We start from the raw sequence: 212,630 nt of genomic DNA, 5'->3' as shown, positions 1-212,630 counted from the left end.
CTCCTCTTACAGATCTCTGTGGGTAATCAAATTTTCACTTGTTCCAGTGTTTTTGTTTTCTTGGGTTTTCTAAACAACTACAGGATTAAATTTATAATATTGTGGTATTTTGGGCATTATAGAGAGTGATGCAAAACCAGAACAAGGAGTCATGGATTCAGTAGAAGAAAAAAGATGTCGACATGGGAAAGTAGAAATCTGAACAAATAGACTTTGTAGATGTTTATTCATAAATTAATGAATAAACTGAAATTAAAGAACATGGCTTTATTAAGAGCTTTTGCTTTCACATATTTACACCCTTAAGTATGTGTAAATACACATATTTACGCATGTTTAAAAAGATTTAATATCTTTTCCTGTTAAACCCAGAATTTTATATTGTGGCAGCTTGTCAGTTATTAAGTGGGAAATGTGTTTTATAGCCAAGGAGATTTGTGCTTGGGGTGAGTTTTATCTGAGTTTGTTGTAAAGGAATTTCTATGTGAGTTTTGTCAGCTTTGGCTGCTCTTTGCTGGCGAAAAGGCACAAATTTCTATGTGGAAGCAACCTCATACTTTGCTTCTTTTGTCACTTTTTTTTTATGTGACAGAAGATCTCACTCCACAGTCAAAGACCATTTTCCTCCATGGCTGAGAGTCTTTGGAGCAGAATTAAAAAAATGTCTGGTTTTCAAAGCCTTGATTTCAAACTCATGCCAAGATTTACAGAGCAGAAATATCATTGGAGAAAATCAGGAAAACTGGGCTGGAAGGGATCTGGTCCAGCTCTCCCTGCTCAGCGCCAGCTCAGTCAAAGTGGAGGCAAGAGCAGGAAAACAGCTCAAGAATAAAAAGCACGTGCCTGGCTCCTCCTGCCAGGGAAATCCAGGCCCTGTGTCTGCTCCAAGGCTGTGCCTGATGTTTGGGCATTACCATCCCTAATGAGCCCAGCATCAAACTTGCTCAACCAGGGGAAAGGAATTCTTATGGGTTCTCTCATTTGCTTTTCTTACAGTCCTCCTTTTCTCCTCTCTCTCCAAATTAAACAATGCCACTTGTCACTTTTCTCATTGTGATCCCTGGTATCTCCTTTTTTTAAATTATTTTTGGGAAACTCAGTGCTGCTGGGATAGGGAGGGTGCAAGAATTGCAATTTTTACCTCATCAGGAATGCAGATGTTTGCATTGGCAGTTAAGAAATAAAGGTAAAAGCTTGACTCTCACGGGTTTCTTGTAAAACCATAGGCAAATATCATAGATACATCACATGCTTATTTTTCAGAATTTGAAGATGCTCAATTTGATTATCCATGTTGGTAATTTCATGGAGTTCATGAAACTCCCCTTTCAGTACTCACAGATTCCACATTTTCATTCTCTCTTAAATTCCACTTTGCCTTTCTTTCTCTTTTTTTTTTTTCTTTAACAATGTCTTTATATGTAGGAAAATATTCTGTTCCTGTATATCTGATATTTTACTATTTTTGTTGAACAGATTTTCAAGAATGGCTTTTTCTGAGGAGGCTTCAACAATGAGGAACATAATCAGTTTAAGGCAAATTTTGCAGCCTCCTTTGCAGTTTTGTTGAGCATTTCTGCATGGGTAAATCTGACTTATTTTGCCTGTTGGAAACAGTTTCCTGCTGTATTTTTGTAGAGTCAGAGAGGAGAAAGAGCAGGTGACAGAATTATGCAGGGTTTTAGCTGTTAAGTTTGCTGAACACTGAGCTGCAGAGCACTCTCACCTCTGTGAAGATGGGCAGAAATCTAGGAAATTTTACCTTTTTTAGGAAGAATTCTAGAGTGTTTTAACCATTAAATGATTTTTTTTTTTGAGGCAAAGAGCTTTTCCACACAGGTATTTTATGCTGTGTGCTGAACTGGTACATACCCACAAACAGTAAATTTCCATAGATTTAAATAAGTGGTATTATTGCTCAACACCTCACAAGACTGTGTGCAGACTATCCAAAAAAAAAAAAAATTACTTTGCATGAGTGGCTAATCTTGGGTAACTTGGTCCTGGTTTATAATTTTTCAGTCCTTTGAAAGGTTCTTACAAAAGATGTTGGACAATAATTCTTGCTGCAAGTTCCCAACACAGAATCCAGGTGTCACAAAGCTGACCCCAAACCCATAGGGTAGAACAGGTGCTCTCTAGACACTCTGCATTTCAAAGAAAAGAAAAAAAAAAAAAAGAAAAGAACCCATCCCAAATCTATTCCTGGTTGGAAAAGTAGGGCAAACATTAATTACTGACCTTAAAGCACAGTGGAAAACTAACGGGGCATTGCCAAGTCAGAGGAGGATGAGAAATTGTGGAATATTAATGATGTTTGCCTGTGATCTCACCCGTGGAAGAATACCTGTGTTCTCACCTCCCAGAGGACAGGGCTGGGGCTTTGTGAGGTCTCCAGGTTCAGTGGCCCCAATTAATTTAGTTCTGGTGAATTTTAGAGAATCAGCTGAAATTCCTGCAGAGCTGCAGGTCTGAGAATGGGCTGGGTACGAGTGGATTTACAAGACTGAAAGGAGGTAAATCACTCCCTGTCATCAAAGCAGAAAGGGTGAGGGAATTACAGGTGGCAGATTTAACTTTAACTCCCAGAAAAGGACAAAATTTTAAACTCGCCAAACTAAGGGGGAGAAAAATAAGGCAAAAGTAGAAAAAGACAAAATTTTAAACTCGCCAAACTAAGAGGGGGGAAAAAAGGGCAAAAGTCGAAAAGTACAAACTTTTAAACTAATTGAACTAAGTGGAGGAAAAAAAGGCAAAAGTAGAAAACAACAAAATTTTAAACTCACCAAACTAAGGGGGAGGAAAAAAAAGGCAAAAGTAGAAAAGGACAAAATTTTAAACTCGCCAAACTAAGGGTGAAAAAAAAGGCAATAGTAGAAGCTATTGTGAATTTGCTAAGGAGGAATTGTCCTGGCAGTGTAGTTTTCCCTGGATTTTGGCCTTGCAAGGACAGAATAATACAGATTATACAGCTGGGTATTAGTGAGGCTGCTCTGCTTTTGCCTGTGATGTTCTCATAAGCGAGCTAAGAAAAAGTATTTGAGATAAAACTCTGAGAGAGGAGGTGAAGCTGGGTGGAGCAGAGCATTAGGAGGAGTGAGAGACTGACTGCTGTCAGAATGAAAGGGTATTTGGAGTGGATTTCTTCAAGAGCCTGCCACTACTTGGTATTTTCACTAATGACTTGAGTGATAGGCTGGAGAGGAGCTCTAATCAGATTTGGAGACAACTGGGGATGGGAGGCTTTGCCTCTCTAGGTGGAGGGCAAGATTAATATTCAAAAGGAGACAGGAGAAAGAGTCTGCAGACAGCAAAACACAGTTCAGTGACAACTGAACTGAGCATCCAGGCAGGAATAAGGAACCCTGCAGCCAGTGAGGGAGGAGAAAGCAGCAATTCTGCATGGGAACATCTTTGGGTTTAAAAGGGTTGTGAGCTGAGCCTAAATCAGCCAGACTGTGGCATAATGGAACAGGCAGACAGGCTGGCAGAAATGTGTTCTGTGAGACCTGGGAGGGGAAGTCCTCTTGGTCAAGAGTCGGCTGAAGGTTTGGGATTTTTTGGGATTTTTTGGGATTTTTTGGGATTTTTTGGGATTTTTTGGGATTTTTTGGGATTTTTTGAGTCAGAGCATTTCAAAAGGTTGCCCTCCAGTTTGAAGTCCACAGGAGAGGAGGGAGAATGGTCAGAGCCCTGGGAATTCTGGCCTGTGAGGACAGGCTTCCAGAATTCAGGTTGTTTGCTCTGGAGGAGAATTTATACTTCAGAACATTCCAGCTCTTTTTTTTTCCCCCCCTCTTACTTGCTCTTCTTTGCAGCAGCTCAGGAGGACAGTGCCTGGCTGTTTAATTATTCCAGCTGGGAAAATAGTAAATTATTTCCTTCTATGAATTACTTGCATTCCTGGGAGAACAGGTTCCTGTCTAATATTTCTGGCATCCTACCATTTGCCCACAGAGGGGAATGTTGCAGGGACCTGTCCTGGCAGGTCTGTTGAACCAGCAGTTAAGAGTTTGCAGGGCAGGGATACCTACCCATTCCAGGAGTAAAGTACTGGATAGGTGTGGAAGTTGTAAGCTGACACTGGATGAGCTCCTTTGAGAGGCTCTAACAAACTGGTGAGGCAGCAGTACAGAGGGAAACAAATTGGGTTAAAATGACAGCATGTTTAACTTCATTACATGACTCTGATGGAACCTCACCCTCGATGCTTCATTCATTTCTGAGCACTTCACCAACAGAAAGATAATAATGCTCTGCATTGCAGTGGCCCTGTCTCATCCAAACATCTTTAAATGATTTTGCATATATTTACCGAGCCTCAAAAGGCACTGCTGAGATTTGTAAAGGCTGCAACAGCAATCACTTTGCTAACCACATGTTTAGCAGCTCCCTCCAGTCAGCAGGGCCCAGAGAATGCAGGTTTGGTTTGAAAATGGAGGGGGTTTAGGTAGAAGACATATAATGACTTTTATGTGTTATTATTTTGTTCATAGAATGCAAAAAGAGGAACCATGCCAGATAGCTCTAAGCCCTTGCATCCTAAATAAAATAAAGAATTATATATTCTAGCACAGCTGTTTGGAGCAGCCTGGTCTAGTGGAAGGTGTCCCTGCCCATGAAACAAGAGGAGCTTTAAGGTTGCTTCCAATCCAAACCATCCTGTGATTTTATGGTTCTGTGTGGGCTCTTTCAAGGAATTATAGTGGCACATATTCCCCTGGGAAGGGGGACTTTTTTTTTCCCTCAAAAAGGGTTTATTTTCTTGCAAAAAAACCAGCAAGCACAGAGCTCTGGGTCATACCCAGGTCTCAGCTCTCTTGGCATGATGGAAACAACCACTGCTGGTATCTCATGTGTGGCCAGGAAATTGGGTGCACAAAACGGGTGAAAAACCCCCCAAAATGGGCAATGTTGTGTGTACAGGACCTAATTGATTTTAAAGAAAACAACAGAAAACCCAGGATGTTTGTCTGTGGGGTGAGGAGACAGCTGGGGAAGCAGCAGAGGATGTCCTAATGAGGGCACAACTTGGATTTATGTCTGAAATGTGGCAGAAGGGTTAATTATTGCCCCAATCTTATCAGAAGTGGCAAAGTGTCTTTGACCAATAGGACTGGCCAAGACTTTGCTTTCAGTTTCCAATATTTTAATTTCCAATATTCCAATCAGCATCCCAGCAGCACACCAGGGCATTGATGCCAGACTGACTCAGGAGGGAGAGCAGCACCTCACAGCTCTGATCCTGGGCCACAAATCCATGGAATTGTTGGGGTGGGGGAGGACCTTAAAGCTCAAACCTTCCACCTGAGCAGGTTGTGGTGATTTACTCAGGGTAAATCACTTTGCTCTGGCAGCTCCCACCCTGCTCCCAAGCAGTGCCACCACGGAGAATCCCTTGGGAGGACACAGCCCTGGCTGTGCTCACGCAGGCAGCAGAGGAGGATGTGATTTGTAGCTCCCTCCTAATCTGCATTATCTCCATAATTAATCTCTTTGTCTTTGGAGCTAATGATTTTTGAGGTGCAGGAGAGCAGGGAGGTGTGTTTGACCCAAATCTCTGAGCTGGGCCTGTCTGAGGAACGAGAAAGGGCAAGGCCACCACCAGCAAATCCTCTCTGCTGGGAGAAATCCACATTTCCTGTGGCTGAAAAATCCACATTCCTGCCCATTTACTGAGCCCCAGCTGCTGCTTCACCAGATTTTCCTCACATCCCACCCAAATTTTCCTGACTTTCCAAGGGGCACAGGCAGCAGGAGCCAGCTCCAAAGCTCCAGCAGGAGCCAGGCTGGAGTGCTTTGCATGTGTAATTGTTTGGTTTGTAAGCAGGACCTGTAAAAATCCTCCATGAGACACTTCAGTGCTTTGAGTCCCTGCTTTTTAAAGGGTAAATACATGTAGTGGTTTAAATTTTTTTTTTTAATTTTGTTTGGATCTATTTGAAATTTTATGCTTTTTAAAATGTCTTGCATGGACTAATGCAGGACTTCTGCCTCCTAGCTTATCATGGTCACTTTAGGCTGTAACCAAAGGGTCGCTTTGGTTCTAACATGAATCCATTATCAATATTTTCTGCAGGGCCTTGGAAATTTCTGTTTCAGATGTTTTTGGAGGCCTGATTTTGAAATCAGGTTATGGGAGTGATTTCATGAATGAAAATAGTTCTGACACCACTCTTGTCTGACCTATCTGGAACTTTGTGGCCAAAAATATCAGAATATTGTTGTTGTTGTTAATGTTCAGTTTCCAGAAATCCTAAAAAAATGACATTTCCTTTAATTTCTGCTTTACAACATAGATGCTCTGAAAGGACAGAGAATTGAAAGGACATTTTCTGATTTTTTTTCAATTGTATTTTTCTCATTATCCTGAGCTGCAAAAAAAGGACAGCCTGTTGTGACCAGGGATGGATCTGAAGGATTTTGCTCCATGTAGGTGAATCTTCCCTCTCTCTACACTTTCCTCTTTCAGGTCAGTAAAATCAAATGTTTTATGTGTTCCTGGCAGGTTCCTGTGCTGCACCCACCCCAGTGGCATTTTGCAGATATTCCCATTTGCTCCCCAGAGTGCTGCACTGACTCCTGTCTCTGGCACGTGGCTGCAGAAACACCCGGGAGCTCAGCAATGTCACACCAGAATCTGTGCTCTTCTACAAGCCAGGACATTCTCACACTCTACTTTTACATTTGAAGCTCAGATTATTATTTCATTTACATTAACCCATCTTCTGCCAGTGCCCATCTCCCCCCACCAGGGTAAACAATCTGCTTTAATGGTGTATTTTCTTGGTTACATATATCATAACTGCTGACAGAGAAGTTCACAATCCTTTGCTCCTTCAGAAACATACTTTATCTATCCAATATTTTTTCCTTTATGCCCATAATTAGTTATTAACAAAATAAATACATTTTCAGCCTACATCTCATCCAGTTCAACATATCTCATACAGTATTCAAATTAGAAACATATGATCCTGATAAACCAAACTGAAACATTTATAAAGGTCTAATTCCCCAAGATTTAATCTGCTGTCCAGGAAGGCAGGAGGGTCAAGAGTTGAATGACAGATGGTTGTTATTTATAGGTTTAGGTAATTATTGTGTTTGTAACACGAACAGTCCCTTTCTTGAACAGTCTGAAACTAAAAAGCGAAGAGAAAGAGATGTAAAGAAATAAGAATTCAGTTTCTACTGGCAGTGCTCAAACTCAGCCATTCCTGCCCTAAACACACCCTGGCTTCTCTCTGGAGGTGACTTCAGCCACCTTTCCATATGGGAATAAATCCAAACAAAGTTTTCATCCTCTGCTACAAACCACACGAGGCAGAAGCACCAGATTTAAAACAGCAGTAAAAAACAAGCTTGGCTTCAAAACACAGAGCTTCCCAAGGTTTTGATTCACCGCTGGAAAAGTTGGACACAAATCTTTCAAGAATTGGTGAGATATGGGGCTTCCTGCAGTTTTTCAGCAACAGTTTTCTTGGTTTGTTGTTTAATTCCCCCTGTTTGTTTTTTCCTTTCAGGTAATGAAAACACTTCCAGCTTTCTTTATAATTATGGAGCAGAAGGATTGGATCGAGCTGCACCCGAGACGAGAAAAGCGACTTTTTTTTTCCTTTGGGAAGGAAAAATCTTCCTTTTCCAACCTTCCTTTCTCCCAGCACCAATGGATCCATGAACTTACCTGGATTTCCTTGGCTCCTTCTGTGCTGCTGGCTGGTAAATACCTACAGGAGCTGCCGAGGACCAGGATGGAGGTGCTGACCTTCCCTTCCCTCAGCCTGCAGTTCTTCAAAGTCAGCCCCAGGGACTCCACATTAAATAGAGGAGCCAGGCAGGAGAGCTCTGCTCCCCCTTCTGTTTGGCTTTCACGGCTGAGTTCTAAAAAGCTGCACAGAGGTTTCCTCTTACCTTTCTACTGAAGCACAACGGCGTGGTGCTGCTCCAGGACAGGATTAGGTCATTCAAAGAGCCCAGAGAGAGAGAGAGTGGAGCTCAGAGGCTCCAAAGGCTGGAAAGATCTGATCTTACATCAGGTGAGAGAAGGCAGCTGGCTGGGCAAGCCAATAATTATGATATCAGCTCTTGTTGGCCTCAGGCAGTCCTGCATTTAATAAGAATACAAATATGACTAAGCTGCATTTTTTTTTTTTTTTTTTTTGCCTTGTTCTCTTGGTAATTCCTCAGAGAAGCTGGGCAGGTATGGAGCTCTAACTGTCTGGAAAGAGAGAGCTCCCTCTCCACCTCTCTGTTTTCCTTTTGATTTAAAACACCCATCTGTTACCCTGTTTTGCAAACCTATTATCCACCTGTGGTTATTAAAAACACTCTTTCCTGGCATGGAGTTTGCCAGAGGATCCCAAAGCCTCCAGCTCCCAGAAATAGGTGCCTTTCTTGCATTTGTTCAGCCTGAGCTCTCAGCGTGGAAAGAACACGTTGGAATGTCAAAACATCTTGCACTGTTTAAAGCATCAGAGGAACACTACAAAACCAGGGCACTCAAGATTTTCTTCCTTCCCAAAACCAGAGTGCCTTACACAGGACTAAACCAGAGGAACAGCTTAGTGTGGGCCTGATTTTGTACATGTATTTATGTGGAGAGGTCTTTTTGTGTGCAGATCCATAGAGGGGAGCAGGAATCGAAGTGTGCAGTTGCAGGAATGTGTGTTTGCTGCCCTTACCTGGCTTTGTGCACCCTCTCCAATCCCCTGCTCACACCTACTGTAATAACACTCACCTACCTCATAGGGTGTTGTGGGGATTAATTAATGTTTGTAAAGTGCTTTGAAGATGAAAAGCCCTGAATGAGTGCTAAATATAATTATCATCATTCCACAAAACAGTAGAAACATCTCCATGGCCCCCAGGTCATTGTATAGGTACACCCATGTTTATCTGCCACGATTATGGTCAGATACTGAACCAGGTATTGAAACTTTGATAAAAATTCCCTCTCTGCTCTGGAGGATGTATTTAAATTCATCTTAAGTTCATGCTATTTGTGAATTTTTTTTTTTGGGAATCCTGTTGGAGAATATTTTCCACTGATCTGTGATCAGAAAAGCTCTGCCAGGGCACCCACATGCCACAAAAACAGGTGGAGGAAAATCCATGTTTTCACTTGTGATGAATTATTTCCTATCACGAGTTTGCCAGTTTGATTTTATTAAATCTATCAGAGACTTCTGATCCTAGAGATGAAGACTTTGTCAATTTATCTGCTGGATCTTCTAGCAATGTGGAGTGTTGGTGGATATGCTCTTTCCTGTCTGGAAGATCCCAAAGATAGTGCTGGGTAATGACTTGTCTTTTCCAAGGACTTCCACGTTTGATGTTCCTCAGAGCTGTGTGTCTGAATCTGCCAGGGAAGGCTCTGAGATGGCTGGGATGGCACCCCACATCTCCACTTCATTATTCCCAAATCCTGCACCACCTTTAATCTCCAGCTCTCACTGTGATGGCTGGGACAGACAAACCTGAGATGGTTTTTGTGTGATGGCAGCCCAGAAACAAAGGCAGCTCCTGGCCTGGCTGTCCCCCCAGGCTCCTGGGGTGCAGCTGCTGGTCCCTAAATTTGCTGTTTTTACATCATCACCCTGGTGGGTGTGCTCCCTCCAGCTGGAGTCACGGGTCGGTTGCAGTGCAGAGATAAGAGCCTGAATGAAAGTGAACCACTGAGTGGAGAGCATTATCTCTTCATTCCTGGGATGAGGATCAGGAGGAAATACCTAGAGGAAAGCAGGGTGTCAGAATTTGCTGCACATTTTCCCGTCTCTTACCAATGTGGGTCACAGCCTTGGATCAACACCCAATTTTGTGGGTGTGAGGAGCACAGCCCAGCACTGCTTCCTGGGGTCTCTCCTTTCCAGTGGCAAAAAACAGTTTTGTGGCATTTAAAAGCAGTAATTTTTTCCCTTAGAGAGTTTTGTTTAAAGCAGTTTTTTCTTCAGGACATGAAGCCAAACAACAGGAGAGATCAAGATGTTTAAATCAGAACAACCTTGGTTTTGTCAGATCCAGACTAGACTACTGCAATGTGATAACTTTATATCTCCTTGGTCTGGGCTCTTATGGAAAGACTGAGCTGTTGATTTGCTGTACTGGCAGCTATGCTAAACTGCTAAATTCTGTTCCCTAATCTGATATTTAATTTTAGGGGGAAAAAACTTAAAATTGCAGCCATTAAAGTTGTAAAGTAAATATTCAAAAAGCGAGTCAGTGGAACCCATTCAGTGCTGTCTGTGTCTGCAGCCTGAAGTAACAATGTCAGGTGGAAATAGTTCCTATCCACTTCCAGCAGAGCTCCTTGTTTTCCACAGTTTGATCCTTGTCCCAGAGGCTTTCCCTGGACTGGTGCTTTCTGCTTTCCAAAGGGAGAGGGAAAGCTGAGCTCAAAGCTGTGCATGACACCCTGTGTGCAATTCAGAGTGTTTGATCAATTTTAACATTAAATATTCTTCAATTCCTTGACATGGAAAAGCACTGCTGACCCCATTATAAACCCCTGCTGCTATTTATAATTGACAAGAACAGTCTTGTTGATCTGGAAATTTATCAGCCAGTAGTTCTCCCTATGAACTTCACTTTTTGCCCAGCCAAAGCATAAATTAATCCCTTTGATTCAATATTCCTGCTTAATTTAGCAGTGGGATAATTGCTTATTTTTAATACATTGTTTATATTTTATTATGCAGTGATGGCAGCAGTATTTGTTATCATAAATAGATTTGTAGGCTTACAATTTTTGTATCCTAACATTTGGATGATAAGCTTAGAAAATGATTTAGGACGTAATCTAACCAGCTATTCTGCCACCATTAAATAGGAAAAGTGGCCCAGCATCTCTCCCTTGGGATCACCTGAGGGAAGACACACCTGGGTGTAACTTTACTCGTCTGCTGGGCTGCCTTTAAATAGTAGTTAGGACTTGCTTTTTATCTTCTGAGATATCCCTAGGGAATACACACCTTGGTTTAACCTACATACACTCCAGTCCATTTCTGTCCCTCAGAAGTAATCACAAGTGCATTTATCTGGCAGTTTGATGTGTGGAGAAAAACACATTGGTTAAACCTGAGCTTGGCAGTGTCAGCATCCCAAATATTTCACCAAATCAGAGAATGCTTTGGGCTGGAAGGGACCTTGAAGACCATTTGTTCCACCCCTTGCCATGAGCAGGGATGCCTTCCACTAACTTGTTCCAGCCTGGACTTGAACAATTCCAAGGATTTAAGAGAGTGTAGCTCTCATTCCCTCTTCTTTTGGCAGAATTTATCTGTCTTTTTCCTGTTATTGTTATAGAGGAGCTGTGAGCTGGAAGAGTGAGGGATAAAATTCACCAGGGAGATCTGAATTACAGCCTCCAAATCTGGCACACCCAGAAGATGCTCTTTTGTTGGCATTTGCAGAACTTTCAGCTTGCTAATTGTTCAATCTTAAATTAAAATAGAAAGAACCATCATTACACACAGAAATATCATTTCCTGACCAGTGATTTAGTGCTGCCCATAAAGCACAGCATGAGGAGCAGTGTGGCAGCCACTGTAAGGTGTTATTTTGTTATTTTGGAAATGAGGCTGAGCTCAAGATGCTGTTAGACTTGACTCTGTGCCTTTCTGCTCTAGGTGAAATTCAGGAAGGCGATCCTGACACGTGTTCCAGGCATTGTGTCACCAGCACTGGGCTTTGCTTTGCATTTTTGACAAGACTGCTCTTAGTGTGCAGCTTTCAGTGCAGAAGGGAGATAATTAATTAAAGAGACACAGAGATCAGGCTGATAATTGGGAGTAATAATCTCTGATTGGCCTCACAGGTTTATTTTGTCCTGTGAGGAGTTATTTGGTCCTTCCATATTCAGTAGCAGGACCCTGCATTGTTCCAGGGTAGCTGGAGCTGGATCCTTCTCCTGTCCTCAGGGAGGAATTCCCGTTCCTCCTTGCAGCTGATCACTGTAGAAATACAGAATTTCAGACCTCAGAACCAGGTTGGGATGCCCTGTAACAGATGATAAACCTCCCTCTCTCCTCACAGAACACAGTTAGTGAAGAGTTGGCAGCGTTCTGTCAACTTTCCCTTTTTGTTGACACTGCACTTCAGAGCAAGCCTTTTGTGATTTTTCCCCTTTTTATTTTTTTTTTTTTTTGTTTTGAGGTTAACAGAAAGGGAGCAGGCTTTCCTAGCCTGCAGCTGCTGGATAAGTGGTAGCTTGGCAGGCTGTCTTTGTTTGTTTGGTCTGATGGCTCCTGCATTTTTGGCTGCCAGGCTGTTCCCAACATCACAGAGCGAGGCTGTCGGGGGAGTTTTGGTGACACGACAAGGAAAGGAGAGATCCTGCCTTCCACCAGCTTCCAGAGACGGGAGCTGGATGGATGTCAAAGCCAGGGGTGTAGGAGAATGTGGCCAATGTCACAAGGCAGCGATGGATGGAATCCCAGCAGTGCTGCTGATATTGCAGGGGGTGTCCCTCTGCCTCTGCAGCTCCTCCATCTGAGCAGGACCTTCTGAAGGTCAGAGCACAGAGATTCAGAGGAGAATCCTGCTGCATCCTGGTTTTAAGGCCCTGAGGGACTGTGGGAGTTTCAAGAACAGGTGGATCTCCAAGGGAGACCTTTGAACCACATGAGTCTTCCCAACCCACTCCTGTCACACTCCTGACTCTGAATATGTCATGCAGGTTTGGCCACTTGGTGTCCAGGCATTGGCAGGGAAATGATCACTCATCCATGACTTCATTCTGTTGTTTCTAAGGCTTGCTGCCTGCTCTTTTTATTTTCCATTTCTTTTAGGCTGAGTGGTGATTTCAGAGCTGTTGAATAACCCACACCTTCCCCCAGTAATGCCCAACTTTTTGTTCTTGGGTTGGTTTTTTTTTTTCTGTTCCTCCTTGCTGATGCTCTGTGGTGAACTTGCAGCATCATTTCTGGAGCTGTGGCAGAGCTCAGAAGCAGAATTAGTTTGTGAATAAGATGTTGCTTGGTGGCTCAGATGAAAATGTTTGCAATTCACTGCACTTCACAACCCAAGGTGAAACACTGTGCTCTGGCCCTGCTCCTCTACAGCAGCAGAAGAGAGAATCTTGTTTGAATTGCTGGAATGTCTCTCCACATCCTCAGCTTGCAGAGCCTCCTAAATCCTTTCAAAAAAAATATGAATTCAGGAATATTGCTCTGGATTTTGCCTTGCTCAACATATTTTCTGTAGAAGTCAGGGAATCCTTCAGCTAGAGATAAAACACTAAACCCTCTTGGTACCACAACCTTTAACCAAGTTTCCCTCCAGTTAGTGACATGATTGGTTCTAAACAGGATGATTAATATTTAGCCAGCTAGAAGACAGCTAACAGTGTTTTACTCCTGCCAGAGGCTTAGGCTAGCACATGATTATCTTCTTATAACTGGCTTGGCAGAAACGTGTGTGTGTGTTGTTGGTTTGGTGTTTCTTTTCTTTTCTTTCTTTTTTTTTTTTTTTTTTTTTTAGCCCCTTAACCATGTCTAATAACCAGAACAACTGGTCTGTCTTCTTTCCTTCTTGGAGTGTGTGCTTGGATGTTCCTGACTGCTCCATGAGCAGCCAGTGCCAATACATGCACACCCTTTTGGTGTTTCTCCACTTCCATAGAATCTGGGGGAATGTTTTCCCCAAGGTTTCCAAAGAATCAATGGGAGAAATGCAGATGCATCAGCAGAACTGGTTTTTATTGCAGAAAAACTGGTTTAGGAGCACAACTCAAATTCATCTCTCCAATCACAGAGTCCCAGGATGGTTTGGAAGGGACCTTAAAGGTCATCCCATTCCAAGCTCTACCCAAACATTAACCAGTCTGAAATGTGAATTTCTTGGGAGCTCCTGAAGAGAACACAGTGATACCTGCAGGCCTGACAGGGGAAGCTGACAGATGTGTGATATCACCCCTCCAAGGTGTTGTCTCAAATCCTACCAGCCACAATTGAATTTGAAACAGAAAGGAGAGCTGGGAAGAGCTGACCTGGGACATTGGGAAGCACTGACACACTTGGGTTTTCCTGACCAATTATAATGCAAACACAAGCTGGGATGAATTATTTGAGCCAGACTAGAGCAGAGCCTGGATTTAGGGAAATAAGCAGCATGTTCAGCAGGAAGGTTATGGAGTTATAGCTGTGTGTGCTCAGGCTTTGAGCTGACCCCCCAGCTCCTCTGTTCACGACTTTGGAGCCATCAGGTCAATAATCAGAATTCCCAGGTTCTCCTGGCCCTCTCCAAACCATTTTCCCATCTTTCTTGGACCACCTTCATCTTCACCCCTAATAATGGAAAACACAAAAACTCTGTGCTTCCTCAAACAGCCACTGAAATCATCCCAGAGGTATTATCTTAAAAATGAGAAAATGATTCAATGAAAGAAGGAGTGAATCACGTAAATACCCGGAGTGTTGTACCTCAGCAATGTCCCTCCCTTCTGAGTACAAAGCAAAGAACAAAAGCAGGCTGCTGCCTGGCATGGGCCCCTCCTAGATGACTTACTGGGACTGTGAAATCATCAGAAGCCTCAGAAAGAAGTGCTTAGGCAGCGTTTATAACTTGATTTTCTTCTCTTCAGTCCTCTGTGAGCATGGACCTGCTCACTGTTTAGTCCTCGAGATGGATGAGGAAGGCAAATATTTAATGCTCACTGAATTCTGGATGCCTTTTACATTTTAGAGGCTGGCAATTGGTTTTATAGAGCTAAAACATTGCATGGAGGAAGGGGCATAGACATTGTAAGGTCATGAAAATATGGAACCACATTTTTATTGCTGAGGATGATTTTAAACACACTCTTAGAAAACAGGCAGTGTGAAATCTTGTCTTGTCAAATGGAGAGTTATAATGGGAGGTAAAAATCCTCAGCAGGCCATTAATTCCTCCCTGGCAGCCAAACCAAGATTGCTTCAGCACTTAGAGGAGCTTCAGGTAGAATGAAATATTGATCTCAGGTTGCCAGATTTAAAATTAAGCGTGTGAGATACAAGAGTCAGAGTAATCCACTCTAGAAGGTATTCAGTGCAAAATATGCTGTGAAAGATCCTAATTATTTTATGAAAAATCATTGTACAAAAGATGAAAGGACCCAAGGAGGATAAAAAGGAAGTAATTGCAACCCTGAGGTTTCCATTCTGAATTCAGTTTAAAATGTTTCAGCTTAAAACAAGTGTTTTGAGTTCATGTGATTCTCCACAGGCTCCATGCAGCTCCTTAGGAAGAACAGGATCAGTTCTCCCTCATTGTCAACCTTCTGTAAATCCTGATTTTTTAATGGTTTGTTCAGTGAAATGGGAATACTCTGCAGCCACTCCACAGTGCTGAAATGCCTTTGTCAGTGGTTTTTTTTTCCCTTTCTCATTGCCCTCCTCAGTTGTTTTTCTGCACTGTGTGCTTTTCACTCTGGCTCTTGTGACATCAGTGGCAAATGTCTGTGAGGAATTGCCCCGGGCCAGTGTGACTTTCAAAGGATAAGACAATTTGTTCCCTTGCCAATGAACAGTTTATTACATTTCTAATTATTGTTATTAGTCTGGCAGGTGGTGCCATGCATGATATTTTTACAACTGCCAAAGATGCAGGTACTTCTTTCATGATGAAAAAATAACCTGGGTGAGATTTAAAGGAAAACCAGGTGCTCTGCTGTTGTATGTGCTGGATAATTCTCTGCACTAATGTGGTGCACTGGTTATTTTCAAATCCTAAGTTGAAACATCCTGACTCTTGAAAGATTTTGTTGTGAGACCAATTGTAATTAAAGTGTGTTAGCAGCCTAGGTTAGATATGGAGATTTCTCTCCCTCTCTTCCTCTCAAGTTCTTTCCTCTAATCTTTATTACTCTACTTGTTGTGCAAATTAAAGACTCATCATATTTATAAACTCTAACTCAGAGTTCATGTTAATCACTGCCTAAGAATATTAAATACCCCTTTCCCAATGAAGATCTGGGTTCCTGAACACAGAGATTTGACTTTCTCTGCTCTGTGGGGTTGCATGCAGTCAGATTAAAGACATAAAAATGATATAAATACTCTGTGCTGGTGCAATACTTTAATATCCCTCTGGAGCAGCCCAGTCCAGTTCCACCCACTGCTACCTGTGCAGAACAGTTTATAAAACTCTGAGCAACCTGATCTAGTGAAAGGTGGCCCTGCCCACGGCAGGGTGCTGGAATGAGATGGTTTTTAATGGTTTTAGCCTCAAACACTCCATTATTCCATGATAAACTCTGCCATTCCTGCCTTTTGCACTCTCCTGCTATTGTGTGGCAAAATGCACTTTCTTAAAGCAATTTCACACTGTTTTCCTGTAAATCCTGGATGATTTCATGTCACTAAAGAGAAGAAGTGAATTCAAAAGCAATAGAGAAATAAAGCAGATATATTCACTGATGGTTTCAACAGCCCAAGCTGACAATAATTAGAAGGGCCAAAGTCCAGCTAGAGCTTAATCTGGCCACTGCTGTAAAAGGCAATAAAACTGTTCCTATAAATACATCAGCAACAGAGGAAGACCAAAGGAGATTCTCCCTCCTTTACTGCTTGTAGAGGGAAGCCCAGTGACAACAGATGAGGAGGAAGCTGGATCCATCCAGGGACACTGAGGATCCAGCTGGAAATGCTCCCTGAGCTGCTGGAAATTCTCCCTGAGCCCCTTTCCGTCCTTCCCCAGCAGCCCAGGCTGACTGGAGCTCGCTGGAGGTCAGCAAATGTGACACCCACCTCCAAAAAAATAAAATCTGAAGGGGAATCCAGGGCATTCCAGGGCTGCCTTGGTGCCAGGACAGGCTGTGGGGCAGCCCCTCAGGAATGGCATCACGTGGCACGGATGGGACAGCAGGTGATGGAGCACAGCTGGCACAGATCCACCAGAGGCAGGTCCTGCCTGACCAACCTGATCCCTCCTGACAGGGTCAGGATGTCAGGAAAGGCTCTGACACCACTTCCCACAGGATTCTCCTGGGGAAACTCATGGCTTGGGTGGGTGCACTGCTGGTGGAACACTGGCTGGAGCCCAGGGAATGGTGGGAACGGGGTCACAGCCATTCCTGCTCACCTGGCTCAGCACTGGGGCCAGTCCTGGTTCACCTCTCCATCATTGGTCTGGCTGAGGAGGGCGGGACAGCCCCAGCAAGACTGGATCTCAGGAGGAACATCTTCACTGAAAGGGCCACCAGCGGTGGAGCCACCATCCCAGGGTGTGGATGTGGCCCTTGGGGACAGGGCTGTGGTGGCTTTGGCAGTGCTGGGTAACGGCTGGACTGGGTGATCCTAAAGGTCTTTGCCAACCTAAACAACTCCATCATTCCATGTTTGGGTTCCATCAGTGTGACGGTGTTCACAGGGGTCTCAGGCTGAGAGAAGAGACGAGGATCTGACTCCATGTTTCAGAAGGCTTGATTTATTATTTTATGATATATATTATATTAAAACCATACTAAAAGAATAGAAGAAAGGATTTCATCAGAAGGCCGGCTAAGAATAGAATAGGAAAGAATGATAACAAAGGCTTGTGGCTCGGACTCTCTGTCCGAGCCAGCTGGACTGTGATTGGCCATTAATTAGAAACAACCACATGAAACCAATCCCAGATGCACCTGTTGCATTCCACAGCAGCAGATAACCATTGTTTACATTTTGTTCCTGAGGCCTCTCAGCTTCTCAGGAGGAAAAATCCTAAGGAAAGGATTTTTCATAAACCATGTCTGCGACATATCAGCACTGCAGCAGGAGCTACCTTGTTGTTACTCACGTGGCTGCTGTCTCAACAAGCACAAAGCAGCTCTCTCTGTCATTCTCATGACAAAAATAAATTTATTCTGGTGAAAAAATTAATTTATTCTTTTCATATATAGCCCTCTTTTCTTCTCCATTTGCCCAGGAATATCAAACAATCCTATTCAGTAAAACCAGACACACAAATTTGCTGTAATTTATGCAAATGGATTTTACTGAATTGTACTTTGAGGAGTTAAAGAGGTGGGACACTCTTCAGCTCTGTCCCCTACCCTGATGTTTTATTTTGACAGGACAAATTTCCTTAATGCCACGTTTTTACCTCATAAAAACGGCAGCACCAGAAAATTAGGTATGTCCTGCAAGAAAAACAAACCAACAGAATAATTTAGTAGAAAATTGAGTGTTTTTGTGTTTCTGTGACTTGCAGGAGCTGCAGCTGTGCTGGGATGGGTTCGGGGTTTGGCTGAACCCGCCAGGGCTCCGGGAAAGAGCAGATCCTGCTGGAGCAGGGAGCATGGGCATGTTTTGGAGTCACTCCCTGCAGGGGCTGTTCAGCAGGTACAGGAGGCCAACAGTGGCACTGAGTCAAAATAGAGGCTGCAAAGATATTACAGAGCTGACTGCACCTGGTGTAGAGGAAAATAAAGATGTCAGTGCCCTCCCCTTTCCCCATCACTTGTCTCATATTTCTGAGATACAGGTGTGTGGTTACTGTGTAAACACAGCAAAGATTTTTCTTCTAGGCTAATAAGCTGCATGTTTTGGTTTGGGGTTTGGTTGGTTTTTTTTTTTTTTTTCCTCTCTTACAGTATCTGTGCCAAATTACAAAAGCTTACAGTGTGAACTCCTGCACTTCCACACCCCCTGTGCTCACTTTGGTTTCTGAGCCAGGATTCAGTCAGAGCCTGCCCCTCTGGCAGCTCTGCCTCAGCCTTTTCTGAATTTATTTCAGAAATTTATTTTTGTCTTGTCCATGCACTATGTAATCCACCAACACTCAGAGCATTTTAAATTAACAGATAATGCATAAGCGTGAAACTGCTGCTTGTTTTTACTGCCCCATTCACCAATCTGTTGTGACTATCCAGGTAGCTCTGGATAGTGATCATTGATTTTTGCCAGTAATTGCAGGGGGGGGAAAGCTGCCCTATCTACACCCTAGAAGTCCTCAGAACTAATCCTGCTGATGTTTCTATCTGCCACAGAGTGATAAAAACATAACACTGAAGGAATCACACAGGTTATTTTGAGTTATTTCCACGGAATCTTGTGGGGCTGCTCTTTCTCCTGTGCCTGTTGCAGCTCTCAGTGCCACGAGAGCCCTTGCTGAGGTCTGAGAAAAGCAAAAGCCCAGGTGTGAGGAGGCTGCCCCTGTCCAGCTGTGCTCCCTGGGATGCGCACAGGTGATTGATGACTGCAGGTTTCATGTAGCAGCAATGACATTGCCAGAGGAAAGAGCAAGGAGGGAAACTCAGGCTCCCTTGGGGTGACAGAGTAAAGAAAGAGGATCCTTTTTCAGCTTTCTGGCAAGTCTCATCAGGAGAGTCCTAGAGCAAAAAAAGGGAAATGTGGCTTTCCTTTTGCAGTCACTGAACTGCCCCAGACTAACCAGCATTGGCTAAAGGCCTCTCAAGAGAAAACTGGGAATGCTGGTGCAGCTAACTGGAACACTCTGCACACACCCTGCTGGTCTCACATTGTGCAATTCCATATAAATGTGCTTTATTTTCATGGACAACCCTGACCACTTCTCCTTGTGCTTGATGGAAAGGAGCAAGAATCAGCAGAATTACTGAAATTGGGGTTCTGAATTGGGAAATGACTGAAAGTCCCTTCCAAAGAATGGAAAGTCTTAGATGAGGAAAACTTGGAATTGCTCTACTCCTCATGGACTGGATAGAGATCAAGGCAAGTGAGGAAATTCCTGAAATTTTTCCATTTCATTTACGGAGAATGAAATTTCTGGATTTCATTCCTGAAATCCAGATGCTTTTAGGACCCGAAATCATCTGAATGGTATAAATTGGGAGCAGAGTAAGTTTCTGATGGTCTAACTAATTCTATTTAATATTTCAAGTGCAATGGCAACTAAAGTAGTTGTGATTCATTGTTAGATCACAAATACCTCACACAGGCATCCAACATCTGAGCCTTGAAGCAGCTGAATCTGGTCTGATTCATAAAAATAAATGTGTTGAACCTTTGAATCAATCATTCTGTTCCTTCTCTATTTTCAAGTTCATTTGGTTTTGCTGTTTTTCGGACAATTTTCATACATTTTATTAAATGTATGACTCTGCTGCCCTGCATTGCTTTTGAGAAGTGTTTCCTTGTTCCATTCCTTTCTAAGGGAGTTTTCCAAGGAAAATCAACACCAGCCCAGGTGCTTGGCCTGGATTTGGGGACCCTGGGCTTGGCTTGGTGCAGTGTCTGCAGCAGGAGGTGACACCTGGGGAGGGAACCTGCACCTCCTGCATGGTTTCGGTGTCTTAATATGATTAAAGGATAAATAATACTAAATGTTTCCTTAATAGGAGAAAATACCCAGCATTGACAGTAGTGATTAAGTTCCATTAAACAGTTGTTAGTTTGGACACCAGGTGATTAGTACATCCAAACCACTTCATTTCCAGACTTTGGCACCTTGCTCATTACTAACTCAAGCCATAAAGTTCAGTGAATCAAGTTGTAAATAGTTTTATTGGTCCCATGTTAGAAAAAAAAAAAAAAAAAAATTGAGGGTTGTGAAATTCCTGGATGATTTCAAGTTAGGTATTTCTTAAGTCCTTGTGTTTCTGCTTTCTGTTCTTTAGTTATTCATCATTGCAGAGGATTTAAACTCTGTTTCTGCTTTGGCAAGCACTAAATCCAGTGGGCTAGTTGAGAGTTGTGTTCCTAAAATAAAATAAACCAAATGGAGAGAGGGCTGGAGATGCACTCAGCTGCCAACATGCCATAGTTATCCAAGGGAGGAATTTCCTCAAGGACACCAGAGGAACAGCTTTTACAGCTCCTGGAGAAAGGTCCACAGTTACCCACATGCTGCTAATTATTGAATAAAACACAGAACCTCGTGTTCCTGTTTGTTTGCTGAAAACAATTCTCACCTCTTGGAGAATTATTTCATGTCCATTTTATGATAAGGTGTCCTTCCAAGTAGTTTTTGTTTATTTACTTTTATTTTTAATGAAAGTTTAGGAATTGAGCTGTACGTCCTGACTTATTTCAAGATGTCAGTCCTATGCAACAAGTCTCATTTTAATACCTCTTAAGTGACTGGGAGCAAATTTTTGGTTTCTCCAAAGCAATTTGAGGATTAGAAAGATGTGCTGGCTTCATCCTGGTTTAGCTTTCAAATTGCCATGTGTCCTGTTAAGTCTGTTTATGATTTCAGTGACCCTTGCATCACTCCCATGCCACTTTACAAATTGCTGCCGAGGTGTTTATGGCCAGGTTTCTTTCCCAAATGTAAGCAATTTTTTTTTTCAGGAGCCTGCCCAGAAACCATCAGCTTTTATGGTGTGGTCGCAGAAATTGTGTGTTTTTAGCAGGGCAAGGCCTCCCTGCTCCCTCAGAGTGCATGTGTGTGCCTGCAGAAGCTGTGTGTGTGTGTGCAAGGCAAGGCAGGACAGCTCCATAACTGCAGGGAGAATCAGGAGGTGACTCCGAGTCACCCACTTACTCACTGCTGGAAACCTGTGTTTTGTGGTTTTGCAGAGCAGTTTTTTAGGCCAAGGCAGGCAAAAAAAAAAAAAAAAAAAAAAAAAAAAAAAAGGACACGGGTCCCCTCCTCGTTACAAAATTTATCACTTGTGGAAAAGCAAACTTGGTGTCAGCTGGGAGATGAGGAGCTGCAGTGAGAATCCCAGCTGAGCACAGCAGGTGCTGAGCTGGCAGTTTCACAGCAGATTGTGAAATTTGATCTCACAATGGGAAATGGAGCCACTCCTTGAGGGCAATATCTGGAAACATAATGGGGAACCACCCTTCAAAGGTGATCCGGGTAATAATGGGGCTTAGAAACACTTTCTACCTGCTTTGCTTAGAAAATTATGAAAATTTTTAATGGTGTTACTGGTTTTTGCACAAGCACACTATATTTAGCTGTACCTCGACTGGTCCTGGGCTCAGACACACCCAAGGCACTAAACTGCCCAGTGCCACCACCACTGCAAGGTGGAATCATGGGATTCTCAGTGATCCTCGTGTCCTGTTTGTTCTTCTCTCTTCTCTTCTCTTCTCTTCTCTTCTCTTCTCTTCTCTTCTCTTCTCTTCTCTTCTCTTCTCTTCTCTTCTCTTCTCTTCTCTTCTCTTCTCTTCTCTTCTCTTCTCTTCTCTTCTCTTCCTCTCCTCCAGATTTCCACCCCTATTTTTTCTGGAATTTGGGCGTTTTTACACCCTCTGAGTAACTTCCACTGCAGATAAATCTGGTAAATCTGTGCTCAGCCATGCTAATGAAGGTGGAACACCCAGCATTAATGCATTGGCCCCATGACACTCTCTGCTACTTGATGTCTCCCTCCTTTCTTCTTGAGATTGGCATAAAGATTGCACCTGTGCTCCTGCAGGTACTTTATGCACACCACAGCCTCTGAATAATGTAGACTAATAGAAAGGACTTCAAAGAACCATAACACAGTTTTAAAAGGGCTGGGAGGAGAGGCCAATGGGAAATGTTATAAGAATTCCACCTTTCCTGCTTAGCTAAGCAGTGATTTAGGAGGACATGTAAAGTCTACAGGAGAATTTCAAAGAAAACAAAAAGCAAACAAAAGCAGAGCACACTGCCTTGATGCTGGAGACAAAGGGAGGGAGAAGGGAGAGGCTCTCAGCAAATCATCTGCTCCAGTTTGGCATTTTTAAGACAGAGGGTGAGCAGAGTAATGAAATATTTAGAGAGATTTGGGTGTTATTTGATAGAGGTAAAAGCAAAGGGAAAGGAGAGTGGTGTAGCAGTGACCTGAGCAAGTCATTATGTGATTGAAATCTGTTACCCAGGAGCTCATTAGCAACAGAGAATAAATGCCTTTCCTTCTGGAGCTGTGGATATTCTGCTGGATCTCTATCTCACATCAAATTAAAACTCTGTCAAAGCCACAGGAGGATTAACACCACCAGGCTGTTCTTTCCAAGACAGAGATTTCCACAACCACTGGAACCATCAGTGCTGAGGAATTAATGACCAGCAGACACCAGAATTATCTGGATCTTTGGAACTGGAAAAAAAATCTGCAGCAAGTCAGTGAATTTTGGACATTTTATGAATCAAAATTACACTGCATGCTGCCCCCTCATCTCCTAATAATTAGGGTAGAGAAAGAAAAAAGAAAGATTTTGAGGAGAACATTCTGTTTTACAGTGAAATTCCCTCATTTTCCCTCTCATGGAACCAGTGTGGAGATCCCACCAGAGTGGGATTTCAGAAATGCACTTTGTGCACAATTGAAGCAGGAAACAACAGAACAAAGGTTTCAGAGCAAACTTCAGGGGCACACATTGAGCAACTGCTCTGCCCAAACCCAACCTCATTTATGGCACCAAGAGATGGTTTTGGCAAAGTGCTTCTGGACATTTTTCAGTTTGGTCATTAGGAATTTATCTGCTACTAAAAGTCAGCTCCAGCAGAATAGGGATGAGATATGGAACAGGATTACATAATAGGCTTTTACAAAGGAAAATCTTGGGCTGCACAGTCCAAGAAAATTTGACTCAGTAATAACAACAACATAATTACTACTTTAAAGATAAGAGAAAATCAGCTATGCTGATTTCTCTGATTATTTAAAGATATTGCAAGTGAGAACATGGTCAAGCAGTTGATACCTGGAAGACAGAAGCAGTGATTTATAATTAAAAAAAAAAAAAACAAACAAAAAAAAACCTCTAGAACACAGGGGTACGTTAAAAAAAAACCTTTAATTCAGTCATACATATTTTAGGACACAGGGAGTCTCTCTCTTTCAAGGAAATGCCTTACCATGAACTTGCAGGCTGTAATCTGACATAAATAACACGGGAGAGGATGTTCTGGGAGAAAATTCATCTTTTACATTCCTAACAAGGGGACTGCAAATAAATACATTTCAAAATAGGAGGGGCTGACAGTGCTTTTTCTGTGATCACACAACACACAGCTTGCTGTCAGTGCCCACAGAGTATAAAACACCTTGAACATTTACACATATACAGGTGGAGAGCTGTGCACAAAATCAGGAGCTCAGAGTCTCTCTCTCCTTCCTTTTCTCTATTCACACCTCTCTCTTTTTTTCTTGCTGCAGATTTCAGACTTACTGGAAAAGCACTGGGGGCAAACACCCCTGCAGAGGCAGAAAACCTAAAGGTGGGAGGGCTGGAAAGCCAAAAACCACCTCAGTCCTCCTGCTGGGGTGACAGAACCCAACAGCAACCAGGCAATTTCACTGCTGGTACCATTGAGAGGGTTTTGCTTGTCCTTTTGCACAGAACAGGCTTTTCTCTGAAGCTCTGTGGGTGAGAGCCCTGCTCTCCTTGCAGCTCTGGCAGGAGCAGTCCAGGCCCTGTCCCCTGCCCAGGTCACAGGCAGGTCCCTGTCCTGTTGGCCCACGAGGGGAAGGTCTGCAGCTGGAACAAGGATGAAGCCCAGGTGTTGATGGCCAGGGTGATGGTCAGGACTCCCAGAATGTTGAGTACAAACCCAGCTTTGGCCTAGAATTGGAAAAGAGAAGGGTTGTTAGCAGCCCTGAGCATTTTTTTTCCTTCCTTGATGGTTAGGATGGTTTGCATGGTTTGATTTTGTCTTTGGTGGTCTTTTTCACACCTCCACCAAATTCTGTTTAAGTTGGTTTTCTTCACAAATATAATTTGTATAAAGGGAAAAGTTTCCATTGGATAAAACTCTTAAAACTAGAAGTCCCAAAATCCTTTTAATCCACTTCTCTTCTGACCTGGTATTTCTCTCTAATGTTACTTTGGGTTTCTCCTTGGATCAATTATAAGTTAGGGAAGTTATCAAGAGACATGGCACTGCTGTCCCTGCATCTTTAGTGACTTCTGGAGGCATCAGGGCACCCAGTGAGCCGTGCCAGGCTGTTCCCTGTCCCTGCAGAAGGACTGCCCAGGTGACAGGGCCCTTGGACACCCTCATGCTCTACATTTGGGTTTTTCCAAGCAGCTAGGCATTGACAGCTCTTATTACAAAATCTTCAAGAGGTCCTGGGTGTTCTTTAAAGGCTCATTAGCACCTTTCTAAGATTCTCAGAGCATATTAAAGACAGTGTGACCCTTTATTAATGCACACACATCTTCTTTCCACTTGACATAAGCCGGGCACACTGACTTTTCCAACTCTCCAGGAAGAACCAGAATTAGGAAAAGATCGAACCTAGGGGTGAAAATTCTGGGAAAAAAGTGTTTGTTTGTTTGTTTGTTTTTTCTCACCATATCAATAACCCTGAGCTGTCCATAGGAGAAGACAATGGCATTGGGAGGAGTTGCCACGGGGAGCATGAAGGCCAGAGATGCAGAGAGTGTGCAGGGCAGCATGACATAGAGAGGGTTGAGGCAAATTGCTTCAGCCTGTGCACAAAAAGAGAGCAGAGATGATGGCTTTGACACCCAGAAATGCACAGAAATCTGGTTGTATTTGTCCATGTCAGAAGGCTCATTCTTCCCCAAACACTGCAGCCACTCATATTTTGCTGCTGCTTCAGACACTTCCAGCATATTTACGCAGCAAATGCAAGAATTGATTTTGTGGTCAGGGCTTTGTATAAATGGATAAATAATGCTTATATTCAGCTCTAGACCCTGGCTTTGAATTGGTTAAGAACAAAATTAAAGTACCAGGGGAGGCAGGTGAAGCTCTGGAGGTGAGAGCTTTGGTTTAGGGGCTGGCTGGAGTCTGTGGCCTATGCAAAAAGATTTTGGAGGAGCTCATTCCAGTTTCTGTCTGGAACCAGCTTTTCAGTTTGCAGAACTCTGTCTGCCCCAGCAGCAGGAATCTCCTGTGGAAATGCAGAAGTCTGAATTAGGTCATGCTACCACCTTCAGAGACTTCTGCAAGGCCTTGGTGGGGGTGAAATACAGTCATGGAATGTTGCAGGCAAGGAAGTGCTGCTGCTGCTGTCTCCGTGCAGAGCAAATTGGAAAAAACAAGTACAGCTGGCAGTGACCTCATGTTTAGGCCAGAAGGCAAAGTCTTCATATGCCAGTGAATTGAATCCCTTTGCTTTTCCCCAGCAATGGATTCATAAAGGTTGAACACACACATAGGTGTGTGTGTGTTCCTGTGTGCACACGCAGATTTTTGTTTCAGGTCTGGTACCCCTGATGGGATACAGGAACCACTGCTTGGCTTTGCCAGTAAAATTGATCACTTTAATTTTGGCAACTGAGGAGCTGAAAGCTGTCCTTACAAGAGTATTTTGACATGCTGGGACTCACCATAGAAGCCAAAATGGGCAGGAAGAGGGTGGTGGTGGCCACGTTGCTGGTGCACTCGGTGAAGGTGGCGATGAGGAGGCACAGGAGGAAGGCAATGGCTGGGTGAGGGATGCTCTGCAGAGGGGTCAGCTTGGTGCCCAGCCATGCAGACAGACCAGATTCCTGCAGCAGAGCAGAGAGGGATGCCAGGTTGGAGAGGGGAGAGCCACATCAGTGTTCTGGGGCAGTTCTCATGCCTGTTCAGCCCTCCCTTCTCAGAGCAGTTCTCATGCAAACTGCAGGAAAACACAGCCAGTGCTCACAGACAGGATTGTCCAGTCAGGTAAACAAAAATACCCCAACATTATTTCCCACCCAAGGAACTGGAAAGTAGGAGATCCTGCATTTATATTGCATTATTGACAGCAAATAATTATTTCTCTGTTCAGATCATTACTTGTACATGATCAATATTTGAGGTGCTTTTTTATATATAAGCAAAGATATTTGAATTAATTTCCTAAAATATTTTAATATAAATCTTATCGGATGCTGTAGTGATTTAATGTCATTTCATCACATTGTCTGAGATCTTGATAACTGCCTGAATCTTTTCACACCCTTCATCCTTGTCAGTCACTGGGAAGTAGCAGCGTCCTCCCTGTCATTCTGGGCTGTCTGCAGCAGCTTTTATGTATTTGCTTAATTATTCTAGGATAAATTAAAGTGATTTCCCAAATATTTCTTTTTCCAAACATGTACTTTTCCATTTTAATGTTGCTCTTTGAATTCCAAACTAGTATTTCTAGGCACTTGAAGCCTTTTAGAATTTCTTTATTGCCTATAGATTTAATAAATGGATTGTCTGTTCCATCACTTAAATCATTACTGAAAAATAATGTGTGGCATGGGACCTGAAGTTTCTCTAGCAAGCTCTACATTTCTCTCCTAATACTTGAATTTAAATCCTATTTCCATAACTCCTTGGTTTGAAATACTTTGGAGACCCCTCCTGGGTGAATCATCTCATTGTGCTGGCTGCATCAATTACATTTTATTTAAAAGAACCTTTAACATGTTGGGGGCAGTTTCTTAATCAGCCAATTTTCTAGAAACACAGTTAATGGTGCTGCCCTGCTTGGCACGGGGAGCAAGCAGGGTGTGATGCCAGCACTCCAAGGCTGGTCCCAGTGCCAGGAGCTGGGTGAAAGGAGCGTTGGATGCTCCCGGTGTGCCCTCTGGTGTCCTGGGAGAGCAAGAAGAGCAAGGTGGAGAAGGAGCCAGCCAGGAAAACACAGATCACAGGTGAGCTGAGGGATGTTACCTCACTGCCTTTGGCCAAGGCAAAGCCCCCTCCCAGCAGGAACACGATGTTCCAGGGCATCTTCTCCTGCACCACCTTCCAGTCCAGCAGGGGTGGAGGGGCACGGAACTTTGCCCTGCCCCCTGGAACCCAAAAAGAGATTTTGTGAAGCCACAAAAATCCCCAAAGAAAGGGAGAACTTCTTGGTGGGAGGTGAGTTTGGTCTGAACTTCAGGAATCCCTTCTGTCAGCAAACTCTGGAATTATCTCCCGAAGCAAACGCTGGGAGCACCAGCAACAATGGTTTTAAAAACTTGACTTGTAAATGAATGATCTGTAGCTGCTCCAAGAAGCTCAGTAGGTGGCAGGGAAGGGTGAGTTAAAGGTGTGGCAGGAGCTCTGTGTATTTCTGTTAAGTTGTGTGCTCCCTCCTGAAGATTCCAGCTTGGAATCCTTTACAAATGGGAATAACAGGGCCAGGAACACTGCTGGGATAAGAGTTTCCTGATTAGTTGATGAGAAACTGATTAGTTGATGAGTTCCTGATTAGTTGATGAATTTCCTAATAAAACGATGAGAAACAGAATTTTATGCAATATGTGCTTTGCCAAACCTAAAGCACACAGCTGGAAGAGCACTTTGAAGTGTTACTTGATATTTGAAGTTTCCTTTGTAAACCCAAAACGTAAACATTTCCCACACACCTATTCAGACAGCAGATTCGTGGTGCTTCAGTGACTCACCCGTTTGCCCTTGCTCTCTGTCCTGGTTGGAAAAGCCAGAAGGGAGGATGAAGAGCAATATTGAGATGAAGAGGGCGACTGTAGCATCAGTGACATAGCTGCAGGAGAGCAGGCAGGAATTTATTCAGCTGTGATTTCAGCTGGGTAAAATCCAGCCTGTTCCATTTTTATTCCGAGTGAGGAGGGGAAGGGGCACTACCTGGTATTATCTTTGTTGAAGAGAACTGTTGCCCAGCCTGGGATGAACCCAGGTTCTCTTGTAAACCACAACACCACCAGGAGAACGAAGAGGATTGAAACTTCTATTTCTGCAAAGCTCATTTTGCCCAGTTTCTTGCTCTCTTCCTTGATGATTTCATAGGCCTGTTTCTCCTTAGCCTTGGCAGCAGGACTGGCACCACAACCAAAGTTCTTCTTAAAACTAGAAGAAAATGGATGAGAAATGTCTGAGAAATTTGCCAGCTATCCAGAGAGTTAAAAATCCAAATTTTATACTCAATCATAATGTCTTTATATGTATTTATATATGAATATTGAAATTAAATATATTATAATTTGCAGCCATGGTGAGTAGGAGCTGCATGTCTTGACAAGATGATCAGAAAGACAAGATGATCTTGTCCCTAAAAGCTCATTACTTTAATGTAAAGAAGTGAGATATATGGGCATGTGAGGAAAAAAAAATACAGAATCACAGGATGGTTTGTGTTAGAAGAGACTCTAAATTCCATTTCATTCCAATGAATGGGCAGGCAACCTTCCACTAGACCAGGACAATGTTAATGTGACTGGCAAGGCTGTTTGATCAGCTTACTAGGAAGTAAAGAGCTGCCAAGCTTTTTAAAATGACAGGAAATGAGAATTTTAAAGGAGGAGTTTGACGGTGAAAAAGCATTTCAGGTGTTACAGCACTCTTTCCTATAAAATGAAGGAAGTTGGGATAACACAAACATGAAAAGCTGAGTATTAAACAGGCAGGAAATGCAGGCTGGTTGTGTGGGGTGATGTGCTCCAGAACCAGCCCAGAACTAATCCTCTAGGTCTGAAGCAACCCTGGTCACAAAGGCATTTACAGCTCTCTGTAGAAATCAATTTCCTGCTTTGGAGCACAGCAATCTCCTAGGACATGACAGCAATGCTGCAGAACAGGTCATTCATGTGCACTCACAGCTCCCTGTTTTCATCTACAGGGTACATTTAGCTGGGATTTAATCAGATTCCTTAAAAGAAAACTTGCAGAATTTTAACAGGCACCAAGTGCTGTTCTGGTCTCTGTTGTGTGTCAGGACTTCGCCACCTTCTGAGTGATTTTTCTCATCAATAAAGGGGTCACTGGTGTTGGACAAGTGCTGATCAAAGCCTCCCCAGGTGCATGGCAGGGGCTCAGGGTACTCACTTGAAGCCCAAGTACAGGATCTGCAGCCAAATCCAGGCCAAAATCAGCAGCACCAACATGGTGGGGAAGGCGAAGGAGAACCAGGAGGCAAAGTTGATGATGCCACCATTGTCTGGGTAGATGCTGGAAAATGCAGGTGGCTGTTAGCATCCAAAATTCCACACTCTCTTCTGAACTTCATTAATGGGCCAGAAAAGGGGAGGTTCTGTGGGGCCCATTAGGGAAGAGAAGCTCACATCCCAGGAAAGGGACCAAAGTGACATTTTCCTTCTCTGTGCTGCCTGGGAGTCAGCTGGAGCAGAATGCTGCAGTTTGGAGGGTGTTTAATCCCAGACTTACTCATTAACTTGTCCTTGCAGCACCAGATTTGGGGTTGTCCCAGTCAGAGTGGCAATCCCTCCAATGCTGGATGAGTAACAAATACACAGGGACATTCCCTTGGACAGCTTCAAGTGTTTCTTCTCAAGCTCTTCATTTCTCTTTCTCTCTTCCTCAACTACCAGGACATGAGAATTACCTAGATCCCAAGGAACAGAAGAGCTGCAGGAGCTATGTTGGACAGCAAAAGGCCTCGGGCCTGCAGAATTTAATATTTCAAGGCTAGGACACAATGGATTCAAAGCTGAAGGAACCAAAGTTCCTCCTTTTAAGGCTGGCACTGTTAATTTGTTGATCCTCTGCCCATTTTCACTGGTTGTCTTGGCACAGAGCAGTTTTTCAGAGGGGAATTTGAAATGTGTGCTAAAGTTTGACACTTCCTTGTGAATGAGGGCAATGTCTGAACTGCACATGGAGGGGAGTGAGGCAAGAATTCAGGGAATTGTAACAGAGTTGGAGGAGCTGGGCTAAAAGGAACTTTTTCCTGCACCAGCACCTGTCTGCTGGCACTGAGATTTATGCTCAGAAACTCTGGAATCACCTCAAAAATGGGGAGAGGGCAAGACAGCTGGTAAAGAGATATTGTTGCTTGATTGTGTACCTTTGGATTAGAAGGATCTTTTTAATCCCTAACCTTCCATCTGGAAATAGGCCAGAAATTTTGCCTTGGGAATCCCCTATGATATGATAAGTTACACAGTAGATAATAATTGAACAAACATAAATATGCAGGGAAATAGCAAGCCTGATATAAAGTCTTCCCCTAGTCTAGAATTTTAAATTTTTGTCAGTTTGTTGAGTAGTTATAACCATTTTGTATTTTTGATTTAACTCCAGCCTATCCATAATAATAATAACAATAATAAAAATTGTGGTCTTGTCTGGTTCATGGAAGAGCCTCATCAGGGCCGTGTGGTGCAGTCAGGATGCTTTGGGGACAGTTTTCTTTCAGGATTTACTAGGAACTGCTACGACAGAAGAAAGGCCATCCTCCATCACTCTGAAGAAAAAAAACACCCCCAACCCATTCACCTTTTTCCTCTGGCTCTTTCAGGCTGTCAGGTGACTTTTCCTGCAGCTCAAAGGCTTTGTTGGTGTGTTCAGACACTTGGTCAGTGGTGCCAGACTCTGCTTCTGACTTGTGCAGCTGCTCCATCACGGCCTGCGCAATGGGGACCATCATGGCAGTGGTGGCTGTGTTGCTGATCCACATGGACAGGAAAGCTGTCACCACCATGAAACCCATCAGGAGTCTGCAATGAGAAGGTTTGGAAAAGCTGGATCAGAACCCAGCCCTGCAGTGCTCTTTATTTTTATTTGAAAGAGTCAGCTGCAAATGCTGGGTTTGGAGAATGCTCAGCAATCCCCACCCAGCATTTCCTCCTGCCCTGGTTTGCTTTGTGAGCGACCCACTTGAGATTTAACATCAATTTCTCTTCTCCAACCAATTTTTTGACATTCTTATGGCTAAGGAAGTGGAAGATGGTAGGTTGGAGCAAGCAGTTTATCCAGTCAGATCCTGCTTATCCCACATCATTCTCAGGAAGACATTTCTCATAACACGTGTCAATGCATTATAATAGATTTTGAAGAGGGATTGCGAGCTGAATTTGATCCCAAATGGCAATCAGTTTAAGCCATAAGGAAGATGATCTCTTTTTTTCCCTCTTGTTATTTTATCCCACCTCTATTATTTAAGATTCTCTTCTGACTCATCTAAAATTCTAATCCTCGTTTCAGTATTACTCTGTTATTTGTCTCAAAATTATTCTTTAGATGAGATGTAGATTATATATGAGATGAAAAGGGGTTTATCTTGTATGCATTTTTATTCTATTGCTTTGTAATTTCCTTCAGTATTCCCTCTTCTTATGAGCTGAAACTGATTAAACAGGGCGGTGTAGCCTGTGCATCGCCTAAAGTTCTAGTCTGGAAAGCATTTGTTGTTTTCCAAACAAGCATCCTCATATTTTCTCTTCTCTGTGCAATCAGCAGCAGGCAGAGAGTCCATGTTCTCTGTGTTCCAGCTGTGGTTCTTCCTGACTGTCCAAAGCTGTGCTCCTGGCCCAGCCTGGCAGCACCCTTCTCTTTCCAGCATTGACTCCCTTGTTGCTATTTCTCCACCTAAAAGCCTTTTGGAATTAAAATAAAATAAAATAAAATAAAATAAAATAAAATAAAATAAAATAAAATAAAATAAAATAAAATAAAATAAAATAAAATAAATGACACACCAGGTGTGTAACACCTCGACATTTGCAAGGCTTGCTCAGGCCCTAACTCACTTGGGCTGCAGGAAAGCGTTTGCAGGGAAAGATTTGCAGATTCCCATCAGAGATGGGGTCTAATGCCATAAAATCCTTCATCCCACAGCATTTCCACCCCTGTCACTCACAGGGCTGGCCTGACACCAGTGATCAGCAGGACCCTCAGAGCCACTCGCTTGTGCAGGTTCCAGGTCTCGATGGCAATGGCCATCACCAGGCCCCCCAAAAAGAGCATGTTGGTGTCCTTCAGGTACTCCTGACACACCTGTGAGGTGGGAGAGGGGAGAGGGAAGAGTCACAAGTGAGTAGGACATTTTCTGAGGGAGTTTATTCCAAAGGCATTAGCAGGGAGTAACTCTGGGGTGCATCTGAATGGGGAATTTGCTTTGATTTCAGATTAGCAGCTCCACCCAGAGCTCACTCTGGGCTCATGCATGTTTTAGTCCATGGAGAAGACAGAGAATAATAAGAATAAAGTTAAAATATAATAATAATACTAGCAATAACATAAATATAATGGTGGTCAGCATGTAATCCTGGGGAACAATCCCAGAATAAAAGCAGCTGACTGATTAATACATGGAACAAGATCTCTTACTGTGGTTGAATCCATGATATTCATTAGTGGGAACAGCAGGACGGGCAGGAGAGCTGTGACAGCCAAAGGCAGAGCTTCTGTGCACCAGAAAAGTGCCATCAGTATGATCACATAGCCACAAAGTGCCTCCTGCCAGGGAAGGGGACAGAAATAAGAACATGCTGAACATTGAACCTGGGACTTCATTCAAAGCCAAGGCCTCTTAATTACATTCACTGCCTGATAAAGGGATTAGATAAAAGGTTATTTCCTGTGCTTCTCTCCCATCTAGCCTCTGACCTCTGCAGATCCTAATCAAATGTCAAACTGTGCAGCAATCTCATCAGAACTCTGAGGAGCAGATGAGACCTTCAGCGAGGGCAAAAATAGCACCAGGGCAAAAGAAGCGTGGGTGACTTTGGACTTTAATGATAAGGGATTGGCAATCACTGAATAGGCTTCTTGATTGTGCTGATGGTGTTATATTCTGATATTCTGGTTGTGCTGATGGTGTTATATTCTGTATTTATGTCCTTGAGTTGTAGAATCAGTTGCTGATCCAGTCAAGGCTTCTCCATCTGTTTTCACACCAGCTTCAGGTCATGGCCCAGGTGAACCACAGCTAATTTGAACAGCTTGGGCTCCTTGTACTGTAAATACTTTTATAACTTTTCACTGGATTTTTAGTTTAGTAGAGACTTTGAAAGGCTTACTGGCAGACTGGTCACAGATCATTTCAGCTTCCACTGACTTTATCTTTTTTGTTTGAGGAAAGTGAGATTCCCTATTTCATGTCACTCTTTTTCCAAGGAAACCTTGGTTTACTTCTGCTTTGGACAACCACTCCAAATTTCATGTAAAAATGATTCCGACAGTCCCTCTACACTGAAAAGATTCAAAATTACTTGTCACAACAGGTGGCATTTGGTTAGGCTGGGAAAGAATGTCAGAGGAGGTTTTGGTGTCTTCTATGTTTTGGAACTTGCACAATTGTGGGAGACCCCAAAGCCAAAGGAAGAAAACCATGGATGTGTGGTCTTGGATAAAGAATGTCCACTAAAATATACTGCTCAGTATGAATGAAATTGTAGTGATGCTTTTGGAGGTTGGATTACAGAGGATTAAAGCAAGGAGCTGGAATAATGGGTGGCAGGATTGAATTTGAGACTCTTGGGAACATGCTCAGGAATTCTGAACGTGGTGTGGAGGTTACAGAGCTGTGATGAGAAAGGATGAGCAGGGAGCTGAGCAGTCTGGAGGAAAGAAGAAGACAGCAATCTAGGTGTGAATTGTCAAAGCAGCCAGGCTGAAGAAGTAAGTCTGAGAGATTCCCCAAGATACTAAAATGTTCCTTTTTGAGCCTTATTTTTGAATGAGAGCATTAAGAACCTCAATTATTCATTCCAGTGATCACTGAGATCAATTTGCCCTTTTGACAATCCTTTTTCTCCATTTTTGTTATTAAAAGACACAGATAGGTGCCTTTTGAGAGACCCTGGTAGAGCTTTGGGATGTATCTCATAGGCACAGTGCCATTGTCTCCCATCCTGCTGTGAACAGGCTCTCAGTCAAAGCTGGGAAAAGGGTTTTCCCAAAGTGAGCCACCCTGTAAGGACTTCTTCTGCCTGAAAGCAAGACTTTTAGCATTGTTTGCCCTCAATTATAATAGCTCAGTGTCCAGTGCTATGTCATCTTAGGGCAGGTTAATAGATGAACAGAATAGAAAAAATGTGAAATTCCACCCTGTAGCTGCTGGCTCACACCACCAGCTTTTCCTGCTCAGCAGTGGCACAGTGCACAATTTAACCCCAAAAAACCCTTCTCAAAGGTTTCCTTAAGTGGCAAAGGAAAGATCCTGGACGTTTTCTATTTTTGTCTTGTTGCTGACTGCATAGAAACCAGAGAGAGTCATTTTCAAAGAGCAACTGAACCAAGACTGCTAAATCACTCCACAGGTAGCTCCAAGGACTCACTGTATGTAACAATGCCTCCAGTAAGTGAGTTTGAACTCACGGCCTCAGGGCAAAAAAAAAAAAAAAAAAAGAAAAAAAATCACTCTCTGTCTCCTTAGAACTTAGAACTTTCCTGATCCTGATCTCTTTCCACTTCAGTGATTCCTTTGCCTACTGGACGTTAACTAGCAAAAAAAAGGTACTTCTTATTTTTCTTGGGTTTTGGTTGGTTTTTTTTTTGGTTTTTTGTTGGTTTTTTTTTTACTTCCTGGTGAGCTTTTAAGTAATAATTTAAACTATTTTATTTACCTAGTGAGGGAATGAGAGCTGACCAGCTGTCACACTCAGAGCTGAGTTAGGGAGGGAAGGGTTAGACAAGTAGAGAATGGAACTTGGAGAAGGAGCCTTAACTGGGAATCAGCAGGGATTGGGAGGCAGAGACCAGAGGGAAGAGGTAGGATTTGTTGTCCAAAGAGAAGTGACAGGAAGGGCAGTTTGGGATGAGCTATTTCGTGGTGCTGGGGTTGTAATAAGAGACCAGAGATCAGATCTTTCTGCATGAAGAGGTTGGGAGTGCAAAAAAGAGTGGAGAAGCAGCAGAAGACTGGGAGTCTGCCAGCTCCCAGCTCTCTCTTTAAATGATCAATACCCCAGAAATACCAGCCCAGGTACTGCAGCTCCTGAGTCAAATTTCCTGAAGGAATCCTAAGCCAGGTCTGCCAGAACTTGGTGTTTTAAATTTAAAATCCCTGTCTGGGAGGATTCTTACAGAAATAAGTTAAACTGAAATCCATGTTATTTTCCCTTATGTATCAGAATGCCTTGTCTGTCTAAAAATGCCTCTTCTAAGCAGCAGTGATAACAAGGAAAAAAAATAAAAGAAGATATGGACTGAACACTGTTAGAAAATGAAAAGGGGGGTTAAAATTGAGCTTTAGGTCCACAGGAATATCTTCAGCATAGAAAGTCCTCATAGAAAGTCCTTCTCTAAATCAGCCAGATGCAAAGCAAGAGTCCCAAAATCTCTCTTGGGTCACTGAGTGTTCCTCTAGAAGATGCAATCACAGATGTAGCTCCTCATCCATCTATGCCCCACTGCTGTTTTATTGCCCCAATATACTCAGGAAAAAAAAAAAAAAGGAAAGAAAAGAGATCTCCAAGCAGCACATGCAGGTGCTCCGAGAAAGAACCTCTTCCCCCTCGAAAAGAGCAGCTCTGAGACGTGGAGGCTTTGAAACGGAGTTTTAAAACTTCCTTACCTTGGTGGGCAGAACCAGGGGCAGAGGGAGGAACACCAGGGGTACCAGGACGATGATGAGGTATTTCCTGCAGGCCAGCACTGCCTGCCAGGAGAAAGCCATGGTGCTGGAGCTGGCCCAGTGCTGAAGGGCCTGGAATCTGCTCTCGGAGCCTATATAAACACCAGGGAATATTAACCATTGACCTCGGGAGATTGGGTGTTGTTTTTGGAACTGTAATCGGAGAAAGAAGGAAGCGAACAAAGAAGGGAGGAGACAGTAGAAGAGTGTCAGAGCAGGAACTTTCTGAAGAGAATCTTGCAGAAAGGTGATAAATCTGGCAGAGAATTAATTCCTTGGGGAGCAAGCAGGTTTTTGAAAGCATGACCTACACTTTTAAAAGCATAATATTAATGATTTGCTCTTTAATAATGCCCTTTTTGAATAGGTGCTGTTATTCCTCCTGTTAAAAAAAGAAACTGCTCCCTCCAAAACAGGTTGGAAAATAATTTCAGTTTTGAAAAAATATGGGAAACACTGAAAATGGCATCTGTAATGCTCAAATACAGGGATTAGAGACACCAGTGTAAAATAAATAAATAAAATAAATATAATTGTTCATGATGTTTATGTTTGTTCAGTGAGAAATTCACTTTGGGTAGCAAAACCCACCGGGCAGAGCTGGTGTCACCAGGTGCCACATCAAATCCCCAAACCAAAAGGGACTGACAGGCCCTACCTTAGGTCTTAGTGGATTGGGAAACACTTGGCTACAGGAGATCTCTTTGCAGACACTGAGCTATTTTTTTTTCCCCTCACATTTTTGATCTTGCAGGTTTATAGGCACAGCTTTGGGAACTTGCAGGGTGTATTGGGGGTGAGGAAAATTAAGAAGAAAAGGTGCTACAGGGAAATTACCAGTGATTCTTGTCCCAGTTGCAGGCAGCTTCCAAAATACAAGCTGTGAATCACTAGATTCTATACATTAACAGGAATAGTACTAAACATTTTAAGTCCAAAGGGTAATAAATGAATAAAAGTAATAATACAATAACAATAAAATAAATAAAATAAATTAAGTCCAAAGGGTAATTTCTTATTAATGCCATGTTGATGGCTTTATTAGATCATCCAGGTCCATCCTTCAGCTGATGATGATAACATTTCCATTTGATTGCTATAAATTATCTTGGTACTGTTTATAGCTTACTAGAGAGAGACAAAGTGAAGCACAGCCATCAGGTCATCTGATGTCAGCTCCACAAAAAGCTTCTGCTGTTTCTGCCTCTCCTCCCTTTTTTGCCAGGGCTTTTCTCTCAAGAATGTGCTAATGATGGAAAATCAGCTGCCAGATTTGCAAGCTGGACTTGGGCATATTGCTCACAACAAACAGCATCACATTTCTTGGTGCCAACCCTGAGCTTCACCATCTCACCCTTGGTACAAAAAGAATGAGAAAGAGCTTTCAAATTTATTCTGTTCCCCCGTATCTTGCATCTATTGAATGTTTAATTACTGCCTGACAAGGTGCAGTGACAGCAGCCAACAGCAAGGTCATTTTTCTGCTTTTTACTCTTATGCCCTAAGGCTGTGATGGAAATCTAAAAGAACACCTCGTTTTTGTATCTCTGCAACACAAATGTTGGCCTCCAGCTGCAGCCTCATTTATGGAGTGTAAATACCAATGTGGAAGGGTCTCAGCTGAAGAATTGTGCCTGTCCTTTAAAAGCAGCACCTCCACAGAGATGGTTGCCACTGTCATGTGCGTCACAACACTTTCAAAGATGCTAAAAATGAGTTCTAGAAGTGCTTTACTGGAAAATGAGTGGTACTGCTCCACTTTATATAAACAGGTTAAATCAATACTCTGAATTGTGTGCTTTGAATTTCAAGGACAACTTGGTCTTTGCTTCCTGATCTGCTCTTTGAGGCAGCCAAACCTCACAGAAAAGCAAACAGCACAGCCAAACCCTTCTTCATTAACTGAGTTTCTAAGTTATTTTGTCCTTTATAAAAAGCAGTATTTTCTAATGTGCTGTGAATTGATAGAAATGATGGTATATTGCTAAATACAGTATTTTGCTGATCCTAGTGCAGTTAAAATGTTGATTTATGTTTTGCTTGGTTTGTTGAGCCTGCAGAACACTGAGGGGAGCCTTCATGGCATCCTGCAGCTTCCTCATGAGGGTGCTGGAGCGGCAGGGGCTCTTCTGTCCTCTCTGGGGACCAGTGACAGGACCCGAGGGAGCAGCATGAAGGCATGCCAGGGGGTTTAGGCTGGATATTAGGAAAGGGTTCTTCACCCAGAGGGTGTTTGGGCACCAGCACAGGCTGCTCAGGTAAGGGGTGGAGCCCCATCCCTGCCGGGGTGTAACTGTGTGAAGGTGTGGCACCTGGGGACACGGTTTAGCGGTGGCTTTGGCCGTGCGGGGTGAACGCTGGACTCGATGCTCTCAGAGGGCCTTTCTCGCCTCAAAAATGACATGATTTGTGGAACGTCATCCCCTGAGAGCTGCACCTTTTGCACCGGGCTCGCTGCAGCGCCAGCGCCGAGGGGTCTCGGGAACCCCCGCGGTCCCGGCGGCGGACGGAGCGGAGCCGGTCCCGTTATGGGCACAGCTGAGCCTGAGCCGTTCTGAGCGGAGCCGGTCCCGTTATGGGCACAGCTGAGCCTGAGCCGTTCTGAGCGGAGCCGGTCCCGTTATGGGCACAGCTGTGCCTGAGCCGTTCTGAGCGGAGCCGGTCCCGTTATGGGCACAGCTGTGCCTGAGCCGTTCCGGGCGGAGCCGTGTCAGTGCCGTTCCGGGCGGAGCGGTGTCAGTGCCATCCAGGGCGGAGCCGTGTCAGTCCCGTTCCGGGCGGAGCCGAGCCAGTCCCGTTCCGGGCGGAGCCGTGTCAGTCCCGTTCCGGGCGGAGCCGTGTCAGTGCCATCCGGCCGGAGCCGCGCCAGTCCCGTTCCGGGCGGAGCCGAGTCAGTGCCCGTTCCGGGCGGAGCCGTGTCAGTCCCGTCCGGGCGGAGCCGAGTCAGTCCCGTTCCGGGCGGAGCCGAGTCAGTCCCGTTCCGGGCGGAGCCGTGTCAGTCCCGTTCCGGGCGGAGCCGAGTCAGTGCCGTTCCGGGCGGAGCCGTGTCAGTCCCATCCCAAGCGGAGCCGAGTCAGTCCCGCTCCGTGCAGAGCCCAGCCAGTCCCGTTCCGGCGGAGCCTCCGCCCCTCCATGGCCGCCATGGCCGCTCCGCCGCCCGCCGAGCCCCCGGTGCCCCCCGGCCGGCGCCGCCTGTCGCTGCCCGCCGTGGAGCCGCTGCTGTTCCTCGCCACCGTGTCGCTGGGGCTGCAGGGCCCGCTGGCCACCCAGTACCTGTGGGACCGGCTGGGGGCCGAGCACGGCTACAGCGACCGCAACAGCACCGACTCCTCCGGCTGCGGGGACGGCAACGCTACCGCCGACCCCCTGCGGCAGGTGGGGACACGGGGGGATGGGAGAGCCCCGGGGGAGCTCTGGTGTGGATGAAGAGCTCAGGGGGAGAGCCCTGAGAGGAGGCACGGGATGGATGGGGACCGGGGGAAAGGTGGGTCCCGAGGAACGGGAGGCTCAGGGTGAACGGGAGGCACCAGGGGAGCAGGAGAGGAGAGGTGCCCCGGGGAACAGGGAGCCCCAAGGGGAACAGGGAGCTTGAGAGGAGCTGGGAGTCCCTGGAAGCAGAGTCAGGAAGGAATGTGAAGCCCCAAAGGGAGCAGGGAGCCCGGAGGGGAAGGGGAGCGTGATGGAAGCAGGGAGCCCCAGGAGGAGTGGGGAGCCCAGTGGGTGCTGTTGGAGCTCCTCAGCTGCCTGTTTTTCCTGCAGGAGGTGGAAGCTCTGGTGTCCCACTGGAACCTCTACATCAACCTGGGAGGTTTCTTCGTCAGCCTCTTCTCCGTGACTCTCTTCGGCACATGGAGCGACAGCGTGGGCCGGCGCCCGGCGCTCATCCTGCCCACAGCAGGCATGGCCCTGCAGACAGGCATCTACCTGCTGGTCATGTACCTGGAGCTGCACGTCGCCTTCTTCCTCCTGGGACGCATCCTGAGCGGCCTCACGGGCGACTACAACCTGATCCTGGCCGGCTGCTTCTCCTACGTGGCCGACACCAGCGAGCGGCGCGCGCGGACGTTCCGCGTGGCCATCCTGGAGGCGTGCCTGGGCACCGCGGGCATGGTGGCCAGCATTGGCGGTGGCCAGTGGCGCAAGGCCCAGGGCTACATCAACCCCTTCTGGCTGGCCTTTGCTGCCAGCCTTGCTGCCACCCTCTACGCCGCTTTCTTCCTGCGGGAGTCGGTGAAGCAGAAGAAGGCGGCCAAGCTGTTCACGCTCAGGCACTACAAGGCTGTGTTCAGGCTGTACACGGCCCCCGAGCACCCGAGCTCCAGGTGGAAGCTGGCTCTGTACTCCCTGGCTTTCTTTCTGATTGTCACGGTGCATTTTGGAGCCAAGGACATCTATGTGTTGTACGAGCTGGGCTTCCCTCTGTGCTGGGCTTCTGATCTCATCGGGTACGGCTCGGCCGCCAGCTACCTGGCTTACCTGAGCAGCCTGGCGGGGCTGAGGCTGCTGCAGCTCTGCCTTGAGGACACCTGGGTGGCAGAGATAGGATTGATCTCCAACATTGCTGGGCTGGTGGTGATGTCTCTCGCTACCACAACGGCACTGATGTTTACAGGTGATGCTGGAGGCTTAAATCCCTGTTTCTGGTAGTGTGCTTCTCAGGGAGTTCAGGCAAGTGAGGGAGTTCTGCCTCATGCACCAACAAAACTGTTCTGCCTCATACACCAACAAAACTGTGCCTTGCTAAGGGCAGTGTTGGCCAAACACTGAATTTGGAAGCGCATCCATGTAGTTCCTAGAACATTAGGCTTCCCAGAACTGCAGACACAGACTGAAGTGCCTTATGAGATCTAGAAGGGTGAATTGTGTTTAAATATAGCAGGGAGACACTGCCAGCAGCTGCAGGCATTTCTGGGGCTGACTTGGGAGGCTTTACTTTTCAGGTGAGCTTTCCCTAATGTGCTGTGTCTTGCTCACAGGTTATGGAATTCTGTTCCTTTCCATGGCAGCCACTCCAGTCATCAGATCCAAGCTCTCCAAGCTGGTCAGTGAGACAGAACAAGGTAAGGAATTAAGCACTGTGCTTAAGCCAGATCCTGAAACACTTTTTTCTTGGAATATTGAAACCAGACTCTGAGCAGGTTAGGAGCTCCCTGGCTCCTCTGGACTCCTGCACCCCTGCATTCACCCTCAGGCCCAGGGTATTTTATTTTCTTTTCCCCCCAAAATAATTGTCATTCTTTGATTCAGACTTGCTGCATTTCCAACATGAGAACAAAGGAAGAAAAGCAGGAGTAGTTAATTCATCCATTCATGTATTTCCAAAGCTTTTACAAGGAGCAAGAGTTAAAATGGATTATATAACAAGGAGAAAAGAGTCATTCTCCTGACCATAACTTTCCTCTGTAGATCAGTAACAGTGGGGAGAACCAGGTGCTGTTGGAGGGTTGTATCATTGACCACGGTGAAAGATCACGGATAACCCACAGGAGGAGCATATTTGCCTTTTGTCCAGTTCTGTGTTTGGAGGGTTTGCACTTGCTGTGAAACACAGCACAGGAATGTCTCTGGGGCAGACAGGGGGAGGAGGGAATCCAGGTGACAACAATGGAGAGGTGATTTTGCAATGCTCAGGCTTCTCATTTTAGGGCGGCGATGGCACGTACAGCACATTTATGGTGCTAAATCTGCTGCTGTACTTAATGTTTAACAAGTGATAAGAGGTGCCCTGGCCTGGAGCATTTACAATCCAGCTGATATAATGTCCTGGTCATCTCCTGATACAAATCCTGCAGATTGGTGAGGTGGTCATGGCCACAGGCTGGATGTGCCAGGCCAGTCCTGTCCCACACTTGATATTCACACACTTTTCTGATGGCAAGTGCAAACCCTTGGAAAGATTGGCAGAATGCACTCAGGGTGATGTGTTACAGCTGTTTATAGGCAATAACCACCTGCCTATCTCACCGTTAACCTCTTATCTCTTTCCCAGGTGCTCTCTTTGCTTCTGTTGCCTGCGTGGAAGGGCTGTGTTCACTTGTGTCTACAGGAGTGTTCAACTCTCTCTACCCTGCCACCTTGCACTTCATGAGGGGATTCCCATTTCTCTTTGGGGCCATAATCCTCCTTATTCCAGCAGCTATCCTTGGGTAATTTACTTCAAATGTCCAAACTTTGACATGCAATGTCATATGGAAAATACTATTTACTCTATTTACTCTTAGGATAGAAGCTGGCAGTTGTTAAGGCATATTTTCAGTTCTGGTTGTGAGAGGGTGTCTGGTGCTCCAGTAAAAAGAGGTGCAGGTCATTTCCTTTGGAATCTGAATCCTAGGGATAAACCTGCAGCCTGAGTAATGTAGCTGCCAATATTCAAAGTGCTTCAAGGCCTCACAGCAGCCTCAATGGAATCCAAAATCTGGAATTGAATTTGAAAGTTCTTCATGGAAGTGATGGAGCTCTCTCAGCAGTTCCTCTTCCCATAATTTCTTTAGTAATTGAAGCAGAAGTTTTGTTGTGATAGAAAACAAATACCCTGGTAGGTTCTGGGAGAGGGAATGTATTTGAATTTGCAGAAGTGCAGCAGCTCCTGGCAGGGTCATTTTATTTTGTTCCTCTGAAACTTTTAAGACACACTCAATTCAGTGACATCCCCATGTTTCTTTGGAAGCTGAAACTGTTCATTCTTTTCTAGGTGGATACAAATCTGGGATTCAAAACACGACTACAACCACTTCCAAGAGGCTTCCCTGTCCCCCACAAAAGACTGAATTTAACACCAGCACGGCAGTGTCCACCTGGACACTGCACTCCATTCTTCCCTCAAAGGACTGATCAGTGTGGGAGGGACACTCTGCTTGTCCTTACTGACTTTTAAATGCTAAATAATTGGAAATCACAGGAGGAACTTGATTTGGAGCTGTGAATGCTTCCTCAGCGTTGTGTTGGCTCATCTGTCAGAGCAAACCCAAGGGACCCAAGAGCCAATCAAGCTTTTGTGGGCCTTTTGCAAGGCTGCTTCGTGGTTTGGGGTTTGGTGGGGCCAGGAGGCTCTGCCATGCTTTTAGTGGGGAGAGAGGACCGAGTTCTGCTTTAATTGCTGAGCATTTTCCCCTCAGGGAATTCCAGTGTGCAGAGATGAGCTGTTGGTGTGGATGAGGCACAGGCTGAACCAGAGGCACCCAACAGTGTCCTGTGCTCCAAATCATCACATTGCCAGTAAAAACCCAACAAATGTGACATGCTAAACCAGCAAAAATCCTTATGGAGAGGGGTAGTTTAGCACAGGAGTGCTATTGCTGTCCTTACTGACTGAACCAGCTTCAGTTTTGCAAGTCAGAGGTGTCCTAAGATGAGGATCTAATTCATGAAGTGTTGGTAGGAGTGCCAGTGGTATGTCCTGCCTTGTCTGCAGCTCAGCCCAGGATCTCTGAGGTGGTTTTGAGAAGTGGCAGATCATCTGAGAGTACTGCAGGGCCAGTAGAGTAAATCCTGGGTTAGGAGGAACCCACAAAGATCCTTGGAGCAACTCCTGTAGGTGCCTTAATTGACATTTGCCAAAAGCTATGAAGTTAAGGAGAAAATTGTCAGAATTGTTCTCCCCTTACACTGTAGATCTGAGCACCAGTCCTGTGAAATCCCTGCTGTGCTTATCCAGAGCCCTTCCTCAGCAAGCTGGGGACAGGACTAGTGTCTTAAAGATTAATCTTTTTGGTTGTATGTGGCCTAATCTTGTGTTAATGACCTCAGTGCTGCTGCTTGGGATCTGTTGATGCCAGCGAGCAAACCCCATGTCCATGGTACTTAAATTGTTCTTTCCAAAGCATTACCTGTGTTGCTGCAATCCTTTTTTTTCTCTTCAGTGTGCCATAAACCAGCAGTTCTGTGTACACTGCACTGCACATGCTGTTCAGGTACATGCAGTAATGACTTAACTGTTACTTTCAGAATGAATAAAATCTCCATGCTCTTTTATGGTTCATAAAACTCTGGATACCTTGTGCAGTTGTTGATATCGTTTGTCCTTGACTCATTGGCGGTTTCTCTCCATTATTTTACTTCTCAGTCCTTTATTGAAGACTGCAGTAAAGAAGGAGCAGCAGGAATTTATCTGTCTCATGGAGAATGAGTGTGTGAAAGTGGAAAGTCGGGGGAAAATGCAGGTTTGAAACTTGCAAGCAGCCCAAACTTGCTTTTCCTGACCACCAGAGTAAAGCTTGCAGGAGAGCTTTGTCTGAAATCTGTCCTTCAGTGTGCAGAAAATGTGAAAGGCTTTAACCCAGCTTTGTCCCTGTCCATTGGGACTTTGTGGTAAAAGCAGAACTGGGGAGCGGAGAAGCAGGGAGGCTTGAAGAACTTGGTGTTATGCCACTTGCCCCAAGCACTTCTGCCAGGGGAGGTTGGAGTTACAGGTCTGACTGCTGGGCTCAGCCTGGAATTGGCCTCCCTGAGGAACAGGGCATGCTGTGAACGTTGCAGTAGATGTTTGTGGCTGAGATGATTGTGAAGTGAAACCCTCTGCACCCCCTGGGTGCCAATTCAAGCAGCTGCTCAGTGTTGCGCAGGGAGGTGAGACCTGGCTCTGCATGGGGACACATTCAATGGCAGCTATTATGCCTAATTAAAAAAATTAAATCAAAGTTTTTCTAGGCCACCCTCCAAGAGTTGTAACAGTGGAGCCATGGCTGGTGAGAGCAGGCAGAGTCCCTGGGGGTGCAGTGCATCAGTCCATGCAAAGGTGAGTGGGAAGTGAGGGGTTCCTGCAGGAATGGTGCTTGGGAATGTCAGTTCTGCTTTGTGGTGGCAAGGAAAAGCAAGTGTGAAATCTTGCAGGGAGAGAAGCACGTAATACAGACAAAGAGGAAGGGATTTAGAGTAAAAACCAGATTTATTAATAATGCCTGATTGAATAACTTCAAACACTTTTGATGTGGTAGAGCAAAGGAATGAGGGAGGGTGAGGACAGAGGAATTCATTTCCTTGGGTCTGCTCCAGCTGGAAGGGGGTGGGTTTGGGATGCTTTGCCAGAAGCAGGGCAAGTTCATTAAGGTGAAGATAATGATGGGGAAACAGGAGGAGTCACAGTCCAGGCAGCTGGAGCAGGAGATGGGATCTCGTGGCAGGTGAGAATGAGTAAATCTCCACACTGAGTGCTGGGTGAGGAGGCTGATTGCTACAGAGCTCCTGGGAAACAAGACACAATCACTTACCAGATTATTGCAGGGAGGAAAATCCTTAGGACTGTTTGTGTGGGACTCCTTCAGTGGCCATGGAGGCCCTGACATTCAGTTACTGAAGGCTGTTCCCTGAAGCAGCTGACAAGAGGCTTTTATCCTTGGGCAGATTCACCTTTGGGCTCATCTGCTGCCTTCTTGTTATTTATTCTGGAGATTAGATGGATTCTAATTCTGATGAATGCTGGGCAAATATGGCTATTAACCTTTCACTGGAGAGCAAAGATGCCATTAACTGGGAGCTGATAAGAACTGTCCATAAAGCACCAGAATTAACTTTTCTTCTGCCCCTGATATGTTTGTGGATCCAAGCCAAAAGAAGAAAGTGTTTGTGTTCCTGACAGTTAAAGCAGAGCTCCAGGGAGAGCCAGGAGGAGGAGAAGCTGGCTGAGACTCCTTGTTACCTCCTGAAAAGGTTGAGCTCTTCTTGAGCAAGGATAGGAAGAGGAGCCTGTTTGTTTTTCAAGGTGATTCAGCAGCCTGGAGTGTGGAATGCAGGGATTTGTGTCAGGATGCCCATGGTTCCTCACCTGCAGTGTTGGCAGCAGGCACTGATGGTTCTGGAGCATCCTTTGCCAGCCCTTGGCAAAAACTCCACTTTTTCTCAATATTTTAAGGTGAGGAGCTGCAGAAAGCCCAGGTGGGTGTTGAGAAGAGGTTGATAGGAAGAAGCAAGTGCTACTTGAATTGCATCCAGCAGTGAGCAGGGACAGCCCCAGGGAGCTCAGCCAGGGCTGTGGGGGTGTGGTGGTCAGCAGAGAGATTCACCAGCTCCTGCTGAAGGCACAGACCACAGGAGCAGGATAAAATACAGCCACAGTGTGGAATAACTCCACAAGCACAGCAATTAGCATCTTCCCTGCATGGATTTCAAGTTTTCCAGGGTCACAATCCAGCCTCCTGTGCCCTGGAAATACAGACCTGATAAAGGGGTGAAGCTGAGACTTCAGATGGAGGGAAGGAGGGTATTTGAAAAGCACTTTTTGCAGGGATCCTGCAGAAGCTTCACGTGGTCTAACCCCAAATTCCCACTGCCAGAGGTAAGAGCACAAAGTGGTTTTGCAGCACTGGGAGGTGGAAGTCCTTTGAGGGGGGAAGGAGCTCTCGTGATAAAGGGACATTGCTGGGAAAGATAAAGCACTTCAGAAGGCCCCTGTGGGTTATCTTTCCCAAACACAAAGATTTTGTTAGGGCTTAATTTTTACTTGCCCTTTCCTGCTCTCAGTTTCTGACCACAAGGATACTCCTGGGGCACACGGCAGAGCCACACCTTCCTCTCAATTGCTCTTCTCTCCCTTGTGTCCTCTTACGACGGATTCTCAACGCTTCTCCAATTTTCAGTTCTCCAAAGGTTCTCCCTCTTTGGACGTGTTTCTGGGGGAAGCTGCAGCTGCCTGTGGGGGTCTGGATGGTGCCAGTCTCCCTCACACCCCACAGGAGGACATGGAAGACACATAATCCATCCCAGAGTCCAGCTTGGCTTGGCTCCCCAGGCACTGAGGGAGTGCTGGGACCAGGGGCTTGTATTGGGAGGGAGTAAGAGCCACAGGATTTCTCTCAGAGATAGGAAAAAAGTCAGGAGGGATAAATTTGGACCCCCACAAAAAAAAGGGGTCACCTGTGAGTCTCTGAGGCTGCTGTGCTGGTTCTAGCTCTGCCCCAGGGAGTGCAGGCAGTCCAGCCCATTCTCTGAGCCAGCTGAGGAGTCCCGCGAGGAGCGGCCCTGGAGGAAGCGGATGATTTTATCAATCGTGGCCTCCTGGTACTCGTGGGACCACCTGAATCAAAGGGGAAAAAATGTGCTGTTTACTTTTTCTGCTGTGTGTGGGGTGCCACAAGATAGCTCAGTTCATTTGGGCCAGCCAGAGACCCCTTTCCTCCACCCCAGCTCTCCAGGAGTTCCCATGGGTGCTGCAGAATGCCCTGCCAGGTTGCACAAAGGGAAAGCAGGGGGGAAAGAAACCCAGGTGAGCTGTAAAACCTGCCAGCATCACTGAGGATGTGTGTCCTCCCAGCAGTGTCCCCTGTGTCACCCAAAGGAGCCCCAGCACAACAGCAGCAGCAGGGATGTGGTGGGAACCTTTGCTCCCTGCAAGCTCTGGAGCACCTGGAGTGACTCAGTGTCCCTTTGACCTGTTCTGCCACCCTCATCTGTTTGTCCCAATGTCCTTGGGCTCTTTGCTGCTCCTTATGCAAGCTGTTCTCCCCAGGTGTCAAGGAACCCCATGGCACAGGTGGCTTTTACTTACATGATACCATTGAATTTCAGGACAGCCCTCATGTCCTTGGGAAGTGTTTCTGGGTCTGGCCACTCAAAGTGGTCTGTAACAGGTACAATGTTCTTCCCAGAGTTCAGGGCTGTCACAATCTCCTGCAGGAACAGAACATGCAGGTGCTCGTGGCCTGTATTAGCCCCTCACCAACTCTCTCCCACCAGAGGTCCCACCTGGTGGCATCTCTTACCTTGTGTACCCAGTCCTTGCACTCGGGGTCCTCCATGCATTTATCCAGTGCGTTTGGTGAGAGCACCAGCACAAAATTCCGGGCACTCAGGACACTCTGGATCAGCTTGTCTTCAAACTTCCCTGCCTCCAGCTTCTCCACATCAATGAACACACTGAAGCCGTGGAGCTGCAGGTGCACCTTCAGCAGGCTGGTGGCAAGAGGGGACAGCACCATGAGGAGAGGTTTCATTTGCTGTCTCAGCACGTTGGCTGAGACACGGTGAGACAGAGGAGCAGGGAATGAGGTGCCAGCTCCAGCCCCAGCTGTCTGGGCATGTGCAGAGAACACGAGGATCTGGCATTGACTCCATGCTGTGATCCCCTACAGCCATAGGAGCATGAGGAAAAGGCCACTCAGTGCCAAAGTGGTATTGGAGCAAGGCAACCCCCAGCCAGGGAATAATATGCATTGACTCCAGTGATTTCAGAAAGCTGAACAATTGCTATATTAAGTTATACTATATTATACTACATACTACACTAATACTGTAAAATACTAAAGAAAAACCCATGACCCCTTACAGACAGTCACGACACAGCTTTGGCCAAATTGGTCAATCAATCAAAACAACCATCACCAGAGTCTAATTAACAAATCCCTTTTGGTAAAACAATCTCCATAACACATTCCACATGTGCTAAACAACAGGAGCAGCAAGTAGAGATAAGAATTGTTTTCTTCTTTGCCTGAGCTTTCTCACAGACTTTCCCCAGGAGAAATCCTGGGAAGGTTGTGCCTGCTGCTCTCTGTGAAGAGAGCTGTGGCCACAAAGTGGCGGTGACAGGACTGGGAATTGGCCTGTCCACGGTGCAGCTCTTCACATGTGCTGTCCCCATTTCCTCTGCAGCTTTTGGCAGCCTCTCCCTCCTCCCCATTCCCCACTTTTCCCACAGCTGACCACCCACCTTCCCCAGGGCCTCTCCGTTCCCTGCAGGGCTCACCTGGCCAGCTGCGAGCCGGTGCTCCTGCGGTAGCTGATGAACACGTCAGTCCCGTTGGTCGTGGTTTGCAGCGTGATGGGCGAGTGCAGCGTCTCTAGACAGCACAAAACCACCACCAGAAGTTACAAACCAGCAGCTTGGTGAGTTGTGATTTCAGGGTTTACCTCGGAAACCCGGGTCCCTCCCCTGAAGATTCCCTCCCAGGTGTGTCAATCACCTTGCCTTTCCCCTCCCTGACCCCTCCCAGCACTGTCTGTCAGTCCTGGCATTCCAGAAGGCGTGGAGTGATTGGGAGATCCAAAGGATGTCCTCTACCCCTGGGGGGCATTGGGCCATTCAGGTGTCCTTTGTCCCTTGAGACCTCCCCTCCTGTACCTGCTTGGTGGCTCCCTATCCCTTCCCTGCTCCTCTCCCTGGGGTTAAAAGGAACAGCAACCACGGGCTCAGGGAGTTCTGTTGGAGCTGGTGCTGCATTCAGAGGCCTGAGGGCCAGAATAAAGCTCTGGATCCAAACCCTTCATCAGAACCGACTCCTTTCCTTCACCATGGCCTTAAAGCTTCTCCACAGAGGGAAACCTGAGGAGCAGCCCCTGTTATGGGGGAAAGCTCCATCCCATCACCACCAGAGCTCCTGCAAGCCTGGATTTGGTTCCACATGCCCAGCTGCAGCACCCAGCCAGGCAAAAGTGTCTGTGGGGTGAAACACCACACACCCAGGCAGCCAAAAGTGTCTGTGGGGTGAAACACCACAGTTGCTGCAATTTGATTCAGCACCATGGGCCAGACAAGCCAAGGCACATCCCGTCCGCTATATTGGTAATACTCTCTTGGAATAATTACCAATATAGCCAGACGAGACATGCCTGAGCTTGTCTAGCCCTTGCTGCTTGACCAAATAGTGGCAACTGTAGTGTTTTCACCCCAGAGCCACTTTTGGCCAGCTGGATGTTGCAGCTGGGCACTTAGAAGCAAGTCTGGGCATGCAAGAGCTCTGGTGGCTGCAGAATGGACCCCATAAAAGGGCCTGCTCCTTGAGTTTCCCTCTGGCAGAGCAGCTTTAAGGCAGTGGTGAAAGAAAAGAGTCAGTTCTGATGGAGGGTTTGGATCCAGAGCTTTATTCTAGCCCACAGGCCTCTGAATTCAGCACCAGCTCCAACAGAACTCTCGACCACGTGGTTTGCTTGCCCTGTTACCTGTAAGAGAAGAAGAGAGAAAGAACACAAAGACCACCAACCAAGCACAAGGGACAAAACACACCTGAATGGCCCAATGTCCCCCCTGGGGTAAGAGGCATCTTTTGAATCTGTTTAATCACTCCACGCCCTTCTAGAACGCCAAGACTGACAGACAATACTCACCAAGGAGCAAGAGAACAGAGAGAAAGAAGTGACTGACACACCTAGCAGAGAATCATCACAAGAAGAACCAAGTTTCTGAAGTGAATCCTAAAATCACAACATTGCTCCAACAGCAGCTCATCCCAAACACCCCTCCAGCCCTGTTCCCTGCCGGGCGGGCGCACCCCTGGCTGCGGTGAGGATGCGGACGCGGTGGAAGCCGGTGTGGATGTGGCAGTCCTCCTGCAGCTGCTGCTCCGTCACGCGGTGCAGGAAGTTGCGGTCGATGCCGCAGGTGAGCAGGTTGTAGGTGTACTGCCGGAATTTGGGCTCGATGCCCCCCAGCCAGTCGGCCAGGTTGCTGCGGTCACAGGTGGAGTAGTTGGCGAAGGTCTTGAGCTCCGTCAGCTCCCGGAAAAACCTGGTTGGAGGGACAAGTGGAGCAGTGTAGCCATGATATTTTCTGAAAAATCCTTTCCTTAGGATTTTTTCTCCTGAGGAGCTGAGAGGCCTCAGGAACAAAATGTGAACAATGGTTATCTGCTGCTGTGGAATGCAACAGGTGCATCTGGGATTGGTCTCATGGGGTTGTTTCTAATTAATGGCCAATCACAGCCCAGCTGTCTGGACTGTCTCGGTCAGTCACAAGCCTTTGTTATCATTCTTTTTCTATTCTTAGCTAGCCTTCTGATGAAATCCTTTCTTCTATTCTTTTAGTATAGTTTTAATAATAATATATTTAATAATATAGATTTAATAATATATATTGTTAAATCTATATTATTAAATATAAATATATTAAATATAAATATATATTAAATATATATTAATAAATATAGATTTAATAATAATATATGTCATGAAATAATAAATCAAGCCTTCTGAAACATGGAGTCAACATTCTCATCTCTTCCCTCATCCTAAGACCCCTGCGAACACCATCACAGAGCAGCACTTAGAGACACGTGGTACCACTATGGGATTTTTGAAGGAGTTTAGAATGAGTTAGAGACGGGACCTCTGAGTTGTTTTAGGGGATATGGTTTGTTTTTCTTATTTTCTGCATAGGCAGGAAGGGTGAGTTCGGCTCACATCTTTACTGCATGGTTCAGGAGGTCAGAAGACTTGCAGTTACAAGACTTTTTAAGGATTTATGGACCAATAAAACACTGCTAACAAGGATATTTATGCTTTTAACTTAATCCTTAATCCTTAACTCAATCCTCCTATTTTGTCTTATGGACTCATGCTACAATGTAAGTTTTCTTAACCAACTATGTTATAACACACAAACCTACAGTACTACATTCTAAAAATCTTGTTTACCTTTGTAACTACTTTTGTTTTTTCTGTATCTTAAACTCTAAAACTTTAAACTTTCCTCTTCTTAACTTCACATGTCTCTAGTTTAAACTATAAATACACATTCTTACTTCTAGCATCTAAGTTTGGAAGCTTTTTCCAAAGTCGCAAGTCAAATCCTATGTTTAATTCTTTGGCTTACAGGCCCAAAGTTCTGAGAGTTCCCTGCATTTCGGATTCCAACATTTTACCTGCTCAGGAGGGAGTGCAGCTCCATGCTGGGGTGAAGGATGAGCTCCAGGAAGAGGAAACAGAGGAACAGCTGCACGGGAGTGCTGGTCCTCTGTACACTGAGGTGTGAGGAGCTCAGCTAAGGGTAAGTTCCCATCTTTCTGCGTAACTTGCATGATCCCACCTGCCCTGTGCCATAGGTGGTCTTTCCCCCACCCACACCTCTGCTGTGCAGTGGTCCCATTACAGAAATCTCTCTGTGACTGCAAAAAGTTCAGTGGAAAAGCCCTGGCAGTCCAGGTTTTGCATTTGGAGGATCTCCGTTCCTGTTTTTGCAGGAAGGGAAAGGCAGAGACCTTGTCCCTGCTCTGCCACTGTGGTGGTGGCCCCGAGGCAGTCTCCAGTGTGCCCTGGTGGTGGCCCTACCTTTTCCGAGTGATGCTGGAGTCCATCCCCAAATCCTTCTGCAGCTCCTCCTCTGTCAGCCTCAGGAGAATGTCCCCATCCACCTGGTGATCCTGCCAAGAGAAACCCAGGCTGGAAAGGTCCCAGGAAAAGCTGGGTGAGATGCTTGCACCTCTGCTGTGAGATGGGGCAGAAATGTCCCTCCCCATGTGTCCCTCCCCCAGCACAGAGCCCTACCAGGAATCTCTGGCAGTATTTGTTGAATCCAATCTGCTGCAGCCACGTCTGCACCTCGCAGGATTTCCAGTTGGGAACCGTGGGTAGGATGCGCCGAGGAACCTCCTCCCCTATCAGGCGCAGCACCTTTTTGGCCAGGGAGGAGGTGGTGCTGCTGGTGGAGTAGCACACAATCCTCTTCAGGCTCTGCGTAGCCCCAATCTCACTGAAAATCTGGGGACACAAAGGGAGGAGACGTCACTTTGTCTCCCCTCATCCTCTTCCCTGTTGTTCCAGACGAAGGAAGGAATGATAAATCTGACTCCATGTTCTTAGAAGGCTAATTTATTATTTTATGTTACTATATTATATTAAAGAATACTAAACTAAAACTATACCAAACTATACTAAAGAATACAGAAAGGATACTTACAGGATACTTAAACTATACTAAAGAATACAGAAGTGATACTAAATGATACTAATTAAGACTCATGACTCTTTCCAGAGCCCCGACCCAGCTTGACTGTAATTGGCCAATGAGTCAAAACAATTCACATGAAACCAATGAAACAACCACCTGCTGGATAAACAACCACATTCCAAAGTAGCAAAATACAGGAGAAGCAAATGAGATAAATATTGTTTTCCTTTTTCTCTGAGGCGTCTCAGCTTCCCAGGAGAAGAATCCTGGGCAAAAGGATTTTTCCAGAAAATACGACTGCCACGCTTCCCAACAAGCTGTGCTGGGCCGGGTGAGGACCAAAACACACCAAGACGCAACTGTGCCACCCCTTCCCTTTGTCATCACCCTCCTCCAGGCCAACCTACCCTTTACCTGTGTTTTCTTCTGCCTGGCTTTGATGGCAGCCTCGGTGCACAGGTAGAAGGCGGCGATGCACTGAGCCTCCAGCCTGGAGCTGTCCAGCAGGGGCACCAGGCGCTGCAGGTCCTGCGCTGTCCTCCCCTGGATGTTGTCACTGCTGCCCAGCATCTGGCAGGCAAACTGCTCGGGGTCCAGCGAGGCGATGAAGGGCTCCACCAGAGCCAGCGTCCCCGAGCGCTCCACCTCCTTCTCAATCTCCTTGTTGGTGGCCAGCACCGTGATGGCCAGGCAGGCGTGCAGCCGGATCAGCTCGTCATCTTTGGAGAAGGCCAGGGGGAAGAGCCACTCTGCTGCCTTTTTCTCAATCATCAGGCGCTGGTTGGCCTGGCCCCCGTACATGGCACAGTTGGCCAAGGCCATGGCGCAGTGGCGCAGCACGGCGGGGTCCGTCCAGCGGCACCAGTACAGGATGGTGTCCAGGCCTCCGTCCGAGATGAGCTGGAAGCAGGTCTCCTCTGTGTGCTTGAACATGTGCTCCAGGATCCCAGAGAGGCTCTGGGCCAGCTGGGGGATGTCCCTCTCCTTGGCTAAGTTCAGGATCACGCCCAGACCGATCCGAGCAATGCGGTCCCTGTGGGGAGGAGATGGGGAGGAGGGCAGGTGGATGTGCAAGGGGTGACAGCAGTGACTGGTGTGGCCCATGCCTTGGTGACATTTATCCCAGGACAGGCATTTATCCCATTGCCAGATATGCAGTGCAGCAAGGTGCAGCAGGCTGGTGTTGGAGGAATCTCTGTGGGTCTGATGGAAGAATTTGTGATGGGGTGCACATCCCACCTACCCTCACTGGATGCTCTCATGCTTGAGGTAGGATCTTCATAGCAATTAACAGGCAGGATGGGTTAATGCCAGACTAGAAATGGATCTGCTGGGCCAGCATTGCTGTGGTGTGGAGCTGTTTTGTGTTTGGGAGTGAAACTTGTTTGTCCCCTAAGCACTGCTGTCAGGGCTGTCAGGACAGGGCTTCCACACCTGGATGAGCAGCCAAGCAGCCCCATCCAGGCCCCCAAGTGGGGCACAGGGGTTTGTCTGTCCTGGGATGGCAGCTGGAGGGAAGCTCTTTATTTCCTCCCCCTGCACTCTTCTGGAAGAGAACAGCAAGAGCCTGGGGTAGGTGGGCAAGGGCCATGAGCTGCTGCTTGGCCATGGCTGGTTTTGGAAGGCCTGTGCTTAAAATGACACCTGAATGAGACTGTGCCTTGAAAATGCAGTGGGAAGGGAAAACCAGGGTCATAGAATGATTTGGGTTGGAAAGGACCCAAAACTGGAAAACTTATTCAGGTCCACTTTCCACCAGCCCAGGCTGCTCCAAGCCCTGTCCAACCTGGCCTTGGACACTTTCAGGGATGGAGCAGCCACTGCTTCTCTGGGCACCCTGTGCCAGGGCCTCACCACCCTCTGAGATGAGCTCTTGGCTGTGCTCCCATGAGTTTCCTGGGGCGAGTGGCAGCTCCATTCCTGCCCTCAGCCGTGGCCATTTGGTGCCTCTGTGCTGGAGCTGCTCTGTCAGGGAGGCAGCACTGGCACTGGTGCCCCACGCCCTGCTGCTCAGGAGGGCAGTGGCACACTCATGGTGGGGTGATGGCACTCCAGCCTCTGTGCTGGCAGGCAGGAAGAACATTTCTGGGAAGCCTGTGACCCACAGGGCTCTCACTGACCTTGGGGTGGGTTTGACAGGAAATGTTGTGGAGAGCCCTGGGGAAAAAAAATTAAATAAATAAACCCTCAGCCTGGGTCTGGCTGTGAGCCCAGACTCAGCCATGGAGCTGGATGACAAACACAGGTCCCTGACTCCCTGCAGCTGCAGATGGAGCCAGGACCTGTCCAGCTCCCAGCTCAACACCTCTGCTGCTAGGCACAGAGTGGGAGAGTTCTGCAAGAGAGAGGTTGGGCCCAAAGGGGAGCCCCACACCTCCCTGCCATGGCTCAGGAGCTGTGGGAAGCGAGGGGCTGGAATGCCATGGCTGCTTCAAGAGCCAAGAGCATGAACTGCTCCTGGAGCAGAAACAACAACTCCAGCAAATGCTTTCTCTTGCTAAGGAGCTGAGTGCTGAATGCAGACCATGCCAGTGATGCTTCCTGGGATTAAATTCCACCCTAATGGGCTTTCCTGATTTAGCTGCTGCTTATTTTTGCCTGCCAGTGCATGAAGTGAGGCCCAGGCTGTGAGTCCACAGCCTTGCAGCAAGAGACATCCCCCAGGAAACCAGAGCAACACTTTGGCCAGGCTCCCTCCACATCCTTTCCAGAGCCCTGGCTGGGCTGGGTTAGGGTGCTCTGAGGGAGAGCAGAGCTGTCAGAGTGCATTTGGGGTGTTGGAAGGGTGAGCTGTGTGTGGGTGCTGTGAGTGGGATGTGTCAGGTGTGCACATGCACCTTTGTACACACACACACACCATGCCCATGCTCTGACAGAGACATCCCAGCACCTCTCACCTGTCCTGGGCAGCAGCACACACACCTGAACGTGGGGCTGAGGGCTGCTGACCAGCTGAGCCCTCCTTATGGCTTCATCCCAGCCCTGGTCAGCAGCAGGGAGGCTCTGGGGAGTGGCTTTGTCCTCCTTGTGCTGCAGTTATGGCTAAAGGAGAGTCACACCTTGTCCTTTGGGTCGGATGCTCTGAGCCAGCCAAACTGACTCAGCTCAACTTGGCTGAGGGGGGTCAGGAGGACACCCCAGTCCTCACCAGCATCCCTGGGCTGGGGCTGGTCCTCCTCCCCCAAACTGTAGGGATCCAAGGGGAGTTTGTGCAACTGAGAGCACCCACAGCAGGGAAATTGGGGGTGTGAGGATGGGTGAAGGTAGGTCAAGGCCAGGTTGGATTGATTTGAAGCAACCTGGTCTGTGGAAGGGGTCCCTGCCCATTGCAGGGGGTTGAGATGAGGGGGTCCCTTTGAACCCACCATGTTCTGGGGCTGGCAGGGCTGTGTCCAGCAGGGTGAGGCTGAGGGGCTCTTTGCAGACTCACCTGTTTTCCGCCACCAGGATCTGCTCCAGGAGTTTCCCTGCCTGGCACTTGGTCTCCAGCTCGGCGGTGTAGAGCAGGTTGAGCAGCAGGTCCAGGCCCCCCTCGAGGCGGATCACATCGCACAGCACCTTGGCCACGTCCCTCCCCACGGCGGGCATCCCCCAGGCCTCCTCCACCAGCCGGAACACCTCGGACAGAGCGGCCCGCAGCCCCTGGGCCGTGTCCGCCCGCGTGGCGTGGCCGATGGCCCTGCGGAGCACGGGCAGGACCCGCTCCAGCGCCTCCCGCACCTCGCCGCCCACCCCGGGGGAGACCCCGCCGCTGCCCCCGCCCGCCCGGCTCGCACACCCGGGCACCGCCAGCAGCTCCGCGCTCGCCATGGCCAGGGACCGGCCCAGCGTGTGCAGCGACAGCAGCAGGGCGAGCATCGGCGGCGGCTACCGCGGCATGCCCGGCCCCGCGCCCGCGGGGAGCCCCCGCTGCTGCCGGGACACGGGAGGGGCGATGCGGTGCCCCCGCTGCCCCCGCTGCCCGGCCGGGATGCGGAGCTGGGAGCGGAGCGGGATCCGCCTTCCCCGAGCCGGGCTCAGCATCCCGGTCCCCGGGGCTGATGTCACCGGGCGCAGGCGCCGCCTCTCTCCGAGGAGGGGCTCGGTGCTGGCGGCTGCAGCCCCCTCCCGCCGCTGAGCCCCCCGGAGCCCTCCTGCCACCGGCCCCCGAAGGATTTAACAGAATCGGGGATGTGGCACCTGGGGACGCGGCTCGGTGGTGGGCTTGGCAGTGCCGGGATAACGGCTGGGGTCGGGCTTAGAGGGCTTTTCCATCCTAAATTTTATGTTTCTGTGATTGTGGCCTTTCCGTGCTTAAATAGGGCTTAATAAAAGGGGAAGTGACTTTTTACATGAATAGATACCGAGGACAAGGGGAACTGGTTTTAAAATAAAATATGAGAGATTTAGATTAGACTCCAGGACAATGCCAGCCCTGCCATAGCTGAGGCCAGGGGACAAGGAGTGGGGTGAGGGCTGCAGGAGAAGTTCTGCCCCAAAAGCCAATGTCTGGAAGCTGCCCTCAGCTCCCCAGGGCTTCCAGGTGGAAATGCCTGTCTCAAAACTTGGGGACATAACTCGGTGGTGGGCTTGGCAGTGCCGGGATAACGGCTGGAGTCGGGCTTAGAGGGCTTTTTCATCCTAAATTTTATGTTTCTGTGATTGCGGCCTTTCCGTGCTTAAATAGGGCTCTTAATAAAAGGGGAAGTGACTTTTTACATGAATAGATACTGAGGACAAGGGGAACTGGTTTTAAAATAAAATATGAGAGATTTAGATTAGATACTAGGAGAAAATTTTTATTTGTGAAGGGCTTGTTCAGGGAAGCTGTGATGTCCCAACCCTGAAAGTGTCCAAGGCCAGGTTAACGGGGCTTGGAGCAATCTGGGATAGTGGAGCATGACAGGATTTGGAACTAGACAATTTTTCATTTTCAACCCAAACCATTCTATTCCACAGCCCTCCCTGCCTGGCCCGAGCTGGGGCTTGTCCTGCTGTCCCCAGGGCTCAGATCCCCCTTTGTCCCTGAGCTGCTGATGCTGCGGTGTCACCCCCATGGCAGGCAGGGACCCCCACGCTGATTCTGCAGAGCTCCTCTTCAGGACCCTGTGTGACCAGCGAGGGGACCCAGGGTGCAGGCAAAGGGCACCAGGCACCGCGGTGGTCACGGTGAGGCTGTGACCACCCTGGCACGGCGTTCTGAACCCGTTTGGTACCAGCAGGAAGCAAATACCCATTGCTCGGTGGAAATTCAGAGCAGCTCTTCTGGGTGGGCTCTGGATTTGCATGATAAAAGAAAGAGCAGAGGCAGCCTGGGCCTCTTTTGTTTTCTTTTTTCCAGGCCAGACGTGCTCAGGGCAGAAATGCTTAAATGCTTTGGGCATTTCTCGGATGTGCTGGGAGGAGCAGCTTAAATCCTTGCCTCCAAAACCAGGTTGCTGCCAGGTCAGCCTGAGACTTAAATTCGAGTTGATGTTTGGATGTGACAGAGTCGCTCTTAATCCTCTCTGAATCCACTACGAAGGGACAGACAGAGGAAAGGGACATCATCCCACAAGGAAGGACGGCGAACGAGGCACCCCGAGCAGAGCAAAACTGCGGGAGCAGCTCGGCACAGAACCAGTAAGGAATTTCCCGATAAATCATTATTAATCAGGGGTAACCATAAGGGTTGTTGCAGCGTAGAGCAGCAGAGGGTTTGCTGCCCGGGGGCAGCAGAATTCAAACCATTCCCTTCGGCTTGTCCTGGCTAGCCCAGAGAGCTGAGCTTTGTTTTGCTCTTAGTTTTGCTTTGCTTTGCTTTGCTTTTTTGGGGGGGGGGATCTGGATCTGGAACTGCAGCGGTTCCCAGCCTTGCCCTGGCGTTTCAGCCCCGTTTCCCGAGTTCTCCTCACCGGCTCTGCTCAGCCCTTGGCTGCAGGAGCTCCCCGGGGCCCTTTTATCCACCCAACCCCTCTCCTGGGATCTGGTCCTGGCAGGGAAGGGATCGCTGAGCCTTCATGGAGCTCTGGCTGGTGGTTGGGAGCCTGGAGCAGCAGGAGGGAGCTTTGTCTTAGCTGATCAGCCAAAGCAGCTCAGACAATGCCCAGCCCTTCTCCCCCAGAGCCTCCTGCAAGCCTCGCAGGGCTGCTGTGCCCCAGGGCTGGTTCAACAGGGATGGGATGATGCCCTAGTGCAGCGCTTGGGGACAATGCCAGCCCTGCCATAGCTGAGGCCAGGGGACAAGGAGTGGGGTGAGGGCTGCAGGAGAAGTTCTGCCCCAAAAGCCAATGTCTGGTAGCTGCCCTCAGCTCCCCAGGGCTTCCAGGTGGAAATGCCTGTCTCAAAACCAAATAAAGCTCTTTCCAGCAAGATGCCAGGAACTGCCTGTGTCTGAGCTGGCAGAGGAAAGACCCCTGGAGAATTGGCACCCTGCCTGGGTTTCTCTCCCCCAAAAGCTGCACCACTCCTGCCCGAGGGCTGGGACAGATCCCTTGGAGCTCCTGTCCCAGCAGAGGCAGAAGAGACAGGATTGCTGCAGCCTCGTGTGCATTTGCTCCTTGCCCCGATTAAATAAACATCCCAGAGTTATCAGGAGCTGCCAAAAGAGCTGAGTCGACATTAATTAGTAACTGAAAGATTGGTGGGAAAGGGAATGACGGGAGCAAAATACACAGGCCTTTGTTTGCCTTCTGCAGTGAAAGTGCTGAGGGCTCCTGGCCCCGGGCACTCACCTCTGGCCTCTGGTCCCCAGGCATGGAGGTGGCATCTGCCCCGTCAGAGGAGCCACCCTGCCTTGGGGCTCCCCAGGTCTGTTCCCAGTCTTGATGTTGAGAAAGCTGAATTCCCAAGAATAAGCCCTCCAAAATGGTGATATTTTGGGCAAGCATAAGCCCGTGGCTTTTCCCTTTGTCTTCTGAGCACTGCTCCCCCATCCCATCTCATTTGGGTTTTTGGCTTTGCCAAGACCAGGCTGGGAAACAGCTGCTTGCTTTTACAGCATGAGGTATGTTGTGAAATGAGTGTGGCAGGACCTCAAAACTGGTTCCTGACTATCTGCTGTCCCTGCCCACTCTCTGAACAGTGCCCACCCTGCACCAGGGCTGGGGAGGAGCTGCTTACACCCCTCCCCAGCAGCCCTGTCCCCCTGCAGACACCCCCATTCAGCGTGGGCTGTGGGGGAAGCTGGGTGGGAGATCATCTCTGCCCCTTTCCCCTGGGCTGACCTTGGGCTGTTTGCTTTCCCCTCTGGGGCAGGCTGAGCAAACACTGGACGCTGCTGGGGCTCTGCTGTGCTCCAGCACAGTCGCAGGAGGGACACCCAGGATGAGGCTGCTCTTCCCTGCCCTCGTGCTGGCCCTGCTGGCCACCACCCGTGCTGCAGAAGGTGAGCTTTAGCCAGCCAACCCCTTGCCAGGTGCTTTGGGGATGGAGAAAGAGAGGTTCCTGGGCTGGTGGAGGGGCTGGGCAGGGTGGGGAGGGAGCGGATGGTGGCCATGGCCATGCTGGCTGTACCCTGCAGGATGGGGAGAAAGTGAGTGGGCAGTCAATGGTGCCGTGGCAAATCCCTGCCCATGCACAGCTGGGCTGCCAGCACTGAACTGGGAGCATGGCACAGCCCAGCCTGTGGCTCCCATCCCAGCAGGACCTGAGCGGGAGCAGGGCAAGGAGCTGCTGTAGCCCCTGGTGATGGATTTGACCATGAAGGGGTGGGGTACCCCCAACCAGGACATCCCCAAGTTTGTTTTCCCCCATGGAGCTGGGCTGGGAGGGGAGGTCCCACTGCCCCACTCCACATCACCCCTCCTGAGCTGTGGGGTGGCTTTTGCAGACTCCTGCGAGGGCCGCTGTGAGGAAGGCTTCGATGCAGGGCACAAGTGCCAGTGTGACACCCTCTGTGTGTACTACCAGAGCTGCTGCAGTGACTACTCCACTGTCTGCAAAGCCAAAGGTACTGTCCCCATGGCCACCCTCCTGGCCAGGGCACCGGGGGAATGGGTGCTCCACAGCGTGGAGTCTGTGCTGGCTCAGCTCTGCACCCACCTGTGGCTGAGGGGTGAAGTCAGCACCAGGATTTGCTGCAGCACAGGGGGGTTTTGGGAGCTGGCTCATTGCCATCTGGAGTGAGGGATCTGTGCTAATTGGATAGATTGGTTAGTAGGAAAAATGTCTTCTCTGAAAGGGTGTTCAGGCATTCAGTAGGCTGCCCAGGTGGAATCATCATCCATGGAACTGTTCCAAAAATTGTGTACTTGTGGCACTTGGGGACATGGTTGGCAGTGCTGGGTTGAATTGGACTTGAGGGCTTTTCCAACCTTAATGACTCCATGATTCTATAAATCCCTATTGCCTGGGAGGGAGCATCTCCTGCTCCCAAACCCAGGGGGAACCAACCTGCTCCCTCCTGCAGTGACCCGGGGAGACGTCTTTGCCTTGCCGGAGGACGATTACCTGGACTACAACCTCACTGTCGACTTTGTCACCGAGGAGGTGCCCGTGGCAGACCCCACAGAGCTGCCCACAGCCCCAGTGCCGGTGGAGACCACACCAGAGAGCAAGCCAAACCCTGAGGAGACACTGCCAGAGGTGCCCAGCACGACCCCAAGTGTGTCTGAGGAGCCTGAGGAGCTGTGCAGCGGGAAACCTTTTGATGCCTTCACCGACCTGAAGAACGGTTCCCTTTATGCTTTCCGAGGTACTTTGGGGACCTTCCCCAGGCACATGGGACATGCTGCCATGCTGTCACCCTGTGCTGGTGTCTGCAGTCTCTCCTGCTGCCCCTACCTCTCCTCTCTCCGCAGGGAAGTACTTCTATGAGCTGGACAAGACCAGTGTGAGGCCTGGCTACCCCAAGCTCATCAGTGATGTGTGGGGCATCGAGGGCCCCATCGATGCAGCCTTCACACGTATCAACTGCCAGGGCAAGACTTACCTCTTCAAGGTGGGCTGCAGGGCTGGGGGTACTCCCAGAATGGCCAGTACAACCCCCCAACCCACCCTATATCCCCTTCTGGCACCTCCCATACACCCACACACACACAGTGGTTGCCAGAAACCCCAAATCCCTGTGGTTGTTCTGGGACCCCAAGCAACCACAGCCTCATGAAGGGGCTCCCCATCATCCACTCACTCCTTCTGGCAAACCCATGGCTGGGGAATGTTGCACCTGTGACCCTTCTCTGTCCCCCACCCCTCAGGGCACCCAGTACTGGCGCTTTGATGATGGAGCCCTGGATCCTGGGTACCCTCGGGACATCTCTGAGGGCTTTGAGGGCATCCCTGACAACGTGGATGCAGCGTTCGCCCTGCCCGCCCACAGCTACCATGGCAACGAGAGAGTCTACTTCTTCAAGGGTAAGGGGGGCTGCCCCCTGCTCCTGGCAGAGCCTGGCACCACTGGACACCCCTCCAGTGCTTGTCCCCTTGTCCCCCCCACCCCTAACACCCTGCTCGTCCTCTCCTAGACAAGTACTACTGGTCCTACGACTTCGCCCAGCAGCCCACGCAGGCCGACTGTGAGAAGTCCTCGCCCTCCACGGTGTTCAAGCACTATGCCTTCATGAACAGGGACAGCTGGGAGGATGTTTTCCAGCTCCTCTTTGGCAGCAGGATGCGTAAGGGCTGGGAAGGGTTGGCAGGTCCCAACAGCGGGCACTGACAGGGCATGCAGACACCCAAAGAGGAGGCAGCGATGCCTGAAAGCAAAGGTGGGCAGGATGAGCCATCACATCCTGCCCAGGCCATGCACAGGAACTCCCCAGGCCACAGCTGCACCTCCCACAGCATCCCCAATCCCACCCTCACAGCCCTTATGCCCCCCATGACCAAACCCATCAGCAGCTGCCTCACACCACGGTGCCACTGCTGGGGACTGTTTATTGTCACTGGAGCTGGAGATGCCACAGCAAAACCCCAGCCCTGAGCAGGGAGAATGAAAGATAGAGAGGAGGAGAAGGGGGCTCAGCAGATCCCAGCCAAGGGGGTGGGGGGGCCACTCCTGGCTCAGCCTGGCCTGTGTCATTGTCACACATCCCATTCTGGCTGGGATCCCTTGGAGCATTCCTGTGGGTCTCGGGCACGCTGCTGTCCCTCTCACTCAGCCTCTGCTCCTTTTGCAGCCGGGGCAAACGGCCCGGGGTACATCAGCCGGGACTGGCGGGGCGTGCCCAGCCGCCTGGACGCTGCCATGGCCGGCAGGATCTACGTGGCCTCCCAGCAGCCCCGCAGGAGGAAGTCTCGCCGCCAGCGCAAGAGGTACAACCACCACCGGTCACTGAACTTGGGATTCTGGAGCTGGCTGCAGAATGACCCCGACTCGTCAGGTGTTGAAAGCGATGGGCTGTCGGGCTCCACGTGTGAGATGCTCCAGAGTGTTTACTTCTTTGTGGGAGGTGAGTCTGGTCTGGCAGGATCCGGGAATGATGCGGGATCAGGGCTGCTGGGGCATGGGGAGGGCGCCTCTCTCTCTGCAATGGCTCTGGGATGCAGTGGGAAGGTGCTGGCAGTGAGGGCTGGCAGCTCCCCAGAGCTGGGGACAGTCCTGACTGCCATGTGCCCTTCCCCAGACAAGTACTACCGTGTCAACCTGCGCACCAAGCGCGTGGACCTGGTGCGGCCGCGCTACCCCCGCTCCATCGCCCAGTACTGGCTGGACTGCCCCCAGCCCGGGGAGGAGAGCACCTGATGGGATCCCTGGACCCACCAGCAGCACAGCCCCAGCTAGACAGAAATAAACTGTGAGGGCCAAGCAGGCTGGAGAGCTCTGTCTGTCCTTCCATCCAACCGTCTGGGCCATGGTTTGTGCAGTCCTCGCAGTCCAAGGTCCCGTGTCCCCAAGGGCTGTGGTTGTCCCCCCAGTCTGTGCCAGATCCCTGATGTTGGCCCCATCCATGGTGTGCCTGTGGCAGCTCAGATCTGCTCTGCCAGCCAGTCCAGTGCCTCTTCCCACTGGAGGAGAGGGACGGTGCCGGCAGCTGCCAGCAGGGAGCAGCAGGGTCAGGTCTCCATCTCCCCAGGATCAGTGCACAGCCCTACCTGTGAGAGGCTGAGCAGGATTGGGTGCCCATCCAAGGCCCTGCCTGCTCTCCCAGCACTGCCCCGCTCACCTCTGGGCTCTGGCAGCCCTGGCCATGGTGGTGCTGAAGGGATGACCCTTCCCTCAGGGCTGGGGATGCGCTCAGGACCTGGCAGCTCTCGCTGCAGTGGGTGCTGCTGAGACAAACTCCTGCTCCTGCCACGACTCCTGCCATGAGGGCACACAAACCATCCCTACCCACACAAACCTCACCTACCATCCCACCACTCCCCAAAACTCCAGGGAACTCCTGAGCTGCAGCTGATGCCCAAGGAGTGGCTCTCACCGTTGCCTCTGGTGCAGCTGGGGGTGATGTGAGCCAGGCAGAGCCGCGTCCTCCTGTCCAGTACTTCCGTCAGGGGGCACCGGCTGTGGCACAGCGGGCACTGGCAGCACCTGGGGGTGAGCAGAGCGGTCAGGGTGGCTGTGCCACCCCTGTGCCACCCTTCCAAAGGGACCCCTGGGGCTGTACCTGGAACATGGTGGCATTAGCTGGCCCAGGGCAGCACTGTGGGCAGCTGGGGTGGCTGGAGGCAGGAGGGAGCTTCTGCAAGAGAGGACAGCAGTGAGTGGGTGGTTGTGCATGGGTGGGTGCTGTGTGCATGGATGGGTGGTTGTGTATGGATGGGGGGTTGTGCATGGCTGGGTGGTTGTGCATGGGTGGGTGGTTGTGCATGGGTGGGTGCTGTGTGCATGGCTGGGTGGTTGTGTATTGATGGGTGGTTGTGCGTGGGTGGGTGGTTGTGCATGGCTGGGTGCTGTGTGCATGCTCTCCCGGCCGTGGTTGCAGGCTGCAGAGCCCTCCCTCTCACCGGCAGCCGGGGCACAGAGCTGGGTGTGGTTTCGGGCCGCCGCTGCCTCACCGGGAGCTGCTGGGGGACGTGCAGGCTGTGGGCATTCCGCAGCAGGGGCTGGCTGTCACAGGAGCTGCCTCTGTGGGATGGGCCAGCTGGGATGTGCCCTCTGAGGTGTGGGGACAGATGGGAATGCCTGGGGAGCAGTAAGGAAGCCCGGCAGGGCATTGGCAGCCTCCAGAGAGCCCTGCCCAGCCCCACGGAGTCACCGAGGGAGGCTGGTTGGTGCAGGGTGCTGCCCGGCCAGGGGCTCTGGCTGCCCTGGCAGCCCCTTAATCCCCTATTCAGGGGTCCCACACAAGCTTCCCATACCTCATCTGCTCGTTCTCCACCACGAAGTCCCGCAGGAGACCGTAGAGGCTGGGCCAGGCCGGGGTTCCCTCTGGTGGGAGCTGCCCTGCAGGGCCGTGCCTGTCTCCAGAGCCCACCCATGCCTTTGGAGGGTTCCGTGCGACCTCCGTGCCCCTCACTGGCACTCTGGGCAGGCACAGCTGCTGGCGCAGGGAGAGGTTTTCCAGCTGCAGAGCATGGATTTCTCGCTCCAAGGTTTGCAGCAGCTTCTCCCGGGACACCTGGGAGGGGTGGGTGGATAAAGGGGTGGGTCAGGAGGGTCCCAGCAGCGGGGAGAGGAGCTCAGAGGGGGTCCCTGTCTGCAATACCCTGTTGGCCAGGGGTCTGGTGGTGACCCTGCGGGCACGGCTGGCGTAGTGCAGAGTGCTCAGGGTCTCTGAGAGGCAGCGTGAGGATGGGGAGATGCAGGCGACCTGCCAACGGGCAAGACATGCAGGTGGGCTGTCATCCAGAGGGTCACCATTCTTTTCCAGCCCTCCCCTCCACGGGGTGAGACCCCTGCCCAGCCTCCTGCATGTTTTACCATCAGGGTGATGCCCGAGCCGCCCAGGGAGCGAGCCAGCAGCCGGGTGAGCTTGCTGTCCCGGTAGGGGACGTGCGTTCGCTTCCCTCGGGGTTTGGCCAGCAGGGAGATGCAGTGTCCTGCCGGAGGATGAGCCACACAGGATGTGACAAGGCTCTGGTGGGGGCGCTCCCAGGGCGCGTTCCCCAGCCCTTACCCAGCGCCAGGAGGCTGCGGTTGATGCTGTTGGCCTCCACGGAGAGCTCCCCGCTGGAGCCAGTCTCCTTCACCCGCTCGCTGCCAGCCAGGTCCACGAAGCACAGCGTGCCCTGCTTGCTGGGACAGGCGCTGGCCTGCAGAACCACGTTGGGGGGTGATGCTTTGGCCCCCATCACCCCTTCCCCGTGGCCCACAGCGCTGTCCCGACTCCTGGGTCTTGGATAGGATTCCCGGCTGCTCACTCCAGCCCCACCCCGGTATCCTTGAGGAGAGCATGACCCCCCCCCACCGTGGGGCTGTTTGCACCCCCGCGCTGAGCCCCTGAGCCCCCCAGCCCTGCCCAGGAGCGGGATGCGCGCTCACGGCTCGGCTGCGGACGTGGATGGTCAGAAGGGCGTGGCTGCGGCTCGAGTGCCTGTTGAGGGCATGTGCCGAGGTCCGGCGCCTCTGGGATCCTGCCGAGGGAGGAATTGATTGCATGGCACCCCCCATCCCTGCCCCACCCCACAGCATCCACTGCTCAGCATCCGCTGCCAGACCAGAGCTGCCTTGGCCGCTCCTCTTGGCTGCTATCGGAGCGCCACCAGCCCTGGGATGGTCTGCGGGGGGCTGAATCCCCCCACACCGGGTCTAGCACGCCCTGAACATGTCCCAGCCCCGTGCCTGCGGCTCAGCACCTTGCAGGAGCAGGCTGACGATAGCCTCCAGGCTCTCGAATTCCACACTGAGCTGGTTCTCCACGTAGAAGCCGCGGGATTTGCTCCAGCGCAGGGGCAGGGCGCACGGTGGTCCCGGGCTCAGCAGGTCCCGGACCTGGGGTATGGCAGGAGGAACGCACCGGGAGAGGGGGGCAAGGGGTGCCAGCAGGGCCGGAGGGGGCGGCTGGGCAGGCACTTACCTGTTCGTTGTAGATCTCCAGGTAGGAAGCGCTGAGAGCCAGGTCAGAGGCACGGCTCCGGCTCTGCTCCAGGAGGCAGGTGAAGGATCTCTGCATCAGCCCCAGCAGGGCAGGGGACGCCGGCTGGGTGTCGCTCTGCAGAGATGCCAGGATGGTGAGCGGTCACATCGGGCACCCGCCTGCACCGTGACCGGACGGGGAGAGCTCATCCCACGACCAGGATCAGGTCAGGTGGTCAGCGTTGTACCTGGCCGAGAGGTCCCATCAGGGTGTAGGTCTTCCCCGAGCCGGTCTGCCCGAAGGCAAAGACGGTGCAGGAGAAGCTGTGGAAGATGCTGAGCGTCAGGCACGGCCGCAGGCGGTGGCACAGCGATGCCACCTCCCGACACAGCCCGGGCAGTGCAAACCCGCCGGAAAGGCCCGGCGTGGGCTGTCGGGAGGGTTGGGGTCCGCGGGGGGCTCTCCGGGACTCACCCGTCCATGGCCAACTCCACCAGCTGCCTCATCCCGCTGCCTTCGAACACAGCCTCCTGCGAGGCGCCGGCGTCGAACACGGCGCTGAAGCCGAAGGTGGCATCGTGCCTGGCCGCGCTCACCTGGCCGTGGGGACAGCGGCGGCTCAGGGGGTGCCGCCGCCCTCCCCAAGCCTGACACCCCCGCGGGGAGGTGGCACTTACGTGCACGGCGCCGTCACCGAGGCTGTGCACCACTTGCTGGTCACCTCGCCGCGTCTCCGTGCAGGTCAGTGGCCGGACCCTAAAGGTGGGGTGTGGACGGGGACACAGAGGTGTCGCTGCACGGGGACCCTGCGGAGCCCTGCTGTGACCTCGCCCCACGCAGGGAGGTTCCTGCCGCGTCCCTGAGCCCTTTCGTCTCACCTTACCTTAGCACCACTCTCAGACGAGTCTCTCTGCCCTCCATGGGCCCTCCCCGCTCCTCTCCAGGACTCCTTTGGGGAACAGAGGGCAGCAGGGTGATGGGTGCCCCCCAGCTGGGGGGTTCTGCCCGCGGGCACCCCGGGGGCTGGGGTAGAGGGACCCCCGGTCATGCTGTGCTCGCACCGTGCTCCCACCTCCACTGTGCCCTGAGGCCTGGCAGGGGACTGAGCTCACTGTCCCTGCCATGTCGCCGCAGAAGGACGGTCCTGTCCCCCCCCAGCCTTTTTGGGATGCCACCCCCCGCTGCCTGTATCAGCCGGGCAGTCACTGCCCAAGTCCTGCTGCTCCAGGACGGGGTGGCCTCTGTCTCCTCCATCTCCCCGACAACTTACGGTCTGTCCTGGCCCCGTCGGAGCGTCCTGGGCCGGGGGTCCGGCTGGGGGTCCCTGCCCCGCTCCCCCTCTGGTTCCATGCGGCCCCGAGCACGCGGTGCTCGGGGTGCCCGCAGCGCCCGGCCGGTCCCGGTGGGAGCCACCCTCAGCCGGCCCCGGCTGCCCCGCACAACTGGTACCACCCCTCCGGTTAAACATTGACTGTGCCAGCCCTGCGGGAGAGCGGCGGTCGCACGGCGGGGGGCGAGCGGGGGAGGGAGCGCAAGGGGCGGGTGGCAGGTGGGTCCCCGAGCCCTGGGATCCTCACGGGCCCCACCGTGCCCCTGTACGAGCAGCTGGTGCGGGCACCAGTCCCCGGGGATGCTGGGGAGTCAGTGGGGCTGTCGGGGCTCTGCCATCGGGGGCTCGGAGCTGGGATCGGCCCCGGGAGCCCTTGGGAAGGGCTGGGGCGGGGGGGGACAGCACCGCCCGCTCGGGGCGGTCCCAGCCCGCCGGGGGGGGACCCAGGGGGGATAAAAGCCGGGGCGGCGGCGGGCCCGGGGGAGCCGGGCAGGATGAGCGCGGCCCCGGGCACCTCCCGCGCTCCCCAGCCGCTGCTCCGCTTCCCCGACGGGGCGGGCGGGCCGGGCGGCGGGCGGGCGGCAGGCGGGGGCGGCGCCCCGGGGCCGTGCCCCTGTCCCTGTCCCTGTCCGGGGGGGCCGCGGAAGCGGCGGCGGACCACGTTCAGCCGGGGGCAGCTGTCCGAGCTGGAGCGGGCCTTCGCCGCCGTGCCCTACCCGGACATCGCCACCCGGGAGCGCCTGGCCGAGCTCACCCAGCTGCCCGAGGCCAAGATCCAGGTGAGCGCAGGCGGGATCCTCCCCTCCATCCTTTCCTCTTTCCTTCCCGGGGTACCCTCTCCTCCGCGGGACCACCCTGTCGGGGTACTCTCGGTGTCTCACAGCTCCCCTCGCCCGTCCCAGGTCTGGTTCCAGAACCGCCGCGCCCGCAGGATCCGTAGCGCCAAGCCGGAGCCGCCACCGCTACCGCCGCTGCCGCCGCCCGGGGAGCGGGGTCCTCCCGCGGCACCTCCCGACGGCAGCATCCCGTGCCCGGCCCCTGCCCTGCCGCCGCCGCCATCTCACAGTCCCGCTCGGGGCCTCCCCACCTCGCTGGGCTCCATCTCCGACCTCATCTACAGCGCGGCCATCACCAACCTGGGCGAGCCATAGCCGTGGCAAGGACCCCTGGCTCCTGGGGACCCTCCTGGCACCGTGGCCCCCCCGGATTAGCGCCACGATTTCATTAGGGTGTGGAATTACTGCCGGTCCCAAAGGCTCCGAGGATGTCATCCAATATCCTAAATGCCGGTGCGGCCACAGCAGGGACAGCTCCCCATCAGCTCCCTAATACCGACTAATCTTTTGGAAAAAATACCTTAATCTGAGGCCGTGTCCAGGGATGATTGTGGCGCGGCCGCCCCTAATCCGCAGGCACGTTCGCAGGTGCCGGCAGATCTCCCTGGATCAGATATTAAACCATGTTTCCAGGGGGGCTTAGCTGCCATCAGAGCATTAATCACTGTGTCTGGCCCTGGCAGAGTGCCCACCAGGCAGGTGTCCGGGTCCCCAGGGCCTGCTGTGGGTGTCCCCTCCCTGCTGTGGGTACACTGAGCTGGCTCTGCTCTCTGTCCCACAGCACCTGGGAAACCCCTGGGCTCAGTGTTGAGGGGTGTTCCCTCGCTACCTCCAGAATCTGGGCACCCTTTGGCAGGGGGTTGGGAGCACCGTGCATCCCTCACTGTGCAGGCACAGGAAGGTTTGGACAGGAGATGCAGAGGGAGAGGGAAGATTCACGTCTCTGCAGTGGCTTAGATGCCACATCAATGTTTCTCCTACCAACCAATACCTCCCAATACGCAGGAACACACAGTGTTATTTATTCCCAGAATAAAAGGACAGGAATTTCCCAGAACAGGGATGGGAGGAGCTGATGCCCCTCTCCCTGCTGGGGTGGTCGGAGTCCACAGCCATTCCCTCTCCTGTTCTGCAGCTCTGGGAATTCCAACTCATGATTCATTTCAGGAGCAGGAAGCAAAGGACGAGCCTGAGGAGTGCAGCAGGAACAGGCACAGACAGGACAAAATCTGTCCCAGATTAGCAGCTCCTGAAGAGGACAAAATCCTCCAGCATGAAGCCCGCAGTCCATGGTCACAGTTTCCCAAGGTCCCCTTCGAGGGTCCGCACCATCACGTACAGCTCGGCCAAGCCCACCACCGAGGCCACGATGACAGCTGACAGGACACGCTGGGGACACAAAAGAGACAGAGAGGTGACCCTGGGTGTCCAGCCTGGCCAGCACACAGCACAGAGGGGCTCCAGGGGCTGGCTCACTCACCGCAGCTGTCTCTGCGAAGACGTACTGGCTGCCCAGGTAGGTGCAGGCAAAGGCGGCCACCACGGTGACAATGAAGTTGAAGATGGTGATGACAACGGCTTTCACGGAGCGAACTGGGGACACAGGGGTGGAGGAGCTGGTTTTAGGTAAGGCTGGACACAAGGTGTAATCATGCACAACTGCCTCAGCTGTAGGTGTAATCCTGGGGGAGTCACATGCTTGGTGCCTCCAGAAATATTGGTGAGAATGACCAAGAGGCTCCTTTATTCAAGGAACACTTCAGTGCATGAAAACCTCCTGGTGAGATATTCCGACAGGGAAGGGCTGTCACCAGCTGGAGATGGAACAGTTCCCATGCCTGACCTGCCACATGTCAACAGGACAGGGAGCCACTCACCTTGCCTCCCAAATTCAGCCAATGGCCCATTCATCTCCTGAAAGAAGGGATTGAAACAGCTTGTGATCACTTGTATTTTCATGTTAATATGTTAATGTTATTACTGTGTGTGCAGAATAAAAGCAATGCCAGTGCCCTGTCCTGTCCACAAGACTGAGGTTTTGGGTGGGTGGGCTTTGTGGGGGAGCAGCAGTTTCACAGCACACAGGTTTCTCTGAGATTTTGCACAAGCTCTGCTAAAACCACCCTGGATTACAGATCCCAGCATGGTTTGGCTTGGAAGGGACCTTGAAGACCATCTTGTTCTAGCTCCTGCCATGAGCAGGGACACCTTTCACTAAACCAGGTCAAACCTGGAGGGGTCCATCTTGGCAGAGAGCAAAGCAGATCTTCCCATGAGAGTTAATGTGCCCTGGATGCCAGGTACAGTGTGGAAGGGCAGAATGGGATCCCAAGGATTGCCAGCAGGAAGGGATGCTGACTTGTCTGAGCAGTCACCCTGCCAGAACATCTCAGCTCTCTCAGGAAAGAATGAGTGCCCACATATGATCTTGTATTTTCAGCTTTTACGTTGACATGAATGAGGCAATTTTAAAACTGACAAAAATTTAACCAGCACAGATGCTCCCAGTCAAACATTTATGGCATGTGCTCAGTCTCCCAGAACAGAACCTGAGATCTTTGTCACAGTGAGCAGTTCCCAAAAGTATGTCTAATTCACCACCCTATTAACCCTGTCCTACCTCCGTCCTCAACACCGGATCTGTTCCTGATGTGTTTCCAGTGTGCTCTCCTCCTATGCCTTCCACATCCCCTCTGCACTGCACTCACTCTAAGGGGGACGAATCCCGGCAGCAGGTACTGCAGCAGCCCCTCACCTGGCCGGTGATGTTGCGGGTCATCCGCTGGTACTCCTCGTGTGCCAGCTTGGCCTTGATCCGCTCCAGCCGTGCCACCAGCTCGGGGTTCTGCGGGAGGCACAGACCCACCGTGAGGCCCGGGAGCCGCTGCCTCCTCCCGCGACTCCGGGCCGGCCCTCACTCACCCGCGGCGGCACCGGCACCTCGGGCAGGTGGATCTCGCATCCTTCCAGCAGCTCGTGTAGGTGCAGCGGAGACCCTGCGGGCGGGGCACGGGGCGGTCACGGCGCGATCCCGGCCGCGGTCACGGCGCGATCCCGGCGCAGCGCGGCCTACCTGCCTCCCTCAGCGCGGCGTGCAGCCTCCGCAGCAGCCCGAACGGCACCAGCCCTCCTTCCTCCGCCAGCGCCTCCTCCAACTCATCCCTCAGCCCGGCGGGCAGCGCCGCCAGCTCTCCAGCCCGCACCGCCCGCCGCAGCCGCGGCCCGGCCCGCACCGCCGACGCCATGTTCGGCCCGGCCGGCGTTGCCGGGGCGACCGGGAGGGGCGGCGAGGGGAACCATAGAGACGGTGGGGCGGGGCGGAGCGGCGCGGCCGCGGGCGGGCGGGCGGGCGGGGCGGGCGGCGCGGGGCACTGTGGGCCGCGGGCGGTGGGATGTCGGGCGGCGCGGCGCGGCGGTACGTGGCGGCGGCGCTGGGCCGGGCCCGGGCCCGCGGGCCGCCCCCGCTCTGGGAGCCGCCCCCCGCCCGCCACCTGAGGGCTCTGGGCACCGGGGGGGCAGTGGCGGCGCTGCCGCCGTTGCTGCTGCCGCCGAGGCGGCACCTCTCGTCGCGGTGAGGCCTGTGAGGGGTTGGGTGAGGGCAGGGGGTTCGGGGGGACAGGCGGTGAGGGGGTGATTGAGGGTGAGGAGAGTTGGGGTCTGTTGAGTCACTGGGGGAAGACTGAAAGAGCTGGGGGCTGTCAGGGTTGATATATGGGAGAGGAGGGGATTGGGCTAAAGGGACAGCTGGGTGAGGGTGTCCGGGGCAGTGGGGAGAGGGGACACCGGCAAAGGGTGGAGGGCAGGGGAGGGACTGGGCTGCTCAGTGCATAGCGGGGCTCTTGTGGGGTGCCCGAGGGACACACAAGGTGGGGAGCAGTGTCCCCCTGGGCTGATACTGCAGCCCCTGCAAACCCTCCAAGCTGCCTCTCTGCTCCCAGGAACCGTCCCGAGGGCAAAGTGCTGGAGACCGTGGGGGTGTTTGAGGCCCCGAAGCAGCACGGGAAATACGAGACAGGCCAGGTAAGGGGTTCTGGGGGGCACTGCTGACCCTGCGGGCTCCTGCCATAGGGATTGGGCAGCTGGGGGATTTCCTGTAAGGAAAAGTCATCAGCAGAAGGCCGGGAGTTTCACAGCTCGGTGCTCCTTGTCTGTGCTGTGTCTGCAGTTTGTCAGTCATCTGACAATAGCAGCTTGATAAGAATCTGCAGCACAACACAACTGTTGTACAATGGCGTTTGCTCCACTGTCTTGCTTTGGGGTTTTCTCCCTCAAGGATCCAAAGAGACAATCAGTGAATTTGAGAAATAAGAACAGAACTTGTAATTCCTGTCCTGAAGACTCTCAGATCTGTTTGTGAGCAGTCTCTCCTTTCTGCTGCTCTGTTACTGCATTACTCATTTAATCCTTCCCTTTTATGGGATGGAGATGACATGGATTTCTTCTCCCATCCCAATCTCTCTTGGTGCTCTGGGCCATCACAGTGGTGATTCTCCCTGTATCCCCATCCCACACATTAAACTTTTTGCAAATGTTTGTAGTTTTACCCCAGATAACAGATTTTTAAAATAATTGAGCTGCAATTATTTGTTCCTTCCAGCTCTTCCTTCACAGTGTGTTTGGCTATCGAGGAATAGTCCTGTTTCCCTGGCAAGCCAGGCTTTATGATCGGGATGTGGCTTCTCCTGTCACAGAAAAGTAAGGATTTGAGAATTTGGACTGGTAGATTTGCATTTTGTAGTGAATTACCTTTTTGGGGTAAAAAAGTGTTTTTAAGGTGGGGCACTGGCATGGGTTTGTTTGCATGAGTGTAAACTAGGAGAGGTCATTAGAGAGATACTCAATACTTAATAATGAAGTATTATTAATTAGAGACATGATGGAAGTATGAAGGATGACAGTGTGTGTATGGAGGAAATAAAAATCAATTTAAAATTATGCTAATGGTATTTTGTATTATACAAAAAGACCCTTTTTGAGTTAGATCCATGCTCCTGTGTTACCATTTGGAGGCTGTTGTAGGTTGCCAGTGAGTTGGGTTTGTCAGCTTCCTCCTCAACTTCAGCCCACTAAGCCAAGCTCATCCTTCTTGAGTTGCTGTTCAGTTCTCTCCCCTCTTGCACCTGTGTTTCCCCTGGCCTGTGATGAGTTGTGCTGGCAAGGAGTGAGGATCAGAGAGAAAAATCAGAAGGCAGTAGGAATATCCACCCCAGAGAGCAGCCTGCACTGAGCAGGAAAAACCTCTGAGCTGTTGGAGCTGTGTCAGACACCACTGGTGGTCATCTCAGCTCGTCTGTCATTGTGTGGGTGGCTCGTGGGGCTTTGGTTTGGGTGCAGCCAGATGATTACAGGCTGCAAAATGTGGCTTAAAAAAAAAAAAAAAGTTTATAAGTGCTTGGTCCTGGTAACAAGAATTTGCTGCCATCCTGGGCTTGAGCTCAGAGCTTTGCTTTTCTCTTTAGGAGCGAGAATGTGGCAGGCCATGGTTCCAAAGAGGTCAAGGGTAAAACACATACTTACTACCAGGTGTTAATAGATGCCCGGGATTGTCCACATATAGTAAGTAATGAGTAATGTTGGTATTGAAACTTGAGTATCTTCTCCTGCATGAGTGGTTCGAAGGGACAGGCACTGAAGGAAAATTGGTTTGGTGGCTAACTGGATTGGTTAGGATTTTTGGATACATTTGTTCTCCAAGGCATGTTTTCCCTGAGAGAGATCATCTGGAATGTCATACAACTGTTTTCTGGATCATGTTTCCCCTTTCCAACCTCCTTTCCTCTTCCTGGTGCTGTTCCCACACTGTTGCACACAGGTCATTAGGAGTGAGAAGCACTGAAAATGCTTCTCACTTGTCTGAGTGGGGAGTTAGTCCAGAGGAATGAAATTGAGAGAATTCTGAGGTGAATTGGTTAAATGAAATAAACATTATGTGCTTTATAAACCACACTGATGAGCTGAAATATGACTGGAAACTGTCCTGCAGCAATGCACACAAAGACATAAAGCTCCCTGTTTCTCAGTCCCAGAGATCACAGACAGAGGCAGTGACGTTCCTGGCAAATCATGATGACAGCAGAGCCCTCTATGCCATCCCAGGTGAGTGAAATCCTCCTGCAGCCTCTGCTCCTTGTGAGGTGAGGTCAGAAAAGGTATCAGTGGTCAGCCCCTGCCAGTGAAGCAGCAATTCCTGCCTTGGAAGGACATTCTGTAGTGGATCTGTCCATAGCTTAGGGCTGTGCTGGACACAACAGAGTGACTAAAGTACAGGAGGCCCTTTGGGTCGCTGCAAGTTGGGCCCTCTTTGATCACACACAGCCATGTCTGATTTGAGCTCTTGAGGCACAGATCCCATACCAAGTTGTATATGGGCTGTTCTGCTTTGTGGTCAGGTGGATTTATTCCTGTCCTGGGCATTTCCTGCCCAGAGTGCTTTTGGGGCAGTGCAGGCACTTTGCAGGGCAGTGTGTGTTTATCAGAGGAGTCACTCCATGAAAAATCTCACAGGAGAACACTGCCAAGAGTTATTCCTGGCACATCCCCCCATTCTTCATTGCAGTTGTGATATTAGCTTTGACTTCTGCTGCCAAAGTCCTTTTTTCTCACCAGTGTGATCAATTTTTCTGCCAGGAGACTTCTGTGCTACTCTCTGCTGGGGAAGTTCCATAGCTTTTGGGGTTTCTTTTTCAGGTTTAGACTATGTAAGCCATGAAGACATCCTTCCCTACAGCTCCACTGATCAAGTGCCCATCCAGCATGAGCTCTTTGAGAGGTTCCTCATGTACGACCAAACAAAAGGTAAATTCTGGCTGCACAGGGAATTCTCCAGAGTCAGATAGTGCTCTATAAAAATGCCCAGTGCTCTATAAAAAATACCCAAACCCCATCATCTTGGATATGGTACAAAAATCATTTCTGGCTTGGGGTTTGTTACAGTAAAGCTGCCCTTGAATATATTTTTTTTAAACCACGTGAAAGGAGTTGTGTTGAGGGGAGAGCACTCCAGCTACAGCGTTTCCTCTCCCCTTTCCCTCCCCACAGTCCCACCTTTTGTAGCAAGGGACACTCTGCGTGCGTGGCAGGAGAAGAACCACCCCTGGCTGGAGCTCTCAGATGTGCACCGAGAAACCACGGAGAACATCCGTGTCACAGTTATCCCCTTCTACATGGGCATGAGGGTAAGTGTGCTGCTCTGGTAATTCTGCCATTTGTTTCACTGGCTTGTTTTTGTAAGACTGGTTTGCTGCCTGAAGGCACCTTCTGCTTACTGGAGAAGTGACATTTAACCACAGTTGCCATTTTGTTCTCGTGGGTATAAACATGAAACTGTTTTGTGTTATATTTTTGGAGAACATCTCCTGCATATTGGCTTTAGCTGGTTATCAGTAGGATGAGAAATAACCTGTAATGTTCTGCACAACAGTGCTAGCAAGACATTTGGGAAGACTTTTGAATTGGTCCTGTTAGTGCCTCAGTCACGTGAGGTGAGGCTGGGGCCATCTGCTCTGTAACAACAGCCACGTCTGTTACCCTGCCCAGTGATGGGCTGCAGCTCCCTGCCCATTTCCTGCCTCTAGTTTGGCTTAGAGGGTTTGGCTAAAGCCTTCTGGATTTAGCTGATAACCGTGTGCTCTTTATAGCACAGAACTTCACGTGGACCATCCAAAATAATGCAGCCCAAACAGACTCCTGAGTGGGAGAGCTGGGAATTCCCACAGCAGTTTGTGATTTCTGAGCACGGCTGTTGGGGAGCCTGAGCTGTGGCAAGTGCACGTTTTGGTGTGGATTTGCAGCTTTTGTGGAGTGCAGCAGATGTTTGTCAGAAAAACAGGTGCCCAAAGGCAAGGAAAGGGGTGTTTTTAGATCTGTAGAAAGTGCATAATTAACAAGGAGATGAACCCTGGGGGTTGTCACGAGCTCCTTGCAGATCTCCCACGTCATGATTAGTTTAGAGCAGAGGCAGTGCCAGGCTCTGCTGATGGAAGGCCTCAGAGAGCAGCTGTCTGTGCTCATGTGAGTTGTCTGCGTCACCCTGGCACGGAGTGAGAGCCCCTGTGCTGGTGCTGTGGTGACAGCTGAAGAGGTTTTTGGCACCACACGTCCAAGGGCAGCTGCTAAAGTCTTTTGTTTCTCTTGACAGGAAGCCCAGAATTCCCACGTCTACTGGGTAAGTGCCTTTTGTATCAAGGAGCAGCTAAAGGGAAGGAGTTAATTTGCTGTGGCATCACTGCAGTGTGATAAGCTCTGAGGGAGAGTAGCCTTTGCCTGGCAACTGTTTCCCCAGTACCAGCTGTAGGTTATCAACAGCTTGCAGCTGATTCCAGCTCTTGATAAGAGCCTTTCTTCTGCTCAGTGGCGCTACTGCATTCGCCTGGAGAACCTGGACAGTGAGGTGGTGCAGCTGAGAGAACGGCACTGGAGGATATTCAGCTTGTCTGGCACCTTGGAGACAGTCCGGGGCCGTGGGGTTGTAGGAAGGGTAGGTACCATCCAGCCTTTATTTTTGGGAAACATGGCCCTTTGCTGGAGTTCTCTCACTTGGTTGTGTGGATTTGCCAGTAAATTGCTTAGCGGGCACTTGAAATAGATGGAGTGGGAAGCTGGCAGTGAAAAAAGTCATGTGAGCTTTTCATCTGTTGTTTGTCTGGGTGAGTTGAAACTTCACACTGAGTATTAGAGAGTGATCCTAAATGACTGGTGGTTGGAAAACTGGAATAATAACAGGATTCTGGTGCTACTCAGTGGACAAATTGTTTGCTGTGTAATTGAGAGAAATGCTGGGGTGTAGGTTTCTGTTTGGTTTTGTTTCATGCTATATAAATTTCCTGTTGGTGCCTATTTGTGGTAGAATTGCTGATGCCCAGTGGTCTCTTGTTTTCTCAGGAGCCAGTTTTGTCCAAAGAACAGCCAGCATTTCAGTACAGCAGCCACGTCTCCCTGCAGGCATCCAGTGGTCACATGTGGTAAGAAAAGAAGCCCTAATTGCTGCAGCAGTGTTTTGGGTGTAGGAGCCCCCAGCAGTGAGCTGGGGTGCAGCTTGCAGCCTGGGGTTGTGGCTGAAAGCTGGGTGGAAGTAGAGAGGACAGGGCATAGTTGGTAGCTAAAATCTGATGAGCTTCTCTCTAGCTGTATCCTAGTTAGTGATAAGATGATGCATTGGTTCTCTGCACCAGGAGGGGTTCCGGGATCATTTTTCCTCTTGCTGTGGGTTGTGCTAGACTGGATTTAAAGACATGAAGCAGTTATTCCTTTTGTCCTTGGTGCAAGAGCCAAGGCCTTGTGCTGGTGATTTTCTCAGCAGCAGGGATGTGTCCTCTGCTATCTCCTTTCTGAGAGGATTGGGCTTAAACTCCATCTCCATGCACTTCTGTGTCAGGAATTGACATGCAGGGTTTTCCCAGTTTAAACCAAGCAAGGACTTCAGTCTAACTGGTGTTTAAGTTTCTTCTCCTGTAAGTGCAGGGAGGGAAATGCCCAGCTCAGTTGTTCTTTTCCTGTGCCTTGGGGTTAAAGTAGCTTCTCTTTATTTGCCTTTTGGCTCGGTTAGCACATTTAGTGCCACCTCTGTGTGGACAAGGATTGCACAGCCACCTCTTGCCTTCTGTATGACAGGTCCTTCTGCATTTTTTTAAGGAAATCTCTTCAAAAGTTAGGTTGCATTTGAGTTGGGAAAAGCAGGAGGGCAGCTTTTTGCATATAGGGTGTACCTTGTTTGCCATGTGAAGTGTTTTGAATTGCCTGAATGGATGCCCTGGGGAATAAAACCAGATGATCTAGGAGTTTTTCCCTCTCTGCATACATCCTGAAGACAGAGACAAAGGTTCTGCAGCTCAGAAGCTGCTCAGCTTGACTTCTGGTGTTCAGTTGTGTCCTCTCTGTCCTGAGAACCTGTTAATTTATCTCCACGGCCCTCTTGCCCATGTTGTGTTCTGCAGTACAACTGTCTGTAGTTCAGAGCAGTAAACAAATGGTTGTACCAGGACAGGCAGGTTCAGCTCTGAAATGCAAAGCTGAAGCTGTTCCAAATTACATCTGTGATGAGATTTCTTAATGCCATAGACAACCAGTGGAGCTCCTGCCAAGAAACACAAATCTGAATTTACGTGTAACCAGTCTGTAAAAATAGCTCAGATGGCTCTGTGTCCTGGGGAGTAGGAGTTGGGTAAACACCACTGCAGGTGCATGGAGGGTGCTTGACTGCTGTGGGCTGCAATCATCACAGCTTTGTGCAGGAAATGTGTCAGGGATGTGCTGTAGAACTGCCCAGGAGTCCTCCATCAATGAGTTATGTTTCCAGCTGAGCCCATGTCCTTGCTGCTGGACCAGCCTTGCAGATGCATCCCCAGGATGTTGAAGAGCTCAGGTCTTACCTTTTTGCTGATGCTTCCTAGGTGTGTTTGGCCCTGGCCTCAGTGTGACCTCTGCCATTATTTTTGCAGGGGCACTTTTCGATTTGAGAGGCCTGATGGCTCCCACTTTGATGTCCGAATCCCACCCTTTTCCCTGGAAAGCAACAAAGATGAGAAGACCCCTCCCTCCGGCCTTCACTGGTAGATCAGAGTGCCCAGAGCCACGGAGGCCTGTGTGTGTTGTAGACCTTTGCCTCCCCTTTATGCTGCAGCCAAGAACACGGAGCTTTTAAACATTTTAAACCATTTTTGTTTTAACTATTGTCTGCCAGGGAGGCTTTTTTTGGAACTTTACTACTGGCTCTTCTCTCAGGCTGCTTGTAAAACATAAGCTGTGTTCCAGGTAACCCTTTCCCTCTGTGACACCTGCTGGGTTTTTGGGGCTGGGGGATGTAGATCTGTGCTGCTGCAGAAGACTGGCCCCCCTCAGCAGGCCTGGACCCTTTCCAATGTGTTGTGACTTCTCTGCAATGTGAGGTTTCTCTAATAAACTGGCCCTTCCAGTTGCAACCAGTCTTCCTTCCTAAGCCAAGGCCATGGCTTTGCATCCAGCCTGTCCCAGCTTGTTGCTCCCCCAGAGTTCTTGCTGCTTCAGAAGCAGCTGCTCCTCCTTTAGGGAACAGGAATGTGAGCTCAGCTTTCCTGCAGTGCAGCTGCTTTTTGGGATTCAGCCAGGGTTGGAGCAGCCTGTGAGCTGCACTCATGGCACAGCTTGTCTGGGCTTTGTGCTGTGATACAAAGCCTGTTCTTTTTGGAGAAGAGGGTGCAGAGGGGATGAGGTGGGTGACATATGGTGCTGTCACAGTGTCCTGTGCGTGCAGAGCACCAGGCTCTGTGCTGTGATGGCACAGGAGAGCTGAGGGAAGCCTTCCCCCTGCCAGGGCTTTGCTGCAGGGATTTCCACCTCAGCAGCTCCCCTGCTCACACTGTGGCTGCATCCATATTTTCTTGGTGGTTCCTGCTTGTTTTCACCTGGAATGCTGTGAGGCAGTACTTGGCTTTCTGCTCCTGCTTGCTCTGCTTGGCAGGCTGTGATTTTTTTGGTGGCATGTGTCTGGAGGGCCCTGCAGGACTGTGAAATCCCTGTAAGGTGACAATGTATGGATGTATGGGAAAGCCAGAGCAGCTCTGAGGATTGCAAAGATCATCAGCCCCCGTGGTGTGGGACCCTTCTGGCTGCCTCTGGGTATCCAGACTTCTGCATCACTCTTGAGGCAGGAGTACTTGGCCTTGTGATAACCCTAGAAAGTTTCCAACCTTCCTCCTTTCCTAGTCTTGCATAAATGACAAGGTGTAACTAACTCACAGGGTGTTTTCCTTGATTTAGAAGTATCCCAGTTATTCCCTCTTCCCTGGAACCCCCTCTGAGCAGCCTGTTTGCCTTTGGCTCTGGAGGGCAGAGCTGTGAGCAAACAGCCATGGGGGGAGACTCTGATGCTGTCCCATCAGGCAGTGGATTCTGTTTAGAGAGACTCAATCACTGCAGCGTTTATCTGTCACCAGTCTCTTCAGTTTTGTGTCTTCCTTCCTCTCAGGTAGTCCGTGCTCAAATTTAGACTTTCAAAGGTTCAAACAGCCAGCCTGCTTTTAGGGGTAGAAAAGGATCCCTAAAGACCAATCACAGCTGACAACCCCACATTGCTGCTGTCATGCTGATTTCCTCTCAGGAGGAGGAGGTGGGAAGACGCCTCGAGTTCAGAGGCAGCAGGAGCCTGTAGGAACCTGCTTTTCCCTTCCCATGCAGCTGCCCTGCCCCTCCCTCGAGTTACCTCAGCTTTCCTGGCGATTGCAACACCCTTGTGAATGTTTAACCCCGCTGCTCCACCCCGAAGGGATGGAGTGATCCCGGGGCAGGCTCTGCTGGGCTTTGGGGTGATGTCCCATCGGGGCTGAGGCAGGAACGGACATTCCTGCCTGGATAATCATTGGCGAGACCGAGGTCACCGCGGTAACACACCGGGGCACCGCAGGAATGTTTCCACTCCAGCAGGCTTTGCCGTCCTGTCCTGGCGCCTGGGCGCGACGCCAGAGGCTCGGCAGGGCCTTTCCCCAACCGCTTCATCCCTCCGGTGCCTTCCCGGAGCGCGGCCGAGCCCCGTCCCCCTCTCGGTGTAAATACCTGTACAAAGAACCAACCAATAAAGCGCTGAACGAACGCCTCTGCCTCCCGCCTCTCATTGCCCAGCTACGGCCATAAGCCCCTGCTGCTCTTCCCTCCCCGCCCCGGGGTTCCTTTCCCGGGTCTCCTTTCCCTTTCCCGGGGTTCCTTTCCCGGGGCTCGGTCCCGGTCCCGTCCCTCGCGGTGCCCACGTGGATCCCCGCAGTCCCCGTCGCGCCGGAAGTGACGCGAGGCGAGCGCGCCGAGGCGGTGGCGGCGAGGCGGCAGCATGGTGATGGCGGCGGCGGGCGCGCACCGGCCCGGGCCGCTCAAGCAGCAGAACAAGGCGCACAAGGGCGGCAAGCACAGCGGCTCCTCGCAGCGCCGCGCTGGAGGTGAGGCGGGACGGGCTCCCCGCGGGTTCCCCGCTGCCATCGGCCAGCCCTGACCGTTCTCTTCCCCTCCCCAGGCCGCGTCCCCGTCAAGGCCCAGCCCCGCCGGCGGCTCCGCGATCTGAACAGGGTGGACCGGCGGCATCAGGCGCTGCAGCTCCGCCGGCAGCGCAAGGAGGCGGTGAGGCACCGGGGGAACCGGGCCGGTTGTTGCGGGGGAGCGGGAAACGGCTCGGTTCGAGTCTCTACCGGAGGGGGCTTGAATTGGGGCCGGGGGGTCCGGATGTAGGCGGTGCGGCCGAGCCGGTTTGGGACTTTGCGGAGGAGCGAGCGGGTGCCGGGCCCGGTTGGGTTTGGGTCAAACGGAGCATTGCGGAACGGACCGGGTGCGGTCGGGCTGCGGCGTGGGGTAGCCTGGCCTGGTCCGGGGGCGGGAGAGGAGCCGCGCTCGGGTTGGCATTCAAGCCCTGCCCGTGTGCCCGCAGGTGCTGGCGGAGAAGCGCAGCCTCGGCAGCAGGGACGGGCCCCCGCACCTCGTGGTTGTGGTGCTGCTGCACAGCAGGGCTGCGGCCCAGGACTCGCTGCGGCTGCTGCAGAGCCAGGACTCGGCCGTTGTCCGTGCAGATGAGGGCGGAGCTGGCGGCTTTGCCCTGCTCTGCCCCCGGCTCAAGCAGCGCTGGCGCTTTGTCACAGCCCAGGCAGGTGAGGAGGTGCCGCTGTGGGTTAGGTTCTTGGTTCTGGTGCCTCTGGCAGCCCCACTAATGGAAGTGTTTTGGGTGCAGGGGATCTCCACGCTGTTTTAGACCTTGCCAAGGTTGCTGACTCCCTGCTATTCATCCTGGACCCTGTGGATGGCTGGGACAGTGAAGGGGAGCACTGCCTCTCCTGCCTCTTCGCACAGGGGCTGCCCAGTTATGGTGAGAAATGTTTTTGGTTTCTGGGGATGCTTCATGGAGATTGAGTGTCACAATAATTAAATTTCAGGGCTCTGTCACCTTAATGGAGATTGAGTGTCACTGTAATTAAACTTCAGGGCTCTGCCACCTTCAGTGAAAATAATATTTTTCTTATGTTGAGGTGGAAGTTCTTTCATTTCAGATTATGGCCATTGCTCCCTGTCCTGTTGGGCACCACTGAAACCAGTGAAACTCCCTTTGTACCTTGTGGTGCAAATCTGGCCATTTGGGCTGCTGACATCCAAATATTTGCCTGTGTTTGGTAAAAAGAACAGCAGAAAGTTTAGGATCTGATTCAAGCTCTGTTTTCTGCTCGCCAGCTCTGGCTGTCCCAGGAGGCACTGACCTGCCCCCTAAGAAGAGGATAGATGCCAGGAAGAAACTCTCCAAGTGCATTGAGAAGCGTTTTCCTGAGGCCAAGCTGTTCCCACTGAACACAGAGCAGGAATCCTCGCTGCTCCTGAGGCACCTGAGCTCCCAGAAGCAGAGGCACCTGGCTTTTCGTGCCCGCCGCGCTCACCTGCTTGCCCGTGCTGCTGAGTTTGTGCCCAGCCAGGACAGTGACCTGGTGGGGACTCTGAAGGTGTCTGGCTTTGTCCGGGGACAAACCCTCAACGTGAACAGCCTGGTGCACATCGTGGGGCACGGGGACTTCCAGCTGAGCCAGGTGGATGCTCCCCCTGACCCGCTCTCTTTGAACCCACGCGTGGTTAAAGGACAGAAGAGGAGTCAGCAGGACATGGAGGTTCAGGTGTGTGGGGTGAGAGCTTTGTCAGTCCTTTTAGAACACAAGGTTTCTAAAATTTCATTGGGGAAAATACACCTGTGGGAAATATGTGGGTGAGGAGAGGGGAAAGGGAGTTTTGTCTGTGCTCTGGTGCTGGGCTGAGGTTCTGTGCCTGCAGTGTGTAATGAAAGTTATGTCACAACATCATGAAGGGAGTTTCACCTGAGACTGACTGCAAGCTTCAGTTGGGTGTGCTCAGATCTAGGAGCTTTGCTCTTGTCCTTCAGGATGACTCTGGAAATGGTGCTGTTGAGATGGAGGAAGATGTCAAGGTGCTGATGAAGGCAGATCCAAGCAAGCAGGAGTCTCTGCAGTCAGAAGTGGTTCCTGATCCCATGGAAGGGGAGCAGACATGGCCCACTGAAGAAGAGCTGCAGGAAGCAGAGGGTGAGCAGAAGCAATAGTTCTGTATTTCTTCCTTGTCCGTCTTAGGAGGGTTGTTAGAAACTTCTGTCACCAGGGTGGCTGTGAAGAAACATCTTAGTTGGGGTGACTTCCATCCCCAGTCCCATCAGGTGGTTTGCCTGGCAAGTTAGCAGGTTTTGGCCGTCCTTACAAATTCTGTGCTGCAAAAAAAGCAATTCTAGTCTAGATCTGGTTTTGGCTATTCTGATGCAAGTGTTGCTGAGGGGAAGGAGAACTGTTCCTGTACTAACCCCTGGTGGGAATCCTACAGATTCTCTGAAGGCAAACAGGAGGGTGGTGAAGGTCCCCAAAGGCACATCCAAGTACCAGGCTGCCTGGATTGTGGATGATGGAGAAGAAGGCAGTGAGAAAGATGATGATGAAGATGATGATGATGATGAAGATGACGACATGGATGATGATCTGATGGAAGAGGCAGTTTCTCAGGTACCTCCAAGGGCTGATAGTACAGGTGATCTCCAGGCCATTATTGCATGTTCTAGGAAGATTCTGTCCTATGCAAGGGCATGGTGCAGAGCCAGGACTTGCCTGGATTTCCACTGTTAAATCCCTGCATGTATCACATTCCTTCTTTGGCCTGTTAGACCCCAAAATGATGGGCTGGGGTCCCAAATCCCACAATGTGAGCACACCCAGGGTGCCAGTGCTGCATGCACTGCTCTGTGTGCTCACAGGCTCTGTGCTGCCCTGTGCCAGGAGGGGGAGAGCGGTGAGGAGGAGGAGGAGGAAGCTGGGGAGGAGGAGAGTGAGACCATGACCATGCCCGAGTGCCTGCGGGATGAGCAGTACGACGAGAAGATGGAGGAGGATGAACAGATGCTGGAGAGATACAAGCAGGAGAGGATGGATGAGATGTTTCCAGATGAGGTGGACACCCCACGGGATGTGCCTGCCAGGGTCAGGTAAGAAATGGGATGCTTTGCTGGGAGAGGAGCTGGAAGGTTCCTTTCTGTTTCATTTGGTGAGGAAGCCTGTGATGTCTTAGCCGTGGTGTCTGAACCTGGCTGAAGGACTCTTGTGAAGACTCTTTTTGGCTCTGAGGCTTCCATTGCAACCACTGGTTGGCAGGGAGGGCTGGGTCCTGACCTGGGAGAGAGAGGAGGATGGCCCTGAGGCAAGGACAGCTTGTTTGGGGATTTGGTTGCTGGTTTTAGCTCTCTTTGCACTGACATCTTTCCTGAGGGCTAATGTTTGCTTTGCACCCTTTGTCCTCCTTGAGGCTGTGAGACCCTACAGACCACAGCTGGTGGTGAAGGATGGGATTCACCTCAGTTGGTGAAGTAATTTGTCTTTCCTGCTCTCTGTTTTCAAGGTTCCAGAAGTACAGGGGGCTGAAAAGCTTCCGGACTTCTCCTTGGGACCCCAAAGAGAATCTTCCAAGGGATTATGCCAGGATCTTCCAGTTCCAGGACTTCTCCCGAACCAGAAAGAACCTCTTCAGGCAAATAGAGAAGGAGGAGACTGAGGGAGCTTCGGTAATTCCCTTTTGCTGATCCCTTTCCCTATTGTGTTCCTTTGCTCCCAGTAGGAGTGACTTATCAGGGAGGTGGTTGGGTGGATCTTTTGGCCAGCTGGTTCTTAGTAGGAAGCCCTAAGTTCAGACAGTTTTCTCCTGGATTCCCTTCCTAATCCAGGCACATCTTCTGACACTTTTTTTCTGTTGAGAGAAGTGTTCACAACTGCTCCTGTCTTGGCAGGTGGGCTGGTACGTTACACTTCATGTCTGCAATGTCCCTGTCTCTGTGATGGAGAGCTTCAAGGAGGGGAAACCCCTGGTTCTGTTCTCACTGCTTCCCCATGAACAAAAGGTGAACACAAGGGATATACCTCGGAGGGATGTGCAGCTCCCTGTTCCTTCAGGCTGCATGGCCTGGGGAGGGTCTGGCTGCAGAGGGTTTGGGCTGAAATGTCCCCAGATTGCTCCTGTTTCAGAGGGTCTGGCTGCAGAGGGTTTGGGCTGAAATCTCCCCACATTGCTCCTGTTTCAGAGGGTCTGGCTGCAGAGGGTTTGGGCTGAAATCTCCCCACATTGCTCCTGTTTCAGAGCAGGTCGGAGCACGCAGAAACTGCTGGAGGGTGGGTTAGGAGAAAGTGTCTGAGCCTGGCACTGGTGACCAGTGACCTTTTGGGACCCCATTTTCCAGGACATTCATCTCTGCTGCAATGTCCTGTTGTTTTCTGCTGCCCAGCAGCCCCTGACTGTGCTGCCTCTTGCAGATGTCCGTGTTGAACTTCCTGGTGCGTCGGCACCCGGGCAACAGCGAGCCAGTGAGGGCCAAGGAGGAGCTGATCTTCCACTGCGGGTTCAGGCGCTTCCGAGCATCCCCCCTGTTCTCCCAGCACACCTCAGGTTTGTCAGGGACTGGGTACAGCAGGAGTGGGGTTGGGAATTCTGGAGCAGGAAGCCTGTGATGTCTTAGCCGTGGTGTCTGAACCTGGCTGAAGGATTCTTGTGAAGACTCACTCCTAGGCTCTGAGGCTTCCAGGGCAGGCACTAAATCATGGGCAGTAGAATGGCTTGGGAAAGGTGGTTCACTGATCCAGGCAAGGTCCAGGTTCCATGCCAGAGGATCACCTTCATTCCCAGATACTCAGTGCCAGTAGAGATGGGGTGTTTGTTGAACAGGGAACAAGGAGCTCTGGGGTTTGTCACAGCTCTGAGGGCGGCTCTGGCCTGAACTTGATAATTTCTGTTCTGTCCTAGCTGATAAACACAAGCTGGAGCGTTTCCTGCGCCCAGATGCTGCCCTGGTGGTGACTGTCTATGCTCCCATCACTTTCCCTCCTGCCTCAGTGCTGCTTTTCAAACAGAGAAGTAATGGTGAGTTAATAAATGCTGAGGAGGTGATGTCTGGGAAACAAACTGTCCCCATACCCTGCTTATAAGTGCATCTCTCCAGAAAGTATGACTTGAAAAAGCTGTTTCCTTCCTGCTGTTTGAGATGAGCTTCTCTCCATCCCTGTTGTCACTTATTGTCCCTGCTGTGGGGTTGCTCTGGGCCTGCAGCCCTTTGGGGAAGGGGTTTGTGCTGGGGAAGGGGGGTGATGGAGGCACCTGCCCTGGTGAAATGGTGACTCTGTCTGGCAGGAATGCACGACCTCATTGCCACGGGCTCCCTGCTCTCCGTGGACCCCTGACAGGATCGTCATCAAGCGCCTGGTGCTCAGTGGCCACCCCTTCAAGATCTTCACCAAGATGGCTGTTGTGCGATACATGTTCTTCAACAGAGGTACAGCTGGTCTCTGGTGGGAGGAGAGGCTCTGGAAGTTCTGTCCCTGTGTTTATGTTGGTGCAGCACAGCCTGTTCCTTACCTGCCTTTTGTGTTTCCATCTCCAGAGGATGTGATGTGGTTCAAGCCCGTGGAGCTGAGGACAAAGTGGGGACGCAGAGGGCACATCAAGGAGCCATTAGGTAGGTTTGATTTGGTGTTTATCTCTGTGTTGCTGGCATGGTGTGATCCTCCTGTGCCTGAGAGACTGCTAATGGCCTCTTCTGCCCTCTGCCTAGGGACCCATGGGCACATGAAGTGCCACTTTGATGGGCAGCTCAAGTCCCAGGACACGGTGCTGCTGAACCTCTACAAGCGTGTTTTTCCCAAATGGACTTATGACCCTCATGTCCCAGAGCCTGTGCCGTGGGTGAGGAGTGAGAGTGCACTGCCAGAGCAGGAGGTGGAGATGGAATGAGTCTCCAGCATGGCTGGAGTTTGTGCCTTGGCTCCCTGGATGCTGTTCTTGGCCCGTGCACTGTGAGGACAGCACTGATGCCTTGGACGTGTTACTGCTGGGGTCTGTACAGGGGCAGCTGCGTCGCCAGCTGCTGCTCAGGTACCAGCTATAGCTATTTATTTTAATGGAAAATGTCAAAAATGCCTAAGTGCCTCTGTCGTGGTGGTGGCCAGGAGGCTGTGAGCACCCCTTGTCCACTGACCCCACTGGGATTGTTTCAGTCCCTCATGCCCAGCCACCTGGGGTGAGGGGGATTTTGCTGTGTGGAGGAGTTTGCTGGCAGTTCCTGTGCTGCTGAGAAAGAAGAGCCAAGTAGCAGCTGGGGAGGGTGACTGAGTGCAGCTCTCTGGAGGCCTGGGCCAGAGCAAGGCAGCTGGGGAGGGGAGAACAGGCAGTGCTTTGTTTCCAGTCCCCCCCCACAGAGACCAATGCCAGCTTCCCTTGTCCTTCCACAAAAACTCCCAAACCTTTGGACTTGATCTGTTTTTAGTAGCGCACAAACCACCGCGCAAATTCAGAGTGAGGTTTTTCATTCCTTGAAACACCATCCTCATTCTGCTTTCCCAGAGAGGTCTGTGAGCCAGGTCAGGGCTCTCAGGTCCACGTTTCCCCCACACAGCACGATGCAAACGTTCTGCACGTCCCGGGGGACGGCCTGGAACTGCTCCGAGAGCACAGCCGCCAGTCCCACGCCTGCTGTTGGCTCAATCAGCAGCTTCATCCTTTCCCACACCAGCCACGTGGCTCGCTGTGGGGACAGGGCAGCAGCTGTCAGCCCAGCAGCCAGCACAGGCTGCTCCAGGGCATCCCTGCAGCACTCTGGGAAGGGAGGGCAGAGCTCCCAACAGCCCTTTCCAGCTGGAGACAGCGTGGGTGTCACAGCTGCAGTGGTGCACGGGGGGTTTGTGCTGCTTTGGGAGTGTGTTGGGGTGAGAGCAGAGGGGCAAGGCAGGGGTGGAGGCAGCTGCCTGCTGGCAGCTACCGTGAGAAGGGAGCTGGGAGCCTTTACCTTGATTTCTTCCTCTGAGACCGTCAGAACATCATCAACCAAATCCCTTATGATGGGCCACGTGTTGGGCCCGATGCTGGTTTTTACAGCGTCTGCGATGGTGTCCCGCGGGTGGAGGTTGGGGGTCAGCTCCCCTCGGACCTTGGATTGGTAACAGTCATCCACATTGCTTGGCTCAGCAGCAAACACCTTCACATCCGGCCTCAAAGCCTGGGGAGAGCAGGAGGAGCCACTGGGGTGACACCAGTGTGTGCCTGTCCCCTGTTTCTGTGTGTGCAGGGGACTAAGCAGGCCCTGCTGCTGCTGCTGCCATGCAGACTTTCACTGTAGGGTCTTTGTGTTTCTAAAGTTAAAAGCTGCTCCCTGCCTTGAGAGTCCTGCCCTTCCCACAGGGAGATTCCTGGATGAGCTGTTGCCTACCTTGATGGCGACTGCTATTCCTGCAACCATTCCTCCACCTCCCACAGGAACCACCACTGCATTTACCTGGGGTGCCTGTGCAGAAAGGAGTGTGAGGACTTCTGACACTTTCTGACCCCTTCTTGCTGTGCCCCTGCAGGGGCTGGGCTGTGCATTTCCCTCACCTGCTCCAGTACCTCCAGGGCGATGGTGCCTTGCCCTGCAATCACTGCCAGGTCCTGGTTGGGGTGCACCAGGACTCCTCCTGTCTGCTGGACTACATTGGATGCTGTCTCGGCTCTGGACTAAGAGAAAGCACAGCAGTCACCTCTCACTCTGCCTGGGCAGTGTCCCTGGCCCATCTCCCCTGTGCCTTACCTTGTCACTGGGGTCACATGGCACCAGCGTGGCACCATAGGCACGAATGGCATCTTGCTTACACTGCGGGGCAGTCCTGGGCACCACGATGTAGGCAGGAATCCCTGTGGCATGAGACAGGAAGTCAGTCCAACATCTCAAAAGCCACAGCAACCAGCTCAAACTGCAGGAGCAGGCAATGCCTTGCCTATGCCAGCTCCTGCATGGGTTCAGGAGAGGGATCTCCATCCTCTCCAACAGAACCAGCTCTGTATTTACCCCGTGCCTGCCTCTTGGAGCAGGGTGGGGGGTACAGGTTACCTTCTGCCTGGGCAGCACAGGCGAGTGCCTGCCCGTGATTGCCGCTGCTGTGCGTGACCACAGCGCGGGGCAGCTCCCGGCCCGTGCGCTGCCGCTCCTCAACGAGGCTCCTCACGGCGTTCAGGGCTCCGCGGATCTGCAGGGAGAGCGCAGGGCTGGGTGTGCTGGGCTGAGTGTGCTTCCTCCTCACACCACTCCCTGAGCCCTGGGCAGCACCGTTCACCGCAGGGAATTAACAGGGCGGCAGGAGCTGGTGGGTGCCGGCGCAACGCGAGTTTCCCTCTTGCAAAAAGCGACCTTTGCCCCGGGGCTTCGCAGTGCCGCCATCCCCGCGCACCTTGAAGGATCCGGTCTTCTGCAAGAGCTCGCACTTGAAGAGCAGCTTCCTGCCGGCCATGCGGTCCAGCCCGGCGCAGGTGAGCAGCGGGGTGCGATGGATGCGGCCCCGCAGCCGCCGCTCCGCATCCCGCACCTCGCCCAGCCCCAGCGGCGGCGGCGCGGCTCCGTGCGCGGCCATGTGCGCGCCCCGTGCGCGCCTGCGCGCGGCCGCGCGGGCGGTTTGTCCCTGCGCGGCCGCCGTCGGCGCCGCCCGCCCCCGGCGCTGCCAAGATGGCGGAGGGGCTGGAGCGCGTCCGCGTCTCGGCCGCCGAGCTGCGGGACATGGTGGCGGCGCAGGCCCGCGCGGCCAGCGGCGGGCGAGGTGAGGGGCGCCGGGAGCACTCGCGACCCGCTGCCGGGCCGGCCCTGCCGCGCACAGGCGGCTGCCTGCGGCCGCGCACGGCCCCGCGGCCGCGCTGCGCCTAGGGTAGGGCTTGGGGCAGAGCTGCCGCCCCGCCGGAGCCGGTTCGGGGCTGTCCGGGCTGGGAGCGCACGGCACCGACCACGGGGAGCCTGCAGGGCGGGCGAAGGCACCCGGAGCGGCTTTGCCCCGCGATGGTCGGTCCCAGCCCCTCGGGGTCCTCCGGGCCGAGCCCTCGGTACCGGCGGGGTTCGGGGCTGCGGTACTGAGAGGGGGAAAGTTTAGGGAATGCAGCGGGGAACAGCCCGGCTTTGGTGGGGCGTTTAACTGCGGGAACCGGCCTGGGCTCTGTAACGATTTTTTTTTTTTTTTTAAATACGGTTAAAGGAGGAGGAGAGAAACGTTACCGGATTGTGAGCAAGGGGGAAAGGCGCCTTTGAGTCAAACGGTCCGGTGGCAGAGCGGGCGCTGCTGGGGATGGCAGCTCCTGCACCCACAGCAGGCTGGTGACTGCTGCTGAACCTGCCGTGATACAACTTTACTCTTGCTGCTTGTGCTCAAGTCTGGTGGTGTGCTTTGAGGAAAAACCTGTTGCAGGATGGGATTTGTAAATGGATCAGGCCAAGGATTTGGTCAGTTGTGTTAGGCTTTCTCATTTTCTACTCTTATTCTGTGATTTCCCATAAATACTGATGTAGATTTTCAGATCTGGCAGGCTGTTTGCCTTGACTTGAATATTTGCCATGGTATTTTTTGGTCCCTGGGAATAACTTTCTTCTGTCTGTTTTTCCTCAGAAAACATGAAGGAGGCGAAGGAGCCGAGGCACCGCAAAGACAACAGGCGCCCAGACCAGGAGATTTACAAGCCTGGCCTCTCCAGACTGAGGAGCAAACTTGTGTCACCAAAGCAAGAGGCCTCAGAGAAGGAAAGGAGCAGAGCTGAGGAGGGCAAGGAGGAGAGTGCTGGGGACAAGGACTCTGTGGGAGTGGGAGCTCCAGCTGTGGAGGATTGTGACAAAAGTGATGGCCCCAAGCAGAACGGTCCTTCACAGGAAAAGGAAGAAACAGAGACCAAAGGTGGCCTGCAAAGCCAGGAAAACTCATCCAAGCAGCCCATTGTGGATGAATGGTGCCCAAAGGCCCCCAGGAGAACCAAGAAGCCAGACCAGCAGATCTACCAGCCTGGGAAACGCCTGCACTCTGCTGCTAAAGAACCCTCCCTGCAGTCAGCCAGCGAGGAAATCACCGGGAGGATGGAGCAGCTGAAAGTTGAGGGAGACGAAGAGACTGAGAAAAGCACTGCAAAAGACAACAACAGGAAAATCAGATCCAACAAGGAGGATAGAGAGGGGAGCCAGGCAGGGGAAGCAATGAAAGCCTCCAGGGGGGATAAAGGGAGGCGAGCAGAGCGGAGTGACAGGGTGAGGAGGGCGGGGGATGAGGTGCTGCCAGGGAAGCTGGGCTCCACCAAGCGCTACTCGCGCACGGACAAGCGGCGCAGCCGGTACCGCACCTGCAGCACCAGCTCAGCCGGCAGCAACAACAGCACGGACGGAGCCCTGCTCGTGGATGGGGTGGAGAGGAGGCAGGAGCGTGCCAGGGAGAGGATACGTCCCAGGAAGCAGCTCTCTGTGTCCTCCACAGATTCCCTGGACGATGACAGGATTGATGAGGCTGAGGTGTACGTCTCCAGCAGGAATTCAGACAGGAGGAGGCATTCGGAGCAGAGCCGAGCTTCCAGGAGTGAGAGTGAATGGAGCAGCAATGGCAGGGAAGTCAAGGGACCCTTTCGAGTGACATTTGACAGCAGGACCATGAACAGGGACATCGGCCTGGCAGATACAGATAAAAAAAAGTCCCTGAAGGCCTCTGAGGTTTCGGAGGCAAGCAGCCAGAGCAGGGAGCCCCAGGGAAGGGGCCGTGGGATTCTGTTCCTGCCTGCCAACACGGACCTCTCTGCCAGCTCAGTGGGCGTCCCTGAAGCCACTCACCCTGGCCCCAGGCTCCTGCTGGGCGGGGCTGGCAGCAAAGGCCCCCGGAGCCGGGGCCGAGGTGGCACTGCCCGCCGCCTGTGGGACCCAAACAACCCGGACCAAAAACCCGCCCTGAAGAGCCAGACTGCTCAGCTTCACTTCCTAGACACGGATGATGAAGTGAGCCCCACCTCCTGGGGGGAAACCCGCCAGGCCCAGCCCTCCTATTATAAATTCCAAAACTCTGACAACCCCTTATTATTACCCTCGTGCCTCCGGGCAAGGCCCCCAGTATCCCTACGGGGGATATTCCCTGCAGTATCCTATGGGTCCAACCAACGGGGTGTACCCAGGAGCTTATTACCCTGGGTACCCTGGCCAGGCAGGGCAGTACCTGTGTGGCCCACTCCCTCCTACTCCTCTGAGCCCTGAGATGGAGCAGCAGATGAGGAACATGCAGCAGCAGGAGCTCAGCAAACTCCTGCGTGAGGCTGGGAACCAGGAGCAGCAGCTCAGCAACCTCCTGTCCAGAGACCGCATCAGCCCGGAGGGGCTGGAGAAGATGGCCCAGCTGAGGTTGGTGGGTGGGCTGTGGAGGGGGGAGTGAGTCATTTCCAGGGTGAAAATTTCCAGGAGAACGGTGTCTCCTTTGGGGATCTCGGTGGCTGGGAGATGTGGCACTGGGTTGTCAGTTTTTGATGTGCTGGGTCTGTTTGTTGTGTGCCAGTGGTGCGTGGGTGGTGGAAGGAAGCTGTGGGTGAGGATGGATGCCACTTCCCTGTGGCTTCTTGTGCTTGGTGAATGCCTTGCAGGGACACAGAGGAGCAGGACAAGCACCTGCTGCACATTTTTGGTTCTTCTGGCTCTTGCTGGAGCTGATGCTTCTCAGTTCCAGTGCTCTCAGTGTTTCTTGTCAGACTTCTGCTTTCTTACCTATCCTTAGTGTGTGCTCAGGAAGCATTTTGTTGTTCCTGGTGCTGTCAGTGGCAGTGCCTTTCCAGTGCTGTGTGGTTTTGCTCTTGATGCCACTCAGCGTGGTGACACTGCAGTGGGAGTAGCCCGGTGATGCCAGTCTGTCAGGAGACAAGTAACACTGTTGCTCTGGGGGGTGGTTAATATGGCTGTAACAAGTTTCTACTTGGCATCTTTCACGTTTATTTGTGATCTCTGTGTCTGCAGGGCTTCTCTGGAGGCTGTTTTTCAGAGCTGACTGACAGCAAATCTAGCAAGTGAGCTCATTTCAGGGCTTGTTCTGTGTTTTGGGCACTTGCTCTATAAACCACGGACTGGAATATGTCTGTGATTGAAGCAGCACTTGAGGTTTCAGGTCTTCCTCAAGGAGCTGAGGTCAGCCAGAGCTGTTGTGTGGAGGGAGAGGAAACACTGGAGTGCTGCTGTGGCTGTGGAAGCCCCCCCTGCCCTGGTGGGCACAGTTGACCCTGTCCTTGCTGGCAGTGCCCCTTGTGTCCTGCCTGTGTCCAAGTGCCTGCTGCCAGCTGTGTGGGGACACTTACATGGCATCCATCTGTGGAAATGTCCAGTTTCCTTGGTGTTTGTGCTGTCCAGGTGTGTGTGCAGGGTTTGGGGACTGTGTAGGGTCAGGCAGCCCATCCTGGCTCTGTGCTTTGGGCAGGAACCCATCAGGATCCTTCTCTTATCCTGTCACGCTCTTCCAGGCATTCCCATCTGGCTTTACTCCAGGCTTTACCATCCACACTCTCTACTGTTTCTTGAGTACTTGAAAGATTATAAGGAATAAGGCAGGAACAGCTGAGATCCCCTTTACCATTAACTTGCCCTACATGTTTCAGAGCTGTTCCTAGCCTGCAGCTATTTTATTAAATTTGAGGGAGGAATTCTGCTCCAGCATCCAGGCAGGGCTGTAGGCAGCTGAGAAGGGAATGTGATTCCTGGGACTCTGAGGCTTTATTTCCATTGTTCCCAACTTGTCCATTTTTGAGGAAGCAGAGTCTGTGACTCTGCCGTGTATTTTGGTTGGATGGGAGAGGAGTGGGGATCATTTTAATGGCAAGATCTGTGTTGCCCTGTGATTCTTTGTGTTCTGGTTCCTGGCCCAGACCTTGTGCTCAGAAGGAGCAGAGCCTTGTGTGTGTTCAGAGCAGTGTGTGTGTTCTCTGTGTTGGATCAGGAGACACTTGTGCCTTGCTGTTGGCAGAACTGTAACCTTGCTCCTTGCACTTTGCCAAACCTTGCTCCATTCTGAGTCACCTGTACAAGGCAGATGCTCCTTTTGGATTTGCCCTCTTGGAGTTGGATTGCAGCAGCTCCCACCTCCCTGGGGGCTGTGTGTGGAAGCAGTGAGTGCTGCTGGCAGCTGGATGTGAGCAGCAGGTGGCTCAGCACGTGTTCCCTGTGCTTCTGGGCAGTTGCTGTTGCATTGACCCCTCCCTGACTGTGTTTTGCTGCAGGGTGGAGATGCTGCAGCTCTATGAACGGTGCATCCTCATGGATATTGAGTTCTCTGACACCCAGAACGTGGACCAGTTGCTGTGGAAAAATGCTTTTTACCAGGTGATTGAGAAATTCCGGCAGCTCCTCAAGGACCCCCAGGGGGAAAACGCCCAAGAAATTCGGAACAAACTGCTCTTGCTTCTTGATGAGGTAAGAAGAGAGGGAAACATCTCCAATTCCACTAAGCCTTTAGGTGGGATTGACTGGTTTTTAGAAAGGGATGGTGCAATGGGGCAACTGGTCATCTTGATCTTATTCATGTCATCCTTATGCAAAGAGGATGCTCAGACACATTATGGTTTAGTGGGGCAGGTGTAGGTCGAGGTAGACATCTGTTACAATTTAAACAAGCTTGTTTTGGTGTGTTTGTGTTAATTAGAAATTTATTTAAGCTAAAATGAAATTAATGCCCTGAAGTGAAGCTAAACAGAAGCATTCATGGAGGTGTTTGTGGCAGCTTTACCGAATTTGCTTGGAAATTATTCTGTAAAACTGCAGCTCAGTTTAGTCTTTGTACCAGGAAGACTGACAGATCTGAGAAGTTGTGTTTTAAAGAATTAGGGTGAGAAAAGGAACTGCTGGAGGCCTTTAGTCCACCCTCCTCCTCAAAGCAGGATTTGTTAAATACTAAATCCAGTCAGTCCTGATTTTGTGTAGCTCAGTCTTAAAAACCTCTGAGGCTGGAGATCCCCCAACCTCCTCCTTGTGTTCTGAAGAGGAGCAGCCCAAACCTCAGGGAGATGGAGCTCCTTTCTTGCACATGGCAGGGTTGGTGTGGTGATTTTGTGCTTATCATTAGAAAGATCATAACATCCAAGTGTGTGTGTGTGTGTTTTGCAGGGCTCTTCTTTTTTCGATGGCCTCCTCCAGAAGCTGCAGGTCTCCTACCAGTTCAAGTTGGAGGACTACATGGATGGGATGGCCATCCGCAGTAAACCTCTCAGGAAAATGGTAGGTTGGCTTCCTCCTGGAGACTTCTTATCCTGGTAATCCTGTGCAAGGTGCTGCACTCAGTGTGCTGCCCTTGCCAAGGGGCAGGCAGCTGTACCCAAACAGAGCCAGTTTGTATGCAGGGAATCTTTCTCAGCTGCTGGACAGCTCTGCACTCTGGTGCAGTAACATTTCTTAGCTTCCTTTGCAAAGAACTTGTTTTGTACAAATAACAAAGCTAATAAAGCAAAGAAGTTCTTTGCTAATAAAGCAAAGAAGTGTCCAAAGGCACCCTGACCTTTCTTGAGATACTGAGCATGGTTTTTTTTCTGCCTGTGGAATCCAGAATCATGAGGAGAAGCTGGCAGTTGTGCTGCCTCCCTGACGTGTCGCCCTGAGCTGTGAGTGCAGGTGCAGGGACAGCTGGGAGAGGATATTTTAGTCCAGCTCCATTCCCACAGAGATGTGTTTATCCAACAGCTGTCCTCAAATTGGTCGTGGAGTGAACAACCCCCTTCTGGAGAGAGGTGGGGTATTGTGTCAGAGAGGAGGTGTTTTGGGGATTGGCTTGGAACCTTGTCATTTCATCCTGCTGCCCTTTTGTGAGACCTTCAGCGTGTCACTGACCTCCTGTTGGCTCTGTACAACCCCTGTGGGCTCTCTGGCTCTGCAGGTGGGTCAGGGCTGTGTCCCAGGTGCTCCATGGCTGCTCCTTTGCAGGTGAAGTACGCGCTGATCAGTGCCCAGAGGTGCATGATCTGCCAGGGGGACATTTGCCGCTACAGGGAACAGGCCAACGACACGGCGAACTACGGCAAGGCCCGCAGGTAGGACCCAGCTGCTGTGTCCTTCCAGCACAGCTCTGCCTCTGGATACCAGGGCTGGGTGTAATTTTATCCCTGAACTTGTCTCTAGCCAAAGAAGTCTTTCTCTTCCTTTTAAAAGTCTTTCCTCTGTTGTATGGCAGTCCTGTAAAGCTGAAAGGTGTAGCTGGGTTTTGCTGTTCCAGAGAGCAAGCTGCCAAATCCAGTCATCCTCCATCTGGAAGTGGAGGTGGTGGAAATTGTCCTGTGCTGATCCTGCAGCACAGAGGGGAGGGTTTGGACCACTGAGCCTGGCAGATTTGCTCTTGTGTTTTCTGGTGATTTTTGCATCCATGTGCTCTCACTCTATCAACTTAGCAGCACTTGTTGTTCCCTGCTCATCTGTGGGGTGAGCCAGGGGTATTTCCTTCTGCAGCTGGATCTGCCCTCTCTTACCCAGTGCCAAGAATGGGCACAGCTCCCTGTCTGTGCTCACTCCTGGAGGCAGAGGGCACTTGTGGGAAGGGCCAATTCCCTGCAGAAATGACAATTCCAAGGGGAGTTCTGTACCCTTGAGGACAAGGAAGGCAGCCTGATGTCCTTTCAGTGACCTTTTCTCTCTGTTTTTTCCCTTCCCCAGCTGGTACTTGAAGGCTCAGCAAATTGCTCCCAAAAACGGCCGCCCGTACAACCAGCTGGCACTTCTGGCCATCTACACGGTAAGATGCTCCTCAGGCAAGGATGTGCAGGCACAGGGAGAGCCTCTGGGATGGCTGGGAGATTCCATCTGGAGGAGAAATGCATTGTTTAGGGCAGGGCTCAGATGGTTTGGGTTTTTTCTTAAAAGAAAAGAGGCTGATGGCAGGATGTGCTGTGTGGATTCCAGCTGCTGTGGCTTCAAGCAGCTTTGTCAGATACACGCTACTCCCTCAGGGATTTTGGGGACTGTTTTGTGGGCTGTTGAGAGTGTAATTGTTTTAAGTTGAAAACACAGCCCACTTTTTGCATGAGATTTTTGTGCTCAGAGCCATCTGTTTGCTGTCTTATCACTGAACCCGTGGGCATTGATCTCAGCAACATCCACACTGGGTGATTTCCCTGGGTTTCCGTTGTGCTGGCTACTCCAGCCATGCAGGAAAACTGACTTCAGGGAAGATGTGGCAGCAGATAATGGAAGCATCATGCTGGAGCACAGGGATCTGCCAGTTCCCAACACTGGAACATGCTGGTTTAAAATAGAGCAGTTCAGAAACACCTTTCCTTCATGACCTTTCTCACTGTGTCTGTCTGTCCCAGGCAGCATTGAGGGAGACAGAAGAGGAAACACATGGGAGCACTGGGGCTTTGAATGCCCCAGAGGAGTGGCAACTCTGAGCCACTTGTTTTTGTTTGCTTGTGTGTTTTGCAGAGGAGGAAGCTGGATGCTGTGTACTACTACATGCGCAGCCTGGCTGCCAGCAACCCCATCCTCACTGCCAAGGAGAGCCTGATGAGTCTGTTTGAGGAGACAAAACGCAAGGTGGGTCTTGCAGCTGGGCTCTGGGGTGCTGCACCTGCCTGTCCTGCAGAGCATGGAGAGATTGGTGGCTTTTGGACTTGGAGACACTCCTGACCTACTTCTAAGAAATTTCATGAGACAGGCAGCCTTCAGAATGGTGGGTTTGGGGTGGTTTGGGCAGTTGAGTCTTTTGTTTCTGGGTCACAAACTGATTTAGCTGAGCTCAGCAAGGGCTGTTGGTTGCTGTGGTTTGCAGCATGGCCTTGGCATGCAATCATTGCTTTATTCCATAGCTGCCCCACAACCTGTGGGGATGGATAAGGGAGGCTGCAGTGCCTTTGTGCCCCAGGGAGCCACCCCAAATACAGCACATGGGCTGCCACACATTCCTGGGACTGGACACAGCTTTTCTTGTCCTGGGGTAGCTGGAGTTGAAAACTGCTCCCCTGCTCTGTCCTGCAGAGCCAGAACCAAATTCTGGATGTGTCCATGAGTTACTGTTGTTGTGAAGCAGGAGAAAGGGCTAATGTTTCCTAGAATAGGAAATGATACACTTCCCCTGACCCTTGATCCCTGGGTGATCTGAATGTGTCCTGTGTGCCCAGTCTGAGCAGATGGAGCAGAGGAAACATCAGGTGCTGGATGTGAGCCCCAGCCGCCGGGGCAAGGGCAAGAAATCCACCCTGAGACAAGTGGGAGACGATGCCACCAGGCTGGAGATCTGGATCCATCCCTCCCACCCCCGCTCGTGCCAGGGCCACGAGTCCAGCCGGGATTCTGAGCAGGACAACGGGCTTGGGAACCTCAGCCCCAGCGACGTGAGTACGGCACGAGGCGGCCGCTGCCTTCGCTCTCATGTCTTTGGAATGCAGTGGAATGACACTGGATCTGTTTTGCTTTCCTGTTGCTAAATTTTCCAGTGTTTTGGCTTTCCCTGTGGGAGCTGTGCCTGGGTCAGGCTGAGGAGCTGGTGACCTCGTGCCTCTCGTGTTTAAGGCATGTTGTTACCATCCCTTTCTTGGCAGCGCGCGCTGGCGTGGCTGATGTGGAACAGGAGAGAGGCACAAACACGAGATGCTGTAAAGTGCTGCTGCTCTGAGGGCTCTAACTTGGGTGAGGTTCCCGGTGGGAAATGAGGTCAGGTGCTGGAGACCAGGGTTAACAGTGACCCTGGCAGTTCTGGGGCTTGTTCTGGAAGTGTGTCACTTGTCCCATTGCCAGATGATCGCTGAGAACGGGAAAACCGTGGTTTCAATTTCCAGTGTAGGTGTTACATTTGCATAACTTGCTCTGCTGAGAGGCCAGACCAGCACCTTTCTTTTGCAAGAATTAAAAATATAATTAAGTGGTGGTGTCTCCTGTGAGCCTGTCCAGCTGTACCTTGCAGGAGGAGCACGGGTGAGCTCTGTTTGTCAGGCCCAGGAATGCGGGCAGAGGCAGTGGTGGTTGGGAGCTCATCCTCCAGGAATCTTTGCACTGCTCTGGCACATTTGACTTGCAAGAGAACTTGCCAGGGAGCTCTGGGCTGCCTGTCCTAAAATGGCTGTTAAGGATGGGAGTTTAGGAGACCTGGGAAAACCTTCCCTGCACACTCTGGGGCCCAAAGCTTCTCAGATTTGTGCTTTTGTAACGAGTTTGTGACTTCAGCTGGGTGGAACTGGGGTGAAGTCTTGGGGCTTTGAAAGATAAGCTCTGTCACGTTGCTGCAGCATTTTTCAAATATTCCTGCCCTTGGTTATTTTCCCTCTCCTCAGCTCTTTTTCTGGGGACTTTTGCTTCCTCAGCATCACTGAAAGGAACGTGCCAAGCTTTAGCTTCTCCATCAATCACAGATGAAGCTGCTTGGCATGAGATGCTGTCAGTGTTTTTGGGGCACTGGTGGGGGTTTCTCTTTTGCAGTGCTGTCACAGGAGGCAGAGTAGCAGCTGGCAAAGTGGGAGGCAGGGGTGTGTTTGTAGTGCAGCACTTTGTGCTGGAGCTTCCCCTTGCTCTGTTCAGTGGGGTCTGTGGTCTCTGAAGTGCAGCTTGTCTGTACACAGTCTGATATTTACCGTTAGTCTTGATTTCTTTCTGTTTGAAATATCGGCTCCTGAAAAATAGGAGCTTTCTGATCATGGAGAAGCCACAGCATCAGAAATAGAATGGGAAAAGGGATCTGAGGGCCTGGGCTTGGGCACTGTTGGTTTTGGCAGCCAAGATATTTATTCTCAGGCTGCCTGTGCCTACTGTGGGGCAGCACTGGAGTTGGCACAACTGCTTATGGGGCCATATCACCCAAAATAACCACGTGGAAAGGAAACCTTAAATCTGTGTTGCTGCCAAAGCTCCCGAGCTGTGAAGCCGTGGGCTGGGTGAAGACAGCAGCTCTTGGGGAAGCTCTGGGCTCCTTCCTCATTGAAGCTGTAGCCTCTTAGCCTGCTCCTCGCAGCATCCGCGGGTGTTTTGGAGCCGAGCAGCCCCGAGTTGCCACTGTGTGGCAGTGTTTGGCCTCGGAAGGACAGGAGCAGGAGCAGCCCTGGCATGGCAGCACCTCTGCCCCACATCCCCGGCCGGCAGGAAGGGAGCAGCTCTGCTCCCAGGGGACGTGTGCCAGCGTTTGTGTGTCATTTTGGGGAAATGAGGCTAAATGTGTCATTGCCTGCCCAGTCCCTTCCTTGCCAGCTTCAGCCCTTGAAGAGGCAGAGGCAGGCTGTGTTCTGTGTTGGCCCTGATAGCTGTGCTCTGCAGGTAGCAGAGGGATCGGCCTTATGGCAGCTGATGCAGACCCACAAAACCCCTTTAACCCCCTCAGAAATGCCCTAAACCCCCTCAGTGCACCCCGAGACCCCCTCAGAGATGTCCTAAACCCTGATGATGCTGTCATCCTAAACCCTCTTGCAGACCCCTTTAATCCCCTCACATCCCCCCCTAACCCTGTCAGAGACCCCTCTGCACCCTCAAAATCACTTTAACACCCCTAAACTCCCCCAGGGATGTCCTTAACTCTCTCAGACATCCCTAACTCCTCTCTGGAATGTCCTAAACCACCTCAGAACCCCTCCTAAACCCCCTCAGAGATGCCCCAAACTCCTCTCAGTTTCTGGGCCAGAGAAGGGGATTTTGCAGGGCAGAATGGGTAAGTTCAGATGCCAGCAGCAGATATAACACTGCAAGCAGAGCTGTAACAGCTCTGGATGCATTCTGGGCAGGGTGTGGGACAGAGGCTGTGTGCACCCCTCTGCCAGGGGCTGTTGTTTCAAACCCAGCCACAGGTGATTTGACTGTGAGGATGCTGGCTGTTCCACAGGTGGCAAGAAATCGATTGGGGATGTTTTCTGTCCTCAGTAGTCCCCTGTTTTCACTGTGCAGGTGGTGAGGTGCCAGCCCTGTGACATGACACACTGTGGGAAAGGTGCTGCACGATTTGCTCTGCCAGGACCTGCTGCTGTGTGTGCTGTCCCTGTCAGCACGTGCTTGCACATCTCTTCTCAGGACTCACTTCATTCTCCCTTATGCAGCTCTGTACAAAGATCCCAAAATTGCTTTATTTCAGGGTCAGGAGCCCACAGGCTGGAGTTAGTGATGTGGGTGGCAAGGGTGGAAAGGCCAGCTCAAACCACAGCCATTTCTGGGATGAGGGAAGCGGGTGGGGCTGGCAGTTTGCCTTGCACTGTGCTTTTAGGTAGAGGCTTGGCAGAGCTGCCTGTTTCACAGTTTGCTCCATTCCCTTTTCTAGGAAGATGCAGAACTGGAGGAACACGCCACCTGTGCACACCAAGGGTGTAAATCTGTGTTTGGCCCCTTCCCTGTCACTGGGTTTGGCACTGCTGGCACACAGAACAAGGGACAGTTTCAGGACAAGCTGAGGAGGTGTTTGAGTTGCAGCCTGGCTGTTTTGTGCTCAGGGTTTTGGCTGTTTTGGCCACAGCCTTTTGGGGTTTCATTCTGTGAACAGCTGCTCTCTGTGGTCTCTTGTACGTTGCACGTTTCTGGGTGTGCAGGGGCAGGAGGGCCCAGGCTGACCCTTCACCTGGCAGTATCTGGTCACTTTGTGTGCAATTCTAATGAGAAATGCTAAAAAAGGAGGCTGAGCAAGTGAGCAGTTGTGGTGGTGAGCTGAAGAGCTGAACCTCTGCCATTTCTTCTCTGCCACTGGTTTCATTTGCCATGGCTCTGTATTCATCTTAAATCTAATAGTACTGTAAGCAGTTTGCTCTGCAGGCTGTGAATTGGTAAAGTAAACAGGGCAAACGGGCTGTCAGTCTCTTGAGAAAGTGCTAATATTACACTGAGTTTGAGATTTTAATCACTCCTGTCAGGAAATGCTGAGTTAAGGTTCTCACAATTGCTGCTGCCTGCTGCCTGTGCTCTGCAGTAGACACTTCCTTGTGTTACACACAGCATGCAGGCACTAATAAAGATTGCTGCAGCTAAGATTAGGGAAGAGAGGTTTTCCCTTGGCAGGCCAGTAATTGAATAATACTTCTCTCCAGATGGCTGAATACTTCATCATCATTAAAGAATTAAGTCTCTTAGCCTCTTTGTGAGAGGTCAGTCTTGTAGAACCATCAGAAGTTTGGTAGGGCCACCAGAAAAGCTCTTGGGAAAGCAAAGGGCAGAGTCAAGATCTGCTGTCCCAGCCCTGTGCATGGGCTGCAGGAACATTCCCATTTTCCTCCAGCCTGCTGGTCATGGATGGAGGTTTTGGGTTTGCCTGGAGCAACAGGCCCTTTGCAGTGGCAGAGAAATTGGGGTGGAATCGTTAGCTCTGGAATTCAGAGCAGGTTTTAACTTCCATTTCTTCACCCAGACTTTCTTCTCAGCAGCAGGGAGTGTGGAGCACTGCAGCAAGGTTTCCATGAGTGAGCAGTAAATATCACCATGAGGCAATTTTGGGAATGCATGTGCAGGAGCTTGGGGCTGCCCAAGCTGCTTCCTCAACAGAGACCTCGGGTCCTTAGTGAGAGGGTCCCTGTCCCATCCAGCTCCTGCATGTTTCACATCCCTTTTTCCTTGGTGATGTTTGTTGTTCCTGCTCTGTGCTCTTGTTCCTCTTGGGCAGCAGCCACTGGGTGACTGGGCTGGCTCCTTCTCCTGCCTGGTTTCAATCCATGCAGTTTTTCATCTGCTGGAGCTTGGGCTTTTCATCTGGAGGGATAAAATCCTTTTAGTCTGGGACCAGCTCTGCTGGGGCTTTCTTGGCCATTCTGCTCCTTTAGCCTGGACCAGTCACACACGGGGGCAGAAGTGACCCAAGTTCAGAGTTGGGGCTGCCTGGATGTCACTGCCTCTGCTCCCTGGGAGTGTCTGCTTTGTTCAGAGGCTGTTGTGGTGTGAGCTGGGTGTCTCTGAGCATGGCCAAGCTTTGCTCATGCAAATACACCCCACAGACACCCCTGTTTCTGAGAGCTTCCCCCTCCACTCTCAGCTCTTCCCCTCACCTTGTAACTCTGTTCCATTACACATGGCTAGAGGTAAGTGACAGGCAGAAGTGGAAATGATGTATTGCTGTAATGATGGTTGTTCTTCCATACAGATGCACAGAGAAGGGGCTGCTTGGGGAACTCATTATTTTTGGTGCATCCCTGCCAGGCTGGTGGGAGCATTTCTCCTCACTGCCAGCATGGTTGGGTGGTTTCACTCAGGACACTGAAAGATTGATCTTTTCTTTGCAGACTCCTATAAATAATCTTTGCTGGATGAAGTGCAGGGCTCCTACAGGGCTCTCTCATTTGATCCTTCCATGGTGTCAGGTGGGCACAGCCCTCAGAATGTTCCATTTTAGGATCTTGTGATCTGGAAAATGAGCCCAGGCAGCTGGGGCTGTGCCTGTGGTTTAGATGGGCAGGGTGAAAACACAAACTTGCTGCCTTCCCCCACTGCTGGGGCATGGTTCCCCAAAAAGATAACCCTGCAGGCTGCACATGATGTCCTTTTGCATGCTTTTAGGGGTTTTTTAACCCAAAACTAGATGCTGGTGCAGATAGTGGAGGGAATGGGACCCAGTAGCCCAGCAGTGCCTGCACATGCCGTGTGTGCTGCTGCTGGAGCTGTTCCCACAGCAGTTAAACATCTGAGCCCCACCAGAGCAGTGGTGTAGATGTGTCCCCAAAGGGAGGGAGTGTCCCCTGGGGTTTTTCTCATGGAAGGAGCCAGTGGGACACACACCAGCTCTTAGAGTGCCAGCACCTTGTCACAGGAGGGTGACTTGTGTCAGGAAGTTTGTCCCCTCTCTGGTTAGACGCTCTCTAGTATTGGAGTGGGTGATTTTGAGTGAGGTGTGCTGTGCTCTGGGCTGTCCTTGTTGTCAGAGGATGGCAGTGCTTCCCCCCAGCCTGCTCCTGATCCACACCCTGCAGAGCTGCCAGCACTGCTGAGCCTCCCCTGCAGCACAACAACAAGCAGAGATGCACTCTGGGGTGGGAATGCCAGGCACCAGCAGCCAGCTGAGGGCTGCCTTCCCTTATTTCTGGCCTTTATCCACCACCCACATGAGAGAACAGCAAGAGCTGTTGCATCCTTCATCTTTGTGCCCAAAGCGAGACTTGAGAGGGAGAAGTGTGGAGTTCCCTCTGTCCTGCCCTCATTTTCCTCACCCCCACGAGCTTGCAGGAAGCTGTTGGGTTTGGTTACTCATTCATGGAGGTCAGCACTAGGTCTGGGGTTTTTTTTTCTCTTTGTGTTTAGGAAACAGTTTACAAACTGTTTTGAGCACGGGGGAGCTGGTGGCGTGTGAAAGAGGCTTGTCAGCCTCTTTACTGCTGGACTTGCATTAATTCTCTGCCCTGCCTCCTTTTCTGTAATCTCTTTCTTGGTTGGCAGCATGAGTATTTCTGAGTGCTTTCCCCTGCCTGCAACCCCTCTGCCTCCTGATATGACCTCAGCCACCAACCACCCTGGGGCTTTATTTTTACTCAAGCCGTTTTGTTTCGCGTGATGAGGTTGCTTTCTTTCCCTCAGCAGTGAGAAGAGATCTCTGCAGAGGAAGTAAAAGAGTGCCAGGCTGCAGTTGAAACTGGTTAAACACCAAAACCACACTCCTGGTCTCTCTGGGTTTGAGACGTGACACTCAGCCATGCAGTTCAGCCCTGGCTTTTTTTGCCTGCCAGTTTGTGCACCATCCCTGCTAGCACTTGATTTTTTTTTAATAAATTGTGTTTTCACTTCAAATTGCTGATAAAAACCTTCTCAGCTGCAATTCCTGTGCAATCCAGCCAGAAAACGCTGTTTCCACTTTGCCTGGGCTTGTGATGTTCTGTGGATGCTCAGTGCTGCTCCACCAGAGCCCAATCCAGCCTGTGCATTCATGTCATGTAGAACCCAAATAATCCTTTCCAGCACAACTTGACCTTTTGTCACTACCCAGAAAGTGAAGACTGAGCTATTTGTAACAGTTTCCAGAAGGTGGTGTTGATAATTTCCCCCCCCTCTTCTTTTTAGTTGGTGGTTTTATTTAGCTGTGAAGAACAAGGCAGGGACTGATGTTGCCTGAATGGGAGAGACCCTGGCATGTTCTCCTTCTGGCAGCAGGCATCTGGTGCTAATGTGTGTGGTGGATCAGAGGTGGGAGAGCACTACAAGGACATCAGTGACTTGTGCTTTGTGAGGGGCTCTGCTCCATCCCTGTGCTCAAAGAGGCTGCGGTGAGGGGAGAGAGACTTCGTGTTCCAACAAGCTTCTCATACCCCAAAACCAAATACAGTCATGCAGAAACCGCCTTTCCCTGTCAGTCACTCTTCCCTCATTTCCTCTCCTGCTGGTGCTGATCAGGCAGGGATTTGTGTGTAACCAAACCCCTCCTGCTGCTGCACACGAGGCCTTTCTCAGAGCACTGGGTTTGATGATCCTGGTGCTGCACAGTGGTGTTGGGAGGGAGACTTTGCACTTGAGATGAGAACGCTGCCAGAATTGGCAGTACTGGTAAAGGAAGTAAAATATCTTAATAGCAGGATTGGGAGATTTTCCAAAGCAGGGTGAAGGCTGTAGACAGAGATTTCTCTGGAGATGTTTTTTGTTGTTTGTCTAACCTTGATCTTTGTCTGAAGTTGGCCCAGGCCAACATTTCCTGCTGTCTGCTGTAGACTTTTTGAGATTGGCACCTCGTATCCCACAGCCAAACCTCTTAATTCTGCCATGGGGAATGTTTATTCCTCTTCAGTGTTGAATGAGCCATTTCCAGACAGGCCTCCATCCCCTGTGGAGGTGGGTACTAGGAAAGAAACTTCCTTCCGGAGGATCAGGGAGTGGAACCTGCTGGACTCTGTGTCATTTCCTCTGTCCTTGGCTCTCCTCTTCCTCCCCAGCAGATTTCACTGCTGCATAATTCAAAGTGGAGAGGGAGATGCAGCAGGGTGGACAGCTACCTGTGGGAGCAGCCTGGCTGGGAGCAGCTCCTGTTGTCCTGGGTGGGGATTGTGGGGATGTGGAGGCTGCGTGAGATAATGCTGTCATCCTTCTGGAAGGTTCTGTCTCTGCTCAGCCTGGTGGCCAAATGTCTCCTCTCTTGGCCCAACTCCATGCTAAACCTTTCAGGGTTCCACCTCTTCAGTCTTCACCCTTAATTTCTCACGTAATCTCCCTCCTTTGTGTTTAACCCCACGAATAATCTGCTCTGGAGTAGTAAAGAAGGCTGACAGCACCCTGAGCTGCCTCTGCAGCTGATCTCTTACAACCAGAATTCATCACACATTTCTCTGTGTCAGTTTTCTGTCACAGAAAGGTGAATGCTGTTTATTCCTGGCAAGCAGTGAGTGTTTGAGTACAAGCTGCTTTTGGTTGGGGCTGCTTTAGTGCACATGTGGCCTCCCCCTTACCTGCTGGACACAGAAAGCTCTGCCTGGGCTTTAGTGCTTAACCAGATGCAGCCTTGAGGAGCTGAGCTTGTATCCTAAACGACCTGCAGCACCAGAGCCAATTTGTGAAAAGTTTTGTGTCAAAAGTGAACTTGATATCTCAGCTGAGGACTCTCTGGCGTGTTTGCATAGATTCAGAGAGTTTATGGTCAGCAGGGACCATTAGATCATCTAGTCTGATCTCCTGTATATCACAGGTCCTTAAATTTCACCCTGCTACCCCTATATGAAGCCAAATAACTTGTGTTTGGCTCAAGCAGTACTTCCAGAAAGACATCCAGCCTTGAGAATCCACCCTTTTCCTGGGGAGTTCATTCCAGTGATAACTGCACTGGTTTTGAGATGCTTTTACCTTATTTACAGAGTGAATGTTCCCAGTTTGTTCCCATGCTTTGCACTTCTGCAAGTGTAAAGAGCCCTTAAGTACCACGGAGGCACTTTACACCCAGCAATCCAATCTCCTCCCAGTCTTATTTTGATAACACTGAACAGATTGTGCTGTTGGAATTTTTCACTGCAAGGCATCAGTTCTAGCCTTTGAATCTCTTTTATGGCTGTTTTTTTGGATCCTTACCAAATTTTCAGCATCCTTTTAAAAATAAGGGCACTGGAGCTGGATGCAGTATTTCGGTGCCATCCCCCACAGGGCTGTATTTAGATGTGAATGTGCTGTCCAGTCCCTGCTCTGCTTGCACATCCAGGGGATGTGTTTAATCCTTCTTGCTGGACATTGCATTGGGAATTCAGCCATTGTGGTCCCTAAAGGCTTTGTGGAGAAGCTGCCTTGGGCACAATCTCCTGGAGGCTTCATTTTCCATGTGGTGCCAGATGAATAACATGACATTTGATGCTGGAAACCCCCAGATTTTGAAGCTGTTATAATAAACCCTGTGTGAATGTTCTGTAGCCATCATTACTTACTGCTCCAAACGGGCAGTTGGACAGCAGAATTTCCTTTTGTTGATTAAAAAAATGTTGCTAGTGAGTCTCTACCATCCTCTCTCCATCCAGTTCAGTGAGGGTCCCTGAAGTCCTCTCTTTAAGAGGTTACTGAATCAGTTTATTCGTTTAATGATAATATTTTTTCAAGAATGTTGCATATTACTAATTCATGGAAACCAAATTTAGATACAAGCTTGGTTGAAAAGGAAGTAACACACATAAAAATATTCTATTTGACCTGCTTTCGTTGAGTTGAACGTTCTGCTAGTAAATTTGTTACTAAATTATGCTGAATTTATTTAGAAGTCAGATACTTGTTCTGGAGCCAGTGAAGTTACCATAGCTTGATCTTTACGTTACTAAAGCAGATAATTTTCTTCCTTAACATTTTTCCTTTCACCTGCTCCCTGCTGGGATGAAGGAAGAACTCAAAAGCTCACTGCTTTTGCCAGGGAGCTTCTTAAATTCCTCTTTTTCTTTGCTGGGTTGATGGCTTGTAACTTTTATAGCTATGGAGCTGCTGCACTGCACAAGACCAGGGAGCTGCAGGAGTGTCTCAGTGTCTCTTTACCTATAAATTAATTTTTTTTATGCCTCAAGGCCATGATGCATCAGGGTTCCCTCTCTCTTCCGTGTCACAGCAAATTGGATTTTACGTTTGTGTGGTGTCTGATGTTAAGTAGCTGGATTTTCACTGGAATTGCTTTTACTGCTACAGAAATGAATCCATTTGAGTGCAGGACGTTGCTCTGCTAAGCATAAACCTGCACCAAACACGAGGCAGCCAAGGCAAGCCCTGTATCCATTTGTGGTTGCAGGTGGTATATGAAGAGAAGTGATTATGGTAATTAGCCCAGCTGGAATTTGCCCACAGCTCTGTGGGTACCTTGTAAACACTGCAAAAATGCCAGACAATTTTAACAGCCCTTTTGTTTCATCACCTTTATGGAGGTAGCCATTTGCACAAAACCCTTTCCACCAGCCCTTTGGTGGGGTTGCACCTGTAGCAGTAAAAATTCTTCCTGCTATCCTGCCAGTTGAGCCCACTGCAGCATTCTGGGCTTTTCAGGAATCTCTATCAGTGTTGGACTGGGTGCTCTGAGAGAGCTGCCTGTGGAAAAAGAGGAATAATCTTAACGTGGTGTATCTAACTCTTGAGCTGGGAGTGAGAATATGGCACGTTTTTGAGTGCCTGGATGTTATTTCACACAGTTCTCAGCAAGGAAGCTGTGCCTGGAAAAGCCTGACTGCCCAAGAAACCCTGAAAATATTTGGGATGAGTGTGGTACGTGTTTTGGAGCAGAGCTGTGTGGCTCTGTGGTCTGTATCCCAACCCCTTGTCACTGAGGAGACCCTTAGACTCAGGAGAACGTCCTGCTGTGCTCCAGGCCCTTCCACTCCAGTGGAGACAGCACATTTGTTACAGGCAGTTTTGCATCTGGTCTCTTGATTAATGGACTTGTCTCTTGCAGCCTATTTTGACTCTGACACCGCTTTCTGCTCCACAGATGCTTTGCTGATGTTGAAGAAAGTTTGCCTCGCTTGATAAAGACCAGATCCTGGAATTTACTTCCAAACCTGAAGTAACAATTTTTAACTTGAAATGCTTTTTCCCCAGGAGTCACTTCTCCAGAATCTTTCCCTTATTTGGTGCCTCCTTCCCAGCTGGAGCTGATGCTCAGGTGCCAAAGCTCTGTGCACTCCTTGCCTGGAGACAAACGGGTTCCAAGCCCTGATCATGGCACTCCATTTCCTGTGCCCTGCAGTGGCATTTCCAGCATTGCTCTGCTGGGGTGGGGGACACCACTTTCAGTGCAGGATCTGGAGGTGAAATGTTGCTTTCTTCTCTGCTGGCTGGAGACAAGGCAGACCTTTCCCGAAGCTGCTGTCAGGTCGTGCTCCCCCTGGCCTCGAGGAGATTTGAGCTGGCTGTTCAGCCCTGTTGCTATCTCTGCTCTTTTAGCTGCTCCACAAGAAGTTGTTAGTCACTGTTGATTCCTTCCATGGCAACAAATCCAGTTGGGTTGGCGGTGAGGTGTGTGAACGCTCCCCAAGCAGCGCTGGGCTGCTTCCTCTGGTGAGGTTGCCTCTTCCCAGGTGGATTTAGTCTGTCTGCACATGCTGACTCATGACAGCTGAAACAGCTGTTTTCAGCTTCAGGCACTACTGTGTGCAGGGACCCCTTCTTCTTCTTGACAGCTGGTTTGTTTTTGTAACTAATGCCTTCACTATATGCTCATAACTTCCATATCAGTGATGCCCGCTTTTCAGCTGCAAGGGCCAAAATCCAGTTTTTGACATAGTTTTGTTGTTGTATAAGCTTTTCTTGATGGGCTTTTCCCAAGTGGGCAACTGGGACGATCCAGATTTGGTTTCCTGACCCAAGGAGCAGCATTGCCCACAAAGGGCAGCAGTGTCAGTATGCTGGGAGTCCTGGTCTGGCATCCTGATATTGGCATGAGGACCATTTTTGGGAAATTTTTGGAGGGGCTGCCTTTGGGCTGCACAATCAGTGAGATGTTGTTGTTGTGGGTCTCATGGTAGCACTGTCAGGGTAGTGAGCATGCTGACAATGCTTCTGGGAAGTGTTCCTCTCCACCATGTGAGTGCAGAGCAGCAGGTGACAGAACTTCCTCCTCTGTGCCAGGCCACTCATGGAGGTCGCTGTTTCCCTCTCCTCGTGAGAAGCTGAGTGTGATGGGAGGAGCTGGGAGGGCTCCCAGAGGCTGAGGGACAGGTGAGTCAGTAGAGAAACAGTCATCCAGAGAAAAGCCCAGTCAAAGCAGCCCCATGGCCTTTGCATGAACCCGAAGATGAAAGGTCCGAAGTTGAGTGATGAGCTCGTCAAAACCTCGGGGCTGTGAGAGAAAAAGTGGTGAAAAAAGTGTGAGGTGCCTGCTTGAGATGCCACAGTGCTGGGGCACACAGGGCTCTGCCTGGGCTTGCTGGGGTTGTGATTTAAGCTGGCAAGAGGCATGAAACAGGCTTCATTCCTAGAGGCAGGTATCACATTTCCTAACAACAATTATAAGTAAGCACATATCTCTGTCCCAGTTCTCTACTGGATGCTGGAGAGTGTGACTGGTTAGTCCTTGGGATTGTGAGTGAAAAGGCTGAGTGTGAAACTTGCTGTGAGAAAATGGGGGTGAAGGCAATGTCCTGACAAGCCCTCCTGGAGCTGGGTGTCTGTGGACACACTCTGGGCATGTCCCTGCTGGGTGTCACTTTCCATTCAAGGTGGGGAATTCTGGTTTTCCCCTGCTGCCAGTAAAGTGTGGGGATTGCAGAGCACTCGTGGGTGAATGTGGGCCTTGGAGGAAAATTTCTGCCTCAATTTCTTCTTTCCCCCACCTGCAGCCTGCCTGTGAGTGTTGCTGTTCAGTAGAGATGGGTCAGGCCATGAACTCCTTAACTCCTTCTCTTTTCCATATTTCCCCTCAAAGGATGCAGAGCATGGTTCCCTCTTCCAGCTCTTGCACAGGGTCTTGCTGTGGGGCAGAGCATTCCCCACCACCCCTCCAAGGCTCTTGCACTGGGCTGGGGCCTGTGATTCCTTAGGCTCTGTCTGTGTCAGGGTCTGTGATTTCAGCCAGGGCTGGTCACAAACCAGCTTTTTTGCCTCCACAAGCTCTTGCAGAAAAAAAAAAAAAAAGACCTGTTAAAGGCTTCAAGCTCTCAATTACCATAGTGTCCTAAGGTGAAGAATCAGCTATATCCAGACTTCACTGCCAGAATGAATAAGGGCTTTGCTGTGCTGTCCCAGTATTCCCCAGTCTCTTCTGGGTTCCATCTGCAGAGTTAATAAAATGGTGGCAAATCAAGTTGAGTTCTAGTGGAAAGGGCTCTTTAGGGCAGCAGTAAAATAGTGAGTAAGCAAGAACCCCTTGCTGCAGGGGCCAGTTTAATTGGTCTGGCTTGTTTTATGAGACAGGTTTTATGTCTAAACTCGCACATGGCCCAGGAGCAGCTCTGCAGCAGGGCATCATTCTCCTGCATGGATCCTCCGGGAGCGCAGCCGGGTTAATTACACCTCACTGGAGGTGCAGAGCAGCTGGCATCAGTCATGGCTTGAGCCCAGGGGCTCAGCAAATGGGGCTGGGAGGTGGCACCAGAGCTAGGATGCCAGTGACAACTGTCCCCTGCAGCCAAGCCTGGCAGAGACCTTGGGAGGCTCTGGTCAGTACCTGCCCCGCGTCCTCTGGCGTGTGCCCAGCTCTTGGCTGGGCACTGTCACAGCCCTGCCAGGTGATCTTATCCTCCCCCTGTGAATGGAAGTGGGGGAGTTGAAGCTGTAAAAGCCCTGGGTGGATTGGAGCAGCGTGGTGGTGCTCTGGGTCGCTCCTGGTCAGCGTCTCCCTCGCAGCACCGGGGGCCTGGCTTTTCTCAGCACGCTGAGGCTGTGCAGGCACAGGCGAGAGAGGAAAACCTCCTGCTCTGGGGAAGGTAAAAGTGAGGCCAGTCCACTCCTGCTGTTACACAGCCACCCCCAGGGCCAGGCTGAGGGAGTGCTCACCCACCCACAGCCATCCTCAGAGCCGTGCAGATAAGGACTGGGAAAGCCCAGAGCTGTGCTGAGCGAGCAGAGGTGGCCTGCAGCAGAGTAAGTAATTATTCAAGTCAGGTTTTGGAGTCAGGGGACCAAAGCAGGGCAGGAAGCTGCCTTCACACTGTGTGCTGCATCCAGCTCCTTGTCCACAGAATCATGGAATGGTTTGGGTAGGAAGGGACCTTAAGGACCATCTAGTTCCAACCCCCCTGCCATGGGCAGGGACAGCTTGCACTAGAGCAGATTGCTCCGAGCCCCATCCAGCCTGGCCTTGAACACTTGCAGGAATGGGGCATCCACAGCTTCTCTGGGCAGTTCAGTGGCTGTTGAAAAGGCAGGGTCTCACAGGCTCTGCTGGCACATCTGAACACTGTCTCTAGCACCAGATAAATGAGGGGGTGCAGCATCACCCCAATCCTCCCTGGCTTCTGGAAGCTGTTCCTGGCAGGGCGCACACAAGTGTCAGAGCTGCTGCTGAGCTCTCTGTGCTGGCTGCTCCGCAGAAAAGTGCTGGGGAGGACATCCTGCTCCCTCTGCCTTGTCCAGCTGCTGCTCTGCCTCTGACACAGTCAGGAGCACGGAACAGGCTGCTGCTGGTGCTTGTGGGGCTGTGTTTTTCCATCAGTGGGAATGCTGCCTTTGGAGACTCCTTTTCCAGAACCACTTAGGCTGTGCTGAGTTTTGAATTGATGAGACAAGGGGAGGAGAGCTTTGCCTATCAGTGCCTGGGTGCAGGTATCAGCTGTGGCTTGCTGGGGTGCAGGTTTGGGGTGCCCAGGGTGTGGGTTGGGGCTCCCGGGGTGCAGCAGCCCTGTGCAGGATCACAGGACCCGGCAGAGGGTGCTGTGTCTCCATCGCCTCTCCCGGCTCCGCTTCCAGCTCCAGCTGTTTGGCACTTGCCTCTGCCTCTGTGCATGATGTTTGTAAGAGTTTGGGCATGTCCATTTGGTTCCCATCTCCAGTGCCACCCCCAGCATCCAGGCCAGGTTCTTCTGTCACTGGGGACATTCTTAATTCACAGGAAATAGGAGAGAGTTTAATTGTTTTCTCCTCTCTCTCTTTTTTTTTTCCTTTTTTTTTTTTTTCCCATGCAGCTGAACAAAAGGTTCATCCTCAGTTTTCTCCATGCCCATGGGAAGCTGTTTACCAGGATTGGGTAAGTGTGCAGGATGTTTATTTTATTTTCCTACATTACAAGTCTTTTTGGAATTTAATATTGTTAGCAACTAAGCTGTGTTTGGAGCTGAGGGCACAGGGTGTGAATTCTTGCAAGCCTGGCCTCCTGGTTCTTATTCCCCTTACCCGCCCTCCAACCCACACTGGCTGGAGCTTGGGCTTTTCCTTTCCCCCACCTCAAAGCCCATTCCTGCCCATGCCCCAGGACCCTCTGGCAGAGGCTGAGCTCAGATGGTTCACACACACACAGGAGGGATTAGAGGCTGTTTTCTCTCTCTCCCATCACCTAACTGTGCCCCCTCCACTTGAATTTCTGGGTTTAACCCCCTCTCTTCCATTGCCCTCACCCAGTGCAAAGGTGGCTCCTGGGGGTCTCAGTGGCTGTTGCCTGTGAGGATCACAAAGCCTGGAGGCAGATCCATGTGCTGGCTGAAAGAGATGGCTGTTTTGCCATCCAGAGGGTGGCAAAACAAGCCTTGCCCTTCATCTTCTTGCTGCCATGTCAGTGAAAGCCCCATAGCTGAGAGCTGCCCTGGCTGTGGGAACTGGTTTATACAAAGAGCCCTTGGCAGTGGCTGTCAGAAATGGGTTTCAAGTAATTGAGCAGCTCCTCTTGAAGCAAAGCAAGCCTGATCCCAGCCTGGGCTGAGATCCCAGCCCAGGGGACACCCTTGTGACCCCAAGGGCAGAGCTCAGCCTCGCAGCTGATGGGCTTCCCATGGAGCTGCCTCTGCTCCAGGTCCAGACTGGCCCTCACTGTGTGGGAGCAGCTGCTGAGGAGAGACCCCATGTGGGTCTCTGGCAGTGGTGGTCTCTGCTTGAGCCTGCCAGGAGCTCGGAAGCAAGCAGAGTCTCCTGAGCTCTCTTGGCTCCTTCATTCTTCTGTGGAACTGCTGGCTGCAGGTCACAGGGCTGAGAGGGCGCAACCTTTTCCAGGCTGTGTGAGTGCAAAGGGACAGCCTGTCCCTGCTGGGAACAGCTCAGATCCTGCCACACAGCAGCACCTCAGCACTTGCTGTCTCCAGTGCTTACAGGGGTGACCACTCAGGAGGGGCACTTTGGACCCTTCACAAAAACCTGGGAAGCAGGGGCTGGTGATTTGCTGGAGATCCAAGTGTCTGAGGGTCACTGCTGACCTCTCCCTGATTCACTGATTATCCCCTCATGGGCCACCAGGCTGGCCTGCAGCGAGGAGGCACAGCTGGGTGTCCTGCCTGCAGGAAAAGAGGAGGAGAGCTGCCAGAGCCCAGGGAAGGTTTGGGAAGTGCAGGGTCTGTGCTGGAGGGCAGAGCATCCGGGGAGCTGCTGGTCCCCGGCGCTGTGGGGCCGCGCTCGCGGTCGAGCTCCGCTTGAACGGATGCCAGCAGGGGATTAATGGGGATGTAGCAGAGATCAGTTGCACATTTGGCTCCTGAGGCTTTTGTGAAATTAAGATGCAGCGTTTCAGGCAGTTGCTTCCCAGGACAGTCATTTAGAAAACCCAAGTATGTTTAATGGTACAATATGCCCTGAAGTACTTAGAAGGGAACTAGAAAGTAATACCATGACACAGGAAGAGAAAATCGTCCGGCCCTGCTAAACAGCTTCCGTGCTTAAAATAGGTAAAAGGTGAGGAATAGCCAAGTCCTTTTTGGGCAGGATCTCTGGTGATTTATCTGGAAAAAATATGGAAAAGATGATGTTGTCCTAATTGGACTCTTGCTCCTAAAACCACAGGTAAGCAATTTATTAAAAGCTTCCGCTCGGCTCCTGACCTGCTGGTTCTGAGCTCAGTGGGGTTACTGCATGCTGTTCCAGATGTGCTGTGGTATCAAAGCACAGGTGGTGGAGCTAAGGAAGCCCTCACTCCTTCTTGTTGTTATTCCTTGGCAATAATCTTCATCTCCTCAGTAACAACCCATCCTGCAAAGAGCTCCTCCATCCCCAGAGTGCTGTCTGCCCTAGGAGGATGTTGCTGAATACACTGGATGTGGTCTGAGATTTCTCAAAATTAGGAAGTCTTTAGAAGCAATCAGTTTGCTCTAATTCTCTGGCTGTGCCCCAAATACAGGGAAGTTGCCTTTTGCAGAGAAAGCAGTGCATTTGTACTGACAGAGCTGCTCCGTTCTGCACAGCTACAAAGTACAAGGAGACCGTTCCAGCCCATGTTTTTGGGAAGGTAACAGAGACTTTGAACTGCTCCAGCAAACAATGCCCAGGGAGAGGGTACCCTGCTGGTAGGCAGGCCCAGGTGATGAAAAGCACCCATGAAATATGACTAAAAAGAAAGCCATTTCTATCTTTAAAAATAAAACTGTCACTGTCCTGAAGTCTGTTGGGGAAGCCCAGCAGAATTGCCCATGTGGGTTACCAGAAGTGGCTCATTAATCCAGCCCGTGGTGATATCACAAGATCTGAATCTCCTGGGGGGAAGATAGAGGAAATTGCTATGGAGGCCCCTGAGGTCGCCTGCCCCAGCTCCAGATGCCTCACCCTCTGTGGGTTTTGGCTCCCTCACTCCCATGTGGGCACTTGAGAATGTAACTCGTAACTGGTGTGGGCACTTTCTGGAAGATATTCAGTCTGCTGGGTCTGGCTGTGGCTTTTTCTAGTGTAGGAACAACAATCAATACAGCAAACTTTGCAGAAGAGGCAGTGGGACAGGAGGACCTCCCCTCACAGTAGTTCCCAAGGTTTTGGGCAGCTTCTTGGTTATAAAATTGTCTTCATGGGATACCAGGTGAGGACTGTTGTGAGCAACCACACCTCAGTCATTTTCAGGGTGTGACTGCGCTCTTTGCAATAATTTCTGGGAGCTTGCTGAGGATCCAACAGCTTTGATAAGTGACCTCAGCTGATTCCCTCAGCGATGAGGAGCAGGATAAAGGTGTCAGATTTCCGTGGGCGCTTGTGAGGGGTGTTGAAAGCTCACCCCATCCCAGGCGTGGCCCCGCAGCCGCGGGCTGCTGTGTCCTGACGCGCGACAGCGGCGCTGCGGCTGCGGGGACCCGCTCCAGCTTTGACACTGTCAGCAGCTCCACCAGTCTGAGAGTCCCTGTCCTGTGGGGCTCGAAGTGATGAAGTTTAGGGGCTCAATCACAGTGCTGGAGAGTGTGTAGCCTGGGGGAGACAGGGCTCGGTGCCATGTTGCAGCGAGGAGTTCTGGAGGAAGCACGCTCTGGCCGGTGTTCAATGCACTGGAATTGCCACATCCGCAATGTGGCACCAGTGTGTGCATTTTGCTGCAGCCTTGGGAGTCCCATGGGCTGCTCCTGGTCCAAGTGAGCTGCTGGCCCCTTGGCACCTCTCCCAGATTGGTAGAAGTCAGTAGAAAAAAATGGTTGGTCAGAAATGACTCATAAAGGCCGTGTTTTCCTGCCAAAAGAATGCTGCCTGTCGATCACAGAGCAGTCCCTCACTGCCCTCTCGAAGGAAGCAGCCTGCACCTTCATTCCCCACAGCTCCTGGCTGGGAGACAGCACCCCAGGGATTCCCTCTTCCCCAGGAGATGTGATACGGGCTGAGCCATGCCCACCTCCCAGCCCTCGTCTCAGGGCACAGCCTGCTCTCAACAGCCTCTCTCCCTGTCTGCAGGATGGAGACTTTCCCTGCCGTGGCCGAGGAGGTCCTGAGGGAGTTCCAGGTGCTGCTGCAGCACAGCCCCCCTCCCATCGGAAGCACCCGCATGCTGCAGCTTGTGGCCATCAACATGTTTGCAGTGTACAACTCCCAGCCCAAAGGTACCACGTGCTGCTGGAGGGGAAACTGGATGGGGATCAGCCCTTCCCCACGTGGAGAAGGGTGGGGGACACACCAGATGGGGAGGTGGGAGTGGTGGTTGGATGCTGTGGGTGTCAACACAAAGGGACCTTGGCTGGGCCTTTGGAGCTGGCTGAGGTGTCTGAGGAGTGGGGAGGCATCGCATCCCCCTGGAGCCTGAGTCATCAGCACAGAAGGAAAATGCTGCTTTGTGGCTCTGCCTTCCCAGCGTTGAAGCTGGGCCCTGCTCAGTGCCTGTGCTGGCACCAGGAGGGCTGGGACAGTCTCAGAAGCCTCAGCTGTTGGCTGTGGCTGCCTGTGTCCAGGCAGGTGGGTGGGGATGTGATGCCACTCTCTGAAACACTGGGTTGGAGCCTGTGCCCCGTGGTAATTCAGAGAACAACACAGATCTAGTGTTAATTACTCTCCTCCTCTCACTTCCTCCATCCACCAAGCAGCCTGGATGGTCTGTACCATTGAAAAGTTTAATGTGCTGGGCAACAGAGGTGCCACCAAACCAGGACCTCTTCACTGAGTTTAAAATGATGCTTCCAGGGATTGTACTTTCCCTGTGTCCCCTCCAACATGCACTCAGCAGCTGGTACCCAGGTCTGCCTGAGCCATGAGTTTGGGAGCAGGGGTGGGGCTGCTCTCTCTGGGTGGGAGGAAGCAGCATTTCACATCCTGATGCCTTAGGATTTAGATCCCAAATATGAAGGCCTCCAGCTGATGGATTTCAGCTAAGGCCAGCATGTGGGTGATCAGGCTGAGCCCCAGAGAACTGCTGCTGGAAGATCCCTCCCTCGTGAGCCAGTTGGCCACTGCTCAGGCTGGTGGTCAGTGGCCAAGGTCAGCTGATGGAGCAAACCAGCACCAGCTGGAGGGCTGGGAAGTGGCTTCTGTGGCTGTGCCTGCCTTGCAGGCACTCTCCTCTCCTGGGGGGAGCTGTCAATCCCACTGGCGAGGCAGCCATGCCCTCCTGCCTGCCAGATGCCAGCCAATGATGGCGTGTTTATCTTTGAGCTGCAAAGTACTTTGTGATTATAAGCAAATGCCTCTGCGTGACAGTAATTATTGTATTCATAATATTAATAATACCCCTGGTAGGTGAATTAATAGTGGTGTCTGTGCCACAGACAGGGGCGGGTGGGAAGCAGAGGATGAGATTTGTCTGGGATGCATGGCAAGCCCCTGTGGCAGAGCTGGAAGCAATCCCAGCTCTCAAACCACTGGGCTGAGCTCGTCCCTCCACAGCCGAGTTGTGGATGTGTGTGAGTGACGGAGGGAGTGCTTTTTATCTCATGAAAAATAAGTATTCTCAGAGTTTTCTGCCTCCTGTGTGGGTAGCTGCCAGCTGCTCCCAGCTTTTGGATCTCTGGAGAAAGCAAACCTGTTCCTGCCGGGGCCCGCGGGCTGCGTGCGGAGCAGGTGGCAGCTCCTGGAATGCCTGCAGGTGGGGTGGCACCACGGCTGCCATCTGATGCCAAGGGCCCTTCAGGGATTTCCCTGAGGGCTCTTTGCTCTGGTGACCCTGAAATATTGCTGAGAGTGGTGTTGGCAAAGCAAACCCTGCTGTCAGCACAAACGCCCCGGTGGTCTCGGAGCGCTCGTACGCCGAGTGCTGGCACAGCGCAGGTCGGGCTCGCTGCCGACGCTGCCATCCTGGGAAGAGCTGGGTGCAGATGGAAATCAAAAGCAGAACAGCAAAGGGGCTGGAGTTCTGTAGGAAGGAAGGCAGGAATGTTGGAAGGATTTCGGAGTCCCCTGCGTGGAGCGAGGGCGCTGGCTCGCTCCCCAGGCTGCTGTGGGCAGAGGCCTGGGGGAGCGCGGCAGGAACGCTGTCGGGAAGGTGCTGTCGGCTTTCCATTTCCCAGCACATGAGTCACCTCCCTGTGCTGCAGCAGCAGGGGCAGCAGGGAGCCCGGGGGCCGAGCCGCCCCTGTGGGCCTGTGGGAGGCTGGCAGGACGCAGGGAGCAGCAGTCCCACCCTGCCTGCATCCCAAATTGCCAGGAAGCGTTGCTGGGGAGCCGGCTGGAGTCAGAGCTTGGCTGTGTCCACTCCACAGAGCTTGGATGTAACTTTGCAGTTGGACCAAACAGCCTCCGGAGATCTCCTCCTACTGAAATCCTCCTGCAAATCTGGGAGCAGAGCGTGTCTGTGTCCTTCCCATCTCACGCGCCTGACACTCAGTTTGCAGTAGCAGGAGGAGATCTGTGGGTTTGGGGCTGGGAGGGAGGTCTGGCCTCTCTCCCCTGCTGTCCGGGGGTAGCTGCTCCCTCCCTTCCCTGCTGTGTATTTCCAGGTCTCTGGAGCCCCAGCTACTCCTGAGAAACTTGTAGATGCCCCTGTTGCTCCATGTCTGGTGTGTAACAAATCCCTGGTGCCGAGATCTAGCGGTGCTGGCAGTCATGGTGTGGTGTCATTGGCACAACAGTCACAATGTGGGGAATTCTATGAAATTCTTAACCACTGAATAAGAACTTTTAAGTAAAGAGTCAGGTATTAAGAAAAAGGGAACCTAAAATTAAATGCTGTGTTAAGCACCTGTCCTCCCTCTTCCTCAGACTTGCACCAAGCACAATCCTGCCCCATCTCAGCCTCAGTTTCTCCCATTTTTGGATTGTGCTTGGTCTGTCCCAGACCTTCAGTGAGGATGTGGGCAGCACAGGAGGTTGGGGCTCATGCATGATAGTTTGTATCTGCTGCTCTTTGCTTTTTTGTTCCTATTCTTTTGCTGTTGTGTGGGCTGGCCGTGACCCCTCAGGGGTGCCCTGTCCTGGCACGTGTCCCCTGTAGGATTTGTGACATGTCCTCTGTGTCTCTTCTCCCAGCCACTGCCACTTTTTCATAAGCCAGCCAACGCCAACCGCAAGGTCACCATGTGCTCTTCTGACAGGGTGACTTTTTTTGTGCTGTGTTTAAACTGGTTTCAGAACCAGCCAGCTGTGAGCAGCACGTGGCATTTCACATCCTTCTCCCACGCAGCTCACTGCTGTGGTTACCTGAACCCTGCAGTGGGTGCCAGGGCTCAGGTGAGCACAGACAGGGCTCCGTGGCCCGTGCCCAGTGCAGCTGAGCTGTGCTTGTCCCCAGGGACAGCACCAGGCACGCTGGAGCTGGTCTCAGCTGCCTGTGCAGCCGGGCAGCACTGGGAAGATCCTGGGAGATGAATTGGATCTGTTGTTTTCTCTGACAGAGGAAGCCAAAGAATTCCCACATGAAGTGCATCCCCTGCTGTTCAGCATCAAACAGCGTGTTCCTGCTTTGTCCAGGGAGGCATGCAGCCAGTGAGGGTCCCACTGACCCGGCTGCCTCCTGTCAGGAGCACTTCAGGTGTGAAAATGCTTCTTGCAGACCTCAAACCCATGGGGCAAGGAGTGCCCACCTAGGGGAGGGAGGCAGAGAGAGGTGGCCACTCTACATGGCAGAGACTTGCAGTTGCTGGTGCTTTCCAGGGTGGGACATAGGTGACCAGCCAGTGTTTTGGGCCATCCTGGGCTCTGGCTGGGGCGGGACCATAGTGGGGTGGCCCATTTTAACAGTTTGGTAGCCATCTGCACAACCAACTCACAGAGAAGTTTGGATCCCTTTATCCCGACCACAAACACTCCAAGAATTTTAATTTTTTTTTAATTCTGTAATTTGGGGAAATAAAACTCTGGTTTCTGAAAAGACTAATTGAAGCCGTGCTTGCGGCAGGGGCATCTCGGTGAGTGGAGAGAGAGGAACCCCCTCCCAGCCCATCTGTGCCCAATTTACTCCAATCTGGCCTCTCTGAGGCTTTTTTCTTTCTCTCTCTCTTTAATAATTTGTTTTATAATTCCTGGAATCAAACCCATCTCAGACACACTGTTTTATTTTACTGTATTATTGGATTATACTTCCTATAAATCACTGGATGTTATTCATAGGCCACCACCAGAATAACTTCCCCTCTCCCCCCAAATCCCCCCCCTGACAGCCGTGCATTCCAAACAAGCACACACCAAGGTGGGGGTGCAGCAGCACGGGGCACCCTAGAGACACTTCCCGGAAATCCCAGCAAATTTGCCTGGCTGTGGGTGTGAAGCATCAGGCTGCAGCACCTGGATGCCTTCTGGCACTCTGGGCCGGTGGAGTTGTGCAGTGTGGAGGTTGTTAGGAGGTCGGGCTTAGGTGGAAGTGGAGAGGGGAGGGGGCTGCCATATGTGCATCCTCAGCACATGTAGGGAATGAAGTTGCATCCCCCAGGGCCGAGCAGAGTCAGGGCACAGAGGCACAAGGAGGGTCTGGCCAAGTGCGTTGCTTTTGCTGAGGATTGGGAAAGTGGAAAGTGCCAGTTTGGGCAGGGTGAGCCGTGCACAGGGCAATCTGCTGTGCCAAGGAGGAAAACCTACTAGCTGTGCCCAGGCAGAGGGACTGTGCTCATCTGGGTTTGAGGAGGGCTCAATGTGGCATGGGCAGGCTGAGCTTTGCTCTGCAGACCCTGAGTCTGTCTTCTTGAGTGGAACAGGGCCAGGTTCTCTGTGCAAGGTGGTGTCAGCTGGGAAACCTTGAAGGCTCATGCAGAAAGGGAGGTTTCACAGCAGCAGCTTCCGAGCACTATCTGTGGCTTTTGCCACACTGGTGTCCTGAGACCTGGGTCGAGCAGGTCGGTGCTGCAGGGGCTGGAGAGACTCTGCCTGGCTCAGAGAGGAGCTGCTGCCACACAGCTGTGACTGCAGCCTGTGCAAGGGTTTGCTAAGGCACGTGGCCCTGCTTGTTCCTTGAACACTGACACCAGCTTGAGATGCGGATCTTGCCCAAATCTTGAGATACACACAAGGAAAGATCTGTAGGTCAGTGCAAATCCCCTGCAGCACTTAAGCAGGTCCAGGACTTTCTGTTTTCATTGGGGAGGTCAGAGCTCTGAGATGAGGCTGTGCTGTGGTAACCAGCAGCCAGCTCTGCTGCCATTCCACCCTCCTCACAGCCCCGTGCCTGGACACAGCAGGTCTCGCTTTGCTGACCACACCTGCTCAGGCTTGCAGCCTGAACCCTTAAAATATCCCTAGAGATGATGCAGAGGCTGGTGGTGTCTGCCTCAGCTCTGACCATTGCCACAGGCTCGTTTGTGCCGCTCAGACCCAGCTCTGCTCAAAGAGCTGACTGCAGCATCAGAGAGGCTCAGAGGAAGCACCTTCTGATCACCTGCGGCAGCCTCATCTCCACCTCTTCTCGTGAAGCTCTAACCACATCTTGCATGTTGGAGCTGACAAAAGGTGGGGGCAATCGACTGCAAGAGAGTCCAGTGTATTTGCCCGAGTTTAAAAATAAAGCAGTGCTGTGGGTAACTGCCTTGGTTTGGTGGAGTTTTAAAATTAGGCACAAAAGAAAGCTTAATAAACCTTCGGCTATAGATAGCAGCAGAAGCAACTTGATGTGTCCCTATCTGGGGAGCTGGACTGAGTCCTTTTCTCTGAATTCCCCTCTTTGTGTGGTAAATACACACTTCAGCTGTGGGCTCTGACACCTTTGGGCTAAACAGCCAGGAGGGTGATGAAGATGTCACATTGCAGGGCTGTGCCGGGGGGACGCTGAGCATCTGCAGCCCTGTGCTCCGTTGAGAGCAGAGCCTGAGGTCCCTCCACCTGCCTGGGGGGCTCAGTTTGTAGTGCAAAGCCCACTTGATGCAGGGAGGCTAGAGTTGAGCAGTTTGACATCTGGCTTTCTCTGGGTGCTGGGGCTTTGGTTGATGTACAGCAGTTGTGGACTGAGGTGTGTGCACTGAGATCTCCAGCTGCACCTGGAGTCACTGTGTGACTTTCCCTCTGAGACTGGGCAGTGCTGTCTTTAGTGAGGTGGTGTTAAGACATAACGCTTCCCAAGGCCTTAAGTTTGGAGGAACTGGATGTTTAATTTATCCTTCCCCTCCTTTTACATTACTGCTTGTATTTGCTTTGCATTTGAGTGGTTTTTCAGAGAGGAAACTCCGAGGAGGGCTGGCTGATTCTGGTGTCCATCCTTCCCCTTGCTGCCTGCCTTGCACTGAGGCTCCTGAGCAAGCTGGCTCTTTGATGCCACTGCCTTTGTAAAGGGCTTTTACACTGAATTTAGTGTTATTCAGTGACATCTGCTACTCCCTGTGTCCAGACACAACCCATACCCTGAGATGGGTGAGTAGGGGGAAGTGCTGAAGTGGTTCAGGGAGTGCTACCTGCATTGCTCATCTCAGGAGCCACACAGCTTCCTGTGCTGAGCCTCCTAAGGGACACGTACGTGTCCAGAGTTGGCAGCTGACCCTCCAGGGTTTCTCCTCTGAGCCACTGGGAGTGTTGGAGGTTGGCACAGTTGCTGGGAACTGTCGGCGCCTTTCCCTTCAGGGAAGGAAGCTGTCTCGGACTTGAGACACATCAGTAAAGTTCAGGTAAAATAATTCTGGCCCAGATGTATCTTCAGAGTCTTGCTCTCGGGCTCTTGAGGCTGGTGGCAGCAATGTTTAGACCAAAGTCTTCCTTTGCTTATTCCCCTCTGTTTCCTGTTTAAAAGGCAGATTGTCACATATTTGGGGATTTATTTATCGTAATTGGAGTTATTTTCCTGGCTGCTGGCTTCTGCCCTCTGATGCAAGACTCCTTAGTGAAACGTGTGTCCAGAAAGCCATGTGACTTTTTTTTCCCCTTGCCACAAGTGCCAGCAGGAGATGCAATAATCAACGCGCTGCAGGGAATTTCCACTGGCAGTTCAGGTTTCTGAAATCTAGACCTTGGCTTGGGAGGCAAAAGATTGAGCAGGGCTTTGTGGCAGGGAAGGGAAAGGTTTCCAGCAAAATTGAGCGTTTGCTGGTGTGTCAGACTCTCCACTCCTGCCCTCCAGCTCAAGTGCAGCAAAGTCCACATCAAGTGGTGTTAGATGAGCTTGCTGGGGGCTTCTGCCTGGTCTGCCTGTCACCAAGCACATCCTTACATCTGCCCTTGAAGCTGTTCCACGAGGTGATTGCAGGATCTCATTTCAGGGCAACAAATCGAGGGGAAATTATTTGTAAACACAAAGCCTGAGTCTGCTTTAGAGCCAAGCTTCAGCAGGCCAAGCAGCAAATCAGGACAATCAGTGACAGGTGAGGTGAGGTTGGATAGTCTTTGCTGTGGTTCCAAGGCATGGCCAGCTCTGCAAACACTGAATCCAGCCACTATTTGGATGAAGAAGCAGCGTTGCTGTGTAAAATGAAAGGCAGGAAATGGAGCAATGGCACTCTGTGTCCATCTGTCCTGCCGTGGAACAAGAAAGGAGGTGCTCAGGCAGCTGTCCCAGGTCTCTGCATCTCCCCAGCTTTGGTGGTGGAGAAAGAGGGGTGCCAGGCAGTCAGGGTGAGGTGCACCAGGTGCAGCAGCCTTGGTGAAGCTTTAGATGTTTGCAGCGTGACAGGAAGTCCTTTTGCTTTTGAAGAGATATTTCTGATTCTTTAATGTGCCTTGCACCTTTGATTTCCTCATGCTTTTAAGTAGCACCAAGTCAATTACTGTATTTCTGTTTAATTCTCTGAGAGAACACTGTATAATTAGGCTAATTATGCTGCTTTGTGAAGTTGTAAAACTCCTGATTGAGCTTGAGGGGCTGTTTTATAACCTTCCAGGTGTAGGCAGGGGGGGCTGCCCGCCCCGTGCCCTGTGCAGGTTTGGGTGCAGCCTGCCAGCTCAGTGAGGGTAGTTCCTTCCCAGGGGCTGCCCCACAGGCTCATCCCCTGCCAGCTCCATCCTGCCTTCCTCTTTTCACGGGCTGCAGTCCCTCTGGGAATGCTGTGCCCAGTGCTAGGGGAGCTTGTTGGGATCCCTTTTTGCGTTAATGTTGAGATCAGGAATGGCAGCACAGCTGAGGCTGTTTCTGCTCTTGAGTGTGTCTGAGGAGGTGACCCCATGCAGATTATGGTGTGGAGATCTTTTATTTTCCCTGATTAGGCTGCATGTGCCCTGCAGTGGGCTCTTGGCAGCACAGAGCTGGCTCTGCCTGTGCTAAGTGACAGTCAAGAGGAAGGTGTGACCTTCAGGTGTCACCCTGGCTGTGTGATGCTCACTCCAGCTTCACTGACCAGGTCAGTTTAACCCCAGCTGAGTGACAGCCCTGAAGGCACATGGCCCATCTCTAATGGAATGGTCATTTTTAATGCTGGTTGCTGTGGTGATGATGGCCGTGGTGGCCTTAGGGCTGGCTGGTAGGTGACACACAGGGTACAGAGTGATTTGTCTGCCCCAGGGCTCTCAAGTCCCATCCCAGAGAAGCAGCCAGGAGCACATCACTGTGGAATGGGAAGGAGATACCCCACGGGGATGGGTTTGGCTGTGGAGTTTCTCCATTCCCCCTTCTCCCATCCCTCCTGGGATCATCTGGCCCCCTGACCCTGGCCCAGTGAACTCCTGGTGCTTCTCTGCCAGCCCCGGCAGCGGAGCTGGGGCGTCTTGCGAAAGCAGCGCCTGCTCCCCGGCTAATGGCACGGGGCTGGAGAAGGAGGCTCCGGCTGCCAAAGGCGGGTTGGGAACAGCATAAACCCTTCAGCCCGAGGAGCCAAGGGCTGACAACCCTCGTGCCTGGTGCTGGGAGCCGAGCTCATCCCGCCCGCCCGGGGGGCCCCAAGCGCGCTCGGGGCCGCGGCGGAGAGCGGCCAAAGGCGGCCACATGGGCGCGGGTGGCTCGGCAAGCAGGCGCAGAGGAAGTGATGCTCCCGGGCCCATCTGCACGGGGAGCGGGAGACGCGCCCCAGCTGGTGCGAGGCCCTGGCAGCCCCAGGAGCTGCCGTCTGTTGGGCTTTACTGCTGTCTACGTTGAAACACGGCTTGGGAAGGACGGGAGGGGGGTCGGTGGCACGGTGCCAGTCCCGGTTCTCCTGGCCTTCTCGTTGCTCTCTCCTCCTCCTCCTCCTCCCCGCTCCCTCCAATGCTTTAAAGTCACATTTCCAGGCCAGACATAGAATTAATCTCTGGGCACTTCACATTGCTGGCAGCGCAAAGCAGGATGTGGGATCTTTTTTTCTCTCTCTCTGCGTCTTGGCTGACTTTTTTACCTCTCGAAGAATTTGGAAGGGCCGTGAGATTCCCCCCACCCCCCCTCGCCTCAGTGCCGTGCAGTTTTTCAGCACGCTGATCACCCTGCTGTGGCTTCACCCTAATAGATTTCATATGCTGACACAGTTGACATCAGTACCAAACTATTTTACATGTGATCTGGTGTATTTCCTGAGGAAATCTGCAAGATATTTATTAAGAACTAATAAAATAAACCTCTCCATGAGCTTTTAGGTAGTTTTCAATTTTTCATGTCTCTCTCGTTTCCTCTTATCAATGAGTTTCTATTTTCTCCCTACTCTCTGACCATTGCACAAGGAAACAAAAATAAATGTTTTAAACCGTTCCTGAATGGACACTGGGAATATTTCTGTAGTGATGTATTAGCAAAGTCGTATTTTTAGGGCTGTATTGTCAAGACTAAAAATATCCCACTGCAGTGCATCCTTTTTATAGGGCTTTGTGTGTGTGTGTGTGTGTGTGTGTGTGTGCTGAGCGTTGTACAAGTTTGCACCAACGTGCAAAGGTCTTTGTACTACTGCAGCGTTGCCTCCCCATCACAGCTGGACTCCATTAGGCCTTGGAAATTAGTGTAATCCCGGTTAAGAAAGGGGAAAAAAAAAATTAATCAATCTTGCAGAGCCGCATTTCCCCAGCTGAGCCGGGATACCTGCGTGGCAGCCGTGCTCTGGAGGGCTCCAGCAGCCGGTGGTTTTGCCACGGCTTTCCTGCCTCGGAGGGTGTTCCCTGACGGAGAACAGCGGCTCTGCTCTCCCTGCCTCGGGGTTCAGGCAGGATGGGCTGCGGGCTGCAGTCGCCTGGTGGGTTCTGCTCATTTGTCACACCCGGGAACCCCTTGGGGCTGCGCTCTGCTGGCAGGCAGCAGCGTGTATGTGTATGTGCAGGGAGCAGGCTGGATGCTTCGCGTTCTCAGAGGGATTTTCTGCCTTCCTGCTATTTGTGTCTCCTTCAATTAGCTGCGATTGGAACGGAGAGAACCAAAGGTGGGCGCCGGGCTGAGAAGCCGCCTCCCCTGTGCGCTGCTTGCGGGGGGACCCCTGTGCCGCGCTGGGAGGCGGCTCAGCCTCTCCGTCACGTGTGATTGATGCAGCCCTTTCCAAACACGATTTCCCCTCCGGCTCGTGTCCGCGGATGCCGGCGTGGAGCCGCGGCCGTCACTCCTGTCCCCAGCAGCAGCAGCCCTGCGTCACAGGTGGTGGGTGCAGCGGCTGACGGGGGCTGACGGCCGGCCCAGCGCCGTGCGCATGGCACACGCGCCGCACTCCCCCTCCATCCCCTCCGTTTACTCACGGGCTCCTTGCCGTAGCTTTCCTGTCTGCTGCTGCTGCCGTCTGGAGAGCCACAGCCTCTCTGCTTCCTGTAGAGCAGTTCAGCGAAAGCAGTAATTAGGGCCTGTAAAAATTTATTTTATTAGCAAGAAGTGTTGGTGGGTAATTGGCCATAATTTGAACCCAGCCAGATTGGAGATTAATAAAAAAAAAGAATTTCATATACATATATATATATATATATATATATATAGTAAAAAAAAAGAAAAAAAATTACAGAGAGATCTTTTTACCAGAAACACCAGGGCTGTGAGCTGGAAACCCTTCCCGAGGCGGGTGGGACGGGACGGGATGGCGGCTGCGGAGAGGGCGGCCGGCAGTGAGCGCCTGTGCTGTACCCGTCCTTGAGGGTGTTTGACACTGGCATGGGAAGAAAGGAAACCTTGTTTTCCAAGAACTCTGCTCTTTCTCAGCTTGATAAGCATTTAAAATAAAAGCTGCACAATTGGAATTGGCAGAGCATCCTCATTCTTTTGTCTGTCTGTTTATTTTTTTCCCCTCATCCCTCGACATGTGTGCTACAGCCCAGGGTTACTACACCCTGTGGAACCACAGGCCTGGAGCTCTGCAGGCGCTCGCTGAGCTCTGCCCACCCCCAGCCTGGCTCTTTGAAGCCTGGCAGAGCAACAGAGATCCAACCCCGACCCTGGCAGCCTCTTGATGGCCAGGGCACTGAAGTCTTTGACAAAACGTGCGTTCTCAGCCCCTTTTGGCTCCCCCTTCGCTCACAGGGCAGCAAACCCAGGGCTGTGCCTGGAGCCGTAGCAGTGGTTTGGAATCAGGCTGTGACTGCACTATATGGACCCGATGGCTTTGGTATTTATAGGCTTGGTTGGAGCAGCTTGAGCGTGGCCAACGGAGCGGGAGCGGCTTGAGGGCCGACGCTCATCCCGATGGAGGGTGATTGGAGAACTCCCTGCTCCGGGAGGACGGAAGAGCCAAGCCCCTCTGCACACATGTCACGCGCGGTTACTGCCGGTTGAATCACACCAGGGAGTTACTTCAGGCTACTAGCCCTGCTTGTTGCTTTGGTGTGAGTTACTCGGGGCGTTCCTTCAGGTCCGTAGTGCTTGTTTTTTGCTTGGCAGCCTCGGGGCTGGGACCTGGTGTAACCGTTTCCCAAGGAATATTTTTGGTTTGAAAACTGAAGGTCAGCAGTTCGCGAGGGCTGCGCTCGCAGCCAACTCTGCGGTTCGCCTTGTGCCACCGGGCCAGCAGCACTTGAAATCCTGATCAATTGATCTGCAACAATATGAAACCACGAAGGGTGACTGCCAGTTAAAACTCCCTGTCTCGCCCCATTTTCCCCACCCAAAGTGTCTTTCTGCCCATATCCCCTTTCTTGCTGCCTGTCTCCCTCCCTCCCTTTCGGCTGTGTATTGGAGTTTTTGTCTATCTTTTTCCATCTCTCTGTCTCTTTTCATAACAGTTTTTAATAATGTTTTAGTTAGTTCCAGCCTTTTCCCTCAATGGATCCCATTGGAAAATACATTTGAAAGGAAACAGTTATACACTTCCCTTCCTTTGAAACTCTGTTGGCACCTTTTCCAGTGCAGTAAACCATACAACATGGATTTTCAAAGTTTCCAAACACAGACATGCTGGCGTTAAATTTATGAAAAAATATTTTATTCGGCTGTATAGTAACTATGAGTCTCCAAGCTGCTGGTCACAGTGAAATCGAAGCTCGCTTTGGAACTGCAACAGGTTTTCAAATCTCTGCAGGAAACGGCGCTGGAGCCTGCAGCTCCCTCGTGTCCTCCTGCCAGGAGACACAGCAGCAAACAAAAGGGGTGCTGGGGCACCCCATGGCCACCCCACCAACCCCCAGCACAGCCTTCCCTCTGTATGGCCAACGGGAGCTGCAGGGAATATCACAGTTGTGCCAATCCTATCTCAAATCATGGGGGAAAAGAGGAATTTGGCATAAAAGTGTGATGTGTTTGAATGTGGAGGGTTCAGGCTCTTTAGCTGCTGAGTGCTCCATCGCCTGTGTGAGCCCGCACGTGCACTGGGAGCCGAGGCTCCGGCTCCATGTGAGTTGTTGGAGCACTGAGATCGTATTTTCTAACAGGGGGCTCGGATGTTGAACTTCCTGGAATGGTTTCTCTGCGTGCTGTGGGTTTGTGCCTGTGGTCACGGCCCTTCCCACAGGGAATCGCTTGCTCGACACCTGAGAACTCCCTTTGCATGGCACCGCCCGCAGCTGAACTTCTTCCAAATTTCCACAGAAGACCACAGCCCCCATTCACCACCAGAAGTCTGGGTGGTGAATCTGGCTGTATCTTCATGAGGAGCATTTTTAGGGGTTGTTTTCAAACAGAGCAAGCCTCAAAGGCTGTGCCCAGTTGCACTTCAGCCTCCTGTGATAGACAAGGTGATGACAAAGGGATCCCAGGCTCAATTTTCCTGTTGTCCTTTTGCTTGTAAAATTTCTTTCTCTTCTCATGGGAGTTTTCCAGAGAAGCCACTAATTAAGTGCTGTCGTTGTACTCGGTGCCACTTGGGGTGTAGGAAAATCTACAAGATTCAGGTCCAAATAATTGGATGGTGTAAACTCACTGGTGTGTGCTCATATCTTAGGTTTGGGTGCCTCTTGAGCACTGTGTGTGCTCAAATCTTAGGTTTGGGTGCCTTTTTTCATGGTACCGATGGGGAACTGAGCTTAAGGAAAATACCAGATTTTCTAGTCCCTTTTCTGCCCACCTTGAGATGCAAGAAATGGAGTTCTCCTAAAAACAGAAGCCTTCAGGAGCGGCCCTTGATCAAAGCAGAGTTGCTCAGTGTCTGCAAATTCCATCCCCTCTGTGTCACCAGCCAGCCAACAAGTGAGGGACACAAAAATAGCTGAGCACACGCTCTGGGAGGAGTTAGGAGGACTTCTGGATCTCCCTGAAAAGTTCAGGACCAAGGCGAGGAATGGAATCAAGTTCTCCATCTTAATCCCCCAAACCATGACCTTGTCCTGCAGCCCTGAGGCTCATTGAACATGTGCACATTTCAGCACATCAGAACACTCTGCAGGAGGGTCTCTGCTGCCTGTTAGTTTTCTGTGTTGAATGAAAATGGTACCTTGAGGGGAGAAAAAGTGACGTGTCGTTAGGACGGCTTTATGGTGAGTAAGTGCGATGGAGTTGACTTGAAGCTGCATAGATGCCTCCAAGTCTGGTGTTCTGAGACTTTTTTGCATGTGTAGTTTCCATGGTTTTCAGAAAAGCGAGCTCCCCCGTGGAACCAGGCTGACCTCATCTGGGATCCTTGGCTGGCACGTGAATCTGGATGCACCACACAAGGCTCTGCCACGGCAGGAATGCTGCACGTGTGGGGCTGGGATCCTCTGGGAGAGCAGCCACTGATGGTGCCAGCAGAGCAGTGAGGGGGCTGGAGAAGGGGCTGCTGTGCTGTGCCTCTCTTGTGCTGCTTCAGCCCCCTTTCCCACCTGCTTTTCCCTCTCCAGTGCCTCACCTGGCTTGGTTTATTTTTCTGTCCAAGCAGGTGAACCAGCTGCTGCTTTTGGAGTGGCATGAGAGCTGTCTGACAGTGAGCACCCCTGATTTCCATAGGCCCCCACCTTGGCAAAGCAGGATGGAGATGGCAGAAGGCACACCCAGACCCCTCTGCTGTCCCCTGCCAAAATTCTGGTTCCTGCTCCAAGTGTGAAGGTGCTAGGGATTTTGCTGAAATGGTCAAAAGAATTTTTAACTTGAGAAGAACAATATATTTTCCCTAACCTCATTCTGGCAAATGGCTGAACCTTTGTAGTTGAAATTTTCCCAATAAATTTAGCTCGAAGAAAGCTTTTGGCATGAAGGATTGCATCCTAAATGGTTAAAGTTTGGCAAAGTTCTTAGGAACAGAAACCAAGGTCTTATAATGGAAATTGTTAAGTAAGCATCACTGCAGGCAGAGTGGCTGGGCTGTGCCCCTCTTGGTGGGGTGTCCTGGGGCTGGGAGTGCCATTGCCATCAGCCAGGCAGGCTGGAGGGACCAAGCAGGGCTGGAGTGGGAGGTGAGGAGGCAGTTCAGGCTTGCAAGTGTTTGATGCAGACCCTGGGATTTCCTGCTTCCCAAGAGCTGGGAGGAGGGCACGGATTTCACTTCATGTTTTGGCATTTGCTTTGCAAACACTGGGCCCTCAGGAAGCCCTAGGAAGACGAGCAGCAAAGGAGGGAATGTGCTGAAAAGGAAGCTCCACACTTTGCTGTTCCTGCCCCATCAAAGGCTCCTTTCTCTGAATGCTCCTGTCTGCAGGCACTTGCTCTCATGAGCTTTAACTGCAGGCTCTAAGTGCTCACCCAGGTTCACACCCAAGGATGCCAGTTCCAGGCTGTCTGCTCACATTTTGCTGCCAAGGACATGCCCACCTCCAGCAAGAGCTTGGGGGGTGCAAAATGCTGCCTGTTACTTGCTGCTGTTATTTGTCCCTATTTGTAAACTTCCCTCAGGGCTGGAGGAAATCTCTTGGGAAGCTCTGTTCACACCTCCTCCCTGTTGTAAATAACATCTGACACAGTTATGGCTGGGCACACACAGCTCCTGGGGGGATGCTGGTGGCTCTTGCCATGCTGCTGTGTAACCCAGCCAGGCTCCCCAGCTCCTCACTGGCTCTTTTGGTGAGGTTCATAGCTCTGGCATCTTCAAAAACAGCTGACAGATCTGTGCAGACAGAGGATAGGCCATCAGGGTTTTCTTTTTCCATTCTGCATCACTGCAGTGCCCCTAAAACCCTTTTCCATTTCTATCATCCATGATTTTTCTTCTTTCATTCCCTGTTTCATCTGAACACATCCTGCTTGTGCATTTTATGGCAAATATTCCCTCCACAGGAAGAGACAGCTGGTGCCAGGCTGGTCTGGAGCTATAGATATGCTGATGAGCTGGCATGCCAGCTTGAAGGGACACACTTCCTTATGAGCCAGCCAGGAGTTACATACATTTAGATTTGCCAGCCTTTTAGCTGCCAGACGGGTCAAATTCACGTTGCTGTCAGTTGCTGGCAGCAGAACCTGTGGCTCTGGGGATCTGCTGTGACACTGCTGGCACTTTGCTGTGCGTTTGTCACAAGTGCCAGCGTCAGCTCCCGCGCTCAGAGCGGCTCCAGTGAGGGCAGTGCTGAGAAATGAGAGTTTCTCTGGCAATTCTCCAGGTTTGCCAGCATGGATGAGCCTGGAGGTGCCTCTGCTCCAGCTGTGATGGTCAGGGACTGGCGTGTCTCAGTGCAAATGTGACTAGTGACAACTGGGATGGATGTGCCTCCCCAGGCAGGGGGAGTGTTTCTGACTCTGTATGGGCTGTTCCACATCCCAAACTGACTCCCACAGCCTCACTGGGGTCAGGGGGGCAGAGCAGGATCCTGCCCTTGCTGGCTGGGTCAAGCACCCCAAGCGTGTAGGGAGAGCTCCAAAGTGCTGCTTAGTGCAAGTGGAAATGGCTTCAATCTGTGTTTTGACTGATGGGTCTTTTCAGGAAATTTCTGAGAATAACATTTCTAAAAATGGCTGCTTCTTTCCACTGATATTTCCTGGAAAAGGCTGTAGTTAATTTTAAACCACTATCCTTTTCCCTTTTCAAGTGGAAATGGCTTTGTGCTTGTCCTCAAGGCTAATGTCATTCTTTCTGACCTAGCTTGGGTTGTGTGGTGGGGAGGGACATTGTGCCATTGCCTCCTCTTGCAGGTCCTGTTGGTCTCCCAGAGCTTCAGAAATTGTGTGTTGGGGTGTTGGGGACACTCTGTGCACGTGTCTGCTTTCCCTGTGCAAATTAATAACTTCTTATTAAGTTAGCATTATTAATAGTCACTTCACAATGATGTTTTTTGTCGTTGACTCCTGGCCAGCCCTGAGTACACAAGAAAGCTGTCCCTAAAGTCATTCCCTAAAGCTTTGTTCATCAGGGTCAGGAAGGATATACTGAGCTGGTTATCGCACCCCAGGTGCAAGGATCCAGCCCTGCCTGGGCTGAGGGATAATCAGAGCCAGAGACAAACTCCTGGATCAGCCAAAGGGAGCTGGCAGCACAGAGCTGTCTGGGGCAGGCAGCCCCTTCGTGTTGGGCAGAGCATGGCTTCCCCTGTGGCTCCTGGGCAGGCTCTCTGCTTCGGGTGGGAATATGTCATTAATTTTTATACCTTCCCCTGTAAACCATCGACCCTTTTTATGATGTCATGAGGGATTCCTTAATTTTGCAGCTGCTTCCTGGTTACGTCAGAGAAGAGCCTCCCGTCCTAGAGCCCAGCGCTGCAGTCCAGGACGGCTGGAAACAAATGAAGTGTTGAATATCTAATGGCTTCCACAGGGAGAGCTGCTCCATCCTCCCCAGGCCCCCGGCATTCCTCACCTCCTAGGCCTCCCTCCTTCCTTCCCTCGGACAAGTCAGGGTTGCAGAGGGAGCTGCAGGCTCCTGGGCGGCCCCAGCTGCTCTGGGAACACGTGCAGCGAGTTCCCCTTGCTGCTGCTGTGACTGAGACCCTCCCAGGACCTTCCTGCCTCTCCACGGGGGGACATCAGTGCAGGGAGGTGGTTTTGGGGGCATCCAGGTTCTTACTAAAATCCTGAGGTTGCTCTGGGAGGGGTCCGGCCCTGTGTGCTGCAGGTGGTGATGTTCAGCTGTGTGGTGCTGGAGGGGCTGGAGCTGCCATCCTGTTTGCTCAGAGTGTGGGAGCTTCCTTCCAGGAAAGCTGCCCATCATTCCCAAGGGTAGCAGGCAGGGCTGAGCAGTGCCTGCAGGTTCCCAGGCTCTCTCGGGGGCAGATGAGTGCGTGTGTGACTCGCCAGTTCCCAGAGCTGGGAGCGCCAGTGACTCACAGCTCTCCTGCGAGGGGGGTGTTGGGGAAATGCCCCACAGCTGTGAGCATCCCCCTCACTTTTGCTGCTTTATATTCCCGTGGTTGTGTGCGGTCTCCACCAGCCTGGGCCGGCAGCAGGGCTCTCCTCACCCATTTCCTGCAGACAGCCCCACCCCGGGGGGCTGCCCTGTAGCCGTGCCAGGGCTGTGTCTGGCAGGAGGGAGTGACTCACCTCGGGGAAAGCTGTGTCTGCGAGTGAGGGAGCAGAGGAATTGCCTTCAGGTGGTGTCAGCTCCGAGGTGACCCCAGCTCGGGTCTCTTCCCCTCGGGGCAGCAGCCAGCTGGTGAATCAGTTGTCTGTGCCTCCAGAGTTGATGTGCTGACACATCAGGCGGGTGCCTTCGCCCCCAGCCCTGTGCTCACCGAGCTCCTGCAGCTCCTGTGTCCCCTGGCCAGCCCGTTATGTCATCCCTGGGACTGTGGCCATGGAACTGTTCGTTCTTTTGAGTGCCTTCCCATGCAGTCCTTCACCCTGTCACCAGGAAAGGTGGCTTCAGCTGTTGTTCCCTGGGAGCAAAGCACGTCCCAGCCCTGGGATCACCTGCTGCCAGCCCTGCTCTGGGCTTCCCAGCCTGGAGCCACAGCTCAGGTGAGGACAGAGAGGCCAGCATGGTGGCTGTCCCACTAGAGCCCTCCTGACCCTTGGCTGAGGCAGTCTGGTTGCTTCAATCAAAGGAATCTGCTCTCCTTTGAGATTTGTTAGCTGGGATTGTTTTAGCTGTGGAAGGTTCAGCATTCCTTGTGTTTTGTTAGCTGGCATGGGTGGATGGAGGAACATGTCTTCTGCTTGCATGTAAGCTTGGCGGTTCCTGTGGCTCCTTTCCACCCAAACTGGGGGCAAACTCAGAGCAGAACAGCTGGGGGCCCTCACTCCCAGCCCCTGCCCCGTGCCTGTGAGCAGCCCACGTGTCCTGTGCTGGCTGTGCCCCGATTGTCCCTCGCAGGATTTCCTTCAGCACATGGCACTGGAGCAGCCACCAGAAGCTTCCTCCAGCAAATCCCTCTCCTCGTGGGCGGCTGCCCCTTGCTCTTTTCCCATTCCCATTTCCTGTGGTTGGTCGTGCTGCCCTAATAAAGCTTTGGCACTGCTGTTTTGCACACCCTAGTGGGAGAGGGGATGTGTTTATCACTTTTCCTGGAGATTATCTGTTTAAGCACTCTCTGACAGTTACAATAACAAGGGCAGCGCGTTGTGTTTCCCAGCAAAAGGACACTCTCTGCTGAAAGATGTATAGCACTAATTAGAAATACATAACATCCGGCCACATGGCAGCCTTCTCCCGGCCGCTCCATTTCCTGAGCTCAGACGACTTTGACGACAGTTGGTTTATGTTTTCCATGAATATAACGTTCTCAGAGAAACACTAATTTCTCCCCGCTACAAAAGTTCCCTTTTCTCTCTGCCTCTCACCCTCTCCCCCATGGAACAGGTAGATTTATGGCTGCAGGAGTGCTGGGTCGGGCTCTGCTGCGGGCTGGGTGGGAGCAGAGCCCACAGAGCCCGGGAGGATCCAGGTAGGAGCTTGCAGAGGGCGCTGCAGCTGCTGATCCACCCAGCTCCCTGCAATCCCTGCAGGAAACTGCCTCCTGCTAGGAAAACAGAGCAGACCTCAGCTGGGGAAAAAACCCTCTTCCCTACATGCAAGGAAACAGGAGGACTCCTCTTCTTGATCTTCAGAAAAACCAGTCACTGGTTCCCAGTTGCTTTTGCTCTGTTCTTGCAGTCTGATGCTCATCAGCTCCCATTTTTTCCGTCCCATCCCTCTCCCTCTCTCACCCTTGGGCTCTGCTTCAGAGCCTGGGTCCAATCTCCAGCTCAGGCACTCATACAAGGACATTTTTACAGAAGTCCCCACCTGCTGGATAGGAGCAGGGCAGTTGCTCTGCTGCCTGTAACACAGGTGAAGGAAGATGGAGCTTGCTCAGGAAGGTGAAATCTTAGCAGGTTTTAACCTTTGAAAGGAATTCCTGTTAAGTATGGAAAACCTGGTGTCTTTCAGATGTTTATAGCTTGGCTAAGTGTGGACAGATTTCTAGTAGGACAGGAAAACTCTCTGTTAAAAAGGTTATTCTGCAGCAAAATCTCAGATCCTTGTTCCAGGATTTACAGTTGCTAGATTAGCTGAAGGAAAAGGTTGTAAGTGTTTTTTTACAAACAGGGGTAAGCCACTATCTTGTTTCCTAGCCTCATTCTCACAAGTGGCTGAGCTGTTTTGGCTGAAGATTTCCAGGAGAATTCAGGCTGACACAGGCACCTAGCATGGAAAGTTCAGCAAAGTCTGGGCCAGCTAGAAAAAGGGCCTGACAAGTGGCGAGTGTCAGGCAGGGTGCTCAGAACTGCTGCAGCTCATGTCCTGCTGCCAGTCTGGCCTCCAGAGCCCTGACCTTCACAGGGGCCTGCAGGGCTCTGCAGGGCTCTCATTTATTTTTCTGGTGCAGAAAGACAGATCTTTGAGGAAAATTCAGCCTGTGAAGTGTGGGGTAGTGTAAGTCAGTTATTTCAAAGTGTTTGGTGACTGCTTTAAAATGCTCTGCCTGCTCCTTCCTAGCCCCATGCAGTGTTCCACAGACTGGACTTCTGCTGATGTTGATGTGGGGCTACAAGTGGTCGAGAAACAGCTCCAGCCTAAGGAAGCTCCCCACAGGAGGCATTTTAGGCCAGCTCAGCTGGCTGCAGCGTGGCTCCAGGGGCTGTGTGTTGGTACAGCAGCACAGACAGGGCTGTGCATTTACCCCGAGTCAGTCTTGGCTGCCAGTGCAGGAGCCCTGACCTTGGGTTGTGGTTTAACAAGCAGTTATTGAGGCAGCAGTGCCAGCTTTGCCCACCTGCCTCTGCACCCACGCAGCACCTCTGAAGGCAGTGGCACAGCTGAGAGGTGACATTTGTGAGCCTGCTGAGCACTGGTGTTCTCAGAGCTGAGAGGTGACGTGACAGGAGCTGTTTATCCAGGGCTGGCATTAACAGGGACGTTTGCTGGCTTACAAGGGGAGAAAGGTGGAGGAGGAATGTGTTGTGGTTGGTGGTGTTGGATGATTTCCTGTGGAGTGTCGCTGCTGTGGCTGCTGGTGGCACAGAGGAGCCACCTCAGAGCTTGTAACCCCGTGGCCCCTTCCTTTGTGTGTGATTTCTTTCCACAGTTGCCTGACACCTCCATGGTGTGCCCCAGCTGTGCAGCAAGGCTGGGTGTGAATTGGGAGGGTTATCTGATTACAGCCCCATTTGGGGTTTCAGGGGAGGAAGTGGAATAGATTTGTGGCAGCTTTAGCTGTTGGGGTGCCATTGATGCCACTTGAAGTCTCTGTCACTGAGCTTTTGGAGGCAGCCTGCGGGGGTAGGGTGCAGGGTTGCCTGTGGACCTGACACTCATTGTGCTTCACCTGCACCCGCTGTGGATCTGGGGAAACACATCTGGGAATTAGAGGTTGCCCTGACTTGGGCAGTCAGGGTCTCTCTGCCTGCTCTTGTTGGTCTGGGGCAGCCTGTATCTCCATTTTTACAAGTGCTGTGCAACTGCAGGGACAGAAATGACCTAAGGGTCACTCCAGCCTCCAAAAACATCTCTTTTCCAATAAGTTTGTGTCTTACTGTGCATTAGCAGCAGCACAGATGTAATTACCAGCTCAGCTCAGAAGTAACGGTGCCCTGTGGGCTCCAGAGCAGATTTGTTGCTCCTGCCCTCACTTCAGCATATTTTGTACAAAATGTTTTCCTCTTAGTGCCAGGGTAGGCTCAGACACTGAGTGGGTCCAGAGGGTTGGTTTCCTTATTGCCCATCACTCAAAACATTTTACAAGTTTCTGTTTAAACACCCCAAGTGCTTTGCCCTTTGACTGTCCCCTCACCTTGTCTGTCTCCTGTGGCAGGGGTAGCCTGGGGTTTGTCCCCACATCCTCTGTTAGCCCTGGCCACTGGCTCCCAGCTCAGGGCAAGCCAAAGCTCCCAACCTCCCGAGGAAAGTGGTGAAAAGGCACAGAGAGAAAGTTTCTCCTGATTTATGGTGCTTTCCTCTTTTGTCCTACAATTAAGCTCTTAAGAGCCTTTGCTGGTGCATGCTCAGGGGTCTTGAACAAGCACCCACCTGGATGTTTGTCATTCTCTGCTGGAGGAGCCTCCTGGGAATGAGGCTGATGAGCTCATCTGGTGAATGAACTTTCAGGACTGGGGGAGTTTTGTGCATTTTATGAGTTTAATGATGAGCTGACAACACCCATGGTAGCTGAGCTGGAGCTGTGTGACAGCAGCCCTTCAGTGTGGGTGTCCTAATGCTCTTACCTGCACAGTGGGCAGCTTTGCAGGCTGTACCAGGGCTGAGCAGTGTTGAGGTACATCGGGGCACCTTTATGAGCTGGTGGGCACATGGTTCATGTTTGCAGCAGCACGAGATGTTTGATGGACAGCTGTACCTGCCACAGCTCAAGTGCAGGAGACTTTTTAGTGTATTTTGGCTGTTAAATGTTGTGTGGGGAACTTGTAGCCTGCAGCAAGAGCTGCTGGTGGCAGTGGGAAGGGCTGGGACCAAGCCTGGCCACAGCCACCACAGAGCACTGGTCCAGCTTTTGCAGCCAGTCTCTGAAATACACCCTGAAATATGGGATGCTCATCACCTTCACCATCCCAAGCACTGAAGCAGATGTTTTAAGCTTTGCCTGTTTTGGAGGGGGTCAGGATGTGGCTTTTGCACCAGCTTAGTTTGGGGGGCTCACTGTGAGTGCAGTGCCTGGAGTCCTGGGGGCTGCCCACTCAAAGTGTGGGAGTCCATGCTGAAATGCCCAGAGATTTTCACCACCCAGGGGACTTGCCAGACTCAGGTTTGGCAGCTGGACCACCGTGGTCTTGTTGTGTGTCCATTCAAGACAAGAAGGGAAGACTCTCACAGCATCTCACCCGAGTGCAGCGGGAGGGAGTGCAGGGAGGATGACTGCAATTTCTTGGACTGGACTGTGGCCAGAGCACTGGGACTAACACTCTTAATTGTGGGAAAGGCTTCATGAAAGAGATTTACTGTCCCAGAGTGGTCACATCTTTAGTTTTATGTTTCCTCCAAAAGCTGACAGCCCCTGTAGTACAGCACTTCCTACCATTGCTCTGCCACACCAGCTCAGCCTGGCTCTGTGAGCAAGGCACCCTCTTTCAGCTACCAGGTGCTTTTCGTGCTACCCTGGGTTGCCCTCCACACTGGGTGCTGAACTCCCTGACAGCTGTAAGAACTGTCAATCCAGCCTTCAGATGTTCCTCCCTATTTTTCCTGTATTTTCTTGGTGCGTTCTTGTCTTTTTTTGGATGTTTTTAACCTCCCACCCCACTCCTCTGAAATGATCTGTCCTTAAAACCCCACTGTTTAATCTGTGCATCTCAGGTGTTTTGCTAGCCCCTGCTTAAATGTGGTCTCAGTGTCTTGCTCTAATCCTCTTGCTGTTTGCTCAGAATCCCTGCTCTGCCACATCTGGGCAGTTGAGCTCCCCACAGCTCCCTGCTGACGTGTGGCTGGTGCTGATGTCTCCAGCAGAGGTGCCTGGGAGCCGGGGGGCTCTGGGGGCTCTCCCTTCTTTACTCAGCCCTGGGGCTTCACTCACCCATTCAGAGTCAGTAGCTGTTTGTAGAAATCCTCTGCCTGGCTTGGGGAGCAGTTCTCTGATGCTGCAGTAAACCAGGGAGGAGCATCCTGCACAGAGCAAACAGCACTGATGGGTAGAACCCAGTAAATGTGTGGGTTCTCCCCAGCCAGCCACTCCCTCACATCCTGGGAGGATGTGGACGAGGAGTAGAGGGAGTTGGGAGGGCAGAGGCTTCCCTTAAGGCTTAAACCCCTCGTGAGAGCTCTGGGGCAGGCTGGCATGTCCCAGGCACTGCTGGCCTCCCCAGCCTAACCCAGGCTGGCTCCAGGCAGTTCCCTCGAGCCAGCTCCCCGCTGCTCTCAGCAGCCTCAGAAGTGGTTTCTGGCTGGGTGTAGATGTGCTGGGGGGATTTGCTCTCACTCTGAGCCAGCTCTCTTTGGAAGAGCTGTGGTCGTGTGGCATCTCCTTGAGTAACAGTTCCAATTAAGCTCTCTTGACAAGCTGTTGTGTGACTGTGAAACTAATGGGAGGAGCCCCCTCCTCAGCTGCTGAGGTTAAAACTCCAGCAGGGACAGAGATCAAACATGCAGCTAATTACCCTTTTAACACTTAAACATCCCCTCCTCCTCAGGGGAAGGCATCAGCCCCAGCAGCAGCTTCTGTGCTGGAAGCCCTGAGTGCCAGCGTGGTCCTGGCTGGCTCAGCACATGCCATGGGGTTGGGCATGGTGTGGGCAGGGGGGCTGCAGCCTCTTCCCACTCCAGAGCAGCCACTCACCACCTTTTTCCTCCCTACATGGAACAATTGTGTCTGGGACAGGTGTAGATTAGGGAATTGCTCACCCCTGCCCCTCGTGGGATGCAGAAAGGGAGGCAGTGAAGGTGAAACCAGGTGTGACCCAAACCCTCTGTGTCTTCTAGAGTGCATCTCTGAGGATTGCCGCTCCGTCATCAGGAACAGGCCACGGCCCTGGGGCTCTCCATGTTTGCCCTCTTGGTGAGGAGGTGCACCAGCCTGCTGAGGGAATGCATGCCAGGTAAGGGCTTAGCAGCAGGGTCCTTGCAGGGGCCCATGACGCAGCCTGGTGGGGGTCAGGCTGGTTTTTACATCCCTTCCTGTCTCTTGGGGTCTTAGGATTCTCCTCCAGCATCCCAAGCTCTGCCCAGGTTTTAGCTAGATCAGCTGCAGGAAAGCCCCTGGTGTGTGCAGACAGAAATGTTTGGAAGAAAGGGATAGACTGAGGCCATGCTTTCTGCCAGCAACTGGGAAACTTCCAAAAACTGGGACCTGGGAATCCTGTCTCTGTGATTGGTGCAGTGGCACCCTGCTGCCCTCAATAAAAGGGATCACAAACACCCTGGCTTGCCCTGCAGGGCAGTCCATGGAGGGAGAACAGATCTGTCTTTGTGCTTGCTGTGGGTTGTGGCTGTTCCCTTGTGCGTCCCAGGCTGGGATGTTGGGATCTGTGTCATACTTTCCCAGTCCCTGCCTGAGCCTGGCTGTGGTGAGCTGCCTCAGCTCTCACGTCTTCTATTTGCAGTTCAGCCACAAGAGATGGAGCAGGAGGATGAGGAGGACGACATCAAGGTCTCTGCCTTGCCCCAGGACCTGAAGGAGCTGCTCCCCAGTGTGAAGGTTTGGTCGGACTGGATGCTTGGCCACCCGGACACCTGGAATCCTCCTCCAACAGCTCTTGAGCTCCCCAAACAGTACGTGCACCCTCTGGTTTCTGCTCCCTCCCTGAGCTCCTCGTGCCACCCTTCCCCTTTGCTCATGCTTTACTGCTGGCTGTGGCACCATGACCTGAGCACCCAGGCAAGGCCCACTGCCCAGGGAATGTTGGGAATCTGTCACCCTTGGTGACACAGTGACCTCTTCGTTGATGTGTGAGTGGGGCTGGAGGGTGCCTGCTGGCTGCCCTATGTTTCCATATGTTAGAAGATGGCTTATGAGGTGGATTTTTACTTTCTGCTTAGGATGTGCATCTGGTTTTGTTGGGATCCCCTTCCTTTAGGTGTTCTGCTGGCCCAGCCAGCTGGATGGGCAGGGTCCTTCTCTGGACCAGAGGGAACTCCATTTCCAGCATAAGCATTTCATTGCCTTTTTTTTGACTGAGTCAGACCAACCTTGCTTGGGCTGGGCTAGCCTGGAGCAGCTTGCCTGTTCCTGGAGCTCCAAAAGTCACCTCCCCTCTACTTCAGAAACCGCTTGTCCCTACCCTACAACACCCAAAAGGGTTAATTTTCTAAACTGGCCGATTTCAGCCCATTAGTCCATAATGCGGACTAGGCAATTTGCATATTTTTGGACAGAAAATTGAGCGAAGGGGCCAAGTATGGAGTATGCAAACGGCATCTGAGCATGCTCCGTAGCTGCCTTCCCGCAGGATTTTCCATCTGCCTCCGGTACTCCGGATCCAGAGCCTGAAATCACGTCTTACTGTTAATCCAAAGGAGCCAGAACCCTGGGTGATGGGAAGGAGCATTAAGAGTAATCCAGCAAAGTGGCTTAACCATTAATGGGTCCCCTCTCCGTGCGTCAGGTCCAGTCCCGCTCTCCTGGTTTATTGCCTCTTACTCCAGTTCTTTTTCATTTGGCTGAGGAAATGGAAATCTCACACAGGAAGTTCTGGGCCTCATTTTGTGGAGATGGAGTCTGTTTTCTGTTTGTCGGCTGCTCGGTGTGGGACCGCTGCCTGCTCATGTGAACTGCTGCCCATCTTTGGGCAGGAACTCAAACTGGGATCCATCACGTGAGCCTGGCTGCACCAATCCCCCCTTCCCCTCGCAGGGAGCGCCGAGCCCTTGGCCAGGGCCAGCCTCAAGATGGAATTTCTGATTGGCTTCGCTCAGCCAGCGCTCGGCGCCTGCCCTGGGACCAGCTGCTCCCCCTCCTGTGGGGCACAGGGCTGTGACAATGTCCCCCTGGGGCGATGGAGCAGGTGCAGGCTCCTGTTTGCCCCTTGGGGTGGGAGAAGGTGGTGGCGGTGGCGGTGGCAGCCCAGCCCAGGGCTCTTGGAGGAGTGGTGGGCATAGACTGGGGGCTCTACTCCACAAGATCCTGATGTGTTCAGTGGAGGAATGAGTATCTCTTGTCTTGCTTGGCCGTTCCATGGAGGGGTGTCCCTCTTGTCCCACTGTGCCCATCCTGTCCCCCTATGTTGGCTCCCAGCTCCTCCCCTCTGGTGCTGTTTGACTCTCACGGAGAATCTGCCTTAGCCATGCTGCTCTTCCAGCCCAGACCTCTTGTATGGATGGGTGTTGGTGGTCCAGGACTCTGGGACAGCAGTGGTTGAGCTTCCATGGAGATGCAGGTAGTGATGAACAGCAGGGAGCCAGCTCTGCTCTTGGGCATGACCTGGAATTTGCAACATTTGCCCTGGGGATAGGAAAAGAAAAGGAGAGCACTGGGTTAGTGTTTCAGTTCTCTATTGACACAAGCCTGCTGGCTGCCCTGGGGCTCTTCAGGAACCAGGTAGAGCCACCGAGTCCAAGGGTTTAGATAGGAACAGCTTCAAAGGAGTTTAGAAGTAAAACATGGGTCAGAGCAGCAGGCGTGGTGGAGTAAGCCAAGGTTTATGGGCAGGGTGAGCTCAGGAGCAGGGAGAGCACGTGAGGAGCAAGTGCAGATGCCAAGTTAGAGCTGAGTGAGGGGCCTAGGCCACGTCACACATGCTCTGCCTCTGGGATGTGCTGTGAGATCCACCACTGCCAACAGAGAAGCTGGTTGGATACTCTTAAACCACTTTCCTTGCCTCTTGTGATGGCATGGGCACAGAGGAAGGATGTAGAAATCCCCTAAAGCACAGCAGCGCCCTGCAGAGAATGCCTTGAATGTGCTAAAGCTTCTGGAAAAAACAGGCCTCGTACCCACCTGGAAGCCCACTCAGAGCCCAGAGCTCGCATCAAAGTGCAGCTCATCCAGGGCCAGAATGCTGGGCTGGGCTCGTGGCCAGCAGGGCAGCTTGGCAGGGCTCGGCCGGAGCTTTGGGCTGGGGCTGTGTGTCCCAAGGCCTCTCTTGCCATGTTTGCAATCGCTCCTTCTTCATATGGGAGAGAGCTGGGGGACTTTGAGAACGTCTAAACTCAGCCCAGCTGTGGCAGTTGGTTTATTGCTTTCAGCTGGTACTTGAACCCGGGTCCTGGTCTTGGAGTCTTTCCCAGGTTTAATCCCCGGAGCTTTCTCTGCAGCTGTATGACACTGCGCTGACCCCGAATGAGGATAGGAAAATAGAAACGGTGCCAAGCCAGAGTCTCTTTTTCATTTGGAGTCTGGCTGTCTGCCCATGACCAGGGTTACATAATGGGAAACATAGCTGGGGCTCTGGAGAGCCCGCGTTTCACCACGCTGCCCAGACCTTCGCGTTCTGATGCTATATATCTTCCTAATTGTAGCTCGGATGCATTTATCACACTGCTGGATTTGAGTCCTTACAATAAAAAAAAAAAAAAGAAAGAAAAAAAGAAAAAAAAAAGAAAAACCAACCCCACACCAAATTCCTCAGCTCGCTGCTTTCCCCCCTTGGACAGAGGCGGAGGGAAAGGTGTGAGGGGTGAGCGCTGCTGAAAGCCAGCAGATGGATGTGAGCCATGCAGGAGTGGGCTCTGTGGAGTGGGATGAGAGGCTCTGGAGGCTGTGTCTTCAGGGTCCTTTTTCTTGGTGGGAGCTTGGGAATGAACCCTGCTTCCTGGCAGGCAGCCTCTCCCTACCTGGGGGCTCAGCAGTCTTGAATTCAACCCAAGCGAGAAGCTGCATCTTTCCCCAAATCCACCCTTCTTCTTGGTCTGGTGCACTCCTGCAGCTCCTGGCCACGCTGCATGGTCATCATGGCTCAGGGGATGCTCTGGAACAGATTTTCAGTTGTTGGACTTCCTAACTACCTCTCTGTGTGAATTTGAGAGGTGAAAGGTGTCCTTCCTATTTTGGAAGAGGTGCTCAGCAAGCTTTCCATGACTCTTTCCTCATGTCTTTCCAGAATAGGAGCTAAACTTAACCTTGGACATCTCTGCTTCAGTGCCTCAGGAATTGTGTCTCTGAACCAGGTGTTGCCAGGTCTCCTAGCTGCAAGCAGCTGTCACTTCTGTATCTTAAAATTAATTTCTGTCTTCATGTTTCATGGCAAACCTTGTGTCGAGTTCTCTGCAGGTGGTGGTTTGAGGCAGTTGGAGAAGCATCTTTCAGACCAGATGTCCCCTGGAGTGAATTGCAGAGATTGGGCTGTAAAAGCAGGGATTCTGGGGAAAAGGGAGCAGGGTGGCTCCCCTAAGACACTTTTGGGACATGTGGCTGGGAAGAAGGTGAAGAGGACTGGACAGAGCTGCTCCTTGCTATGTTCTGTTGCCACAATTAATCCACTGCTAAATGAAGCACAAGGACTGATGGGGAAGCCACTGACTAGATACTGCTGCAGGGCTGACCCTGGCAAATCCATGCTCCTTCCACACGGGGCCAAGGGCCTCTCAGTTTGTGGAGACTGTCTGCAAGCATTTAAAAATGGTTAATTTAAACCAAGTATTAAATTAAATCCAAAAGCTGTGAGCACATTCTAGAGCTTACCTTCCCAGAGAGATGTGCCAGATCGCTCTCATCACTTCGCTCTTGCGGAGAAGTGTCACTGAGATGGCAGCTCCCACTGGGAGGGATGGACAGAGTCTTGCACAGGGGTGCCAAGACATTGCTGGAGTTTGCTGGAGACTAAATGGAAAATCCCTTTTGCAGATCCCATCCTCAGTAACTCTGGCCACCAGAGTTTCCCTATCGAGACATCAAAGCCGGGATTCAGAGGTGTCTCAGTAGTGTAAACCTGGCTGAGATTGGAGATAAAGTCAACCAAAGGAGAAGCTAACAGTCTCTGTGGAGAAGGGGGCTGTGGCAAAGCAGGGGCTGTCTGGGAGGAGACTGCACCTCTCCTGGGTAAAGGAGCTCAAAAGGTGGGTTCCTGGGAGAGGAATGGATTTATGGATGCCTGGCTGGCCAAAGGGATTGTGTGCAGTGCAGAGTAGGGGAAATCACTGATGCACAGGGGCTGTGAGCACCTCATCCTGCTGTCTGTGCTCAGACCAGGGCTGCTGAAGGCCTTTGGGGAAAACCCCCATGGCCAACCCTTTTTACTCCTTGCAAGGGAGCCACTTTTAGTTCAGCTTCCCGTGGTCCAGGAGAGAGGAAAGGCAGGAGGAGGAGGAGGATACAGAGCAGCTCATCCTGTGGGCACTGGGAGCCAGCAGTGCCCAGCCCCGGGAGCAGCAGCCCGAGGCGTTTGCCATCTGCACGGCAGCGCTGGGAACACAATGCAGGGCTTCTTCTGCGCCGCGCTTCCCGGGTTTGTGCTGCAGCTGTGCAGTTTGGATGTTAGTGTTTAAACAAGCTGGTATTACACAGGAAATGGCCACCTCCACAGGCCCCCGCAGGCTTGTAACGTGGGGTCATTGTGCTTGATATTAATCACCAGGCAGCGCGCGCCCCCGGTGAGGATGGCGGCGCCCCGCGCCGGGATTTGGTGAGCATCAGGCTCGCCCTGGCATCCTCTGCTCTCTCCATGCTTGGCTGTGGGCTTTTTGCCTTGTGGTGATGCCCATCTGGGCATTATCTCTGCCAGGAGCCCTCCCCAGCCTCTCCAGGGCGGCGCTCAGCCCCGGGGCTGTGGTCCAGCTCGCTGCACACTCACGCAGCTCTCGCCGCTGCCTGGCTGGGCCGTGTCCGTCGGCGTTGCAGCTGGGCTGTGCTCACACTGACAGCTACATTAAACCTGGAATCCTGAGGCAATAAAAAAGAAATTAACTCTTATTTTTTTTTCCTGTCCTAGTGGAATAAGCAAATGTAAATGTGTCTGTGGGGAAGCGAATGAACCCCCGTTCCGAGGAAAGACCTCGCGCTCACCCCCTTCTCGCTTCCTCGGTTAAAAGCTCTGGGAGCCTCGTCCCCATACCTGGAGCTGCGTGCCTGGGCTCGGTGTCAGTAATTCGGGGCCTCCCTCCGCACAGGGACGGTGAAGCCGTGGCACTGTGCATGCACAGAGCTTCCAGAAACTTGGAGCTGCCTGGGCTCTGCACAGAGGCTCCGGCACTGCTGTATCGTGGGGGTGACATAAGCCAGAAATGCTTGGGGGTGGCCGTGAAGTGGTCGTGGGCAGAGGCAGTGGGGAGAAGGAGGCTGACAGGGCTCACAAGTGTTGTGTGACCTTCCAGGGCAAGTGCATGTCCCAGCAGGAGATTCCCAGGGCCGTAGGTGTCAGTGGGAGCCGTTTGTCCTCGCTGGCTTTGCCAGCAGTGGCAGCTGGTGAATGATGTTGGTGGTGGCAGTGATGGGAGATGAGCTGCAGAGGAGGAGGGGGTGGCAGAAAATGGTCAGAATTGATCTCTGCAGTGCTGCCTCTGCCATCACAGGAGGAAACCAGGGAAAAACGCCAACACTCCTTCTTTCTTGGCTTTCTGAAGGCTCTGCAGGGTGCTGCTGGGGTAGCAGTGCAGTGAGAGCTGGCTACCCAGGGAGCCAGCACAGTCTGAGGTTTGACTGAAGCGAGCCCAGGGTGGGAATCTGTCACGTCCAGGGCAAATGGGAGATGTGGCAAGGCACTGTCAAGCTGTAGGTGAAGGATGAAGTGACAGGGGCTGCTCTCACACTCAGGGGTGGTGAGGGGTGCCCTGCCTGGCAGTGCTGCTGAGGGGGAGAGGAAAGGGAACTGCTAGGCTGGGTGCCTGCAGGGGCATTAGCAGTGCCAGCTCAGTGACTGTTCCTGTGGCATTTTTCTGACGTTGGATGCCAAGCCCTGTGGAGAGAGATGCTCCCTGTACTTTATCTGTGCTGATACTCCTGCCACCACCACCCTGGCCCTGCAGTGAATCCCAGTCCAGCCCAGCATCCTGCCACTGCCCTCTGCCTCCCTCTCCCCCTCACTGTCATCATCATCCCCTGCCTGCAGCCCTGTTTTTTGGGAATATGGGCGAGCTCTCTACAATGTGTTTCTTTCCCTTCTCCTCCACCATGGCCCCATACACCTGGCTGTCCCAGCTCCCTGGAAATGTCCCCTGCATCTCTGCCTGTCCCCAACACCCCAGTGCTCTCATTCCCCGGCAGTTTTGGGCACTTTTCCCATTCCTCTCCCTGCTGATGCCTCTGCATCTCCTTCATCCCAGCGAGCCCTCGTAGCCGTGGGGCCCCACCAGTGCTATGTGACTGGCCTCAGGCAGCCAAGCCCAGTTGCCAGCAGGGCACTGGGGGAGGCTGAGCCTCCCAAGCCCTGTGCATCTCCCATGGGCAGAGCTGCCTTGGAGGTGGCCCAGAGCAGCCCTATCACATCCGGTGCTTGTCTCTGCAGCCTGGGCCGGAGGATAAACTATCAGGGCTGTGAGGCAGTGGATCATTCCTCTTATTATTTTCTTCTTTTGCAGATAGGGGTCGTGGAAAGTTCAGTTCCTTTTAACCCTCGCAGCTCTGTTTATTTTCCAGCTGGTAGCACAAACGCAGCGTTTCCCATTACATCACAAAGGGCCTCGGACAGATCCCTCCAAAAAACGTGTTGCAACTGTTTATTTTTTTCCATATTTAAACATTTCTGACAGCCAGACCTGGCTGAGCCAAGCGATGGAGCTTTGTGAATGAACCCAGCTCCTGGTGTCTGTGACCAGAGGGTTTTGAAGGACCTCTCCTCCTTTGCAGGACGTGGGCTAGGGCTGGCTCAGGGACGTGGGCGACTCTGCCTTACATGTGTGCTGATTATGTGCCGGGCTTTGATTAATGGCTCCTCATTCTGCCTGGCTCCCAGGACGCTCTTGAAAACAAGATGTTTCATTTCAGTGTGCTTTCCTGGTACATTGATTCCCGTAAATAACCCAGTGCAGACTCTGTCCACCTGGAGCAGTTCAAAGAGCAGGGGGCCTCCCTCCAGCCCTGGGCTGCCTTGGCCCGCACCGGTCACTGCTGCACCCCTGGGGATGCTGGATTCCCTCTGCTTTTCTCCAGAGGTGTGGGCTGGAGGAGCAGCCTACCAGAAGCACATCAGCCCCAGTTTCCCCTATTTCCTACTTAAATCCCAGTTTACATCTTAAAAAACCCCCAATCTGAGTGTTTGTAGAAACAGGAGGGGGGAAATGCAGTGCAAGGCAGCCTGGTCAGCTGTAGTGCCCCCATGCTTGTTGCTTGTTTCCCTGCTTTCTCCACACTGGCTCTCTCTGGAGTGCTGGGCCTTCCCTGGGTTGTGATGTGTGATGGATGTTTGCACCCTGGACATCACTGCCACTCTGGGAACATGAGACATGGCAGAGTCAGCTTTGCAGGTCACTTGTGAGAGTTGAAACCCACGGCCAGAAGCAAAACACGGCTTTAACCCCCCATGGCTGGGGTTTAGCTGTGAAAATCTCTGTGGCTGCAGCACGTGGTCACAGCAGATAAGAGCTGTGTGAAGGAGAGGATGCTCCAAGCTGGGCTGGAGCCCCCCAGGGAGGATTGGAGCCCTCCAAGAGCCCCTTCAGCCCCGACAGCAGCGCGGGTGTTCACTCTGTCCTTCCAGCAGGCTTTAAAATTGAGTAACATCATCTGGAACGGGCTGGGCTGCGCACGGGGCAGCCGCTCCCCGCGGGCAGAGGTGGGCAGAGCAGCGGCAAGGGGACATCCCGGGAGCTGTCCCCATGCAGGGGGACGGTGGCCGGGCTGAGGGTGATGGTCCCCGGTCCCCGGCAGGGTCGGTGCCAGCGCAGCTGCGGCGGGGCCGTCCCGCAGGGCAGGGCAGCAGCAGCAGCAGCAGCGGTGCCGGGCTCGCCTCGCCTCACCTCTCTGGTATTCGCTGCAGCATTGCAGGCAACTCCCAACGCATTCCAGCCCTGAATTGCTCACGTCTCTCCTCGTTCTCCCAGGGTCTCAGTAGATGTGTGGGCGACGCTGGCTGACTTCTGTAACATACTGACCACAGTGAATCAGTCGGAGGTGCCCTTGTACAAGGACCCAGATGACGACCTTGCCCTGCTTAGCCTGGAAGAGGATCGGCTGCTCTCGGGCTTCGTTCCCCTGCTGGTCGCCCCCCAGGAGCCCTGCTACGTGGAGAGGACCTCGGACAAGGTCAGCAGTAGGCCAAACATCCCCCCTCGATTCCTCCAGACTTTTATTCTTGGGAAGTTTTCTGTGCAAACGGAACACGATTAAGTCATTGAGAAGGGTGTTAAGGGAAAATATCGACCTTTCAGCCGCTGACATCCAGCTCTGTGTCATGAAAACCCCTCTCGACTTCCTCTGGTGTGTGTGTGCTCGCTGGCATGTTGTATATACGATCATTTCCTCACTTGTTTAAATAGTGCAGCTTGTGTTGGCAGAGCTCTCGGTGCACTCCAAATGGTTTGCATCATGCTTAAAGCACCCTCCCCCCGGCCACAAAACTCTGCCTTAGGAAGGCAGCCAGGACTTTTTTCCTTCTCTAAAGAGGAGAGTGATAAATAGGTGACTAGAGAGAAGCAGACACCATGTGTTAACGTACAAAAGGCTTTTAGGAATATGAAGCATTCCCCACTGCCCGCTCTCTATTTTCCTTTCTTTGCTCTAGGAGCCCATTCTAGGCTGAACTTTCCTTTGGCTGTTTGTTTTTAGAATAATGAAATCAGTTCCCTTGTTGATGTGGGGTTTTGGGTCTGCTCTCTGCCACCACCTGGCCAGGAGGGATCTGGGGGCTGCACTTGGAGAATGTGTGTGAGCCTGGTGGGGGATGGAGGAGGCACAATGGCATTTGTTTTGCATGCCCTTGGAGGCACGGCGGGATGAGAGTGGCTCTCAACAGTTTCCTGCTCAGAGGCAGAGCTGCAGCTCCAAAAATGTGGCTCATCTGGGAAGCTGCAGTGTCCCCTGAGGGGGTGATGCTCCAGGAGAAGTGGGGATGCAGAGCAGGTTTCTGTGGAGATCCTGCGTGTGACAATGGCAAGGTGCCTTTCCCTGTGCCACTTCTTCTTCATGACATTGTCCTGAAATGACAGTGAGAAATTCAGGACCTTTCTCACAGAGGGACCCGAAGGTGCAAATTTCTGTTTCACTTCCCTGTCTGGCCCAACCTGTGCTCACAGCACTGCCTGCAGCACGGGAGCACAGGCTTCCAGTAAAACCAGGAGCCCTCTCAGTTTGGGGAAGCAGCTTAGTCCAGGAAGTGTCTGTGGAAGCATGAATTTTCAAGGCTCTATTTCACAGGGTTAAAATAAGAAGTGTGCAGTTGTCATTGCTGCCCTAAGGATTGCCCAGTGTGTGTGGTGGCCTCAGGGGGGGTTCTGCTGGGGACAATCCAAGTGTCCCTATGCAGAGATTCTTTCCCCAGCAGCCACAAACCAGAGCCCCCAGCAGGCAGATGAGGTGGCTGAACAACTCTGGTGCCCCTGTGGGAGGGGGTCAGTATTCCCTGAACTCTGCCTCCTCTAACCACACACCAGTTATTTGGAGTGCCATCTACCTGCCCTGCCAGGCACTTGCACTCATCTTTGTGTCTTTGTCCTGTAGCTACACCTGAGCTACCGAGCTGAGTTCTTCCTGTCCCAGCTCCCTTTGGCTCAGGTGCTTTGTAAAGAAACTACACAACTCCACAGGTGGGTTGGTGAGTTGGTGCCCTCACAGCTCAGCATCAGCCACCCAGGAACTCTGGAGCATCAGGCATGGTGTTATCTCAGTTCTGCTGAAAAAGCAGCACCCAGAGGGAAAGAGCCAGGCCTGGCTGTGCCTGTACCCCTTTATTTCTTTCTGACCAGTGCTTTTATTAATGGTCAGACAGGTGAGACAGCAGCTGTGCATGTTCACTGTGCAGAGGACACCTGAGAGCATGAAGAGGAGGACAGTGAGTTAGCAAAGAGAGCTCAAAAGCCTGATTTCCAAGAAGGGCCTGGGTGAACTGAGGCTTTTTAGTCTAAAGAAAATTCGGGGAAAAGGCAGAGAGGATAACAAGGTGTCCTCCAGCTCCGTGCTGAAAAGCACAGGAAGGAACAGGCAGAAATTGTAGCAAAATAAATTAAGAAACTTCAGGAAAGGTTTCATACCTTTGGGTAGTTCAGCACTTGAGAGCAGCCTCCTCAGTGAGTCTTAAGGAACTCTCCAGCCTTGGAGATTTTAAAAGCAAGCAGGGTGACTCAGGTACAGCTTGGACTGAGGTAAACACCTTGGAGTAGGAGGCAAAGTGACCTCTTTGGATAAACTTAGCCCATTTTCTGCCATTTGGAAATGCTCTAGAAAGAGACTGCAGTGGCAGCTGCGTCAATACAGTCAAGTGACTGCCCTGTTCCACAAATGTTATCCCTCTGCAGCATTAATGAAGGAATTGTTGGGCTCTGCAGGAATGGGGTGATGCAGAAGGCACTGCAGAGCCAGCCAGGACCGAGGGGCACAAACCCACATGGGACTGACTGTGAGCAAGATACAAAAAGGCACTTTCTAGCAAAGAATCCCCCAACCCAACCTAAACTTGTGTGCCATCTCCACTCCACCATCTGCTCCTTGCCCTCCCATGCAGAGCCCAGGTGAATCCAACTCCTTGGCAGTTCATCAGTTCAAGGCCAGGTTGGACAGGGCTTGGAGCAGCCTGCTCCAATTAGTAGGAGGTGTCCCTGTCCATGGCAAGGGGTTGAAACTGGATAGTCTTTAAGATCCATTCCAACCCAAACTATCCTGAGCCTGTGGGATGCATCTCTGGGCTGTTTGCAGTGGAAGGTCTGTGCTGAGGCTGGTAGCATTTTGGGATCTGTGTCCCTGAGCCTCAGCAGGCAATGGCAGCAAAGCAACTCTCTCTGGCACTGATTTTTTTCCCATACTGATTTTTCATTGCTTTTTAGCAGGAGTTATTTTTTGCACCAAATTTCTTTCTGTTGTGTTCTCAGTCTTGGCCCAGTTTTCAGCCCAGATTCTTTGCTGGAGAGGCAATGAGAATGTACTGCTCTTTATATGGCACAATGTGAATGTCTTGTGGGTTCTGGTGTGCCAGAGTGACTCTGGGTCCTTTTTCTACCACTTGCATGGCTAAGAAGAGGCAGTTGGCTTTTACTACAAGGATATCTCACCTTCCTTGCTGATGCTCCAAATCTTTTGCCCATTTTTTTACCCTCAAGCTTCTTAATTAATTTGTAATATTTCAGAAGAAAAGAATCTGTTGAAAGGCAGGATCAGAAGGAATTGGGCTTAAAATGGTGTTGGGCTCTTTGCTCTACCAAGAGGGTGATTGTTTTGTAAGCTGCATAGGACAAACACTGTGCTTCCCACTCCTTTTTGTTCTCCACGTCCCATTTAGCAGATGGAGTGCAGAATTCAGCCAGAGTTCCTCAGTAAGTTTTTGAGCATTTGGCCTGGCTCTTATTTTGAGTGAAAACGTTCTGACTCCATTCGCTGCCATGGAGCCGCGCGTTTGAATTCCTGCTGGAGCCAGTGGGACACTTAGAGCTTCCCATCGTCTCTTGCACTGTCATTGGAGCTGTAACCAACAAAAGCTGGCTCTGGGGTGAGCAGAACTCAGAGTTGTTTTCCTGGGTGTGTGTGTTGGGCACATCTCCACTGCAGCTTGTGTGATGGAACACCACCGACCGTACCAGTCAGCAGCAAACTATGCAGCCTGGTGCCTGAGCTGTCAGCTGTGTCTGCAGCCTCTGCAGCCCAAGGAGACACTGCCAGGACCTCCCTCACCCAGCCTTGGACCCCAGGCAGGAGCTGGGAGCAGCAGCATGGCTGAGTTAGGGTCGGGAAGGGGGAAGGTGGCAACTCTGGAGTTGTGGTGCTGGTAATGGAAAACACTTGGATCGTGTTGAGGTTAAAGAGAGTCCTGGTGATGGTGCGTGGGTGCAGCCCTGGGAACCTGGGGCACGTCCTGGATTCCTCAGCTCTCACTGGATGCTGTTGTCTCGGGAGCATCCTGCTCTGCAGTGACCCCATGGAGCTCGTGGCAAAGCTGGAAGAGGGCAGATATCCCTGATGTGGAGCAGAGCAGGGAGGTTCTCCTCTCTGCAGGCATGGATTGCCCACATCCCTGCAAGCTCTTCATGGGCTCAGTGTGTGCATCCCCCAGCACACCCTCTGCCACATGCCCCTGCCATGGGCAGATGTGGAGGAGAAAGTGTTAATGTCCCTTCCCACAATAAACCTCTCTGCATGGGGGGTCCTGAAACCTGAGCCTGTCTCTCCTCCCCCAGCCCTGACACACGTTAATAAAAGGTTTTTAAACGCCAATAAAAAGGCAGCAGCCCCAGCTCACCAGGTCCGGGGCCCAGGGTCCTTGGGAAGGCACTTCACAAATGTGTTTTTTGCATTTTCAGGCTTTTGGCTGGTGAATAAGATTGAGGAGAAATACTCCTTCCCCTGATAACAATACAGTGAGACGCAGGATCAGCAGTGTGTGGATTAAAACCAGACGGTGCATGATTAATACGTGTGCTTATAGGGCCAGTCACCGTGGTTCCCTCCTCTCAAACAGAAAGGCACTTTTTTTCCTTTCCCTCATGTGCATGCTCATGTGTGGAGTGGACTGTCTCAGATACTCACCACTCAACTGGTCTCAACCCTGTCTCACCTCACCAGGCAAATGAAAGCCCTAAAACGCGAGGCTCTGAAAATTAATTAGCAATATTTTACTGCCAGACCTACAAACTGACTATTGCGTGGCTCCTCCTGCTCTGGGGTGGCCAGTGAGCTTCCCACACTTGGTGCTGTTCCTTATTTCACTCACCTGTCAGTGCAGATAGCCTAAATCCTAAGCTTTGTTCTCCTTAGAAATCCCAAATCTCCTTCCTCTGCACTGTCCAGCCCAGGTGGATAGTTTAAATGTGACCCTCTCTCTAGTTGCCCCAACATGCTCAAGATTAGGCAGTAACTGTTTAGGAGCTAATTATTATTTAGGCTTGGGCTAAAATTAGTCCTGTCTGGTTATTCACTTCACTTATTTATGGTATTTCAGTCTTCCTAAGACTCTCAGAGATCTCTTGGCAGCGTGTAGTCATGTCTGATGCTTCTTGGAAAGGGAGCCCCAGGTTTAAAAGCCCAGGAGGAGTAGCTGTTGGAGTGACTGGGCTGTGTCATGCCTCTAAACACCAGGCTTTTTGTCTTTTCTGAGACCTAATGACTCCTGGAATGCCAGGGATTAAATCCACCTTGGAGTGGCCACACTATAGTGATTTTGGGAGGACTTTTTGCAAGGCATCAGAGAAAAGGTAGCAAGACCAGAGCTCTGAGAGCACAAACTCTTTGTAAGCAGAGAGAAAACCCCAGTGAACAAATGTAACTTGTTTTCTCAGCATCCTTTCCATATTCCCATTCCATAGCCTTGGAGCATCTCCCTCCAGCTGGCAGGCAAATGCTCTCAGCCCATGAGAGCGAGAGCTTCCAGCTTGGAGTTTGGTCCAGAGAGGAAAAGGGAAACTGTGAGCAGAGATGGGAGCCCCAAGGAGGAGAGTCCAATGAGGAGTCATCCTTGAAAAACTCCTTCCATTCCTGCCTGCCTTGGTTTCCAAACAAGCAGTGAAAGATCCCTGCCACGGGCAGCCCTGCTGGGAGCAGGGATTTGGCAGGAGCTGGCAGCCCCGAGGCGGCAGAGTTAGAGGTGTTTACATTTTCTGACCAGTATCTGAACTCCATCCCAGCCTCGACCTTCCCTTTCATGTGGTGCCTTTGGATTGTAAAAGGCAATTAAACTAAATTATGGGCCATGCTGGAAGATGATGTCACGGGGTGATGGAGGAGAGGCTGGATTTTATGCCACCACGAAGGTAGTGTGGGGAGCATCACCTGCTTTGAACTCCTCAGCTGTCCTTGGCATCACCTTGAACCACCAGTGCCAGGGGCTGTGTGGGCACCGTGGGAGCCTCTCTCTGCCTTTGCCAGGTGCCTTTAGCACAGTGGGAAGTGCCAGGCTCAGTCCATGTCCCCAGGTCTGGGTGGCAGAGGAGGCAACGCTGGTTCCATTGTGCTGTTTTAAATGTAGCAACAGGCACAAGTCCTGTCCAGTGACTGCTGCAACATCTCCTAGAGTCGTGCAGGGCATCTTCCAGAGAGGAATCCTGTTCAGTTATTGTTTGGCCTCAGTTTTTAATCACTTTTTAAGCCAAGAGAGTTCTGAGGATATTCTTAAAATTGAGTTTCTGCACCTGAAGGTGAAGTGAACCGATGGCAAACAAGCACTAGCACGGCACAAGGACGCTGGATCCAGCACTGGAGAAATCTGCAATGTGGAATAACAGTTCAGCCTCTTGAAGGGAGGGGGGTGGGTTAAAAAGAAAAAAAAAAAAAACTGCAATAAATCTAGCGAGTGGAATCTGCGGGAAATGATCCCATCTGGAAAACTCCAGTGCTGGTGCTGCTGAAGGCTTAAGGAGCGATGCAGATCACAAAAAGCAAAGCCTGCAGTCTGAGGATGACAGGCTGCTTAATTGATGTCCATTGCAACTGGTACTCTGCCAGTTTATGTTGGCCACCTGCCAGCGTGCTGTAATTTTGGGGCCAGGTGTGAAGCGTTTCTGTTCCATCTTGTTCCCAAGCACCTACAGAAGCCTCACACATCTCACTCGAGGCTGCAGCCCTGTAGGAAACAGCTGTACAGGTATAGGTGAAAGGAAATGTCACAGCTGGGCTGGGAGCCCTCCCCCGTGCCTTGCCCAGGGCTGTGTTTGGGGGGCCACCCCCTCCCCTCCGCCCCCACAGCGGCTTTGGGGAGGTGGTCACTGTCACAGGCACACCTGCCTGTCTGTCAGCAAGGTGCTTTGAACATCAGGGAGCTTCTGGGAAGAATGCACAGGTCAGAAACCCCCTCTTCAAAGAGGAGCCCAGGGTGGTGTGTGTCAGTTCTGGGAATGGGGAATCCAGCCCGGGAGAGCCCCGGATGCTGGCCAGCTGGGGAAGCTGTGGCCATCTCCACTGGTTTTTTCTGCCTCATGAAACCACAAGGAAATTTCCAACAGCAGGTCTTGTAGAAAGCACAAGCCCTTGATTCTGGAAGGCTGAGAACCCTTCAGGATCCTCAGCAAATTGTCACCAGGCCCAGTTTCAGTCACTGCTAAAAACACGCATTATTTCCCAGCTAGATTTGCTTTGTCTCAGTTTCCAATAATTGACTTTTGCTGTAGGTTGGGAAGTTGTGGGTTGCTGCTCTACCTGATATGTAAGTGTGTCCCAAGTCCCCCCAGTTCCCATCCTGTTTTTTATAAGCTGAATAGACAGAGTGAAAGGCAGGAGAGTCTGGGGCATGGTTTGGATCCCCTGAGCTGCTCTCCTGGTGTGTTTGAGCTGTGACTGTCCAGGCTCCTCAGGAGGAGTGACACTGTGCTGTCCCACTGTCCTCTATACCCATGGACATTCCCAGTGTCCTGCAGCCTTTGCTCCTTCCTGCAGGCACAATTTGGCATCAACTGTGGTAAATAGCATGGGGTTTGTTCCTAAGTAAGTGACTGAGCAATCCCCAAGTTTTTGCCTGTTACTGAGCTGCTCTCTTAAAACCTCAGGAGGGTTTGAGTCAGTGTCTAATCTGCTGGCTTTATCAGGAGAGGTTTTCTTTGTCCAGGTCACTGAACCTATTGTTAAGCAGCATAAGCCCGAGCAAGCTTCCCTGTGGCCCCGCCAGCACTGCCCTCCTGTTTACTCTGACATTTTAAGACCTCTGCTGACCAGATTTTAATCCAGGCCGTATCCTGTGCACTGCAGTCTCTGGGGCATAGGAGCTTTTCACATCCTCTGGCCCGGCCGTGCCGAGAGCTCAGGGCTGCTGACGCACGGGGCATCGGGCTGTGAAAGGCAGCAGCAGTTCAAAGCCCTGCAGCCCCTTGGCCACAGCCAGGTGTGAACAGGTCCTTCCATAGCCCTGGGCAGGCAGGGGGGTGAGGAGGAGCAGATCTAACAGCAGCCCCACCCCGTGCAGAGCTGGGGTCCTGCTGCTTTGCCCAGGGCTCAGGGCTGTGTGTGGGAACTGCAGTCGCACTGCGAGGTGAGGAACCACCTGCCAACGTGTTAAGATCCAGTTGCACGTGTTCTCTTCACCCCTGTGTCAGTGAGAGGCAGAGTGGCTTTGTGGTCTGGGCACAGCTTGCAGGGAAGTACAGGGTGCTGCCTTCCAGGCAGCCCTGTCTCCTGCAGGGGGGAGCAGGGAGGGAGGAACCAGCAGCTGGTGGAAACAACCTTCCCTGTCCCTGAAATGCCTCTTTCCTGGCATGGGGAGGGAAGGAGCGCTACCACGCTGCGTGGGGAGTTTTCTCAAGTGGCTTGTGATGTTTCCATGCCTTCCTCCCCAGCCTTGGATGCACCTCTGCCTCTCCTCCAGGCTCATCTTGGACAGGGCGCTTCAACCACAGCGTGAGCTCCAAGTGAATCAGGGTGTGAGCTGTGCACGTGCCCCAGCACGTGTCGGGTGCTCAGCCAGCCCTGCACAGCTTGGCTCTGCTGTCAGCTGAAGGCTCTTTTAAAGTGTTTTCTGGAACTGAGATGGGATCATCAGCTCCTTGAGGCAGAGACTGACAGGATAAATCAGCCTCGTCCCACGGCTGGGGTTGGATCTTTTCCGTGCGGATCAGATGACGCTCATTGTCCAACGTCCTCATTTGTGTCATGGTCAGGCCAGGTTTGTGTAGTGGGATGGGAAACTTAACTTGTGTTTAGTCCTTTTGTCCTAAAAACTGCTTCCAGGGGTTCAGCACAGATTCTTGGGAAACGGGAAATGTCCTATTCAAGAAACTCGCTGACCATGTGTTCCTGGGGTTGGGAATAGTGGAGTGACCTAGGAAAGGAGAGGCAGACCATGTGCAGCACCTCCTTGGAGCACACTGTGTGCACCCTTCACTTCCCTTGGGGTTTTGCAGTGGGAAATGGCCTTGTTTCTGCTGCCCCAGCACCCAGATAGCACAAACCCTGCCACCTCTTGGCAGGGCATCAGGCCCAGAGAGTGCACAGCTCTGGCTGTGCAGAGGTGTTGCCACAGCTTTAGTGTACTTGGAATGACATATTGGAGCCCAGACCTTGTGGAATTTGCTGATTAGTCTATAAGTGTATTGAAAGGCCTCATTAAAACACCATTAATGCTGGATCCCCTCCCAATGAGCCATCTCTTATTGCTACCCAGAGAAACTCTGAGGAAATGGAAAGGCTGCTCTGGCTGGCTGAGCTGTCCCTGGGCATGAAGCGTGGCCTGAGACAATCTTTGTGCTGCTCATGTGTTATTGTGGTGCTTTGAGAGAGGCCCACATGAGAGGTCCCTGGGACCTAGGGTTGCGTCTTTGCCTCAACTTTGCCACCTGGATACACTGCCATTGCTTTTTTCAGACTCTTCTTTCTGGTACTAAACTCAGTCCTTGACCTGACTCTTGGCCTCTGCCCAAAGCTCAGCTTTAGAGGGAGCCTCTTTCATGGCACTGTTTTGTCTCTGCCCAACTGAAATGCTTAAATCCCATCTGAAGGCAAGGACGGCTGTGGCATCCACCAAGGCAGCTATGGGAAGGACCTCAGGAAACCCTAAAAAAGACCCAATTAATAATTCCTCATTGTTATCCTGAATAAGAAAGATCCACGTCCTGCAGAGCTTGCCAAAGAAGTGGACGGGGTGGAATGCAGGGAGTGGTCAGCCCAAATAACAGATGGGGATCTACTCTGTCTCTATGGGAGACGGAAGGTGACCTCTGTCATTGAGCTTGGAGTCTGCTCCCCACGTTTCTGCTCCCAGCTGAGCCTTGTGTTGTTTTTGGATGCCAAATCCGTTTGCCAGCACTGGGCTGGGGCTGGGCGAGGTTGGGAGAGCCCAGCTCCCATGGCAGGACAGAGCTGTCACCCTCAGTACCCTCCTGCTCTCACATCCCAAACCCCAGAGAGAAGAAGACACCACCATAATCTTATTTATTGATTTTTTTTTTTCTCAAAGTCATTGAAGTCAAAGCACTTCCCAGGCATTAATGAACGTATCTCCACAACACATTGTGACAGAAGGAAAAGCAATTTCCTTGTTAGGGATTGGCAACAGAGGTACACAGGGCTGAGGGACCAAGCTGGTCCCACAGGAAGCCTTGGCTTCAGGATGAGAACAAACCCCTGATACCCAGGATTTCAGGCCACTGCCTCAGCCCCAGGCCACCCGTGTCCCTTAGGAAGACAGGGGGGTACTAAGGGAAGGTTCATTGGGAAGCATTAAAATTCTTCCCAAACACAGACCCCACATGAGCAGCTTGACTTCTGCTGGCCTGGCTGTGTCTGTGGTGGGACATGAAAAATGTTGGATATTTAGTGCAGCAGATAATTTAATCGCATTTTTCCCCATAACATATTTGCATATATTTCCTTAAACATAAGGTAAAAACCATAATTTATTTAAATTAACAAAATTTGCCTTAACATTTTACATACCAGCATTTTACATAAAGCATTTTCTCCACCATATGTAACAAATATTTGTCTATCTGTTTATATATTACGAATAGTGACAACTATGGTTCTTATTTGTAGTCATTTCATTGATTTATTTTTTAAACTTTCCCAAAACTTCATTGTACTTGGAATAGGTAGATGCACATATAAACACAAGCTCTCAGTATGAAGACAAATGTGTTTTCTGAGGAGTTACTGCCTGCCTGCTCTGTGAACAGCAGAACAGATTTACATTCTGGTTCCGTATTTATCTTAAGCATAAACGATGTGATGTTTATTACAGCAGCCATTATTAGGGAAGGAAGGAGATTTATATCCATGCACAGAAAAAAAAAAAAGGAGTTTGCTGCATCCTTCCAGAGCTGTGTCACTTCACCTGGTACCTGTACCACACATGATTGAATGATGTTTTTGCTACATCCTTCCAGAACTGTGTCACTTCACCTGATACCTCTTCCATGTGTGATTCCCATGGAAAAGTGTCTCTGAGCAGCTCCCCAGGGTGTGTCAGGGACGTGCCTGCTGCTGTGCATTCCTGGAGCTCACACAGTGACCTCCCAGCTGCGGTGACATGCCACATGTCTGGTGCTGAGGTCACTCCTGAAGATCATTTTTGCGCTCTTAAGTCACACAGATGCTTCTGGAACTTGCACCCCTTGCCAGTTTTTATTATTAGCTCCCTCTAGTACCAGTAACTTTTTTTAGTTTTAATGAGTAAAGATTTAATCAGCAGTGATCTGAGCTTTGCTGAAGCCTCGTGGATGAAATGCTCTCGTCAGTCCAGGCCATGGGAGCTGAATTTGCTCAGCACTTGGCCCTTTTCACACTCATAAATAAAACTTCCATTTAGACATGAGCATCCTCACCAGTTTCCCTGGGACTTGAGTTAGTGACTGTCCTGATCTGGGGAGGGAGAGATCCTCCAGGTCTCCTCATTTGGGAAGTTTGGAATACCTGCTGAGCATGCCTTTCTTCCTGGGAATCTCTGGAATCTCCGACCCTGTGGAGGTAGCAAAGCCCTCACCACAGCACATCCTCCCCTTTCCAGAATAAAATCCACCACTTTGGAGAATGGTTTCTTTAAATGAGTTCATTTTTTATGTGGGTTTTTTTTGTTTGTTTTTTTTTTTTTGTTCAAAATGAAACATCTTGGCATGGTGAAGTGTGAGGACGAGAGAATTTGCTGGAAATTCTGAGAGACTTAGCACGCGTGTGCTAATGGGATATAATTTCCACACTGCCATGTCTCTCCTCATACAGACTGAGGGCATGGGCTGTTCCCTCCTCGTGATGAAATCCTGGAAGCCTGATTTACATGGCTCCAGGGCAGCCTGGTGAGGAAGAGGAAGCCTGGCAGCACAACCCCTCAGAGATGCCCCATCCTGTCTTAGGCAGTGCCACCCCTTTCTGCTGGCACCTCGCTCCTCCTGGAGCTTGTTCCCTCAGGCAGGATTCCCACTTTTCAGCTCTTCCCAGATTTCACCTCGGTTTCCCCCTTTTTAATAGGAATGTTTGGCCTCTTGCACTCGGGCTCGGGGAGGAGCAGCTTGTTTCTGTAGCTGGCCTGGTGCCAGATGTCATCACTTCAGGCAGTGCCACGCTGCACATCTTCAGCAGTTTGAAATGGAGAGACAGAGAGAGACAGATAAGATCAGCAGCTTTAGGTGATGGCATTGTTTCAAATAAACCATGCATGACCCAAAGCTTCCACTTCAAATGGGGAATGAAATTGCTTCATCCTTTGACAGCTTGCTCCATGAAAGAAATTTATCTTCACTTAATTGCTTTAGATCCCAAGAGGCTGTGTACAGTAATTTCTAGGAGATAATTATATCAAATTAAAAAAAAACTATGTGACTATCCGGCTGCTGAGCATGAATGCAGTGGCCAGAGAAGAGAGCAGGGAGGAAGGAGGTACCACAGCTGAGCCCTGCTCCAGGATCCTTCTCCTCATGGTCCACAGGCACTTGGAGAGCCCAGGAGAGTCTGCCTGCAGGGCATTGTGAGCTTGGAGCTGGGAATTCTGCTCTCCCAGAGCATCTTGAGGAGCAGGGAAGCTGGGGCATGGCAGGGATGTTGTCACCCCTGCCTTGTCCCTTGTGCTCAGGACACCTCGCCAGGAGAGCTTGGCAGTGCCTCCATCCGGTTCGTTCTCCCGTGTGGATGTACAGTAGAGCTGAGGAACAAGAAAGCTTGTTGATTTAAAAACATGTATATTTAGAAGCAGAGTGTAAACTTCCTGCCCAGGCTGGGATTGGATTCTTGACTATGTTTGAGTTTCCAGTTTTCATTTCCTTTGCCCTCATACTTAACATTGTGTATCTCCCAGAGTGTGCCCCAGACTAATCTCTCTCTAACCCTCCCTTGCCCTGCATTTTTCTGCCATTATTTGCACATCAGTTCCAACTCTTCCAGGAAGCAGCATATCTCCTGATTGTCACTCCATGCCACGGCTTAGCCTGGACTCCTGCAGGTCTCCTGTGTCCCTCTGGAAGTGACCTCAGACCCCAGTCAGCAGCAGATCCAAGCTGGGGACTGCAGCAGGGACAGAACTGCTGGCAGTTGCCATCCCTCAGAGAAAGATGAGCTCTTGGCACGGGTTTGAAATCCTGAAGGGACACTCATTCCTCTTGTTAGCTCATGGGAAACAGTCACTGACCAGTCCCAGCAGGGGTAAATCCATCCTCTAAGTCTTCTCTTTCTCTCCTTCACATCAGGCTTCACGCTCTCCCTGACTGCTCCTTGTGACAGCTCCTGCCCTGCCATTGCCTTTACAGCCCATATCCTGGGGACAAAGAGAAAGTTGTTCCCCCCAGGGCTGTGACAATTTTTTTGTGTGATCCAGCGTGGGCTTTGAAAGGGTTGACAACAATCCTGAGCCAAAAGTGAGCTCCTCCCCAAGCCCTGTGATGTGCAGGCTGGTTTTTGAAGTGTGCTGCTGCTTCAGCTGTTCCCAGGAAGTCTGCAGGGGAACCGTGTTTGTGCTAACGAGGTAAAGTCCCCTTGTGTTTCTGGAGGGGATCCGCTCAATGGGCTCTTTGATGTCATCTCAGTTTTTGGACTTACATCAAGTAAATCTAAAAAAGAAAAGAAATGTTTTGGCTTAGCCCAGAACGTTTGCACCTGAGCAAGATGACCTGTGGCTGTGCTGAAATCTGTGGCCACAAGTAGAGCTGTGGCCTGGAGAAGGGAGACGAAGTATTGAGTAGTGGGAGAGTTAACACATGTAAAAAAGCTCCTCAAAGCAGTCCTCAAACATAGCACTGTCCCCCTGTGCTGATCAAGGTGCGGTCAATTTTATACCACCCTGGGTGCAGACAAAACTGGGTAGTTCAGGCCATTTGTGCCATTCTGAACAGCCTCTCCTATCTTTCCCTGTGGCTCTAGAGCCCTGAGAAATGTTATGTTGGGATGACTGCCCCTAAATATCCTCAGATTTCATGTGTTGTCTCCTAGTTCAGACCTCACAGTGCTGCCATGAGGTTTATAATGAATCATGGGAGTATTCAGTTGCAGAGGGGTTGGAACTTTAAGGTCCCTTCCAACCCAAACCATTCTGAGATTCTTGGTCCTGGCTGCCCAAGCCCAGCTCCCTGAAGGTCACACATCCTGATCTTCAATTCTAGCTTGTTGTTAATTTTTTTTTTTTTTTTTTTTTTTGTATGAGGTGTCCTGACAAAGCTCAACACATCACTATGGGTAGCAGCTTCCACTGCTCTCCCTGACAGCCTCTGCAGCCCAAAGAGCCTTTGTCCCTTTGTGTCCTCCTTCTGGGAATGGCAGAAACTGGCAGAAGAGCAGTTAAGAAATGGAGTATCCAAGGAGCTCATCTGGCTGGGAGCTGCTGCTCACAGCAAAGTCGACATTTTTGTTTCAGAGGCCACGAGTGAAGGAGTTAATGATGATCCCAGATGGCTTCAGACTTTGCCTCTTGCCACCCCTTCCTGTTCCCCCAGGACCTCAGATGGTGGCGGGAGATGAAGTAAAATTCTGGAGTTTATTGTAAAGTTCATCCCTCTCCCTAAATCATGCTGGAACTTGTGCGTGCTGTGTTGGCAGCTTCAATGGGATGCTACCTGGTAATTAATTAGTTGTCAAGAGACAGCCCAGAGCTTCCAAGCCTTTATATTCTTGCTAATAGAAATTGCTCTGATTACATTTTCCCCCTTGGCTGGAGGGATGAGGAGCAGGAGTGATGGTCCAGGGGCAGCTGGAGCACGCCTGCCTGGCCTTTGCTGGGGCTCCTGTGAGCGTGCTAGCACATGCTTCCATCAGCACAGCCCCTGAGGGAGCCCACTCCTGAGCCAGGCCTCTGCCAGCCTGCTCTGCTCACGTTTCTGTTTCCCCTGCCTTTGCAGGTGAGCCCTGCCACAATTCCCCTTCAGCTGCTCCTCAGGGTCTTCCCTTGGCATCTCTGTTCCCTTCCCCTGCCCAGGCAGAGGTGCTTTGCATGTGCTTTTAGAGCCTTTTTTCTGGGCTCAGCTTAGAGAGACATTCAGTGTCTGCAGAGGTTCCTGGTGTTTTCCCTCAGCCTCACTTCTGTTTCCTTTTCATTTTTATCTCCATGTTTCTGCAGTTAGTTGTCAGCAGATTTAGGTTTTTACCTGCAGTGTGTGATCAGAGAGCGAGAGGTGCCTGGATTTTGTGCTCAGCCAAGCAAGGCACTGGTCCTAAGCTGAGTTTACCTTACCCAATGGTTTGTTAAAGAATCATTTCTATTTTTGTACACTAGTTTATGTTTTTCCCATATTTTTTGCAGAGATTCTCTGCTAACAGCTGACAGTTCCATTCTCCTCCTCTCTGGCCAGTGTCTGTGTGTCCCCTAGCAGCCTGACACCTTGAGCAGCCTCAAAATTAGAATATTTGGAGCTGAACTCCATCATCCATCCTTATGCTTCTCTGGTCAGCACCACCACCTTGGGGGCAGCAATCCCAGCTCTTTGGGAGGTGTCACTCATTGCTCTGCAGCAGGTCACAGTCATTTTCTGTCTCAGTTACCAAACCTTCCCGTGGCTCCAGGGAGCAGCTGCCTGGGAAGGAGCTGGGAGAGGATCAGCCCAGCCCTTCTGGCAAGTGCAGAGCCCAGCCCATGGGTGCTGCAGCTCCTTTAATGCAGCCTTGGCCAGGTTTTGGGGTATCCCCAGCGGGCTGCAGTGGGGTCTGGATAGTGCAGTCCTGCTCAGCACAGCCTGTCCGACTTCCCAAACAGCTCCCAGCCACCTTATCAAGCTTAGGTGATATCAACTCTAGTGATTATCAGCTCATTTTGTGATTTCAGCTCTTTGCTTGCTAAGTGCCTTAGGCAGATGCAGGGAGAGAGAGGAGAAGGCTGTGTGAGGTTCCACAGGAATGTCTTTGTTGGATCTTCTGTGAAGATTCTCAGGGGCAGCTCTTCTGCCAAGCTGGGCAAAAGTAGGGTTTTTTAGGGTACAGAGGTTTTAGGAATTGTCCAATAGTAGGAGTCATGTGACCTGTAGCCTTACAGAGAGATAAGCAAGGGTCCAAAGGCAGAAAAATGGGTTTCTAAGGTCCAGTTATCATGAGTCAGCATTTCCTATCTTAGGCTGCTGAATGCCATGGTGGCTTTGCAGGTCCTGGGCGTGCTGCACTCCTTGGCCCTGGGGAGCAGCTGAGCCCTGGCTGATCCCAGGAAGGCTCCCTGGAAGGCCGGGATGCAGCGAGGCTCTGCCGGATGCTCTCACGCCTGCCCGGGGCTGTGCCTTCCCTTCCCACCCCCGGGGAGCCCCACCTGACACTGCTGCCTCTGCAGACATATGGTCCCTTGTCTTTGTGTTTGCTTTAGTGTGGGAGGGCTCCACGCTGAACTCCTGGAGCTTTTAAGCTATTGTTAGTGCCGACCCGGCGTGGCAGTTTTACAGGCATGGCCCCAGCCCTAACAAAGGCAATTAGGATGCTATTCTGTTGGAGCTTTGGGGATGAGAGATTTCTAGTGTCTGGAAGGAGCAGTCTGGAAAGGGCATAATCTAATGCAGAAGATGAAGACAAAGGCATTTTGGAGGCAGGATGTGGGGGAAATGGGGGCATGAGATGCTCAGAGGGCAGAGCTGCTGCAGGACTGGGGATGCAGGAGCTCAGCAGCTCAAGGTGCAAGGATGGAGTGAGCAGGAGAAGGAGAGATGCTGCTCTGGGCAGGTACAGGGAGGTGCTTCTGCTGGGGTGGGGTGAAGGGGGAAGGGGAAGACTTGGGTGCTCTGTCCTTGGGCAGGAAATGATGGTTCTAGTGAGAAAAGTGTGGGGTGGAAAAAGCCCCAAGGTGTGACAACGACTTGAGTGTCACCCTGCAGAGTAGTGAGCAAAGGAGACGGAGGTGACAGCTGGGACAGGAGTGTCACAGGGCTGTCGAGTGACCTTGGAGGTGGCACAGGAGGGGTGGGGGAGCAGCAGAGGGTCACAAGGGCCACCAGCAGCATGTGGTTTGGTGCGATTCACCCAGGGCGAGTCAGGAGGCCGTTCCCAGTCACAGGGCTCGAGTTGCATTTCTTGCTGCTGGCTCCTTCCTCGCTTGGCTTTTCCAGCATCTGATCTGAGTGTTTGTTTGCTTCCAGTGATTTCAGTTGTTTTCTATTTTAGCTCCTGACCCCGAGTGCCTGGGCTGGGGCAGGCAGGCACCGTTTGAAAGCCGCCACTTGGCGGCAATAACTGTTCGAGCCGCGGAGCAGCACCCATCTAACCCCTCTTTTCACACACTCGGAGCTTCCCAAACATTAACCTTTGGATTAAAATTTTCCATGCTTGGTCTCTCCCCAGATGTGATGTCTGAGCTTTGGTTTGGGTTCATGTTTTTCCTGTTTGCTGGATCCGTATTATGGGAGAATGAAAGAAATACTTTTCCCATTTACAAAAAAAAAAAAAAAAATTATAGTCTTCATTTATTTGGGGTTGTTGTTTTTTTTTTCATTCGGGGATTCACCAAAAATGGTTGAAGTTTGAAACTGAAAATAATTAGCTTGGCTGCAGCAGGCTGTTGTCACAGCAGTCAGGGATGTGCCACAGCTCCAGGTGTGTGACACTGTGGGTACCACCAGCACAGCCTGCTCAGCCCACTCCAGGTACATGCAGGCACTGCCAGCAGAGCCAGGAGAGCCTTGCTGTGAGTCAGCCTGAGTAACTCCAGATCTGCAAGAGGGCGTCTGGCTTTTTTGTTTTTTAGAAAAGAGGGGAAAAAAAAGTTGTTTTTCAGGCTGCACATGCAGGCTGCCGATGCCGGGGCTACGCAGGCTCCTGGGCTGGGTGAGTCAGGCACAGGGTTCATCCCCTGCTCCTGCTGCAGCTCGTGGCACAGGGCTCATCCCCATGCCATTCCCAGTCCCCTGCTCCTGCTGCAGCTCATGGCACAGCGAGGAGATGACATGCTGGGGACACAGCCATGTGCTCGCCCCTGTGGCTCAGCTCCTGCCCCAAGCCCCCTGTGCAGCGTGGCTGTCACTGCCCTCCTTTGCAGGACAACCTGCCTCCTTTCATCTCATGCCACCAAGGGGCTGCACTGTTCCTTGTCCTGAAGCCAAACACTCAGATCCCACTCTTTGACACCTTCTTCTCCACCTTGGACAATGCTCTGCGTTTCCCTGCGTTGATTTTTTATTTTATTTTTTGCTGGCTGCTGCACCCCTCCTTTGTGCTCCAAGTCTGCTCACTGCTCATCGGGTGGGGACCTGTGCTGCTCACACCAGCACTTGTAATGTCTGGCCTGCAGTTCTGCCAGAGGCCAGAATTGGCTCTGGGTGCACGGCTGGATCGCGAGGACGGTGTTAGATGGAGGGTGGAGTGAGTGAATACCCCTCTCTTCCTACTGTGCTTTCAGGAAATGTCTCTAATGCAGCTGTAAGTGTGAATGAAGTCAAAAGTATGGATTGGTGCCCCTGCTCCAGCCCACCCCACTTGTCGGGGCCCATCCAGAGTCCCCACCCTATTGTTCTGCTTCAGCTCCTCAGTTTCGGGGCAGGGGCCCTGCTCTGCACTCAGCATCCACTCCCGAGAGGAGGAGCTCTCCCGAAAACAAAGACACAGCGAATAGCTTTCCTTTCCCCACCGAGCCAACGTTCCAATTCCTCCTTCCCTTCCCTTCCCTTCCCTTCCCTTCCCTAGGTGTGTTTGCAGTTCTTGGCCCAGCTGGAAGTGAGCAACTGCAAGACTCAGGCCATTAATCATTTGCCAGAAAAGCTGAGTATTGGGTATAAGTAGCAGAGCTGTGCTTGCTGCTTCCTTAAAGCAGAGCAGGATCTGCGTGGGCCAGAGCTCAAGGCCAGTGCTGAAAATCACCTCTCTGCTAGGCTAAGGGAGCATGTCCTGCTTGGAGCAGCCCCTCCTGGAAGAGGACATGGGCTCTCAGGCACAAGAACGTCATCGGGAGTCCCCTAAGTGGCAGCATTTCACTGTGAAGCAAAACAGAGCGTTTGTCCCTCCCTGAAGTGGCTGCTGGAAATGGTGTGAGCCTCTTCCCGCCCTGCCCCAGCCCGGAGCGTGCTGCCAGCGCGGTTCTTGCGGCAGGGGGGAAATGCCAGTGTTGGTAATATCTCTGGGGCTCTGGTGTCCCAGCCAGCCAAGCCGTGGTGGCATTTTTCTGGTGTTATTCCATTGCCTGCCAGCCGTGGTGGCATTTTTCTGGTGTTATTCCACTGCCTGCTCTATCCCCACCCTCTGTTTTCAAGAGAATTCAACGCTGGCCCCAACGGAGCAGTTGGAGGAGCTCCTCCCTGCACATGGCAGCCCCGTGAGCTGCCCTTTCACCAGGGCTTTGTTAGTTCAAAGCAAAGCTGCTTCTCCTTCCCCTTCCAAAGCTGAGGAGAGGCAGAGTGCCCTGAGCTTCCCAGCAGCATCCAGGGCTGGTGAGGCGTGCGAGCAGCACCGGAGCAGCTCGGCACTGATGTTGCTCTGTCTGGCTTCTGGTTTGTGGAGCAGAGGTTTCTCATCCCATGGCTCTGACTCAGGTATCTGTTTCCTCTGATGTGGGCAGCCATCACTGGAGCTTTTGCCCTGGGCATGCTGTTGTTTTGTGTCCCCAGGGGGTGGTGGAAATTGTGGGAGAGCTCCCTGAGTGCTGCCACAGCCGGACAGTGCTGTGGATCCCTGGGATGGGAAAAGCAGCATCTCTCTGTTCTAAAGCTCCCCTAAAACTGGTGGGATGAGCATCCAGTTTGTGTCCTAGACTGAAAAGTCTGAAGGAAATGAAATACACACACACCTTGACTCAAGCCAGTGTGTGCACTTCAACTCAGATTTTGGGCTGTTGCTGGGTGTCAGCTCAAGGACCCTCAGCTCTCAGCTCCACATCCAGCTCCACGTAAGAGCAACACCAAATTCCTTTGGCACTGGATGCTTAGGAGGGATCTTTTGTGGTATTTCTTTGGCTGCATTTTCCTGGCCAAACAGCCCTGCCTGAATTCAATACCGTTGTGCCACTGGCACTAACCACTCTGACCAGTTTACCTAGAGAGGGGTCCCAGTTCAGCAGGTTGGGATTATCACCCGCTGAGAATTGCTGGTGTTTGAGGAAGTGAAAACCCTCTGGGGAGGCTGCAAGCAGTGGCCAGGTGGGAGCTTTGCTGCTTTAGGAGGTTTTAGTGGTTCTCATTAAAACAGTCTCCTGTAGACTCAGTTTCCTAAAAGAAGAGGAGAAAATTCCAAATGCTTTCATCCCAGTTCAAGTATCCACCAGGGCAGGGAACTGTGGAAGTTACGGTGGGATCTCAGATGACATTCTCTGGAAAGAAAACTTAATAGAGTGCAAGTATGAAATGCTCAGGCCAGAGCAGCTGTGCCCTCTGCAAGGGCTTGGCCAGTGCTTGCACCTCTCCCTCGCCTGTGCTGGGTAAGGAAGGGCAGGGAGGGGGAAATCAGGGGTCTGCTGGAGGAGCCCCTCTACTTTGGAAGCCTTTGGCACCTCCTTGAGATATTTAAATGACAGACAGACATATAGGGATCTGTAAATACTCATTTGGTGCCAACTAAACCACAAAGAAGATACAGCATTTGTGGTCCAAGGAAGTTTAAATATTTGTGGTCAAACTTAAAATTCGACATAAAACTCTCATCTGCAATGGAAGGCAGCCAGGAACTGCATGGAGAACGTATAAGCTGTGTAAACTCACAGAAATGGCTTCCCAGCCAGCTCTGCCAGGACCAGGCAGAATATTCCAGCTCTTGCCTCTCTGCCTGAAGCAGAGGTGGCACAGGAAGGGCAGGAGGTGGATTGGGCAGCTGGGGGCTGTCAGGGTGAGCTCTGGTTTGCACCTTTATGTTATTTTTATTTTGTAGATTGCCAGCCCTGCTTCCCCATTCCTGTGCTGTCATGCTTTTCCTTCCACCACCCAACTTCCCACTGTCACAGCACTCTGTGACACTGCTGCTTTGTCCTGTGGGACAGGAATCTCTGAGTTACCCGGTGGGTGAAATCCTGGGACAGTTTCTCATTGTCTCCATGGGGAATCCTCTGGAAAGAGTTTGTGCTGCTGGTGAATCTTCAGGGTTTCCTCCTGTGAGCCCCCAGCAGGGCCAGCTCCAGAGACACATTCCGGAGCAGGGAGGGTGCCAGATAACCACAGCAGTGTCCCCACAGCACAGGGCAGCCTGCATTGGGCTCCTGCCCTTTTTTTTCCCCTCCACATATCCTGCAGAAAGGGCTCTGTCTCAGGGCACTGTCGCAAGAGCTCCCTGAGATTTGCAATCAAGATGTTGGATTGAACATTCATCAGCCGCATTTCCCAAATTCCAGGAGAGACAGATCCCAGTCCTGGCACAGCAACACAGTCTCTGGTCACCAGCGTGGCCCCACAAGCAGATGTACCCAAAAAAAACCCCAGGGTGGAGAGGTGTGGGGGTGGCCCTGCCTTGTCCCCAACGCCAGAGTCCTCTGATGGTGGCCTCAGAGGAAGGGCAGCGTGCGGCTGCTGAGAGCAGAGCTGTCGCCTTTCCCTTACTAAGCAATCCTCCCTTCCTCCACTGAAGAGCCTGCTAACCACTTTCTTATCTGTCTGAACTCTGCAAAACAATCTCTGGCAAGGCAGGCATCCTCCAAAATGGCTGAGGAAATAAATTCCCCCAGTCCCCGAAAAGGAAAAGACTGGAGGCAGGGAGAGCAGCCCATGCCCTGTGAGAGCTGTCAGCTGTGCCATGTTGGCTTTGCTGAGGATAAGGAGCTTGCCTTCCTGCTTCCCCAGCCTGGGACCACAGGTTAGGGGCAGGATTTCAGGGATTTGTCTTCCCTGGTTTGTGTTCCAGTAGGATTTGCAAGGGGGAAGCAGAGCAGGCTCCGTTGGACTTGGCTTTACTCATGGCCTGACTTTTTCTGTTTCTTTCCTTGGGGAGTTTGGAGATGTGCTGGGAGCTGGGCTGAGAGACAGGAAGGCACTGAGGTGGCTGTAACAGGGAGTCCCTGTGTGTGAGTCACTGTTTCTCCAGGAGTCATCTGTCTCTCTCACAGCTGTGATTTTTCAGCCCCTTGTTCACATGACAGACAATTTAAATTTGTGGTCCTGTGCTCAAGGCTTCACCTTGAAGAGCAGAAATGCCCTAGGTATGTCACTGCTGTGGGGATCAGCACATGTGGTCATGGTGGGTGGAAGCAAATTCTTTCTCCAGTGAAAATTCTTGCAAAAAATTCCTGCAGTGTCTTAGTGGAGGCACCATTTTGCTCTTTGGAGGAGCCCACAGCCTCTGCTGAGCTGTTGGCACCAATGCCTGAGGACACGAGGAGAATCAGACACTCACAAACCAGATGAAACATCCCCATTAGTCACTGGAAGCTTCCTGTATTCCCATCATCTTCTCAGGGACTGCTCTGGTGGGGGTAAAATTAAACAAGCTGAAGAGCCACCTCCTGCCTACGAGGTGTCAGATGCAGCGTGGAGCCAACTGCTCCATGCTGCAAATGCTGCTGCTCCCTGGATCTGACAATGAAGTTCTTTAGCACATTTAACAGGTGAGTAAGACATTAGGGCAAGTCTTTCCAAGCATCAGTGAAAGCCAAAAGCTTGGTTTGGAATCCAGCAGGAACTTTCCTCTCCAGGCTGTGTAGCTCCAGGGAAGGAGTTGGTCCTGGGCTGGGCTGTGTCAGCTCTCCAGGCCATCCTGGGCACAAGAGCTTTAGGTGGATCTGGAGGATGGTTTTTCATCTGGAACATCGCTTTGGCTTTGGTGTGACTCTTCCACAAAATTAACTAAAGGTTCCTGCAGGACCCTCAGAGGTATTTTGGCTCCAAGCCCCAGAGCTGCTCACAGCTTCCCCCATGTCACTGAGTCTCACCCTGATGTCCTACAGCTGCCAGCAGTGACAGGTACCAGAACCTTGGCAGGAATCTGTGCAGGCTACTCAGGGCTTCTTCTGGTCTCTGACCCCAAAAACTGGGTGACTCAGCTCAGATCCATCACTTTGCACCTTCATGTCACCCATGTGTATTCTCTGCATCACTGCACTGGATGAGGCAAGCCCAGCAAGCCCTGGGGATGGTGGGCAGCTGGCTCCCTTTCCATGCTGCTTTCCAGCTTTAAAGGCCAGTCCTGGCTGAGCTGTGTGGCCTTTAAAGCTGGAAAGACGGAGGTGTTTGCCAGGCCAGAGCACATCTGCTGTGATGACTCGTCTGAGACTGTGTGTGCCCCAGTGCAGAGGCTGGAGCTGTGCCTGAGAGAGGCTCAGCATGCTGGGAGAGAGTTTGGGATAAGACATGGCCACATTTTCTCTTTGGAGAGTGGTTCTCCAGCTGTGGCCACGGGGAAGAGCAACTGGAATGGTTCTTCTGGGCTTCTCTGTCTTCCTTGGGTGTTTTCTCATGCTCCTCTCTGTGATGGAGCATCTGGCATGGATGTGGCAGATCCTTTCCCCAGATGTGCTCTCTGGTTGGTGCACAAGATCCAGCAGTGAGATCCATCCAAGCCAGAGGTGCCGTGGTTTGGTCCCTGCTGCAGCCACTGTTGCTCTCTGGGGTCACACACAGCGTTGCAGGCACGTGGGAACCACGTCCACAGAGCCTGCTTGTGGGGTTGGTTGAAATTAAAAGTTTCTCTGAGAGACCTGTGCCTGCAGGCAATTCTCAGCTGCCGAAACCAGGGTTACACCCAGCTGTGAGTGCCTCTGCCCAGCTGGTTTGGACACCTTGGGCCTCCCTGCCCAGGAACCAAACCCCTCCAAGCTGTGTTTGGGGCTGGGCAGAGCAAGGGGCTCCTTGGGTGGGGAACGAGCCCAGGGGAGTTGGGCTGTGATGAGTCCAGGGTTGAACCCAGCCCAGCTTCTGTGCAAGCCTGTGAGATTAAAACCCAGAAGGGATGAGACCAAAGGAGGCAGGCGCTTTCCTTTGTGCTCCTCCTCCGAGCTGGCTCTCCAGGGATGGGAGGAGGCAGCCCAGGGCACAGAGAGGCACTGAGCCATGGCCTGCCTGGATGTTTTGCAGGGTCAGTGCAAACGTTTCAGCTGGGCAGGGCAGTCCCTGCGTGGTTTAGATTGTTTGGGGCTCACTTGGTCTCAGCATCGTTCAGCTACTTCAGCTAAGACATATTTAAAATGATGTGGCAAAAACAGTGTTATCCCCACTCTGGATCGTGCTGGAGCTTGGCTCTGAGTCCTTGTCCTATCCCGTTCCCATCTCCCAATCTGGGATGGGATCTCTCCATGCTATGACTCAAACTTCTCATGTCCTTTTCCCCTTCTGAATGCAGCTGTCAGGATGTGCTGGTGTCTCCCCCTCTCACACAGGAATGCAGAGCCGGCAATGGCAGCCTGTCCTCTGAGCAATCGCTTCTCCAGAGCTGCTGCCTCCTGTTTCCTCGTGGAGCCGCAGGTTTTGTCGAGGGAGGAGCAGCCAGGATCCCTGCACACACCTCCAGCAGCAGTGGGGACCACATCCCCCCGGGATGTGGCAGGTCCCCGAGGCTGAGCAGGGCTCCCCCGGCCAGCTGGCTGGGCTGCCGGAGGCTCTTTGGACTTAGCTGAAGGAATCTGCATTCCTGCCTCCCAGTTGTTTGCTCTTTAGGACGCTGTGTAAAATTAACAAGTTGTAAAAGTTGATTGAAGGCGGCGGAGGGTGTGACAGGGATTTTGGGAGCTGCGGGAGGGAGAGCGGCGTGCGGAGCAGCGGGGCCGGCCCGGGGGCAGAGGCTGCTCTGACCCAAAGCGAGAGCCAGGGCTGGTTTCTGGTGGTGTCACCAGACCAGGTGCAGGTGTCCCCTCAGGCACAGAGCTCCCAGCTCGCAGAGCAAGCCCTTCCCTCCCCTTAAATCTTCTGGAGGACATGTGGTGCTGTGGTGTGGAGTCCTGTGCTCTTTCCCTTCTGCCTGTTTTATCAGTGCGGGGGAAATGCAGCTGAGACCATAGAGGGGATCAGCTTCATTAGATCTGGGATGCCCTGGTTAGACTGGGGAACCTCACTGACTGCTGGCAGGAGGTGACACTCGTGAGGTCCTGGTGGCACTGGCACTGCAGAGTGGCTTTGAAAACACAACAGCTGGTACAGTTAATGCTGCAGCCCTGTGGGTCTCAACAGGCAGTTAGTGTGTGTTAATGCGTGTCCCGCTGTGTCTTACTCAATGATCAGTATGTTAATGTGTGACCCATGAATTAGCAGTCGGCTAATGAGCCTCAGCAGCTTGGCCAAGCAGCCGTCAGCCCCCAGTGGGTGGCTGGTGCTGGAGCTGGTGGTGAGCGCGTCTGATGGAGCAGGAGATGGGGAACGTCTCCCCTCCAGCCCCGATGGCAATCGGGGCTGCTGCAGCCAAAGCCGCCTCAGTCCCACGCCTGGCCCGCAGCCACGTGTCCCCGAGAGGCACCGCGGTGGCGAGGGGCTCTGGGCTGGCTCTGGGGAACTGAGCCCGGGTCACGGACGGGGGCACCAGACCACTTCAGCAATTCTCATTTTCGGTTTTCCTTTGAGAGCGGCTGCGTTCGTGTCAGGCCTATTTTCATACCCAGCAGTGACTCGGAGCCAGGCTTTCGGTTCCTGCTGTCGCGCTGCACGGAGGGGGAAGGGCTCTATTCCCCGCTGGGGCTGAGGTGTGTGCTGCCACATCACCAGAAACATCCCCACCGTGCCATTTCACACTGCCATTCCTCCAGGAAAGTCGGGCACAGCTCCTGGTGTCCCCACCACACCCCGCTGGCATTGCCACCTGCACCGGCAGCACCATCGCGGTTATCCCGGCGCTGCCACTCACATTTCCACCCTGAAACAGGAAGTTTCTGCCCCGGGAGGGTTGCTGGGCGGCATGCAAGGTCCCTGTCCGCCGTTCAGAGAGCCCTGGGTGCCAGTCACGGGTCACTTCTTTCCCAGCCTGGCTGCCGGCAGCCCGGGGCTCTGCCGCGTCCTCCCCGGGCAGGGCTGCACGTGATGGGGATGTGCAGAGCATTTGCTCCTTCCCTGTTTTTCATTCATATGGGCTGGAAAAATGTGTTCATGAGACGAGTTGCTGTGGCATTATGTCATGGGCCTTTTGGTTGGGCTCTTTTCCCCCCCAGCAGATGAGCTGGATTTAAGCATGTGCTGTGCTAGCTTGGCAGGAAATCTGGTGTTTCCTACTGGTTTCTTCTTCAGGGGAGGAAGGAGTGATCCCACCTGCCCTTGTCCCCAGCCCAAGCCAAGGGTGAAGGGAACTCTTCTGCATTTTGCCCAATCATTCCTGATCCAAGAGGCTCAGATTTAAGCCTTTGTGGAGCAATGGCTGCACTGCAGCTGTGCCAGCACTCATCCCCTCCTGAAAACCTCATGGATGTGGCTTTTATTTCTAGAGGTGTCTTGAGAAATCCCTCAGGAATGGGGTCAGGATGGGGCACCCATCTCTTCCCCACCTTACAGGCACTTCCTGCATCCTTTTCCCCACTGCTGCTGTTCTTGGCTACATTCTGGCATCCCCTGGCACGTGGCTGGCGGTGGTGGGCACTCTGCTTGCCCAGCAGCCTGGGCACAACAGAACTGCAGATACCCAGAGTGGAAAACCCCAAGTTACCCCGTGTGAGTTAGGCTGGGTCTCCGTGGCGTTAGCCCATGGAGCTGGGGTGAAGCCAGTGGTGAGGTTTCCACCACTTCCCTCAGCTGCAGCCCAGAGCTCTCAGGAATTCTCAGGAGGGATGTTTCCCATGACAGCCATTCCCACTTTGCTCGTGTTCTCTTTCCTTTGGACTTTCCCCTGCACACGATCATTCCTAAAGGAGAGCCAGGAGGTTGGGAATGTTCCTGTGGTGACACTTGCAGGGATTGCTCCTGGCTGGATGTCACAAGCAGCAAAAGGCTGTCCTGGGAAAGAGGGTCCCCAGCAGCTCCTGGAGCTGCTGAGCTGGTGTCACCTTGTCCTTTGCCCACCTTGGTACCATAGGACACATTTTATAGCTGCAGAATCAGTAGTTATGAATCTGTTGATCCTCAAAATACTAATTCCTGTGATCACCCTGCTCACACCACCTCCCTGCAGCAGCAGCTGCCTCTGTGGGGAGGACAGGGCTTCTCCTGCCATGCAGGTACAGGGGAACAGGAGGATTTCAGGGGGACACCTACCAGCAGAGGCAGCCCCAGGTGCGGGTGCACGAGGGTGCCTCGTTCCGGCAGCAGCCGAGGTGGAAGGTTGGAGGTCAGAGGAGGGTCAGGTTTTTGACACGCACAGCAGAGACACAGTGGTTAAAATTAGCCTCAGAGAGGAAACTGGCAGTGCTGTGGAAGAGCAGAAGTTTCCTCTCACGGCAGCCTGGTGCAGCGGGGCCAGTGCCACTGCCAGCCCTGGCTCACCGAGGCACCATCGGGGACCAGGTGATGTCCACCACACCAGCACCTGGCCTGGCATCACATGGTGTGTGTCCTGGCTGTGAGGACTCTCCCCAGCTTCCAAATCCCAGTCCTGGCAGCCTGCAGAGACCTTTTTGGGATGAGGGTCTCTGAGACTGCTTTGGTCTACAAAGCAAACCCAGGGTGGTTTGGGGGCAGGGGAAACTCAGGCGTCAGCACAGACTTTGTGTCCGTAGTGTGTAGCACTTTTAATCTCGTTTGCTGACTTTCTCCCTATAAATCTGCAGCTCCCTGGGGGTGACACCAGTCAGCAGGAAGCACCAGGGGAGAGCTGTGCAGGTGCAGAGCCCTGCTGCAAGGGGACAAGGGCAGAGCCAAGGCCAGGCGTGGCAGAGGTGCCGGCTGAGGCTGTGCCGCGTGGGACAGGGCTGCGGAGGCACCGGGCTCCCGTGCTCTGGAAACTCCATTTGAGAGCCTCATAAATTGGATAATTACCCAAGCTATTGAGTTTCCTTCAGGCCAGATCCGTCCCAGCCTCCCCAGCAGGGCTCCCCAGTTGGTCTGTGAGATGGGCCTGTGGGACGGGGGCGGGCTGGAGGTGAGATGGGGCTCAGGTTTTCTCAAATGCCCCCACTCTCTCACTCTCACACCTGCATCCCTCCACAGCTCTTAGGGGGGAAAGCCAGCAATGAAGCCAAAAGGAAGCAGAGGGATAGGACACATCATTGATCTCTCATGGTTCAGCAGGATTTTCCCCCATCTGCTGGGGCTGGCTGTGCCCTGGGAGTCCTGCAGCCCTGGAGTGCTCAGAGGAAGCAAGACAGGATCGGTGCTGAATGTCCTGACTTTGCCTGCCTCCTTTTCCCTGGGGACTACAGAGCAAGGCAAAGCCTTTCCAGCCATGTTTAGAAGAGGGGCACCCCTCACATCCCTGTGGTGCTGCCTGCATCCCACTGGGCCTTCTATCCCCAACATTTCCCCCTGGTCGTTACTCATCCGCTCCCCTTTGCACTGACTTTGTTTTCCTTTCCTTCTCCCCAACCCCCTCGTCCTCACCCCGTAGGTTATTGCAGCCGACTGCAAGAGGGTCACAGTTCTGAAGTATTTCCTGGAAGCCCTTTGTGGACAAGAAGAGCCTTTGCTGGCATTCAAGGGTGGAAAATATGTGTCAGTGGCACCCGTCCCAGACGCCATGGGAAAGGAAATGGGAAGCCAAGAGGGAAAACAACTGGAAGATCAGGTACCGTGCGGGAAGAGCGCGCCTCGGTGAAGGAAGAATCACCCCTGTGGGGCCCAGCCTCTGCCTGCCCTGCAGCTCCCGCTATTTATAGCTGGCCTAGCTGCGTGTGCATTTTATGGGGGGAGGCAGGGGGGGCAAATGGTGCACAGCCCTTGTCTCCTGAGTGTGCTTCGCTCGTGCCCTTTCCTGCCAGCCCGGCCCGCCCGCCTCTATCTCGCGCCGCTATGAGTTCCAGATGCTGCTTTTTTCATACCCAGGGTGGGGGCAGCTTTAATAACGTGCAGCACCACGGCCCCTGGAGAGGAGGTGGGCGAGGGGGTGTCAGGGTTCAGCTTCAGGATCAAGTTTATAGCCGTGGAGCTGGTTGAGCAGGGGCCTGAGCTCCAGCCTCCAGCACACGTACAGGAAGAGCTGACATTGGCGCCCCGTCCCTCCCCTGCCTCTCACATCCTGATGTGATTAAGGAATTCAACTCTTGTTTTTCTGCCCTTGCTTGTTCCTGTAGGCCTTGCTTCACTCCAGGCTCCGTGTGTGTGTTTAAGGGCCCTGCCAGCTGCTCTGCAGGTTGACTCCTTTCTTCTGTTTAATCTTGCAGTTGGAAAGGCCAGGGAAACAGGAGAGAGGAGCAGAGGCGTTGGGAACGGGAGGCTGGGTGGCCTGGTGCTGCCCAGGCTCACTCTGGCTCCCCTCCCTGTGCTGGGGCCGGGCACTCAGAGCCACAGGGATGTCACCCTGAGCAGGGACAGCACCTCCTCTCTGTCCCATGGGAACTGAAAGTCAGAAAGCTCAGAGAAGCCTAGAGCAGTGCTGTACTCAGCACCCTCCTTGTCCCAGCTGAGCAGGGGACAGCAAATCCCCAGACAAGAGTTGTCTCTGTAAGGTGGGAGGCCTGGATCTTTGTCCTATTCTGGAGAAGATGCTGGAGGTTTTCAAGCTGGCATGTGGGATATGGGAGGGTGTTTATGTTCTTCCCAGTGTCATGACAGGGATGGTCCTGTTCTTCAGAAGGCTCCTTTTGTTGGCTCAGTCCCTCCAGTTCCTGCTGTGAGCAAGCACAGTACCAGGATAGCTCCCTCCTGCCCTGTCCCCACAGTCTCTGCTCAGCTGTGGGAATCTCTCCATGAGCTTGTTGTGCAACCCTGGAGCTTCCTCTTGGGCACTGATCTCAAGGGAGCTTGCAGCTCACCAGAGTGACTACCAGCACTGTGGGGCAAGCAGGTCCTGACCCCCCCAGCAGATCTGCATCAAACAGAGGCTTGTCCCAGAGGCCCTGGTGTGACACTCTCCCTCTGGCAGCATCCCCCCATCCCGTGTGGTCCAGGCTGTCCCAGCAGAGGGAAGTGAGCCTGAGGGCTCCCATCTTCCTCGTTCCCATGGCTAAAAGGTCACAGGGAGAGAAGAGAAGGTGGTTCTGTGGCCTGGGTGAAATGATTGAGCGCACGACTGTGCAGCACTGGGGTTGTTCTAAATTAAGACCACGAGTCCCTGCTGCTGACACGTGTCATGGCAGCCTGCACAGGGCAGGGAGTGGAGCCCTGCTCTTACCCTCTGTGCAGGATCTGTCTCCTGCAGCCCTCCAGGGGCTCAGAGCAGGTTTTCCTGGCCAGATGCCATCTGGAAACTCTACCCAGCCCCATCACAACCCTTGGATTTTGTGCAGAGAAGGGAGGATGGGTAGTGGCATGGCTTGAGGGCCATCCATCATCACTGGGGAGCAAGGTTGGCTGCATGAGGTGAGGGGTCTGCAGGCAGCAGTGGAAAGTTGGGCTCCTGGGCAGCACATGTGGGACACATGTTGAGGAGCAGGGACTTGTGGGCTCCCCTTTGGGTGTGGAATGACTGGGGAGAGCAGCAAAGCTTGGGCAGAAGATACGAGTGAATGATGACCAGTTAGACATCAGCCACCATCTCCCACCCTCCTGTATCCCAGAGATTTGGGTATATGGGGAAAGGCCAGTGTGGCCTCCACCTAAGGTAGGAACAGCATGGCTCCTTCTGGGGTCTCCAGTTCAGGCAGTGCAGGCACACTGGGAATGGTCTGCAGAACTGGTGGGGAAGGGTCTCTAGAGAGGAAGAAGATGCAGTATGGTCTGGATGTGCTGGTGTGAGCAGGAGGCTGGAGAACCAGGGACCCTTGAATTCAGCAAAGACAAGGTTCCTGGAGAGCAGGAGCATGACAAAGGCTGATTAGAAGTAGGGTGGAAATGTTAACAGAGGAAGTCATTAACTGTTGAAATGAGTGACCTTGAGACACAGTGGATGCTCCATCATGTGAAGTTTTAAAATCAAGATTTTTGAACATCTCCTTCTGCAACATCTGTTCCAGACCAGCTGGAAGTTTTGGGGTGGGGGCAGGAATCTCTCTGGCCTACTCAGAGGTCAGAATGGAGAAGGGCACCTGAGTTAGTGAATGGATCTGAGGTTCCTGTCAGGATGAGCAGCCCGTGTGCCCTGTGGGATGAGGCAGCAGTGTTAGAGCAGCCTTGCACTGCCCTGGTGCAGGGAGGTGGGAAGAAGCAGCCTGAACAGGGATGTGCAGCCTGAGCAGCCAGGCAAAGCAGAGAGACAGGGAAATACCATGATTTCACAGAACTGGAGGCAATAAAACATCAGTGACTCACCCAAGGCTGTGGGAAGAGTTTCCCAAGGTGAGGAAGAGGGTGTGATTTTAGAACAGAGCATAAAGCTGGGCTGCCCCTGCCCAGCTTGGTCGCTGCCTTTCCTGCCCATTATCTCCTGTCTCACCTTGTCATTTCCTGAAGGTTTACTATTTATTTGGCTTCTTTTGGATGTTTAGAAATAGTCAGTCACCCATCAGCAAGGGGTGATGCACTGCCTGGCAGGGATTTGTCTGCTGGAAAAGGAAGAGCAGAACGAGAATGATCCCTGCCACCAGCACCCCTTACAGTGACTGCCCTCCTGTTCTTCTCTCTTTCTGCATTTCCTGGAAGAAGGAGGATGATGTGAGGATTGAGGCCTTTGAAGATGACTCTGAGACTGAAGGCAGTGGAGGAGAGATGGACATCAAGGAGCTCAGAGCCAAAAAGCAAGCGCTGGCCAGGAAAGTGGCAGAGCAGCAGCGCCGCCAAGACAAGATTCAGGTAGGATGGGCTGATCCCACCTTGCTGTGCCAGTGGTGCACAGCTCTTTTCTTACCATGCTTCAAAGGCCTCTTGGGATGTCCCATGGCACCTTAAGCTTCCTGGGTGTAATGCCACGTGCTGCCTCTGTGAAACCCAGCAGCAAACAGCCGTGGCCCTTTGGAAGGTCCAAATCTGGCTTGCTGTCCCCACCCTGGGTAAGAAATGAGGGTTTCTGCCCTCACAGGCCTTGAAATGAAGGTTTTGGGGACCCACTTGAAGCCAGACACAGCTTCCCTGTGGAGCTGCCAGCACACCCAGGAGTGGCAGGGCAGTGCTTTGGCTGCTGGCTGCAGTGCAGCGTGTGCCAGGCAGCGAGCTGTGCCCCAGGCCAGCAGCTCCTCTGTGCGTGTGCCAGTGAGCTGTGCCCCCACCCAGGGCAGAGGCTCCGTGACAGCCAGATTTGGTGAGAAATCAGCCTTCCTGTGCAATGGGGCACAGACAAGGGAGAGGGTGGGACGTGAACAGCAGAGTTCATGCAGGAGCCAGCGGCGGAAAAATAGTCTGTGAAGGGCTGCTGGAGCCAGAACGTTGCCATCGTTATGGGGACAAACAGACGGGATGCAGGTGATCCTGGCCTGGCCCTGGCCTGATGAGAGCGTGTTTCCCAGTGGGAGCTGGTGAAGTAAACTGGTTGAACTGGGAGCAGATGCACCCTGTTGCTTTAAGAGCGATCTCACATGCATGGATGGCTGTTGGCTGCCTCCTCGCTCACAACCCCTCTTCCTCCAGCCTCACGGCCCAGATGAGGATTTCTCAGCAGAGGAAAAATTCTCCCTGGCTCCCCTCCCCCTCACCTCCGCCCTCTCTAATGCCCAGGGCCCTTCACTTCCATAATTCTTCATTTTCCAGCCTTGAACGTAAGCCAGACACATCTGTCTGGCCATATGCGTGAACTCTGCAGTGTGTGCCGAGGTGGTTGTAAAACAGGGCTGCTGAAGGCCCTACTGGGAGAGCCTGCACATGTGTACCCTCGGGCTACTGGCGCCGGGCCCAGAACCACTGCGCTTCGCTTTTCCAAACCCACCCCAACCTTTGCAGATTTCGCCTTTTTTCTCTTTTCCCCCCCCCCTTTTTATTTTAGTTTTTTTTTTCATTTGAATTCAGAGCAATCCATATCAAGGTAGAAGTTTGTGTGCTGGGAGGGAGGGGCCGCCCCCCACAAGCGAGTCCATTATTGTTGGCAGGTACCTGGGTCACGTTAATGCGAGGAGGAAGAAAAAGCAGCAACGAAAAAACGAGTGAGAGATTGGAGAGATGGGCCGTAAATTAAAGCGGCCTGAAGCCTTCCAGCCTCCCATGGTTGTTAAGCGGGAGGTGTAAGTAAATTCCCCACTTCCCAGTGCCTTGTACAGACACAGCAAACAGGAACTGCACATGTTCGGGGAGGGCAGCGCCGCAGCTGCACCGGGGCCCCCCGGGATGGCCGCTGCCCACTCTGCAGGGACAGTGGGGGCTGCCTGATGCTGTCAGGGGCTTTCTCCCCCCGGCCTGCTCCTCCCTTCCTCCTCAGCCGTGCTGGGGCCGATGCTCGCAGGCAGAGAGAGGTCAAAATGAGGGTGTGGGCAGCTTCAGGGGCTGCACAGCTGAGAGCTGAGGTGCACTTGGAGTCTGAAGGAGCGGGGTGGAGGAGAAGTCCTTGGGGCTTCAGTAAAGTCATCCAGGCCGTAGCTGGCTGGGAATGGCCTGGAGCAGAACATGTGTGCTTGCCCCAGTGCTCTCCCTGCCCGGGTACTGACCACGCAGCTGGAGCAGCAGAGGAGCTCGGGTGGAAAATGCTGCTGGGGGAGGCCAGGTTGGAGCCAGCTCAGCATCCACCCCCTCCACTTTCCCTCTTAACCTGTGATCCTTGACCTTTCTGCTCTTCCCAACAGATTTAGTGTTTCATGGGAGCTGGGGAACTTTTCCCTTCCCTGTTCCAGCCTCTCCTCATTCACTGCCCACCTAGGGAATGTCAGCTGCTCTCCAAGTCACCCTTTAATTTTTCTGGGGACAAGGCGCAGCTCCATCCGAGTCCAGCAGATGTGGCTCCTGGCTCAGCACACAGGACTCAGCTCCCCACACAGCAGTGGGGACTCAGGTCCAGGTGCTGTGGCTGCCTCCTGTGGAATCTGTGATGGTGTGTGCAGTCCCCCAGGGTGCAAAGCCTTCATCTCTTGGCTCTGTGGTTCCTTTCTGTGCCCAAGGAGAGCGCAGTGTCACAGCCTCACCTGGGATTTGCAGAGTACTTCTCATGGATCAAGTCACTGCCTTCTCCCCTGCAGGTTTTCCTGCCTTTGCCCTGCTCCCCAGTCTCTGGCAGCCCAGCTGTGCTGCTCATTGACACCTTGAGGGGGATTTGAGCTTCACTGCTCTCCTTAGGCCCCTGTCCCTGTCCTGGCTATCTGCAGGACTATGGATCTGCTGGGGAAGCACAGGTCCAGGCAGGATAAATGGCAAATGGGTGGCCCTCAGCCAGCACCAGCTTTAGAGGGAACTCAGCTCAGCTCCATTCCCCTACACAAGCACAGACCTCAAACCATTACTCTGAGAGGAAGGATAGACCAGAGCAGGGTCAGGTTTCTTGTGTCCCTGGTCAGCTCTAGATGCAAAGCAGCTCCCTGGCTCCACTGCCAGCCTGCCACTGCCCTCACCACATTCCCACACTGGGACAGAGCTGGTGCCAGCTGCTGACAGCAGGGATGCATCAGCACGAGGCGAAAAACCAGGCACATCTCAGGTGTTTAGAGGGAGGAGAGACCAGGCAGGCAGGTGGACAAGAAGAGGTGGCAGCAACACTGCTGGGGCAGGCAGCTCTCTCAGACAGGGCTGTCCCCAAGCCACAGCTTGTCCTGCTGCTTGGCCAGCCCTTGGTCCATGCTGTTCAGCGTCCCCTGTCCTTTGTGCCGCCGCTGCGCGCTGGGAGCGGTCGAGTTTCCTGACCGGTTGAAAACATCCCACCTGAAACATAACAGGCTCTTCCTCTGGATGCTGCTATTGTTTTGCTCAGCATTACAGAAGCAGCTCAACCGGGGACGGCCAATTATGACATGTCTTCCCAAAATAGCCTCTCTCCTGTCCCTTCTGAGCCCACGGAACGGCCGCCCCCTTAAGATGCAGCCGCTCCTTTGTGGCGGTAGTGTGAGTAAGTGGCTAAATTTAGCCGTGTCCCATTCACGCTCTCCCTCCCCGCAGGAACAATGCGGCGGGCGCACACGCACAGCACCTGCCTGGAGCGGGTGCCTGCTGCCTGCGGAAGGCGCACACCCACCCACGGCGGCTCCGCCACGGCGGCGGCCCCGGTGCGCTACCAGCCACGGGGCACGTTCACTCCCGAGGAAGACGCTGGGGACGAGCCTTGGGAGGAGGAAGCCCTGGAGCAGAGAGGCTTGGAGGAGGCATTGTTCTCGGCCCTGGAAAATCCGATCCCCGCGGAGAGCGCGGGGTTGGAAGGGGCAGCGGCGCCGGCTCTGGCCGCGGTTGGGGAGAGGGTGGTGGCGGGACGGAGGTGCTGGCAGGATGGTGCTGGCCCTTCCGTGCTGCCTGAGCGGCGTGACCCCGTGTGACCTGTCGCTTTTCTCATCGGCCTCTCTGCCATCCTGGCACCACGGGCAGAGAGTTCTGGGGTGCGTGTGCGAAGCTCCAGGGTCCATGTGGAGCCTTCTCCTTTTCTGTGCTGGTGTGGAGGCTCTCAGTTCGCCCCCCTGTCGCTCTGCACAAAGTCCTGGCTTTTGGGGGACCCGTCCCCTGCCCACTCTAGGAGCCTTCACACGGGCATCGGCTTCCGGGGAATTCCCCAGGTGATCGCAGCTGATGGATGAGCTGGGAATTTGGGACTGCGTGTGCAGGAGTGTCTGCTCTCAGTGCTGCCACCAGCTGGGGCAGCCGGGGGAGCCACCTCCGGCTCCGGCCCAGCTCCCGGGAGAAGCCCCCGTGGCCGGACAGAGGGATGGGGGGGGGGGCTGCGGGTGGTGGCAGTGCCGACACCTCAGCGTGAGGGTGCGGGAGGCGAGGGGAGTGGAGCTGGCAGCCCAGAAGAGGACAAGGGGCCCCTGGTCTCAGAGGTCCCCTGCCACGTCCAGCACTGTGGGGTCACCCTGCCACTGAGTTGAGCCAAGCCGAGCCTCTTTGTTTAACCCAAATAAGCCAAAGCTAAAATCCGGCTGCCCCAAAACACTTGGGCCAGGGCGAGGCTGTACCCCTGCTGTTCCATCCACCCTGGTTTCCAAACCCCACCTCCCAGGTGGACACACAGGCCACCATCTCCCTCTCCTCATTTTAGGGACACTGAGGCACCGTGGGACCAGCAGCTCGCTTCTGGCAGCCCTAAAAGCACAGAAGCTGAGTCCCAAACATGAACATCCCGATCCACACCCGCATGGGACCGTGCCCCACTGACCGGCAGAAGGGTTAAGGCAGAACTGGCCTCCCCGTTCTGCCGCACATGGGCTCCCTTTCATCTCTGGCGTGGGGCCAGCCAGCGTCCGCATGAATCACAGGCCACTCCTCTCTCCCCCAAACCCCTTGGCCGGAGGCTTCTGCAGCCTTTTACTCACACAAACAAAAATAAATCTCGCTGCCGGCCTCTGAACTCTGCAAAGGCGAGTTTCCCTCTGGCTCCCCGAGCGGCCCGGAGCTGTGCGCGGGGACTTGGCACGCTCCCCGCCGACCTCGCTCTTTCACTCCCGGCGCATCCTGTGTCCTTCTCTCACCGGGCGGCCCGGGGAGCGGAATGGGACGTGACGGCCGGCACAGGCCTTGCTGGAGGCTGCCAGGAATCAGCCGGGTACGGCCCTGCCGGGGCAAATGCCACACACGAGGGTGCTGCCCTCCCCGCCGCCACCGCCGGCCCGAGGGAGAGCTGAGCAGGTCAGCAGGTCCTGCTGACACTGCCGAGGTCACCTGCACGGGCTGGGCTGAGTCACAGGCTCAGGAAGTGAATTGGGGTGTAGGCGGGGGTCCCCTCTGCCACCAGCTCTTGTTCACATAGCACTGTCACCGTTCAGTGGAGACTGCGTGGTTTCAGCCCCACTTCTGCAGCTTCAGGGCCATTGACCTCTATGGCAGCCCCACGAGGGAGTTGCCACTCTGAGTCTCTGCATTGGTCGCTGGGGCCTTTCTCTATCTCCCCAAGGCAGGTGGAGCAGGCTCCAGTGCCTCCCAGGGACAAGCAGCTCCTCCCACACCCCAAAACCTTGTGGTGACACCCAGCTGTTGTTCTCCTTGTGGTGAGGGGGCAGCAGCAGCTCCATGCTGGAGTTGGTTCCAGGTTGTCCCCGACTGCAGCAGTTCCTCTGCCACCAGTGAGTGCCAAGGCAGAGCACAGGCAGGGATGGCATCTAGCACGTGGCTGGTACAGAGCTGCAGCCTGGGGACACTGCTGTGTCCTCTGTGTGATGGGGATGGCATTGTCCTCCTGCTGGCATGCAGCAGACAGGACCTGACAGTGCTCCCTGCTCTGCCTGCCTCCTCTAAGGGTTTGTGGGACCAGCACTGCCAGAAGGAGGGTGGGAGGCACGTGGTGAGGTTCTGCTTGCTGCCTTGCCTGGAGACACTTGTGGGAGGTGGCAGCATCAAGCCGCCTTGATTTAAAGCCAGATGACAACACTTGGAAATGAATTAAAAACCACTTCTTTCCATGGCCACTGCTGGCCCATGCAGCTCGTTGTTCCAGTGCGCCTCCGAGGGTTTGGCATGACTGAGGGAGGGTTGAGATCCTCACTGTGGGCAGGGGGAGCTCCCCATACCGTTGGGCAGGACAGGGTTGGTGGTCACCACGTGTGCCCCGGGCACATCTGGTGGGTCCAAGCCTGATCTCAGAAGGGTTTGCATGGTGGATGTGTTCCACAGCAGCTCTGCTGTGCTCCATGGGTGACCGGTTCCTATTAGAGGCAACAAACATCAGCAAGTCCAGGGAAGCTATTTTTAAGCAGAGGAAGCACTAGAATAGCATCCTGAGTTTTTTAAGCCTGTGGCTTACTGAAGAGCCCAAGTCCTTCGAGAGCCTCGAAAGTCATAAGTGAGCTCTGGGGTCCTGTTTTGGCAGCTGACTTGGGCCAGAGGTCCAGGTGCAGCCCAGAGGGCAGCCAGCCAGCCCCAGCAGACCCTCCCCCTGCGACTGTGAGCACCTCTGGTCTCTGTGGGTGTGAAGGGCTTGACCAAGGACAGTGCTGTGAGCTTTCAGGGCTGGAACCCACCTGGTTTCCCAGCTGGATGGAGTCAGAAAAGGCAAGGCATGTGCAGGAGGTGGTAGGACAGTGAAAGAGATATTCAGCCAAGGATCCCTACCCCACAGACCTCTGGCTGCCTGCTTGAGGTCCCTGTGTTAGGAGGCTGTTGGCAAGACTTATGCATCCCAAACTGGTTTGTTTTGTCTCTTGTCACCTTGACCTATTTCCATGTGAAGCCCCAGAACCCCTGCCCTCCCTCCCCCTTGGCACCAGTGCAGATGATCCTGGCAACTGCCAGTCCCACAAATAGGACAATTCCCAAAATACCTCCGTTTTCAAGGCCAATGCCAGTTCTCCCAAAGCCTGGACAGGGCTGTTTTTCTAGGAGAATGTTTTCTTGGAGGCTTTTGCCATCCTGCTCCCATGTGTACTGTGGGCCTGCAAGAGCTGATGTTTGGGGTGTGCAGGTGGGATGGATGCAGCCTCCTCCTATCCCCTTCCCCTGGATCTGTACGTGCCAGCCAGGCTTATCTTCTGCTCTCAGGGTCCATGGATCATAGGACTGACATCCTCCTTACTCACCATGTGTCCTTCCTTCTCCTCCAGGCCGTGCTGAAAGACCAGAGCCAAATGAGGCAGATGGAGCTGGAGATCAGACCTGTCTTTCTGGTCCCAGACACCAATGGTTTCATCGACCACCTGGGCAGTTTGGTCACGCTGCTGGACTGCAGGAAGTTCATCCTGGTGGTGCCCCTGATCGGTGAGTAGGGCCAGTGCTGTGGTGGGGGCTCCCCCTCTCCCCTGGTGTGGTCTGTTCCTCCAGGCTGGCTCCCTCTCTCCATGCCCCACGTGCCCTCAGTGCCTGTGTGGTCTGGAGCCAGTCAGCTTGTGCCGTGGGACTGGACTTCATCCTGCCCTGTCTCATCCCAGTCGTTGTTGGCATTCCTTCAGCCCCTGTCACCCTGCTCCCTCCCTGCCAGCCCTCTGCCCACACCACTCAGCAAACTTCTCCCAGTGCTGCATTTGGGGGTGCCAGGGGGCTGGCAGAAAGCAGATGGGTGTTAAACAGGATTCGGAGGGAATTTCGAAGGGAGCAAGGAGGAGGAATTGTTAAACAATCAGAGCAGATAGCTTATCCTAGCTGAGCTGGGGCTTAGGCAGGCTGAGCAAATGGCCGGCCTGTGTCCCAGCAGCGTCTCGGAGCTGCTCAAGCCCAGCCCTTCTTTTTCTCCTTATAAAGCTCGCAGTAAAACAGCAAGCTGGTTCCCGTTATTGGTAAACACTGGCCCTGGCAGATAACGGCTGTGCTGCTGGGTGGTCTCCCGGGGTGGTGCAGCCCTGGGCCCGTGCCTTTGCTCTGGATGTTTGATCACGCTCTGGGCTGGAGGTGCCGCTCCTCCTGCCAGTGCCACCGCGGCGCCTGGCACGGCCCGGTGCCAGCCTGGCACTCACAGCATCCCCAGGGGCAGCAGGAGAGGCTGGGGCAGGAGTGGGGTTGGGCGTTGCAGAGCCCACATCCCGTCCACAGCCCCCAGAGGATGGGGACCAGCAGGGTTCTGTGGGTGTCAGGCAGTGAGGTGGCACAGGTGCACCCCGTGGCATGTGGGGGTGCTGCCCTCTGAGCCATTGTGGGGGTTCCTTCTCAGCTCTGCCTGTCCCAGAGCCAATATCCAGCTGCTGCCCTTCCCCTCAGGCTGAGCAGCCCAGCTCAGGAGGGATTCTTGGGGCTGGCACCCCTGGGTGGGGAGAGCAGGGCTGGATGCCTGCCCAGCTCAGCACAGGAGCTGCCAAGTTGCTCCGTGGCTTGGCACTGCAGAAGCCAAGAGAAGGCAGTCAGCAGCACCAGCAGAGCCTGGGAAGCCCTGGGGGCTGTGGGGCATGTTAACACCTGGGAGAGGCAGGAACCTGCCCTGGAGCCATGGCTTTGCCTCCTGGTGCACTCCAGTGGTTGCTGGGAGACTTCTCCATCAAACCACAGCCAAGGGCAGCAGGACAGCTGAAAACTCTGGTCCTCCCCCTGTCCAAGATACTGCTGCCCTCAACCTGCAAAAGGAGCCTGCCCTGCCCAGCCACAGGCACAACTGAGCACTTTTAGTGCCCTCCTGTCCTGCTGCCTCATCATATGGGAACAGAGTAACTCATCTCCCACTGCTGCCACAAGCCCCCCAGAAGCACCCCAAAGCCAGCAACTCCCTGTCCATGCACAGGCTGGTCACATTCCCCCTCATCCCCCAGGACAGCCATCAGTATGGGCAGGAGGAAGCCATCCTCTGGGCCTGTGGCTGCGGGGAACAGAGGCCTTGGTGCCATGTCCCATGGGCAGGCTGGAGAGAGGCCCAGTGCCCTTCCCTCAGCACTGCTCCCTGCTCTTCCTGGGGGTGCAGCAAGGGGTTAAGCGCTTGGCTTCTCGTTGGGTTTGTTTCTCTTGCTCTTTAACCTGCTCCGTGCTCCTTGAGCCTGACCCCGCCATGGAGAAGCCAGGCCTGGTGCAGAAGCACAAACAAGCCTCCCCTTTGAAGCCTGTTTAGCTTGGAAGCAGGAAGGCGGATTTCGGGAGGGAATACCAGCTTTTCCTGTTTGATGTTCCGTTCTTGCACGGCTCCCCCCACCCCGGGCCCAGCCGTGCATTGTGTGGAAATGGCAGCATCAGGTCGGTAGCAAGAAGAGTCTCCAGCCAGGGAAGAGCAAAGCAGCTCCACGCAGATTTAATTGGAATACCCAGACAGTGAGTGCCAGTCTCACCATGGGACAGAGCGATCACGCAGGCTCCCCGGGCAGTGATTCACAGCACTGGGGAGAGGCCTCAGACCCCGAGCTCTCTCCCCGAACCCCCCAAGGAATGCATAGTTCCCACTTGAACTCAGGACTTGGCTCCAAGCTCGGAAACAATCTTCAGAAATGAAGCCATGGCTCAAACACACACACACACACACACACACACAGAGTGCAGAGGCTCCCTCGCACACACGTGCACACCAGCTCTGTGCACACGCAGCCCCGCACACCAGCACAGCCAGGGGACACTTGTTTGCACATCTGGATGCACGTTTGTGTGCCCAGCCCTGCTGCCAGCTGTGAGGCCAGGCATACAAGGGTGTGTCCAGATGTGCTCAGAAGCATCATCGCTCACACACGCAGAGCGGCTCTTCCAGCAGCCCCAGCACCCAAGGGTTGGTCCCTCCTGGAGTTCTGGGGTCCCTTGGGCTCGTCAGGATGGAGCAGCTGGAGTTCCAAACCACTTGGCAGCAGTACAAGAGGTTCCAGTCAAGGTGAACAGGCTGGGAATCCACCTGGATTCCAAGCTCGTCTCGAGGCAGGACAGATGCTCAAAGCCAGATAGGTGAGGCGTTGAAAGGAGCGTGTTCCCTGCCAGGAGCACGGGGTGGTGGCTTCAAGTGGGAAAACAGGCCTGGGATTTGTGTGGGAAATAGTGCCAGGGTGGGAACTGCCTGCTTCCTGTTCCCATGTGCAGCCCTGCAGTCAGAGGCAGCAGTGCCACACGGGCAGGAGGCACCGTGCCACGGGCCAGCGCTGTGCTCGGAGATAGAGGAGCAGGAAGCAGGAGTTCAGGGTTTCCTGACACCCCTGGGCACGGACGTGCTGTTGGCATGGTACAGCAGTGTGGGATGGGGGGCACAGCAATGCTCCCCAGTGTTTGGCAGGGCAGAGCCAGTTGCCCTCACCAGTTACACTGCGGGGGTGAGGTGCCTGAGCTCTCGGGGCTGACCCAGGTGACCCACGGAGGTGGAAGGCAGCAAAGCTTTTCCAGACCAGCAGCCAAGTCCAGGAGCACAGGGACACTGCAGCAGCTGAACCCAGATTTCCTGAGCCAGCTCCCAGTGCCCCGGCCCTGAGGCCTTGGCAACTTGCATGCTCCAGCAGCAGGTCACGGGAGCACCTTGTCCCATAGTAACTGTACCTCCTCTTCCTGTTTGAAGTGATAAACGAGCTGGATGGCCTGGCCAAGGGCCCAGAGATGGAGCACCGGGCTGCAGGCTATGCCCGCCAAGTGCAGGAGAGAGCCAGGAAGTCCATCGAGTTCCTGGAGGAGCGATTTGAGAGCAGGGACAACTGTTTGAGGGCTCTGACCAGCCGAGGCAACGAGCTGGAGTCCATCTCCTTCCGCAGCGAGGACACCACTGGCCAGCAGGTAAGGGGCATCGGGGAGCTCTTTGCCACCACCTCCTCTGGGAAAACCAGGGGCGCTGAGGTCCATGAGCTCTGGCCGGGGATTGCTCTGTGCCCCCACTTTGCAGCTGGCTGAGCAGGCCCTTGTGTCCCTGCTCTCACTGAGCTGTGTTGGGGTGTCTCGAGGCCGTGCAGCAGTCAGGGTGGTGGGGGTGCAAAGGTTTCCCTGCCAAAGGTAACCTTGTCCTTTCTTTTCCAGGGAAACAATGATGACCTGATTCTGTCCTGCTGCCTCCACTATTGCAATGACAAGGCCAAGGATTTCATGCCCTCCAACAAAGGTGGGACATCCTCACATCCTCTTTGTCCCTACTCTGTGGCATTCCACAGACTCCTCCTGTTTCTCTTTCATGACCCTTGGATCTGTTTTCCCTCCTGCATTTTGCCTCTTTCAACACCAAGGTGCCACCTCCTGCCTCAGGTCAGCCCCAGGCTGTGGCTCTCCCACCTCATTGCCAAAATGTCACCTCATGGCACCTTGGGGATGCCCCGGCCTGTGACCAACACACCATAAACATCCACAGATCCATTTTTTGTGGTGACAAAGGGCCAGAAAATGCCTCCTCCCCATGACCCCTGATGCCTTCTGTCCAGGACTCTTTTTCCTCTGCATTCCTGGTTGGCATCAGCCATGTGTGCTGGGACCAGACAGCCTCCAGGCTGTTGCCAGGGCGGCAGGGATGGGAATCACATCAGCAGCTGCCCAAGAAATCAACCCGCATTTGTCAGCACGAATTCTTAGCAGCTTAACTTGTCAGATTCACAGAGAAACCGTCACCAAATGTTTATGTGCAAATGATGCTGAATTTTGAAATCATGTGGATTATGGGGAATGGGGCCTGACAAGCTGACAGCCTCTGGTTTGTAACAAGGAGGCGCGTCACCAGCGCGGGGCAGAGGATGTTTATTGTTACACATTTCTTAAAGTGTCCGCGCAAAACCTCCCGCTCCCACTTGAGGCAGCTCTCAATCCCTGCCCTGCCTTCCCGCTGAGCCCCCAATTCCCTTCCTTCCAGCACAGGCCAGCCAGGTGCTTGCCCACCATCCCCAGCCCCAACACCGTGACCATAGCCCGCATTCCTGGCCACCCTCCCCTTCCCCTCGTCCTGCTGCTCCCTGCGCAGCCAATCTGGGCCCATGTTGGGCTCCCATAAACTCTGTTTTTTCCATTCCCGTCCTGGCTCGGAGGCACTGTGTTTCCTGTGCTCATAGGAACAGTGCTCTGGTCACAGGACCCAGCTGCTTACACATAGCCCATATGCTTCCCCTGCCTCGCAGACACGTAAGCGTGGCTCCCACATCCCAGCCCGGCGCGTTGCGTGCGGGGCAGCTCATCCATCTGGGGGCAAGATCCCTCTGGTTCTTTCTCAGGCATCAACTCCCAGTGTCTGTCTGAGCCCCAGCCAGAAACGCCTCAGTGTCAGTGGCGACTCCAAAAAAGCTCCACAAAAAATAAGGGGTGGCTTTAGATCTTATAATGAGATCAACAGAATAATAGCACCAGCTTCCTGCTGGAGCCAGGGTCGCAGGCCGTCTTCCTGGCCTGGGTCAGGCAGGGACCTCCTCTTCCCAGCCTGTGGCCAGTCCACCACCCCTGTGGGCAGTGGGCAATGATCACAAATCATCCCTGGGCAGCACAGAGAGGGGAGCAGATTGGCCTTGGGGATGCCGGGCTGTGTGCGAGGCCCACCAGGAAGCTTGGCAGGGAGCAGGGAGGGTAGGGGAGCACACCATGGGATGGATGAAGGCCTGGGGCAGGTCAGAGCTTCACTGTGCTCCGTGTGTGTCTCGTTGCAGACGATCCCATCCGTTTGCTCAGGGAAGTGGTTTTGCTGACGGACGACCGGAACCTGCGAGTCAAAGCGCTGACCCGCAACGTGCCGGTGCGGGACATCCCCACCTTCCTCAAGTGGGCTCAGGAGGGCTGAGGAGGCCAAGGGGGGCCCAGGGCCCCTGAGGGAGTCACGCAGCCCCTGACGGCGGGAGCCCGGCTCCAGCGGCCGCCTCGCCGCGCCGCCACCGCCGCCAGCCCACCACGAACAATAAACGCCACGTCTTCAACCCACCCCGGAATGGCCGTGCTGAGAAGGGCCCCCCGAGGGCAGAGCAGCTGGGAAGGTCATTGCTGTGGATGGTTCACGTGGAGGCTGGGCCCTTGAGGGGCCCGCCGGCCTTTGGGCAGTGCCAGCGCGGAGCTGGAGAGCCCCGCTGGCGAGGGAAGCTTTGGGTGAGCCCTGTGCTGGATCACCAGCCTTTTGCTTGGTTTGCTTGGGTGCAGAGAGCTCGAGTCACGCCTTGGTGGCTCTTTGGGTTTGTAGGCTGCGTAGGGCAGAGATTGGGGACACGCCGGCACAAGACTTTGGGATTGTTTAGTCCAGCCTGTACCCCTTGGAGAGGCCATGGATTTCGAGGGCAGGTTTCCCCCTGCCCCAGCCTATTTGTCCTGCATGGCCAGACAGCCCCAGGTCCCCATCCCCTTCCCCACCATGTGCTGCCCCACGCAGGAGTGCTGCTTGCAGAGGGGTTTGTCCTCTCCGTGGTGCGGGGTTTGCTTGTTGAGTTTCATTTTTTCAGTGTAGGTTAGTTTTCAGGTGTGTGCCCTGCCTGCTTTGCTGGGGGAGGCTTTGAACACCCCTAGAGCCGCTTTGTCCTGATCCCCTGCCCACCCCAGCTGTTACTTTCCCCTTCCCTTCTCCCCCAAACCCCTTAGCCCCTACCCTGCTACCTTTAGGCATGCTTTTGACCTAGGACTCAGTGTGAGGCTAACAGAATTCTCCAAGGACCCCAGGACCGGCTGTCCCATGGGTACTGTGTGTCCTCACATTGCCACAGGCCCCTCTTCCATGTCGGATCTGGCTTCTGCCTATGGCTGCAGAGTCAGAGAGAACCACAGAAATGCTCAGCCCCGTTATTTGCCTAGCTGAGAGGGTCCATGGATGGAGCCATTGCCTCGTCCCTGGGTCATTTTGCACTTGGATTTGGGGTTGGGGTGCTGCTAAGCCTTCCACACCCCACCTTGTCCCATCACCAAGTGTCCCATCCCCAGTGACACACCAGATACAGAAGCTAAGAGGGAGCATTAACCCCTGAACCAGAGCCCCTGGAGCTCTGTCAAGTCCCAGTCCCCTGAGCCAGGGTGGGAGCAGCCCCAAGGCCACCCCTGGTCCCCGCTGGGGCGCCGCAGCCGTGGGAGGGAAGTGTCAGAGGTGGCAGAGGAAGCAGCAGGACAGAGCCCAGCATTTTCCTTTCCTGTGTGGGTGGCTCAGACCCAGAGTCTGCATCAGGAAGCTCAGTCACCCCTGTGCCAGCCCCCAGCCCCAGGGGCAGGGCCAGCAGCAGGGTCAGAGCCTCGGCAGCGTGATGGACACACAGACTGTGCTGATGACCTGTGCCAGAGCAGTGCCCAGCCCGGGGCACCGGGCACAGAGACTTTGGGGTGCCCACGGCTGCTGTGGGGCACACGGAGCCATTGGCACAGCACCCACACCCTGATTCCTTGCCCACAGGCCGTGCTGGCTGCCAGCTTTGCAGAGACTTCGCCTTCTCCTCCACACCGGGTGTGTTTCAGTGTTTGTTTTCTTACGGCGCTGCCCCAGCGCTCCTTTCCGAGGTACCACCAGCCTGGAGGGCCCTGCAGCTCTGCCAGATGTGTCACAGGCTCAGCCATGGGACAGTTTTGGTGCCACCAGACCAGGTGGCACAACAGTGAGCAGAGCTTGAGCACCTGGGGCCGTCCCTGCCAGGCTGCTGGGAGCCCTTGTCTCGGGGCAGCGCCCGCATTCGGGATGTTAAATTGGTTTTAATGATTTTTAGTATTAAACGTGTGTCAGTGCAGCGTGGTGTGTCATTTGTTGTCAGCCCATGAGTTGCTGCTGAGTTTGGGGTGGGGGACACCAGGGAGGGGCAGCAGTGGGACACATTGTAAGGATGACAGCGGCCCTGTCCCACCTGCATCTGCTGCTGCCCCCCAGCTGAGGGAGTCTGGGCTAACCAGATGCACAACAGAGCCCTTGGGTCCCCTCCCTGCAGCTCTGCACCCCCAGGTGACCACCGGGGTCACTCCCAGCCGTGCTCAGCTTCAGCCCTGCACCAGCCAAGCCCCTCCCCAGAGAAGAACGCAAGGCCACGCGTGTTAATGTCATTTTATTGCTCATTCCGTTTTGACTATAGAAAAAAAAAAGGGCAAGAAGCCCGTGTACAAATTGGACGTGATACAGGGGGGGCCGGGGTCCCGCTGGGCGCTGCCAGCTGTGCTTTGGGTGCTGCCACCGCCGCCAGTCACCCCACGGCAGCTCCGGGGGACCGGGGCAGCCCCGGGAGGCTCGGGGGCAGCTGGGCAGGAGCGGCAGCTCAGGCTAAGGCACAGTGGCTGCGAGGCCGGGGGCAGTCGCTGCTGGCGGCCGCCCGGAGCCTCGTGTGCAAAGGAGAGGAGGGGGCTCAGGAGGGGGGAGAAGCTTCACATTTGCCCCAACGGAGGGGTCAGGGCACGGGCCGGGGGGGTCCAGGCTGGGGGGACTTGGCCCACACCGAGCAGAAGGTGGGAGAGGGGGTGCGGTGGTGGCAGAAGGTGCCCGGGGGGGGACTCGGCCCCAGGTCACATCACCCCCCCGGGCTCTGCCCCACCGCCCCCTCCCGCAGCCCCTGCCCACCTCCCGTAGCTGACAAACCAGAGACCGCTTTGTCTTTGTCGTGGACCCCCCGGCCCGGCCCGGCCGCGCTGGAGACGGGCGTCTTTGGCAAAAAATAAAAAAATAAAAAATAATCAAGGCGAGTGTGGCCGCCCGAGGGCGAATCCGCCGGGTCCCGGGGCTGGCCCGGGTGCCCCGGGCATCCCTGATGGCGAGGCAGGGCCCAGGGGCTCAGTCTGGGACAGGCCCTGCCCCGCCTCCCAAAAACACGGGGAGCAGCCGGCTGAGCCCCTGCGCTGGGGACGGGAGGTCAGTGCTTGCTTCGGGGCGAGGAGCATCGCGATTCCCCGGCCCCCCCAGCATGGACGTGACCGCCGCTGTCCCGTCCCGCGTCCGCTGCTCAGCCCGCACCGTCCCCCTCCGTCAGTCCGTCCCGAGCCCCCGGGGGATGCTCGGGCACACACCCCCAGCCCAGCGCTGGCCGCTCCCGCTCACACGGAGCCGTCGCTCCGGCCACGACGGACGAACTACTCACGGCGCTCGGGGAGGCACAGTCCGGGTCCCGTCGCGGCAAAGCCGAGCGCCGGCGGCTCCCAGCGCGGGGCCGGAGCGACGCGGCGGCTGCCGAGGGCGTCCCCTGGCCCGGGGGCAGCCCTGAGGTAAGGAGCGGGCTCATGTCCTCCAAAGCCTCGGGGCGCAGCCCGGCCTCACAGCTTGTGCGTCGCTGCCGCCCGGTGCCGGGGTCCCGGCACCCCCCACGGCCAGGGGCGGAGGTGCCGCGGGGTCAGTCCCTGATTTGTCGGCTTCTCCTGAGGGACACGCCGTCCATCCATCCCGGAGCAGCTCTCATGGCACCTTCGCTACTGAGCGAGTTCTCCGGGACCGCCGGCAGCGCCTGGGGACGAGCACCCATCACCTCTCGCCCCCCCCCCAGCTCCACACGGGGCAGCGAGGGGAGCCCAGCGGCCCCCCCAGCCCCCCGGCCAGGCCGGTGCTAGGGGGGCGAGTATCGCTCTATGGTCCGGGCGGCCTCGGTGTGGAGGTGTGGAGCCTGCGCCAGCACCTCGGCCGCCTTGTCCTGGCTCAGCCCCAGGTGCTCGGCCGTGAACTTGGCCAGGGGGTAGAGGCTCTCCATGGCCTTGGGGTCGCTGAGGAAGTGCGAGGTGTGGGACAGCAGCTCGGCCGCCTTCTCCTGCTTGAGCCCCAGCTGGTCGGCGGTGAGCCGGGCCATGGCGTAGACGCTGTCGGGGAAGTCCAGCTTGGCTTTGCCGTCGGGGCCGGCCGCGTGCATCTTCATGTGGCTGATGAGGTTGCGCTGCTGAGCGAACTTCCCGCCGCACACCTGGCACTCGTAGGGCTTCTCGCCCGAGTGGATGCGCATGTGCTCGGTCAGGCGGTACTGGCGGGTGAAGCGCATCCCGCAGGCGTCGCAGGCAAAAGGCTTCAGGCCGAGGTGGCTGCGCATGTGGCGGGTCATGGTGCCGCGCTGCGTGAACTTCTTGCCGCAGATGGTGCAGGGGTAGGGGCGCGTCAGCCAGTGCGTCTTCTCGTGCTGCCGCAGCGTGGCCGGGTCCTTGTAGGACTTGTCGCAGGAGGAGCAGCGGTAAGGCCGCAAGATGTCACCCAGCCCCGGGCCACCTTTGTCCAGGAAGGGCACGGCCTGCTCGGCCGCCGCCTTGTGATAGAGCTCCTCTTCGTTGTGGGCCTCCACGTGGGCGTTCAGCTGCTCGGAGCTGGGGAAGCCCTTGCCGCAGGGGATGCAGACGTACAGGTTGTCGCCCAGGCTCTCCGGCTCGTAGCCCAGGTGGTTGCAGTAGCGGTCCAGCGCGTCGCCGGGCGAGGGGCCCTCGCTGCTGCCCGTCTCCTCGCTCGTGCTGTTGTCAGGCTCCAGGTCGTTGCTCTCCACGCTGGGGTAGCGGGGCTGCGGTGCCGCAGGCGGCGATTCGGCCTTCTCCTCCCGCTCCAGCTCCTTCTCCGCCTCCCCCTCGTCCAGGTAGGGGCCCAGGGGCTCGTGCTTCATCCAGCGGTACATCAGCTCTCGCCCGTCGGCGCGGGGCAGCGGGGGCTCGGCGCAGGGCGGCGTGCTGCGGAAGGGGTCGGGGGCGTGCGGGTGTCCCCCCGGCTCAGCGCCCGGCGGGGAGTCCTTGTAGGCAGCGGCGTGGCTGCCCAGGAGGCCGGCGCTGACAGGAGGGCTGTCATGCCGCGGGGGCAGCGAGGGCTCGCGGGGCTCGCTGGGCAGCAGGCGGTCAGTGGGCAGGAGCTGGGCGGAGGGGCCGGTGGGGCTCTTCTTGGAGAGGTCGAGGCCGCAGGGCGGCGAGCAGTGGCGCTCGGGCGGGCACAGCCCGTGGGGGTGCAGCGGGGCGCCCTGGGCGGCCGAGGCGTACAGCTCCCCGCACTGAGTGTTGAGAGGCGCCGCCGGCTCCACGGGAGGCAGGTCCACGGGCCGTGGCGTCCCCGAGTAGCAAGCCTGGATGACCGGCGTGGCGGCCCGCAGCCCGCGGCCCAGCTTGTAGGGCGCGTAGCCCCCGCGCAGGTGGCAGTACTTGCCGCTGCGCTTCAGCTTCTTCTTGCAGAGGGCCACCAAGCCGGGGATCTGGAGGTAGCTGGCGGCAGCCAGCACAGCACCCAGGCTCTGCTCGCTGCCCGGCTCGCACTCGGCCAGGCGGCCGGTGTAGATGAAGTCGAGGATGAGGCGGAAGATGCCGGGGCTCACCATCTCATGGTCCAGGTTGAGCAGGTTGTCGTGGACCACCAGCGACTTGAGGTAGGCGCTGCTGGCGGCCAGGATGTTCTTGTGCGCACGGAAAAGCGCGTTCTGCACCACGATGATCACGTCGCACAGGAAGCCCTTGGTGCGCTGCGTGTTCAGCTGCAGCAGCAGCTGCCGCGAGTGGCTCGGCACCTCCATGGCGTCCAGCATCCCGCTCCTCGCCCGCCGCCCTGCAACACAGCGGCCGCCCCGTCAGCGCCGTGCCCGGCCCCGCGGGCCCGCCGCAACGCGCGGGGGGCTCGACGTGCGCGGCCGGAGCTTCACCCACGCGTGGGGTGGGCGGCGTGGCGGGGGCGGGTCTGAGCCCCACGCACCGCTGAGTCCCGGCCGCTCTGCGCGGCCGCCCGGCCGGTGCCACCGCTTATATGGGGGCTCGTTTCTCGGCGGGTCGGGGGGGCGGGAGGGGGGCGAAAACCCCCGGAGGGTTTTGGAGAAAGTGACATCACCCGCCGCCGCCGCCGCCAGTGCCGCGCCCCGGCCCCGCCAGCCGTGGGATCCCGAGACCCCGCGCCCACCTGCCAGGGGAGAGCAGGGGGGAACACTCCGAGCCGGTGCCCGCCACCGCCCGCCCGCCCGCCCGCCGGTCCCCGCTCCCCGCCGCGCCTCCCCGCTTCTTATGCGCCCCGGTCCCGGGAGGCGGCGGGCCGGACCCCCCGGGCGCCCCCCGCCCCCGTTTCCTCTCCCCCCCTCGAGGTGAGCGGGGGGACGGTCGGGGGTGTGGGGGGCAGCGGGACCTCCCCTCCCCGCCTCCGTCCCGGTGCCGGTGCCCCCCGCCCAGGTGCGTGAAGCCAAGAGCCCGCGGAGCGGCTTTTTCGGCCGATTTCCCCGCATTTCGGGGTGTTCCCCCCCTCCTTTTACCTGGGCGTCCGGTGGCCTCCGCCAACCAGCTGAGGTCTCGGTGAACTCTCATGGCTCAGCCCCGGGGGGGCCGCCGCCGGTTGCTGCTCCCCTCCACCCTCCTCTTCCTCTGCTGCTTCTCTTCCTCCATACCCCGCGCTCCCGGCCGGTCCTACGGAACGGGAGGAGGAGGAAGAGGAGGAGGTGGTTGTGGAAGAAGCAGCAGCGGTTCCTCGGGGTTCCCGACGCCGCCAGCTCGGAGGTGAAACCCGGGCTGCGAACTCCCCCTGACCCCGGCCTGAACTCCGAGCAGCGCCGCTGGCTGTTAAAGGGACGGCGGGAGGTTTTCCTCCTCCCATCCCCGGGCGGGGCACCGACAAGCCGGGCCCCCCCCCTTTACACACCCCTCCCTCCCCATCCCGGTCTCCTCCTCCTCCTCCCAGCCCGGTTTTTCCCTCCTCCCGGTCTTCTCCTGCCGCGCCCCGACCGCCCCCTCGGGGGTCTCGATCCTCGCACATCGCTCTTTGCCCGGGGACAGCCGGGTGGGGCCGGGAGCCCCGCAGAGGGGGGCCCGGGGGTGTCCCCGGGCAAAGGGCGAGGTGTCCCCCCCGTCGGTACCGCTCGTAGGGCGCCATCTAGCGGCTCCCGGTGCGCTCCACCCCGCCCGGTACCGGAGGCGGCTCCTCCCCGGCAGGTGGGACCCGACGGGGCGGACGGGGCTGGGGAGCGATAGAGCAGAGGGGTTTCGCTCGCCGCCCCGCCCGAGGGATGGGTGCTGATGGGCAGAGCGGGGGGGGCACCCATCGTTGGGAAGGCTGGAGAGGGTGGTCGCCTTTTTGGGGTGCAGAGGGTGGAAGGTCGTGTCCGATGAGTGGAGATGATGTGGGAAGGGGTTCTGGGGAGCAGGGAGGGAAGGCAGACGGGCGCAATTTTCTGGTGAGGGGGGAGAGCAGAGAGCGGGAGGGGCGCGCAGCGCTGGCGCCCAGATGTGCGGTGGCGGTGGCGGTCCTGGGGTGGGCTGGGGGCTTGCGGTGGTTTGGGATGAGGAGGAGGAGGAGGAGGAGGGGGAGGCAGAGCCACGTTTCCCCCGCTTTATCCCTCCAGCCGTCGCTGAAAAAGCTGCTGGGCTTGGGGTGCAGCACGGGGTACCCCCCTTGGCGCGGGGGGAGCCGCCTCTCGCTTCACACTTTCACTTCTCCTTTCTCACAGCCGCAGCCTCTTGCACAACCTCCTGGTACAGCAAAGCATCGTGATGGGCTCCCCCAGGCCGGCTGCTAATCCTGGGGTGTCCCGCTGGCACCCCCTGGCCTGAGCAGGGCACCCCGAGCAGTGCCATCCCTCCCACCTGGGCTCTTGGGGTTTCACCCCATAACCCCGGTCCCCTGGTGAAGGGGAGCCAATGTGGGGGCCCTGGTGCCTGGGACACGCTTTGGCCAGCCCTGAATTCGGGACAAAAAGGGATGGGTGCTGGCAGGGAGGGTGCGGGCTGGTGGCAGCCCTTGCCCTCACAGCTCAGCATCGCTCACCTGGAACCCACCCTCAGATTCCCTTCGATTCAGCGGGTCCCAGTTCGCTGCGGAAACGTCACCCTGGGGACCGGGACGGAGTGTCACTGCCCGCGGGCTCATCCCAGGCTCAGAAATTCCCCTCCCTGCTCCCCATGCTGGGCTCTTGCCCACAGGAAGAGCCGGGATCCTGGGAGCGGGACGTGGGCGACCCTCGTTAGAGCCGCGGTTTAATCCCAACTCTCCGGGCACTAATTTCTCCCCCCTCTCCCACTTTTTTTTCTTTCCCCCCTCTTCAATTAACGGCTGGAAGTGTTTCAGGTTCTGGCAGCGAGCTCTGGACGTCGCTGTGAGCGATGGCTCCCGCGGGCTCCGTGCCGGTAATTTATGGGGCTGAGCTGCATAAATCACGGCAGCGAGCGGCTCCCAGACAGCTGCATCCCCCGGGGCCGGCCGGGACCCCGGGCTGCCCCAGCTACCTGCTGAGTGACGCCGAGCCTCGGGGGCAGCGGCCGAGCGAGGCAATGGAAAAACCCTTCACCTTTTCCACCCTCCTTTGCAGCTCCTCTCCCACTCCCGGCCTCTCCCAGGAGCAGAGGGGCGGATCGGTGCCCGCAGGGCTTTGGGGCAGGTGGAGGGTTTGTTTTTTTTTTTGCACGAGTATCCCCCGTCCTGTCCTTCTCGGCTTTCTGGAGGGATCCTAACCCAGCAGCCTGAGCCAGCGTTCCGCACCCAGAGCTCTCAGAAACTGCCGGGCGTCCCCAGGGAGCTGCAGCCCATGTCCAGCTCCGAGGGACATCGGGGACGGCCGGGCTGCAGGACCGCGGGAGGAGCCAGCGCCGGCAGCGCGCAGAGAAAGGGGCATTTTCGCCTCAATGTGCTGAGCAGATTGGAACCAGCTCTGGTTAAGTCATTGGCTCTGTTGGGAGGTCTGAGCTGGAGCGTTTCCCGCCTGTGCCCCCTCCCCACGATCAATCAAAGTTGCAGCAAATTAGCCCAGATGCTGGGAGATTCGGTTCAAATCCAGCTGTGGTTTGGATCGCGTTCGCATGCCTGGCTTCATGTGGGACCTGGGCTTTTGGACAGGATACAGCCCCCCGGTCTCTGCAGGGCCCTGTTTCCCAGCGCAGCCTCTCCCCAAAGCCCACACACATGTCTTCCATTACTGCCCTTGGCCAGCGGGGCCGCATCCGGCAGCGCCAGGAGCCTGCAGCCCCCGCTGGCAGCTCCAGCTCCGTTCTGCCGGCGGGGCCGGGGTAGAGCAGCCCCGAAAGTGCGCCCCTGTGTGTGCGGGGGATGTGTGTGTGTGTCCCCTCCACTGAGGGGCTGAGGCTGTGCAACTCGTGACAGCGCTGAGCCCTGGGTCACCCCTGCCCATCTCCTGAGCTGCTCCGGTGCCAAGGCCCTGGGGGCAGCCACGGGACCCTGCCGAGCTCTCCCGGGGTGCCCCCATCAGGAGAGGATCCCTGGGAAGGGCAGAGGTTCCCCGGCACAGCACAGGCCCAGCCAGGGTGGCTGCTCCCTGCTGGGCTGCCTGGGTGGCATTGCTGGGGTGGACAATGGGAGTCATTCCCTGGGCGGTGATGCTCCAGTGGCTTGGGGAGCCTTCTCTGTGGGCTTGATGGGGCAATGGGACCCTTTTCTTTTGGGGTGACACTGAGAGGACCCTTTTTTACAGAGTGATACTTGGTCAGACAAGGGCACCTATCCCTGCAAGGTGATATTTCACGGAGCAGGACAACCCTTCCTTGCACGATCCAGGTGCACAAGAGACAGACTCAAAGAGCAAGAGCTGGGACTGGGAGAGACCTCGGGATGTCATCCCCAGCCCCAGCAAGGTCACCAGGGCTGGCTGCACAGGACCTTGCCCGGGTGGTTTTGGGTATCTCCAGGGGACCCCAGCAGCTCCCTGGGCAGCCCAGGCCAGCGCTCCCCTCCCAGTGTGAAAGGGCTCCCTGGTGGTGGGACTCAGCCTGTGCCACCTGCCCTGGCACTGGGCAGCAGGAGCTGAGTCTGGCTCTGCCCTCTCCACACCCTCCAGGGCTGTGCATGCACTGACAGGTCCCTGGAGCCTCCTCTTCTCCCAGCCCTCTGCCTCTCCTCATCAGGGAGATGCTCCAGCCTTTTGCTCCTCTTAGTGCTCCTTCCCTGGACTCCCTGCAGCATTTCCATGCTGGGAGCCCACAGGGGGAAGGATCCTCTCACTGCTGTCAACCAACACACACCAGGACACCATTCACCTCCTTCATCCCGAGGACACAGGGTCAGCTTCCCCAAGGACCCTCAAGGTGTTTTCCACTGAACTGCTGTCCAGCTGGGATATCCCAGAGCTCAGGGATCTTCCTCCCCAGGAGCAGGGCTTGGCAATTCCCCTTTCTGAACTGGGGGGCAATGGGATCCTTATGGGGGGATGTTTGGGAAGAAAAGGGAGCCCATCCCTGTGAGGTGATGTTTTGTGGAGCAGTGGGACCCCTTCCTTGTGGGATGGTGCCTGAGGGGGTGACAGGACCCATCCTCTGCAGGTAGATGAGGATCCTGTCCCTGTGGGTCAGTTTGGTGAGATTATGGGACCCCTTTCCTTATGGGTGATGCTTCTGGGGGCAATTTTCAGTCAAACAAGGCACCCAACCCTGCCAGGTGTTGTTTCCTGGGGCAGTGGCACCCCTTCCCTGTGGGATGACACTTGATGGGGTGATGGAACCCCTTCTCTGCAGGCAGGTGATGATCTCATCCCTGTGGGATGCTGCTTGGGGAAACATTGGGACCTTTCCCTTATGGGTGATGCTTCATGGGGCAGTGAGACCCCTTTCTTGTGGCACAATGCCCAGATTGGGTGAGGAACACTTCCAGCAGGGTGATATTTTGGGCCTTGAGGCGATGAGACCCTTTCCTTTGAAGCGATGCACCGTGGGGCAGTAGGATCCCTTCCTTGTGGGGTGACATCCAAGCAGGTGAACACCCCGCCCCTGTGGAGTCACGATGGCACAACGAGACCTCCCTTCCTCTCCCCCTTCCTCCTCCAATCCCCCTCACCCACCACCCCCTCCCCACGCCCTACAGGTGACCTCCCCCTCCCCACGCACATCCCCGGCTCCTCTCGCTCTCTCCCACGGCAGGGACGCGGCTGTTTCACCGGTGGGAAGCCCACGAGATGGCAGCAACGGGCCGCGCTCCGGGATGCGACACCCCCTCCTCGGGGGCCGCGACCCCCCCACTCCACCTCCCGCTCGGGGGACCGTGTGCGTGTCGGGGGGGACCGGGACGTGCAGTGGGGGGGTCGCGGCCCCCGGGCGGAGCGGCGGAGCTGCGCAGCCGGTTGCGGGTGGGCCGGCCCCAGCTGCTGACTAATCCCGGGCTGAGTCACGGTTGCGGCGGGGAGCGCTGCGGCAGCGATTCCCCACCTCCCCTCGCCGAACCGGAGAGCCCCGACGGGGCGAGCGCCGGTGCTGCGTGGGGGAAAAAAAAAAAAGGGGGAGGGGGGGGACAGGAGTGGGACACCCCCATCTAGCAGGGGGTGGGAAAGGCGTTTTGGGGAGTTGTAGGGGGGTGGCAACACCTTGGTCGGTGGAGGGTGGGGAGGTGCCGGTGGGGTTGGGAGGGGTTAATTCTCTGAGGCGCCCTGCAGGTATTTGGGGGTGTGAGGGGTAGGGGAGTGGGGCGGTCGTGGCTTGAGGCCCCCGGAGCAGCGTGTGGCCTTGCAGCAGCGCGGCCTTGCGCAGCGGCGGATGCTGGCGGGCGCGGATGCTGCTGTCAATGACAACGCCGCTGTTGCTGTGGTTACCGGTGTGATGCTTCGCCAGAGCAGAGTGAGGTCAGACGGCTCCAGCAGGAGTGGGGGAGATGCATGGATGGATGGATGGATGCACTCACAGGTGCATAAAGGGAGAAAAGATGCTCCCAAATGCCCCTGGATATGACTCTAGGCCCATCTAGGGGGGATGCAGGCGCTCGGGAAGGAGCAAGGAGCCAAAATTAACTCACCCGTGAAGCCACAACCTTCTTCTGTAGCACTGACGGCTTTTGGGGGACCCAGCCCTGGTGGGAGTGAGGGCCAGCCCCCATTGTGAGGCTGGAGGGGTTAGGGCAGCACGGTGCTGCAGTGGGTTGCTCACCCCGTGTATTCTAAACTCACCCCCCACCACTGCTTGTGCTGTCCCATTGTCCTGCAGGGCACTGGGGTGGCACCCGCGGGTGCTCGTGGCACTGCAAGGACAGGGGGTCTGATGAGGGGACACGTGGGAGGTGCTGCTCAGGACATTGTTGTGGGTGAGGGTAGCAGGTGGGCAAGGGGCACCCCCAGGATGGTGCCTGGATGTGGGGACCCCTGTGCGACCTCTTTCCATGACGGGGGGCTCAGAGAGCCCCAAATCAGCAGCCTTGTGGTGATGCCAGGATGGGGCCACGTCCTGGCCTAGCAGGGTGGTCAGGGGGGATGGGAACCCCGGATTCCCATGGGTGCCTGGATGGATCCCTCTGTCTGGGGCAGGGGGTGCCCCACACGGCACTCCCGGGGGGACAGGACCCTCAGTTTGTGTACCAGTGGGTGCACAGCCCCTGGGTCTGGCAGCAGGTGGAGAAGGGATGTGGGGCGCTGGGTGCTGCCCCACTGCGCTCCTCGAGCATCCAGGGAACGGGGGGGGCTCCGGAGGGGTCGTGGGGAGGGCCGGGGTCCTGCTGCAGCCCGGACCCCCTGCCCGGCTCCGGGCCGCTGTCCTCCCCCCGCGCCGATATAAATAGTAGCGTCTTCCCGTTCCCTAAATTTCCTCGCTGACGTAGAGCTCACGTCATTGTGTAGGTTGATGCTTTTCTATGAATGAGCCGAGATCCCCGTTACTACGAGCCCGATCCTATAAAAGCCCCGCGCGCTGCGGACAGCGCAGCACCGACACCGGCGCCGGCCCCGCCGGGAGCCGCGGGGCCCCTGCCCGGCCCGGCAGCCGCGGGGCCCGCAGGAGGTAAGGCACCGGCTGGCTTGGCCCGCAGGTAAGCGGGGACGGAGCCCGGTGCGGGGGCGGGAGGGGGGCAGCGGAGCCCCCGCTGCACCTGCCGGCCCCGGGGCGGGGGTGAGGCGGAGCGGAGGGCACCGGGGGCCGGGGCGGGGGAAGGGGAGCTCTGCGGCGGCGGGGGCGGCGCGGTGCCGCCTGGCGCAGCCCCACGTGCGGGCCGGGCGGCGGGGGCGGCGGGGCCGGGCGGCGGCGCCGGCGGGGGCGGTGCGCGGGGGCGGGCGCTGAGCGCGGGGCCGCCCCGGGGGGGAGCACGGCGGGGACCGGCCGCCCGCACCTTGCAGGGGCTGGGGGGTGCGGGGAGAGGTGCGGAAGCGCATCCGCGTGTGGGGCCGTGCGTGTGCGTGTGTGTGTGTGTCCCGCTCCGCGGTGACACCGGCGCCCGCTGGCCCCCCCCTCTCCGAGCGTCCCCGCGGCCACCCCCGACGGGACCCCCCCAGCCCCATCCCGCGGTGCCGCTGTGCCAGGCACTCTCCACCGCCGCCTCCCTCGGGTTCCCCCGCAGCCCCGTGTCCCCAGCCCGGGTGCTGCCGGCTCCGCAGCCCGGGGAGGGAGGGGGGGGGGGGGTCGATCGCCTTCACCCCGCTGCGTCTAAAGAGCGCGGAGACCCCGTCGAGGAGAGCCCGAGTCAGAGCGTCGGCACCTTGGCTCTAGACTGCTTACTGCTGCGTAGGGACAGGACAGTAACAGTCTACAGTCATGGCTACTGAAGCATGACCCACCGCCGGCACCGGCACCGGCCCCGGCCCCGGCCCGCACCGGCCCCGGCCCCGCCGCAGCGCCGGGGGGGCGGGCGCTGTCCGTGGTGCTGAGCCGTCGGGGAGCGCGCCCCGACGGGGGCGGGGGGGAAGGCGGGAAGGGGCGGGGATGGGGGGGTGTCCCGGTGCCCGCCTGACCCCGCTCTCTTTTTCCCCCCCCGCAGACACCGACCCCCCCACGGCGGACGCCCCCCCCCCGCCTTCCCGCTGCAGCCCAGGTAGGGGGGGACTCCCGGCGGGGCAGACACGCGTGGGAGGGCAGGGGGCGGGCGGGGGGGGGTGGGCGGATGCTACCGATGCTGCCGATGTTACCGACACTCCCCCCCCCCCTCCCAAGCACCGGGAGTCCCCCCCCCCGCGCCGCCGGTGGGGGTCGGGCGCGCTCGCTGCGGTGGCGGGGACGCCTCCTCGCCGTCGCCAAGGCACCGCTGCCCCCTCCCAACCCGCCCTCCTGACTCCCCCCCCACTCCGACGCCGCCCGGGCGACCGTGGCTTTAGATTGTTACTGTGCCGCTGGGGGGGTAACAGTCTACAGCCATGGTCGCCGGGACAGGCGGACTCGCACCGCGGGCAGCACCGGCTCCCCCCACTCGCCCACCCCCGGGGGTCCCCGAGGCGGCGGAGGCGGGGCGGCGGGGGTCCCGTCGGGGGCGGCCCGCCTCCCGGGGCAGTAGGAGCTCACATGCAGGATGCAGCTCACCGCACATCAACTCTTACTGTTCGGGGGGGCGGGCGCCGAGCGGCTCCTCCTCGGGCAGCGGGATCGATGGGGACCCCCTCCTCGGATCCCCCATCCTGCCCCCCGCCCCGCAGCCCCTCACCTGCCCTCCCGGCGGGGACCCGGAGCCCCTCGGGGACCGTCCCCGCCGGGCTCGTCCGCTCGGCAGCCGGGGTCCCGTTCCCCCGTGCCGCGTGTCCCCGCCGGGGGGGACCCGTTGGCGGAGCGGGGCTGGCGGCGGGGCCGGCGCGGCGGGGACTGAGCGCTGCCGGCGGGGCCGGGGCGGGGGCGGCCGGGGGCGGTCGCAGGTTGCACAACCCGCCCGGCGCGGCCAGGAGATTCCTGAGCGGCGAAGTCAGAGCGGCCCGGCCTGCCCCGGCACCGGGCACCGGGCCTTCAGCAGCCGGCGGCGACCGGTGCTGGCCGGGCAGGGCTCCTCGTGGGGGGCACCGGGGACTCACGGCCCTGGAGATGGAGAGAAGGGGCTGGAAGGGCTGTAGGACCACACAGACCCGGAGGGGAGGGAGGTACCTCATCCCATGGGGACACCGGGGATGTAGGGTCAGGCCCAAGTGGGTGACGGTGGCAGTGGCAAGAGGGACAGGAAGAGTCCCTGAACAAGAACTTTCAGTCCTGCGATCCTGCAGCACAGGGCTCCTGTGGGTGTCCCATCTAGACTGAGTAGGGGTCATGCAGGGTCCCCTGCCCACAGTCTCCCTCTGCAAAGCAGCCCCATTAGGATCCCTCACCCCTCCATGGGGTCATGCACCTGGCAGCTTTGCCCTCACCCAGACAGGCATGGCCACCACCAGGTCCCCAGGGGCCAGCAGGGACATGGGAGGATCAGAGGTCCTTGCTGTGCCCTGCTGTGTCTCTTGCTTGTTCCCTGTGACTCCTGCTTTTCCCATTGCTGCTGTTGGTGATGGGCCTCACACCTCCAGGATGGGGATTTTTGGGCAGTCCCACCAGTGCTCAGGTAAAACCACAGCTATGTCCAGCACATCCATGCTGCAAAGTTGCCACTGCCACAAAACCCACCCTCCATCTTCTGGGAAACACCTCCTTGTTTATACCCCATCAACAGCATCACAGTGAGATCCAGGCCATGGTGACACCAGTGTCCCTTCCAGGGTACCCCTGGGTGAGGGGACATGTCCTGTGGGCAGTGCTGTGGCCCCTTGTACCCCATGCTCCAGCCCGGGAATGTTCCAGCTGCACTGTTGTTTTGAAGGCCAGGTTTCTCCCGCTGACACCCTGGAATCAGTTTTTCTTCCAGAGTCCTTAAAAATATCCTGGATTCCTGACACCAGGACTTGTCTTCCAACGGCGCTTCCAAGCCGCTGGGCCTGGGGCCAGCCGCCGGCGCCAGGGGACAGAGGCTGTCCAGCTCCCGTGCTCCTCCTCAGCACAGAGACCGCAGCGGTGCCGGGAAGGAACGTGGTGCCAAGGAGGATCACAGCCCCTGCCACGGCCTCCTCCACGGTGGATTGGTGCTCAGCAGGGCACAGGCATGGCACAAACCGTGCGTGACCTCGGCAACGCACCCAGCGGCTTCAGAACGCGTCCCTGCGCACGGCCAGGAGGGTGGGAAGGGTCTTCCTGGCACCTCCAAACCGTGACCCCACAGAGCCCGGCGGCTGAGGACAGGGGTGGACACTGCCTCAGCGAAGGTCCCAAGGGACTCTCCTGGATGGGATTTCCCTGTGCATCCCTGGGAAAGCACGTGGCCCCAGAAAACTTCTAGACAAAACCTGTCACCCGCTCCCGGCTGTGCCAAGTGACATCCTGGCACTGTAGGAATTTAGGGTGGGCCCGGGGGGGCTGAGCCAGCAAAGCTGGTGGGGGCTGCAGGAAGAGGTGCTGCTGTTGCCCCCCCAAAGGCCGGGCAGGTGCCCACTGGCCCCACACGCTGTTGCTGCCATCTGACAGCTCTTGGCGAAACGGCCTTTTGTGATTCAGCTGTGTTTATCCCAGCCTGCAGCCCGGCCCAGCGTGGGTTTCCATGGAAAACTTCCATCCAAAACAAGGAGAGAGAAGGAGCTACAGCAGGAGTGACTCAGCCACAACTGGAAGCTTCTGCGAGTGAAGCAGGGAAGGGGGGGCTGTTCCCTACGGCTTGGTCCTGCTCCAGCAGCGGGGCCCAGGCACGGTCCCAGCTGTGCCCTGCCCGTGCCACCGCCACTGCACAGGCAGGACCTTGGCAGGTTTGGGAAAAGCCTCGCTGTAAAACCATCTGGGAAACACATCACCCTCCTAGAGTGCCCCATCCCCACGCCTCTGGCGGTCCTGCTGGTGGGGACAGAGGAGGAAGAGAGTGAGATGAGTAAGGCTCAAACCCTGGCACGAGCCGCACCTGAGGCCTGGCTCGGCAGGACGTCGCTTTTTCCAGCGCTGCCCACAGGAACCCCTGCCCATGCCTGGTGTGCCCCAAGTGGGTGGCTGGCAGGGTGGGCAGTGGCACTGACCTCGAGATGGCAGTGGCACAGGGGGAAGGGGTGAGGGGAGCTGGGGAGAGGTGGGAAAACAGCCAGGAGTTTGCAGGGAGGCAGCAGCACTGGCAGCACTGGCAGAGTCTCTGCTCATGCCGGGCTCCTCCTGCCCTCCCCGGGACACTGGGACAGGGCTGGGGGCTCTGCTCACCCAGGGAAGGGGCAGCAAAGCTCTGCCTGGCCAAGCCCTGGACTCCCTGCCCTCCTCAGGAGCAGGGCCACAGCCAGGGTCCCTCCTGTCCCTGAGGTCACACAGGTGGCTCCCATGGCTGTACTGGGGTATGGAAAGGCACATCTGGGGACAGGGGTGACATCCCCCCCTGCTGAAACCCCCCGGCTCACGGTGCTGCTGCTAACACTGCTGATTGTCCCCAGGGCCCTCTTGTCCCAGGCAAGTGGCACAGCTGCCACCCAGATCCCGGGCTCAGTCCATCACTCCCTGTTCAGCAACAGCACCTGGGCCACACTGTTTTGGGGAAAAAACCAACTCCCCTGGGCCAGGCCGGGTGATGGAAAAGGGAACTCCCCAGCATGAAGCTGAGTGAGGGGTGGGAGGACATCAGCCAGTCTTGTCTCCAGGCTCACCTCTGCAGGCAGCCAAGTGCTGTGGCTGCATCCCAAGAACAGACCTGGATCTTCGAGACAGGGGCAAGCCCGAGGGAATCTGGCCAGGAAAGGAGGGAGAGGGCAGGTTTCCCATGGCAAACCCCTCCGAGCCGCTTCCCTCCTCCCACCACACCGGGACCAAGCAGAACCTCCCGCGCTGCTCACACAGGCACCTCCTGCCGACAAAGGTCGCGTTTATCTGTTTTAATAATTTATTTAAACTGCTACAGCAGACACCCCGCAGGAGCCATCTTTATGCAGACCCCGGGAAAGGGGCAGGAACCGCAGGTCGGGTCACCCATCCCTCCCCGACCCACCGAACTGCCTGCAGAGCTGGGACCGCGCTGCTCACTCACCGCACCCTGAGCTTCTTCCCTTTCTTTCCTTCCCAGCTCCCGGGAGCTGCCGATGCCTCCCTGTGCCCGGGAGCTGCCGGGGCTGCGGGGCCGCAGTGCGGGCGGGCGGCCATGGCTGCGGTGCCTCCCCCCGCGCCGGGAAAGCACCGGGAGGGGGCTCGGCGGCAACCGAATCCTTCCCGGGGCTGCGAGCCCGGCGGCGGGGGGACAGCGGGGACAAAAGCTCCGGTGCGTTGTCACAGCTGGTCGCCGTGCTCGGCCACAGCTGCAGCTGGGCGTGCAGCCCCAAAAGCCAGCCCGTGGTGTCACCAAGGGGTGCAGACACCCCACGCCTTCGCGGCAGATGTGACACAGCCCACGTGAAGTGGCACAGACGGCCAGCACTGCCCGAGCCCCCCCAGCCCCGCAGGGCAACAGCAGAGCGGGGTTGGGCTGCGGGGAAACAGCCACATCCTCCTGCCAGCATCACCTCGGTGCTGCAAACCGGGCAAAACGCGATGGGGCTGAGCTGCTCACCCCTGCAGTGCTGCTTTGGGGCTGAGCTGCTCACCCCTGCAGTGCTGCTTTGGGGCTGAGCTGCTCACTCCTGCAGTGCTGCTTTGGGGCTGAGCTGCTCACTCCTGCAGTGCTGCTTTGGGGCTGAGCTGCTCACTCCTGCAGTGCTGTTTTGGGGCTGAGCTGCTCACCTCCTGCAGGCTGCTTTGGGGCTGAGCTGCTCACTCCTGCAGTGCTGTTTTGGGGCTGAGCTGCTCACCCTCCTGTGCTGCTTTGGGGCTGAGCTGCTCACTCCTGCAGTGCTGCTTTAACCCTCAGGACTGCCAGGCCCGTTCCCAGCTCAGTGAGCACAGGAAGGGTTTCAGCAGCTCAGTGTCCTGCAGCCTCACAGGGGAAAAAATAACTTTTTTTACCCAATTTCCTTCCTTTACCAGCTCTACACCCCACGGAAAGCTGTGGTTAGAGAAGCTCTGCTAGCTCTTCTCTCCTGAGACTGGTGCCCAGTGATGAGCTGGGCAGAAGCTGAGCAGGACACCTGCAACTGTTACAGCAATAAAGATTTTCCTGTGCTTCTGGATAATACAGAGCCACAAACAGCAACAAGCTTTTCTTGTTCATGGAGGCACTTTGTGCAGGGAATACTCAACACATGCACACTGAGCCAGGAGGCATTTCATTCCTGAAACAAACACCAGCCCTGGCACTGCCAAGGATGAGAGGTTTTTC

At 53.5% G+C, this 212,630-nt stretch overlaps 13 protein-coding genes and 2 non-coding genes across 16 annotated transcripts; 9 read left to right on the top strand and 6 right to left on the bottom strand.

Annotated features, from left to right (window-relative positions):
* Window positions 1-24,293: 24,293 nt before the first annotated feature.
* On the bottom strand, window positions 24,294-36,118 carry SLC13A2 (solute carrier family 13 member 2). Its single transcript, XM_036395161.2, has 12 exons — window positions 36,017-36,118; window positions 32,827-32,955; window positions 32,357-32,493; window positions 30,994-31,214; window positions 29,923-30,100; window positions 29,584-29,706; window positions 28,387-28,608; window positions 28,188-28,285; window positions 27,466-27,587; window positions 26,163-26,324; window positions 25,158-25,295; window positions 24,294-24,425 (listed from the first exon to the last, which is right to left on the bottom strand). The coding sequence occupies exons 1-12, from the start codon at window positions 36,116-36,118 to the stop codon at window positions 24,294-24,296; spliced, it is 1,764 nt and encodes a 587-aa protein (XP_036251054.1).
* A 3,048-nt stretch (window positions 36,119-39,166) lies between these two features.
* SLC46A1 (solute carrier family 46 member 1) lies at window positions 39,167-44,178 on the top strand. Its single transcript, XM_036394904.2, has 5 exons — window positions 39,167-39,451; window positions 39,836-40,688; window positions 41,053-41,136; window positions 42,066-42,222; window positions 42,768-44,178. The coding sequence occupies exons 1-5, from the start codon at window positions 39,209-39,211 to the stop codon at window positions 42,841-42,843; spliced, it is 1,413 nt and encodes a 470-aa protein (XP_036250797.2). The 5' UTR covers window positions 39,167-39,208; the 3' UTR covers window positions 42,844-44,178.
* A 763-nt stretch (window positions 44,179-44,941) lies between these two features.
* SARM1 (sterile alpha and TIR motif containing 1) lies at window positions 44,942-56,685 on the bottom strand. The gene is made up of 9 exons (XM_036395031.1): window positions 56,098-56,685; window positions 53,082-53,700; window positions 52,265-52,477; window positions 52,049-52,140; window positions 50,275-50,510; window positions 48,753-48,846; window positions 47,770-47,959; window positions 47,556-47,677; window positions 44,942-47,084 (listed from the first exon to the last, which is right to left on the bottom strand). The coding sequence occupies exons 1-9, from the start codon at window positions 56,523-56,525 to the stop codon at window positions 46,955-46,957; spliced, it is 2,124 nt and encodes a 707-aa protein (XP_036250924.1). The 5' UTR covers window positions 56,526-56,685; the 3' UTR covers window positions 44,942-46,954.
* Window positions 56,686-58,015: 1,330 nt separating this feature from the next.
* VTN (vitronectin) lies at window positions 58,016-63,375 on the top strand. Its single transcript, XM_036395032.2, has 9 exons — window positions 58,016-58,268; window positions 59,883-60,012; window positions 60,457-60,576; window positions 61,036-61,320; window positions 61,427-61,566; window positions 61,823-61,979; window positions 62,090-62,239; window positions 62,744-63,016; window positions 63,191-63,375. The coding sequence occupies exons 2-9, from the start codon at window positions 59,952-59,954 to the stop codon at window positions 63,307-63,309; spliced, it is 1,305 nt and encodes a 434-aa protein (XP_036250925.1). The 5' UTR covers window positions 58,016-58,268; window positions 59,883-59,951; the 3' UTR covers window positions 63,310-63,375.
* KIF12 (kinesin family member 12) lies at window positions 62,903-67,991 on the bottom strand. The gene is given in 19 exon segments (XM_054517010.1): window positions 62,903-63,598; window positions 63,731-63,867; window positions 63,986-64,095; window positions 64,172-64,246; window positions 64,512-64,689; window positions 64,866-65,125; window positions 65,213-65,317; window positions 65,428-65,546; window positions 65,624-65,759; window positions 65,989-66,080; window positions 66,251-66,275; window positions 66,277-66,438; window positions 66,524-66,658; window positions 66,771-66,846; window positions 66,998-67,119; window positions 67,201-67,279; window positions 67,407-67,472; window positions 67,794-67,924; window positions 67,926-67,991. Coding segments are annotated over 19 exon segments (2,139 nt in total). The 3' UTR covers window positions 62,903-63,533.
* Window positions 67,992-68,347: 356 nt separating this feature from the next.
* On the top strand, window positions 68,348-70,705 carry SEBOX (SEBOX homeobox). Its single transcript, XM_054517051.1, has 2 exons — window positions 68,348-68,632; window positions 68,756-70,705. The coding sequence occupies exons 1-2, from the start codon at window positions 68,348-68,350 to the stop codon at window positions 69,002-69,004; spliced, it is 534 nt and encodes a 177-aa protein (XP_054373026.1). The 3' UTR covers window positions 69,005-70,705.
* On the bottom strand, window positions 69,688-71,952 carry TMEM199 (transmembrane protein 199). The gene is made up of 6 exons (XM_036395409.2): window positions 71,763-71,952; window positions 71,612-71,685; window positions 71,445-71,534; window positions 70,567-70,603; window positions 70,170-70,282; window positions 69,688-70,078 (listed from the first exon to the last, which is right to left on the bottom strand). Exons 1-6 carry the CDS (start codon window positions 71,932-71,934, stop codon window positions 69,983-69,985), a joined length of 582 nt encoding a protein of 193 aa, XP_036251302.1. The 5' UTR covers window positions 71,935-71,952; the 3' UTR covers window positions 69,688-69,982.
* A 126-nt stretch (window positions 71,953-72,078) lies between these two features.
* POLDIP2 (DNA polymerase delta interacting protein 2) lies at window positions 72,079-81,250 on the top strand. The gene is made up of 11 exons (XM_036395421.2): window positions 72,079-72,260; window positions 72,628-72,709; window positions 73,287-73,384; window positions 74,149-74,245; window positions 74,710-74,785; window positions 75,377-75,484; window positions 75,728-75,864; window positions 76,827-76,853; window positions 77,040-77,165; window positions 77,570-77,649; window positions 79,126-81,250. The coding sequence occupies exons 1-11, from the start codon at window positions 72,082-72,084 to the stop codon at window positions 79,238-79,240; spliced, it is 1,125 nt and encodes a 374-aa protein (XP_036251314.1). The 5' UTR covers window positions 72,079-72,081; the 3' UTR covers window positions 79,241-81,250.
* Window positions 81,251-81,312: 62 nt separating this feature from the next.
* TSR1 (TSR1 ribosome maturation factor) lies at window positions 81,313-87,627 on the top strand. The gene is given in 16 exon segments (XM_036395420.2): window positions 81,313-81,588; window positions 81,663-81,766; window positions 82,071-82,287; window positions 82,368-82,502; window positions 82,862-83,292; window positions 83,556-83,715; window positions 84,005-84,180; window positions 84,451-84,656; window positions 85,067-85,229; window positions 85,452-85,562; window positions 85,972-86,104; window positions 86,459-86,575; window positions 86,843-86,886; window positions 86,888-86,984; window positions 87,093-87,167; window positions 87,264-87,627. Coding segments are annotated over 16 exon segments (2,454 nt in total). The 5' UTR covers window positions 81,313-81,482; the 3' UTR covers window positions 87,443-87,627.
* LOC118694390 (small nucleolar RNA SNORD91 family) lies at window positions 84,717-84,807 on the top strand. The gene has a single exon (XR_004981417.1). It is a non-coding gene; the product is annotated as a small nucleolar RNA SNORD91 family (small nucleolar RNA).
* On the top strand, window positions 86,152-86,244 carry LOC118694391 (small nucleolar RNA SNORD91 family). The gene has a single exon (XR_004981418.1). It is a non-coding gene; the product is annotated as a small nucleolar RNA SNORD91 family (small nucleolar RNA).
* A 325-nt stretch (window positions 87,628-87,952) lies between the features above and the next one.
* Window positions 87,953-90,087, bottom strand: SRR (serine racemase). The gene is made up of 7 exons (XM_036395373.1): window positions 89,908-90,087; window positions 89,571-89,706; window positions 89,271-89,374; window positions 89,078-89,197; window positions 88,914-88,988; window positions 88,494-88,703; window positions 87,953-88,232 (listed from the first exon to the last, which is right to left on the bottom strand). The coding sequence occupies exons 1-7, from the start codon at window positions 90,085-90,087 to the stop codon at window positions 88,035-88,037; spliced, it is 1,023 nt and encodes a 340-aa protein (XP_036251266.1). The 3' UTR covers window positions 87,953-88,034.
* Window positions 90,088-90,179: 92 nt separating this feature from the next.
* Window positions 90,180-195,573, top strand: SMG6 (SMG6 nonsense mediated mRNA decay factor). Its single transcript, XM_036395419.2, is given in 21 exon segments — window positions 90,180-90,270; window positions 91,105-92,534; window positions 92,536-92,858; window positions 94,712-94,904; window positions 95,595-95,705; window positions 96,405-96,511; window positions 97,128-97,206; window positions 97,896-98,006; window positions 98,591-98,803; window positions 113,399-113,460; window positions 117,054-117,199; window positions 140,903-140,929; window positions 140,932-141,018; window positions 141,523-141,691; window positions 149,831-150,032; window positions 178,086-178,262; window positions 181,217-181,363; window positions 188,158-188,311; window positions 191,490-191,701; window positions 191,939-192,020; window positions 193,537-195,573. Coding segments are annotated over 21 exon segments (4,254 nt in total). The 3' UTR covers window positions 193,668-195,573.
* A 293-nt stretch (window positions 195,574-195,866) lies between these two features.
* HIC1 (HIC ZBTB transcriptional repressor 1) lies at window positions 195,867-200,253 on the bottom strand. Its single transcript, XM_036394894.1, has 2 exons — window positions 199,996-200,253; window positions 195,867-199,307 (listed from the first exon to the last, which is right to left on the bottom strand). The coding sequence occupies exons 1-2, from the start codon at window positions 200,045-200,047 to the stop codon at window positions 197,362-197,364; spliced, it is 1,998 nt and encodes a 665-aa protein (XP_036250787.1). The 5' UTR covers window positions 200,048-200,253; the 3' UTR covers window positions 195,867-197,361.
* A 5,980-nt stretch (window positions 200,254-206,233) lies between these two features.
* LOC118694261 (skin secretory protein xP2-like) lies at window positions 206,234-210,003 on the top strand. 2 transcript variants are annotated; one of them, XM_036395275.2, is made up of 3 exons: window positions 206,234-206,434; window positions 207,405-207,458; window positions 209,223-210,003. In XM_036395275.2, exons 1-3 carry the CDS (start codon window positions 206,289-206,291, stop codon window positions 209,260-209,262), a joined length of 240 nt encoding a protein of 79 aa, XP_036251168.1. In that variant the 5' UTR covers window positions 206,234-206,288; the 3' UTR covers window positions 209,263-210,003. The 2 variants fall into 2 exon arrangements, with proteins under 2 accessions (XP_036251168.1, XP_036251165.1); XM_036395272.2 differs by having other exon boundaries at window positions 206,243-206,462.
* Window positions 210,004-212,630: the final 2,627 nt, after the last annotated feature.

This window comes from Molothrus ater, chromosome 21, assembly GCF_012460135.2.
Source record: "Molothrus ater isolate BHLD 08-10-18 breed brown headed cowbird chromosome 21, BPBGC_Mater_1.1, whole genome shotgun sequence".
Classification (NCBI taxonomy): domain Eukaryota; kingdom Metazoa; phylum Chordata; class Aves; order Passeriformes; family Icteridae; genus Molothrus; species Molothrus ater.
This window is presented reverse-complemented; position numbering and strand designations above follow the sequence as displayed.

Excerpts from the sequence above, each read along its gene's own strand:
- SLC13A2 (XM_036395161.2), bottom strand. The coding sequence starts at position 36,118 with ATGGCTTTCTCCTGGCAGGCAGTGCTGGCCTGCAGGAAATACCTCATC. Across the intron at positions 28,609-29,583 it reads ATCCTGTACTTGGGCTTCAA|TTTTAAGAAGAACTTTGGTT; the intron begins GTGAGTACCCTG and ends ATTTTCTTCTAG. Across the intron at positions 25,296-26,162 it reads TGCCCATTTTGGCTTCTATG|GCTGAAGCAATTTGCCTCAA; the intron begins GTGAGTCCCAGC and ends TTTTGTGCACAG.
- SLC46A1 (XM_036394904.2), top strand. The coding sequence starts at position 39,209 with ATGGCCGCCATGGCCGCTCCGCCGCCCGCCGAGCCCCCGGTGCCCCCC. Across the intron at positions 40,689-41,052 it reads AACGGCACTGATGTTTACAG|GTTATGGAATTCTGTTCCTT; the intron begins GTGATGCTGGAG and ends TCTTGCTCACAG. Across the intron at positions 41,137-42,065 it reads GGTCAGTGAGACAGAACAAG|GTGCTCTCTTTGCTTCTGTT; the intron begins GTAAGGAATTAA and ends TCTCTTTCCCAG.
- SARM1 (XM_036395031.1), bottom strand. The coding sequence starts at position 56,525 with ATGCTCGCCCTGCTGCTGTCGCTGCACACGCTGGGCCGGTCCCTGGCC. Across the intron at positions 50,511-52,048 it reads TCCAGCATCACTCGGAAAAG|GTTTTTCCGGGAGCTGACGG; the intron begins GTAGGGCCACCA and ends CCCTCCAACCAG. Across the intron at positions 47,085-47,555 it reads CTGAAATTCAATGGTATCAT|GTGGTCCCACGAGTACCAGG; the intron begins GTAAGTAAAAGC and ends CCTTTGATTCAG.
- VTN (XM_036395032.2), top strand. The coding sequence starts at position 59,952 with ATGAGGCTGCTCTTCCCTGCCCTCGTGCTGGCCCTGCTGGCCACCACC. Across the intron at positions 60,577-61,035 it reads CACTGTCTGCAAAGCCAAAG|TGACCCGGGGAGACGTCTTT; the intron begins GTACTGTCCCCA and ends TCCCTCCTGCAG. Across the intron at positions 62,240-62,743 it reads CCTCTTTGGCAGCAGGATGC|CCGGGGCAAACGGCCCGGGG; the intron begins GTAAGGGCTGGG and ends CTCCTTTTGCAG.
- SEBOX (XM_054517051.1), top strand. The coding sequence starts at position 68,348 with ATGAGCGCGGCCCCGGGCACCTCCCGCGCTCCCCAGCCGCTGCTCCGC. Across the intron at positions 68,633-68,755 it reads TGCCCGAGGCCAAGATCCAG|GTCTGGTTCCAGAACCGCCG; the intron begins GTGAGCGCAGGC and ends CGCCCGTCCCAG.
- TMEM199 (XM_036395409.2), bottom strand. The coding sequence starts at position 71,934 with ATGGCGTCGGCGGTGCGGGCCGGGCCGCGGCTGCGGCGGGCGGTGCGG. Across the intron at positions 71,535-71,611 it reads AGGTGCCGGTGCCGCCGCGG|AACCCCGAGCTGGTGGCACG; the intron begins GTGAGTGAGGGC and ends TGCCTCCCGCAG. Across the intron at positions 70,079-70,169 it reads TCTTCGCAGAGACAGCTGCG|CGTGTCCTGTCAGCTGTCAT; the intron begins GTGAGTGAGCCA and ends TTGTGTCCCCAG.
- POLDIP2 (XM_036395421.2), top strand. The coding sequence starts at position 72,082 with ATGTCGGGCGGCGCGGCGCGGCGGTACGTGGCGGCGGCGCTGGGCCGG. Across the intron at positions 73,385-74,148 it reads GCTTCTCCTGTCACAGAAAA|GAGCGAGAATGTGGCAGGCC; the intron begins GTAAGGATTTGA and ends TTTTCTCTTTAG. Across the intron at positions 75,485-75,727 it reads CATGTACGACCAAACAAAAG|TCCCACCTTTTGTAGCAAGG; the intron begins GTAAATTCTGGC and ends CCCTCCCCACAG.
- SRR (XM_036395373.1), bottom strand. The coding sequence starts at position 90,087 with ATGGCCGCGCACGGAGCCGCGCCGCCGCCGCTGGGGCTGGGCGAGGTG. Across the intron at positions 89,375-89,570 it reads CTGTGCTGCCCAGGCAGAAG|GGATTCCTGCCTACATCGTG; the intron begins GTAACCTGTACC and ends CTCATGCCACAG. Across the intron at positions 89,198-89,270 it reads CATGTGACCCCAGTGACAAG|TCCAGAGCCGAGACAGCATC; the intron begins GTAAGGCACAGG and ends GCTTTCTCTTAG.
- HIC1 (XM_036394894.1), bottom strand. The coding sequence starts at position 200,047 with ATGAGAGTTCACCGAGACCTCAGCTGGTTGGCGGAGGCCACCGGACGC. Across the intron at positions 199,308-199,995 it reads GGAGGCCACCGGACGCCCAG|GGCGGCGGGCGAGGAGCGGG; the intron begins GTAAAAGGAGGG and ends GCTGTGTTGCAG.
- LOC118694261 (XM_036395272.2), top strand. The coding sequence starts at position 206,293 with ATGAGCCGAGATCCCCGTTACTACGAGCCCGATCCTATAAAAGCCCCG. Across the intron at positions 206,463-207,404 it reads CCGGCTGGCTTGGCCCGCAG|ACACCGACCCCCCCACGGCG; the intron begins GTAAGCGGGGAC and ends CCCCCCCCGCAG. Across the intron at positions 207,459-209,222 it reads GCCTTCCCGCTGCAGCCCAG|TTTTTCTTCCAGAGTCCTTA; the intron begins GTAGGGGGGGAC and ends CCCTGGAATCAG.